Genomic DNA, 229699 nt, shown 5'->3' on the forward strand with positions numbered 1-229699 from the left:
TAAAGATACAGATAGATACTAATCCTGGGGAATCAAAAATTCTTCTTTAAGAACTGGCATTCAGTCTTCATTCAGGCATTCAAGTGCATTCAGTCTTAAATTTTGTCTTGTATGTTTCTCTTCTGTATCTGAAACTGTATGTCTCCCCCTGGTAGACAGCATCAGTATTACAAAAACAGACAGGCCACTACATGAGGGAACCAGCTTTAACTGACAAGACATGACATGGCAATTTTTTAAGAAGAAACTGGCTGCTTTTTCATAGCCAGCCAAGCTTTGCAAATATTTGTCTCTAGATAGTTGATTTATTCAATTTCTTATAACTGGGGTTGCTGTGAAGTGCATTGTGAATATTAAATGAATGCAAATTGTGAATATTAAACTGACACATCATCCATGCTTTCCCTTTATGACTTTCTTAGGTTAAAGTGCATACCTACATGAATCCTTAATAGTACCTTAACGTTCTATACACATGTGAAGATGTCTTTTCAGTATGTCATGCAAAAAAGTGAGATTGTGGCTACCAATACTTATCTGTGCCAGATGGGATACTGATTCAATAATCCTTTTTGTGTGGCTTTGACAAATTGAGGCAACTTAAATTAGATACAAATTTTAAAGTATTGTTCAAATCAGATAAATAATCTGGGTATTAACAATGGTAAATGAATCTTTCCCTCGTTCCAGAGTAAGATATGGTATACCACAAGGATCTGTGCTTGGGCCTCTGCTCTTCCCATTATACATGTTGCCTCTTGGCGATATCATCCGTAACCATGGCATTAGCTTCCACTGTTATGCAGATGACACTGAGCTATACATATCAGTCAAACCTGATGTCCCTTTGAATATATCAAACATGGAGGCCCATCTAACAGATGTAAAGAAATAGATGGTCCGAACTCAGACAAAATCGAAATATTGGTTGTTGGCCCAAAGCCAATCAGGAACAAATTCACTCATTTTACACTAGACCTTGATGTTGTCTCCCTTGCCTTGAATGTAGCTAGCGAAGACCTTGGTGTTGTTATTAATCCTGAGCTCTCTTTTGAAACACATATAACTAACACCTCTAGGACAGCCTTCTTTCATTTGAGAAATATAGCCAAAATCAGGAAAATTGTATCAATTAATGATTCTGAAAAGCTAATCCACGCTTTTGTAACATCCAGATTAGACTACTGCAATGCCCTCTTGTCAGGATGTGCAAACGTCTCATTAAAACCCCTTCAGCTGGTACAAAATGCAGCTGCTCGAATCTTAACTAGAACTAAATGCTTTGAGTACATTACCCCAGTTCTAGCTTCTCTCCATTGGCTACCCATTAAATACCGCATTGATTTTAAAATACTTCTCACATTTAAGGCTTTAAATGGGCTTGCCCCTCCCTATCTTAAGGACCTTGTTTACCCATACCTTCCACAAAGAGCCCTTCATTGCCAAAATGCCAGGCTTCTCACCATTCCAAGAGTGGGCAAAACTACTATAGGCGGTAGAGCCTTTTCCTATCGAGCCCCTCTCCTGTGGAACAGCTTACCCACTGAGGTTCGGGGAGCAGACTCTCTCTCCACCTTTAAGTCTAGGCTCAAAACATATCTATACAGTAAATCCTTCAGCTGAGGGACATGGCCTGGTGCTGGCATGGATCATAGAGTCTCTAGTGGACTAAGCGGTCATTGCTGTCACTTTATCATGGCATGGACTCTGTGATCTGGTGTTGACTGCCTTAGGGTTGCCCTCATGATTATGCCGGTCCCTTGCCTCCCGTCCCCTAGGTATGCTGCCATAATGTTAGTCTGTCAGGGTTTTTTCCTTGTTGCATACTGGCATCTTTTTCCCTGCCCCTCCTCTCCTGCCTCTCTGCTGTACATTCCTGCCATTCTTTTCGTCCACTAATCAATGTTTTTCAATTTTGTTTTCCTCACCCGGCTCCGGGCTCCTGCCTGGATCTGTAACTCAAGCACCACTTCGGGACCCCCAGCTCAGCTTCCTCACTGTCATTCCTGTGGAGCCCTCCATGTATCAAGAACTGGACCCTCAAGGACTACATGCCATGCATATTCTGCTGTATAACTTTTCAGATTTAAGATTTACAAGACTCATTATGTTTTATGCACCGTATATTGCTGGGTCTTACTACCTACATGTTTCACCATACTTAAGTACTGTTAAGAACTTTTTAGGAAACTCTTTCCTACTCTATTTGTCCACCCAGTGCCAGCCAGAAGCAGATGGGCTCCCCTCTGTCCCGGGTCCTGCCCAAGGTTTCTTCCTATTAGTCAGGGAGTTTTTCCTTGCCACTGTCACCTTTGGCTTGCTCTGAGGGCATATCAGGCCTGGAATATCGATGTAAAGCTGCTTTGTGACAACTCATGTTGTAAAAAGCGCTATATAAATAAAACTTTATTTAACTGAATTAAACCCGAGCTTATTGGGGACAGAAAAAACCCATGAAAGACTACAAACATAGTGCAATGTTATATTTATTTCTTACAATAAATTTTGGTTGCCATACAGTTGAGTATTAAGGATTTGGGGAAAAGTGCAGTTACAGGAATTTGTTTTTTGTTTATTTCAATAATTAACTCTAAGTAAGAGGATTCTGTAGCACAAAATTACAGCAACATAGAACATGAACACAAGTCTTTACACAAAATAGAGTGATAAACGTCTTAATATTTATGTAGAATGAAAAAAGAAGAAACCAAACTGAAGCTGATCTATAAGAAGAAACTGATTTTAGCTGGGACTTTATGGCATTTCCACAGTCAGCAGTTTAGCCTAATCCACAGGGTAATGGTTTTAACTTTTTTTTTTTAACTTGAGACTCTGCTATTTAGTGAGTACATTGGTTCCACAAGCAGATTAGCTTAGTGATATGTAGTTCCATAAATCAATTTGTCAACAATCACAGCTAGTCTTTAGATAAATGTTAGTGCAAACTCTCCCTCACACCATTTGCCATAAAGAGGTCTGAGAGGTTATATATAAATTTACAGCCTGTGAGATTTTGGTAATTTATACACACATTACACAAAAACTAAGCAAATTTTAATTACAATATGACACAGAGGCAGGTGAAGAATGTTTGACCTATGTCTTAAGGCCAATTTTGTTCCAATGGTAAAATTCATATATTTGTTTTCTTCCGTTTACATTCTGTTTGGGGACTTGAATGAATGGAATGAAAGGTCGAAGAATTTGTAAACTTCATAATAACAACAACATAGACCCATTCAATTTAAATATTGCTTCCTGTCTGGTACCTCATAAATTTGATGGATTTTTTGGCAAGTCATTTCTCAAAATTGTAACATTTCTAACCAGATACCTTTATAAAATTTCATATAATTTCTATAAATCATTAAAAAATACTGTGCTTTTTTGGAGGTCTTGTGTTAAATAAGATCTCTTTAAAAATGAGTAGTATTAGCAGACTAATTCCTATAAATGTTCTCAAAGGCCAGTGTTCCTTTACTTTCTAGGATAACTGATTCATTAATTGTTCATGTTCACTCAGTATTTTACCAGAGAAGAAAAATGTCCAGCAGTTCTACACAACCAGTTCAGTTCATACAGCTGAAAGTCAATTCAGGCTTTCTTATAGATCACAGCCTTTCATATACTGTAGATCATACAGAACACAAATGGGTCCATCCCCATTTGCTTTTAAAGAACAATTCTGATAACACCAGATTTTGCACTATTTCATTGTACTCTAAAGTCCTGCCCACAAGAATCTTTATAGAAGCAGTTATACTTCCAAATAAAACTTTTTTCCTTAAATAAACTCTTTAGGGCATTGATAATATATACCACTTTCTTTAAACCACTATACACATGTAAAATTATCAACATTTAAATTTACCTTCTATTTTAACTAAGTGATTGCTTACACTGGGGATGGAAATGACTGGTTCTTTATTGAGGGGCAAACATTGCTGTCCCTGGCTTGAAAGCTTAACACTGGTTTCAAATGGACTATAACAGATTTATTTTCTGTTAAGACCTCTTTAAGATGGGTATACTCGATGCCAGACAAAGAAAATAACTTCATCAGATCCACCAAATTGTAATTCAATACAAATGACAAACTTTCAATGCAACCCGTTATGACATAATTTCTCAGATAACCATACCTTTAGGTGAACTCTACACCTCAGTAACACTTGTTAGATTTACTGTAGGGGCATGTGGTGGCTCTGCTGCTTCCTGTGTCACACCTGATTTACTTCCCCTGATCACTGGGCACACCAGTCATTGTCTCCCACCCCAAACAGCTATGGCGCCCAAAGGCAGTGGAGAGATAGTCAATGCTGCTTTTCTGAATCAGAAAAGTTGAATGAATACCTATATTTATTATATTTCAATCTCTTTACTCAGTATTAAATATCTGTATACACCCTTATTTTATATATGTTTGGATTGCAGCATAATATTTCTAAATAAATTACACCAAGAATCCCATTACAAGATAAACTGGTAATACAGTAGAGGAACTCAGTTCACACCTGCTGTAGCATTTTACCACAGTATTGGTCTGTCATCTTTCTTTCCTGTATAATCAACAAAAAATTCACAATGTGTTCAATTCTATTCCAAAATTATTAGTTCAGTTTGGCCCACAAAAACATGAGTTTTGCTTGCTCTGGAATTTCTGAAATGCTGTGCAGAGAAACATTCTCCACCCTTCAACACTTATGTTTTGCAGGTGTTCCCATAAACATCCCCCTTATACAAATCTCTATGCAGAAGCAGGTCAGAGTGAACACATGAAGTATTTTTTTGGAGATAAAAACTTCTGGAGATAGATTTGTGCTAAAGATTAACAGGTTAAAGATCAGACTGAACTTTAGCAGGGAGATGATTCAAGAAATGATACTGGAGAACAGCATTCTCTTCCTCTCAATCTGGCACATTTGTTGGAAATGGATATTCATTTCAAAGACGAGAGACAATCCAAGAGTGGAAGGGGCCTTGACATTCACCTGCACTCATGTGGAAGACAATAATGACAAATACACATTTTACACAGTCTGAAAAACTTAAATAGGTATGCCGAAGGTAAAATGAAGTCAAAATCTATCCTGATTCAAGAAAAAAGGGAAAGTAATAAAACTGCTTGCTACAATTGTGCCCCCATTCATGTGAAACAGGTGTAGAATATTAAGAAGTGATTTTTTTCAAGTAGAAACACCAATAATTCTGGGATTCTAGGTGTGCAGAGAATAAAGTGATTTCAGTTTTATCATCTTCTTTCCAGACAAAAAGGTGAGAAGTGAGACATTCGTTTTCTAGACGGCTGATGCATTGATAAATATAACCCTTTTTTCTGAAGAAATATTCTCTGAAGAAATTCTAGCAAAGATAGAAAATGAAAATCCAGCTCTGCTGGTTTGGGTGCATCCAAATGAGATAGATTTAAAAAGTCCTTATATTCCAAAGTAATTTGTCTCTATCACATGTATATCACAAAAAAAGAGGCTCTCTCATCCTCTCCTCTCAGCCCACCTTAGACAGGAGACCACTCCCACTCACCACAACTATTGTGCTTATTCAAGAACTGCACTCATTTCAAAATGGCAATTCTTTGAGCAATGATAATGCCTATACTCTGACCAGAGCACAATGGGAATATAATTAAACACTTGATAGAACGTTTTAAAAAAGGAAAAAGAAACAGAAATAGCTGAGATTAGAAGCCTGCTGTCCTTGTGAAGGAAAGATTCCCTGTCTTATCTGTCCATTAGCAGCTTCAAAGCTCTTTCTATATTCATTCTATGGCCAACTCGAGTCACGCCTAGGTCTATTAAGTCTTCTTTCTGGAGGTTTGGTAGATGGGCCCCTTCGATCTCATTGTCCATAAAGGCATCCTTATGCTCAGCCAGGTTGAGGCTCTCCAGCCAGTCTGCTACATCGTGCTTTGTCCACAGGAATACTGGCTTGGAGGCAAAAGGCTTGTTGGAGACGGCCTGGATTAGAGTCAAAGGGGAGGGGGAACGGCTGCGCCCAGAGGCCAGGCTGAAGTGGTCGCCAGTGATGGGGGGTGTGGGGAGTCCGAACATGTCCGTCAAGGTGGGGGAGGAGGCTGAGAGGGAGGAGGCGTGGTTGGTGCCAGAGTCTGCTGGGGACATGATGGGGCCGGCAGTGCAGTGCTGAGGAGGCGTGCTCTCTGGCTGGCACCCCCCTGGTGATGTGGCGGTTGGGTGGGAACCGACCCGGGTGGAGAAGGTGACCATGGTGTTTCGCTGTGTACCTGAGGCTGGGGTCACTCCCTCTGGACCCCTATGGACACACAGAGACACATAACGACCGGAGAACAAAGCATGTACCTTTACAGATTCACCCTCCAATCAGAGATACGCAGACAGTACTGCTTGTTGTTTTAGCATTACCTGCTGTCTATAGTCTCATCTAATAACTTATGAAATATGAAAATGAAAACAAATATTCTTTTATCCTGTGCTGGAAAAAATATACCAACACACATCTGATGATAAAAGGTGTTTGGTTTGGTTAGGATCAGTCAGTAGGTCTTCAAAAAACTAGCAGCAAGTTGATCTAAACCTACCAGTGGCAGTGACACTTTTTCACTATAATGTGGAATTTCACAAAAAGGTTTCTAAGCAAACAGGTTCGTCCATTTCAATGTATCACTGAAAAACAAGTCCTGCAAGTACCTTTATGTAAAACTCTCACAACGTTTATTGCAACTTACTTTCGCCTTACTAATCTATGGGGTCATTATGGCACACTAAATCTGCCCCTCCTGTTAGGTGTTCTTTTGAGCATTTATCAGGAACTCATCTTGTAGGACTCATGCTTGTTGCGTGACAGCAGCTTTTTGGTCCTCATGTAACAAACTGCACATGCATCACTGTGAAACAGTCCAACGATCATAAAGCATTTGTAAGAAATTATACTGGGGCGGCAGTGTAGCATAGTGGTTAAGGAGTAGGATTCGTAATCAAAAGGTTGCCGGTTCAATTCCCCACTGTGGCCCTGCTGCTGTACCCTTGGGCAAGGTAATTAACCCACAATTGCCTCGGCATGTATAAATGGATAATATTGTAAAATAAATAATAAATTGTAAATGATATAAGTCGCTCTGGAAAAGTGTGTCTTGTAAATGCCAATAATGAAATTACAGCATTCTGTCCCAGATTGTGTATTCCACCAGATGTGATCTAATTTGAATTAGTGTCATCCCATATGACTGGATTATCACAGATACACTGACAGGATGGTCTACACCTCTGCCGACACCCTAACAATGCGGTCAAGTGAGACGGTAAACAATTATAGAAAGGGACTGGGAGTGGGCAATCGATAACCTTCTCAGACAACGGGTATCTGGATTTACTCAAACAAATGGTATCCTGGCCTACTCAAAACCAGCATTCATTATCATACAGGCGACAGGTCCAGTTCATTTACATCAAGAGCGTAACCTAAACTGTATATATTGGAATTGGTTTGAATGATCAGGGTTCACTCTGACACCGCTGAACCCAAAGTCAAAGACAGACTTTTATATCGACATGCATTCTTCTTCTCCATCCTCTTTTTTACTTATACATTGAATGGGCCTTAGTGTTAGGTTAGAGCAAGCCAACAGGCACAGAAATACCCCTCACAGTCAGAGGAAAAACACTTTGTTCACTCCCCACTTGAGATGAAACTATAAGTTTGCTTATAGTATTGTACAACTGTACACAAAAATGTATGTAGTTCAGTTATATTCAGTATTCAATTTTATAATAAACAGACTTAACACTTAACATTAAAATGAACAGTGCTGGAGAAAGTAACAATGGAGCCTACAAACTCTGTTCTAAACAGCTCCTCTACCATCTGGCAGACTACCCGAGGATTTTTAAAACAAGATCTTAAGTGCATGATATGTAGTTGTTTTGTCCACCCCACTACTGCTGAGTTTCAGAAAGTAGTTTCAGATCCATAACTTTTCCCACTTCAGTGGCGAAAGCAGTGAGCGTCCTGCTGCTCTTCTTGTGAAAGATAGGGGCTCAGAGTTCTTTGCTCCCTTGCCAGGAGTCCACACCCATCAGGTTCACTGGAGCATGGGAGGCTGACAGATGTAGAACACTGGGGAGAATCTCCTCCTCCACCACCTGACAATTTTGCACTCAGAAGGCATTCTTCCATTTTTTTCTTCACACACACACACACACACACACGTGTATATTTCTGTTTTGCATGTGTGTGCATGCAGCTGAATGCACAGGATACTTTAACAAGGCATCATTCCTTCCTAGCTGATCCATGTGCTATGCTGCTTTACAGTGGACGGCATTAAGAGGGCTGAGACATGTTACACACTTTTCTTTTCCTCATATCTGAAACATAAGAGGCCTTGTTGTTGACTGGAACAACCTCCAATTGTTACTGAGTGAGTAGGTGTATTTAAAATATATTTCCCAATCATAAAATCTCAAATCATAAACATAAATATGGCCTTACACAATTAAAAGCCTAAGTAGGGTCTTGCTGTATTTGCTAATTACAGCACACACAGTTGTTTCACACTCATTTGGAGGGAACCTACAATTTTTTCAAAAATTTTGATATCTAAACTATGGTAATGTGCTTGGTTGAAGTTACTAGCTAAAGTGAAAACGTTACCTGGGTCCAGCCTATCTTACCTTGGGTTTTCTCATTTCTCAATATGGCCACAAGATGGCAGTATTGTCTGTAAATTTACCTCTCCCAGACCATCTGCTCTCTACTCTCTTTACTTGCCATTGGTGGTCTTAAAATGTTTTGGTCCACCTTTTCAAGGATAATGGGATGTACACACTCTGCTGGAAAATAATGATTTTGAAGACCTGGATGACGACACAACTGAATTTATGCTGGATGTCACAAACACAGGCTATTTCCCAAATAGTGGCTTACTAAACACATATTTAAATAGTATCATACTACAAATATCATCTTAAGTAGTGTGTGGCTGTCAGAATCCCCAAAAGGATAGTTTATTATATCCTTTGGCATTGTCATGAGTACTAGGACAGATTCCAGATACATGTTAAATACCACTCCACTGTAGCCAAACTATGGTCCATGGTTAGTTCCTGAGAAAAAAAAAAAAATTTATATGCTACATATAAATAGAATGCAATAAAAGAAAGGAATAAAAACAAGTCATCTGGGTTGGATTTGGGGCTGGTAAGCTCTGTGCAATCATGTTCAAGTGAGACCCAAAAGCTCCTGAAGAAGATATAATCCTTCTGACTGTTGGATGTTTGAATATATCCACTAAGATTGGATCTTTTTTAAAACAGGAATGATGAGACCATGGATAAAAAGAGAAATAACTTTGTCAACAAGCTATGTTCTCATCTTAGGCACATACTGTATGTTAAATACCCCCATGCAGTGAGATTTAAACACACAGTTATCTATCTGAGTAACATCAAAGGACATGCATGCTGCTCAGTAAATGACAGGTTGTCAATCACAGTTGATCCTGAAAATGAGCCTCACCACATTTTAAAAGGAATACTCAAAACACAGTCACAAAAACACAGCCATAATTGAAGAGGTATACACTTCTTATGATCTGCTGGAGAAGGATTGTAAATTTAAATTAATGACAGACATTTTTGTCATACATTTGTATCATTAGCATTACACTGTAGTGGTGACATGGTTGAAGTAAACAGGGACTTGTCTCTGACTTCCAAGAGAGGAGAGGGAACAAATTAAAATCTTTGAGCAGAAATATTAAAACAAATCACATTACTGGCAATTTACCACATTAGAGTCCAGTGGAAGTGCAGCAGTTTTCCTGGTGACAAATAGTGTTTGTTCCCGCTTGCTAAAATCTGTGTATGTATCTTTATGTCCTCAGAAGAAAAGACATTAAAACAGAGGAATGCTAGCTGACTAACCAGCAAATCATAACAAACAAAATAAACAGAGTTCCACACACTCTTTTAGAAATGTAAAAGTGTATGCTAATCAATATCATTTTTCACAAATCATGTCCAGACTTAAACTTAATTTAAAGTTTAAAACTTAATTTAAAACTTAAACTTAATTTAAAACTTTTCTATTCTTTTTGATAGGGAGCTAGAAAGTACCTTAAGAGGTATAAACCATTCTAAGCCATGTGATTCCAGGAATATATAGCACTCCTAATAGCCCAAATAACCTCCTTAGGTGTATCATTCTTGTTGTTTACACAGCTATTTGTGTTTCATCTGTATACAACACATAGCTGTCTATATGTATTACATAAGGACAGATAGATAGATAGATAGATAGACAGACAGTGCACAAAAACCTTCTACTGCAATGAGGCACAGCACCATTTGAATTATTATCCCTTTATGTGAATTTCCCCATTGAGAAGAAGAAGGCAGTGAGAAAGATGTGTTCTGAATGACCACAGTGAGGGGTTCCTTGATACACAGGGGCACACAAGCAGGAGTGAACTAAACCAAGGCCAACTAGACCAAGGACCAAGGAGTTTTGAGGTAACCATGGAGATCAGGTACAATGCTTTGATGAAATAAGAAAGGATGTGACCGTTTGCTGACAATTTTATTCGAAATATTATTTTTGTAATAATATTTACATTTTGAACCTGTGGGATTGTGAGGTGTGAAACTTGTGACACATTTAACACTCCTGATAGTGATGGTGCCAACCAACTAAACATCTTGTTTGACATCAGCAATAATCCATCATACTGCAGCCACTATGAACTTTCACATGTGTGGTAGTGACACTTATGTTGGTGCAGGTATCAGACACAACTTTATCTGTGCAATCTTAAGAGTGATTATTACAGTGTTATAATGCACTCCATCAGATGTTTATCAAACCAGATGGAGGGATGAGATGGAGTGAGAAGAGGAAAAGAAACAGCTTGCCACACAGAATGACATTCCAAAAAAGATGACAGCACAAATACAAACCTGGTGTGCTCTGCACTTTAAACTTACGTCTCTTCAGCTTGACCCTCTTCATGCGCATCGATCATGGAAGCAAAACAAGGAATGACAGAATGGAATGAGAAAAAACAGAATCATCGCAAAATGATGAAACACACAGTAAAAAAGGAGAAACAAAAAGAGGGCAAATGCTATGATGAATGTACTCATCATTTTCAAAACATATATTTTTTCCCTGAGCAATTCCCAGCATTTGAATGAAACAGATAATCTGTATTCAAGGGTGGAACATTCAGCAAGAACCTTATGCAACAATATTGTCTTTGTTGGAGACAGTGTTATTGGTGACAATTGGTCAGACTAATGTTTACTCTTTAAACACGAACGGTTGAATGGTTCTTTGTTTTGAAGACAGATCGGTATAATGGTGTGATCACACACAAAGTACCTCTCTACTCTGTGCGGTTCTCTAGAGAGGTGTACTTTGAAAAAACTTGGACTGTGTACGCTCAGTCATCTTATCCAGCAGTACATCTGCACAGTCTGCTCCCAAGTTTAATCAGCTCTGAAAACAATAGCATCAGTCTGGCTATTGAACGTCATTAGCACCTGCTTTGATTTAGGTGTCTCTTGATCCCACATCTGGCCATTCCTGCAGACAGCATTCAGCAAACCTTTAACCCACAAAGCATGTTAATAGTAAACCAACACACTGCTGTAAAGTACCATTCCAGAACTCAACGTTTGACTGGAAAAAAGTGCGAAAGAAAATCCTGTTTTTAAAAGTTGAATGTGCTGTTGCTCTTCAAAACATGGAAGTTCACAGCTGCGAATAAGAAAGACAGAATTTACGCATCAACAAGTAGGATGGAAATATTCAATGTGACTGAGGATTCTGATAAGTCTGCTTTGTTGTTGTTCTGTAGTTTATCATATCAGTCTAATCAGCAGCTGTAATGAGAGTAACAATATATATGTGTGTTTTTTTTAACTCACTGTGTGCAATTGTTTTTGTCTTTATCAGTCATTGATAAAACAATTTTCACAGCTGTCCACTTCAGTGATTCACTCAGTAGTATTATGGCTACTAAAATGATCTCAATTTTTTATCGGGTATTACCTTTTACTCTGTATCTCTGTAAGAAATCAACAACATGATGGTATCCAATCCTTACTTATGTAAAACTACAAGTACACCCTCCACCAAGATTCACTAGTCTAAAGAATTCCTACAAAATGACCAAAACTGTACAGTCATGCACCGCTTAACGTCCATTCGGACATCTGACAACATCTTAATAGTCCCATAAGGTTATAATAAAGTTTAAAAATCCACATTGCAGAACGGGACATAGCCGACGTAACCATACGTAGTGAAGGCAACGCTTCCTGCATGTGTATCTCATGCCTCATGGAAATAAAGAGATTGTGCTGCCAGGCGTATAATGGTACAGTACATAGTATACCATATACTGTATATAAATTGTATGGTGTTCGCATAATGTCCAAATCACATAACGTCCTATTTCACAGAACGTATCGTGGACGTTAAGAGACACATGTATTTTATTTTACTAATATAAAAAAACTTATTTTTAGCCATCTTTTAAATGCTGAAACAATACAACATTCTCACTCTGATTTTAAGAAATTCTGATATAAGAATCAACCACACAAAGTAATAAATGACACTGGATGAAACCAATTCTATGCTAACACTGTTTTCAAACTCCAAAAAATGTTAGAATTTTAATCTCTGTATAGAATTTTAAACACAATATCTTGTGTTAATTACCAAATCATGTAGCCCACAAATCATTTCAAGAAAAAGTTGTGCGGTTTATGACCAATGCAAGAAAAACAGCTTAAAAACTGGCAATTCCTATCTTGAACAAACAAGTTGTCACATTATGAAAATGAAAGTGAATCAGCAAGGCATCATTATGCCAATTATAGAGACAGTCAAAAATAATTAACTAGAGTGAAATTATCGTTTCACGTTTTAAGTTACTAAAGGACATTGACTGCACTACTGCACTGCAGCTTGCAGAGTACAACATGTGGCATACATATTTTATGTAGGGGAGAGTGGGGTAAGATGAGCTAGTGGGTAAGTTGACCCACCACCTGTATGTTAGCAACCATACACAATATTTGTCATATGACCCTAATAGTTTGCGTTCTCCATTTTCTTGCTGTGGAAGAAAGTTAAACTGAGTGACCCTAAACTCTTCTACTGTAGGTCGAGAGCTTGTAGAGCTTGTATGGCTGAAGCAACATCTTTAGGGAGGGCTACAGCCTTTAATAGGACCACCGTGGGAGAATTCTTTGAGATATTGCCAAAGTGATGGAGAGGTACAAGAACAAAACACATAACTAGCCTAATTAAAGATTCAAGCTTCTTTGTTGTTAAATAAAGTATAATACAAGTAAAACAATCTGATTTCAACTACCCAGTTGTGTAGAATAAATGTTAGAAACTAGAGTGTAATAAATTGAGGACAATAAATACATTTATAAATAATTCAATTATTTCATTATTGTAATTTTTCTCACATTTCAATATTTTGTCTTCCGGGCACAATTTCCCTCCAAATATGATTTATAACCTTGACGAAACAGGTGTGCCTACGGTGCAAGCACCAAAGCAAATAGTCACATAGAAAGGGAAGAAGCAAGTAAGTTCTGTTACATCTGCTGAACAAGGAGAGCTCTTGACTGTGGTATGTGCGGGCAGTGCTACAGGGAGTGCAATCACACCCATGCTGATTTTCCCAAGAATGAGATACAAAGAGCACTTCATTACATGAGCACCTGCAGGAACAAAGTTGGTGTCGGCACTAGATGTGGATGGATCAATGAAGAAACCTTTGCCATTTTCCTTGAGCATATGGTTCGGCACACCAATTGTTCCTCTGACCATACAATAGTTAGTAACTGTTTTCTCAGATGGCTCAACTTACCCTGTCAGCTGGATCAACTTACTCCAACTTACTCACCACAAGACCACTTTTTTTTGGGACCCCATATTTTGTTGTCTATTTGAGTTAGGCACACAAGGTTTCAACTGATGACACACATCCTGAACTTGTGTTGTATGCATTAGTTTTATTCCTGTCTCATATTCCCTTGGCTATAGGTCAACTTAAGTAAAAAATGACTCATCTTACCCCCACCCTCCCCTAATAAAAGATTGCAAAAAATACTGTACACTTCAAATACAGTTTAGTCCATGTTTGAGCAAATTAGCTAAAGCAATTTCTCAAAATATTAAACTACTAAACTAACTAAACTACTATACATCATAGAAAGATGTGAGCCTTTTAACTGGAGTGTATGGTATTCATGTTTTTGAAAACAAATTTATGGACAAAACAAATAAAGTTAAACTGCACTGTTAAACAAATACAGGTTAGTGACATCTGAACTGTGAAAATCAGGGTTGGGCCAAGAATAGCAAAACTGAGAATATGGTCCCTGAGATTTTATACTGTCAATATTTGATGTAAGATATACATGCATTAAAATATGTCAGGTGGTGATAAAGAGTAAACTGCAAAAAAAAAAATATGTATGGTGGCAACTAGATGCTGAGCAAGTGGTTGAATCCGTGTTTCTTATTACTTTGCAGGGGGCTGCTCCTGCTGTTACCACAGGGCTTAGCGAACAATAGGGTAGAGAATTCACTTTTGATGGTAAAATTCACCTAATGGATCTTGTGTATCTGGGCCAAAAAAACTCCAGGAAAGCACGTGATCATACTTCTCAGTGATCATATTGTGTATTGTATTGTGTATTTCCACACCATGATAATATATATCACTAGGATAGATTGTCTTATGTGAAAGCACTAACAACAATCACTACAAAATGGAGCCACATCCAAAAAAATAATTTCACATTTACGGCTACCTCACTAGTGGAAAACCTTTAGGAAATATAAAGAAAATCTGAACAAGCTGTAAAAAAATGAGAATATGTCACATTTATTAACCCTTCTACTATCTATACTAGTACAACATCAATTAGTACCACTTGAAAAACAATCACTGACACTACCACTATCAATCATACTAAGCTTAATTGTTTTTTTAAACATTTTTCATTTTTATTGAGTTTTCAGATTATGGTACAATAAATAGGCTTCACAGAACAACAACACACCAACATTGGGTATGTGTTCAGTCTTATATCTATGACAGACGTAAAATATATACAAACAATACATACAATATATTTTTGATCGTATAACATAGGGTGGCCTTCAGATGGTGTCTTCATTTTTATGTTTATAGTTTGTCCATTTTTGCCACTTCTTCTGGAACAATTCCCCTTTTAGTCTGAGAGTGTAAGTTAATTCTCCCATTTTATAGATTTGGTCAATCACCTCAATCCATTGTTTTAGTGTGGGAGGTTCTGCTTTATACCAATGCCTAGTTATAGCTTTTTTACAATCCAATAGCAGTATTTTAACAAGGTATTTATCCTGTGTGTTAATCACTTTATCTGTTAAATTTCCTAGATAGAGTACTGAGCTCTATAATATTCTCTGAGAATATTATGGCCTAATACTTCTCTCAGGGTTATGCAGACCATTTCCCAAAAGCCTTTTATTTTTTGGCAGCTCCAGAAAACATGGCAGTGACCAGCACTGACTTCTCCACATAACCTCCCACATCTTTGCTGTGTTGATAATTGTTTACCCGTTATCTTTGGTGTAATAAAGAACTATAAACAAAACTAATAAATGAACTATATTCTTCCAACCAAATTCTTTCCAACATCTTGATGATGTAGAAGTACACTGTGTTTCCCATATAGAAGGCCACTCATCTTCTGAGATGGTTATTTGAAGTTCATCTTCCCATTTGTTTTTAATATATACTGTAGTGTGATCTCTGTATTCCCTGAGGGCTTGATAGAGAGCTGAGATAATTCTTTGGTCCTTTCCTTGGTATGCTTTTACTATAACCTCAAGAACCTTATTAGCCTGTATCGTTAGATCAGTTTTTATTTCTTTGTCATAAGTGTCTTTCAGCTGAAGGTATCAGAAAAAGTCCTGATTTTCAAAGGCATACTTTACTTTCAATTCTTCGAATGTAATAAATTCTCCTTTCTGTATTAATGTACACAATGTTGTGACACCCTTATTTACCCACTGCCTGAATCTTGCATCAAATTTCCTTGGTTTAAAGTTAGTATCAACTGCACACCAGGCTATAATTCTTGATTGTTTTTCAAATTTATATTTTTTGATTAGGTCGATCCATATATGTATGGTGAATGCAGTAATTGGCAGAATACGTACTGTTACACTAGCTTACACAAGGTCTAATTTGTGCAGCACAGTAATACTCTTTCAGACAAGGTAGTGACATTCCTCCTTCCTCTTTAGGTATTTGTAGGGTTGTATACTTTATTCTGGGTTTCTTGCCATCCCAGAGAAATCTAGATATTTATTTATCCCAGGTTATAAACTGATGCTGTGGGACCTTCACTGGTAAGGACTGAAAGAGGTACAACAGCTGGGGCAAGATGTTCATCTTAACTGCCTCAATTTTTGAGCTAAGTCCATAGTAAGGGTGGACCATCTTTCAATGTCTTTGGACACTTCTATTTACAACAGTGTAGTTAGTCTCATATAGGTCAGAATACTTTTTAGTGACCAAACCCCCCAAATATTTTAATAATTTAGCATCTAATTTTATTGTGAGAGTCTTTCTAATATCCTGATTAGGGGAGTAATTAAAGGAGAGGATTTGTGTCTTTGAGACATTCATTGAGTACCCAGAACAATGCCCAAATGTTTTGAGCATGCACATTAATGTTGGGAGGGTGGTTCCAGGTTGATTTAGGTAGATAATAACGTTGTCCGTGAAAAGGCTGATTATATGTTTTTTATCACCAATCTGAATGCCCTGATGTTGACGCACAGCCTGGGCCAACGGTTCTATGAAGAGGGCAAACAAAGTAGGGCTGAGACAACATGTGTGTCTAGTCCCCCTACCAAGGCTAAAAATTTCTGGCTAAACTACCATTCACTTTGATACATACCGTTGGCTCCTGATAGATTGTCTTAATGTTGATTTTTCTTTGAATCTGAATCTCTCTAATACACAGTATAGAAAAGTCCAACTGACACTATCAAATGCTTTTTCAGCATCCAGACTTATCATAAGTGCACTCATCCCCCTTTTCTGAATCTCCTCTACTATGTGCAAAGTTCTCCTAATGTTATCCTGAGTTTGTCAACCTTTGATGAAGCCTGTTTGGTCCTCATCAGTTAACTCAGGCAGGAACTTGTTTATAATTTCAGTTAGTATTGAGGTATACAGTTTATAGTCAATGTTTAAGACTGAGATTGGTCTATATGACCCACAATCTTCTTTGTCTTTGCCCTCTTTTGGAATGATTGAGATAATAGCCTCTTTCCAGCTGGGGGGGATTTTGCCCTCTTTCAGGGTATAGTTAAAGGATCTTACAAGAAAAGGACGGAGCTCCTTCCTAAATATCCTGTACTATTCGCTTGGGAAGCCATCACCTCCTGGTGATTTTCCCAGCTTTAGTTTGACAACCGCCCTTTCTAACTCTTCATCAGTTATCTGTGAGGTCAGGGCTTTGTTTTGTACTTCCCCTAATGAGGGGAGGTCAAGGGAGTTTAGGAACTGCACAACTGCACATACACACACTGATATAGACACTGAAGAATGAATATGCACACCATTCTACAACTCCATCAACAGTAACCAGCATGTGATGTCATTCAACTGGTGTATGACAGTAAGCTGTGACACAACAGCCCCATCCCCCCCGACCCCTAAGAGCACTTTCGTTCAGCCTGTGTTTATTCGGACCGACATTATTCATCCAGTACTCAAGGCTGCTCTCATCATTAGGTTGCTAGGCAACTCTTTCATTCCTGAGCAGAATGCACTTTATTCTGTGAACATTAAACGAAAACATGCCTATGTTGTAAAATCTTTATTTTATATTGTTTGAAGAAAAACAGCAAGATGCAGATTAAGCATTCTGGGTGACGCTACCAACCCTTGTCAGTGACTGTGTGAGCTTCTGATAGCTCCGATTCATGAGCAGGTGGCTCAGCATCTACACACAGTTCCCACTGTCCAAAGTATGCCAAAACTGTCTAAATATTATGAAAGGCCAAAAGACTGCTATGATTATTTCACCTCATCAATTGGCAGGTACAATGAGCTACAAGTGATGTCATTTTTTACCTCAGCAGTAATGGATGGTCATCTTTATGTAAAATGCATGTGAACTGTGAATAATTCAACATCCTTTTTCATGTTACGTAAGAGCAAGGAATTAAAAAAACATGATTAGAAGTTACATTCCTGGGCTGTTGATAGGGATTGGGATGAAGGTTTGAGATTAACCCAACAAGGAATATAACGGTAATTAGGTCATTTCATTAACACATTTTCATGCACATACACAGCCAGAATCCAGGTATGCTGTTTTAAACATACATGTAGTTTCTAACCTAAGAAAAGGTCCTGTCCCATTAATACAGAAGGGGTTAGAAACAGTCGCAATGTTTTTGGCAACAGCTATTATTTTCTGCCAGAACTGACCACACAGGTCCTCTGCAAAAGTTTTTTTTTATCCTAGAATACAGGCCAAATAAATGAAAATTTCTGGCCTTCTGAAAGTATACACCACCAGGTTTAATCACCACTGCCTGATTTTGACCTTGATTCTAAAGATTATGTGGAATACCTTGCAGATGAGCATATTCCATCATCTGAGCCTTACAAATGACCATTTATTTGATATATTTTTCTGTGTAAGGTCTGACAGCTGTGCAGCTGCTTTTAAAGTAAATCAGTTAGAAATAAGAAATAACAGGGCTTAGCACTGCTTCCACTTTTCGGATCTACAGTGGATGACGCATTATCTAATGTAATCTCCTTAAGCACACCATCAAAAAGCAACCATATAAATACATCAGAAACCTAAAGGTATTTAAGAAGACAGGAATGATGTACTGCTATAAAGTGTGCTCCTGCTTAGGTTGAGATACAGCTGCTTGGTGATTCAATGGGTTGCTCATAGCAACGGGTTCACTCACTTGCTGCTATTAAAGGCAGCATTTGATCTGTGTATGACCTGCAGAGCAGAGACAATCCTGAGAGGTTCATGCAGATGCTTGGCTAATGTTTTCACACAATTACTTTAACAACACCACCTAACACGCAATCATTCTGTGAACACAAACACCCATATGTGTGCCTGTGCTGTACTAACACTACACACAATATGAAAGCACACAAATGTACATGGCCCTGAATGCACACACACACTTATAGACCAGTGCAGGAACACGCACATGCACGCACATGCATGCATGTAAAAATATTTTGGGGGCTGCCCTTTTGGTTCTGTGCTCATTTCAGAGGCTGCATATTGTGATTCCCCACACACCCACTCACTTGCGGAGCAACGTGCATAAACAAGACAGCAGCACAGCTTTCCTGCAACCCAAAACACAGACACTAGCAGACAGGGGAAGGCACGCAATACATAGTTATCATTATTTTTAGCTCTTAATATTAAGATTGCTCCAAACCAATCCAGCAAGTCACCACAATTTCCCCAGTATCCCAACAAGTAGGAAAGCACTAATCACAACAAAGTCATACAAACACACCTAGAAGCCTTTGTTGCCAAGAGAAGAAACATTGAAATATTTCATGAATAGCAATGGATCATGACACCAATTATGCTGTATACCATTGGTGCACACTTGCCATATTGTAGCAACTACATGGAAAAATTAGAATCTGCAATAAGTAACTATCACAAATAGTTCAACTCAACTCAACTCAACTCAACTCAACTCAACTCAATTCATTCTGTTTTCTTGCTGGTCAGAGTATCCCTGCACAAACATACTAATCTCTGAATCCAATCAATATTTGTCTTTAATTGGGCAGCAGTGTAGCCAAGTGGCAGGAAGCAGGACTTGTAGCCAAAAGGTTGCTCATTTGATTCCCAGCTGGGGCACTGCTGGTTTACCCTTTGACAAGATACCCACAATTGCCTCAGTAAAATAATAAGCTGTATAAGTGGACAACACGTAAAAATTGTAGCTTAAAAGCATACTTTTAAGACTTTTATATTTGATACCAAGGAGGTCACTAAAATAATCTTAGACTGGATTGGGCTATTTTCACCAGTTTTTACATAAATATACATTGATGGGAAATCTAGAGCCCGAATTATAACTGATTTGAGCTCACATACAATCTATTTAGTGTGCTCAGATATTTTACAGCAGACCTTTTTTAAATTCTACACAAACAGTTGCATGCATAATTGCTTTGAATTACATGGAGTTCATGACCTCTGTCATGGGGTTACAAGGATCACTTGTAACATGTGAACTACCCCACATTCATGGTGTACATGCCTTTGGTATCCAGATAATACCACCCCAAGCCCTTCTCAATATGCATAGGGGCCACTCAATGATCTGTGTCCTATAGGTGCACAACTTTACCTCAAATGCCATATCATACATTTATCCCACTGTCCTCTGAGTGGAGATTAAAATAACATATAACTATAGCCATAATGAGAACAGTGCTATCATTCTGCAGCAGTCACACTTTACCTCATCTGTATCTAAAGAAGGTCATGGGTACAAGATCATGAAAGCCTTTGCTTCTGTTCCAGTCCTGCTATGAATTAAACATGCAACTAACTCATGCAAGCAGCATAGAGAAACTCTCCAGCAAGAATCATGTGTTGAGAAAACTTCAGTTTCAGCATCTTGGATAAGACATTTTCTGCTAGATCACAACTGGAGTACCAAGAGGAAAGCCATGAAGAATTTATAAATATTTGCACCATGCAAAAACAGAAAGGCCTTTTCTGGCCTTTTATGTCCATGAGAGATGCAGAAAAACATTTATTGCCTCTTGATTATTGTATTGCTCTGTTTTCTGGATGCTTGAATGCCATCTCAAACTCCTTGCAGCACATTCAAAATGTACTGCTCCTTGCTTTTAAGGCTTTACATGGACTTGCATCCATTTATTTGCAGAATCTATTCATTCCCTGTGATTATTACTTTGTATACAAGATGCTGGCTTGCTGGTAGTTACAAAAGTTGAAAAGAAATCTTGTGGGAGAGCCTTTTCACACACAGTTCCACTATTATGGAACAGCCTATCGAATTATGTCTTGTAATCGGGCACAATCTCAATTTTTAAGACTAAATGTAAAACAATAAATCTCACAGACTTTTGGGTACTGAGGAGGAGGGTGGCCCATGGCTTTAGAAAAATTTAGCTGCTATGAAGTTTAGTTGCTGTAGCCTCATTTCCAGTTGGACTGTATCTATTTGGCTCCAGCTGTAAATGGGGCAAGACAGTCTCAGATCACCTTCATGGCCATGGGCCCTAACCTTCCTGCCCCCCCCCCCCCCCCCCCTTTGCATTCTGCCATTGTTGACATCTGCTGACATCACTCTGCCTCAAAAGGAGTCTCTCACTTTTGCCCAGGGTCAGGGAATAATTTTCTAGTTTTGTCCGCAATTAGCCTGAGTTTTCTTTTTTTATCAACTCTGGAAAATACACTCCAAACAGTAAAAATGCAATATAACAAATAAACCTTGAGGGATTACCTTGCTCCAAAATTTGTCCTGGATCCAGTGGGAGAATCAAGGGCTTCCCCTGGCTTGGGTATTCTGTCCCTGTTCATTTGCTGTAGAATGGAGTTCAGTTCACTAATCATATTGGACTTGGGGTCTGGGGCGGGTGGGCTCTTGAGCTCTGGTGGGTCACCCCAGAGCTTTGAGGTCCTTTGCGTTGGAGTTTTGGGAACTTCTGACTGAGCACCACCTGGGGGAGGGGGAGGGGCAGGGGGAAGCATCCCAAATGTTTCAAGGCCCTCTTCAATCAGAGCGTCCTTGTAAAGTGCATTGCTTTTGTTGATGATGGGCTTTATTTTTGGCTTGGGTGGGACAGGGGGCCTGTCCACCAGAAATGCTTGCCCATCTGCATAGACAGTACAAGTGTCTAGGTTCTCCCCACCCTCCGAGGACAGGGTGGAGATGCTAGACACAGTTGAGATAGTGCTGGTTGTCTCCAGATGAGGGTCACCACTGCTCCTGCTATCCACCTCCTCAATGCCTGAGTCAGTGATAGGCTCAAAGCTCTCAGGTGGAGGTGGTGGGTAGCTGGGGGATATGCAGTTTGAGAGGCCCGTTGTCTTTTTTATGTCTGCATTTGCAACCGCCACAGCCAAATGAGGGTGAAAGGGACCAAGAGAAGACCCCCCTGTCCCATTCTTCCTCTGCTTGAGCAGCTCAGCAATAGCCCCTGCCTGATCCTCTGGGATATCAAAACTGTTAGCAAACTCCAATGGGGGTGGCAAGGGCTCAGAAAACACAAACTCCTCATCAATGTCGACAGAGGCCAGGGGCGGAGGCGGTATATGGAAGGGTAGCTTAACAGGCTCATCCACTGAGCTGATAGTGATGATAGTCTTTCTGTGTGGGCTGGCAGGGTCATGGTTGGCAGTCAGAGTTTTGGAGGGGGCAGCTGCGGCCAGTTGGTTAGAGTCCTGTGGTTCAGCAGGGGCACTGTCAATGGTGACAGCATTCTCTCTCTCCCCATCTGGCAGGCAGTTCTCTTCAGGCTTGGCCCCGTCCACAGTGTGCACCATGAGGAGCCCAGCCGACTTCTGCCGCGAGGTGTCCATAATGTCAATCAGCATGTTCTTTTTCTCCTCTGCTTTCTTGTCCTCCTTGGCTGACTCTGCTTCATACTTAGCCTCTGTCATCTGCCTCCGGAGGCCGCTGCGCTGGCTAGGCCGGCCCATGGTAGCTGCTGGAAAGCTGCTCTCGATGTTGGACCGTAGCTTGGTGTCAATAAAAAGCGGCATATTGAGGTCAGGTTTGAGGGGCTCACTCTTGGGCAGGACTGACTGGCCTTTGTCTTTCATGGCGCGATCCCTGGCTGCCAGAGCAAGAGCCAAGGGGGAGTTGGGATCCAGCACCTTGCCTGTGACTGGGTGCACGTAGTTTCCACCGTTGGACTTGTACATCTTGCCCACAGGAAGGCTAACAGGACTGTCAAGGTTGGGGCTGTTCCTTGTGCGTGTGCTGAGAGGCTCCCTCACCAGCGTAGGCTCAGGGGTGTTGAAGTCAGTCACATTCCCCCCTCCTTGGGGAATGACCAAAAGGGAGGAGGGTGGAGCCATAAGCTTACGCAGCCGCTCATTGTTGCAAAACATTCCCTCATCGATGGACTTGGAATGCCGGAGACGGGGGGCAGGGGTTGGTCCTAAATCCTCATCACCCATGTCAGTGGAAAGGAAGGCTGGGGAGTTCCTGTGGGCCTCCAACCTCTTCTCCCGGTCTCGCACAGCCCCAGCAATGGCAGCAGCAAATGGGTTGCTGGTGTGGAGGTTGTCCTCTGGTCGCAACTGGCCTGGGTTGTCTGATGCAGATGTGTCAATCTCCATACTGCTGCCCTGACTGCTCTTCCCACTGCTGCTGGTGGAGGGTTCCTTCACGATGATGGTGGGGATGGGGATGGAGCACGTCTTCTCTGGGCTGTCTTCCACATTAGACTGTTTCACTAGCATCCCCTTCCTCCTTGCAGGTTTAGCAGGAACATACAGTGCCTTGTTACCCATTTTCCCTACCTCTGAGTAGGGATTCTCTGGCACCTGGGCTCTGCGGTTATGGAGGTTCTGCTGAGCTGAGGGATTTGCTTTGTAAGAGTCCTCAGTGTCAAACTGCTCAGAGTTCTGGCGGTAGTACATGCCCTTGTCTCTCCTCACGGTGGCCATATTGTAGTCTCCCTGGTTAGAGGCAGGGCCTTTGGCAGCAGAGTTCTGGGTGAAGCCTGGTCGGATGGTGCCATAGCCTCTCCCAGAAGGAGGTTTGGGGGTGTTATAAGGGGGTGATGGAGGGGAACTTGCTGGTGGGGGTGGAATATCCTCCGATGTGTCTGGCATTGAGAGGCTCCTGGTAAATTTCAGCAGTGGAGGGGTCAGGAACTGTTTCTCTTCCTCTGTGATTCCTGTGAAAGATGGCAGTTAATTATAATCATTAAGTCAAGTTAAGTCAGCAACACAGCCATATTCGCTACTGCTGCTGATACCACTTTGGCAAACTCTATCCACTAATAATATCTATTAGAGCAATGATGAAAAATGAACAAATATAAAAGAAAATATTCACATTACATTACATTCATTAATAACATTACATTCATTCAAAATCTCATTCCATCCTGTCAGTAAAACAGTGAAACTGCATACACTGGAAAATGTGCTGTAAAGAAGCTGTAAATGGCCCTGGGTGACACAGGCAAGCCATTCAGGACCAAGAGAATTATGGAGTTTTATAGCTATAAAAAAGCAGCAAGATAATGATTATGCATTAATGAACTGACTAATCATAAAACAGAACTCAATGTGACTAAAGTTTTTAAGCATATGCATAATTTTAATCTTCCAAGTTTTAATCTTCCTTTTTAAACATTCAGACTGGTTAGCTGATCTTACTCATTTGGCTGAAATGGAAATCTCTGAACTTGGTTAAAATGTTAAACTCAAGTGCTCTGCAAAAAAAAAAAATCAGTGCTATGCTGGAAAATTATTTATTTAAGATAATACAAACAGACTCTGAACATTTTCATCTTTACAAACATGCATTCTTCTTAAGTTAAAGAAATAAATCATTGATTCAACAATATAAAAGTAATAGATGCTCTTGAATGTTACAAAAGCAGCGCTAAAACCTATGACCATGAAAAGAATAGTGAGAAATGGTTTATCACTTTTCACTGTGAGTCTTGACTGGATCCAGCATCCAATCTGATCCAATCTGATCCAATTTGAGTATCTGAACATATGAATAATGGCTTCTGGCCAATTGATCTCAGGTTGTACCTTCCACTGACAATCAATACCTGAGATATAAAAAATGCCCTGTCGATGACAGCGAGAGTCAGAATATATGCAAACATCAAAAAGTACCCAGCACCAATAACTTTGGATCAGAACAGATACAACACATCCAAATACACTGCACTGCGATTCAATAATCCACATGTGATCTAAGTCAGTCCTTGGAAATGATTTGATAATAAAGAAACCTAAAGAAACTAAAGAGATGCCACTGATCCACAGTGTGGATTCCACACCATGCTGCATGTCACGTTATTTAACACAGTGAATATATAGGGGTCACCTGCACTCACTATGCATATATTACCAACAAATGGATGTTCCTCAGTTAAGTGCAGTCCTCAGTGAGTCATCTGGTCATTTTTCCAGTACTGTAAAAGCAATGATTGGGGCAATGTGGCTGGATACCATTGAGCCTGAGTCTTGATTAAGGTGCAGACTGCATTGCAGTAATATTACCTATTGACTTCTGTCTGCTCATGGTGCCTTTTGACATGGCCAGACAGGAGCCTCTGGGACCCCCTGGCACTGTTGGGGGCACCACAGCCACGCCCTGCCGATCATATGGGGACTGCAAAAAGAGGAGCAGGAGAGAGACTGTGATTCAGAAACCCTCTAATGCAGTACTGCCTGAATCTTACAGTACAGGGAAATCACACATCATTCGGTGAAGCCCGATTTACTGATCACCTCTCCTGTGGATTAAAATACTGTACTTTGTATATTTACTTTGTACTTTGTATATTTAGGTTATTATTACATTTGACTCCCTATAACTGCATATCATATTTTAAATTATTTGCATTGTATGCTGTTTTAATCAAACACTATATACACCACCTGTGAGCATAAGTGCATAACTTCACTATGGCCCACAGAATGTGCAGTTACCAGGAGTCGAATGTCAATATAAAGGTTTCAGAATATAAATGAAAACTCAACAGTTAGGACAACTGAAAGCTACAAAATTCAACAGCATCAAAAACAGATGTGACAGATGTCAGCTGTGAAAAAGAGCCAGACATCCAGGACTGAAACAACTTTAAGGTGCAACAGAATCGGTCCACAGAGAACAGCAGACTCAGTCCCAACCATTCGCATCAGAGGCAAAAGCACCTTTCCAGGAACTGGACACAGTTCATAAACAGTTCCACACTCACTCGCTCACATCCACACTGTCCCGCACTCACATTTCTCAGGAGATGTGATCTATCAGCAAGCAGCAGTGCTTTCAAAGTGGATGTGCACAGGCACATGCACTTAATTCACGCACTGTACTATTTGTGCACTGGGATCAAACGGGACTACAGAAAAGACCAGATGAAGTCTACTCACATTCATCTCTGTGGAGGTGGCAAAACACCTACTGGATGGCCGTGGTTTGATGGTAGCGACCCTCATGTCCACAGACACATTATCCCTTATGGGCTTCTGGGCAGGAGTGACCTCATCCACTTTATCTAGAAGACAAACCCCCCATGGTTCATTGAGTACAGGACAGGTCCCCCTCCTCCACTTACAGACTCAATGACCCTTCAAGCCAATGGTCTAGAGATCTTTTCCAAAATGCAGATGAAATTATATTAAATCCAAACAAAAAGAAAGTGGAAAAATAAATTGTAGCCGTGCAAGCTCTTTAATTATTTGATCAGAGGTCTATTTGCTCTTAGGTTTATTAGCCGCTGCTGCATAACATGCGGGCGTTTTTTGGAAAGCCACCATGCATTGGGTGATTACTTAGTGTGACTTGAAAAACAATCCTCTTCTTCAGACCCTCAATATTTGAAGGCTGAGCATCTACACAGAAACGGAAGAGAAGGAGGTTCAGTGCTGGACAGAGTGTGCCATGAGGCATCAAATTATCTAATAAGATCACACATGTTGCTGTCCCACGCATGGAAGACAGAGACCAGCTGCCCTTACTGACACACTTCTGAAGAAACCTGTGATAAATGGGAAATCGTTGTAGATTTTACAGAGAAGAATGAGGTGAAATGGGGTGTCTTGGATGAGAAAACAGTGCATTTCTAGAAGATGTCCCCTACATGCTATGCTTTGTTGAATTCAGTATAAGCTGAATTGTATCTGCACAACACTGTATGCAAACACAACAGGTGTATTGAGAGACCAGGCTTAGGAAGTTTACTGAAAAGGGCTTAGGTCTGTGTCCTGAGGAAATGCAAAGCAGGTAGAGGCACAAGGGAACATAAATATAGGGCAAAGCACCCTGTGGTCATAACATTATATAACTCACTATAGCCACTGTTAATATTTACAAATGTTGGTGATCATGCAGTATCACTTGCTTTCACTTCTGAGTCACAGGTTGTAGGTTGTTTGCATTACATTCCATTACACTGACCTTTGGGTGGACAGCCCCAGTCTGATACAAATTCACCCTAAAATTAATTGTGTTTCTTTACAGTCCCTTCAGATGCAGTTAGCTCCAGAAGAGCATCAGACATCTACTCTTTTTCCATCATGTTTCTCTTACAGTGGTGAACAAGTAGCAATCATCAGATGCCAGCTAATTAGGTGAAAAAACTAGCACTTATTCACTTACTAGCAGTTAGGTAGGCATGTGGAAAAAGGCCAAATTGACAGATTTCAATATCTTCCTGAATTGTGTGGTCGGTAACACTAAAAACAGTAGTTCCTTTTTCTGTGTTTTTCAATTTTCATTCAAATGTAGCATGCTAGCAAGTAAGTTCCATAGAAAAGATCCAAAGAAGACTGAATAAATTCAAGTATAAAATGAAAGTTCTAAGTTCTTTTCCCAAACATAAAATACTGTCTCTGACAGAACCTGTTCAACGTTTACTTTGAAATATCAGCTCTCCCACAGAAACAGAAAGTGAACCTGGACACATATGAGTGGAATCCAGGCATTACAGATGTTGATTGAATCTAGGGGTTACCTACTGCGAGGTCTAAACTGAAAAAGCAGAAATATATGTAATACTAAAGTAGTGATGCTATGCTTGACTTGGCATAGCCAATATATGGTCCACTTTGTACTTGGAAATCAATTTGAGAATAAAGGCACATATAAAGTACTTGCCTTCACCATTAAACACTCTATTAAACAGAGTGAATCCACTCCGTTTCACTTTTTTCAGGATCACACACTGTTGCTGCAACATTAATGTCACAGGATTCCTCCCTGGAGTACTAAGAAACACATATTTCAGCACACCGCTTGAAGATTGCCTTAGAGTGCAAAACTGCTCCTGCTTTTGAAAATGACCACTGGATTTCTATGACAAGTGGTAGCAGTAACAGTGAGAAACTGGCTTAGGTTCTGCTTTCCAGGTGTAATGTTTCTATATTGGACAAATGCAGAACTATTACCATAGCAACGTCTTGAATCTCAGTGAGTCAAAGCCTTGAGTGGGCCAAGATACTGAAATGCCTTTAAGGAAAGCACAGTCTCTCCTGTTGGGAGAACTCCTATGAAATTCATATCTGATGAACGTTTCCATTGAACAAACAAACAAAAAATCTCCTGTAACCTGGGATGTACATTTTTGTTATAGCTTTTCGAACATAATCCTATAGCTTTTTCAAGAAAATTGGATCTATGCAAAAAGCATGATATTGTGAAAATGTAATTACTGATATATAAAAGTATTGTTATTTCTTAATGGCAGCTTGTGTGTTTATGATTGATAAATGATCAAACTAAATATGTTTAAACACAATTCTGGATCAGATGAGTGCTTGATTATTTCAAGGTAAGTGTGACACTATGTTTTCACATTTTGTATTTATTTTTTTAATGAATAAAGATGATGTTTTATATGAATCCAGCACAAAATTACAGATAAATACTACTGTCTTTCAATTTGCAAAAGTTGAGGTAATGCAATGGTGAAGTCAGCATAACCAACAAATAAACACTTCCAAAGCTTCTCCCACATGTAGTCAAATAAATACTATCAACATTTAAAACATCACTATTCAAAGTACAGAATTTAAAATGACACAATACAGTGTGCAGTATAAAACATGCCTTTAAAACTTACCACTCTTCTTTTTCCTCAAGGTGGCTTGGGAAAAAAAAAATTCTATCATTCTGAATTAAGAAAGCTTATAGATATATGCTCTTTGAGACACATAACTGTCAACACCAAGCAGTACATATATATATATATATATATATATATATATATATATATATATATGTACAGACAACCTAAAACAACCTACAACAGCACTGCAATAATATCCATTTATTAGACTATTTTTACATGACAAAGAGAGAACATTAAAAATACTATTCTGTCAGGACAAACCAGCGCTTAGTATCCTGCAACAGACCATGTGAGTTTGTGTCTTTAAGGGTAACATGCTCATTACCACTAAATACTATTATGGAGACAGAGCTGAGAGCGTCAATTACTCAACTGAAAAAAAATCACCTCATGATGATTATGAAACATCACACAATTAATCCACAGAAAGTATGGAGTCTGATTCCTACTGAAAGCATCAGAAATATAGACACCCACAAAACAAATCAAAAGTATTTCTTATTCTTATGCTTATTCTTAAACAAAGGATAAATGAAAAACATCTAAAAACAGAAGGACAGATATATATATACAAAAAGCAATGATCCTTTTTTCTGTCCACAAAGAGGTGAGCAAAGCTACATAAAACGAATGGGGAAAAGTGGATTGAACTATGCAATGCAAAATTTTCCACTCGCCCTCCTTAAGTGCAAAACGCCAAGTCATTGCAAATGTGTGGACACCAGCAATTAAGGATTCTTCAAAGTCAGGCTCCCCGCAAAGTTGCTCTTCTGCTTTTTGCTGATGCTGAGGTGCACTGAGGTAATAGGACATCTTTGCCAATGTCCTTCCAACCAGAGGAATGCTGTTGTGTTCTCTTAAATTAAAAATTAATTTAAAAATAAATTACTGCATTAACACAAAAAACTCAAAACAAGAATGCTCCTCCTGTTTTAACAAATGGTAATCTATACAAAATGGAGTATATTAATTGCAACAGATGCAAAATATAACAAGTATTTAGAAGAAAAATAACAAATTCTATAAGCTTGGAAACGGCATTGTCCACAAAAATTAGTCATTCACTTGATCATCTGTTAGATCTAAATCCTTAACCTATTCTCATATATATGCTGTATGGCCTTTAATATGTAAGTCATCCTTTCTAATGGAAGGCTTGATAAAATCCATTGAGTAGTGCTTGGTCTGTGAATCCATAACAGTGCAATACATTTTTTGGCGTTAAGCAAGCTGAGGTCTATAAATGCTCATTCATTTTTACTATAATTATGTTTCTCTGGATATAAACCCAACAGAAAAATCTTAGGGTCCAGTAAGATTTATTTTGAAATAACCTTCTCGGTTATAACTCTTACCTCTTCCTAGAACGTTTTAATCTTTCTGCATTGCCAAATACAATGAAACAATGTTCCTCTAGTTTCCGTACATTTTGTGCATATGTCTGGTATGTTTTTGTTATATCGATTTAATTCCACTGGTGTCACATATGTCAGCATTAACCATTTATACTGTATTAGTTTAAGGCGTGTATTTATAGACTTTTTATGAGTATCAGTGCAAGCTGCTTTCCAATGTTCATCTGAAATTTAAAATTGCAAGTTTTCCTTCCAGGCATTCAGCTTATGCTGTGAATTTTCGGATGAGTACGATGTCAGCAAATTGTAAAATTCTGATATGATACCCTTTCTCAAACTGTCCTTTATCATCATTTTTTCCAAAAGTGAGTGTAGGGGTCTGGTAAGTGCATTATTTTGATTTACTTAAACAAAGCTTCTAAGCTGGAGGTACTTGAAGAAATGTTTTCTATTAAGGTTGAAATTAGACCTCAGCTCATCAAAACACATCATAATATCTGAGTCTGGCAAATGAAGGTCTTGGATCATTTTAAGTCCCTTAGAGTCCCATAATTTAAATGTTGCATCTGCTCTTCCTGGTACAAAGAACTGATTACCCCATATTGGACTATATTGTCACAATGAATGTGGTTCTTTTAAATATTTTTTACATCATACCATATCTTTATCGTGTTTTACAATTGGATTTTTAGCTTGTTTGTTTTTTACGGTGTCTGAGTATATGTATAAGGGAAGAGGAAATTTTAGACCGTGAGATTCCATTTCTGTCCAATGAGGAGAATCATTTGTTGATCAGTTGTTGTTGGGATATATGGTATAGGTAGTTCATCTAAAAACCTATTTAGGTTTTGGAAATTAATTTCAATTTATGTATCATATAATTCTTTATAGCAGCCTCTAAAGGCATCATTAATTTCTGTAGGATCTACAACAACATGCCCATTGGATATAATGGTTGTGATTGATGTTTTAGTTTCTAATTGTTTAATCTGCCATGGTAATAATTTGCCTGATTTATCGCCTTGTTCACAGTATTTTTGCTTTAGTCTTAAAAGACTAGAGGCAACTCTGAAAGCAGACAACTTATCATATTCAGCTCTCAAAATCAGTAAATCGTTTTCCATTCCATTTCTTGGAGAATCTTTATTTTATATTCCAATTGTAATCTATCCTCATGCGCCTTTTTTATTTTGAGCCTGTATAACTAATAATATGTCCTCTGAGAAAAGCTTTAAATGTACACACAGATGTTTGACTAGTATTAATTTCAAAGAACTCATCTATCTGTTTTCCTATATATTTTACACATTCTTCATCTTGTAACCATTTATGCTGAAAATGCCATCTAGATGGGTCTTTTGTCAATTTTTTTTTATCCACGTATATATATAATAATACCACAATATTATCATAGAAGCAGTTATGAATTTTGGACCTTAATTCTTAGGAAATTAAAAAATAATCAATTTGAGAATATGTCTGGAATATGTCAGAGTAACAAGAGTAGGTTTGGCATGTGGTTTTAATTCTCTCCATATATCCAACAGACTTAATTCTTTAATAAAACGACAAATAACAGTTCTACACCTGTTATGCGATTGATGTAGTCCTGTGGATCTATCCATACTGGGGTTTAATGTGCAATTAAAATCCCCTGCTATTATGTATTGTCCTGCAAATTTTGAGAGAGTAAGGAACAGATCTACAAAAAAGTTAGGATCATCTATGTTGGGGCCATACAAGTTTACTAAATTTAAATTTTCTGATAATAGAGAACCTTGCACTATTAAATATCTTCCCATTCTATCTTTGATTACATTTTTTACATTTTTTAAATGGGACTGTTTTATGAATAAGAGTCATAACTCCTCTGACCTGGGATAAGAACGATGCTGTGAATACACTCCCCTGTCACCACCTCCTAATCTTTTTATTGTCCTCATCTAAAAGATGAGTTTCTTGTAGGAATACAATTTTGGAGTCTACAGCCTTTATTTTATTCATGACTTGTTTAACTTTTCTAAGCTGTTATAGACCTCTGCAGTTCCAAGAAACAAACTTAAGATTTATTCCTTGAGATATCTCCAACAAAGAATATTAGATTACCTTGTAATATGGAAATAAAATTACAGAGAAGCATGACAAACCTGGATGTTAGAATCCACATCCAACACACTGAACATGAACAACTCCCCTTTTCCCACTTTCAAGGGAGCCCCCCCAAAAAACATTCTGTCTCCCGCTATCACTAACGCCAGTTTCACAGTTAGTGAGGATCAGTCAGTCCACTCTTTACTTTCCACTAACCAAACAATCACTGCTGCTATCCATATTGTGACATCAGTTAACACTCATCTGCAGTCTGTACCTTATAAGTCTGTGCCTCATAACAGTTTTAAATATTTTTGTCCCACCTATTAAATACAACATACGCATAAAGTGTATATTTAAGAGCTCAAGGTGTAGTGTATTTAGTGTGTGTGTGTTTGCATGCGTATGTCTGCCTGTGAATAGATGTGTGTGCGTGATATATTTTTGGCCCACATGTAAATTACAGCATAAGCATAAAGTGTATGTTTAATAGCTCAGTATGTGTAGTGTGTTTAGTATGTATTTTTGCATGTGTACGTCTCCCTGTGAATATATGTGTGTGCATGATTTATTTTTTGTCCCACGTGTTAATTACAACACCAGCATAAAGTGTATGTTTAATAGCTCAATGTGTATAGTGTGTATTTTTTTGCATGTGTATGTATGACTGCCTATGCATAGATGTGTATGCATGTGAGAGTACTATATAACTGAAATTGCTTCCAAAGTGCTAATATATAAAAATTCAAAACACTGGTTAAATAGATTTTGTAATAGTCATATGTTTTAGCACCATATTTCAGATTGCATATATTACCATATTTAATTTTTTTATTTATTATTATTACCATATATGTTCTACCATTTTAGTATATTGTATTTAGCTCCCACCGGCATCCTTCTGAATCTTCTTAATAAACTCTTGTACTTTGGTTGGGGTTTTGAAAGTGTAGGTTTGTTCTTTATGTGTTACCAACAGTCTCGCAGGGTGAATCACTCCATGTCAGATCCCTAGATTGCCCAATTGCTGGCAGACTGGGTTGAATTGTTTCCTCAGTTAGTGTATTCCCGTAGCTAAATCTGAGTAAGACCTTACTTGCTGGTCCTTGTATCGAATGTATTTTTTAGCACGTGTAGCAGCAATGACTGCCAGCTTGTCCTTGTAGTTGAGAAACGTCATGATTAGTGTTCTTGGTGGCGCCTTGGTGTCCCTCATCGGTCCGATTTAGTGCGCCCTTTCTAAACAACTGAGGATTGTACAGTTGCAACATCCGGTACTTCCGGAATCCATTTTTCCAAAAAAGAACATGGATCCCGTCCTTCGGCACCCTCCGGCAGGTTTACTAGTCTCAGGTTGTTCAATTGAGATCTGGTTTCCAAGTTCAAGAGCTTATCCTCCAGAGTTTTATTTTTTCACTCCAACATGTGTACTTTAGCTTACAGGTTAACTACATTGTCTTCGGCGCTTGATATTCGTAATTCCACCTGCGATACTTATTCAGTGCAATCGCTTATCTCCTTCCTCATATTTTCTATCACTGCCATAATTCCATCAAATCTTGATGAAAACTGTGTTTTCATGGAGCTTATAGCAGCCAGTATTGCATCCGCCTTCACACCTCCGAGTTCCACTTCTCCACTGGCCACCTCCTCCGCCATGTCTTCGTTAGCTTTCTGTGTTTCACCACAATGCGATAGTCAGTTAACCTCGGCTGCTTTGACACTTTGCTCTTTTCTTTACTTACTTTGCCAACCTTCGGCATTACAATATCCACACTAACACTACGTTTTGAAGTTTTGTTGCAAATAAGAGTATTTCCAGTAGGATTTGTAGTAGCTTTATCAGAGCAGCGTGAGGCACGTTTTCTTACATGGCTGCCATAACCGGACGTGTTCTCTTTGTTAAAACAACTGTTACCCCTAATGGTTGCACACTCAATTTGAAGCTATTAGTCTTTGTTTATCTGAAAACAGTGACAGCAAGAGAGTGGTGATCTGGGTGGGAAAGATTAACATCAGTTTTGGCTTTGGCATGAGGTCAACCCTGAGATATTCTGGAGGCAGTAGTGCAAATGGAGATAAATCCTTCCAACTGCTGTTTATTCTAGCTCTATGGAATTTGTTCAATCTATTAATACCCTACAATACTTCTACAATACTTAGTACAGAAGCAGGACAGAGCCACATGAGGTTACAGTATGTAGACTGAATTGGTGAACACATTCAAATGAAGTTCAGATCTAGTGATCAGTAAAATCAGCACTAGCATCTCAGCAACAAGTGAAATACTATTGCATAACTATTCAGGGAAGAGAAACTGCAGTATTAAAAAGTGGGCAAATTAACACTTGGATTTAAAGGAAATGCTACGGATTCAGTGTTTGGAAACTAACTAACTTTAGAAGGCAGATGGTTCAATGGAAATATCTTAGGAACCAGTAACAGGCAAATGAGTCACAAATATACTGTGTTCAGAAATCTGTGGGTCATTTAGGCCAAGCCTTGGGATTGAGCAATGATCTCCCAGAAATTGTCCCTGACCCTAATGTTCATAATTTAATCATAATCTCAGACCACAAAGCAAAATGCAGAGGTCCTAAGAAGGCTGAACAATCTCATCAGCCCTGAAGTGTTAATATTTAACATCTCTACTGTGACACTGATGTATCTCATGATATTCAAGACAGCCCAAATTTCAAAGCTGCACATATACAAAACTCAAATTCATTCAGGAGTGCATGTTTAATGTAAGTGGGCTTAATGTATCAAGTTATATGACAATGGTGACTTCTGAATAGACTCTTCATAGAACTTGACAAAAAACACATTACAAAAGGAAATGAGGAAGAAGACAGACTTAACTATCACAGCAATCTTCAAAACATTCAGTACAAATGCAATGTTAAAACAGAAATTCAAAACACATGGGCACTGCTTACCTTTATCAACTGTAGTTGCAGATAAAATAAGAATAGAATGTAAACATTAGAGGATTAGACAGCATATAATGAATTATGATGCAGCATAATGCATGTCCCTGGGATTTACAGTGTATCTTTGTACTCTGATTACACACAAACCTGGCTACAGTGCTGCAGTAAAAATCTTACACCTTTACAGCATATGGCTTTTCAGATTCACCACACATGTAGTGCTTACCTAGCTCCTCCAGCTCAGAGGTCATAGACTTTGAGCGCATGGACAATGCAGTAGTTGGTGCCCTCTTTGGAGGTGGGGGTGCTTCAAAAAAAGACCAGATACAAAGGGAGGCGTGAGAGATTTGGGTTTAATTGACTGAAAAATACTAATCTTAGCAAGTTCAAAAAACAATGTGGCACTGATATGCAGCAGGTTTCCTGCATTTATTCACACTCCCATTCCAAAGGAGCTTGTCACTATAAGATCACACTCTCTGGGTAATCTGTTTCAGTTGTTTCAGTCTTGTTCACTGATCGGAGCACAATCAATACCCTGCACAGTTTGCAGTCTGATTAAGCACTTAACACATACAGGATTACAGTTTTTATTTTTTGAGAGTACTGTATTCATGGGTATTGCCCATTCTGTGGTCAGGATGGTGAGCTACGGGTTGTTTGCAACTAGTGGCGAGGGATAGTGTTCAGGGAGGACAGGCATGTCCAGGTCGTTGAACTCCAGGCTGAGCTTGAGCCCAGAACGTCCACCAGTGGGAGCAAGGCCCATGTGCCTTGAAGTGGTTCCAGTTAAATGGCCAGCAGCCTGCAGTACTGCAGGCATCTGGCAGAGACTTCAGCTCCCTCTGTGCTAGGCTCTAGCAGAATACCCCGGCAGACTCCCTCATTAAGAGCCAGACTCTGCCCTCCTAACTCCCCATCCCATTCATCTGGGTCTCCTTCCCAGAGGCTCGTGGGGATAACAGACCATACACGGCATTAACACACTTTTATGTCATTACTGGTCTGATGAAATGGGCTAATTAGTCTGCACAGGAAGACAGAAAAGCCTGCATCCTGATCGACTGGTTGGTCAATCAGTCAGCTGGCCACATGGCATTACAGTGGATAAAAGAATACATTCATTTTAGGGGGGGGGGGGGGGGGGGGGGTCCTTGAGCACTCTGTGGAATAAAAGAAGGATGGTATGAGAAGAAACCCATTGTTTATTTGTGATAGACTTTGTGTTTTACCTTTCTTTCGAGCAGTGTCATCCGGGTCCATATTCCTGCTGACTGTCACCACCTTGATGACCAGATGGTTGCCACCCTGTCGAATCATGTTGACCACCTGCCTATGGCCAACTTTCACCACATTGTCCTGGTTCACCTACAGTGTCAAACACAGGGCACATGTGGCTCCGCATCACTCTTGGGTATTATTGACATAGGAAACACAAATCTATTACAGAGCTTTTTTTCAAAATCACAAGGCACGAACAAAGAGTAAAAAGTAAATATAGTTGGAGTTAGCAGAAATCCATTATCAAATGGTTCACATTAGCTATTAAAGACATTATATTTGATAAACATGGTACCTCACATCTGGTAGCTCACATCAATGAACCACAATTGGTAGCAATGCAGAGCTGCAAATGAGTTTGGTTAAATGTTTGTACTGTAAGGATAAAAGGTCTGCTTACTAGACAAGATCAAAAAATAATGGCAGTTAGTTATTTTTGAAAACAGAGATCTTGTGGCTAAAATGTTTGAACAAAACTTATCATAATGTGACTGCACCACTTGTAACAGTAAATTACAAAACAAATGCATTTCTGAGTTATTCCTTACAATCTAGGGGGTTATGAAATAAACCCAACCATTGGTGGGACAGAAAACTTCCACTTCTCAATTTTCACTAATACTGACATCAGATCTCAATATGAGCCTTCAAAGTATATTCAAGTGGCTTTCTTGGACCAGTTAAGCCAGTTATGCTAGCTAGGTGGTATCATTTTGTAAAATTTCAGTTGTAATGACAGCAATCCCCTCAACTTTGTACCTGCCTGCTTCCAGTACCCAGCATGCACAGTGACATACAGTAGTTCAAACCAGAGAGAGAGTACAAAATGCTGGGATTTGCAGGAGACTGAATGCCATAATGTTTGTTACAAATCTACAAAAAAAAAAACTTGAAAGTGGCTTGCTTTTTTGAAAAAGTATGGCATTTCAGTGTGGCTTCCACTTTAGCGAGGAAAAACACTAACATTCTTCAAATTGCAGATGAACACTCCAAAGTAGAATAATACCAAAAATTACCTGTGAAGGATTTATCCAAATAAAGTCAGTCAACTAGAGCTCATTTAAGCATCCAAGGTGCTCATAGTAAGACATTGTATATTTAAAACTGTGTCCAGATTAATATAAGGTATAAGCCAACATCAACATGCTTTAAAAATGGTAGCATGGTACTATGGTAGCAGACTACACAACAATAGCTGTGAAATGTATTTAGGGAATACTTATCAGAGTTGGCCTCTGCATCCAATTGGATCACTTAGCTGGTAGGATAAAATGAACTGGGGTCCTGAGCCCAGCACACACTGATAAGGAATGTGGCACACTGGGATGGTTTGCTTCAGGAAAACACTGACAGGAGTTATCAGATGAAAGTCACAATCTTGGGTTGCTACACCAGCAACACCAACAATTGAGATCACACATACTATAAGGAAGCAACCCATAACAGGGAAGATGTATTGAAAACAATAGCATGTTTTCTACGTTTACATTTATTCATTTGGCAGATGCATTTATCCAAAGTGACTTACAAGTGAGGCAGAGTAAAACACTGTCTTTCTGCAACAGTTTAAACACAGAAGCTGAATACAAATGAAAGATAGCTTAATGTTAATCTGCTGGTAAATACCACAATATAACCCTTATAGCTATTGCATCTTTTACATAACACCTATCCCTAACTGATCTAGCTACAATATATGAACAAAATTTATTATGGTTTTTACTTTTCACACTCCCCAGACTAACCTGTAAACTCACCACTGGTTTTAAAATGACTTTCATACACTCTTAACAGCAATGAATTGCCTACTCCATGATATCAGAATGGCTTTATAACTTGCAGAATAATTTTATAACTACTCTCCTGTTATTGTCCTCAAAGGCAGTGGGATTTATCAACCAAAGAAATCCCTTTTGGAGATGCAAACATTATGAGATGCTTAGCAGCTACTCTGCAAGTCTGCACTGTTCCCTAAATAAACCATGGCATCACACTGTACAGTGAGAATGCTTGTGTTGGGCTGGGCTGCAACACCCCCGCCATAGCTATGCAAAGCTGGGGCACACTGACTACATCAACATGTACAGTAAAAGATCCCCAATGTGAAACTCTATGGTCTAAGGAACACCATTTGAAGCACCACCAGAGACATCATGGCTGTTATTTTCCATGTGATCTTATTTCAGTCCTTAAGGAAAGCATCATGCATTTCATTAGGACTAATTACATGATCACAACATAACAAACCAAGAATACAGTATAATAATAACACAACAATTTCAAATATCATGGCTAGTTCTGAGAGATTTAAAAGTATCACTGAGTCTCGGTAATGTACTGTAGCTGCACTGAGTTGCTGGTTTCTCTTTTCTCAGCAAGCAAATTGATCTCAAAGTCTTCAAATGAGGCTTCTCTCTCTCACACACACACACACACACACACACACACACACCAAAATGCACAAACAGGCTGCTCTGATTGCTGTCATTCCGGAAAAGCACAGACCCTAAGCTATCATGTGGAGGAGTGTCTACAGCACAGGGTGCCATTGGATTAAGGACATGTGAGAGAAATCAGAAGCTATAATTGAGGGAAAGGTTAAATGAATGTGCCTCAGTAACCTAGGAAACAGCCCTTAAGGCTGATGTCAAAGAGCACCAAATGACAATGTATGAAAACAAGACGATGCTGGTCCATTCATCTGTGTGTTTCAGATGGAGGTTATGTGTATATGTAGGGGAGCAGTGTGTCAGTGGTGAGGAGTAGGGCTTGTAACCCAAAAGTTGCTGGTTCAACTGCCAGGTAGCCCACAGCTGTTGTACTCATTCAGCAAGGTACTTAAACTAAATTGCACTGGTAATTATTCAGTCATTTAAGAGAATAACAAAAAAAAGATGGTTAGCAATGTAATTTGTTCTGTCGTGTGCCTTATTTGTATTGTGTTTATATAAATGTTCCACAGTGCGCTGTTGTTGCAGACTACCCACAATTTCGTTGTACCCCCACCGTGCAATTACAATAAAGTCTATTCTATTCTATTCTATTCTATTCTATTCTATTCTATAAGAGCATCTGTTAAGCAAACATGTCTGTGTGTGTGTGTGTGTGTGTGTGTGTGTGAGAGAGAGAGAGAGAGACACGGTTATTTTACTCACAGACTTTCAGACTATAAGGGCATTTAAATGACATGTCTGCTGAGAAATGTAGCTGGACATAAACAGAGACAACATAAATGCATTTATGCTACAAGCATAAACGTTTGAAGCAGACTTTACAGAAGACACAAGAAATCAGGTCTCAGAACTACATATGCTATAGATTCTGTGCTACCATGTGGTACTTCTGCATGCTACACTAATCTGCCATCATTAATAAATTTCCCCTCGCCACAGTATACAGCATTCTGGGGGCTTGTCAGAGAATGCCTAGGGCTTAGGTCCATGTGAGATGTACACTTTCGCTTGCCAATATCCAAGGTTCAGTAGCCCTCCAACTGTAGTGCCGGCTGTTTAAGCAACCTACATCACTCATCACTATAAATATCATCTGAACAGCAAAGTACAATTTCAACAATTTGCCATAAAATAGACTTTACTGTGGTAAGTAGTTCAGCATCTACGTTATAAGTAAAAACACACAACAATTAGACAACATCAGCTATTTTTAAAGTGAAATTTCCTGGATGATGTAATAATTCAATGTAGATTGTAAAATCAGTTTTCAATGTAGATCGGAAAATAAATTTCATTTCAGGGGGTGAGAGTTATGTTTAAAGCGCTGTGACATAATCCAAAACATGTAGGTAAGGAAAAATGAAAACTGGGGACATTCTCACTTCCTTTAAACAGATATATTCCCTGCTTACCTTTCATTACCTATTACAGTACTTTTATTCCTTCATTTATATTCTTCCCAACATACAATTTCTACTTTACTACACAACTACTAGCTACAACACAGCCTTAAGACATCAAATTCTAGTTTGCTTAGCATTCCACGTCAGTCAGAAGAGGATGGGGATGCAGCTTTTAGCTTTTATGCCCAATAACGATGGAACACCTTGCCATTAGATACAAGGGAGGCACAAACAATTAAACATTTTCAAAGCAAGCTGAAAGGTCCATTTATATATTGACTTTTAGATGATCACATTTTAACATTTTATCAATATGCAGTTTTTGTTTTTTTTAAATTCTGTGTTTACAGATCTCTTGGTTTTTCAATGCCTTGCCTTTACTGTACTTCAAATTTATTTTAGTTTTTATTACCACTTTATTTTATACAATAAAACATTAATTAGGACAAACACTCTGCATTGTGTCTTTAAACACATAGTTTTGCATCTCAGTTAAAATAATAATCTAATCTGACCAATTTCAAATGTTTTTTTTATTTTTGATGTGGAAAATACACAAACTGTTTTCCTGCCAGTTTTCCTCCTGGATAGCCATACCTTCAAACTGAGTTTTATGTACCGCACACCAGTTTAGAATGCTATGGTGTGAGATCTTTATGGTTGAGCAGTGAAGGTTTATCAACCTACAAACCAAATGTACTGCATGGGTAAAAAGGGGTTGAAGTGTTTTGATGGTTGGCTGTGTTTATATACTCTTGTCAGATTGTGCAAGGAGGATTTAAATGATAATATTTGCTTATAAACACTACACATACCTGTAAGATTTTGCTGCAAACAGGTAATGTGCTTACAGCAGACAGCAAAAGGTAAAGTTATATATAACCTGTAGTACAGATGAGTCATGTTCTTGCCTTTTACTGCATTTGACTGCTTTTAAAAATTAAGACAAGTGCATACAAAAAAGGCCGCACAGGTAGTTGAAACCTTCAATGAAAGCACACACTGCAAGATACTGTGCCGAATCGCTGGATAAAACAAGATAGCTCAACAATATGATTCTGAGACACATCACTAATCTTTTACACCGGTTACATCACATCAATACCAATGAAGGGTGCTTGTATGGACATGTAATATAATGTAAAGTGTAGTCTCCCATGGCTACCTGGACAGGTTAACACATCTCCTGAACCAAAGTCTGCATGCAGTAATTCATTTAGGCCGTGATTGTTGTATTGTGCATTAGACAATGGAACTGTGCATCTGGAAGACACCACTGAGATGGTGTAGAGAACATCAATGAGGCAGTGTAGTAGAAACCACTAGTGCAGTGTACAGAACACTGATGGCAACATTTAGACATTACTGTATATTTTGTTCAAAACTATGAAGACTGTTTTGGTGTGGAAGACGTGTAAGTGCAAAGAAACCCCATGAGTACCCCATGACTGCGTAACTTCCCAGACACTTGATTTTGCTGTTTGGGAGGAATGTGAGTGCTGTCAAATTGTGTCTCTACCTCCTTCATACTAATGCTGCGTTTACGAAGCCCTTTCAAAATGAATTATGCCCCAAATGGCTATTTCTGTCTGTGCATTTAATAATGGCTCAGCTCAGGAAGCTTCTATTTGTTTGCCCTGATTGATAAATCAATGTGCTCCAATATACTGGATAATTTGAAAAGACATTTCAGGACCATGACAAACACTGCAAATGGTTCACATCTATTGGAATGAACCAATGGACAAATGATTGAGCAGCTGTTTACAAGGATGCTTGAGGGTACATCTGCTTGCACTTTACACACATATTGAAGTGTTCAAACACACATACTTATGTGGGTGTTCCTACAAATCATTCATATAATGTCCTCTGGAGAATGACGCATGTAACACTTTATTACAACAACATTAAAGTTTGGTTGTTATTTTGTTATTTTAAGTATAACTAACTCTAATTTTAGCCTTCTGGATAGATAAGTATAATTTTTGCCAGTCATAAAATGGGCAAAATTTGTCTTAAAATTTTATACTCTAGTTACTTTTATACTCCAGCTGGAGGGTTACATTTCTATCCATATCTATATCAGGGTTTCCGTAACCGCTAATTACCGGTTTTGCTTGGTAAAATTTATAAAAAACTGATAAAGTAAAAACTTCCCGGTCAAAATGTCTGGTTATAACACTCATCCAAAACATACCTATAACAAAGGCTATTTATTTATTTAGCTATAACGATTGCTTATTTATGAGTTCAGCGAGCTATACCCCAACTGGGCTACACTGGCTAAAATTGCCTGTGTTCTGCCCATGTCAAGAGTGCCAGCAGAGGGGGGCTTCCCTCTGCAGAACTGAATTAAGGCAGCACTGCGAAGTCATCTGGAGGAGGAGAGAGTGACGCGGTTTATGCCCAATGCAAGCTGCAAAGACACATTGGACACATTTGATTTCAAGTCGGCAGCAGAGGACATTGCTGCAATAAAAAAAAGGAGAAAATAAAATGATACCTGGTAGCCTATAGGCTACATTCGATGCCATGTAGGCCTAGCCTTTTTTTAAACAGGCTACAGATGTTACAGGTTACAGATGTTTCGTAATAGCCAACATCTTAGCAGCTAATGTTGAGGTTTTGCTCAGTCGTTACTGTTTGTTTTGCTTGATTGTTACTGTTCATTAAATAGTCAAACTGATTTTAGGTCATTGCCATTCTTTCGTCAACCAAGGTATACATTATATTTGCGTTTGTAACTGTTATTGAAACGTGACCAGTGTCCGGTAAAATAAATTCTTTCTGGACACCGGACTGGCAAGAAAAAATCCTAGCGGAAACCCTGATCTATGTCTTTTGCAAATGCAACAGGGGGACAAGGACAGGAAAGCAGCCCACTTCAAGGGCAATTTCAGCAGGGGACGGCAGACAATGCTGACTCCTATCTTAATCTGTGCAAGAGTCAATCAAGACATCTGTACTATTGCCTCTGTAGGGTTGTATTTTACCCAGGAGCTCTGTTTCAGTGCAGGCTTGGAAGAATGGCCTCAGTGTGATCCAGTGGTATTCCACCCCACTCACTCTGCAACTGCAAAGGGGGAAATGCACACACTCACTCACACCAGAAATAGCCCAGTGCGATGAGGAAAGAGGATGATGCGTGCCTCATTTGAGCTTGTGTTTTTTTGGGGGGGGGGGGGGTAGTGCTGGCTGTGGTAGGGATCTTTGCATAATGGAATGCTCATACCCTGGGTTCAGTTCTCTATCTGTTAACATCACTCCCCCAAATCCCTTTCTACCACACAGTTTTTATAGACATGTAATTCAAGTTGTGTTGACACTGTGACAAGAAACGGACATACACAGGAGCAAAATTGATGAAGGAAGTGACCACTGCCATGCTGATGTCAGTTAATGTCATTAGATGGACCAAATCTGATCTGAACCATAACAGCCACAAGATGAAATGGGACTGAATGTTGCAAGCCAGACATACAGTAGGAAATGATTTTGAGAAGGAGTTTGATCAAAGGAAATGGGCTGATGAGGCTACATTCTTTATAATGAACTAAAATGAAATAGTCATAATTTCTGACAAAAACAATTTAAGATTTAATAAAACTTCAACATGGCCTACCCCCATGATTTGCTTAGCCAAAAAAATTACATTTTACTATACTGCTTCACTCTGAATGTTTCTCATACAAACACTGTCACAATAATACTGCTCATTGGATGATATAATCCATACTGTGTGTATTCACTCACTTATTAAGACATGGTGAAGTTAATAAAGCCTTTTTTCCTTGACATGGAGTCATTAAACAGAGAAAGGATTAAGTTGCTAAGCCATCCATTTTATAAATGACACCACCTCTGCCCAGGGTCACGGAGGTCTTGGTCTTACATGAGATTCAGACATATCCTAAAACAAAGAGTGCTGGGCATACTGGGGAAAGTCGATGTACACAAGGTTTACAGTCACATGATTTAGTGATTCACTTCAGACACATGATTCTGTGCCACTCAAAGGTGAGTAAGTCACTCTTCCAGTCAGTCACTCTTCCCTAGATTCAGATCCATTCTTAATGTTGACTTCTAAATAATGCAAGTATTGTTGTGTTTTTCAAAACCAACACAGTTGGTATATCCATTCATTTTGGTGATAGTAGAACTTGGCAATTCGAGTTTGCAAAAAGAAAGGAACACTTACATCTACTCAGGAGTCACACAGTATGATCAAAGACAAACATTTACTGAATCTGAGCAGATTATAGTCATTTTTGACATTTTCAAATAAGGACTACAGGAACTCAAATAAGGTAAACCTGCTACTGGGGCTGACATGATTCAAAAAGAAGGAGCTGCTGCTGGTGTAGTGTTTCACTGTTTATACTGTTATGGAGAAACCTCAAGGTCTCCTGCACAGGAACACAAATTCATGAGTAGCTTTAATGATGGAACCATAAAGGGCCTATGGAGGACAGTGTTTCTTTGGTGGCACCTTGTGTCCTCGGTTGTGGGGATTTCACTTTTTCTTATTATGAGATTTATAAATTCCACACCCCAGGCCTGAATATCAGCCCACCATTCATTTTCTCAATATGATTTCAGAATCCATCAGCTCAAACTGGTAGGCAATGCTGTACAGGCAACTGTACTTACACTGGTGGGAAAGGTACCCATATTTTCCACATAGCCAGCTAACACCTTGTAATGTAACTTAAATATCCCAAATATGGAGAGGAGCAAACTGACAGTATTAATACTCTTAGCATAAAAGTGCATTCTGCACTTTTCTTACAAATCTGCCTGAGTGTAAAAATCACCTCCAACACAAAGTTTCCATGGATAAATAGAGAATGAGACTGACTACTACAGAGAGCAGGGGATGGGAGTTATAGACAGGGTGCTTACTGTTCTGCAGCTGATCAGTCCATAACTAATCTAAGCATATAAATTGGCAGGTGGGTTTCTAATAAAATGATATTTGCCTGAAGCCCCTTTGCAAGCCTATGCCCTGCTGTTTGAGGGATGAATAATTTATCAAATTTGTTCTTCTATTAAAAATGGCAGTTAGAAACCCACATTTAAGTACACTGACAGGTTTGTTTCTATTGTTTATTTTTACATTGTGACATGGTCTAAACCTTGAAATTCATTGGCTATAGACTACTGTGATTTTCAAAGGCTGTTTTTTGCATACTTGATCCACTGAAATGAGTTGTGTAAAATTCACAGAAAATTAAAGCAATCAGCAGACCTTGGGCTGAATTTCTGAAATGAGTTGTGTAAAATTCACAGAAAATCAAAGTAATCAGCAGACTTTGGGCTGAATTTCACATGGGGTCTTGGGTCTTTTTATAATAAATTTCAGATTTCATTGTATAGTGTTGAGCCAGCATGAACATTTGTCTCAGAGGAAACAATGTGACTGTGCATGTTGCTGTGTATGTATGTACGTATATACACTTTATTAGGTACATCTGCTCGTTGATGCAAATATCTAATATGCCAATCGTCTGGCAGCAACTCAATGCATAAAATCAGAAAGACATAGTCAAGAGGTTCAGTTGCTGTTCAGACCAAACATCAGAATGGGCAGGAAATCTGATTTAAGTGACTTTGACTGTGGGATGATTGTTGGTGCTAGATGGGACGGTTTGAGAATCTCAGAAACTGCTGATCTCCTGGGATTTTCACACACAACAGTCTCTAGAGTGTATAGAGAATGGTGCGAAAAACAAAAAACATCCAGCGAGTGGCAGTTCTGTGGGTGAAAATGCCTTGTTGACAGGAAGGCAACAGTAACCAAAATAACAACACTTTACAACAGTGCTATGAAGAAAAGCATTTCTGAACATACAACACATCGAACATTGAGGTGGATGGGCTACAGCAGCAGAAGACCCCTCCGAGTACCACTCCTGTCAGCTAAGAACAGGATACTGAGGCTACAGTGGGCACAGGCTCACCAAAACTGGACGGTAGATGATTGGAAAAACATTGCCTGGTCTGATGAATCTCGACTTCTGTTGCAACATGTAGATGGTAGGGTCAGAAGTTGGTGTAAACAACATGAATCCATTGTTGCTGACTATGTGCATCCCTTTATGACCACAGTCTACCCATCTTCTAATGGCTACTTCCAGAAGGATAATACGTCATGCCACAAAGCACACGTCATCTCAAGCTGGTTCCAGGAACATGACAATGAGTTCAGTGTACTCCAATGGTCTGCACAGTCACCAGATCTCAATCCAAAACAGCACCTTTGGGATGTGGTGGAATGGGACATTCACAGCATGAATGTGCAGCAACTGCGTGATGCTATCAAGTCAGCATGGAGCAGAATCTCTAAGGAATGTTTCCAGCACCTTGCTGAATCCAGGCCATGAAGAATTCGGGGGGGGGGTCCTACCCAGTATTAGAGAGGTGTACCTAATAAAGCGGTCACTCAGTGTATGTATGCATGTATGAGTGCCTGTGCATTCATGAGAGTGAGAGATAGAGTGTGTTTGTGTCTTTTTGTGTATGCAGTAATGTTTATCCATAATAACATGTAACTTGTAGTACCAGAAGAGATGTTTTTAAATTCAACTCTGACTCACCTCCATAATTATAGCCTCTTGGTGTTGGAGGAATATCAAGTGGCAGCTTTGATATCATATACGCTTGTTTTTGTGCAGTCACACTAACTTCATTGCTGTGTCACAAAACTCCATTATAGATTAAATGTTTGCCGGTCATTCTTGTGACATAACATATGGTTTATGACACTTCCTGGCACTTATAGAAGAGGAGAGGCAGTGTTAATAAAGTATAAACAAAGTGTAAACAAAGTATAAATGAAATTAGCACATTTAAACATAACATTGTGGTAATCCACACTAGTGATGGCTTTGTTTATGATAATTTAGATCCTTAAGAATCTTAAATTGTTTTTTGAGTCCTCAGCTGCCTCCATTTTTTCCACATGCATTTTAATGACTTGTGTTCCATGATGTATGAATCAATGGGGTGGTTTTATGAGTGTCTCCATAATTCCCTGCTCTTAATAGATTATTAAATTCATGCCACACTACCCACACCAACACATTTTAGCATTAGTATAGTTAGCATAGTATTTTTGCATGATATGGCTCAATGAGTTTGACAGTAACTGAAATTAACAAAAGATACTGTTAAAAAAATTCACAACTACAACTTTCTTAAATGTGCAACTTACATGCTAATGGAAAGGTGTAATTAGATTAAACACACATAGACACAATCACACAGACACACACACACGCACACACACACACACACACAACCTTGAGAACAAGCACTGAATCAGGCAGACTGGCCGTTCTCAGTGTCCGACACTATTTCAGAGAGGGGACACATCGAAGGAGTTGAGGCCACTCCACTATAGTTTTTTAGTGTGTGACCAATCAGGGGGGACACTACTAATGCACTAACCAGACAGATTGCTGCTGGATCTGCTGTCCTGTATCCTCCTCAGGGGCCCAAACAGAAGCTTTTGCATAGTGCTTTTACGTAATCCACTCTCTCCGTGCTCCTTATAGTCCTCCTCCTATTTATATAATGCTGCTCAGTGAGGTAGGAGACCTCTCCAGGTGCCTGCTGCACATAGGGTACAGCAGCTGATTCTATCTCACATGAGCCCCTCAGAATTTAGAACAATGCTATGGTACATTTTTGCTGTCTAATGGAGCCACACCATATGGTATGGCTGGCCTTTTGATTTCAGATTTATTCTCCAAGAGTAATTATCCAATTTGCGACCTTACAAGCATAAGAGTGATCAAACATCAACAGCAAAGGCCAATGCAGCCCTTCAAGTAAAATTTATTGCTAACATTCACATACCACAATAGCTTTATCTTGTTCTGATGGTAATGGTAATGGTAATGTGTTTTTTCTGTACATGTCTATGCATGAGTAGCTGAGTAAGCTGTCAGCAGCATGGCCTTGTGAAAGCAGCCATTCCACCAGCAATGGAATTATCAGTCAAAGATCTGAGACAAATGAGGGTGCTTTTTGGGGCTCATCAAATGCCTGTCAGCTCCATTCATCTGACCCAAAGTTATTGCAAGGAAGACAGCTGTGGTCGGGACGCACCACTGTGCCACTCATTAGCCACTCCAGGAGAAATGGGCAGAGAAGCACTGACAGAACCAAAAGCTCCGATCCAGCTGCTGTCAGACATGCGCAGTATCTGAGTGTCAATTTACACAAGTTCTTCCATCATAGGCTTTTAATAAACATGTCCTTCATATGAATTCAGATTTCACCATGTTTAACCATGATATGTGTGAGAAACCATACTGAATGCTGGGCAGATTAGTGGACTGGATCATGAAGCACTATTACTACACTGCTTAACAAATCACTAAACCTGCTGTATAAACTGTGTGATGTTTACAAACACAATGTACACAGGACTATAGATAGAGATCTAAGACTATAAACCAATCTGCAGTAGGTTTCTTTCAGCACTAATGAGTGACTCTTTTATGCTTGAAAGCGCAATAAGCCATTGGAACACTGACTGTAATTGACCTGTGGTAAAGTTCTGTACAATAAATCTGTCAGAGAGAAAAGGGTGAAACAGTACTTAAACCAAGGTACACAAGGTCCCAGCTATTAACTGTATCTTAACTGAAAATAATGTAAATTACTATTACATAACAGTAATTCAGATAGATAAACAGGGGACATGGATTCAGACCAAGACTATCCTCTCTTAGAAGCTCAGGTTTCACTTCTGCACAACAATGGACTTGATCATCCATAATTATGGTAGTTACAGTATAGCACCAAAAGTCTCTCTTGTGACTTGTGACATGTTAATGTCCAAATCCAAGGCTCCATCTTCTCAATGGATGAATTTAACATCTGGCCACTCTCTCTGTTGGAGTGTCAGTGTGCCCAGGTAAAATGTGTTGCCCTTGGATGGTTATCCAGTAGTAAGCAGATGTGTGTACAGTAGGCTCTCATACCTTCCTGGAGGCACCAGCTAATAGGATGGGATCTGATTTGGCCATTGCAACACTCAAGTGTCTCTGTAGGTCTGAAAGCTGGCCTTGGCCACCCCACCACCATCTCACCATCACCCTTTTCAATTTATTTGTGTAACGGGTGTGGGTCAGCGAGCAAGTGAGTTTCAAACCGAGGTTCTCACTGCTCACTGCCAACCCCTTACAGCCAGCGTCGTTGCCAGTTGAGCTAAAGGCAAATTGCCGTTACCCTGTCGGCAACAACACTACTTAACCATGTCTCGGGGGAGTGACGTAGCCGCTGCAACTGCTCGGTTACCTGCTACCCGCTAACTAAGGCTTTACGCAGGACTCACATGAGTGTGAGTCTGCTATATTTGCTTAAATTAAACAACAAACCAGGCAAACAAACCAATTATCCACTCACTGGTTACAGGTCTGGGGAGAATGACACATGTCTTAAGTGATCTATTATTGAGAAGAGGCCTAATTGGATAACGTCAAAAAGAAAAAAAAACATGCATCATTCTTAACAATCATTGAAAACAGAAGCCAGTTTTAGGTTAATGGGCCTGTCTTGAATAGAAACAATCTAAACCTCCCTATTTTGCCCCAGTTGTATCTTTCTTTAGTATGCAATTATCTTTAAAAAGAGAAATAGAAGTTCTTACCCTTCTTTTTAAGTTCAATTTAAGCTCAATTTCACAGAGACAGGGTCTGATTCCATTTAAGGCTGAGCAAGTGTCCAGTTCAGAGGGAGACCATCTAAGGAGCAAAAAGGTGACCTGACATCCCAATCATAAAAATTCCCTTCTGCCAAAGCCATGACATCACTTTAAGTACAACTGATTGATTTCTTTAATTAATACTACACATAGCACTGCAATTGATTACTGTACTTTAAGCTCACATTGATTAGCTTGTAAAAGGAACGGCCCATCAATAAGGGTGACAGGATTTTACATGCTGTTCTAGGAAAATTAATGGCCTCTATTAAATGTTGGCAAAAGCATGAGAAGAAAGGGGACTGTGAGGAAATGACAGCTTATACATTGTTTTGACTGTTTCTAGCTGGAGAAATAAATAGTTGCAAACAATACTGTTTTTGAAGCAGGGACACTTAAAGGTATGTAGGCATAACTATGATTTCAATAGACAGCATGCTAATAGCCCTATGAGACAAATCAAGCCAAAACAAGCATGAGTAAAGATGTTTCTCAGTGCTTCAGTAGAGAACTCACACCTGAGCAAGGCATCTCTCTCTCTTTGAAGCTGCAAATCAGCTAATCCCTCACTGAGTGGATTGGTGATTACACTGTACAACTGGAGAGTGTTTCAGTGAAGCAGGTGGTGGAGATAAAAGCCAAATTAACTGCCATGTCCATTATTTTTTTGCTTGTTTATTCTGATCAATGTTCAGAATGACAATAATACTACAGGTGATGGACAACCACAGGCTTCAGTGTGACTCATTTTGATTCAGGACAAACTTTAAGAAGAAAAACTTATAGTTGGATACAGGTTTGGGCAGAGCTGAAAAATAATCCCTCTGTCCGGAGGGTTTTCTCAGCAAAGGTGCTCAGCACCTTGGACATTTGTAAATGAGATTTATGGAAGTGAACACTGAAAATCTTTGTGGGTGGACACCCCATTACAATAATGCTATTGCTCAATCATAGCCTAGTTTCTATTCGTTACAGAGAGAAAGGACTGAACCCTACCACATCTAGTTAATCCGCCAAAGAGGTCAACCCTGATGAACATGGAATGACGAGCATTGATTCAATATACATCTGTTGTTTCCCACTCTTAGAATTTCAGCTAAACCACCATGTTTATGTATCAGTACTTTCATATGAGCTTTCATTCATTTAAGTTCTGTATGAATGAATATTTATTCTGTGATCATGAAAAGTGTGTCAGTTTGACATTCAGATACATACTGTACATGCCGGCTAGGACTAATTTCAAGCAGAAGTAAAAAATTCAGGACATTGGTATATGGGTATACACTTTAGCATTTTCTGTCCATGTACAATTGTTTGCTATCAACCATACCATTTGAAGAGGTATTACAAATTCTACCTATTAATAGCTAACTTTGTTTAAAAACATATCTAGAGAGTACAATTGACTGTATGGGTATCTATTAACCATTAAGTCTTATGATTCATCATTATTCACCATGGATAGTTTGTTACTCTCAGAGTAATGCAGACAGTCAGCTGTAAGTGCTCCCCTAATTCCCAGTCTTAAGGCTTTCCCATCATCCAAACACAGATACATTTATTTCAGACATTTAAAACTAATCTGCTGACAAAGCATCATGAAGATTTGGCATGCACGGGTCAGAGCATAATGCATAACGTGTCCATCCTGGAAGATTCAGGTGCATGCGAATTTTATTCACTTGCATGCTTTGAGTTAGTCCATGCTGTACATGTGGGTAAGAACTCATTAAACCAAAAAGTCACTGATAGTAAATCCTGCTTTTTATTTCAGTGACAATTTTTTTTTTCACCTTCAGATATTTCCCTGAGTACAACACTCGCTCAAAACTCAGTTTGACAATATGGCTTAAATTTAGTATAACCTAGGTGTGGTCAAGACCTGTAGAATAGGTATAGGTATGATCTGTTACATTATGAGCTTGGCAGTTACTGAACTAAATGAGTTATGAAAAAGGAGCATCTGCTTAAATCCTCAAAGTTTAGAGCACAATGTCTTTCACAATTTATCCAGACCTATATCAACAAAATATACAATATCCAAAATATAACACTGTCAAATTCAACTTAATTTGATGTAAACCTTACAGTGAAGCAGTTTATTGGATACACAGTTTATGAGAAATAAGGTCCCTCAGGACTGGAAGCTTCCTCTTTCCCATGTTACATTACAGCCTATATCACGTGAGGGTTGAACACCTGACCTACTACAGAGAACCTCAGTGGAGCATGGCAGCAGGCTTCTGAAGGTGTGTATTTGTGTACATCAATACAAATAGCCAAACACCTAGCCTGTCCATTCATCTCCCTTTCAGTGACAGCCACTGATTCACTCTGAATTTCAGGCCCCACAAGACACTCTGAGAGACTGCATGTTGACACCGTGTAGCAAGGCTCAAAGGATGTCTTCTCTACATCCACCCCCATACCCCGTCCTCTTTTTCGCATGTGTTTAGATTTAATCATCCAGCTTGACACTGTGCTTTAAAGCTGGAACAGCTGTCCTGCTTTTATCCCCATACACAGAGACAATGTGTGGCCAGTTGCTAGGTGACCGGTGCTCTGCGCTACAGCTGGAGGTGCGGCAAATACAGTGACAAGGTCCTCATAATCATCTTTGAAAGATGCTTAAGTTTACATTTGGTCGAGTAAACATGTTACTCATGCTGAAATGAGCAATTTATTCTTTTTCTAAGTGGGAAATTTACATGGATGATAAAAAACCGGGCTTTGGATCGCATCTAGCCCTGATCTTGCACTGGGCATCTGAATACAACACAGCACCCCTGTAAATGAGCTGTGGAGGGGAACAAGGAGATTATTACTGTGCCAAACCAACAAACTCACTCTACCTCTCAACAACAACTAGGTCACAGATATAAGGCAGTGAGGCTGGGAGTTTCAGTGACAGGTTTTAGTTAGTAGGGCATTGGCACTTCTCACTGGAAACCCACAAGGCCTCCCCTGCAGTGATCAGGCTGACTTCCATCTCACTTCGGGGGGAGAGTGTATCAAAGGCAGAGCCAAAGGAGGACAGAGACCTTATACTGCAGATTGGAGTTACTGATTAGAGCGCTGAACTCTGTGTACTGGAGCTAGGACTTTCAGTGTTAACTTTTCACTGTACTTTTACTGCTTTGATAAAATAGAGAGTATAGAAGAATATTAGCCATGGAAGCCTTTGAAAAGGTTTAGACATAGAATAATCCTGGTGCACTGCTGTGATAACTGTGAATAACCTAATGTTTGTAATGGATTGAGATACCACCCCAGTCCACATCTCACACACAGCTGTTACTGTACTGATAAATCCAGAGGAAAAAAATGGTTAATAATAGTTTAACAGCCAGCCAGAAATGGCTTCAATTGACCAGACACATTGAAATGAACGCCAAAAAGTGATAACTAATATAAAGAAAACATACCAATAAAGAAGATAATAAGCATAGCATGATCAAGATTCCTAAACTTCATCCCAGTCATTCCGGACAGCAAAAGCACTTCTTTATTCTGTAAACACAGGACACTGTAATATAGGGACACAAACTGCATGACCTCAAGCACAGAATGCAGTGAACCTATGGGTCCACCTTTGCCTACTACACTAACATGGCAGATCTCCCTTCAAGTGAGGCTCCAGACAGAAGCTGCTTCCTAGGTGCTGCACGCCATCATAATGCAAATCATCACATCAAAATCAATGAGCAAATCCAACCCAGTGATACTTCATTCAGCCTGACCTGGCTATCTGACAATCTAGTGCTATCCACAGTCACCAGAAAGATAGTGAGGGATCACAGCAGTGAGAAGGAGCTGCAGAGGATAGAGGCAGGGGAAGAACAAGGAGGGAGAGAGAAGGAGAGTGAGTATGACAGAGAGAGGCGGAGATGTGGACAGAGACACAGACACAGATCCATTTGCACGCAGTTATACAGCTCCATAACCAGAGCGGAACAGACGAAGCCTTTACATAACAGTAAATGTGTTTCTTTCTCCTTGCCTCAGACAGGAAGGGAGAGGAGCATTAAGTTTCAGCAGTGCAGGGGGGAAAGTGCCTCCTCCCTGGGTGAGAGGGCTCCAGGAGGAGACACCTGATTTAGTGCTAAATAACAGCTTCACTATATATAATCCTGTCCCCATCTCCCAGGTGGTGAGGGAACCAAAAATGCCACCAGCTCAGTCAGCTGATGATCAGCATGTTCATAATCCTTGTGGGTGAGACAAGACAGAGAACAAGAAAAGGAGCAAGAGAGAAAGTGAGAAAGAAGGAAAGAAAGAGAGATAGTGGGAACGGGTATGTGAGAGAAGAAACTGAGCTGGGGCAGCTCTGACACATGCAGGTGAAAGCTGAGGCCTGCTGCAATCAGCAAAGAGTACACAGAATTCACTGACAGCCTGGTGGGAATGTGCCCATGTCTTAACAATTAGACTCAGCTAGACTGGGTCCTGATTAGGGGAAATAGAAGCAGCAGCCTGATGAGACTCTAATGTAATGTAATGTTGTGAGACTCCAACGTCCTGTTTAAACAGGTTCTGAGAGGCAGGAGCGGTGTAGGTGAGTCGGACTGTGCCCTTCACTCAGATGTCCTTAATGGCCTTTTGTTGTTCATTGTGTAAGTATAAATAGAAAGCTCACTTTCGCTGTGCATGACGGATGTGCAAGGTACAGGACACTGAGAGCAGGTGACAGGGTGCTGTGGCAGGCAGTTTGGCATGGGGACCTGGGGACTGCAGACAGATGCAGATGCAGGGAGCCAGTCCACATGCAACACACTGGCTGTGAGAAAGTAGACAAATCAGTGGTCTGATATCAAATGAGCAAGCATACACTATTGTGGTGTGCTTGCCCATTTGATATCAATGAAAGAAACAGAACAGGCAGGAAAAAGATACTTTAAACTGATGATTTTTTTTAACTGTTTTACTAATTAGGATAAGGATCACTCAAAAGCATCAAATATATATATATATATTTTTTATCAAACTGGCATTGTAGAATGACAGAACCACATCCCATTCCATCATCTGAATTCTACCAAAGATACTTTGTTACCTGAAATGGGTTTTACTACACTACTAACACTAGAAAACACTAAAAACAAGTTATTTTTTTGTTAGAACTGGAATTTTTTCATGTGAAGGGCATAAGAGGGGAATCCACCAATGGGACTGCTGGCATGTGTGCTAAAAACACCTTCAGCATAATTAGACAATAAAAGTAAGTTATCTGCCTCCCATATTTGTGGGCCAGTGATCACCACAGTTGTCACATCTTCTGGTGCCGAATGGCAGGTATCATCAGGTATGAAAAATAACACAACAAAAATGACATTGATGTAAGCCAGACACATGACACATTTTCAGTTGACTCACCTAGTTAAAGAACTATAAAAAGAAGTCCGGCTTTTAGCTAAACTTCACTAAATCATGGCTGACACTGAGTCGACAGAGCCCATAGTGTTCCAGGAAGGGAGTGGACTAATCTCCACATCACATGGCCTGTAAACCCAGCAGCACCTTTTCATCTGGTCTATAAAAGGCCTGAATCCAATGCTGCCGATTCATCTACAGCCTCACAACAATCGCACCTCTCCCAGTCTCCACCTATGGCCCCATTCCCCTGGAGTTCCGGAGGGAGACTTGATTCAAAGCCTTTCGCTTCATGCAGTTTCCACCTTGAGAGGATCAAGGAGGCGCTGCCAAAATATGTATTAATAGCTGTAAAAGTATGACTGAATGGGAGGTTAGACAAAGAAAACATTTTAGTTCGGAAGCACCTTCTGAGCCCTGGCGGGCTCACAGGTCAGGCTGTGCCAAGGCTCCAGACACCGCCATGTATCACAATCAGGTTGTGCAGCAGCAGCGGCCGCCCCTCATAACAACAGGCAGTAAACCCAACCCCACCACCCATAAGGGCACAGCAATCAATACCATTGATTTAACAATCAAACTGTTTTAGTGTTTGTCGCTTGCAAGCAGAAGGTGAGAAAGATCCAGCACAAAAAATGGGAGCATTGTGTTTGCCTCAGAGGGCACCACTTTCCTTAAGCTTGAAAAGGACACAGTATTAAAGCTCACTGGGTGAGAAGCATAAATAGGAACAGTAAACAAGCCATCAAAACTTCCTATGTTGAGCTGAGTAATGCCCTTTGTACACCTTGTGCCTTTTACCTGCAGATAAAGAGGTGAAATTTCACATCTAGGCTTTTCTTCATGCTGCTCATACTTCAACAAAACAAATGTTGGGGCAGAAATCCTGAGTGTACCATTCCATACAGACTGCTTCCTGATGTGCAGTGATGACATTGCACCATGGGTTATCATTCTCGTGCTGTAACATTGTTGCAACTACATTTCCTCTAGACTGTTCTATGCCTTTCTAAATCTACCTACAGTTCATGAATGATAACAGACACAAGGGTGTGCAAAATTCACAACAGGCTCAATTATTGCTATAGACATGTCAAAAGAGATGCATTTCTATAAATATGTGAGGAACAAAATACATACTGAATCTTTTACCCTAATCAATAAGTTTCCTGTTCTTGTCCTCACTTTTCCATATAGTCTGTGTTGCAGCATTTTGCCGTTCCATTACTATTGTGTTAATTCCTGGTAAACACTATAGCTTTGCAGCATTTATTCATTAGAAATGGAAACAGGGTAGAGAATGAGACCACAGAGATGGGAGGCACATGACTGTCTAAAAATCCCATGTTGTTACTGTTCAGGAAGGAGTGAATGAGAGGGAGAGGAATGCAGTCTTACTCTCTGATAACTTCCTGTTCCATTTAGCAGGCGCACCAGCAAAATCAGGACCACTGTCACGTAGTTGAAGATGCATTATCTCGTCATTACTAGCAAACCATAGCAGGATAAGGAGCACTACCTTAACCTTGCTTTCATCAGTGTTAATCAAAGCACTGTAAATGAAAGCACTGCTGAAAGGCACTAACACAGTGACCAAAAAGTATATCCAAGTGTTTCTGATGATCCTCTACTAAGCAGATCTATGTACTTTAAATATCAGGTGTGCATTATCAAAAACTAAACTGCTTCTGGTTTTATAGTGAAGTACAATATTTTCACACAATAAGCATTGTGTTTTTCCTTCTCATTAATTTATTTTCCTTGTATCACTCAGATCAGCAGGTAACATTATGCTTCCAGCATTTGGGGACACAGAAAGAGAAAGGGAAAGGACTACTTTTTACATTTTTTCCTGTTTCTTCTGCAACCCTATTTTGGAATCATCACTTGTATCATAGGCTTGTCTCACAGAGACAATCACTGCATCCATTCAAGGGCACTAAGGCAAGATAAATGCAGTCCTTCAACACACTCACACACACAGCCAAAGCCAATGGATGTTTTTCACACTGCAAGTCACACAGCACGCTACAGCGGAACGGGCTAACATTGGAAGACAGGTGCTACACCAGACGTCATCCAAACAACTCACAGGTGTGTGAGGAATCCAGGGTGCCTTAGCGCAGTGACACAAGCAAACTCAGGCTGAACTATCCACCCCTCACGTCATACCTTCAGTATTAGAGTATTTCTCCACACAGAGCAGGATCCCAGGTATTTTTCAGTGTTAAAATCTCTCTGTAACCTTCAGTGTGTATGTTAATACATAGATCAAGGTGCAACCCATACCTGCATGTACCAGTGCTTATAATAAAATGCACTGATTACCTCTCCCTGCACTATGAAAACAATCATTTATATACACCAAACCCTAGACAAATTCATGAAAAAGAAAGATGTGAGAATCCTACCAGAACTCTGTGCTTGACAACTCTTTGCTAGAATAGGAAATCACGATGCTCAGAAATCGCTGCTACAAAAGTTTCAGTTTGTGCTTTGCAAACAACTGCAACAACAAACTTGCCCTACAATAAAACCATCTCTAATGTACAATCCTGGAATCATTTAGCTTCCATATTTCCAAAGAACTTTAACTGCCATCATCACACCAATTACATTACTTCAGGAGGTACCCAGAAAAAAAGACCAACCATCTCCTTACCTCTATAAGGAAGTCTCCAGTCCTGAGGCCTGCCTGCCAGGCAACTCCACCCTCATCCACAGACTCCAGGTACTGGAGGGCAGGGAAGGCTGGTGTGGGTGTGAACTCCTCAATGGGGGTATCAGCTTGGGGGTGGAAACCAAAAAGAAGACAAAAGACTGAAGAGTGCTAGGCTGCACCTTCATGAGGACATTGCTGCCTTGAAGCAATGACCCAAAAAATCTCAAAATGGACACTTCTGCTCAATTCATGATTCTATGGAACTCTGTGTCCTGTGCGAGACACCAGTGTCTACTGGGTGTGATGGGATGAGACACTTTGAAACCTGCTCATGAATAAAAATATAACCAAGTTGAATATAAGGAATATACCTGTAATTATGTTTTAAAAAAAGAAAAAATATTGATGTGATCATGAAACATATATGAAACATATATTTATTCTTCCATCCACAGTGCTTGATAAAGTCTTTTTTGATTCTATTCTTATCACCAGGCAGTTGCTGTTCATCTTGGCCCTTGACTCCAGATACTGATATTCAGACCTTGTCCTCATGGCTGCAAGAAACCTACAGCGACAAGTGACACTTCCAATAATTCAGCCTTTTACTTTGAGACAGTGAGCAGCGTGCTTCGGAGCACACTAAGCAGGACCACAGCATGCTCCCACAGAACACTGTCCTCTGTGGGCGCCCCAGCAGGGCCGTCACTGGCCACTGGGGCTGGGCTGACTTTATCCAGAAGACTGCATTGGCAGTATGGGCTGGCCTAGAATGTTCTGTGTTTTTGTAAGCCCTGTTGTATTCAATTTAAACATCTGCTATGCACTTCCATCTCCAAATCAAATTCTTAGTATGAGAAAAAAATAAATGTCCTTTTCTTCTTCCAATTAGGTAAAAAAGTATGACTGTCTATGTATGGTTTCACAGAGCTCCTGAAACAGGCAACTAGTAAATATACATTTTAAAGTATCACAAATATACTGTTTATAGACACAACTTTTGCAGATGTTTACAAATCAAATGACATGCCATGTTGGGCTATTAAATTAAGTATGAACAATCATCACATATTTGACATATTCAATGTTCTTCTCAATACAGACATTTTAAATGAAAGACTGAAACAACAGTGAATGTATCTGGGAACAATACCTGCATAAAAGAATTTACATGCAAGCCCAAAGTATCATTTGAGCAACTTTTGCCAGTAAGCATTGCGCATCCTCTTCTTGACAGAACCTCCGTAAGTGAAATGACATCAAGCCTGTCTACAATTTCAGCTACCACATTCAACAAAGTCGATTAAGCGCTTAAGTGATGGGGAAGTGGGTCACAAAATATAACCAGTGTGTGAGTTGTGAACGATCAAGTGCATTTACCAAGTGATGCAAGTAGAAACAGAGACAGACAGGTATGAGAATCAGAAAAGACGGAGAGCTTCACAATACAGAGCAGATATGCTTATTAGCTTAAAGTGTGTGTCCTACCTTTGGCTCCTCGCAGCACAAATCCGAATCCCTCATTGTCTTTCTTCTGCAGAACCACCGTCTTCTCGTCAATAACGCAGTCACTGTGGAGAAAATTCCGCGCATAGCGGCCGTTATTACACCCCATCATCCTCATCATGGCCATAGCTGCACGACCCGAGTGGAGGTTCATCATGATAGGCACCCGCTGGGCGGGGAGTCCGTCATTAATTCAAATTAGCAGTGTGACAACGCTGCCAGCTCGGCGACCACTTCCTAAGAAAGATACCACCTCTGCTGCCGAAGACGGAGTTGTCACCCGGAGAACGACATACGGAGGCCTGGGCTGGCGAGGGAGTGTGACGTTGAAGTGAAGCATTGCCGACTAAATAAATGATGAAATCAACAAGGAAAAACAGGGTAGCAAAACAGAATCCCAGTGAAAAGTGCGCGTTGCGGGGAGAGGAGTGAAGGCAGCATTAACGTGCAGGCACGGTGGCTGGAAGGCCGTGCGTGAACGACTGAATGAGCGTGAGGACTCCTGTCATCAGCGGAGTGTCTGTGGAAAGTAGAGGGATGCAGCCTGCCTCGCACTGAATGGCATTTTTATTAATGTAATCCTTTGCGGCTATTGAAGCAGTTGCTGTATTCGAGGAGAGCGTGAGGAATGCGAGAAGAAAAAAAAATCCGGTAATTATTCTTTCGTTGACGTTGTTGCAGACTTTATTCAGTTTTCTCAATAAAGCCTTTTTTCTTTTGGTTATTCCTTTATTCCATCTGTTCGAGTCCTTTGCCTCCACTACAAATCACAGTGTAAGAAACAGGAAATCTCTCTCTCTCACTCGCTCTCTCTCTCTCTCTCTCTCTCTCTCTCTCTCTCTCTCTCTCTCACACACACACACACACACATACACACACACACACAACCACCACTGTCAGCCCACTCAGCTAACAGCAAGCATCTAAGCATCAGCAGCCGGGCTCTCATTCGGTATTTACAATTCACATAATTCAATCAAGTGAGGAGAAGACGTGGGAAGAAGCAACATAAGTGTAAAGCAAAGTCAGTAATAAACCCCACCACACCTCTCAATTTAGCTATCATTTCTATAAAGGGATACCAGATACAAGCCTTTATGCGTTGCAGCGCAAATAGCCATATCCTCCACCAAGTTCTACGATTGTTGTGCGTGAATATGCGACCAAATTAAAAGTATTTACTTAGTTTAACAACAATAGCAGATTTCACAAGAGTTAGTTCAATCTCGATAGCAGTATTTACTCACGAAACACATTTTTTGACATTTTCCAAATGTGAGGTGAAGCAGTTTGAATAAAATACAGACCTTAAGCATTAAGAAGAAAAAAGACCACACAGAAAGAGCATGTGACAGAATTGTTTTACCCATGCGACAGGACTGCACTGCCCCATCCTTTCAGTCAAAAATACACACGCATTTTCTATTCAGCGTTTTTTAATGGTAGTGATGCATCCTTCTGATGGATATACTGAGGTTGGTGTCAAGGAATCTGATATATATATCTATGTCTAAAGGTTTAGTAAATATGTAATCACACAAAGATCATACAACACAAAGCAAGAAACTTGAATAGGGTAAGAGATGTTTCCTACCGTGCTGGCAACAGCATAGCAGAATACGGGGTTGCTGTAGTAATGTAACCTGTTTTTAGAGGATGCCATGGTGTTATCAGAGTGCAACAAGGTTATTAAAATCTGATGAATGCCCTCTTTCTGAAAGATTATAGCTTTGTTATTATTGTGTGTGCCACAATGAGACCCATCTTGGGAATGACAGATCTTTTAAAACAATTGTTTTCTGTGCCATCTCACACAATTACTGTATAAAGAAGGCCAGTGTCACAAGTAAGGATTAATGACATAATATTATATTAAAAATTTCCAGGATAGGGGTCTTAGATTTACTTCCAAGAGTTTCCAAGAGAACATAAAAAATTGCAGTTAGTTATGTGGCCATATGTTATTTTTATCATTCTGTTTGTGAATTATTTTTTACAAATAGGCTAACCCCACACAAAAATCTATCCAATTTTTATTCACCTGTTAAATGCAATCCTGCACAACTGTCTTCTATGGCTGTGCACATGCAGCCTATTACTGTTCCAGCTGCCTCTTTCCTGACATTAAAATTGAGAGGCTCCTTCTCTTCCAAATGATTGTCACACCCTATTTACTAGCCCACAAGGTTGGTAAGTTTGCATCTCATGAAAAATTAACAGGTGCCTTCTGTTTGTCAAAAAAATCATTATGAATGTTTAAAGCACCAACAGTACCACTGCTGTTCCAGATCAGTAAAATCTCAGTTTAATTTAGAATTTACATTTACTTTTGATTCCTACCTCCTTTTGTATCACCAACAGCCTTGGTTAGGGAACAAATATTTATGACTGATTTGTGTTGAGTTAGAATTGATCATATTTAATCAATTAGTTAAATCAAAATAAAATTACACCATCCTGATGATGCCAAATAAATATCAATGGCTTTCTTGTTTGAATCACAGGTAAGAATTACCACCAATGGAAGACCTGTACCTTAAGAAACACATAAAAGTCAAATGTATCCTTTTATTTCCAAGGTGACAGAGCTTTCTCTCTCAAAGGAAGAGATTACTATCTAAGACTTGAGAGTACACCTTTCAGCTGAGCCAGTGAGGCTTTACATAGAAGCATCTGAACAGGTTTACCCAGCAAAGATTAATACCCTCACCCAGTTCCTGTAAAAGCACACTGTGCTGCCATGGTTACCTAGCCACCACATAGCATTCAATGTTTCAAAGATGTTCTAGCAACATTTTCAAACAGCTGAATTATTACACTCTAGTTATAACATTGCTACAATGTTACAGGGTTTTGAGGATGTCACGCATTAGCTGTGTTATAAATACAAATGGCTATAAAATGATACAATGTTCAAGCAAGTTCACTCACTAATGTTAATTGTTCCCTTTTAGTCATGTCATGGCACATTTGTGGCCAAAGGAAGATATGACACACCCCCTGTAAAAACACAGTTGGCATAATCCATATAGCACTGTAATTTTATCACAGGGTTTCTGAAATTTCTAAGACATATTGTATGATACAGCAGCTCTGGTCTTAATATTCCTGATTGCATGACCTTAATGAGGTGAGAGTGCCTCATGGATGCCTGCTCACCGGTGATGTGGAAGTGCCTGAAAGGGTTGGTGTGTTTCAAGGGGAGGGAAACCCTCCCTTTCCCCCTGGCCCAACCCCCACTCCTCCCCTCTACCCAGTGGAACTGCAGTGATAAATAAGACTGCAGGTTCACCTTGACCTGGATAAACCAGGAGCCTTTTTGGCATTTTATTTTCAATAGACTGATGCAGGATGCATGAAAAAGGCGCACATCTGACTGAAAAATGGGAGTGTACTTAAGCGTTTGCTACACAATGCACATTATATGCAATAACAATCACACTCTACGATCATATTTAATTTACCTGTCATAGAATGAAAGTGACTCTTGCAAGTTGCAAGTAATTCATCATCGCCTGACCATATTTAAGCAAATGACTTCCAATACTGTTTTGTTTCTTTCTAGGTTGTGGAGTAATAACCACCAAATAAACATGAATAAAGGCTCTTTCACTGCTAAGAATAAGTGGTTCATTACCAGCTAACTAGCTAAGCAATTAGATAACATAGCTAATAAACTATCTAAGTACATAGCTCACTACCTAGTAATTAAAAAAAAACTAATTCTTGATGTCTAGCCAGCTAATGTAAAGGTAAATGACTTTACATTGATTTTGACGGATAGGACATGGAGTGCAACAAAAAGGTACAGCCACCACTCCACACACACACCACCACCACACAAACATATACAATGATTCTATGATCATGATCTGGACAGCCTAACTGTGGGTATTTAATGTGAATCCCCAGATGTGCTGTAACTTTGATTTTCCCAGTAACTGTACCTAGTTTTCCCTTCGCTCTGAATCACAGTTTACGAGGCACAAGCTGCAGAAGCAGAGGCTAGCGGTTAAACAATTCTGATCAGTTTGGACATGATTTTCTTCACAATAAAGAGTAGACCTCAAATGCTAGTGTTGTTATATTACTGTTATAATAAGCAGCCTGTAAATAAATTTTCCTCAAAGGTGCAAATACAAATATTGACATGGAAATGGACAATTGTCTGCAGGGAAGAAATCTGATGAATTCAGTCACAGTGCAGAAACAATTTACTTCTGTGGTCTCTTTTTTAAATCTTAAGCTTTAGACTTAATTGTTTCCATAGTGAACAAAATTATTCTGTTAAAAATAATTGTGTCTCTTTTGGGACGCCAGTGAACATGGCTTAAAGCAGGCATTGGGCCTTGCATGGTATTACTGTGATCTGTTTCTTGTGTGACACCCATTCTGACTGTGATTTCAATTATAATCAAGGCAACAAGGCAAACAATGCAATCTAGAGCTAGGGGGATATTTAGGGTGATATCACCCAGTCACTGTGGAGGAGACCCTTGGTTGTCACAAGTTAACATTGACAATCTAAAGAGACAGTGCATGTATAACAGATTCAAGTGTTGAAAGATTAACAAACTGCCATAATAAGCATGTAAGAAATTTGAAAACATTTTATGTTACCACTTAACTGCAAAGGGTAATTGTGTCAGGTGGCCAATAAATATAATTTTCATGGATGAATTGTAAGGCATACCGCCTAGTGATAAGCTACATTTGCAGATGCAGTGTAATAGAAACAAGACAATTTTTAATCAATGCTTAAATATCTGTACATTTCAAACATTTTTGGGCTTTCAATGCTCTTATGTAGGGCTTCAATGGCTATTTTCCCATATTCCTACTTACATGAATCAATTAAAATGCAATGCATTTCTACTATTTGAATCAATGACAAAAATACACAAATAAAAAAACAGGCATTTCCATATTACACAGAACAAGCAACATCCTCAGATGTACATTAGTACTATCCACTAGCACCACACTACTATCAATATGTTAACAAAAGAACGTGAAAACATGGGAAAAAGAAACAAACAATGTATACTACTTCTTGCTTCAAATGTATTAATGCTTCATCTACTATGGGAGTGCAGGGGTACAGTGAATGCAATCTTCCAATACACATGTGGGCCAACCAACACTGTTTTACCACTATAAATCCCACAGTGCACCAGGAGAGCAAACAGTGAACATCATTGGAGCAACTCATAGGCACCTATCGAATAGGTGCTCAGAGAGCAACAAGGTGCAACAAGGGAACCCTGGCTAATGAAACTTATCCTACCATGGTAGAACAAGGTCAACTGCATTCCGCTGCTACAGACCCGGAAAATAACACAGCTCAGACATGACCCAGGTATGATCAGCAGGGCTCAACCCGAGCTTGGAACAATACCGTAAAAAAACCACTGGGGACCTTTAGTGTTTCATTGTATTTATAAAATAAAAATAATGCATTGCACTTAATACAGGAATTTTCAAGAATATCAAGGCAACTTAAAGTTGTTGGCAGCCATTCTGCACTAGAACGATCACAAAACATCAGCTGGCTTAAACTGGTAGGGGTTTGATTATCCAGTTAAACTAGGGTATAATTAAATGGGCAAACTGAGAAATCCAGATTGGAAGTTTGGCCTGAACAAACCACCTACTTTTTGTGGCAAGTACCATGGGATTTTTATTGACCACAATGATCTGGACCTCACTATAATATCCCAACTGAAATGTTTCAGAGGATATTATCAGATCCATAGCATGGCCATCATTGTGTCATCATAATTATTTGCCTTACATCCTAAATATCAGATTCCCAACCTATAAACACTGCCCTTACCTTGATGCATCAAAGCTATCATATGATCCAACGGTGTAATGCCGAAAGAGTTTCCGTCTGTCTGATCTGTCTGCTCTGGTTTCTGCAGAGACAAGAGGGTCAATAATCAATTACTGACACAAACATACCATCAATCACCTTGATTTATTTAACTGAGACCAAGGGAGCTGAATCAATCTACATCTTTCTGGGATCATTTCCCAGAGGAATGATGCTGGATTGAGGGATCTCTTCACTGGAGTCAAGAGCCATGATGCAGCTCAGGGTATTTTTCCCTCCTTTATTTTTCACCTGCTGTGCACATTAAGGGTAATCTTTCTGTCTTCATCATGGTACAAAACAAGCAGTTCTCAATGGTACTCCAGCCTCCATGAGGGTCATTTCCTGCACTTAAGGGCTCTGTTCGGACCTGGTACTGACTCCCAGCAGACAATAAGAAGAGGCTTGTAATCAGAATTCTTCTTTTGCAAAACAATCACTCACAGGGCAGTTTTTATATGGGCACACAAACTCCATTCAGTAATTCAGCGACAACTCTGTATTGACAGCTCCTTGTCCTTCATGTATTACCAATATTTAAGAAGTAACAGATAACTCTACAAACTCAGGTAAGATTTTATTGGGACAGAGCTTTTGCTGTGCTGTTTACTGCAAGCAAACTAAAATTATTATATATTAATGATAAAATCACTTTCACTAAATGTATATAATTAGCCAAGACTTACATACATAAAACATTTTACAGTGTGCATTCCTTTCTTGTTCTCCTTAAATATGCAGACTATCTCTAGAGCAAGCAACCATAATCAGTAAGTTACAATATACAAGTGTGTCACAACACAGCATACCACTATAAGCAGAAAAGACTAACTCTTAACATATATAGTGTAAACACTGACTGAATGCTTAGCCAGAAAATATGAAGCAATAAAATGTATTTTTTACACACCGAAGCCTTACATTACTAAGAAAATACCATATCCACCATGCCATCATTGCAGAGGTTTTTTCTATTTCCACTTTGTCAAGCCAAATAGAGGACTAAAGAGCAAAACAGAGCATTAACTATCTATATGAATTGTATCACTTTCCTCTCCAAAATGCCCCATCAATGCTACGAATAATGTCCCAGATAAAAGGGATGTTTGCATTCAAGAAGAGAATGAGAAAGAGAAACAAAACAACACAGAACTACCAGGAAATGTACATGAAAACACAGGGGGGACTCCTTTTCAGGAGACCAAGACACATGACTCCCCCGCACGAAGCAGAGCATATGGCAATTGATATGCAAGTGCAAATCTAAACCAGGGATGCTCCATCTGATACTCAGTATCAGTATCGGTCCGATACTGGCCAAAATCACTGGATGGGATATCGGAAGAAAAAAGTATAATGCGATACAATCCATTAGCCTAAACTATCATGTAAATGCTTAACTAAACTTTGAGCGACATGCCGTAAAGAGAGATGTGTCACAAGTAACACAGATGAGCAGCATGTGTCACGTGAACAGTAGCTAGAACGTGAGTGAGACCTGCAGCATCGCTGTCATCATGTCAGCTGTGTGGACTTAAAACTCAAGGAATAAAAAAGCAAAACAGCCGAGTGAAATTTATGCAATGCGAGTGTTTGGAGGGGTGGTAGCAGTATTGGAAACTTCAACACCACGGACTTGATTAAACACTTGCAGAAGCATCATGGAGGGGAGTATGCCGGATTTATACAGGCAACGAGTGCCAAGAAGAAAAGTGTGCCACAACAGCAAACATTGCTGGAAACAATTCAGAAGCATGAGAAACTCCCTCCAGACAGCAACAAAGCAAAGCTGGTAACGGAGAAAGTCGCTGAATTCATTGTGCTGCATGACCAAACCCTTTCTATTGTTGAAAATGTGGGTTTTCGATGCTTAATCGAACATTTGGAGCCTCACTACACGGTGCCAAACCGGCATTTCATCTCCGAAATGGATATCCCAAATAAGTACAGGCAAGTGTGCAAATTCATTTCGAAAAATGCTTGGAAAATGTTGCAATGGTTAGTTTCACAACTGACATTTGGAGCTCAGATGTACGTCCAATGTCATTACTAAGTCTGACAGCACAGTGGATAGACTCAAGTTTTACTTTGCAAAAAGCAGTGCTGCAGGCTAAGCAGTTTTGAGGCTCACACACAGGAGAGTCCATCACTACAGCAACGGGGGAAATGTTAAATGCATGGAAAACTGAGAAGAGGAAAGTCCATGTCATTTTAAGAGACAATGCCAGTAACGTAATAAAAGCAATGGATCGCCTTGGAGTTGCCAGTTTGGGATGCTTCGTGTATAGCCAACTAGACTTTCATAATGCATTGCTGTGCTTCTGATTTGTTGAAGTTTTTCAAAACATTAAATGAGTTGCCATAGCAATTTGCACTCCTACAACTCTTTGTATGTGAAGCCTACTTGAACTACAGTTCAAATAAATTGCTTTGGAATACACTTAAATTTAATGTATTTTTGTATATTTTTTTGGTCTTTTGTGTGGTTTACTACAGCCTCATGTTATCTTACACATAATACCAACAACAACAACAATAATAATGATAATAATAATATTCAAGAAAAAGAGCTCTAGTATCAGTGTCGGTATCAATATCAGAAGATATCCAAATTCAGGTATCAGAATTGGATCAGAGTTGAAAAAAAGTGGATCGGTGCATCTCTAATCTAAACCATTGACAGTGCTGCTGGAAAAATTAAAAGTACTCTGCACTTTGACATGACATCAGTGAAAACATGCCACAGGAAGTAAACGGCCACCAAAACACTCAAAAGGTGAGGATCATAGGAAGGAAAACTCCACAACATTTAGCTGTATGAGGAATGCCTTGTGCCACCACCAGCAAATTTCTGCCTACTAACTCTATGCCCCATTAAGGTTAAATAAAGTAATAAAATTAATGTGTTTCCTTCATTTGCTCCATTGTGCAGCATTTCAAATTACGTAATCATGTTAATGAAACACTACCCACTCCACAGACTATAGTCAGCACCCCCTTGGGGCAATACAGCTGCTTCAATAGTGGATAATTGATTCAAACACTTTGCCGTTTCCTGATAAGGTGTCCACTGAGATGTCTGGTGGCCAAGAGTAGAAAAGGAAGGAACTGAGTGATCCCCATTGGCAGCCGGGCATTGCTGGAGGTCTGGGGCAGTTGAGCAGCGAACATTCATTACAAGCTGTTGAAGTCATCTGAAATGACTTCACAATGAATTGTCAGTGAATACTCTGGTGGATCTGTGCCAATCGATAACTGTTAAGGAGACCAAAAAAGGCCTTCTATTGCAGATGAGAGCAGGGAGTGGAGCCTAGCATCGGACCTCCTCCTGATTGCAAGCTGACCCACCACTGATAACCACCACTGTGACTTTATACAAATAAATAACTGTCAGCTCTGTAACTGGCTATTGGATCTTCTGTGCGTCATCACAAGCTTACAAATTGTATGCTGTCTCAGGACCAGGTCAACAAGTTAAGATAGAAAGCATTGTTAATATTATATAAAATACAGCCCTGAAACAGCAACTAATACAATCCTAACAGGACAAGAGAAATACTAGGAGAATGTGTGATTATAGTCAGCATTGCTTAAGGGGCCCAAACAATATGATGCCTCTTGTTTCAAAATATATTCCCAGCAAACATGTCACATTCTCAAAGCGTTGCTATGACCATATTGCAACAGGATAACATTAGTAAAGTGTTACAGGCACACTGATACCGTTTCCCATTTGTATCCTTGCTTCTCTACTGCTGATGTGTGATGATACCAATTGTCAGAAGGATGTGTGGGATTCAACACTTTCTCCTCCTGACCCATGTTAACTGTTAACCCGCTGGCAAATGCTCTCAGTTGTGCACTTAACAGTTGTATTTAATGTTTTACTTTCTGTCCCTCAACACACAGTGTTGAAAGAGCAGTTAATTTATTACCTTATTTTTAAGGTTTATATGTTTTATATGTTTCCTTTCTGGTGCTGTCTCTTTTCACCCTCCCTATCGTCCTGTCAGGTTTCTGCTGTCACTGAGGCTGCACGTAAGAGCTCCAGAGTGTGTGCACTGCTTCCCCATGGGCAGAATGAAAAGCCATGAGTGTACATGGCATAGGCAGTTACCAGTGGATACTAAAATCTCCACAGCTAGCTGGGTTAGGGACTTCACTGGCTTTTGCAGGCAAAATGTAAAAGCTTCAGCAAATACAGACTGACCGATACCAATGAATACAAAATTAACATTTCATAATCACTGAAACTGAAACTGAGAATCAGCTGACTCTGATATGTCTAAACTTGTCATCACCTTTCTTCATGCTTCTCTGATAGCATTTTCTTCACCTTAAATGCAATAAACAAGAGGAAATAAATTAAGTAAATATGAGTCATTTTAATAAGGAGTATAAATGGCCATTCAGTATCCCAGCGCTGTTAGAACTTGAGGGAAGGGACAGTCTGTGGCTGCCTACCCTCTATAGCGAGCACAAGTGATCACTGTGTGAATCCTCAATGTACAGCTCACAGAATTATTACATTCAGTGGAAGCCCATGGGGCACAGACTTGACATCCACAGTTGGTTGTGTATTTTTAAATGATCACATTTACAACCCATCCTCAGACCTTTACAACGCTGGTTCATCCCCTGACCCTCTATGTCACACCCCCACAGTCACCATACCTCCAAAGTGAACTTTCTTCCTGGATCTGGGAGCCTCTTCCATTTACTCTTGCTTTTCCCCCACTCTCCAGTTGACAGAAATTTCCCAGAAATTCCCAAGACAAGGGGAAAGCACCACCTATACCCCTTGGACCACAGCACCGTCTAGAATGTGCCTCGAAAGTTTGGAGAATCCCAAAAGCTGCTGGTGAGCAGCCATAGTCACCGCTATTAAATGCTGGGAAGATGGGTGCACTGAGAGAAAACCTTTTCAAGCTGTACTCTTAGCATCAGTAGAGAGGAAAAAAGTACAAAAAGCAAAAAAAAAAAAAAAAAAAAAAGGATCATGCCAAGGCCCACTCCATAGCAACAGCGTTTTACAGTGTAGAGGATGTTTCCATGGAAATGCATCAATCAAGCACGTCCATGAGTATTGCATTGAAGAGTTGCAGAGAGACAGGAGCACTTCCACATTCTATAATTGATCAACATGGAGGGGAAAGCATGTCCTCAGCTGGCCTTTACTATGGTATCCTTTATTTTTCTGGGTGCACTCTTTCAGCTGGCTTCCCAAAAAGGGACATATCAGTGTCTTAGATATATCATCCTTTCAGTCTTTGTTGTTGCTGTTGTTTTATGGGGATTATGAAATAGTTTTAAAAGGTTTAAATAAGGAAGAGGTACAGAAAGATCATGGATGACAATCTACTAGGCTCTGAGCCTTTATGCTGTACAAACACTTCATATTGGGGTGAACTGAATGAAACCAACATATGCCACTCTAGGTAGAACTTACATTACAATTTACAATTTACAATTGTTTTTTGATCTCAGAGTGTTAACAAAAGAAATATTGTCTTAAACCAAGAAGAAAAAAGTGTAACAACACTTAGGGCTGCATTTTTATTAGCAATTTAAAATGCAGCCTTAAGCATTCAGCATTAATGTGTCCAGGTAAACAGTGTTGCATAGAATTAAATAATAATTATATTATCCATTATTGTATTTTGGAATTTATACAGCTGTATAAATGGATAATATAAAAATCAGAGCAACATTTATCAAAGAATAAACCTGCTTATGAAAGAAAAATGAATAATTCAATTTATGTAAGTTTAAGGCAGCACTCAAAAAAGTGAACTTTGTGAGCTGTTGAATTAAATAAATACACCTATACCCAATTTAATTAATATATCTGTTGTAATATATCTTGCTTTTTAAACCTTGTCCACTTTAGTAGGCTTACCGTCTTAAAGAAAAGACGTGTTAAAGCCACAAAAGCCACTTGATTTGATACAATGTAACAGTGCTGAGTGAATCGTACAATCAAAACAGTACATTAATATTGTCCTAGATGACTTCCCGTAGGACAGACGTTGCGCATGCTCAGAAGCTCTCTCCATGAATGTGGAATGACCATGGATGCATGACGGAAATGAGAGTGGCGTGAGCATGCATCTACAGAGTGTAACTTTTAAACTTCGTTAAGTCCGTCGCTTTCATTGTCCATGTTTGTTTGGGTTCGGTAGGGTGCCACCATTAAATGATTTGTGTTACTGTTTGTTGACCTCCCTTCCCCTTTCCTCCTTGTTCATTGAATACTTGCATATGTGCTGTCTTGTTAAAGACAGAACAGAGTGTCTACGGCCCTATTCACACCTGGTATTAACATGCGTCTTTGGTGATCCGATCACAAATGGACAGCGCTAAGTACACGTGTGAACGCACCAAGATCCGATTTGAGATCCGATCTTTCAGACCACATTCGAAGGTGGTCTGGGCCGCACATGGCCACATTCTTCTAGCAGTGTGAACGCAAATGCGTCATGGGTCACAGTGAAGGACCGCCTACTCAACTGACGTCCTCTGTGTAGTGGAAGTACGTAGGCCCTACTCATTTGCACGCCAAGGGCATACACACCAGTGTGATTAGCTGTTTAGTGCATAAGCTAAAATGATTAGCACACGAGATTGGAAAAATTCTAGCTAATTTTAGCTTTGAAGTACCAGCGCTTTAACGTTAAAAAATATATGAGAAGCTTAATAACACTAATGAAAACATAACTAACCATGTGCGCTACATAGCATGAAAAATGTGTTACGTGCGAAAGGGTTTTAAAGTGCCACAACAGGCAACAACAACAACTGGAGTTCGTAAGCTACCTCATATGCTTCCAAGCCCCAAAGGTATAATGCAATATATTACATGGAAAAATGGTATTATGAATAATATGTGAAGTGTTGTAGTTCTACAAATAAATGTTAGTAGACTATTGTGGGAGTCAAGATTTACAATAGGCTATCATGAATATTAAGGGGACATTCTAAAACGCTTAACGTGGCTTCATGTTCCAATCAATTATCATCAAATTTCTCTCTGACATCTCTTGTCAGAAATACTTCCTCCTGTCAAAAAATCAAAACCGAAATCCTAGGAGTATGGTCGTTATCTCACTACGTTTTCCTCTCCATTGACGCCCATTATAAGGAAAAAGCTTAAGGTGGCTTAATGTCCCAAAACAGCAATCAATGATCACCAAATTTGTCTGACATCTCACATGCCATAAACACTATCTCCTATCAAAAAGCGTCCATACTCATCGCTGTTTTGGAACATTAAGCCATGTTAAGCCATCTCACGTTAAGCGTTTTAGAATGTCCCTTCTTCCATAACAAGCGCGCCTCGGTTTTGGAAAAGTAATTCATAGATGTATTCACAACACTAGCAAACCAGCAAACACCCTTTGATATTAAACTACACTATGAAACATTTTCATTGCAGTGAATAACCTAAGAAACTTTGGAAACACAATATCTTGCTTAGCCTATTTAATTCAACCATACTGGCAAGGTGCCAGACAAATATGGTTAAGTTAAAAATGTTCTAATCTAGCGTTTTCTTCCAACGATTAACAAAATTGAACAAAAGATCAGCTGCATCTGAGTTCAGAGTATTTAATTTCAGTGATGAACGGAATCTAGCTTGCTAATCAACTAGGTTTTCATTTACAGATACAAGATGTATTATTTCATAGTGACAGTCATAACAAGATTCGTTCAAACAGACCTTTAAATGATGTGTAAACTTACATCTGCAAATGGAAATGATGTACGTGTTTATTTGCATATAGAGCGGGGAAGTGAGATCCGATCATAAGTGGTCACTCGAGATGCACGTGGGGAGGCATTTTAATGCCAGACGTATGTGAACAGACGTATTTAGAGCTGTCCACTTGTGATCGGATCACCCAAGACACATGTTAATACCAGGTGTGAACAGGGCCTAAAAAGCAAAAGTTCAATGTGTGCCTCTTTTTTCCACACAATGGAATCCCAGCTTGCCACAACATGCCATAACCAACATGACTGAGAACTTTTGTCATTTACGGTTTTTCTAACTTAAAGGAAGCACAGATAGTGAAAGAGTTTTATGCTGCAAACTACAGCTGGGAACAGAAAGCTGTGGTCGGTGTGGGAAATTGTGTGTGTGTGTGTGTGTGTGTGTGTGTTTACATGTGCTTGTGCAAAATATGGTCGTAAAGTGGCTATAAGAGTGAGTTGCTGTGCTCTGAGATGTTGAAGAGTGGGAAAGGGGGGGGGGTGGAATTTCCTTATCAGTGAGTGTGTATAAGTGGCTGTGTGTGAGAAAGTATTTGTGTGTCGGTGTGTCGGTGTGTGTGTGTGTCGGTGTGTTTTACCCACTGAAGCAGCATCTCTCCTCCCATACAAGCAGTCTGTGCCAGCAGCAGTCGAAATTCAACACAACTTTTCCCCTTCTCAGGAATGAGACACACACCCCACAGATGTCTGTGCACACATGTAGATGCAACTGACTATGAGAAAACCTGGCAGTACGCTGCTAGCAACACATAGAACAGTAGCGTGCAAATTTAGTATTACGAGTGTGTGTGGGTCACAAAGAGAATGTGCATGAATGTGTATGTTTTGGAGTGCAGCATTGTGTTGGAAGATGATACTGACTGATGGGGTGTCATGGAGTCATGTGGGGAATTCTGGGTAAAGCATTGCTTCTTTGCAGAAAGGCTACCATTCATTCAGGGTGGTGGTGACTCTAGGCTGGCCAGAAGGATCTCTTAAGATGATTACCTGACCTTATTGCCTGAAGTTGAAACATGAATACTCAGAGGATCCAAAAGCTGCAAGTCTGAAGTAATCCCCTGACTATTCTCAATTAACAGTGATTAATCACCTTATATGAATTTATAAATCAACTCTGCCAACCCATATCATTCCCACAACCTGGTTGTGACATTGTAGAAATGTTTCAGAGTTATCCAAATGTGAACACATTGTGAGTTGACCCTTATTTTGGCCTGTCAGCTCCAATGCACAGAGTCAAGTAGTTGTGCACTGCACCAACAAAAGTCAGGCCAACCTTACAACTCTACAGTCATCACATCACATGGGGAAACAGACACATTCAATCACACATGGAGCTCCAATTCCCACACTCTGACATAGGCAGTGCATCTACAAGACATTTCAAGCAAAATAAAGCCCCTGAAAGATCCCCTCTCTTTAAATTCTATCCAGTAATGTACCATTACCATAGTTCAGATCTTTTTTGAAACATCGAAGATGTACCCTTGCCCTTGCCTCTGAGTATTGATTAGTTGTAATAGCAAAGGAAGTGCATTCAAGAGATAGAGAAGAAGAGATGGGCTTGAGGTTCCTTTGGTACAGTTACCGAAAACTGATTATAAATCACTCACTGAACACCATACAGAGTAAACATACCAAGGGCTGGTCTAACTGTTGGACAGTACAGACATGTTTGAAGCAGTGATTGTAATTAGTGTTAGTTCACAAGTACACAGGACCTCTGTAATAATTATGTTCATATATACTGTAATATATTTTTGGAGCAGCTGACTTCTGACAATGATCACAATCTAAACTGACACCTGTCATTCAACATGTATTTTCAAATGGAAACTGTTTTTTGCCAAGAATCGTTAGGAATATGAAAATGAACCCCAGGAAAAGTGAATCACTGGGTGTAACAAACACACATTAACTAACCAGTCGTTTATTTACACATGATTGGTGCATGGTTTTGTTTTCTTATAGAACATACCTACAAACCTTTTAAACATTCTGTTTATATAGTATTTAAAAATTAGTTAAATGAAATACCATTTAAATCATATGAACCTATAATATGACACCTTGACTGATCATTAAGCTACCCCATGATTCCAAATGTTTCAGATAGAAATAGTGAATACTGGAATCTCAGATGGTGCCTTCAGGGAAACACAGCTAAGTGAGGCAATAAACAGCCTCCCACATTTAGCTCCCTTTCATCATTCAGCAAGTCATCGATCTGTTTTGTGGAGTAATTTACTCTACCAAGCAAAGTACAAAAGCAACAGATGTTTTTTTGCAGTTCCTTCAGTTTACACGAACAAATCCTTGGTACCACGATCCTGGCTGGACAAAGCAATGTTTACTACTGTATGGAGCTATGGTCCAGCATAAATACTAATACATTTACATCAGTTCTTCCATGTTTGCTTCCTTGTATTAATTTCCTGTATGACTAAGCAGATCCAGCACATCCAAGCATATTGCAGATTGATAATACTCCACTCCTTGATTTCATTCCCACCTCAAGTCACCTGTTTAAATACTTGCACCTGATCCGTGAGATTAGCTCCTTTACTTCTATGCTGGAATTCATGATGGCATCAATGCCTTATAAAGTACAGAAGAAATAGTATTACACAGCATACATATCATATCCTCAACCAGATACACATTTTACATTTCTTAGTTGGAGTCACAACAATAGAGTACCACACTAAGATTAACACTGTTAGACACCAGGGAAGGGGCACTAATCATAACTGCCCATTTTAACATGTGGCACAGATTTCAAACTATGTCTTCTTTAGAATGTACTTATTAGTGTATGCCAATGTTGCATTATTTGATTATTGGTAATTGTGAATAAAGCAAGACCCTGAATCTGTGAAATTTTTACTAACAGTCAAGGGAAAGCATGTTGGCAGCTTCAATGTGTCTGTATTTTGCCAACAAGCTAAAACACATTCCCTCCCATTATATAATGTAACAGAGGGACATTAATAATGTAACAGAGGGACAACATGATGCTGTAACTTAGGGGACTTCTGACCCAAATGGCATTAGCCTCATTATGTCAATTCCAAAACAAGCAAATAGCGATGCCCTGATGTGGGATGAATTCATTTGCCCCAAAATGACAACTTTCACTGGGGTGCCGACCCCAGCTCTGCATGGGGTGTAGCACAAATACCAAATACCTGCCCCAATAAGATACAGCCCTGCAAGGTAATTCACTGCTCAGAATCCTGAGGACTACAGGCAAGGTGCAGTGTGGTCAGAGCTGTTGGTGAGCGTTTATTGAATTAACAGACTTGTACAGCCAGGAGGCACCTCACATGTTCACAAGGTTATCAGAGCATGAGATGGAGTGGCTTACACCACTCTGCAGTGGAACTGCTACAGAAGCTCTGTTAGCAGTCCCGAGTACACAGAAAGCAAACTACACAGAGTTTAAAAAAGGCCACACCAGACAATAAAGCACTTCCACATTTCATGTTAACTCCTCTAATCAATTAAATTTGTGTTATGAATATGACACACCTGTAAAAATCATTATCAGCCTGATGTACTTTACCTAGCATAAAAACAGCACTGTCAGACATATCCCTGGATTCAATCAAAAGCACTACATTTTCTTAAAGGAAAGTTCTATTCATCAAAAATGATCTATATTGCAATAAAATGACCCCTGGAGACACTCAAATTTACTAAGCTATCTTCAGGAAAATGTTTCCTTGATATTAAATGGTACATTCATCTGGGAAGGTTTTTTTTATATTGAAAAGTGCATTCCCTTAAGGGGACTTGGCAGTTTTGATTTTATCAAATGGACATGTATAGAACTGCAGTGTGGCTCAAAGGTCTTGCTGGAAAGACATTCCCATTGTTAAATGAACATGTTGACATTTGGAGTAAAACTAAATGTTTTACAGACATACTCAATGCATGGTCTCTTGAATGTCCTTTCACTGTGGATGTTTCAATATTTACTTGGACATCAGAAAATACAGGATGTATTCAAGCCTGCCAATCAGTTATACTGAACAACTCCTAAAAGCCCTACTCTTGTAGAAGCATCAGTAAAAACATTTTTATTAGAAATTAATCACCTGTCCAGGTCACAGTGACTTATAAAAACACTAAGCCAAATAAAGACCAACATATTACCGTTCTTTTTTAGTTCACAGATGAATGAGACTACATTTTGGCAAGATTTAAAACTGTGTAATGATTATTATTGGTCTTAAACTCCGCTTCGGGCCTGCCCACACTGGCCAATCTCAGCGCTTCAGAGGACAAACAGTCACAGATCTCAAGGGAGAGATGTTCCAGGCAGCAGTGGGTACAAGAAAGCACCGCTGACTCTGCTCTATTAAAGCACCTTGACAAACACTACAGTAGTTACATCCAACACTGCAGAATCACAGGCACCTGCTACCAAAATAGTTCTTCTGCAGTCCTACCTACTCTCCCTTAATTTACATTAAAGATGACCTTTCATTTCTATGGCTGGTCATTAAAAGACAGCCATGTACATGAGAAACATCAGCTTAAATCAGTGACAAGCAGAGAAGGGAACACCCTGCATCGTTCATTTTGAAAAAGAAACCACAATCAGTCCCACACGGTTATATGATAAAATCTATACAACGATGAGAGCTGATATCCAACTGTTCTCGCGATAACTAATCAAATAATGTAGTGACAACATCTGTCAGCCCTCCACACTGATTCACATAACCACGGCATTGCACTCAGTGCAGACATGATAGTGACCTTGTCAGCACAAATGCACTGGAAGAGCTCTGCATGCCTTCTCAGGAATTAAGAAAAGACATGGGCAGGGTAAAAGACCTTTATAAATCATCAGGGGCACCATGTACCTGACCAGGTGAGTCTATGTTTCACTCCCCCTCCCTGTCCCATTCCTGCCAGGCATACTACAAGGTTTGGAATGCATCAAAAAGGCAGGCAGTACTAGGTCTTGCCTTGTGTGAGGCAGCTCCTCCCTGTCCCGCACACCTTAGGGGATCAGGTACCTGACAGTGCAGCCAGAGAGTGGTGAGGACACATGCTGAGCCCCATCTGCTCCCACACCCAACAGAGGAGCTCAGCACAGAACAACAAGAGCACAATGGAGAGGGAGAGGGAGAGAAGGAAAAAGATAACTAAAATTGAAGGAGACACAGAGGTGGACATGGAGAGCAGGGGAAAGAAAAGAGATTCAGACAGTGATAGAGGCGGAGTATACATGTAGACAAGTAGAAAGAGTGAGGGAGAGGGAGAGGTAGAGGAGCAGACAGAGAATGGAAGAGACCGACATAGGAGCAGACAAAGGATAAGACAGAGGTAAAGGAGTAGAGAGAGGGTAGGAAGACAGAGGAGGGGGAGGGAGAAAGAAAATTACAGTAGGTAGAGGGAAGAAAGGCACACATACAGATATAAGGAGAGACAAAGGGAAAGATGGTGAGTATTCCTCTTTTTGTTCAACAATGTAATGCATACCTGAGCTAGCTCAGAGTAGGCCCAGGATCATGTGTGAAAATATTACTGTAATTCAATACTTTGCACCATGAATGCACATGTGGAGGCTTTAATCAACCTCCCTCAACAATGATTTAAGAGGGAAGGCCAGTCCTTATATGCTCAACCAGCCCATCCACAAAAACAAACATTGCCTGGCGCAGATGTGGCAGCTGTGGAAACCACAACCCCAGTTTCCCCCAGCAGAAACAAAGCACACACAAAGATAGTGAGTCTCAATATAGACTTCACCAGCATACTACAGTGCCTCATCGCAGACCACATAACATAATATCCATGAGGTCTGCTGTTCTAGATGTCAAATGTGGCATTGCAGGTCAGTACAGATGAAACAATCTGGTAAAATATGCTGGCAGCCTGAGTTTACAGTGCAGATTCACAGAGCTGGGTCCCATATGGTAGACAGCTGAAATTAAGGTAAGGTTCACAGAGCAGCTTTCTCCAGACCGGAGGGCAGTGTGTAGGGAGAAGTGGGATTTCATACAATGCTGTGCCACTCTGGGTTTCAGCTTGGTTGTGCTGCTCGCATTCAGTGTTCGGCTGTGACTTACGTGATCTGGCTTCATTGGGCTTACTCGGGATCTCTTCCACACAGTCTGCCGGAAACCAGCCCACATGCCCCCGAGCACTACCTTCCCAGAATCCACCCTCTCCAATGCTCAGAACTGTGATGGGGAGCAAAAAAAAAAATAAATAAATAAAAAAAATAATATATATATATATATATGTATAGTAAGAGATATTAAAGGATTAACAGATTGGTGATGAAAACAGCAGAAAATCTTTTCACGGCCTTCGTATCAGATTTGGATGCACACAAGCAATTGTACATAAATATTCTTAGAGCACAACACAAACCATCTATATGAGAATTCAATAATACACACCAATTCCACATTGCATGAACTATTTCTTACTTTTGTTATCACAGATGTAATCTATGTAATTCCTAATGACAAAAATCCATTTTGGATTAAGATGTGGCCACCCTACCCACTTCCCTACACTCATTACATAAGCATTTGAAGTAATTAGGCCTTTGCCTGTGGCTGGGAGGCATAATCTGTAGACCTTCTCTTCACCATCTGGTGAGGAAGAGCACAGAGCTCTGAGTGGAACCTTACTCTACTGGAGCCCAACTGCCTCTCACTACAGCATGCTGAGCACTATTCACCAACCAGGGGCATTTATCACACATGCAACACATACACATCACTGCACAGGAGGTGATTTCAAGTTTCAAGGATTCTTACAACACATTGAAGGGTCACTTTCATATTTGAAATTAAAGGACTGTTAATTTGCATTGTTAATGTTCTGTAACTCCCATCAAAAATGCAAACTCTATAAAATGGATATAATTCATGGGCCAATTTAATGAGTGAAAATGGAGTCTAAAAGGCATTCAAGGCTATTAATCACTATAACAATGTGTGTGTTATGTTACTGCTTTTACTAACAATGGATAAACACAAAATGTGATTTTTTTTTTTCATCAAATTAATAGTATTTAATATATTAAACTCAAAATGAACATTTTTTGTAATTATTTGACAACTGAAAGCTCAAACCTCAAGAAGTTCAGTAAGTTATGATTTAACATTTCTTTTGCACTAATATTTTTAATAACTATTCTCTGTTACAGGCAATGTGTTCAAATGTTTCAATCTTCTGAATCAATTTTATTTTAAATTGTGTGGAGATCTTTCATGATACTAGTACTTTAAAAGTACTACAAGTACTTTTAAATACTAACGTATTGACTTTTTTATTTTCCATTGATTATATAAAGTCTAGCTGATTATCTGATTTTGTTTAGATTTTGGGCCATTTTTATGCTTTGAAAATCATAGTCAATATTATTTACTAATGGTTTAAGGCTTCTTTTAAACTAAAACATTATAACAAAAGATTGCATTGTTCTATGGTCAAAGAATGTCTTGTTTTATCATTGTTCTCTTGACCCTCTATCAGCCCTGATGCTGTGAAAGTGTTACTCAGTAGTACATGTAAGATCTACATTTACATTTACATTTATTTATTTAGCAGACGCTTTTATCCAAAGCGACTTACAAACGTGCATCTCTGTTCAATGCACACTGCAGTGTTCCTTGTGCTCTCCCAGCATGCCACTAAACCCAGATCAGCATTCCTCTTACTGGCAGATGGGAGTCTCTGACCTGTCACACACAGTCACTACTAAAGATTCCATTCCTCAGCGCTGATACACTGATCCTCTGATTAAGGCTTACAGGCATCAGTGCATGAACCCGATGTTTGGTACCTTTCAGTCCCCAGCTACTGCTGGGCTTTCTGCTAGAATAAATAGAGGAAAATAGAGGGATGCACTGGAAAAATATGACCTCTCACATTCTGTCCCTCATTTTCCTGAAGCATTAATGCTGTTTTGTGATCTTTTTTCTTCCAAAATACTTACATACCTTCTTTATTAAGTACAGTGAAAAGTGTCTCACCCTTGGATACAAATGGCCATTCTCACTGTACTGCCTTCAGTTCACATGTAACTGTGCATTGATGGGTCTAATGGCTCACAGTCACTTTTAAGATCCTGTGGTTTGCTAAAAGGAGTCCTAGTATGCTGTGCTGAGCTGATATACTGTGAGTCAGAGGTATGCTGTGATAATCTCAGCTGTGCTGGGACACATGGTGATCTGTAGTGCACTATTTCACTAGAAGGACTCACCTTTAACCCTGTCGTTCTTGTACAGGGTAATCTCTCCTTCCCCCTGTGGCTGGTAGGAATGTACCACCACAAAGTGCCTCCCTGGCACAGCGCTGTACAGTTTACGCTTGGAGCTCTGAGGCTCCCGTGTGGCATTGGGACTGTGGAGGAAGAGGAGGAAATGAACAGGTGAAGAGGTAAGGCTGTCTATGTTCTCTTTCATCTGTCTAGCCACTCAACATCACCGGGCCATAAAGGTGCAGAGTAGGATATAGTCAGAGCACTGCCTTTCAAAACGTTACATTTTTATCCAGCTGTAATGGTAGAATGTTTTGAATGTTTTGATTGAAAATGGTACCATGTTAGACTTCTTATCAAGTTTAAAAGATATACTCATAATGCAGGCCAGAGATTGGAGTCAACCACCCTGCTTGTGATCTGCGTGTGGAATGCCATATTAAAGTGATCATAAACAGAATTCAAACATTCTGTAAATAGCCTAGAACTAACTACTCAATAGTGATGTAATTCTGTAAACTATACAGTTCAAGTGACCATACCAACATATTTACATTAATGCACACATAGACATACAGTATTAGTCAATCCAATTCAACACATTAATTACAATGGGACACAGTCTGGTGAAGCCTCCAGGCTCAGGTACACATGATATTCCCACATGATAAATTTCCCTGCTGTAAAACAAAACCAACTGGGAAAGTTGCACAAGAGCTCCCTCACATGGACAGTACTAGTAATACGGCACTGCATTATCAAAACTCATACTTTATGCACTACCCACACAAGTTTTGACAAAGCAAAGCTTATGCATAACCAGGCAGAATTTCCCTTGTAGAGTAAAGTGTAACACATCTGTGAGGACATCAGTGTACAGGCTCAGTATGTAGTGTGGTATATGAGGGTGTCACTGGACAGGCTCAGTATGTAGTGTGGCGTGTGAGGACGTCACTGGAAAGGCTCGTTATGTAGTGTGGCATGTGAGGACGTCACTGGACAGGCTCAGTATGTAGTGTGGCATGTGAGGACGTCACTGGACAGGCTCGTTATGTAGTGTAGCATGTGAGGACGTCACTGGACAGGCTCGTTATGTAGTGTGGCATGTGAGGACGTCACTGGAAAGGCTCGTTATGTAGTGTGGCATGTGAGGACGTCACTGGACAGGCTCAGTATGTAGTGTGGCATGTGAGGACGTCACTGGACAGGCTCGTTATGTAGTCACTGGAAAGGCTCGTTATGTAGTGTGGCATGTGAGGACGTCACTGGACAGGCTCGTTATGTAGTGTGGCATGTGAGGACGTCACTGGACAGGCTCAGTATGTAGTGTGGCATGTGAGGACGTCACTGGACAGGCTCGTTATGTAGTGTGGCATGTGAGGACGTCACTGGACAGGCTCGTTATGTAGTGTGGCGTGTGAGGACGTCACTGGAAAGGCTCGTTATGTAGTGTGGCGTGTGAGGACGTCACTGGAAAGGCTCGTTATGTAGTGTGGCGTGTGAGGACGTCACTGGACAGGCTCGTTATGTAGTGTGGCGTGTGAGGACGTCACTGGACAGGCTCGTTATGTAGTGTGGCGTGTGAGGACGTCACTGGAAAGGCTCGTTATGTAGTGTGGCGTGTGAGGACGTCACTGGACAGGCTCGTTATGTAGTGTGGCGTGTGAGGACGTCACTGGAAAGGCTCGTTATGTAGTGTGGCGTGTGAGGACGTCACTGGAAAGGCTCGTTATGTAGTGTGGCGTGTGAGGACGTCACTGGACAGGCTCGTTATGTAGTGTGGCGTGTGAGGACGTCACTGGACAGGCTCGTTATGTAGTGTGGCGTGTGAGGACGTCACTGGAAAGGCTCGTTATGTAGTGTGGCGTGTGAGGACGTCACTGGACAGGCTCGTTATGTAGTGTGGCGTGTGAGGACGTCACTGGACAGGCTCGTTATGTAGTGTGGCGTGTGAGGACGTCACTGGAAAGGCTCGTTATGTAGTGTGGCGTGTGAGGACGTCACTGGACAGGCTCGTTATGTAGTGTGGCGTGTGAGGACGTCACTGGACAGGCTCGTTATGTAGTGTGGCGTGTGAGGACGTCACTGGAAAGGCTCGTTATGTAGTGTGGCATGTGAGGACGTCACTGGAAAGGCTCGTTATGTAGTGTGGCATGTGAGGACGTCACTGGACAGGCTCGTTATGTAGTGTGGCATGTGAGGACGTCACTGGACAGGCTCGTTATGTAGTGTGGCATGTGAGGACGTCACTGGACAGGCTCGTTATGTAGTGTGGCATGTGAGGACGTCACTGGAAAGGCTCGTTATGTAGTGTGGCATGTGAGGACGTCACTGGAAAGGCTCGTTATGTAGTGTGGCATGTGAGGACGTCACTGGACAGGCTCAGTATGTAGTGTGGCATGTGAGGACGTCACTGGACAGGCTCGTTATGTAGTGTGGCATGTGAGGACGTCACTGGACAGGCTCAGTATGTAGTGTGGCATGTGAGGACGTCACTGGACAGGCTCAGTATGTAGTGTGGTATGTGAGGGTGTCACTGGACAGGCTCATTATGTAGTGTGGTATATGAGGGTGTCACTGGACAAGCACAGTATGCAGTGGCTATAGCATGTGAGGACATCAGTGGACAGGTTCAGTGGTGGCCTGACCCAGACACTGCCGAAGATCCTATTACTTTCACAAGCATTTGTAAACTGCTTTTAAAAATAGTAAAAAAAAATTCAAAAGTTTGGTATATAATAACTTATTTCAACTAAAACTGTAATCCATTTCTATTACTGTATACTACAGAATCTATAGTCACAACTTTCCTCTGATGGTGCGCTCTGTTCAATATATATGTGTGTGTGTGTGTGCGTGTATGTAAAATGACTTGGCTATTTAATTAGTTATGTTCCTTCCTACACAGTTCTAAGATGATTTAACAGTTGCCAAACTCTTCCAATGGGACACACACAGTATAACTCATATATCTCATATAACACCTAGACTGCTTCAAGATTCAGTTACTATCAGACCTGAAAGGCATGACTCCTGGAAGTGTTTCAGTCTGAGAAACTCATTCCCCTTCTGATCTGAGTGCTCTATTCATTCTGTCAACTGTAAGTAGTAAGATATCATTTAGGAGAGTAGTCTAGATGAAACATCACCTGAGCATGCCTGTTAACCCCTCTCAAATAAATTGTGCATTTAATTTTAATGACAATCTGAAATGCATGCAGCTGTTTGCAAATAACTGTCTGTACGCTGAGGCATGATAATGATGGTAATATTGCTTGATGACAGTGGTGATAACATTGCTTTACTTAACCCTAATACAAAAATCCCCATTATGTAAATTTCATGCCTCAAACTCAATTTACAACCAACAACATAAAGCTTGCCAATAAAATACCATATATGGTTAGAAAGTTTAGAACCAGAGCTAACCAGAAAGGAACTGACAACACCTATTGAAGAAAGACAATATACATTTTACATTAGTCATAAAAATTTAAGGTTGTGGGTTTTAGTATCAATGTGGACACTGCTGTTGCAGCCCAAAGAAAACTAATTAACTCCTGATTTTTTTTCTTTTAATCTGACATAGTTTTTATACTATAAAAATGGCTTCCTTGTAAAAACACAGGTCACTTCTGCAAGTTAACATTGTAATTAGGGGCCTTTCTTGAGGAATAACCCAGATGATTATCACAGTACTCAACAACACTGCAGTATGCAGCCTAGCTTGCAACAAGCAGGAACCTTGGACAGCAAACACAAGTGTTGAGCCTGTTTATGACCTGCGTCAGGACTCCTTTAATGTCACTGTCTTTAACAAAGCTGAGCTGGGGCTCTAGGCAAGGCTCCACACCACCCTGGCACTGCGCCTCTCTTCTGACCAAAGCAGGGAGACATTCAGTCCACTTTGGTCCAAAGGCTTCTGCAATGTCACTAATTAACCTGCCGCTATCCTCACACATTAACCCCAAGGAGAACCCAAACAGTATTCTACAGAGATCCATTACTGCAGGCTGCAGACAACAAGGAGATAAATCCAGCCATTAATGTGCACAGCTCTGCATTTAATTCACACTTCCTTGTAAACAGCACAAAACAAACTCCCAATGGGTAATTAAGACAGAGGGAAAACTGTGGTGATGAAACCAGAATAATGGGAAATGCTCTGCAGTCCCATGCATCTGCGGTTTGCAGTCAGATGATCTTGGTGGCCATATTGGTCAGACTCACTGTTCATAATTCATCATGTCAGAAAAAATAAACTGCATTGGGCGGGAGAGCAATATGGATACAATACCAGATGGGAATTTTGGCCAATCTAGTGACTGTGAGTCTATGGGACATCCCTGGGGAGTGGTGTGGGAGGCTGTAAGGTGTTAGATGAATGGATCAGGTGTGTGTTCTACATTAGGTGCAGTCAGGGAGACAGCTTGGCCTGAATTTCCTATAAAATCCAGTTAATTTAAATAATCTATTTCTTGTGAAAAACAATTGTCTTGATTATCCTGATAATTTTTCACCACACTTTACACACAAGAGAAGCCAGATATCTAAATCACTACCTGGTCAAAGGTAAAGTCAGAAGTCCAACTCTCAGATGCTAAGGTAAATGAGAACCTATGTAAGGCGGAACTGCTGGACAGACACAAGAGTGAAACTAACTACTACGTAGAGCACCAAAACTCGAACCTATGAAAGACAAATGTCCATATCTTAGAGTAACATGCTCAATGTTCCCTGCTGAAGTACCCGTGCCATGTGAGACTGGCATAACGGTCTTTCTGGTGTGGGCATCGTGCCCATGAGAAATATGGCCGGCTGTGCAAAAAGGCCCCCAGTCCTTACCTGTGGGCAGGCACCTGCTAGCTATGCTCTCCCAGCAGAGCAGGAAGTATGGTCTTATATAGCTTGAAAGTGGAGTAGCCTTCCACCCAACCAGGAGAGCAGAGCCATCCTCCCGCACTCCTGTGTGATTTTGCACCCAAAGCCAAAAGTCAGCAGGTCAGCAGGCCAGCAAAGGACTGAAACAAAGCACTTCCTGTCTGTTGAGCATGGTGTAATGTCTCTTGTCCTACAATACTGACTTTCTATTCACCATCAGGGACATTCTGCTTATAAATAAATATGACTGACCATTTCCAGAGGGCATAATGGTAAATTCTAAATGCACTCCACACAAATAGCTCTTCTAACCTTTGAAGCACATGGTGGTCATCCTTGTCATTGACCTTGTGACCATAACACTGTAACAGCATTGGAATGCCTGGAAAACTGTGGCACTAAAAATGTGTTTTGTCCAAAATGTGTTGAGCCTGAATGCTTTGACAGAGACAGTACAGTGGTATGTAGTCAGCCAGTGGTTTTGTAATGACAACAAAGATGGGGCCCGGCAGGGGTACTCTAGGCCCCAGCCATCAGTATGGCCTCAGTGATCTCATGGAGCACCTTATGTAAATGTCACCACTAACAATATCTTCTACTACGAAGAAAAAATTGAATAACCCTACAGCTGTTATGACAAAGGCACATCCATGTAACTAAATTAACAGTTAATGTGGGGGACTGAGCTAAGCAGAGGACTTTATTAATTTATCTGAATGGCTATTACACAGAGCAAGCCACATGAGGGGGTTGCAGAAAAAAGTGCAGTGCTATCAAATGTAGGTAATACAGGCAACACAGGACAGATGGCAAACAGGAGCTGCTCACCTAAAAATCATGGTGGAGGGTAAAGTGGCTGTTCTACACTGAGTTGAATACTGTGACTCCTGAATGAAGGCTGCCATTGAGGCACACAGACACATCTGCGAGCGACAACATGCTGTGTGAGTCGACATCATGTGGATTCTGTTTCCTAATGGCCTCGACAGCAGTGCAACGGCAGGAGGGGCATGCGTTCTGTTTACAGCCAGCTTAATCCGATCACAACAACGGCTGTGCGCAATTATCCCATCAGACCCGAAACGTAATAAAGGCAAATGTGCTGAACCATCTGATTTTTTTATTCATATTTTGTCTTCCCTTCCCATATGCATTTGAGGGATGTTATCTAATACACAACGGATGCTGAAACACACTCCCCCCGTATGACAACAGCCATAGCAACCGCTCCAGTAACTAAGGAAAGTGTCCCATTTTAACGCCACATTCCCATGGTAGAGGCAGTAATGTATTCACAAGTTGGCTCATCGCTGCCGTAGTGGAAAGGGCTTGAGCATTCACCAATTAAACTCAACAGCACAATGTAGAGCAATTCTGTGGGACTCTGCCACTGTGCCTGGCTGCACAGGGTGACAGTGATGAGCCAGGTAGAGGGAAGCTCTTGCTTTGTCTTACAGCTTCATTGCTAGTTGCTTATGGAAAACAGGTTGGTTGCCTTTTATCCCTGCAGCGAACAATCACTGAGGGCCACAGCATATATATAACTCACTCAGTGCCACAGCCCTACCATTAGCAGTTCACAGTTCAATCTGGCCCTTTCTAGATGCTGCTGTCCCACTCTGGTATCTGTGCACCAGAGAGCCTTTAGATCCAACACTACACAACCTCGAAACAGCACTCGTGATTACATCAGCAAACGCTGTGTGTGCTACTTCCCTCATTAGCAGTCACCCAGTGGATGTCTCAGTGGTGCTACAGTGATGCTCGAACCTGTAAGGATTCTAACCCACAGAGCTGTGGGTTCTGAGCTCTAGCAGAGGTAGAGAGCAGCAGACACAGCCTCCCCTCCAAAATGGTCCAGACGGACATACTTCGGGGACAAGCAGAGGAGAGAGCACTGATGAGGGCCTGGCTGGGTCATTATAGGCACAACGATTGCACAACAGCGTTTAAAGAAGTAGAGGAGATTAAGGAACGAGTGTGCTGTGGAATGGCCTGTCCGATGGCCACGTGGTGGCCTCCTTAGCCCCATGCTGTCCCCACAATCTGCCTCCTGTAAATCCTCCTGGGGAGGGGCTCTGGTGGAGAGACAAATGTTCATTCATTCTGCTCTACAGTATCAGTGAGCCAGACCAGATACAGGAAGCTTAAATGAAACATGACAGCTTTTCTAAGATTCTAGAATAGTGGAGTAATGCGCTATAGGGCACAGCATTGAGTATGTCTTCTAAGCTATCCACAATCTCAAAGCTACCACAAATCAAACATGTTTGTGGCATGTACAGTTAGTAACACCACTTGTCAGTGGATAATATTTGGAAGAGAATTATAAGCTTAATAAGTTACTATATAGCAGAGGATATTATATGGCTCAGGGCACAATATGACAGAGGACCCTACTGGGCAAAGTGCACAATTTGGTAAAGGATAACACATAGTTAAGGACATTGTCTGGTGTGGAAGGGGACATAATTTTTATATAGGACCCAAATAAGTGCAGTTGACATATTACACACTGCTCGTCAGAAGACACTTTTTGACTGAGGACACCATGACCATTGCATTCACATTGGCAGTGTGCAGCAAAGCCACAGTACTAACCTGATGTGGTGCTGGGGGGGCTGCCTCCGGGCCTCCTCCCCCAGGCGGCTGAGGGAGGGCGAGCGGCTTCGGGGGGTGCGGGACCCCCTCCCCATGGTCTTCACTGTGCCATTGGGGCTGTTCTGCATCTGCTGGAGCAGGTGAGGGGAGAGGCTGAAGTGGGAAGAGTTGGCTGAGGAGCCAGTGGCAGATGTGGCCGACGGGGACCAGTCCGACGGCAGGTTATTCACGTTCAGGTTGTTGTCACTATTGGAGCGCAGCAGCACCCGGGGGGCGGCAAGCGTGTTTTGGGGACCCCGTCGCCGGTTGGAATATGCTGGTGCCTCTCGAAAAGGCACTGGAGGCAGAGAGGAGAGAGATTGAAGGAAAGTTAGAAAAAGACAAGCAAGGCAAATTCCGCTCTGACATTAAGATATCAAGGTAGGATTCACCCACATTGTTCACATTGTTCACCCCATTGTTTCTACAAATGTTGAAATAAAATCACAAGACCATACATTATCACCCCTATCCCTTCTTCTCATGCAGCATAACCACACATTTAAAAATGAGAGGGAGAGGATGGAAATAGAATGAGTTTAGAGAATGAAATGTGTTTTTGCCCTTTCCACATCTAACCTTAGGCACTTCTGCCACTACATAAACCAGAAATTTTGCCAGTCCCTGAGAGATGGTCAAGTAATTGCATAGCACAAGAAAACTACTTCCACTACTGTATGTTAGTCGCTATTCCTGTATCTAGTTTCTTTCCTGCAGATTCATGTGGCACTCTGATATTAAATGGTGTAGACACAGGGTCAATTGTTTTAATTGAGCCTGATGTCTGATCTCTTTGTGAAATTAATAATATATCCTGCTTTCGCTTCAAGTGCAACCATCATCTGAAATGACCAGGTTTCTCAAGCTTTGTCTGTGCTGTAAAAATGTGGGATTGAGAACATTACAGTAGAAAATAAAATTACTGTTCATGTTAAGAGTCGTGGATTCATAGCAGGATAATGCTTTTGGAATGTGGTGGTGCCTTTCAGTACAGACACAGAGATCACAAAATGTGAGGACAAAATTAAGCAGCAGTTAACTACCCCGGTTGTTGAGTACCCTTGTGTCTAGTGGTTTGTATTTCATTCTAAATTACTGAACAAAATCCTTGTATGAACGTCACTTCAGATGCCCACCAGCTGGCAATTATTAAAGTCCTCATGCAATTGAAATACAATTTTCTCTGTTAATTTGTCAGCAGTTAAAAAGATTAGATAAGATTATATTTTATATTTATGAACACAGATTATATTTTGCTGAATATAATTTGGAAATATTGAGCATATAAGCATAAAAGTTTAAATATCAACACTTCACCTTGAAAATGGGGTTGGGTAAACAGTCCTAATTGTTTCTGTGAGCAAGGCTGAATTTAAAAGAAGCACAGTTCTGCTAGAGGAAGTGAACCAAACATTGATTTAATACTTAATGTGGGGACAAACTGCCAGGAAATACACGTCCAGCAGGCAGACTAATAAGCAGAGCAATACTGTTCAACACACACATTGTCCTTCAACAGTACTTAAGTCCCTTTAACCCAAATGTATAAAGTATGACAAACCAGAGCTTTTCTTACAGTTTACGTACTTTGATTTCCCTGCCTACAGCTATGGCTAACTGTAGAGTGTATCATTGTATAATCAAAGGAAATATGAAGACATGACCACAAGAAGAAAAGATTTCTATCTTTCTACCATATTATTTAACAAACAACAAAATCTCATTGCCTGGGAGGCTCCAGGTGACTTTTGTGTTCCTAAAAGACTGAAAGGCAATTTGTGTCATGCCTACATAATTTAAACACGCTATAGATGCTATGTTTTGCATAATCAGTATTGATATGAAGATTGTGCATTATTTTTCTCCTATGTTCAAGTGGCTGTAGGTTCAACAGAAACCCCAGCTACTTGCAGCATGTTCAGATTCAACATGAAGTGAAGAGTGTTTCAGAGTGAGCCCATATTCTGTGGATGATCATTGTTCATGAAGACTTTAGTTTAGTATCATTATTATTAGGGCAGTGGAATTCTAATGTGCTTAGAAAGACACAATTTAGAAGTAATTAAGTTTAAGTTTAATTTAGTTTATTTCCCTGCTGTCTCTTCTGGAGTACTGGAGGAGTCTGTGGTTCTGCCTGCACAGTATTTTCTCTTTTCTCACTTCTCAGCAGAGAGATTCTCTGAACAGCAGAACGTTTAAACTAGGAACCAGGTTTAGTGCACAAATCACAGAACTCACAATTTCATCTTTCATAATTAAAGACAACTTCTATTATTTTAGAGTACTAAAAGTAGTTTTGTTTATCCATTGTCTCAGGTCTTCCCCTGATTCCTGCTCTTCAAAGAGCAATAGAGATGAAGAATGGAGCTAACACCTAACAGGCTACTGTTCTGCCAGCTTTCCTCCCCATTACATACTGCTGTGAGCAGTGCTGCAGAGGGACAAGATCAGGCAGCAGATGCTTATTTGTGGGTGTGTGGGAGACTGTGCTGCCTTTGAAGGCACTGCCCAGAACCTGAGGCTCTCTGGGAAGCTGTGTGAGATGCACCTGTGTAACAGACACAGAAAGGGAGAGGAACAAACACACTGGCCTTGATGGACTGGCGGATGTTTGATGAGTGGTAATGTGATCACAAATATATGAACACACACACACAGTTGACTGGAATCCTGAAAGGCAAGCAGTTTGGACCTCATTGCTTGTGAATGGATTGCTTTGATTTTTTTCCAGGAAGAGGAAGAGGGAGTCATGAGTGGCTATGAAGGTTAGTGTGATGGAGATGATACCCAATCCCCAATCCCAAAGACTGAATTCTCAAAGCTGAGCCAGTGCATGGAACATCACAGAGCATACTGGATATGTACAGAGTAATGGTAGTCCCTACAAATGAAGAGGGGCACAACCTTTTGGCTCCCAGATAACTATTTGACAACAGATCTATTCACCCTGTTAAAGGAGCTTTCCCCAGTTACAGTGGATTAACATAGCAACCTTCTGGTAATTTAAATCTTTTTTTTTTTTTTATCACAGGACAGGAAAAATGTATGCCTTATGTATCAATAGGATTCAATCAGTGTAATCTATCATTAACTTCTTGGTGATGAAGATGGACAAGGCTTAAGTCTACTATTATTACGTTCTATTTATTTTGTCTTTGGTTTGTTTATTTATTTTTCCTGAGAAATGTGTAATTTAAATAAATTTGTGTATATTGTCAAATGTATAATTTAAATAAAAGTATGTAAACAGATCCATACATCATAGACCATCTGAAATAACAGGAACCAAATATTATTTCACATTAAAATATTCATTATTAAAAACATATACAAATAACAACAATCTGTTAAGACTGAATCAACAGCATATCTGTGTGAAGCTTCACAGCACATATTTTTAATTCATATGAAATTCATGAATTGGGATACACACAGGGTCAAAGCACCACACTTTCAATTGGCAAACTATACTATAAACATTCTATCCAGCACATCTGATTTTTTGAAAGCATCAGACATTTGCACAAGACATTTTCATTCCCCATGAACTGGCAAAAATCATGTGCCCATATCCAATTCCTCATATTGTGGTTTAATTATAAAATATTATTCCATGTCCTAACTACTTTGACTGAATCAGTCTCACATAACAAGTTAACTCAAATAAAAGTCTACTACAGCCAGATTATTCTTTCTTCTTAATATTTATGACAATAGGCTGTGATTTTATTTAATCCATAACTGTGCCTAATAAGGACTGTAATGCCATCAACTATTTATGAATTTTATTAGTGTCCTAATTTCATTAAAAACACTACGACCAAGAAAGGCAAGGCAGGAATTGCAGAGAGTAGTGCACTGACTTACAGACAATGCTCCAAGACAGTATTCACATTAATAAAACAAGATTTACAAGTGAATTACACATCTCTCCAAAAGTAGCAGTAACTGATGTAGTTTGTCATTGAGTGAAAAAAAACTGTGATTAAAAAAAAAACGCACAGCAGAAGTCATTTGAACCAGCTTTAAAAAACCAAATCAAATACTCTGTTAACAATGCCAAAATAAATTTCCAAACTGCAAAAAGATAAAAGTAATCTAATCTTGAGATAAAGTAATGAATACCTTACCTTCTTTCTTTAAGGCATTTAGTAAAGACTTCATTTTCCCCGCTTTCCCCACTTATTTAATCCAAGTCCGTCATTCTAATGCCAGTACGCCAGAGAGAAAAGAAGGAGGGAAAACCATAAACAAAGGAGTAAGAGTGTAAATATGGAAAGTCCGCGAGTTGCGCCGCAGTAAAAAATCTGCAGGTTTTTTGGACAGTGAGTGACGATGGCGAGGCAGGCTGGGCAGGCGGTATTCGACGCCGTGGTGACAAAGCCCACCCCACATGATTCCGCCTGTCAGATGCGAGAGGACCCGGGGAGCGCAGACGGACCGCAAGCTCACGAGCGTCGCACCGCTCTTCACGCACACTATCATGTGAGCGCTTCAGCCGCCTCATACTTCCTCCTGAAATTTACTGCTGTGCTACATCCCAAAGAACACCGGTCGAATTTACAATCGGGTTAACAGAGTTGGCATAACACCCATATCTGATGTTATTGATAAAGCTACCCATGATGACGCTTTTACCTTCCTACCTATATGTCTTTTGGTTGTTGTTAGTGGCTAACTTCAAAGTATTCGCTCAACATTATTTACCAGTATTATATCTCAGTAATAGAATAAAGGATGCTATGGATGATATTTAATTTATCACCCTTCAAGTGAAGCGTATTTGACATCACTACGTTAAATACCCCTATGGAATATTACCGTACATATGAAAAAAAATTAGCACATGCATATATTAATTTCGGTAAAACATCTTGAATATTCGACTTAACCTTTCCTCCCCAAGAAACAGCTGTATCAAACTAACCCCCCCACCCCACCCCGTTGCTAGGCAACTCCAGTGAGGATGTCTAAATCCGTCAGAGCAAGTAGCTTTATTCAGGCATCAATGAAATTATCTTCTGCATACCGTATTGTAAAGTTTTAATTTCTGTAGCCTGCTATGAATATTTTTTTCAAGGAGAGAAAAAAATTGGATTCAGCAAAATGTAACAATTGTCCGTCTTCTGGACCTAATACAAGCTCTGTCATTCACAGTGTGAGCTAGATGAGCATTTTAAATAAATTCTTTTGGTTGTATATTGACACAGTGCATTGCTCCTATCAGACAATTACTTGACAAGTTATCACAATAATACGCACATCTAAATGTGTTGTTGGTGATGTGACAGTGCTTGTATTGCATTTGAAGCTTGTGAATTTGTCTATTGAGTTGCTCTAGTATTAAATCTCAGAAATTTAAAGCAGGGATTCCCCCTTTACATCATACTGTACATTCACATTTGGGGTCTGGTTTCTAATGTGTGTAACAATGTCTGCAGACATTACCTGGCAATAGCCATTCATATTCTCCCCTCATGTTGGTGAACTCAGTGTTAGTATCCTAGAACAGTTTTATTCCCATGCTTCAGATGGCTACAGAAACTCCTAATCACAGTGACATAGGCATCATCATGAAACTATGAAGCCTTCACCAGACTGAAATCAAATCCTCTTCAAAATATACCTACTGTGTGTTGAACTACTTCCCCACACCATCAAGTTGTTCATGAAATAAGACATAATAAGACGATATAAAATGCTGTGCAGTATACTTGGTTTTTCATGTTGTTTGGATGCTCATTTTTAAATATATGTCACTGAAAAAGGAGCTGTGTTCAAAAGGGCACTGAAAGAGATAAATTAGATTCAATACTGAATTTAGTGTCAGGGCTCCGCCCCCTTAAGCCGCGGTGTTTTTGTTTTCCCTGTCCTTGTGCTTTTGTTTTCCTTGTGTTCTCTCTCCGTCCTGCTCCCCGCCTGGTCCCCGCCCACCTGATTCCCTCATTGCCTGCACCTGCCTGCCTGCTCACCTGCTTCCCATCTCCTTGTTACCCCAGCCCTATATCTTCCCTGCGTGTCTCTGTCTTGTTGCTAGTTCGTTTCAGTGTGTTTCACCTGTCTCGTCCCTGCGCTTTATTTCCCGAGAGTTGTTGCAACATTGCCGATCCTGCCTGTTTCCTGACCTCGATTCCTGCCTGCCGTTTTGGATCTGATCGCTGCCTCTCACCTGCCTGATTCCTGACCCTGTTCTCCCTGACTCCCGATTTTGGATTTGCCCCCGGATTGCTTCTCTGTGTTTCGAACCCTGCCTGTCCCTGGATTTACGAACTGCCTGTCCCTTTCTATTATCGCCTGGAACCGGAACATCCTGCGGTCCGCGTTTGTGTCCCGATCTCCGGCGCTAACAGAACGAACTAGCCCACATGGATACAGCGGACCTCCCACAGCTGAGGCCAGCCCTGGAGCTTCAAGGCGCTCTGTTGGGGGGGCACCAGAGCCAGTTGGACTCCCTCAGCTGGTCCCTCAACGGCTTCGCCACCAGCCTCATCGGGGTCACTGCTCAGTTGCAGCAGCTGCAGCTGAGTCAGGAAAATCACCCTTTTCCGCCCGCTGCTGCCTCTTCGCCGGTTCCGCCCACGTCTCCTTGTCGGGAGCCCCGGCTGCCACCCCCCGAGTCATATGCAGGGGATCCGGGTACCTGCCGCTCGTTTCTCTGTCAGTGTTCCCTGGTGTTCGAACTGCAGCCCTCCACGTTCCCCACAGACCGGGCGAGGATCGCTTAAGTCATCACCCTGCTGACAGGCCGCGCTAAGGAGTGGGGTACCACAGTCTGGGACGCCGGCACTCCCTTCTGTCAGTCCTACACAGCCTTTGCTGAGGAGATGAGGAGGGTGTTCGACCGCTCCCGGCAGGGCCGCGAGGCAGCGAGGGAGATACTGCTGATCCGCCAGGGGGGCTGGTCAGTGTCGGATTACGCCATTGATTTTCGCACCCTGGCCGCCACCAGCGGGTGGAACGCGGAGGCACAGTACGACACCTTCCTCCACGGTCTAGCGGAGCCCATCAAAGACGAGCTGGGCACTCGGGAGCTGCCTGCCAGCTTCGATACTTTGGTGGACCTGGCCATCCGCGTAGATCAGCGCCTGTCGCAGCAACGCCTGGAGAGAGCATCCAGCAGCCTGCCCAGTCCTGTCCGTCATCAGCCCCTCGTGACAGCGGCCAGGAGCCCTGCACCGCCACTCCCGGGTGCTCCAGAGCCGATGCAGGTCAACCGCGCCCGCCTGTCCCCCGCGGAGCGTCAGCGGAGGATCAGCACCCAGTCCTGCCTGTACTGCGGGCAACCTGGCCATTTCGTGGCGACCTGCCCGGCTAAGGGCCAACGCTCACCCGTAGCGATGGGGATTAAAAGTGAGCGTCACCCCTTTACGCCATTCTCCTCAAACCCGTCCTCTGTTTTCAGCCACCCCGTTTATCGGAGGACAGAGCCACGCTGTCTCCGTCCTGATTGACTCCGGGGCGGATGGCAGTTTTATCGACGCCGACCTGGCAGCCCGGCTACGCCTGCCCCGCATCCCACTGTACTCGCCGTTGGAAGCCCACGCGATCACCGGGGCCCCTCTGGTCCGCGTGACCCACGCCACTCCCCCGGTGAACTTCTCGGGCAACCACCGCGAGGAGATCGTCCTCAACGTCATCAGTTCCTCGCAAGCTGCCGTGGTCTTGGGTCACCCCTGGTTAGCTCGGCACAACCCCCACATTGATTGGGAGGGTAACCGAATCCTGGGCTGAGCCCTTTTTGCCACTCCCATTGCCTTCGGGATGCCGTGACCCCTGTATCGCCAGTTGCTTCCGCTCCCGAGGACTTCCCGGACCTGTCGGCACTGCCGCCTGAATACATGGACCTGAAGCTGGTTTTCAGCAAGTCCCACGCCACCTCGTTACCTCCTCACCGCCCTTACGATTGCGCCATCGACCTGCTGCCCGGCTCGTCCCCCCCTCGGCGGCGCCTGTTTTCCTTATCGCCACCGGAGACCGAGGCCATGAACAAATACATCCGGGAGTCTCTCGCGGCCGGCCTCATTCGCCCCTCCTCCTCGCCTGCAGGAGCTGGATTCTTCTTCGTGGGGAAGAAGGACGGCTCCCTCCGTCCCTGCATAGATTACCGGGGCCTCAACACCATCACCATAAAGAACCGCTACCCCCTGCCTTGTCTGTCGTCCGCCTTTGAGTCACTACAGGGCGCCACCATCTTCACGAGACTCGATCTCCGCAATGCCTACCACCTGGTCAGAATCCGAGAAGGGGACGAGTGGAAGACTGCGTTCAACACCCCGTCAGGTCATTACGAATATCTGGTCATGCCATTCGGTCTGACGAATTCCCCGGCTGTTTTCCAGTCCCTGGTGAACGACGTCCTCCGACGTCAATCAGTTCGTGTTCGTTTACTTGGACGACATTGTGATCTTTTCTCGCTCCCTGCCTGAGCACGTACAGCATGTCCGCCGCGTCCTACAGCGTCTACTCGAGAACCACCTGTACGTGAAAGAGGAGAAGTGTGCCTTCCATCAGAGCACCACGTCCTTCCTGGGCTTCGTCATCACGGCAGGTCGTATCCATATGGACCGGCAGAAGGTCCGCGCAGTCGAGGAGTGGCCTCGCCCCACCTCCCGCAGGGAGCTGCAGCGATTCCTGGGATTCGCCAATTTCTACCGTCGCTTCATCCGTAACTACAGCACGGTAGCGGCTCCCCTCACCGCCCTGACATCGATCAACAGAGCGTTCACCTGGTCTCCGGCTGCTGAGGAAGCGTTCCGTGACCTGAAGGCTCAGTTCACCTCGGCGCCTGTCCTGACCCAGCCCGACCCCACTCGTCAGTACGTGGTGGAAGTGGACGCTTCGGACGTGGGAGTGGGGGCTGTCCTGTCCCAGCGCTCGTCCGCCGACAACAAGCTCCACCCCTGCGCCTACTTCTCCCACCGTCTTACTCCCACCGAGCGTAACTACGACATCGGCGACTGGGATCTACTGGCCATCAAACTGGTGCTCGAGGAGTGGAGGCACTGGCTGGAGGGGGTGAGTGCTCCGTTCTTGGTATGGACGGACCACAAGAATGTCGAGTACGTCAGATCGGCTAAGCGCTTAAATCCCCGACAAGCCCGCTGGTCCCTGTTTTTCTCCCGTTTTGATTTCACCCTGTCATACTGTCCAGGCTCTAAGAACGGTAAACCCGACGCCCTCTCACGCCAGCACGCCCCGGCCGAAGGCTCACAGGAATCCAGCACCGTCCTGCCAGCACGATGCGTTGTCGCAGCAGCGCTCTGGGACGTCGAGACCGCCGTCCGCACCGCCCTCCAGAATGAGCCAGGTCCCAGCTCTTGTCCCCCTAACCGCCTCTTTGTTCCCCAGTCCGTCCGTTCCCAGGTCCTGCAGTGGGGGCATTCATCTAGGCTCGCCGGCCACCCTGGAGCCCGGCGCACGGCGGCGTTTATGGGCCGGCGGTTTTGGTGGCCCACCATGACGGAGGACATCCGGAGCTTCACCGCCGCCTGCTCGGTCTGCGCCCAGAACAAGACCTCCACCCGACCTCCCGCCGGTCTGCTGCAACCCCTGCCTGTTCCCAGACGGCCTTGGTCCCACATCGCCCTGGACTTCGTTACTGGCCTGCCCCCATCCGACGGCAACACCGCCATCCTCACCATCGTGGACCGGTTTTCCAAAGCCGTACACTTCATCCCCTTACCCAAACTGCCCTCCGCCAGTGAGACCGCTCAGCTGCTCATTAGCCAGGTGTTCCGGCTGCACGGTCTACCCTCTGATGTGGTGTCCGACCGAGGACCCCAATTCACGTCTAACTTTTGGAGGGCTTTTTGCAGGTTACTGGGGGCCACCGTCAGTCTGTCCTCCGGTTTTCACCCCCAGTCCAACGGCCAGACCGAGCGGGCCAACCAGCAGCTGGAGACGGCGTGGAGCCAGCACCTCCCCTGGGTCGAATACGCCGTCAACTCCCTTCCCTCTGCTTCCATGGGGCTGTCGCTCACACCGTGCGCCGCCTGCTGAGAGTTCGGCGTCAGGGGCGCAGTCTACAATACCTGGTGGACTGGGAGGGTTACGGTCCCGAGGAGAGGAGCTGGGTTCCTGCCAGGGACATCCTGGATCCTGCCCTGATCCGGGACTTCCACCGCCGGCACCCTGGCGAACCCGCTGTGACGCCTGGAGGCGTCCGTAGGGGGGGGGGGGGGGGGGGGGGGGGGGGGGGGGGGGGGTACTGTCAGGGCTCCGCCCCCTTAAGCCGCGGTGTTTTTGTTTTCCCTGTCCTTGTGCTTTTGTTTTCCTTGTGTTCTATCTCCGCCCTGCTCCCCGCCCACCTGATTCCCTCATTGCCTGCACCTGCCTGCCTGCTCACCTGCTTCCCATCTCCTTGTTACCCCAGCCCTATATCTTCCCTGCGTGTCTCTGTCTTGTTGCTAGTTCGTTTCAGTGTGTTTCACCTGTCTCGTCCCCGCGCTTTATTTCCCGAGAGTTGTTGCAACATTGCCGATCCTGCCTGTTTCCTGACCTCGATTCCTGCCTGCCGTTTTGGATCTGATCGCTGCCTCTCACCTGCCTGATTCCTGACCCTGTTCTCCCTGACTCCCGATTTTGGATTTGCCCCCGGATTGCTTCTCTGTGTTTCGAACCCTGCCTGTCCCTGGATTTACGAACTGCCTGTCCCTTTCTATTATCGCCTGGAACCGGAACATCCTGCGGTCCGCGTTTGTGTCCCGATCTCCGGCACTAACATTTAGTTTCAGTGAGCTTTATTACCTGTACTATTTACCTGTATTTAGTTAATTAGTACTCATGAGTTATTTATTATTTACTACTATTATTTATTTAAAACATTTGGAACAATCTGACCTACAATTAATATTTTAATCTGTCAAACATGATTTCATATATCTACTTACATCTACCAAAAACTTACAGAACTGCACCATATAGACCCACAACCTGGACTGGTAGGAGTGGCATTCTTGCACACATATAAGGGAAGAGCTGTTGGATACTGCTCTGACCATGACAAATGGTAGAAAGCCCCTAATTAAAAGGACTGTATTAACATCCACACTCTGGTGAAGGCCTCAGCGGACATGCACTGCGGCAGGACTCCCTATTTTCATGAAATCAATACTCATTATACACAGGAGAAAAACTGCTATTAGCACCAAGCAATGCCTGAAATATCGCCTTTCTTTCCCATTGTTGACCATAACAATGTGGTGTAGTTGTTAAGAAATTAGGGCATTACAGGTTTGATTACCAAGCGTACCTCTCCTAATGTACCCTCCAGGAAGACACCTAACCTGAAAGGCCTGAACAATGACATATTTATTGAATATTTGGGACATACTGGCATGCTTCAGGGTGTCTGCAAAGCAAACAGATTATGATAATAAAACATTTTAAATATACTGTTAAATTGTACTTAAAGTTTTTAAACTATAAGTTATAGTTTTTAAACTGTAATTTGAGAACGTTTCAACAGTGCATTTTAAATTGAGGATGTCTTAAAGACAACAACAAATCTGGAATAAAGATCTTAATACATTTTTTGTCCTTCACTAAATATAACGCACAGAAAAAAATATACTTGTTTTTTCCCCTTTTTTCCCTGACTTTGGAATTCAGCAATTGTACAGCAATTGCTGTCATTACATTTCTCATGCCCTATGGCTGTACAATTCCTCTGGCTCCATGTTAGACAGCATATGACCACAGTTCTGCAATATACTTATTACTGTTTGCACAATGATTTCAAATTTGTTATTACGCAAATAATGTGGTTTAATGTGCCTTCTTAGGCTACCACAGGAATGATGACCAGTGCTTTGTCCTGCAAGATTTGTAACACTTTTTCCAACAGTTGAGAGAGGACTGTTGTATCAGTTTCTGCAAGGATACATATCTGCATTCAAAGGCCATTTCCTCCCTTAGGATTCTCAATCTGGCACCAGCCAGATTTCTGATTCCTTGAACCAATTATCACAAGGATCTGGACACCATGGCAACCACTCTGTGCCGTGAAAGGGAAGACCGATTTACATACTTAACTGCTGAGTGTAGTGGGTTGATTTAGAGCTGTGATCATACCGTGAATATTCTGTGAATGAAACAGTACTAACCCAACATCATTCAGTTGTAAAAAGATACAGAGAGATAGGTACAGATATCAGATATCATGAGTAATGCATGCTGCATTTAAGAGATTATGAAGACCTGACAGTGGCATGAATGCATTAACCTGAATGAATCTGCAAGAAACAAATACAGAAAATATAGATAATATTATCATGTTTAGGAATGTTGCCCATGTTGTTCTGGATACTTGGCAATTGTTATGTGAAGTGCAAGGAAAAGCTGAAAAGTTTCACAAAGAAAAGCAGCAGGGAATGGTCTGCAGAAATGACAATGGTAAAATATGCAACATCGTATTCTGTCAGTTTCACTTCACACGGATCTCACATTTGAGGCTTGTGAGACTGCCCGCACCATACATTCACACTTCAGAATGTGTCAGGCAGCATGTGCAGGAAGAACGGGGCCCCAAGACGCTTTGAAGATGAAGAGGAACAGTGAAGTCCGATTTCCTCTCAGAGGATGTTTCAACTTGCAGAGCAATCTGCATTGATTCCTCTCATATGGACATAAAACAGGTGAACAAGAATGAAAACTCTAGCGCTATGCCATGCATGCCAAGGACAGGAAATCTCCTAGACCTGTACTGAAACTGACATTGATGGAAATAAATATTTTCTACAGAAATGCAACTTGTACAGACTGCGAGTCAGGATTTAAAAAGGCAAAGAACATATGGACATACCCTGTAAGTGCTAAACTACAATATCGCTTTCTTACCATGGCAATTATCTATGTAGGTCAGCTCCAGCGTGTGCTGCCATCATCAAATGCAAATGTGGAATTTCTGTTCAAGGCTGTCCATAGGATGAGCACAGAGGCAATGCTAGCAGATCATACGCTTCAAAGAGAGAGCACGCAGGCTTCCAATCTGTATTCATAATTCATATAGTTCATAATTTATATTGTGTTGTAATTTATGCAGAACAGCTTGTAAGCCTTGTGTGTTACATTTCCCATCTAGCAACAATGCAGTATGCAGTGCAAAGATGACTCAGTCCCATTGACATAGTTAATATGTCTACACACTGCAGTCTATTTCACATTCATTATGCTCATTAAGTAATACCAGGCCAGATTGCTTCAATTAGTTTGGTATAGTATGATTCCTTCTTCTTTCTAGGAAACTGTTCTATTAAATGACAGGCTGATTGACTGCACTGATTTTGCTGGCTGAGAGAGAATTCAGATATAAAATACCACACTTAGAAAATTCACAATACCAGTACGATACAGGTTCAAGAGGTAACAAGATTTAGTACCTTTAAATTTTTCTACAGTCTGTTAAACAACTAATGCATTCTGCTTACAGCATTTGGAAGGTGCATCCTGTACTGTATAGTAAATATATACTAAGAAGTAGTATATAGTAGTATACAGTAGTAGAGCTGGAACTCTTTTTCATGGCCATTGAATATGAAACATTAGGGATGGTTCCGTGCCCTTAGCTAAAGTACTTACAGTAAGTTCCACATGTACCTAGTACAGAACCTGAAAGAAAATCCAGTTCACCTGGTCACCCCCACCCTTTGAGTTCTTGACTGCCTTCCAAGCACTGCCACTTCCACATGAACAGACACAACATCCCACCCCAACTACTGCCTCCCAGTGGGTCCAGCCAAAGCACCAACCTTTTTCTCCTGTGGAGCAGGCACAACCCATGGCTGGCGATCCACTTGGAAAGAAGTCCCATTACAAACAAGTGAGGTTTCAAGGGGGGAAATGGCAAAGGCAGGTTGATCCAGGAGGAGGCAGCCAGTGCTAGTGGGCCACCCAATGCCTCTTTCTTAAGAGATTCTTGGGCTCTCCTGTTATAGCCCCTATAGCCACCGACACGGCTGGAAGCCCCATCCTTTCCATCCTATAGAGTCAGTACTAGCTGTCAGCCCATACTAGCAGATGTTCAGTAATCCTAAAACGCTTTTCATTTAGTGCTGGACAGCTGCAGAGTGCTGGGAGACAATTGCGGATTACATTTTTTTTTTTGTGTGTGTGTGTGTGTGTGTTTGTGTGTGTGTTTTCTTATTTATTTGTCTGTGGTCTCTAATCCATTCTGCTTAACCTTCCCCTTCAATGTGAAATAGTTTAATTAAAAACAACTGGAATTTAAACCAGCTGAGACAAAATTACAGCTGACTGATCAGAATTGTGTTCAGGCCCACCTCTGCAGGCACCCAATTAAAGTCTCCCTTTCCTGTGAGCAGCCTGTGCTCAGAGTTACCTGGCAGATTCTGGGTTCAGCTGATATAAACACATTAATCCCTGCTGGCTGACAGTCGCTGAGTTAAATGGTGAAGAACCAAATCCCATCATGGCTCATGGTCTTACATATATAGTAAATGCTGCCTTGACACTGAACACCACAGAAGAAAGCTGCAGTGATGTAGATTTCACACCTATCAGGGCTTTGAAACAAGATCCTTTCAGCCAGCCTGTTCTAAAAGCATTGTTCTACTTTCCATAAAATTTACAGCATTAATGTGTTCTGGAGGGAACATATTTAAGCACTATGGGTTGACACACATGGTATTTACATAAATGTCAACTCATCCTCATACAGAAGTAAATTTGGATATGTATGAGTCCAAGATACTGGTTCCTGATGGATGTGATTCAGGCTATGTAGAAATGTTAAGTTGAAGATATTTGTAATCTCAAGTTCACAAAGTGTTTTGCATTGTGGGAAATAGATGCACTATTATTGGAAACACTAACAAGGTTTAATTATCAGCTGCATTTTAAGTATCTTAAATGGATACAAAAGTGTACTTCTATTAGGATTAAATTCCCAGAATATTGTACCCTCTGTGCAATGAATATGGACACCAATTGCTAACCAAAAAACTGTCACTTACCTATGTCAGTCTCTTTGTGGCTCTTAATTAACTCAGCCAGTTCAAAGTTTCCTGCGATGATGGCCACCTATAAAAAAACATCAATTTTCATCAACTGAGGGGCGTTATACAGTGTAACACACTGATTTTGTGAAACATAAAGGTATTGCTTTTTATTCACATTGCATAACAGTAAGAATACAGAATATGACATCTATGATGACATCTGTATGTTTGTGTGTATCTGCTGGCTAGTGTGAGTATATGAGTGAGAAAGCATTTTGTGTGTGTTTAAGCGAGCACATGAGTATACAATCTGTGTAGATAACAGTGTAGTGCTACAAATTGCAGTAATCCCTCTACGCTTGAGTCCATCTCCTGCTGCACTGCAGCAGCAACTTCAGTCTGATCTGGAATCATAGGGCATACAGTTTCACAAGGTAAACCACCCTCATCTGTGCCCCCCCTCCCACCAATACACCACTGACAATAGACATGACAAAGTCTCCCCCTCTGTCTGTCTCTCTCTCTCTCTCTCTCTCTCACACATACACATATACACCCCCCCCCCCCCCCCCCCCCCCCCATACTGAAGCCTGGACTATTCTCCACCCATCCTTACTCACACAGATTTGCACAGTCACTTTACTTATATAAACAGTCTACATCGCATTCCTGTGGAATATGTAGTTATATTTATATTTTTTATATTTATTCTTCATATTTATAAACCTACAATGTGCCTGGATGCCCTTGCTGTAAATATGTGTAATTTGTAGCAATTCTTGTTCTTGTCTCTCAGTGTCTTCATTGTGTTATGTCGAACTGTTGTATTGTCACCGTGGGCCTGAGAGAAACGCAATTTCAATCCTCCGTATGTCCTGTGCATATTGGAGAATTGACAATAAAGTTGACTTTGACTTTGACTTTGACACACACACAAACACTTCATCTGATTCAGCTGCTTCTTACATTTTGGTGATGATTGTTTAAATACACTTGCTGCCTACTGACTCATATTTGTGGCTACAATGACTACAGGAATTTCAAACAAAAAGGTCATTTTTGAACTTTTTCTAAAATATAAGTGGAAATCAAGAGATTAAATACTTCAAGAGTATTCCTTTGCTTTAGTGTGTCTATTTTAATACTTTTTAACTATAATTAATTGTCAGTATTACTACATGTAAATTTTATATGTACTGTAATAAAATATGAAAATTCTCACCAACCTAAAAACTCAATTCACCAGAAGGCATACAGTGCAATGTTGTTATCTTCTCACAACAGCCTATAGTAGGGGACACGTTTCCTCAGCACCTCAGTTATCATAACTGGGACCACAGGAGGGCAGTTGTGAGGAGTTAAAAGTGCTCAGCCAGTCGAACTCCTTGACCATTGGTGCAATTTGGCACATTTCTTAATCCCCTGACAATGGGAGGAGCAGCTGACACTTGGAGCTCTAAGCCCAGGTAAAGTGAGAGCCACTAGGGGAACTTGTACACTTTGTACCAGTACATGTACTCTAAATGTTAGTGTGAAATCTTTGTGATATTTCACATTTTGAAAGGCCAAATATAATATGTTAAAATGTACAATGTGAAAATACACAAAGTTAATGTTGGCCTGTCACATAAAAACCCATCTGCTAGGGCCAGTTAAATGACAGCCAAACTGACAGAACTATCATAAAAAATAATGCACACTCTCTCGAGAGAGATGGCTGAACCAGCAGCACCTCTAAATATAACACTCTGCTGAGGACCGCAACGAAAGGCTATTAGCATTGTGCTGCTCAATGGAGGCACAGCTAACCACATAATCTGCATTGTGAGTATGTACACACATCTCAGTTTGATTTCATTTAAAAGACATTAAGTCCTGGCAGGCCTATCTTAGAAGGATGCTATCTCCTGGTCCCACTCACTGTTTCCTGTACTTTGACACTGGTATCCCATACATGGAGTCATTTACATAATGAGCTGACCACCGCTGCTCGGACAGCATTGGATAGCCAAGAAATTCCATTTCACTGCTTAGTGATCAGGCCCTGCTGGAGGGGCTCCACATTGGTGTCAAAGGAAAATCCACTACCTAAAGGAGCAAGCTGCTTTAACCCTTCATTCACTGGTCCAATAGAACTCTTTCCATCCAAATTAAGGCGCAAGGATAAAACACACATAGAGCTTCTTAAGTGGCTGTACTGGTGTGGAAGTAACTGCACCAACTGCAGTAACACAGAGAATAGAACACATAAAAGAACAGCACATTAATTTACAATTAACTTATTTGTCTGAATGATATCTCTCAGGTCTGCTGCATTATCAAGCTGCTGGAAATGGCAGATGACTCCTTTTTCCTGTTCCTGTAAGTATCTTTATCAGAGAGCTTTTGGAATGTGTGTTTTATATATATTTATGTTGTAGCTGGTTACTGTGGAAATCCTTTTAGTTTGTGGTTGAGAGGAAAGGTTGTGCCTGCAGCTATTTCTCAATAAAAAAGGCTGATTTTTAAGACAGAAGAGAACGGCCCTTAGGAGAATAACTACAGTACTGCTGTATTGAAATGTCCCTTAATAAAGACTAACAAAAATGTAAATTCAATGAAAATCAACATCTTCGTAATCTTCATAAGCTTTATATCAGCATCTGAATGGATGTACTGGTGCTTTAAAGTCATATCTTGGACCTTGGTTTTCAGACAATCCTCAGACTATAACCTGAATCCATCCTGGATTTTCAACAAATGTATAAATGTCTCTGTGTTGCATCTTCAGCTGTTTGATCCTCCCTCCTCCCCACTTCCCTCTTTGCCCTCCTGTTCTATGACATCTGCAAGAGGTGGGGGAGAGGCTACCTTACCTAAGCCAACAATAACCTTTGACATTCTGATGTGACATCTACCTCTTTTGAATATCTTTTTAAAATAAATACCAAATCTACTGAATGTGCTAAAACAATAAAGACAATAAAAACTTAAACTTCAGCACTGTGGGTGTAGGAGACAAATACCCCAGCCACATTGGAGCAAGTGAGTCACCTACATCCAGTAAGAGCCTAAAGCCATGTGGAGAGAGGAAATCACCTTTTGCCACCTTGCATAACATTCTTTTTATTCTGTTTATTCAAACAACTGACCAAATACTGCAGCTATGCTCTAAACAACACCACTTTGAATGGTCTCAACTGAGCAAATTGTTTGTTCATCATGTCTTATTACGGAACTCCATATTTAAAGATTTCAAGATATTTTAACTAAATATTTTCAATTATGTCGAAAATATTGATATAGAACATTCTGCAATCACATCTTATTTAAAATACACAATCACATTAATGTTTAATTATTGTTGAAGCACAATACAATATTTCATACTTGACAAAATAGATGTAATTCAAAAATGACTGCAGTGATTGGAGACATTATTGGATGGAAGGTAATGCAAGTCTGCCTCTCACAGGGTACAATCATGAAACCCCAGCAGGAGGAGGAGACGGGTGACTATATGTGAAACATTCAACAACATTTCCTCTCTGATGGCTGTGCGAGAGATGACACATGCTGGAGTGTGGGTGGCTACTGTCTCCTAGAAACCCCTTGCAAATGAGTTAAAACTAAGGCTGTCCCTGAACATGCTTTCTTGGTGGAAGAGACTACACAGAGCTCTGCCATTCACTCTTAGAGAAGCTGCACAAGAAGATTCAGGTACAGCAGGGACAAGGCTTGACTTCTACTGTGCAGAACGAGATCCTCTCATTCCTAAGCTCAAGGTGATGAGGAAGATTGCTTCACTCTGTGTGTATATGTGGAAAGATGAACATAGAAAATGTGTTAATACATTATATAAGCCCACACAGTTGATGAGGAAAATGTTCTGATCCAGCTGAGATTTACCTAATGACCAGAACATGTATTACCAGTAGAATGAGATAACTACTACTGACCATTAGAAAGACTTGCAGATATGCACATTGCATAATCAGTCCTCCTACATGGGAGAAAGAGCAGGAAGAACAGACCACTGCAGCACTGATCCAAAAGTAGAAACTAATTCTCTATTTTCACTTGCATACCGTTCTGTCGAATTTAGAAAAAAGTCTTGGCTCAAATGTGTCTCCACTGTCAGAAGGCTGAGCAGAAATAAAGCGTGAAAAGTCAGGATGCAAATTTAGTTTATGTTTCACTTGGTTATCACGTGCAACTATCAGATGCAAGTTGTATGCACATTTTTTATGTTTATGTTTATGTTAATATGAAGATATATATCTACATAAAAGAAAACAAACCTTCATTTCACATTTACATGGAAAAAAAAACAAGCAGGCACTGGGAGGATCCATATCCACAACTTAAAAAAATTTCATCTATTTGTGCATTTTAAGGGTGGGGAGTTGTGCTTGAGGTGAAATTCAAGTATTCTCTCTCATCCTCCAATTGGCTAAGTACAGGTCTACATTTCAGTTTAAGAATTTCACTTTTCAGTTTAATATCTGTGCTTCTACCAGTAATGAGGAGGAGAGGAGAGCAAGGGACAAATTGGGTGCCTGTGCTCCCAGTACAAAGATTTGCCAACTACCCCTCAAACTGCTATCAGGAACATGGTGACAGGTGTGGGTTTGAGGGGGGCAGATATAAAGAGACTGATAAGGGAGCTTTAAGTCTGTGCTACATGGGACATGCTTTCATGCATGGGCCCTAAATAGCCTGTAAATGACTGCTTAACTGCTGTTCAGGGTTTTTAGATTAGTGTTTCATAGTCTGAATTCATTATCACATGTGTGAAATGCAGTGGAGTGATGGTGATGCAGGTCTGGTTTTGTCTCCCAACAAAAAATAATTCCCTTTTTTGGGGGGTATAGGTATTGCCTTGGTGGAACTACCTCCATCATGACAGCCTCAATTAAATGGTAAGCAATTTTCTTGTCTAAACAGTTGGACACTTTTTTCAGGACCAAAATTCCAATAATACATCACAACTGCAATTCACACTGCATTGAGTTTAGTTTGTCTATACCTCAGCCTTCCCTAATAAAACCTATCATGCCAGTCATTGAATGCAAGAGAGTAACAAATAAAAAGATAGCGACATAGTAACAATGAAGGAGAACCACCATAAAAGCTAGTTTTATCCCTGCCTCTCTGAATTATGAAGGTGCTAGTATTGCCAGTCATAGTAGTGCCAGCCTGTCACCATTTGTACTATTTGGCTGTCAAACCATTGAAGCCCTTTCCTACAATTATGTATTTACTGTGATTAATTAAATGCAGTAAGAGCACTAAACCAACTTAACAAAACAGCCAAGGTAATATAATATGTGGGATTTTCTTTCAAATACCTGTACTTCCTCAGCTAAAAGCTACCTGTAAAATTCAGGCACCCTATTATTGTGAGAAAGTCAGAGAGTTTAAATAACAGCACCAGCAGATGTACCTTAGACAACACATAACCTGGTCTTTGTAGTGCTGTGATAAAGCCACACATTGACGTAACAATTACATTGAAGCAATATTACAGATGTGCAATGTGTTTGACAGCATTCCACACACAGCGGAGCCAATATATTTTCCCATAGTCTATAAAGCACATTTGTGCATGCTGCTCTCAGTATTATCAGCAGAAAGAAGTACAAGCTCCATACCTGGAAGGGGGTTTGGTTGTTGTAGTTCTTGACCTCCTTGTTGGCTCCACGGACCAGCAGAACTCTAGCACAGTTATCCTGGGGAGAGGGGAGACACAGACGCCACTGCAGCTAGTTACCAGGTTCTGTTTGACAAGGAGTCTTTGATTTCCCCGCTCTCTCTCCACCCCCTCACCTCCATCCACCCCCACACCACAACCCCCCTCTTGAATACAGAGACAGCAACCTTCAAAATCAATTGCTTCTGTATTCACAGCAGATCTGTGGAACTAACAAGTGGGTGAGTGAATGAGCCCCCTGCCCTACTTACTGAGAGAGGTTCCCTTCCCCAACCTTAGTGCACATGTGAGTGAACAGGTCCACAGCGGAGGAAGCATGCGCAAGGTTGAGAGAGGCTCTGCACAGCAAAAGAGGATGAGTCTGCTCAGCTACGGCAGTGAGAGAGCCCGCTGGATTACCAGCTACCCGCCCACAGAAAGCTTCAATGCACAGGCATACACTTAAACATTTTGCAAACACACAGACATACAACACACACACACACACACACACACACACACACACACACACACACACACAAAGACACACAGTAACACATTAGCCAAGTAGTTCCAGAGATAGTACTGCAGCTTTCTTGCACCCTCCCTCCACTAACCACTGTTTCATTTGTAGCCTGAAACACAAGATCCTAGCACCAGTGGAACTCCTGGAGAAGGGCTGTACGATTCACTGGGATTTCAATTCACCGATTGCTAATTCTCTCATACAGCCAGATATTTAATGCATTTGTAGTTTTCCTACACGTGTTGAAATTTTAACAATTTTAATTCTTAATTAGCATGCCTAATATATGTAATATAGCATAGAATGTTAAATGCTTGGCAGTGTATGACTTGTGCACTGACATGCTGACCCATTTGCATCAGAATACTCCAGGATCCTTTAAAATGGATTAGGCCAGTGTTTCTAAAACCTCTCCTGGAGTACCACTTGTCCTGCATGATTTAGATCTCTCCCTGCTCCAACACAGCTGATTCAAATGATCAGTTTGTTATTAGGCAGCTTCAGGAGTTCATAACGAGTTGATCATTTGAATGTGGTACTCCAGGAGAGGTTTGAGAAACGCTGGATTAGGCTCTTAAACAATCACAATACTCATAACTAACAATGCATTTTACTTCCTGCATCTGATGGCAGTCATTATAGACCCAGCATTGTGCATAGCCTAAGAGGTTGCTTGCAAAAACCATGTGAGAGATATGGCATTAGAAAATGAATAAGTGCTGGTTTGCAACATGAACAGAAAAAATGCACTACACTGATGACAGAAGAGGTAATTATCATGCCTAATTTGGCTGACTAATGAACTGAGACCAGTGCAAGTGATGAAGCCTAATGATCAGTAAATATAAAGCTGGCATACAAATAACATCTCATCAGTGACCCTGATAAATGACCGTGCAGATTACTCAGGCCAAAGTAACAGACTCAACTGAAACCCCACTGTCTCCCAATGAGCAACAGACACTCAAGGAAGGGCTGTGGTTAGAGGGAGTGTGATTAGAGACATTTGTACTGTTTTAAGAAACTCAAATTCACTGTGAAATTGATTAATATATTCAGTTTACCTCACTGTCTTCTGGATCCACTCTTGCCCTTAGTGGTGGTGAAACAAATGTAGGCAACCCTGGAGCATTAAGGAGAGGTTTCTACTTTCTCTATTCCAAATTTGGTTTTATACTATATGGTAAGTAGTAAAATGAAATGAATCATGACATGAGCTCAGATATATTTAGTTCCAAATCAAATACTTGTCAATTGTACAAAATAGCATTGACTAAACCGCAAATATGTATGTATGTATGTATGTATGTATTATTATTATTATTATTATTATTATCTAATAGCTAAAAAGGTGTCTATTCTAAAAACATTCCTAATCACTTTAATTCTTTTTTTTATTTTGATGTATGACATTAAGCACTCTTAATTATAGATATCCATTTAGTATCACTGTAGCTTAACATCAAACCAATTTAAGAACTTGAAACCAAACATAGTGAAGCATAATCCTGAACTGATTTCTTACTTTTTGAACTGATATTGATTGCCAAAGAGAATCAATTATGTAACACAAATAGTGCTTCACCATTGAGTCCCTGGCTTTGAAAGGCATTTCATTATAAACTCCAGCACTTAATGTGTTTTTAAACACTCTCGGTAGCTTGAAAAATATGCTGTAATTGTCTGATATCAATGAGGGCAGCACAAAGCAGCATAGAGCTTGGCTTCTTTAGCAGCAGGGGAACAGAGATGATGTCACTCCATACGGCCACTTAATGAGATGTGTCATTTTTGGACCATTGGAGGGAGAGGGAGAGAGAGAGAGAGAGAGAGAGAGAGAGAGAAGAGAGAGAGAGAGACTACTGTATATCTAAAACCATATAACCACATAGCTCCATCAACATGAAGGTGGGTTACACAAGAAACACTTTAATCACCTTAGGGCAAGCTCATCCATCACTCAACAACTGTAATCTACTGGAATTATATTTCAGGTATTGTGGGAAAAAACCTAACTAATACATATAGATTAGGTTCCTCCACTACCCAGTTCAGCCCTCTCAAATCCAAACTACATGTTACCCTAAAGCAGTGAACAAGTAAACAAGTAAATATATAGCATGCGTTTTATTCTATAGAACTTCTTGCCTGCTGTGATTCAGTATACTGAGACTAATGATGCAGTGCATTATCTTGCTGCTCATATAGCAATCAGTCTAACAGACCAAATGACCCCAGCTGAACTTTTCTGTGACTCACAGCTCCTCTTATCTCGCCTGTTAGATGAATGCATAGCAACCATGAAAATCAAGAAACAAGCAAAAACATAACCAATGTACTCACTTAAATTTACATAGAACTGGCTAAACATAAGACAGTATAAAAGCAAATGGATAAAAAGTTCAGTATCTTTCAAAAGCCAGTTACTGTCTTCTCAACTTCTCAAGGTGACACTGGTCACACCCTCCAGGTGGGAATTTATGTGGGGTACTCTCAGTTTCCAGAGAAAACTTAACTCTGAAGTACTTTTGTTTCTCTGACTTGCCAGATATGTTCGTTGTCTTCAGTGGATGCTGTACAATGGGGTCAGATATTGTATGTCTTAAATGTTAACCCATCCTATTTAATTACTGTCTGTGTATTTAAGCATTCCAATTTTTTAATTTATTTATGTAATCAAATATATATACATCATACAGGCAATACAGCAATATGTTGACTACAGAACCAACAACTGTAAATTCTGTTGTTTCAGAACTTTAAACCCATGAAAACACAAGTAACAGGAGGAAAAAAAAAACTTCAAATAGTTCTGCCACAGATTTTTAGAACAGAACCATGAAGAACAACAGAATGGAATTTACAAATTATGATTTTGATAGTACTTTTAACAACTGTCCATATCAGCTAGCTTTTGAACCACTGAAACATGGAAACTGAAAACAGTGACTATGCTACAGTACTACTCACAGCAGTGCCAATATCCACCTCATTTTTTTGATTGCAAATGAAAAATGTCTGTTTTCTTTTTTCATTATTTCCTGCTGTAACAAAATTAAACATAAAGCATTGACCTTTCTTTGGTTCAGTGTTTGGGCGCCTTCAGAGCCATATCTGAGCTGTAAAAGACCTGATCTGTATCTGGAACCTAGTATACCTTAAGTGTACAACTGAGGTACACCTGACTGAAGGCTAATACATATATGCCAGGTATTTGACACTGTAGCGTAACTGTACAATGAGCTGACTTGTTCATACGTCCTATGCTTAAATATGCCCAAAAATGGAGACTATGTGCCCTCGCCACACTAGGGTTCAAATCAAAGCTGGTTTAAAAGACCCTGTCGAAGTACTGGTGTCCTGTGCTGTGTGTCTGACTCCTAAATGCACTCTTCCCACACACAGAAACTACCCTGATGTAAATGTGAAAGCTCAGAAAAGAGGTGACACTCAGATCACGATAATAATCCAAAGCATAGACGTGGTATGGAACTGCAGAAAGGACCCAGATAATCGGACACAGGATCAGTAAAGACAGTCACCCACAGATGCCCACACAGGCTGGAACACACAGCCTGCTTGGAGCGTGGGGAGGAAAGATACAGAAAAACTGAGGTGTCAGATAAACAACTGAAACACCCAGCTGCACTTAATTTCAGTAAAAAGAAAGCCAATGGGAATCCACAGGGCCACACTGTCAAACAAACCAAATCTCCCAAATAATGTCAGCAACACTGGGTAAAGTAACAGACAATAACAATTATCAAACACCTACACATGTCCACACAGACGCAAACTGCCACATGCTTAAGAGCATACATGCATGTACAGATGTGTACACATACACACACATATGAGCATGCACCAATGCAGGCACACATGCACATACACACCTGGCTGTAGAGTGCACAGATGTGCAGTGCAGTGTTTCCAGAAGCATTCTGTGCACTTGTGTCCGCTCCATAGAAGAGCAGATGCTCCAGGTGCTGGACATGTCCATACCGACAAGCCTGCTCCACCACACAGGACACAGATAGGGAGAGAACACAGCAACCATCACTATGGCTTTGGGAGAGAGACATTTCAAATTGAATAAGTCTTTCTACATAACAGTACAGCCTTCTATCTATTATTTCATGAAAAATTGACAGAACAAAATTTAATTGATTGTTAGAAATTTCATATTTAACCAAATCCACTATCATTGGAAAGATAAATATCTTCAAATTTAAAACTAATCCTGAATTATATGTTAATGTAACTTTTCATCTGCTACACAAATTTAGGGAGTGAAGAATGTGTGTTTTCTGATAAAATACAGCATTATTGCCAAGAAACAGCCTTGACACATACAAATTAATTCCAAATTTATCAGCAGCATTTTAAATCTAGAATCATGCAAGAAATCAAAAAAGCTTCCCTTTGTAAATCTGTTTCTCCTTCATCCCTACATAATGTTATTTTATTTAATAAAGGTAAATTGGAGTGTGAGAGCATATGTAACTATATTCATCTTACTTTCATTCTGAATTAATGAGTTCATCTGCACCTTTGTAAACATTGGCTGTACCATTCTTCACATTTGTAATAGCTATTTAATTCACTTTGTAGCTAATCACACGTATTACAGACTGATTGCAATAACTGGTGCAATCATTATTTTGACATAACATTTTATTTTATGCATAATTCATTTGCTTTGCGTTTCATATATTGTGATTAATTCTTACCATTTAATAGGAATAAATACAACACCTACACAGGGAAAATAGATATGTACTACAGTTGTTAAGATGATAGTGATAAAACTAGTGTGAGCAAAACTGCAGAAATAAATACATACTACACTGTGACACTGCCCATCTTATGCCTTTAGAGAATTGTAGTACCCAAATCTCTCCACTAGATGCCAACATGCCTTCATGTACTGATAGTACTGAACACATGCAGTTTCTTTGGACATCATTATGTGAGGGTGCATTTTGTTGAAAAATAAAGAAAATGAACCATGAACATGACCCTTATGCGCATGAAGATGCTGCTATTAAGTACAACATATTACTTTAATAAGTCAATGTACTATGTATCAACAAAATATGGTTTGTTTTGTTTTGTTTTTCCTTGCATGACTCTATGATTTTTTTTTTGCTTTTATTAGTTTGTGAAGTGATTATATGTACTGTATGTAGTATGTATAAATATATCTTTGCACACACACATACACACAGTACATTCTGTACGACTCTCCATCATTGAGCATCTTGAACATTATCTCTGCATTGAAGTGCTTTTCTTGCCTTTTCGTTTTTACAGCATTGCTGCCCCTATCACATTAAAGCAAGAATCTTGTGGAATACTTCAGTGCTTATAAACATGCCAGAAGGAGCTCCGCCTGTGGCTGCTGCTTACATGACAAACAAACAGAGCCATTTGCGTAGTGAGGGTAAGCTAGTTGGCAGCATTGGGACATTGATAACCATCACTGAACGTTGAGGAGGGGCTTACATTCTGATGGGGTGGCATTCTACTCCTGTTCTACAGGAAAAGTGAACAGTCATACAGATAAGACCTCCAGATTACTCCCCTCTAGGCATTCACATGTGAAGAAGATGAAGACAGGGACAGTGTGCATACCACTGCACTCCAGCATGTTCATTTTCCAGCTGCACTGAGTGTAAATGTAGTAGCCCTATTGAGAGCTCCTCATCTCAATAAATCAGTGCTACTGAGTGCTTTTAGGAGGGGGTATTTGCAAGCGCTCAACAGTGCCTTAATCTGTTGAAGCAGCTTCGCTTATAGTTCTTGACAAACATTTGAAGACGGACATAGCCAATAGCTGGAGGAACTCAGCCCCTTTTCCTGTTGTACATTCACACTGACATAGGGTCACGGACATACAATGTACCACTTTTATATGAAAAAAGCGATTTCAGATGGACTGGTATCAAATACACACGCCAAAAAACCTATAGTAGAATGTGAGGATTGTACAATGGAATGGAGGTATGAGAGAGTGCAAGCATCCTGGAACATGCATTCTCTATGCACATGAGTACATGCACAGAAATAAGTGGGGGAGGGTTTTGGAAAGACTAAATCCTTCTCTTAAGCTTCAAACCTTGGGTATTATACTGATTTCTTCATGTTTTATGCTTTCATTGTTTTTAGTGGTGACTGTCTGTGGGCAAATTAAATAAACTACATGCTTTTGCCACATTTTAAAATACTGTATATTTCAACTGCAATTTCACACTGATTTTACAGGAAACATTAACAGTTTACAGAAAATATTGTATTCAGTTATTACTGAATAGCTATTTTTCAATTGCAGTTGGAAGTCACTGTTTGATGGGTGGGCCTACTTGCTACACTTGATGCTACTAGTTCTCAGTGACTGACCTGGTGGATCTCATGCCAGCCATTCTCGTCTTGGCAGCTGACGGTGGTGTGCTCGTGCAGCAGCAACTCGCAGCAATAGGGGTCTCCCCCAACTACAGCTGTGTGGTACAGTGCAGTCAGGCCACGGCTGTCCTTGGAGTCTGGGGAGGCACCCAGCTCCAGCAGAGTCTGTAAGGGGTGACACTGAGTCAGACACTCCCTCAAAAAGGAGGAATCATTCTGCGCTGCTTGGGGCCTGAGCGGATATAGCTTCTACACCAAACTACAGCCAAATAAAACAGCAGGTCTGCAGACAGCAGTACAACACATGAGAAAAACACATTTTATGATGAATTCTGTCCTCTAAGTGTATCTGAGGTAAACTAGCTCAGATTACAGCACAGCTCCTAGCCTCCAAGACAGGCACTGTCTTGTACTGATGGAGAGTAAGAAAGCCCACAAAGGTATGAACATTACCATCAGGGCCACTTGATTCTTGGACCTGGCTGCTTTGTGCAAGGCAGTCATTCCATCTTTTGCCCGGAAATCCAAGTGTGCCCCTCCATTCTTCAATGCCTTGATGATCTCTACCACATTGTCCAGATGAGCAGCAAAAGTGAGTGGAGTCTCTGCAGTCAGAGAGAAAGACAGAGAACAGACAGAGAACAAATTGTTGAGGCATACACCACAGTCACATGTATGATGCTAATACACACCTGAATAAGATTATTCAAACATTTATATTGAAAGAGACAATAATTCATTTATTAATGCAATATTCCCTGTAAAACTGACCAACAGTGACATAAGAATTCAAAACATTGCAAGATCTTAAAAGAATATGGCTCCCTCTCTGGGGTCCCCCAACTGACTCTCACTGGAAAACTTGCCAGATCTATATGTCTCCATTAATGAGGGGCTACATTTTTTCTAGGTTTTTTATGGTTTTCCCGTTTGCAGTTTGTCTCACCTCATGCATCCAATGGCTATTTTTGCACGCCACAACTCCCACAGATCACCACATGAGGGCAAACATCAAATGGAGGTTAGGCGCATCCTGCTGACACCACTTGAGGAAGTCATAAGCACATGATGAATTGCTAGAGATCGTTACTCAGCAGTGTGAAGAGGGGGCCTTGACTGATGCAGCCTCCCCAGTCCCATTGCAACAGAGCTAATTACGTTCTGCCACTGTAGAATAGTGATCCTTGTTGGCTAATGACAGAGCCCAGGGTCAACCTTGTGTTTGGGCTGTGGTACCCACCCTGTGCTTGAAACCAACTTAACCAACCTAGCCACTCAGCAGCACTCAGATCGGATTTGTGGTTATAAAATCAAGTGACTGATAAGGTGCAACAACTTCTACTGAGGTGCAGGGACAAACAAGAGTATTCAGAATCACAGCAGTAGTTCAAGGAGACTCCAGAGACAGGACTGCACTGCATACAGTGCAAGGTGTTGGTAGAGCACCATGGCTACAGTAAGGCTTATCTGGACACTTTTGGTCTGTCTTGCATATGGAGGAGGATATGCAGCTATGATGTTGCCCTCCTGGAAGAGTGCTGGAGGCCCCCTCAATGTCCAGAAACTGCACTCTCTCCTCTTCTGTCTGACATAAATCACACACCAAAGCTTGTGTATGCAAATGCAACAGCCTACCATGAAACCAGCACTAAAAGACAATTTGAGTATTATTCAAAGCCTTCAGTTCAGCTTCACTGTAAACTGTAGCTAGCTAGCTCTACACAGTGCACAAAGCCATGAAAGAGGTGAAGAGGGTTATTGAGCTAGCTACTGGCCCACACCATGGACTGCAAGATGGTGCAATTTCCTGTCTTAGAAAATGGAAAACATAAAGCTTGCACAGGGTAAGGCTGACACATGAGGGGATCCCCAAGCCTTAGATAGTATGAGTGTGTCCAGTGATTTCATCTGAACAAAGTGGCAATTAATTTTTTTTATTGCGTCATTTCTCAGAAGACCTGGAAAGCTGCATAAATCATCCCCTTGCAATCTGGGATATGTTGAAAATAACCTGTGCATCTTTGGCCCTGGCCAATTAAGACAGTGTCATGCATCTCATCACCATCAGTGTCCAGGCGCTTGAACCAGTTCCTCTGTGGGATGCTACATCTTCCATAAAATTCCTCAACACCCCACTTTATATAAAGAATTTAACAATAAATTCAGTACACCTGACTGGTACACCTGTAATATATTCCTATTTATTTTTCTTTGTTAAACCCTTTAATTAATGCAAGTGGAAAAACTTGAACTAAATAGGCTGTCATATCTTTACATTTTAATTCAAATATTGTATATTGACATCTACAACTTTACCATTTATGTGGACACATTGAAAATATGGCACTGTTATTTACAAAACTGCTTTAATTTCTTTAAAGTACCCTCCCAGCTTTCAACATCAAAGCTGTGAGTGCCTTGTGGTTGTATTCTGCATTAAACAAACAAGGCTGTAATGGAACTTCATGAATATATCTATAGGTCACCAGGCCCTAGGAAAGGAGGTGTGGCTTTCCAGGGTGAAGTAAATTTATTCAAAGGGCACAACTTTGTATCTCCCAATTTCAAGAGATGTGTGTGAAAATTAGTATGAACACTAAAGCTTAAATTCCATGTAGTGAGCTACACAGAAGAAGCATTCAGAGTTTGAATCTCTCAGTACAGAGATGGCATTGAAAACCATGGCTGCTGGGAAATTTGCTTGAGAATGTGTTTGTGACATACCTCATTGCACTAGTGATTGTAATTTAATAGCATGACACAAAAATGAACATTGGTCTCATTAAAACCAACCAACTAAATCATGGTAGTGCATTTTCATGTGCCACAGGCAGCTGTTCAGCAACACATGGAACTGGAAACCAAATATATCATTGTCTCAAGCATTCTGAGACTGCTAGAGAAACTCCCCTACTAATTAAGCCTACACAAACACATGTAAGGCTTCTACAATGACTGGCAAACAAGAATATTTCACTAATTACACTAATTAACAGGCACAATGTGTTTCACATGGCAGGAAATGGCTGGGAAAATTCTATGGGTGAATATGTTCGCAGCACTGCATTACCCTCAGCCAAAATTGGACCAAATTTTCACCACTGCCTTGTCTATTATAAAAATAAGAGATTCTGATATGATTGTGGTCTCGAAAGCTGCTTGCCCTAGAATTGAGCAATGTTCCATTTGCACAGCCAAGGTTTACAGAGCTGACAGCTCTAACTAATGGTATGGGCTGGCCCTGCTTTATTACCTGCAAATTAAGCTGTCACCATTGGACCTCCTGTGAAATCATTTTATTTGATAATATAAATGAATTTCTTGCGGCTCAAAAACATGGAGGGAGGGAGTAAGATAAAGAGAACAAGGGGAGAGTGGGGGAAAGAGAAAGAAACCATTAGATGCCATAAATAGAGGCTATATATCTTTGTAAAGAAAACACACAGGGTTTTCTGTGATATAACATCCACATTTAACAAACACAAAATTCCAAGGTTTTTTTGGTTTAACTAAAAATCCTCCTCTGTGTAAGCAAACGGTAGGGTTTACTAAGACTCAGACACAGTCCTAAAAGAGTCATTTAAATTGCAATCGTATAAGAATACTGTGTAGATTCATGGAAATGCACCCCAACAATACCTATAGAGCTAATCTTTATCCTTTGTAATACAATCTATAAGAAAGCAGGTAAGTTCTACTATGATTTAAGACAGGTAAACCAGAACTACTACAAGTGTAAAGCCACCATATCTCCCCACACAATGACCCTTTTGGCCAAATGATTCTGAAGCTTAATGAACAAAACCCCCAGACATCAGTAGACGTTAAATCAGTAACAATAAATAATAAAACTTTTTTTTTAAACTACCCAAAATATAAAATATATATAAATATAAATAAAAACTAAAAAGAAAGCCACTCGCAACTGAAAAGATATTTAGCAGCAGAGCAGCCATTGTGACCTCTAGGTCATCAATGTACCCAAAATACTCAGAAATTCAGGACTCATACATGGAGACATTTTTAAACATAATACCCCAGTTCAATGGCATACAATTTCCAATACAAATGACAGAGAAGAGCAGGCCACAAGCCTAGTGTCTAGCTATATACCTGCCTGCTGTTTTCAGTGGGCCAGTGGGATGACTACTATAAAAGTCATAACTGCTTATATCCAGAAACAGATACATTATATTACAGAAACATTATTTCTGCCTTTTTCTGACCTTTATTAATCTCCAGTGATAATTGATAACAATGTGATAATAAAGGATAATTTATGTGAAATCTAACTCCATTTCTTTAAAAATTCTTGCCATAAAAGCACATTTGAATTGAACATTTAATCCAATTTCAGGTGAAAGGAGAGTGAGCCAAAAGAATACATTCCCTGTACAGAATAAGAGTCAAACATTCTTAGTCACTCTGAACAATACAAACAGATCACAATACCACAAAAAAAACATTTCACAAATATGAAAATTGCATGGGCAAAGAGTAGCATAAAACCTTTACCTAAAACAAATCAACTCCATTAAACAAAACACAAGGATCAAAAAGGGGCCAGGAGACACCAAAAATCTGACATGAGTGTATCTGCTGGAACAATGATGGTTCACAGTAACTCAATAAGTAGGGGACGCGGGGGCTGGAAGTCCAGTTTGTCAAGTGTTGGTCTGTTGTTAACAAAGGAAGTTGCTATTCCATCTGGCACATGATGGTCATCATCTGAGACATGCCGACTCTTGTCTCTAATTCTAGTACAGAATACTCATTGCTGAGCACCTGCAGACTTGGGTATCAGAGGACCCATGGGTCCTTTCCAAGCTCAAATGTAACCTCCTCTACACAATGTGACTGCAATGTAACATAGAGATATGCACTCCACTCAGGTATTCATCAGCTCACAGTCACTATCACAGATCAAAAATGGCATTTATTTATCCATAGCTGTATTCACATACTGTACAGCTGTATGAAGAAAATTGCCCTAGAGAACCTGACCAGTTAAGTGAACCACTGTTACTACTATTACCAATACCACTACAACAACAAACAACAATAATGAAAATAACTTTGTTTTCCCTTCAAGTTAAGAAACAAAAGGCTTGTCAGGGTCAGATTTGCCATTCGTGTTCTTAATATTTCTGTTGTCTTGGATGGGGGTGTGTTGTGTGCATTCTGTGGGCAGCAGTGTGCTGGCATGGTTAGAGCTCTGGACTGTGCTCCACATCCCATTTGTTCTGGGGGAGGGGGGTGGGTGGAACCCTACTCACTCCCAGCAGTGACTGCCGGGGGAGGGCCCCAGGGACAGGCCTGGGACGGGGCTCATGGTTCATCTCCAAATGACTGCTTTGACCGCTGAACAGAATTGCATTGATTGCCCTGTTCATTTAAAAATCAATGGTATGGATTACCTTAAAGGGCAGCTTTGTTAGGAAACACTAAGCAGGTAGAATTTTCAAAAGGAAAGGGGTGAGCATTTTTTTGGTGTAACAGACATCAGACTTGAAAATTACTTTTTTCAAAAAGCATATTCTGAAAATGATGGCCTCAAACTTATCAGTATATTCATGGTATTGTGTTCGCAGATGAGCTTTAATAACACCATACAACTTTTTGACTTTGTGCAGTTTTCTATCACAAGTAAAACTGTCTTAAATTTGGTACTGAATTCTGAGATACTCTGACTCTCCAGACTTGAAGAGGCCTTGCACAGAATCTTAATATTTACCACTTCTGTGACAGAAAATATGTATATCATAATATAGTCATGGCTATGGAGATGAGCTGACTACTAAACGTGTTTGCATGTTATCTCAGATTACTGCCTACCCACTTACTGTTCTTTGGTTGTGAGTATTACAGCAGAGCAGTATAAAGGAGCATGAAGCCAAAAGTACACAGTCACAGCTGGCATACCACCAGTTTCTGGGTCATGGTAGTTGGGGTCCAGCCCTCTCTCCAGCATCTTGGTCACTTTCTCCAGCTGGTGGTGCTGGATATGATCCATAAACTTCCTCAGGTTGGCCTGGTGAAGGTAAAGAGACAGGGAGAGAGAGAAAGAGAGAAGAGTGAGAACTGAGTGTGGGATCCAGGCCTGACAGATGCTCTGGTCCCTGCTCCACTGCTGTTGCTCTGATCTGAGAGCTCAAAGTATGTTCCAGGGACAAAAGCTCCTGGTTCTGTGTTCCAGGCCAGTTAAAAATAGATAGGAGAGCAGCTCCCTGGATAATGCCGCAGGAAGAGGGGTATCTGAGGGAACAATGCCGACTGGTGCTTCACCTTGCTCTGACTATGGAAGCCGATGGAGACCCATGGCAGACCTGATAATGACACCGGTCCTTTCAAAGACATCCAAATTGCCGGGCAAATATGGGAGGGAGGAGAGTGAGTTCAGTTACAAGTCAGTGAAAAAACCTGTATATATAAAAGAACCCCCAGGACTATTATCTGGGACTAAAGTCATCTTAAAATCAAAAGTCAGTCATCATAACATATATAGTTAATTCAAGCTGGACATAAAATCTGGAAAATTAATTGATATTTACAAATGAACCTGGTTAGCTGGTCACCAGGTACACAACAAGTTAATAGCCCCTAAAAGGCTGATATATAAATGTTTGGTACATTCAACCAAATGCTCTACATTATACTCTACTATGACTATATTGTTCATTTTTCATTCATTTGTTTATTTCTTCAGTTTTAAAGGGGCTCAAATGCTCAAGACAGATTGATATTAAAATTGAGCTTGTATTTTGAAAAAAAAAAGACAAAATGACAACAAAATTACCCCAGAGTTTGTCATTGATCCAGAAAGGTCACTTTAGATGCTCCTTATTAACATAATTTAGGTTGGTTCATAATAGTTCAATCGTATTTAGTAAAGAGCAGAGAGCAGTTACTAAGACCACCCAAACTCATGCTGAGGCTGCTTGTGTTGACTGAACGCAGGAACTACAATGTCTGCTATTTAATAATTTATACTGTAATTCAAGCCTGTGGCGGAAGCTGAATTTAAATCAATTATCAACTGACTCCAGACAAGGAGAAGGGTTTAGGACCTCATTATGTCCCGTGCTTGAAATGCTGTTGATGAAACGGTCTTGCAATACCAGTAGGGTGACCTCAAAAAAGTGGAACAAATTCAAAAAGTTTCTACTTTTCCCGATAATTTAAAGATCCTGAAATTGAGGAAAGACGTACATCCATACGACATTTACAGTCTACAGAGATCTGCTTCTGCAGTTTTTTTTTATGCAAAAGCCTCATTTAAAGGAGGGTAAAAGTCTCCTTGTACTTGTTTTTCTACTTTGGTGAAACAGGTTATGCTATAATTTAATTCCTAGAGCAGAAGGGCAGCCTTCAACTATTGACCCAGAAATGTCATCTGCCTGCAAGTTGCCGGCTGTATCGGTAGGGTCTGAAAGCAGACCCACTGAAGCATGTATACAAGAGTATTCCCACACCGGATGTGTGTGTAAACAATACACAGCAAGCTGACAGCTGAGGATCTTGTTGACCAGGAGTTGACAGACCATCTAAGACAGAGGAAGTCAGTTGTCTCAGGCTCATCTAGGTAATAACCCTGTAGAATCAAAAAAAGAATTCCCTGTACTGCAAACCCACAGTCATGGGAGAAACAAGAGTAATGGCTCTCCATGTGGGTCATGCAAGTTAAGTAATAGCAAGAAAAAAAACAGCATCACTTTGGGTGGACAACAATCTCCTTGTTGGTTTCAATCATTTTCATTTTCCAAGAAACAGCCCTCAGAATGAGACCAAAGCCACATTGTCAAATGTGTCTGCTTGGCTGATGATACAAACGATAGGATGAGACCTTTTGCTTGGGTACCATGGAAAGAGTCGCTGTGTGAATTTGACAACCACAGTGAGTCAGCCACTACGAATAATGGGATTACATCTTCAGACATGTCCAGACACGATCTTGCCAAGGAGATTTGGACAAACTAAATGGAAAATAAATATTACCCCCCAACAGGCAAACAAGCTGCCTGACTCAAGTGCCACCTCCGTCTTACCAAGAACCTTAGGTATTATAACCAGGGTTATTAAGGTTATAAAGTTAATATGACTTGTTTGATGTTGGGGAGATGTGGACAGTAGTAAAACAATCAATAGTTTACCTTACAATGATCACTTGTTCTGGATATATCCCTGGAGCTTCAACTTTGTATTAATTTTAATTACATTTAGCTTAATTTTATGTGCTCTAAAAATTACACTTTTTGAAAATGAACCCCAGGGAAGCTGTGTAGTTGGATTTACTGAGCACAAGTCAATAGCCTTCACTGTGCTAATTTGAAAATGCTCGGTATGCTTGGTATTGGTACCAACCAATGCAATGTCTGGGTATTGGTACCAACCAATGCAATGTCTGGGTTTTATTTTCTCAAAGAATACCCCTAGGTGGCCTTTATATATACCAGGAAAATGCAAACTTTTCTCCCCAAGGCTGGTACATTAATGACCCAGCTGGTATTCAGTGAGCTTGAGCCCTAGTGTTTCTTCCAATCAGGATGCCTGCCTCCCCTCTGCATTCTAATGTGCAATCAAATATCATACTGGAGGCTGGCCCCACGTTGCTGTCACATTGAAAAGTTAGCAAGAGTTTGCCTTTCAATCTTCTGAAAGTGCTGTTCTTTGCAGAATTTATTTGGGAAATCAGGAGAAAGCATCTTCTTAGGCTGTTTTCAGAAAGACAAGCAGAAACTCTATAGCACAGACATAAAAATCCCACCTTTGTGTGGAGTTTGGCAATCTGTTTTTCATCAATGATCAGTTGCTTGTAAACTCTGGTCTTGTAACGAAACTGCAGAACAACATAATGGAGAGATGCCATGTCAGTTATTTGTGAATCACAATAACAGTAAGGCAATTCATTTTAGGTATACATTAAATACTTCCTAATGACTCATAAAGGTCTAATGTGTTAAAGGAAGCATTAATTACAAAGGTAGGTCACTAATATAGCTGCTGATAGAACTTTGCCCATTTAAAATATTCAGTGCATATTTTTTCCCACACAACAACAAAAGACAAGTATTATCAGAATCTAATAGCCAGATTCCTACAGAAATCAATATACCCGAGGGAGTGCCTCAAAAGTATCTGGGTGATGGCCGTACCTCTAATGATGGTACCCCCTTGCTGATGTGTTGGGGATACTCCCTGAAGAGCCGCTCTTCCTCTAGGAACTTGCCATCCCGCCCATTGCTGGTGGGTTGAAAGAGGCCATAATTCAGGACATCTTTCAGACCGTGGTTCAGTGTGCACAGGATGCGTTGCTTGGCAACCCACACAGTGGCATCCGGGTTAAATCTCATGCATTTCTATTCAAAACAAAAAGAGTGACAGTCTCACTTTTTCACAGGAAGAGCCAGATGAATGGTATTGGCCTTAAGACAAACACACTTAGAATTTTCTGTATATGTGAAGACATTATTACAAAGTGACTTGATTGTACAAATACCAAGTGCAAGGCACTGCATCATACCAAACATAACATTTAACAGAAAACTTTATGGTTACATATCGCTATCCTGACACAAAGATAAAACATTAATTTTTCAGACCACTGAGCAAGCACCTTTGTGCAGAGAAACACAGTATTGGTGAAAAATACAGAAATGCATTTTTACTTACAACAAACAACATTATTTTAAATGTCCACAACACAGTCATGCGCTGCTTAACATCCATTCAGACAATGTCCGTTCACATATACGTCCTTAGTCCCAAAAATAATAGAACGGGATGTAGTGGACATAACCGGACGTAGTGAAGGCAACGCTTCCCACACGCAACACGTGTATTTCATGTCTCATGGAAATAAAGAGATTGTGCTGCCAGGCGTATAATGGTACAGTACATATTATAACATACACTGTATATAGTACGGTGTTTGCACAACGTCCAAATCACATAACGTCCTATTTTGCATGGCTGTATTTTGTTCCTGTATTGATGGAGGTCTGATGATAGGGCTGGTCCACAAAACCTTTAATCCATTTTCCAACATTGATGTAAAAAGCCTTATGTACAATCTCAGGTCTACTGTTCTAGCATGCTATACTCAGGATTTGCTTTTGGCATAATTTTCAGGAGAGACTGATTTTTAAAAGCATGCTTTTGCCAACCCTCATTTATTTGCATTGAAAGAGCAAAGTAATTCTTATTTCTGTTACCACTGGTGAGGATATTCAACATGTTTCTACTCCTTTAAAAGGAAAAGGAAATAAATCTAAAAGGACTTCAGCAGTGGCAATGGATCTTCTATGGTGTTTTCCCCAGTGCAAAGTAACACAAAAGGCTCATGGCTGGTAAGTAGCTGTATCCTTGATTACACCTGCAACTTTAATGCTCTTGCCTAGGTACAGCCAATACTCACAGCAGATACAGCTACAGCCATTCTACAGCTACACTGAATCAATTCCAGATAAACATACCCAATTAAATGTTGAGAGAATGAAACTTGAAAACAGATGTGTGAATATAGTCCATCATATGAATTATTTCCCCATTTGCATAAATGGTAATTACATGTATACTTCGTGTCTGCATATTTATTTTCTTTATAATATGATACACCCACATGACATAAAAAAAAATCTTTTATTTTACACTGTTATGTGTTTAGCAACTTTTTCAGAAAAGTGGATAAGGATTAAATCTGAGCCAAATTTGAGCCATCCTCTTTTGTTTTAATCTACTGAGAAATTGTGTTTCATACCTCTATCTAATTCACCGCTGTAAATTTATTACAGATTATGATAGGTTCAACTGCAGGTCAAATTTCAATTAGCTGTGAAAATCTGCCTCTTTCGCTCCTCTGCCCCTCCCTTGTTAATAATGCAATGGAGGTGTTCTGACCTCTCCCCCATGCAAAGGCTATAGTTTACAATTAAAACACATTGCTTCTCACAGCTCAGGTGAAATAATTGTTCACAGAGGCAGCTACAAGCACATACTTTCACCACATGGGCATTGTTACATGAAACTAATATTATTATTATTATTATTTCAAACTTTGATTGGCAGAACTTAATTTAAATCAGGAGATTCCAAACCCTCATGTCATTTTATACAATTGTGAAAGTAACAGACCTTATGATGATAGTTTGATCGTACAGTACCAGCTCAAATTCATATTTCCTACAAGTGTCATGATCAATTTAGCATTCTCTCGATCTTCACTGACAGAGAGTGCACTCATAACAAGTCCAATTGGGAGGAGAGGGGCAAGAGAGACAGCTGGTGCCCCGTTGGAGAGTGTTTTGGCTGGTGGAGGAGGGGCATTGTCTGCACCATGGTTGCTTGTTGCAGGTAGAGCACTGAGACATAAGGTTGGTGATGGCTGTCCATCACTCACTCTCAGCATCTATGCTCAATATGGCAGGGCCTCTTGCTGGTGCTGGCTAATTGAAATCCACAGGAGCTCTTATGCTGGGGATCAGAGTGACTGGGTTCAGTAGCAGAGCAGCTTCACCACAGGAGAACTGGGTCACTCAGATGTATAGAGTGTAGCCCATGGGTCAGTCAGCCCTTTGACTCTGGGGAACTCAACATGACCCAGAGAAGAAGAATGAAAGGAGAGGGGCATGTACAGGCTTTATACCACCAAAATAGAGCACTCTGTTTTTCCTACTCTATAACCTCACTAATGCACTGCGGCACTTTCATCCAATGATAGGCCAGAACCCAGCACTGTTGCTGATGAGGGACCTTGCTATCTCATCCAATTTACTGCCCTAGTTAATATATGTGACAGGCATGAGCCTTTAGAGATCTTGGGAGGGCTCCAGCGGGTTACAATTTATTAAGACACAAGCTCTCCGCAGCAGCCTTTAGAAGACGATACTCACTTTCATCTCTCCCTGTGTTTCTAGGAAATCCTCAAAGCTGGGAAGAACACCTACGGTCTGTTTGTTTATAAACCATCCCCTGAGCACTACCCTTACATTGTAATGGCAGTGTGAAAAGATGCACCATAAAATGGCAATCATTAAAACACACTCCCGCAGGAACCAAAAATACAACAATAATAAACAAAAACAAAAACAACAACAAGAATGAAGAGGAAAAGAATGTTATTTGAAATTACTGCTATTCAGTTCCATTTCACTGCTTTTAATCCTGGAATGAAGGGGAAACAGCCCCTGTGCAGAGCTGGTGCAGATCCTCTCAGTGATTGTTTTTATCCTTCCATCTGAAGCCAGTATTAGCATGCCTCAGAGAAGCAAACCAATAAAGGTCCCAACTTTCAACTACAAACAACTTCAACCACATTCAGAGAAAGACAGAGAGGCACAGTCTTCCTCCAGAACACCAAGGCTAAGCCAGTGCCCACTAGTCCAATAACTTCACTAAATTTCCAATGCAAGACAAAAACTAGCTAATAAACACAAATAAAAATATGACATAACAGGGTTAATTTCGAGCGGGAAAAGAATGCCAGCCCCCCAACAACAGTAAGAATAAATTGGAATAAATTGTAGTTTTTTCAGTTACAAAATCACATTTCTTAAAGCAGTGCCAGAGCAGAGGAAGCTGTGCAGATTTCAAAACACAGGTGTACACCACTAATGTACAGTAAGATAATCAGGAGTAACCCACAACCACTCAGGAGTAAGGTGGGAGGGGCCACATTTACCTGTAACAGCAGTGAGAGAGAGGGAACTGGAACAAGCACCTTCCCAGTCAACTTCATCACCGTATCCATACACACCATGACAATTCTGTCTATTGGTGTTGATAATTCAAGTACACTGCATTTAAATTAATCTATTTTCTTACTGATTTTAGTAGAAAAACAGTTTCTTTGTGTGACTGCTTGAAAGAGGGATATTTTTTACATTATTAATATCTATTTCTGGAGATTTACGGTTGAATTTGAGTGACCATATACAGTACATTACTGTACTGAACAAGTAGGTTAAATATACTGTTATTAGTTATTAGTAGTTATTATCAGTGAAGCCATAGTGACAAAAATCCCTCTACTTTAACCCCTGTTTAAGACTGTTACTAACTGATCCTTTAAGACAGGGAACTATCACACCAGGAGTGTACAGAACAGATAAGGATAGTGCTCAGACCACAAGGTCCACATATCAGCTCCATCCACATATAGCATGTAAACCACACTCACAGTTTCCCTAACCAACCAGAAGTGTGTGCAGCACGAGCCACTCACAGTCTGCTGTAGGTCGGGGATGACCACTCGGATGACCAGTGAATTCCTCTGAACGTCCTCCATTCTGCTGCGCGGCCGCTCTGCTGTGGCCTTTATGGTCTCATAGATGGTTTCCTCTTTGGAGCTGTCTGACTCGGATTCCATGGAGTAGTCAGAAAAGCTCTGGGCCATCTCATCCTCGCTGGACGTTGGGCTCCGGGGCATATTCAGTAGTCCGGCCCAGTTAAACTGCAGAGAAATACAGCACTGTTAAGGAGTTATGCTGATAAAGATAATAGCACACACATGCAAGCATACATGCACACAAACACACAGACGCAAGCACACATTCAGGCACGCACACACATATGCACTAAGGCAGACACATGTAACATAACAACATGCAACATAATATTAGTAACAGTTGAACATGAAGAGAAAATACACTGCTGCGTTAAATGTATGTATGAGGCAGACATGCTGCTGTGATAAAAGTATGTATGACAGATAAATGCAAGACTGACAAATCAGGGTTGACAAATCATTGCTATTGACATAGTGTTCAATGCTTACTTTTCAATGTGGTTGCCTGGCTGTGCAACCAGTCATCAGCTCTTTGTTGTCTAAATGGACAATATGGTTGCCATGTTTTAACATACATTTTGGCACCTGCAATGCCCTGCAAAGGTAATTTATTGACAAGAGAATGCTCAAATGAGTTTGTTTGAGCTAGACTGTCAAGTTCAGACATCATTTATTATTGTCCTTTTTATTGCAGTATAAGTGCGTCCTTTGGGTTTTCCTATTTGGGGTTATAACACTTTAGGAGATAAAATAATGTCCAAACTGTTTCTGGGGAAGAAAATGGGAGGCTTTTAGATGTCTCTCCTCAAGTATAAATCTCTTCTTCATAATACAAGTCAAAGTCACAAGATGGAAATTGCCAAAACCTCTTGATCTGTGAACTTTGAGCAACTGAGCCCTGGGAGAGCAACACATATATGAAGTGACTTAGTTCCTGCGAAGGACACCCGTGTCCATCAGATTCCAACAAGCACCTGTTAATTTATGTCTGCATTTGTCAAGTGTTTAGAAGGTTTTCTTAAAAAAAAAAAAACGTTTCCAGTCTAGAATACTGTACGTGACCCATATTACTGCAATTATAAGGAGACAAAAGCTTCTCCTCACCCACAGTTTATCACAGGGGCGGACTGGCAACAAAAAGGAATTTGCTGTCAAGCGGCCCCAATTTGATACACCAAATTTGAACTGACAACATGTTTGTCGATCAATGAATCATTAATTAACAAAAAACACAAACTGTTAATTTGTATTGTTTTTGTTGTTCCACGGTTTTCCTCCCCATATTTGTGTGTACAGAAAGCAAAAATTCAAAGCTGAATTAATGTTATGACCACCTGACACCTAATTTGACTTAATAGCCTGCTTTTATTATCAGAATTTTTATATATAAAATATATATTTTAAATAATATTTTAAATATTGCAAAAACCAGAACTAAATTAGAACCAGCAGACTCTATCCACAGGAGCACATTATATTCACACAGTATGAATATAGTGAAATATCACACAAAGCATATTATATTCACAATGGTTTTTGTTTGTGATTTCCTTTCTGAAGAGTAGAGTGCATGTTTGTGTAAAATGTGTAATGTGTAAACTGTTAATTTAGATTGTAGAGTAAGTATTTAACAAATCATTCTTATTGCTGGGCTGGCTATCAAATATTATATACACTATATGGACAAAAGTATTCAGACGCCTGACCATTACATTGTAATGACGTATTCAAATACATATCCTTTAATATGGAGTTGGTCCTCCTTTTGCAGCTATAACAGCTTCCACTCTTCTTGGAAGGCTTTCCACAAGATTTTGGAGTGTTTCTGTGGGAATTTGTGCGCATTCATTCTGTAGAGCAGCGTTTCTCAAACCTCGCCTGGAGTACCACTTGTCCTGCATGTTTTAGATCTCTCCCTGCTCCAACACAGCTGATTCAAATGATCCACTTGTTATGACCTCCTGAAGCTGCTTAATAACAAACTGATCATTTGAATCAGCTGTGTTGGAGCAGGGAGAGATCTAAAACATGCAGGACAAGTGGTACTCCAGGAGAGGTTTAAGAAACGCTGCTGTAGAGCATTTATGAGGTCAGGCACTGATGTTGGACGAGAAGGCCTGGCTCGCAATCGCCATCCCAGTTCATCCCAAAGGTGCTCGATGGAGTTGAGGTCAGGGCTCTGTGCGGGCCAGTCAAGTTCTTCCACATCGAACTCATCAAACCATGTCTTTATAGTCCTTGCTTTGTGCACTGGGGCACAGTCATGTTGGAATAGAAAAGGGCCTTCCCCAAACTGTTGCCACAAAGTTGGAAGCATAGCATTGTCCAAAATGTCTTGGTATGCTGAAGCATTAAGATTGCCCTTCACTGGAGATAAGGGGCCTAGCCCAAACCCTGAAAAACAGGTGTGGCCAAATACTTTTGTCCATATAGTGTACCTTATAGGCTATAATGCGAAAAAGAATTGATGAGTAGTCTAGAAGAATATTATCAAATTTACATGTTTATTTTACCCATTTACAGTTGAAGTTGATGACCATTTTTTAAACACTTTAGAGGAAATTAGCGTAAACGTCTCTAAATGTTTGTGCACTGAGTCTGACTAGTTAAACCTTGGAAATGGACAAACCTACAGCGGGACTCTAGCATTGACACCCAAAGGTTAACAAAAACATTTTGTTCTTTAGTTAGTTCATTTAGCTAGTTCACAGCACATAGCATGTAAGCATGACAAAGCACCTGCTCTCTGCTCACTCCTCTTTGATGCTGGATATGGTACCGTTATCTTAAGCCTTTTTCTTTTTTTTTGGCGCACTTTCTCTGCACCGCCGGCCGGGGGTTTTCACTTTCTATCCATGTTTCAGCAAGGAGTGCTAGATACTTTCAGTTGTGATGGCAACTGCTACCTGCTATTACGGATTGCACCAGCAGTGTCGCTGCAGCTAAACTGACCTATTGAATATCTGTATGTAGGCTATATAATGCCGGTGTCATGTACAATTCTTCCCATCGCTGGGAAGAATTGTACGTGACACCGGCCCTCAAAAGACCGGCCCACCAGGAAGTTCCTGAACTTCCCGATGGCCAGTCCGCACCTGGTTTATCATCTCTTCAGCTCCACAGTTAAGTTCATTGCCTGTGTTTTTTAATCTATTTTCCTAAAATAAATTACCCATAATAATCTGGTGCACTTCTGAGAGGGACATTTCTGGCAGATGTTACCAACATGGGGGAAATGTTAAGAAACGGGTCACAATGAATGTGTTTCTCTCTCTTTGAAGAAAGAATGTTTTAACAAATCACTGGCCACACCTAGAGTATGAAATGAAAAAGAATCCACAGAGGTCCCATGGGGCACAGCTTTAATGATGATAACATAATAACAGGCCTAAGAAGTCCTAGGAAGCCTGCGGGAGGAATCCTACAAGAGTAATACAAGAGGTTATCATTGTCAGGCTGTGATGTGATTCACTATGAAGTGTTCTCAAATTACTATGTTTTGGTGTGATGGCTTTCTACTGTCCATGTTCCGCAATGTGGAGTGCATCAGATAAGCTGCTCTCCCTCACATGTGCCCATGCTTCAGCCTGTACCTCTGGCATGACTGTGCTGTTTGCTTGGGGAACTGTTATTAGGTGAAGGTAATACATGACATGCATGTCTCTCATTGCACAAAAAACATCCCCACTTCCAACACACACACACACACACACACACACACACACACACACACACACACACACACACACAAATGTTTTCCTGAAGTGGGAGAGGACCTGGTTTTATTCACAAATACATTCATCAATGTTATTAGTAGATGTGGTCTTTTCCAACTTTTTAACTTGCATCAAGGGTACTGTCCTCAGGTTTGCTCATATTGTAAAAGTGGCTGTCACAGCTGAAAGGATGAATTCATTCTTTCTAACCTGAGGCCAGGATTAGCCCTTTTTGTAATGGACACCTCTCTTGTTGTGGCTTTTCTCTTCTAAATCACTATCTTTTCACTTTTGAATTACAGGTACACTGGGCTTTGAGGATTTTATCAGTTTTGAGGAATCACATGATACTCTTCATCACTCAGCGTAAATCAATAAGAATGATTTTCTATTATGGAATCAGGTTTTACTGTGACTCAAGCACAAAAAGTTGCAGAAACTAAGTGACTGCAGATTGTGCTGTGTACGTCACTTCTATAAATGTTGCTTGTAGACACACTAACCCTGTTAATTTTGCCTGCTATGTAAATGAGCAAAAATAAAAGAGACTTGAAGAGACTTGCAGATCATAAACCAGCAAATCACACGGAAACTCATTTGAGAAAGACTTCAACAAGCTTGTGAAGTTTTAATTTGAAAAAGTAGAAAGGCAACAACACAATCTGACCAAACCTAAAACGGTAACTTAATAGCTGTCTTCATTTTAAATTATGATCTAATCTGTAACTACTGCTCATTACTGGCACAGAGGATGAAACAATAGTGTTGATTAAATTTATTTCTTTCTGACAATAGCTACAAAGAGGCATGCAGTTATTACTAACATAATTAGCATGGAAGTGAATAAAAGATAAAATATTCATATGCACAAAAGCAGCAGTGCTGAATGTAAATATTCATTAAAATCACAGTAAACGTTTGTCTGAGCAAACAACAATCAAGAAACAGTTCAACACTGGTGAGGTGTAGAGTCGTTGGATTTCTGAAAGGCTTTCCTGAATGAAAATATTGTCTCTCTTATGTTCTCAGAAAGTACACTTTGTAGCCAATAGTGTCAATTTTCACCTAAGGTTTCTGCCTTTTCAGACCCAACATAAGCTTTTACATACAGAGAAATATTATGCGTGTAATTATGTCTGTACCTCATTATGTCTATAATGAGTTTAAATGCAATGCATATGGACCACTAAACCAATTGGCTATAAGTGCCCACATTTTACAAGAAAATTACATATTTCAATAATAGTATGCAAATAACAACAATTTCCTTGTGTCACCTTAAAATACACAAAGGGATATCCCTAAGTACTTTGTGCAGTGTAGAGTAGTTGCAGAGAAAGCAGAAAGCAACAGCATGTACCTGTGATGCAACATGAACCACAACCCCCAAACAGTCATGAACAAAGGTAAAAGCATGGTGCTGGCACCACTTTTTAAACCTTTTGATATTAAATTTTCTTTATTCAGATAACTGATTAGGCTTACACAGATTATACTTTCAGTTAACAACAGTATATGTTTACTTCAGAATACCTTGTACAACATCAGGATCTTTTCAGTGAAATCCAACTTTTGAATGATCTTGTAATTCTATGCCTATAGTAAAACGACAATGAACAGAAGTGCCATTCTGCACTACCATACATACTGCCTTTAGCTAAGGAGGGAATGCTGAACCCTAAACAAGACAGATGATGTGTACAGCAGTGTAGCAAGGTGATTAAGGAGCAGGACTCCTGACTGAAAGGTTGCCGGTTCGATCCCCCACTGGGGCACTGCTGTTGTACCCTTGAGCAAAGTACTTAACCCAGAACCCTCAGTAAATATCCAGCTGTGTAAATGGATAACATTGTAAAAAAACAGTAACTGATGTAAATCGCTCTGGATAATAGCATCTGCTAAATGCCAATAATATAATGTATGTAATAGCAACATATCAGAATGATAAACCCCACCCAGTCATTTTCAGACCCTCTCTTGAGCCCCACCCCAAGCACAGCATTCAGTTCCCCCACCACCACCCCCCCTCCCTCACACGTACACACACAAACACACCCACCCTGTTAGCAGGGTCTACCTCAACAATTTCAATGCTCAGTTACCCTGTGTGATCTGTGCAAATGACAAATAAAAGACTTTGACCCCCAAACAGTCAATTGAAGGTGGGCAAAATGGAGTGCTCAGTGAGTAAGGTGGTGGAGTGCTGTTACAGAGCCAGAGCTGATTATTTCTGGCAGGTGACTAGGAAAATGCCCCTAGGAAAAAAGACAAACTATTTGTTCTGTAATTGACCTTCCTCTGCCAATTAATGTGTATTATTTTAATTATTCAGCTGACTTAATAACTTGAGCTCTGGCTTCTTTGAGTTTGTTACTAAGTGCTGGTATTCTGTGGAATATACTTTTTCAAACTTTGAGGGTCACTTAACCACCCTAACCTTCTTGTTAGGGACCTTGGCGTTACAGTTGACCCAAACCTCTCTCTTCAACACCACACAATCAATCTGCCAAGACTGGCATTTTTTCTGCTACATATTGCCAAAATTAGGCATTTTCTGTACATTAGAGATTCATAAAAGCTAGTTCATGCATTCATTATCTCTCATTTAGACTACTGTCATGACCTTTTTTCTGGATGCTTGAATGCCACCTCAAACCCCTTGTAGCGCCTTCAAAATGCTGCTGCAAGAATCCTAATGAGAACAAAAAATGTGCAAATATTACACCAGTTTTAGCATCACGTCACTGATTACCAGATAAATATTGGATTGATTGTACTGCTCCTTAGTTATAAGGCTTTGATTGGACTTGCACCCATTTACCTGCAGGATCTACCTGCTGGGTGGCCTGAGGCTATAGAAAACTTTAGTTACTATGAACATATCTTTGCTGTCATCTCATTTCAGTATGTGTGTTTAATTGAACAAAAACCAGCCATTGGTTAATCAGCCACACCTGCCAAATTAAAAGGTACATAAAATACAGGTGTGTGGCTGAAAACCACCCCCCCCCCCCCTCCCCTCACTTGACGTTGTGCTTAGGCTGCTTTCTTTTGTTTGTGGTTTTATATAATAAATTATATAATTAATTATTGCTTTTTGAACACTTGTACTTTCTTTTATTTTTGTAAGAAGTGTTGCCCAGCTTCTTAGCACACTGCCTTAATGCACCCAAAATTCCCTGGTCATCCCATTGTAACGACTTCATTCTCTCCCTCTCTCTTCCTTGCTTTCTCTCCTTTCTCTGTGTCTCTCCTCCTGTCTGAAAAACAAGCAGCTCTACAGCACTGCTAGCAGCTATGCTGACCAGCCACAATGAATACACTTCATGACCACTGCTGTATCATCCCCTCTCCCCTTATGTGTTATACTAATGTTATCTTTTCTAATATTTTCCAGGAGTCTCTGGACCACCATTTCCCAGGGTCAGGGAATAATCTTCCTTTTTTCCCCTAATTATCCTGGGTTTTCTGTTTTTTATTCCCTCTGTAAAAGGCACTAAGTATAGCTCTTTGTGAAAATCTTGACTGTAAAAATACAGTATAACAAATAAAATGATTAATTGATTGAATACCTTCACAAGCAGTTGTTTGGAGCCAGACTGACTTAGCTGAAGTGGGGTCCACAAGGGAAACAGACATGCGGTACTCAATAATTAGAGCAGCTGTACCATCAAGGCATAAAAACAATCTTAATTAACTGAAGGAATGAAACATTCAAAAATAATTGCTGCACATGTTCATCAAATAAAATGTAAAAATAGCTAATTAAAAGGTTAATTTGTTAATCACATGATCTATTTAAAATTATACATAATAAATTGTGTTTTAAAATGACTTAAAATTATACCCTTATTATATCATTTATACCCCATATTGTCAGAAAAATGATTAGAATAACTCCTTGGTTTGGGAACCCTGGTCGTTAGCTCAGCAAAGAAATGATCTAATAATATTTCTTATTTTACTGTGTAGATGGCGTAGGTGTCATTTTTAAATCCATAGCAGACCTGTTCTGTTGTACTATATATTATATGGTTGGCCAATACCATAAAACACCAGCTCTGTGAAACAAAATGCCAAAAGACCTATACCACCAGTACTGGAAATTTTATCACAGTGATCAGGGAAGGCAACTTTAACAGATTCCTATCCTTGTTCCAATAGAGCCTGACAAAGGTCACTTCTGACAAAAGAAAACTACATAAATGGAAGGAACAGCTGTGCACATTTTATTCATCAAATAATTAACTTAATTATCACAAAATATGCCGGATAACAAATCAGAGAACCCTTTATGAAACACGTAGTACAGGAAAGGGACATTAAAGTAGCATCCATCCTCCCTTCTGTTTAATGTCCCATATTCTGATAAGCACAAAAGCACAAACTGTTACATTGGCTCAGCATGTTGTTCATCTATTTCTTCTCTGTGATATTCCCATGAAGAGACCTTATAAAGGAACTTCACTTTTTGCTCTGTTATGTTGATGACCTTTCTTTTATAAGCAGTCTTCCTTAACAAAGAAAAAAAGAATACAATTCAGTGGTTGGATGGAAAAAGAGGCAATTTGTCCGACAAAGATTATTTTCTGATTTGAATGTCATGAGAATTTGAAAAGGACATGGATAAATAAAAGACAAGGAGACAGGATAAAATAGCAATTACAGCGAAGGAAGGCCAGCTATATTCTTATTGTGTCCTCCTAGCTTTTGGTTTGAGACAGATCAAGTACTGATGACTCCAGGGTGACAACCTTTCATCATCACTTGCCCTGCTGTAATCATTCCTAAGATTGTGTGTGACTATGTAAAGTCAAGCATGACTTTAGGGTCTTGTTTCATCACGAGGCATTGTGCTTTGCGCATTGAAATTCATGTAGGTGAGATCCATAATACATACATGTTCTAGATCCCTATGTTTTTAAAATCTGATTTCATAGACTATTTTTTATGAATTATTATGCTACTTCAGTTAGTGATCCCCAGTCAACACAATTGGAAATTTGAACATACTGGTACTGTATTATATGTTGTAGGCAGCTGCTCAGACACATCAACTGGTTTGACAGTTCATATGCTCAGGTCAGTAGGTAAATGCATGGTTCTGAGCACCTGTCACATTATCATGCATATGACTGATAAATACAAGTCAATTCAATATGCTCCACACTGAATACATAAAACCTCACAATGAATAGGTGAGTACACCATAGATTAAATACTTTAGTGTTTCCATTATTTGTGTTTTCTGTTAATGTTCCAATTTTGTTAATTAAAACAATCTAAAGATGGCAAGAAAATGAACTAAAAGAAAAAACTAGAGAGGAAAGAGAATGAGAGCAAGGACTTCAGCCGTGAACTGACACACAGACCTGTATAATGTTTTCGCTGGATGAGAACGACAAGCATGATCACCTCTTAGCTCAGTGGTACTTAGTGTAAGATTAATATTGAAATGTGAATGAATATACTCTGAAATTTTCAACAAAAATAAGAATGTAGTTCTCCAGAATAATAAGAGTGCATTTAACCTGTATGAATCTATATGAAAGCCTACTGGTCCTCATTTCTGAAGTAGGCTTTAAAATATATACGTATAAAAAATATATATAAAATATTCTGGATTGATTCAAGTAAACATCAAAAACATTGTTACAATATGACAGAGTGGAACACTTTGACATGTATGTAAGTATGAGTAATCACTACTGCACAGTGAGTGAAATACCACACATAACAGGATATTTTAGACACTGAAATTCAAGTAGAAACAACATAAACAAAATCAACTGATTTCAATCTCCTCTTAACATGGCTTACAATAGCATGTTATGTGATTACATTCAATACATTTTGTTGTCCGTGACACTTGGCTTTTAATTCTCTATCCAAAAGTCAGTTACTGGCACATATATGGAAACCTTGGATTCTACAGCAATAGATGAAACACATTTATTCCTGAGCTATGTAGTGCTAACAGATTATTTTGATTTTAATATGAAGGCCATATCTTGAAATTACCTTGATATTAAAATTGCTTGTGAAATTGTACATATTCTACATACCGTACAAGCATACAATTTGAGCTACAAATATTAGTTAGATAAATATTAGTTTTTCAATAATTGTTTTTCTTGCTTGCTAGGGCTGTCGCGGTGAAGAATTTTCCCTGCTGTGCTTTAGGGTGGCGCAACACCGCGATATGCGGTATTACCGCCATTTTTTTTTTGCAAATTACTTCATTTATCCTGATTTTAGTGCTATATAAATAGATATAAATGTAAATTATCCCCCTAGATATATCCCCCTAGATATATGCTAGACATAAATGATCCCCCCTTATCCGTGGCTTTGCTTTCCATGGTTTCAGTTACCTGCGGGCAACCACGGTCCAAAAATATTAAATGGAAAATTCCAGAAATAAACAATTCATAAGTTTTAAATTGCACACTATTCTGAGTAGCGTGATGAAATCTCGCACCGTCCCGCCCATATTGTGAGTCATCCCTTTGTCCAGCGTATCCACATTGCAGCCTATACGCTACCCGCCAGTCAGTCACTTAGTAGCCATCGACGTAGTAGTACGACTGTCGTGGTATCGCAGTGCTTGTGTTCAAGTAACCCTATATATTGTTATAATTGTTCTATTTTATTATTAGTTATTGTTGTTAATCTCTTATTGCACCTGATTTATAAATTAAACTGTATCGTAGGTATGTATGTATAGGAAAAAACACAGTAGGCCTATATATAGGGTTTCACGCATCTGCTGGGGGTCTTGGAACATACCCCCCGTGGAAGGTAAATTGTTTAGGCTAAATCTTTTAAGTGCAAATCTCTTGCAATTGGCTTGTCAACAGCGCAGTATTGCAATATTGCGGTTATCACGACAGCCCTATTGCTTGTGGCTAAAACTACTGTGAAAAGAGTAAATACCTTACCAAATGAATTCTGTAAAACTTGGAAGAATAACATAATAGACACACCTCTTTTGTTTCTGAGATTCACTTTTGTGTCTTCTCAGGGTTCGGTGATTTTTGTGCTTACATTATAGTTGCATTAATTGGCTTTTTAGGTCGCAAAATCACAAGCTAATATATATTATAATATATATACATAATATATCCCTTATAATAAGGGATAGAGATATGTTTAGGGATATGACACCAAGTCACACCAGTCACACCTTTGCTTTGAAAAATGACAGCTGAGTACATAATGTACTAATGTCTATCTAATCATGCACAGAATTCAATGCTTGTGACTGTGACACAGGTTGGCTTTAGAAATTTCAACAAAAAATGTGTTCTTTGTTTCCTGCATGACAGACAGCTGACACCTCTTATGTTCACACAAAGACAACATACCAAGTTAGACTAAGGCAACCTTTTCTAATTGGTTGCTTTGTTTAGCCTTTCCTAATTTTGTCTGAATAATTGTATTTTGATGTTCAGGCTGATCCCCAATTTAGTAGTGCCCCAATTTTCAGGGCAAATACCTATATGTAATATCTCTTATCCATAACTCTCAATGCAGACACTGGTGTTTCAGGGGGTTGTTTCTAAAGCAATGGAGTTTTTTATATTACTTTTTATATTCAGCCTCCAACACAAATGTTCCACCTGTCAGTATAGGGCTCTGTCAGGAAACAAACTTTTATAAGACTTAAAGTGAAATAAAACGCACACAAACCAGTAATTTGCCATGCATCCCATCAGGGGACATATGGTTTACTTTTTCTGGGAGATAAGCACCTATAATTTTTTTTAGGTGATCTTCTTGATTTTTTTCTCAATTCTTCTTTCATACCTTTAAAATTGTCTTTTATTCATTATTCTTGCCTATAAAGTACGGGCATGCAAGAAAATCAAGTGCTCCCTTTTATTAATGTGTTTTGTGTACTGACATTGAATACATGGACATTAATATTCATATTATATCCAATGTAGGCATTTGTCATTTCCTATGAGATTCATACAGCGACTGTTTTTCTAGACTGACATTTTTTCTTCACCTTATATGGTTAATGTGAAAGATAATAATTTAACCTAATTGATCTTTTTTCTGAAACTATAAGAGGCCAAAGGTCAAGTGTGCTGTTCTTCACCCTTTTACTTCTTTTTCAGATTGCCTAGCAACACAGCATCAGAGGGTATTTTAATAGGGATCAAGTCAGAGAACAATCTTTAAAGAACACTGTGGCTGCCTGTACTACTCCTTTAGTAGCAATATCTAATTTGCTCTGGCTAGACTTATGCTGGTAAATGCTCTCACCAGCAAGCCAAAACAGAGAAAAAAACAGGGTGATGTGGATATCATTTACAATGTGCATTCATCATGTTCCTCACTCATATTGGTGATATAATTACTATAATTGTTGATAAGAAGCAAAATATTTGTGAGAGCTTCATGAACTATAGCTGTACTGAAGTATTACACATGACATATTAGACCAGAAGCATTTTAAAGGAATTATCTCTCACATGGAAATTAAATAAAAATCGGACAGAAGAACTGCTCACTAATTCCAACATTTTTTTAAAATAAATTTGAAATGGATATGGTAACGTCCCTCTAAAATATAATTGTATTAAGGGTCTAATGTATGTACTCATGATACACAAGAGGCATCCACTGCTCTCTGCTCTCTCTGTTTGGCTCCGATTCACTGTGCCAAGAGCTTGATATGGAGTGTGGCTGAGTCCCCTCTCTCTGTTTACAGTGAACAGCAGGCATCTGCCTCTCCTCCCAGGGACTGCCCTTACCCTGACTGACCAGATGGAAACTGACAAGGAATCCATCACCAGGAAAATAAAGATGCAACATCTATAGTACAACAACTGTTGCTTCTGAATGGATCACAGCCAAGTGAACACTGATCATGAATACAAGCTTTGTAGAAAAATCACAAAATCTATTCCAATCACACAGGGCCTCAGATTCTACACCTGAGTATTTGTATATTCAAATGAAACTAAGGCAGTATTGCTTACCAATAAAATAATGGTCTTCAGGGAGATAGAAAGAATAGTATTTTTTAACTTGCTGTCAGCTTGATTATGGAAAAAAAATCATAATCACGATTATTTTAGTCAATATTGAGATCACGATTATTTAACACGATTACTCATTGACTTTGGAAACTTTTTAAAAAAACTTGTCTTTTTAACAGTGGATTTTCTTGAACTTTAAATATAATTCAACTGAAAAACAAAAAATAAATGTAAAAAAATAAGATAAAATAAATTTTTATATATACACACACACACACACATTTCAATAAATAATGTGACACAATAATCGTTTTATCTCAACTATCTTGTTTTCATAATCGTTGGAAGCCAAAATCGTAATTGAAAATAAATTCAATTAATCGCTCAGCCCTAGTGCTACTACTAATTAATTAAGTGAATTACGATAGCTGTGACATTTGATCACATTCTTATCATATAGCCACTCCTCTGCATATATCTGCATATATCAGGTCATACTGTACATTGCAATCAGTAAGATCACTAATGCCTGAAGAACTGTATGTGAACTGTATATGAAGTAAAATGTCAGCAGTAAACTAAGGCATTCTTATTTCTCATTTGCATGTGTACTTTATCACAAAGAACAGCATTGTGACATGTCTTGTTCAGACATAGTCATAGCTGTTCCCTATTGATGAAGTACTCTAGTTAAGAAAACTGTACCCCTTCAAGTTGGTGGCATCTGGTGACAGCTGCACAATCAGACAGAGTTCAGTTCCCTCCAGATGATGAATAAACTCTCATCATTTGGAGAGAGCTTCTCTCAACTGGAGGAGCTGTCTGTTGTGTGCTCATCAGCAGAGAGGAGAACTAGAATTTAAAATATGGGGGATGACACATCACACCCCTGTACTGTATCTTTCATTTTGACTTGTATGAATAACTAAGTAATTTAATGACGAAACACTACCACTTAAAGGAGGATGATTTTGATGACACATTTATGTACCCTAAATGCATTAAAAATAAGAGAGTTTACTAATCCTGAATGTGGACAAAATACTAGCAAAGCTAACTGACAAAAATATATTAGTTTTGTATACTTATACCCTATGCTTTAGGACTTGCACAAAAGCACAATTGTTAATTAAAAGACTAAGAATAATACAGTCTTTGTTGCCTTTGTTTTGGTTAGACAAGTATTGTCAAAGATACACAGAAGAGTTTCTCATCCAAACAGAAATGCATCTAACAAAAATGTACTAAATTATGATCATCCATCACTGATATCAATGGAACATTACCATTCTTAACTGACCACTAAATAAAACAATACTTGGAGCCTGGACCTTGTGTCTGTGTATCACCTCACTCTCTTAGATGAGTAGAAGAACTTATACCTGATTTAATGCCATCTAACATTGGCTCCTCTTCAATCCATCATTCCCCATGATGAGGTTGAACATGACAAAAGGTGTTCAATAAAAATGCCTTGGCAGCATTTTGCCACAATGCACAGGACACAATCCAACAGCATAATCATTTATCACGGCTATCAGATGCACTTTCCTGGAGTCACTCAAGCCACTGTGGAGTTAAAGAGGAGAGAGTGAAATGGAGATAAAAGACTGAAGACAGCAGTATTCTAACATAATTTATATACATAAAATGGTAACATTATGATGACATAAAAATCTGTTTCATTACTAGACAATGTGCCCTGCCCAAACTTCAAGGTTCAGGCTTAGGTGGTGTTTGGAAGCATTATGGCTGAGTTATTATAAAGGACTGCAGTAACAGGTCCTACAGCAGTCCATTTGTGCTTGGTTAACCCAATCATTCAAACCAGCAGGGGAATCAGTTAAACCCTTGAGTGTGTCAGGCCTCAGATCAAATCACAGGACAATGATAAAAATCAGTTATAAAGAGGCTTTGAGTCTCACATTCTAAGATAATGGTAAGAACCCCACTCATCCCTGTGTGGGGGCCTCCATTTCATCAGGTTCTAGCTGCTGAATGGTTGATTCAGTTTGTTTATGTATAGATGTGGAGCTGGAAGATCTGATTACTACATCTGTGATAACTCTCCAAACAGTGTCTCTCAATGTGCATAGCAAAGGCAGTTTATTTATTTATTTGCCATTTAAATGCTCCTGATCTGTCAATGAAAATTACTGCACTCATTTCCCACTCAACTGTCAGTTTATTGAACTGGAAAAACATGACATTAAGGATTTTCCAACCCAATAAATACCAGCAAACATTTAAATATTGTTAAAAACGGGAAGCAAGTGTGCAGTAGCATTCAAATTAAATATAATCTATGTAGTATTTACATTGATCTAAACTGGAGTTCATGTAATATATGTATGTCAGGAAGAGAAACTTTCGAATGCACAAAGGTTATTCTGTAAATCTGTGCAGTGATGTATGAACCACAGGGCTTTCCAAGGGTTAAGGAACATTTGGAGGAGGGTCATTAACGCTTTCCATTCCAATTCAAAACCCCACAGATACTGCAATATTTAAGAGGAACTGAAAGCATTACATGCTAGGATACCCAACTCATAAATCCTTTAAATAGTTTATTCGGCACACATGTCAAGTGACATGAAGCGAAGTGAAATGCTGGAAATGGTAAATGTAGTGAAAATACATGAAAAATTCAACAAAAAACTTGCACTGTTCTAATAATATACTGCTTTTTAATTATTAGCATAAATAAAAGACATAAAGTTTTTCTTTGAATAGTACACTGAATCAAATGCAATGTTATTATACTTAAATAATCATAAAAAAATCAGAATTTAGATACATACAAGAATTTAATTCTTCAGTGCTAAACTTTAAAAGTTCATGTTTAGAAAAGGGAAAAATAATAATGCAGAATCCTAGAAATGACAGAATACCAGCAAGTCATGCAGGGTAATTCAACGTGTCATGAATGCCCAGGTAAAACTTTTTTCACAGGAAAAATTCCAATATTAAAAACTCCATGTGGAGGCTATACTCTTCAATGCCAAAGATCAGAGCCCTCCTCATGCCTCATATTTAATTCGTGGACTTACATGCTGTAGCAGGAATAGAACAACCATTCAATAATGTACAGTGAGTGCAATAAATTGTTCCTTTTTAAAATTGTTTCCTTTGCTCTCGCCGTCGGCAAGTTTTCCAATTTAATGGCTGGACCTTCTGTAAGGCTAAGTCAAGACTATCTGAAGACAAATCTACTATATCCAATCAAAAAAGGCAAATAAAGTGGAAATGTATCTCTCAGCAATAACCATATAATTATAGCCACTCTCATCATACTTCACAGTCTTAACAATGTGTAATTTACTTCAGTTTATATCTGCATTTTATTTTATTTGGTATTGCACCAAAAATGCATTTATTATTGTTCAGACACAATTATCCATAAGAAAATCATCCTGTCTGCAGGTTGGAGTGGTGTGAGTAAAGCGGAGGAAGAGTGGGGATGTCTAATCCCTCTGCATTTAGATTCTGCCCGATTATGCAGAAAAGCAAGTGGAACTGACCTTAAATTACAGACTGGTCCTCAAAACAGTGTCAACAGACAAAAGGAAAACCAAGTCAATCCAGAAGGTAGACAACCATAACATATTATTTTACTGAAATGGTACATAGTTTGATTAAAAGCATAATTTCATTAATTTAGTTTCAATTTTACTAAATGGTTTCTTGCTTGAAGAATATCTATTCCTTTGCAACATGTTGCACTGCATGAAAAGAGAAATTTCCAGGTGAGACATTCCAAGGAACATGTCACGTTCCTGGACAGTTATAGCACCTGTCAACCACAGACGGCTCCAAAACGCCTCCTGTAAATTTCAGGATACATACGATGTGACATGTGTGGGAGGCAGGACATTTCCAAAATTGAGAAATGACTGTATGTATCTTTGACATTACATTTCTTGATAACATTTGAGTCAAAACTGGGGAGTATGAATATAGTTTCATTTGCAGCAAAGGAGCAGTAGCTTCCCCAGTTTAAGAGGCAGTATGTGTTTTTTATTTGTGTACAGTTGTCTGTTGTTATTAAATAGCCAAGATACAAAATAAAAAAGTTCCACTTGGTGACATAATTCAAAGTCATAATAGCAAGAAGATACTGAACAGCCCATTATGTTTTCACTGGCTGCCAATTCAAAAACATAGACAATCCACTTATTTGGCCTGTGTTACATATAAGGAGTTCAGGAGTTCTCTGAAAGAAAGAATACATGTTTCAGTATTAGCATGTAGGTATGCATGGGAACCAAGCCCAAATGTGGCGAAGATCCAACATTAACTCATGAATAATATACACTTATATATAACTATGCAATATAACTGTGCTTCCTGTAGAGACCCCGCCCCACACAAAAGCAAAATTATACATAATGATAAGGATAGCATACTGCATCTGTCTGCCAGTGCAGTGCCCCTCACATACTGAACCTTAACCTCTACAGTTTTCTATACAAGTGTTTATTTCCCAACCATTTTGACTCCCTAAACATGACACCTATCATTCAATAAATTGATTTCTTTAATCAGCCACACAATGACCCTTAATCTTCAACCAAACCATTCAATGGACTCAACCTTCATCATAAATAATCCCAATTTACAATACAAAACAACAGGGTGACCACGTTACTTGACTTGTTAATCCTCTGAAAACCAGAGAGGTTTATAATTTATTCAGGTGACATGCAGTAAAAAACTTTTAGCTGAACATAACATCTCCCAAACTGAAAGTGACCAGCTGTGCATAGTTTCTGACAGCCATAATTGTCCCATATTTTGACCAAAAAACATGACCAAAATTTTCACTGGAATCTATCATTAAAATCAAGTGAAAATCACTTGTTAATGTGAAAGGCATGTTGTATGCTTAAAAAATCTCATATTTCATCATTATAAAGTTATTTATATCCCGACTGCAGATTCAGATGTCTCAGTGAATTTACAATCCATGACGCAGTGCAAGTTTGACATATGTCCTAGATGGTCCTGCACACTTGATGCCATGCCACAAAATCTGCTGGTTAATTCAAATAAAGAAAAAAAAAACATTGACCAGCAATGCTTACTTAATATAGTAAAAAATTCCTTAATCATTATATACTAAGCATGGCAAGCATTACAATACAACTATTACCAAAGGATCGCATGTCAAAAGGCTTTCAGTAACAGAATGACGCGTTTGACCTACTGAGCATTCTCAAGCCCAAAAGAGGTACAGTGCAATGTTTTATTAAATCTCTGTAAACAGCTTTTGAGCTTCTACGATAAATCTCATATTACCCTCTAATATTCAATGATGTTGTCGTAGAAACTGCAGGAAATTCACAGTGGCAGATTATTCAGGATTTACCTGTATGACACAGGAGTTTCATTCAGAGTTAAAGCATGCTTCAATTATTCACATCTGCCCTAGTTTTAATACTTCGGGGGATCACTGTTTATGTCCACATGTTCATAGAATATTAATAAGAAACTATATGGTAAGAAAAAAATTACCCACACTGCTGTAGAAAGGAAGTAATGCCTTATGAATTAATCAATCTGTGTGCACTGTGGGCAAACCATGCTATGTACTGATGGGATGTCATTTGGTTCAATTCAAGTGATGTCAGAGTTAGCCCTTCATTTAGCTTGACAATTAACAAAATCTGTTTTCCCTTCAAACCATTTCATATTCATGTAAACCTTATTTACTCCCCAGAGGCCATGCTTTTAGAACATTCCTGAAGAAAGTACTTGTGCCTTCCTTAAAAAAAGATGTCAAAAACAAAATGGGATGCACTAAACATCCCTTTGGATGTTTATTTATCAAATGTGGGTGGAAGGGTGGTAGGAAAATGAGTGATAATTATAATACAGCCAATTTTGAAACAGCAATTAGTGTATTTAATGGCACCAGGTCCTCATCACAACATTATCTGCAGCAGACAGGGTTTTGAAAAACAATACTTCATGCAAAGGGTAAGACAGGGAAATAAGGAAAAGAATCATCAGTGACAAAAATTCTGAAATGAGCCACTACACTGCATTCACAGTCTGAGTCAATTCAATCTGCATAATTGGGAATTACTGAAGAGCCCTCTTGTTGTATGTGCAAGGAGGAGCAACAGCAGAGCAAATAGAGCACTCATATCTTTAAAAATATTTAACAGCCTTCCTTTCCACTTACAGTCTGAACTGGACTACCCAGTGATGTTTATAACTGAGGTAGTAGTAGAATGATTCTGCCATTCATGAATATGAGACAAGCATCTTGTGAAAGATGAAGGACCATCAGATCAAATGAATGACAGTCTTCACACTGTACCCCTCTGTGCTGAGAATACTGTATACCACAGTATTGCAGGTCTTGTACAAAAAGTCAATACATAACTGGGTCATGCCCATCATAAATCCATCTAAAGAGCTTTTTGTTGCAATGTCTTTTTAATGTTGAAAAGATTGAATGTAAATGTATTTACAGCAAATGTATTGCAATGTAAATACATTGAAACTTTATATCCATAATGCAGGGAAAGAATTAAGCTGACTTGCTAGTGTTTAAGATGGTGTAGCATTATCAAATGTAGCTTATTTAAGTACAAACAGTAGAAATGTATTACAAATGTAATTTTGTCACTGTTTTGACTAGAACAGGTTAGCTTGTTCTTGTAACTGAAGACATTTAGCTATTTTGTATGCGTGTGCTTATGTGTGAAAGCCGTGTTTAATCAGATGACAGAAACTGCTAAGAAATCTAAAGACTAAAGGAGAGCATCATTCTAATACACAAAGTCTGTTATTATTAATTAGCAACTGTTAAGTGTAGCAAAGCATTGTTATGAACTTTCTATCTCTGAAAACCAACAACACACTAACAGTTTACTGGATGTTCCCTTGTGTAGGGGTGTTCATTCACTGAAAGAAACTGCTCTTCAACCTGTGAAAAGGAAGTTACAGTTTTAACCACAAATTACTAAAATGACACAGCTAGGCACACTGTAATTCATGACAATGTCTCAGCCAGATGCCTTAAGTTGATGGTTATGTACACCTGTTTATTAGGAGTTAAGAGTATGTGACATTAAGAGTGTGTGAAATTTGTAAAATCATAAAACCTGCTTCTACTCAGAAATAACCTGCTTCTGCTCAGAAATATGTTCACATGTGCAAACTGTCGACTGTTCCACATGCAGTATGAGATCACACTGGTTTCAGTTTATAGAATATCATATTTTTAGGAGACACGATGGGGAAAGATTTACTATTAACAGCATATAAATGAAGCTCAATGACTACAGTAACAATAGCTATCTACCATCAGATCCATATTGAGTCTGAACTATTACTTCTTCGCATTTGTACTTCAAAAACTCAGAGACAGATCAGTATAAGGCACTGTGCTATCTACGTCAAGACAGTGACTTCATGGTAAATAAAAAATTAAATTAAACTACCCTATAGCATAGAAATGTGACAATCTTTGGGGCAACACATCCAACACAATACAGCAAAACTACAATGAGTAACATGAACCCCTATATATGTTAAACAATATCAAATAAAAAATAGTAACATGAAATATCTTTAGCTTTTCCATATGCCTACCAACATATGGTGGTAGTTATTAGGTGATAATTCTACTGTGAGTTTTGTTTTATGAAGCACCTTCATGATATGCAGTTGGTAAAACGCATGGCTCTGGTGTTATGATTGTCCGTGCTGTTGCAAAGAGAAGTACACCAGCCACTATGTTTATAACAGTTTCAGCTTCCACTGATAGAGAGGCATGTTTTATTACATTAAAGCCTTTAGTGCCTTCTCTGCTGTCTCCCCTTAAATGTTGGCAAGCAGGAATAATACTAAACATGGCATGTAATCATTTTTGTAGCTTTTTCTTTTTCTTTAATTCTTTTAATTTTAAAGAGGAAGAAATGGGAACAGTGCCAAAACTTGGAACATAAGCTAAATCCAGGTGCATCAATTAGGTACTGATTTTGTAGTTATGCTCTTTAACATAAGCCCAGAGTCAATCTTGTCACCATCATGCCTGTGTCACAAAACAGCCATACTTTAAAATTCTGACTGGTTCTAAATGCTTCATAAAGCATTAGTAATTATACTATACATTATTTAAAATACACTTCTGATGTTTAATCTGACATTAATAAATGTTAGTACATGGGATATTAAGGTGGAAGCCATTGGTTCTCAATAGATTCCACAGGTTACAGTATGTGTGAATTATCTGACCTAGCAACCATGGCCTCATCCTTAATAACACAATTATAAGCATTTGTTAGTGTTAAACTAAATATGAATAATGTATATTTAACCATCTAGAAATAAATCATTAATTATCTGTTAGGCATTTATGAATGGCCCAGGTGTTATCACTCCTTCATTATTAGTGGTTATCATTAATTAATTGGTCAGACTGTTTTCAACAGAGTCCTACAAAGGGTGTAATGGCAAGACAGATAGTGCATGTTATAAGAGCATCTCATCTCATTGTATGACAATTACAATTACTCCAATCCAGAAATATGTCATATGGTTCTGTTCAGACAGGCTCTGGGCACAACAGTAACTCTTGTTACAGAATCTCATCAAGAGCAGCTTAATTTCTGGAATCACACAGCAGGTCTTCTTTAAAATTAGACACATTTATTTAGAGAAGAGATTGCATAATGTACTACTAATATAAATACTAGGGGTGGGAAAAAAAATCGATTCATGATATATTGCAATTTTTTATAGCATGATACTAAATATTGGTACTTCTTCCCAATTCTATGACGTCACAGAATACTTTCTGTGACGTCATATGTGTAATAGTGGTGCTGCACTGCTGTATTGCTTTCACTGACACATGTGAGCCAGGAATGGCTGAGAATTCCACCAGGCCTGTAGAGGGCGCTTCTAAACGCTTGGGCTGCTGAATACTGTGACACGGATAAAAATAGTGCCAGAAAAATTGCAATAAACAATACTATCGAATCGCAATACTTGTAGAATCGCAATATATCGGAATCGCAATACAGATCGAATCGGCACCAAAGTATCATGATAATATCGTATCGTATATAACAGTGACACACATTCAATATTTTTAAAAATCTTTTGCAAGTGCTTCTAGAAAATATTTTAATATGATGGTGGCTAGGAATTTTTTCACCAGTAACTATAAGTGCTTGGTCATTGTTAATGTTATAATGTGTGATATAATGGGTATTCCTGTTGGCCTGAGACAGTAATTTCCTTGATATAGCTGAAAGAAGTCTTAAGAAAAAAGAAGTCTGAATCAAAAACTGACAAAGGAAGGTTGAACATAACTTTGTTTTTTTTAGTAACATTCATATTTGCCCTTTTACTGAATGTATGATAACATGGTTACTGAATTATTGTGGTGTCTGCACTTCCAAACCTGAAATTTACAAGATCCCATTATATTCTGGTGCAATGAAAAGTTTATGGAATGATATCAGTGGCAAGCTAACTGCGATGTGCTTCCTGGAAACACAGGTTCTTAATATTGCACATTCCCGCCTGATGTCTGTTTTATCAATCTGAAGGCTTTCACTGTGGGAACAATTACAGGGGGTCCTTGGGCAGAAGTGCTTTCCTATGAGGAAAGGGTGCTGCTCCTGTGCTGTGTCTCCATTGTCTTCACTGCAGCAGCTGGTGTGTGTTTGCTGTCCCCTGAGGCTTCATTAATTCACAGCAGACTGCATAACATCTTTTTCACAAGGCCATTTCAGGGCTCCCTTCATCAAGCACTGGGGTGGGGAGCATGGTGAGACGAAATTTACCTCAAAACTGTCATACTTAAACTGTGTGAAAAGACTGAGCAGTTGTTCTGTCACATGGGCACAGGGAGAAGTACAACCGCTGGCATTACTGTATGTGATGCCATGAAGCCAACCTCCATCTATATCGAGAGGGAGAGGTGAAAGGGTACATGTGCCTTCCTAATTCCCTAATCATTCCCCAGCAGCTCTATTTATTTGGATTCTTTGGATAGCATGATTCATTTTGTGTGTGTGTAGAGAGAAAGAGGGAGAGAGCGAGAAACAAAGAGACAAAGAAGTGTGCATATAGCACACTTACAGTACACACACATGTAAAGATGCACCATGCTTAGAACTACACACAGAGATTTAAGTGAGATATGATACAAGAATCTCCATTATAATTCACAAGAAACACTTTTGTGACAGTTTTCAGACAGTAAAATTTGGAAGTCTATCCTAGATGACAATATGTTTAAAGGTATAAGGGTCACATTCAGAGATTAACATGGGGAAACAGAATCTAGCTCAGACAAACAGATCCCAGATCCCAAAAATCACTCAACCTGTCACTTACTTGGATCCCTTTTTCTCTATTAGTTGGACAGAGAGTGACTGTGATAATTCAATCCTGATAGCCACAACTGTGACACTGGATGTTCATACCAGAGTCATACAGTGCATACAAATTTACATTACATTCATTCACCTGGCTGACAACGGTATTCAGATTGACTTTCAAGAAGTGCATTCAATAGGATTAGGCAACTTGCTGCACAGGTACTAAATCATTAGTGCCATCCTTGAAATGTAGTGCCATTGTGAGAAACATTGCCACAGTGGGAGTAAGTGTTGTCATAGGGTGTACCCTGTAAAACTATTAACACTGATTTCAAGCTACTACATTTGTACTGCCTCAATGTGTTTGGAAAAGCATGAAGTCCCACCAAGCTATCTATCCTCTATGCTTAAATCATAATCCATTTTACAACTACTAGCTTTTATTATAACATTGTTAGGAGGAGGTGGGGTCAGAGTTGAAAAAGTTTTTTAGACTGTGCCTGAAAATCGAAGGTGATATCACTGTTCTGCCAAATGTGGGGAGCTGAAAGGAAGTGAATGACATGAGTGACCCTATCAGAAATCGACTACTAGGCAACCAGAGGTAGCAGACTAAAGTAGAATGGCAGGAGTGTGGAGCATGATGATGGATTGTAAGCATGGGAGTGCAGTGCAGTGTGTGTTACTGCTTGATACTCTATAACTAGTTTTGAGTTTTGTCCAATTCATAACAGGTAGTCAGTATAGAGAGATAAGGAGAGGTGCGAAATGGCAGTATTTGGTTAGATGTAGATCAGACTTCAGGCCAGCCAGAGGAGACACAAAATATATCAAACCAGCTGGGCAATTATACTCGTGGGAGAAAACTCCATGGTGACTGAGAGGGCAGTGTGTAAGACACTATGAAGGAATACAACTGTATTTTTTTAATCCAGCAAAAATCTACCCTTGTTGTAAAAGGCATATCAGGATTTTTTTGTTCTGAAGATCAGTTTGCAGGAGAGCTGATGCATGTAAACTCACCATTACATTACATGACATTATTGGCATTTAGCAGATGCTCTTACCCAGAGCAACTTACATATGTTATAGCTTTTAACAATGTCATCCATTTATACAGCTGGAAATTTGAAGAGGGAATTATGGGTTAAGTACCTTCCCCAAGGGTACAACAGCAGTGCCCCAGCTGGGAATCGAACAGGCAGCCTTTCGGTTACGAGTCCTGCTCCTTTACCACTGTCTGCTATCAGATTTGCAGTTTTCTTTGCATTTCTTTTTCTGTTGTCTTATTTTACCAGGCATGTATACATAAAAATCAATTATCAGAAAATGAAATCACTTGAGGATGAATTTTATGGTCTGAATTTAACAAATACTGCCTCCTCACTCCACCACAAATTGAGATAAGCAATATTAACCACACAACACTTTATTTACTACACTACAGGACCCCCGAGGCAGGGCTGGTACCTCAGTAAGGATTCTGTAAATAGAACACTCTGAGAGCCCAATCTACCCTAAACGAGACCCTCTGCCTTGGCTTGGGAATAGTGCCATGCCTCTAAGAGCTCTACAGAGCTGCATCACAGCAGGACCTGTTCTGCAGTCTCTGAGTCACTACACAATGTGGGGGTCTTCAAAGGTAGAGGGCCAGTTCCTATCCAATCTGTCTTATGAATTCCTGTCAACACACTACTTTACCTTGTGATTGATAGATACTGCAGGTCTTACAACATCCTCTACAATGCTGCCTACAGGGCTGGAACTTGAGTAACACTTAACTACAATCACAGTTTGCACACCTGGTGCTATACACTATGAACCAAAAATACTGTAAGCAAAAACACTTTAGATACACTATCAGCAGTGGGTCCTGATGAACAAGTTTTGATTAATGGATGGGTCAGAGTGCTGGTTTAATCTGAATTTCAAGCTTCAGTCTGAATAAATAATCACCAAATGGCAATTTGAATGAGTTAGCTGAGTAATTAACCCAATTACTCAAATTAGGTCACATGCTAAACAGAGGCAACAGGACACTGCAGCAACGCAGGAGCACAGCTGTCCTGTGCTTATCAACGCTCCTATTCAGAATCCTCCTAAAAGTACAATAAAGTTAATAATGCATAAGGAACAACCACCCAGCAGACTCATAATTCTGTAAATGATACAAAGTATCACAATAGAGGGGGTCAAATGAAGAAAGGACGCTGGCTGGCTTTACTGCTGTTCAATTCCATTTATAAAATCTGCCACCTCTTTCCTTGAAGAACTCCTGATTCTTTCTTCTACGTATAACTATGTTAGAGTCATTTGGAGCTGTTGGGGTATATTCAGTAGAAATCAGTAAGGTAGAGTTAAGGGATCAGATGAAATGTGATAGAGCATTTTATACCTGTTTGCTCCCAAAATATATTTGTAAAACTAAAATTCAAAAAGAGCATTTCATACACTATATGGACAAAAGCATTCGGACGCCTGACCATTACACCAACAGGGACTGTAATGACGTATTCAAATACATATCCTTTCATATGGAGTTGGTCCCCCTTTTGCAGCTATAACAGCTTCCACTCTTCTTGGAAGGCTTTCCACAATATTTTGGAGTGTTTCTGTGGGAATTTGTGCCCATTCATTCAGTGGAGCATTTATGAGGTCAAGCACTGATGTTGGACGAGAAGGCCTGGCTCGCAATCTCCATTCCAGTTCATCCCAAAGGTGCTCGATGGGGTTGAGGTCGGGGCTCTGTGCGGGCCAGTCAAGTTCTTCCACACCGAACTCATCAAACCATGTCTTTATAGTCCTTGCTTTGTGCACTGGGGCACAGTCATGTTGGAATAGAAAAGGGCCTTCCCCAAACTGTTGCCACAAAGTTGGAAGCATAGCATTGGCCAAAATGTCTTGGTATGCTGAAGCATTAAGATTGCCCTTCACTGGAGATAAGGGGCCTAGCCCAAACCCTGAAAAACAGGTGTGGCCAAATAATTGCTGTGATGTGTCATGAGCATTTAATGTAATTTAAATCGATAAACGCCATCCTTGTTAATTAAACAATCTCACGTTGTAGCTTTCACAAGCACACAAACTACAGACAATCTGCGCTGTTTTGCGAGTGAACACTTAATTAGGTACACCTGCTCGTTGATGCAAATATTTAATCAGCCAAGCATCTGGCAGCAACCCAATGCAGAAAATCACAAAGACATAGCCAAGAGGTTCAGTTGCTGTTCAGACCAAACATCAGAATGGGCAGGAAATCTGATTTAAGTGACTTTGACCGGGGGATGACTGTTGGTACTAGATGGGATGGTTTGAGTATCTCAGAAACTGCTGATCTCCTGGGATTTTCACACACAACAGTCTCTAGAGTGTATAGAGAATGGTGCGAAAAACAAAAAACATCCAGCGAGCGGCAGTTCTGTGGGTGAAAATGCCTTGTTAATGATAGAGGTCAGAGGAGAATGGCCAGACTGGTCCAAGCTGACAGGAAGGCGACAGTAACCCAAATAACCACACATTACAATAGTGCTATGAAGAAAAGCATTTCTGAACATACAACATGTCGAACATTGAGGTGGATGGGCTACAGCAGCAGAAGACCCCTCCGGGTGCCACTCCTGTCAGCTAAGAACAGGAAACTGAGGCTGAGCAGTGGGCACAGGCTCACCAAAGCTGGACAGTAGATTGGAAAAACATTGCCTGGTTTGACGAATCTCAACATGACAACATGAATCCATGGATCCATCCTGCCTTCTGTCAACAGTTCAGGCTGGAGGTGGTTGTGTAATGGTTTGGGGAAGATTTTCTTGACACACATTAGGCACCTTAATACCAATTGAGCATCATTTAAATGCCACAGCCTACCTGAGTATTGTTGCTGACTATGTGCATCCCTTTATGACCATGGTCTACCCATCTTCTAATGGCTACTTCCAGCAGTATAACGCACCATGCCACAAAGCACACATCATCTCAAGCTGGTTCCAGGAACATGACAATGAGTTCAGTGTACTCCAATGGCCTGCACAGTCACCAGATCTCAATCTAATAGAGCACCTTTGGGATGTGGTGAAATGGGACATTCACAGCATGAATGTGCAGCAACTGCATGATGCTATCATGTCAGCATGGAGCAGAATCTCTAAGGAATGTTTCCAGCACCTTGCTGAATCCATGCCACGAAGAATTCAGGGGGGGGTCCTACCCAGTATTAGAGAGGTGTGCCTAATAAAGTGGTCACTGAGCGTGTATATACATTATATATAGAAATAACATATAGGAATAACATAACCACATTTCTGCAAGTGTTTTCTGGAAATCAATAGGAGTTTAGTCTTGTTAGGAGACAGTTCTGAGGAAGGGCACGGCGTTTGATCCAGAGACAAGCGATGTGTATTAGAATACAAATGCTGGAGATAAGCGATTTGTATTAGAATACAAAGCGATGACGCTACATCCGGCCAGAGCCAAAACGGCGCCTCTTGATGGTAACAGTCTGTGGAACACGGGGTTCCCCATGACCATATATGAACTTCTCTCCAGAAGTTTGAACCCGATGGAGCCATTTAGGCAACAAGGTTCTGGAGAGACCCAATCAGAGAGGGAGCTGTTTAGCAATTCACAGCTCCACAAAACCAATCAAAAACAGCACCCCCTCTGGTCATTGTAACTCATGTAAATGTACCTACTGTAACTGTATAAAAAGAACTAACACTTATACTTGTTGAACTTCTGCTCCATGCTGATGTTCCCATGGCCGGCTGTGCAAATAAACCTACCTGTCTTTTGCTACGAACATCGGATCTGCTTCTTTGTCAGAAAAAAAAACGTATTTCGGTCCTCTGCGAGTTGACTAACAGTCTGATACAATAAGATGAACGATAAAAGTTCATTATTTGAAAACGGGGACTTAGAAATTGCAAAAACAAATTGGCAACACCAAAGGTTGGACAAAACTCTCTCCTCTTATATTTGTCTAGAATCTTCCACATTTTATATGAATCAAAACAACCTATAAATTTTGACAAATACACAGATTAACATTTCATACAGTAAATGCCAAATGCATTATTATGGCCCAACATTATGGTTCTAATGTCCCTTTATGGGATAACTTATCAGGTGTACCTCCATTTACAATTATTTACTGATTGCTCTGGCATTATCCGGCTGTAAAAGGTGAATAGCCCAGTGAAATATAGCATGCACTTTTATGTGACAAGCCTCAGAAATCCTCAGCTTCACAGAAGTACCACTCTTCAAGAGGATGGTGGGGGAAATGTATTTGTCGGGGCTCAGGCAGGGACTCAGGCGCGGACCACGGGAGCTTCGGGTTCCAAGCGTCTTTAACGGAATCGTCAGGCAGATCGCTAATCCGAAAACAAGCAGGGTCGAAAACCGGGAGACAGTCCGTGGACAGAGCGAGGATTGGGAAATCGGAGCAGGCAAGGTCGGGGAGCAGGCAAGGTCGGGGAACCGGACAGGCAGGCAATCAAGCGAACGAGGCAAGGAGGCAGGCAAAAACGAGGTCAGGGTACAAGCAGGGTCGAAAAACGGGAAACAGGCAGACAGAAGCATAAAGCAAACGCGGGGACGAAACAGGCAAAAAAACACTGTGACGAACTAGCAACCGGACAGGGAAAAGCAGGGAACATATAGGGCAAGGCTGACGAGGGGATGGAAAGCAGGTGTGCAGGCAATCAGGCGGGCGGAGACCGGGCGGGGAGCGGGGCAGGAAAAACACAAGGAAAACAAAAGCACGACAGCTAAGGAGGCGGAGCACTGACAGTATTACTCCTCTGATGCAAAAAGTCTAACCCAATTACTCTGTAATCAAGCGACGTTTTCTTTTGACTGACAGCTTTCAGTCACGTGTCCCTACTTCAAATGATGGATGAATAGACCGGTTTGATTGGTCACAGGGAAGTGTCATGCTTCTGCAACTGCTGAGAAAGTCAGACATGCCCTTATTATAAGCCAGTAATGGTAGATCTGCGAGACACAGGAAACTACAGTGAGAATCCCTCAGGCTCTCCTCAATCCAGTCAACAAGATCTTCAGGGCAAGTTTGTGATCGTCATCTATGATGAGCTTCCATATGTAGGCCAGGTCCTTAAGGTTGTTGGAGAGGAAATACAGGTTAGCTGCATGCGACAGTAAGGTGAAAAGAATTTATTTCTTTGGCCACAAATGCAAGATGTCATCTTCTATTTCCACAAAGGTATCTATTCTATTATCACAGAACCCAAGTCAGCAGGCCAATGGGGTTAGAGGAATGCCCCTCATTGCCTATTACCCTCCGAATCTACCAACCTTCAACTTAACACTCATAATACGAAGTATAGTTCTTAGCAAATTGTTGTGATGATCTCTTTGATGAAACGCTTCAGCAACATGATGTCCACTGAACTGTTATAAAATGTTTCTGAAAAGAATTTGAGTTGTTTTCCCTGAGTTGTTTGTGTTTAAAGGGATTTCATGAAGTAATAAAAGTACTTTATTCTATTTGTTTCATGGCATTGATTGTGTTCTGGCGTCATGCAGTCTTGTCATCATTTGGTGCAACCATCTATCATATCATTAGATATTCAATTACTGTGTCTGAAATATTAATCACTGATACAGTATGCTAAAGTGGATCCTTTTGTTATACGTTTTTCAGCAAATTTATGGGTTTTAAAGAAAAAATGAATCTCTAAATTTCACAAACACTAGAGAGACTGCTGTTAGAAGATAAATATGAAGATATTACTTACAGATATAAAAAACAAAGTGCAAATTACTTTTCAGAACAACTCACTGTACTACTAATACCTTGTTAAAATATTATGCATGTTAATGAGAAATAATATTTTAAATATATATTACAGCCACACCACATGACATTTTTCAAGGGCAAGGACAGGTTATCCTGGTAAAAAAAAAAAAAAAAAAACATGAAATTAACTTAATTTCATGTTCTTATGAAAATTATTGTGCGCACAATTTTTCAAATATTTGAACTATGCTAAAAAAATTCTAAATTGTTATAGTTTTCAAATAGCCCTTTAAAAAACCTAATCTGTCATTGACACTTGGGTTGGTCATTGTAAACCATGGATTGACTCAAATTTCTGTCTTAGTATAAATTAATAAATGAGAAATGAAATCCATCAAAACATCTTACTTTCTGGTGAACAGCAATCAAAGGAAATACAGTTTTCTTTGAATGCTTTTCAAAGGAAAGTGGCTAACTTAACCAATTACTTATTTCTACCACTGTAAACATTCATTTTATTATCACTGTATTTTAGCAGACAAAATGCTACAAGTGAGCTATTTTGCAGGAAATGTCAGAAGCCTCTCAAAGGTTTTACAGAACCTGTCCTCAAGACTACATTTTAACAGTCAGTGAAGTAGGTGAGTGGTCACAAGTTGATTGCAGTATTTATTTAGGTGTGTCCAAAATGATTCCTTTTACACTTGGTCTCTTTGATGTTGCTCAAGGTGCTCAATCTGCAAATTCAACATGCAGTGACTTGTTACATATTGTTAGCCTATCCATGTGCAAAGACAACCTGCTTCTACTGCCTTTGCTGATATGTGCCACATGGGTTTCCACTCTTATAATGTTGGAATAAAGAAACATCAAAAGTAAAATCAAACAGCATACAACCCTGATTTCCATCTTCTTTGTTTACTTTCCTTGTCTCCAGGCATTTTAATCAATTTCTTCAGGATCCTCGAAATGAAAAGAGGACTGTAAAAGGAATCTTGTGCAAGGTGCAGAGCTTTATTGCTGACAGAACGGCCCAGGAGATTTTTAATCAAATATTTGATTTTTCTCTTAAGAGAAGTTGTTTGGAGGAGCACTGAATCTGACTTTCAGAACCTTAGCTGATGCTGGGACAGAAAAAAGGATAAGCAGCAGCATGTACATGGACAAAGTATTTGGCCACACCTGTTTTTCAGGGTTTGGGCTAGGCCCCTTATCTCCAGTGAAGGGCAATCTTAATGCTTCAGCATACCAAAACATTCTGGACAATGCTATGCTTCCAACTTTGTGGCAACAGTTTGGGGAAAGCCCTTTTCTATTCCAACATGACTGTGCCCCAGTGCACAAAGCAAAGACTATAAAGACATGGTTTGATGAGTTCGGTGTGAAAGAACTTGACTGGCCCGCACAGAGCCCTGACCTCAACCCCATCGAGCACCTTTGGGATGAACTGGAACGCCAATTGCGAGCCAGGCCTTCTCGTCCAACATCAGTGCCTGACCTCATAAATGCTCCACAGAATGAATGGGCACAAATTCCCACAGAAACACTCCAAAATATTGTGGAAAGCCTTCCAAGAAGAGTGGAAGCTGTTATAGCTGCAAAAGGGGGACCAACTCCATATGAAAGGATATGTATTTGAATACAATGTCATTACAGTCCCTGTTGGTGTAATGGTAAGGCGTCCGAATACTTCTGTCCATATAGCATATATATAAAAAATAATAATTATATATATATATATATATATATATATATATATATATATATTACTGCCAAATGCTCACATGTGTGTGTGTGTGTATATATACTGCCTGGTCAAAAAAAAAGTCGCACACTTTAATATTTTGTTGGACCACCTTTAGCTTTGATTATGGTGCGCATTTGCCGTGGCATTGTTTCGACAACATAATGCAACGTCACAACATTTATTTCCAGAGTTGCATTAAAGGGTTTAGGTCAGGACTCTGTGGTGGCCAATTCATGTGTGAAAATGATTCCTCATGCTCCCTGATGCACTCTTTCACAATTTGAGCCCGATGAATCTTGGCATTGTCGTCCTGGAATATGCCTGTGCCATCAGGGAAGAAAAAATCCATTGATGGGATAACTTGGTCATTCAGTACATTCAGGTACTCAGCTGACTTCATTTTATTGCCATATAACATCGCTGAGCCTAGACCTGACCAACTGAAGCAACCCCAGATCATACATATATACACACAAATGACAGTGTGATGACTACCTGGACATTGACAGACATTTCCGCTTTATCTTGTCATGGTTTTTAACCCTCCCTTTAATTACAAAGCAAGCTACCATAATCATTCCATCTACAGCTAATTCAGATTGTTACTTTAGAGTGCACCTTTTCCCTGTAGAAGTGAGTCACACAGTAAGCCCTCTGCCTGAAAAACAGATAATTATAACTACGCTAGATGATTTATAAAGGGAAACACAAGGCTTTTTCTTTTGGCATTGGAAACTGATCAACAAAGATCTTTATGCAACACAGAGATGGGTGCTTCTTATTGTTGGGTGGGCCTTATTTACTCCCCAATTACAGGCTGCTCCCACTATGAGAATGTTTTTTTTTTTCTTCAGCTGAATATAAGTCATAACATGCACATTCCACCTTTCTAAGATGCAGGGCAGACAATTACCATGGAAACAGAGAGAGAAACCTGCACAGTTTTTCTCCTAAACACTTTTGTTGTGCTAACAGAGAATGTTTCAATGCAAGTACCTAGATAGATCATATTGTAAGGCCCAAGAAGCCCACACTCCACATTTGAGGCTGTGAGGCTAAACAACTTATACACTGGCTGGTCCAACTAGACCAAAAAACATTACAAGGAATGTTACAGTAGGTCTTTTCTGTACTCTCCAGAACTGAACAGTTCAAACTCTTGAACAGTCACAGAGCTATCGGGCCAGCTCCAATGGTTTGTCCTGCAACATGGATCATTGTGTAGATTACTGTACAAAGATTTCACACCTCGTCTGTGTAGAGAGCATGATTAAAATAAATAAAAAAACCTTCAATGTTTCAAGTGTATGTACACCATATGGCCAAAAGTATGTGGACACCCCTCCTAATTATTGAGTTCAGGTGTTTCAGCCACACCGATTATTAACAGGTACATAAAATCTAGCACATAGCCATGCAATTTCCATAGACAAACCTTGAAAGTAGAATGGGTCGTACTGGAGAGCTCAGTGACTTTAAACATGGCACTGTCATAGGATGCCATCCTTGCCACAAGTCAGTTCACGAAATTTCTGCCCTGCTAGATCTGCCCCCGTCAACTGTAAGTGCTATTATTGTCAAGTGGAAGCATCTAGGAGCAACAACAGCTCAGCCACGAAGTGGTAGACCACGTAAACTTACAGAGGGCCACCGAGTGCTGATGCGCGTAGCACATAAAAACCGCCTATCCTATGTTGAATCACTCAATACAGAGTTCCAAACTGTCTCTGGCTGCAATATCAGCACAAGAACTGTGCGTCGGGGGCTTCATGAAATGGGTTTCCATGGCCGAGCAGCTGCACACAAGCCCAACATCACCATGTGCTATGCCAAGCAATGGCTGGAATGGTGCAAAGCACGCTACCACTGGACTCTGGAGCAGTGGAAACGCGTTCTCTGGAGTGATGAATCACGCTTCACTATCTGGCAGTCTGATGGACGAATCTGGGTTTGGCGGATGCCAGCAGAGTGCCACCTACCGGAATGCACAGTGCCTACTGTAAAGTTTGGTAGAGGAGAGATAATGGTCTGGGGCTGTTTTTCAGAGTTTGGGCTAGGCTGTGCCCCTGTGCACAAAGCAACGTCCATAAAGACATAGTTTGACGAGTTTGGTGTTGAAGAACTCCAGTGGCCTGCACAGAGCCCTGACCTGAATCCCATTGAGCACCTTTGGAATGAATTAGAACGCCAAATTGCGAGCCAGGCCTTCTCGTCCAACATCAGTGCCTGACCTCACAAATGCTCTTTTGGCTGAATGGGCACAAATTCCCACAGACACACTCCAAAATCTTGTGGAAAGCCTTCCCAGAAGAGTGGAGACTGTTATAGCTGCAAAGGGGGAGGGGGCGACTCCATGGTAATGCCCATGGTTTTGGAATGGGATGTCCAACAAGCTCATAAAGATGTGATGGTCAGGTGTCCACATTCTTTTGGCCACATAGTGTACTTTTGCACTTACAGAAGTTTCAGCATAATCTGGTCACTTCCTTGAGAAAGGCTCTACTAAAAATCAGAAAGTGTGCTGATCTGTGTCGTTGACACACACATAACTTATGTGTCTTATAAAAGTGAATTTATTCTGGGTTTTTTTGTTCATATGTTCATTTTCATACATTTTTCGCGAGAGCGAAGACTTTTTCGCTCTCCCTCCAGACGCTCTCGCTCTCGCACCAGACGCTCTCGCTTGCTACCTGCTGCTCCTCACCTTTTTCGTGCTCCGCACTTCCTGTTGCTCGTTCCCCGAATGCCAGACGCAAGACGCCGATCAGTTAGGACCCAGCCAGGACCCAAACCCGGAGTACTCGCCGATTCCGACACCCTCGCAAAAACTACAGACGTAAGTAGCCACTAGTTACGTACGATGGCTTCTCGCAGCTCTGTTTCTCCAATCCTTAGCTCTCCTCCATCTCGCTGTCTCCCCTGCTCTGTGTGCAACATGTTTAGTTATTCCTTCTCCACCATTACTACCAACTTCACCTGTGTTAAATGCGAGCTTAACGCTAGGTTGACGGAGAAGGTAGCAGAATTAGAAGCACGCATCCGCACCTTATATGAGATTAAAGCAAGTGAAAGTTTATCGAATCCTTTTCAGTACTGGATGTGTCAATTAGCCTTTCCCCTAGTTTAACCCAGGCAGAGCCTTTGCAGCAAGGCGAGTGGGTTACGGTTACTGTTAAAAGAGCCCTGATTATTGGCGATTCTATTCTTAGAAACGTGAATGTAGAGACACCAACGACCATAGTCAATTGCATTCCTGGAGTCAGAGCTTCCGACATTGAAGCCAATTTGAAAGTGTTGGCTAAAGCTAAAGGTAAAAGTAAAGCGAAATACTCAAAAATTGTTATTCACGTTGGCACTAACGATGTTCGCATGAGACAATCGGAAGTAACAAAGTTAACTATTAAATCGGTGTACAGGATTGCTAAACAAATGTTGGATTCAGTAATTTTCTCTGGCCCCATCCCCATGCGGCGCGGTGACGAGATCTATAGCAGATTAACGTCACTTAATCGTTGGTTGTCTGAATGGTGCCCCTCTAACAACGTGGGTTTTATAGATAATTGGCACAAGTTTTGGGGGAGGCCTGGTCTTTTAAAACGAGATGGCATCCACCCCTCGAGGGAGGGTGCAGCTATCATCTCTAGAAACATGGATCATAGCCTGAATTCCTCTAAACCTTGACTTATCAGGGCCAAGGCCAGGCAGCAGACTTTCTGTCCTACACAGATATCTGCTTTTTCCCTGGAACCACCACTTAAAAATCCCATAGAGACAGTGTCTGTTCCATGACCCTCCATCCCAAACTTCTTAAAAACATCCAGTAGGGGCATTTGTGCTGATAATTTGATAAAAATTAAGTCTGACAAACCTGAAAGTACTACCTGTAGACAAATGGTCCTTAAGATTGGGTTAATAAATATCAGATCGCTACAACCTAAAGCTTTATTAATAAACGAATTGATTACTGACCACCAGTTTGATATCTTATGCCTGACTGAAACATGGCTTAAACCTAATGACTTTGTTGCTCTCAATGAATCAACTCCTCCCAGTTACTGTAATCACCAGGTCCCTCAACCTACTGGTAGTGCTGCTGTACACAGCTCCAAACTCTGTGCCACCCTTAAGCCTGGCTATAACTTCCATTCATTTGAACTATTAGTACTTAGCTTTGCACATCCTGACAAGACTGCATTTCAGCTATTTACCCTTGTAATAGTTTACAGGCCACCTGGCCCTTACAGTGTTTTCTTATCGGAATTTGCCAATTTTTTATCTGACCTGGTTGTCAATACAGAAAAAGCTGTAATAGTAGGCGACTTTAATGTGCATATGGATAATGAACATGACCCGTTCAGAACAGCATTTTTGTCCATCATCGAACCCATTGGACTCTATCAAGCTGTGGACAAACCCACACATTACTGCAACCATACTCTTGATTTGGTCCTCACATATGGAGCAGACATTAACCAGGTGGAAATTATGCCACACAATCCTGTGTTATCCGACCACTATCTCATCTCTTTCAATTTACCACTAACGTGCTTCACATACTCGGAGCCTAGATTTTCTTCCAGGCGCACGTTTTGCTCTCTTACAGCAAATGCCTTTATCGACGAGCTCCCTACATCATACTACCTGCACAACGAAATCTCCTCTAGTTTATGTTCAAACCCTAGCTCAACTGAAATTAATCTACTCGCGGACAGTATCGACTCTACTTTGCGTAAAACTCTGGATGCCATTGCTCCCCTCAAAAGGAAGAAAATCACAGACAAGAAGCTAGCACCTTGGTATAACGACCATACTCGTGCTCTCAAACAAGCTACGCAAAAACTCAAAAGAAAATGGCGCTCCACCAAATTACAGGTTTTTCTCCTGGCATGGAAGGAAAGTCTCCTAACATGCCCTCACAGCTACCAGATCCAAATATTTCTCTACCCTTATTGAGAGAAACAAGGACAATCCTAGGTACCTGTTTAGCACTATCGCCAGATTAACCAAGAGTCCTGCATCAGTTAACCCTACCATACCAGCAATTTATAGTAGCAATGACTTCATGAACTTCTTTGATAGTAAAATCTTAAAGATAAGAGACACAATACAAAAATTCTCATCAACTTCTGGCTCCTGCCTGGCCAGTCCCATTCCAGATTATGTAGGCATGTCTATTAGGCCCGCCTCGCGCTTTGACTCTTTTATACCCATTGAATTTAGTGACTTTTCTTCTTTTATCAATTCATCTAATAACTCTACCAGCCAACTTGACCCCATACCAACTGGCTTCCTAAAACAGCTACTGCCTGCAATTGGCACACCGCTATTAAATCTTATCAACGCCTCTCTTATGTCTGGACACGTACCTCAGCCCTTCAAAGTAGCAGTTATCAAGCCTATTCTGAAAAAGCCTAATCTTGATCCCAATGACCTGTCAAACTATAGGCCCATCTCGAACCTTCCATTCCTCTCAAAAATTCTGGAAAAAGCAGTATCAAAGCAACTCTGTGCCTTTTTACACTCTAACAACATTTTGGAAGTTTTCCAGTCCGGATTTAGGCCTCACCACAGTACGGAAACCACTCTCCTGAAAGTGCTCAACGACCTTCTACTCTCCTGTGACAATGGCTGTATCTCTCTTCTTGTGCTGCTAGACCTAAGTGCAGCCTTTGATACCATCGATCATTGTATCCTCCTTGACCGCCTTGAAAACCTGGTTGGCGTAAGTGGACAGGCCCATCTTGGTTTAGGTCTTATCTATCAGAACGATATTGGTTTGTCTCCATTAACAACGAATCCTCTGCTTGTTCCAGAGTAAGATATGGTATACCTCAAGGATCTGTGCTTGGACCTCTGCTCTTCTCATTATACGTGTTGCCTCTTGGCGATATCATCCGTAAACATGACATTAATTTCCACTGTTACGCGGATGACACTCAGTTATACATATCAGTCAAACCCTATGTCCCTCTGAATATTTCAAACATGGAGGCCTGCCTAACAGATGTAAAGAATTGGATGGCCCGAAACTTTCTACTCCTTAACCCGGACAAAACCGAAATATTGGTCATAGGCTAAAATTCAATCAGGAGCAAACTCACTCATTTTACACTGGACCTTGATGGTGTCTCCCTTGCCCCGAGTGCAGCCGTCAAAGACCTTGGTGTTGTTATTGATCCCAAGCTCTCCTTTGAAACTCACATAACTAACACCTCTAGGACTGCCTTCTTCCATCTGAGAAATATTGCTAAAATCAGGAAAATCGTATCAATTAACGACGCTGAAAAACTAATCCACGCCTTTGTAACATCCAGATTAGACTACTGTAATGCCTTCTTGTCAGGATGTGCAAACGTCTCATTAAAACCCCTTCAGCTGGTGCAAAATGCAGGTGCTCGAATCTTAACTAAAACTAAATGCTTTGAGCACATCACCCCAGTTCTGGCTTCTCTCCATTGGCTACCTATTAAATACCGGATCGTTTTTAAGATACTCTTACTCACATTTAAGGATTTAAATGGGCTTGCCCCCCCCCCCCCCCCTATCTTAAGGACCTTCTTCACCCATATCTTCCACAGAGAGCCCTTCGCTCCCAAAATGCCGGGCTTCTCACCATTCCAAGAGTGGGCAAAACTACTGTAGGCGGTAGAGCCTTTTCCTATCAAGCCCCTCTCCTGTGGAATAGCTTACCCTCTGAGATTCGGGGAACAGACTCTCTCTCCACCTTTAAGTCTAGGCTCAAAACATATCTATATAGTAAATCCTTCAGCTGAGGGACATGGCCTGGTGCTGGCGTGGATCATAGAGTCTCTGGTGGACTAAGTGGTCAAACTCACTCATTTTACACTGGACCTTGATGGTGTCTCCCTTGCCCCGAGTGCAGTCGTCAAAGACCTTGGTGTTGTTATTGATCCCGAGCTCTCCTTTGAAACTCACATAACTAACACCTCTAGGACTGCCTTCTTCCATCTGAGAAATATTGCTAAAATCAGGAAAATCATATCAATTAACGACGCTGAAAAACTAATCCACGCCTTTGTAACATCCAGATTAGACTACTGTAATGCCCTCTTGTCAGGATGTGCAAACGTCTCATTAAAACCCCTTCAGCTGGTGCAAAATGCAGGTGCTCGAATCTTAACTAAAACTAAATGCTTTGAGCACATCACCCCAGTTCTGGCTTCTCTCCATTGGCTACCTATTAAATACTGGATCGTTTTTAAAATACTCTTACTCACATTTAAGGATTTAAATGGGCTTGCTCCCCCCCCCCCCCTATCTTAAGGACCTTCTTCACCCATATCTTCCACAGAGAGCCCTTCGCTCCCAAAATTCCGGGCTTCTCACCATTCCAAGAGTGGGCAAAACTACTGTAGGCGGTAGAGCCTTTTCCTATCAAGCCCCTCTCCTGTGGAATAGCTTACCCTCTGAGATTCGGGGAACAGACTCTCTCTCCACCTTTAAGTCTAGGCTCAAAACATATCTATATAGTAAATCCTTCAGCTGAGGGACATGGCCTGGTGCTGGCGTGGATCATAGAGTCTCTGGTGGACTAAGTGGTCATTGCTTTCATGGACCCTGTGCCGTGATCTGGTGTTGACTGTCTTAGGGTCGCCCTCATGACTATGCCGGTCCCTTGCCTCCCGTCCCCTAGGTATGCTGCCATAATGTTAGCCTGCCGGGGTCTTTCCTTGGTGCACACCTTTTTCTCTGCCCCTCCTCTCCTGCCTCTCTGTTCTACATCCCTGCCAATCTTATCATCCACTAACCACTGTTTTCTGTTTGTTTCCTATCCCTGCTCCGGGCTCCTGTCCGGAGCTGTAGCCCAAGTGTCTCATCCCGTTTTCCAGTCCTGCCACCTCGCTGCCCTGCCCATCAAAGCCAACTGCGTTCCAAGAACCGGACATCCTAGGAGACATTCTTATAATAACTCTGCTGTTATTGTCTGTCAATTGTAAATGTCTTAAAGTACATTGCATAACTTGCCTCTAACTCTATCTGCCCAGTGCCGGCCAGAAGCAGATGGGCCCCCCCAATGAGCCCGGTTCTGCTCAAGGTTTCTTCCTGATAGGGAGTTTTTCCTCACCACTGTTGCCTTAGGCTTGCTCTCAGGGGGTCTCAGGCCTGGGAACAATGTAAAGCTGCTTTGTGACAACTTGTGTTGTCTGCACGCTGCTGGAGCGTGCAGCCATCAAAGACCTTGGTGTTGTTATTGATCCCGAGCTCTCCTTTGAAACTCACATAACTAACACCTCTAGGACTGCCTTCTTCCATCTGAGAAATATTGCTAAAATCAGGAAAATCGTATCAATTAACGACGCTGAAAAACTAATCCATGCCTTTGTAACATCCAGATTAGACTACTGTAATGCCCTCTTGTCCGGATGTGCAAACGTCTCATTAAAACCCCTTCAGCTGGTGCAAAATGCAGCTGCTCGAATCTTAACTAAAACTAAACGCTTTGAGCACATCACCCCAGTTCTGGCCTCTCTCCATTGGCTACCTATTAAATACCGGATCATTTTTAAAATACTCTTACTCACATTTAAGGCTTTAAATGGGCTTGCCCCCCACTATCTTAAGGACCTTCTTCATCCATATCTTCCGCAGAGAGCCCTTCGCTCCCAAAATGCCGGGCTTCTCACCATTCCAAGAGTGGGCAAAACTACTGTAGGCGGTAGAGCCTTTTCCTATCAAGCCCCTCTCCTGTGGAACAGTTTACCCTCTGAGATTCGGGGAACAGACTCTCTCTCCACCTTTAAGTCTAGGCTCAAAACATATCTATATAGTAAATCCTTCAGCTGAGGGACATGGCCTGGTGCTGGCGTGGATCATAGAGTCTCTGGTGGACTAAGTGGTCATTGCTTTCATGGACCCTGTGCCGTGATCTGGTGTTGACTGTCTTAGGGTCGCCCTCATGACTATGCCGGTCCCTTGCCTCCCGTCCCCTAGGTTATGCTGCCATAATGTTAGCCTGCCGGGGTCTTTCCTTGTTGTACACCTTTTTCTCTGCCCCTCCTCTCCTGCCTCTCTGTTCTACATCCCTGCCATCCTTATCATCCACTAACCACTGTTTTCTGTTTGCTTCCTATTCCCTGCTCCGGGCTCCTGTCCGGAGCTGTAGCCCGAGCGTCTCATCTCGTTTTCCAGTCCTGCTACCTCGCTGCCCTGCCCATCAAAGCCAACTGCATTCCAAGACCCGGACATCCTAGGAGACATTCTTATAATCACTCTACTGTTAACTGCTATTGTTTGTCAATAACAAATGTACATTGCATAATTTTGTGTCTAACTCTATCTGCCCAGTGCCGGCCAGAAGCAGATGGGCCCCCCCATGAGCCCGGTTCTGCTCAAGGTTTCTTCCTGATAGGAAGTTTTTCCTTGCCACTGTTGCCTTGTTGGCTTGCTCTCAGGGGGTCTCAGGCCTGGGAACAATGTAAAGCTGCTTTGTGACAACTTGTGTTGTAAAAAGCGCTATACAAATAAAAATGAATTGAATTGAATTGAATTGAATTAAAAAGCGCTATACAAATAAAAATGAATTGAATTGAATTGAATACATATTAAGGTGTTAGCACCATAGACAGCAATTAGGCTTGTTTCACAGTAACAACCTCTGCAGTTGTGCAGGAACACTGAAGCAATGTGAATTCAATTCTAACTCACAGACAAACCAAGAGCCTTAAAAAAAACTACATGTCCCACAATGCACCACAGTGAAGTTGATGCCAGTTGTAGAATGGGTGCTACTCCATTGATGTCTTTTGATGAGCTTGAAGGTGTAACAAAGGCTATGGAGGGACTCAAGTGCAAGGAGAGGGAGGCATCTTGGAGAACAAACAGGGCTTTACTTGGGAATGTCCAGTCTCATAGTCAGAGGTAGACAGAAGATCTTACACATGGAAACAGTAAATCCAGTGACGGTACAAAGACTGCAAGGCAAGCACAAGGTCCAAGACTCACTGATGAGGAAAAGAACAGACAGGGTATATATACACAGGACAAGGGGCAATCAACAGACTGGGTACAGGTGTGTACAGACAACATGGAATGCAATAGATTGGAATCAGGTGTGTGGAGGCGGGGGGGCTGGGGGCCCTGAGTCAGCAGTCCTTACAGAAGGTGCATGATGAATCACAGGGTGCCTGATAGTGTTGGGACAGGGACACCCTGGCTTCCCACCCTTCTCCCTGGCAGAACAAAGGCACTTTTGTTCAGTAAATATGATCCTGATCAGTTTTGGGAAACAGCAGGGCTGGTTTCTAACCAGGATCAGCCTACAGTAGTCTTACCAACTGAGCCACTCAGGAACCCCTGATTTTTTCATTACACATTTCTCTTTGTGGAAGTTATGTGTCATGCCATGGTTGATCTGAGCTTTACAAACTAAATTCCGCCATGTGAGTACTTAGGAACAATGGTGCTCCCAGGAAAGGCTCACTGATAATAATGCCTACTGCTCAACTGCAGGTGTTTACCCCAGGTGGGAAGGCTGTAATAGGGTCCTTTATTACTACAATATAGATTTTGAGTACGCTCATCGAGGAAAATGTTAAACGTAAATACAGAATGAATGATTTCCCAGCATCCATTAAATTTGTAATAGTTATTGCAAAATCCTTAAATCAATTCTTAATATAAATGGTTTATATATCTCAAAACAGTGATATTGGCATAAAAATAATACACAGTCATCACACAAATACCACTCAATGATGAAAAGCCAGAAGGTGTACCCTGTCGAGCTAAATAAGGTCAATTAAGTATTTCCAACCTAGACCCCAAACACAGACATGTACTGTACTGCTACAGCTCCACATAAATCAGTGACCCAGATCTATCAATGCATGTCTAAATGCAGACGCCACCCTAATGCACACTAACGACTCAGGCAGAAAAAACAATACACATTTACAACTGGACAGCTGTGGAAAGACTGCATTGATATGTTGCATACAGTGAAAGATAAAAAAATCTATCTATTCAGTTGATAAAAAATCTATCCGTTCAGTTGATAAAAAATCTATCCGTTCAGTTGATAAAAAACTATCCGTTCAGTTGATAAAAAACTATCTGTTCAGTTGCCAACAGAAAAACCAACAATAAATCCTGAGGCAGTGTGGATCCATATTTTCACACAGTTTATGGGAATTCTAGGTATTAATAACTGCCATGACTCAAATTACACATCCCATGAGCTGCTAAATTGTTATCGCCCACAGCTTGAACAAAAGAGCCTTTAAGGTAATGCAATTGTTATCCATTCTGTCTCTGACAAAGGCGTTCGTTTTTCAACTAAGCATCTACTCTGTTCACTGCGGCTCACACCTGAACTTTCAGAGCTTATACTAAATGAGAACATGTTTCTATTCGCTGAGAACGCATACTGTCTATTTGTCAACACCCGAACACAAAAACAAATGTATCAAATGTTAACGAAACAAGACTATCATATTTCTTTATACAGAGGTGTCGTGTATGAGTGCGTTCGACAAGCGCCGTGGTGTTTCATTAAAAATCTTCAAAATATGAAATATATTGCTTTTCCAAAGGGTATAATATGTGCGCCTATCTAGCCAGGTAACTGAGGCGGTTTGGATACTACTAAAAGTCACAGCAAGGAAAAACTTCGATCGATGACTACATTAACCTAACTTCCAGACAAATTCCGACTGTGCTTCACAATTATGCCAGCTGGGGTGGATGGCACATTCAGATAGACATATACTGCACTAGCATACATAGTTTAGCAGCAGATGACGACGAAGGGGACAGAACTTTGCACAATGTTTAGTCTATCTTTATAAAGGTTCAAAATGTGCAACAGATTTGCTCTTCCTGTAACCATATCCAAGCCCTGTCCTTGCAAAACCAAGAAGAATGAATATCCAACTTCCCGCTTTGTATAGCGCTTTTTACAAGACAATTTGTCAAGGGCAGCCTTACAGAGATGTCTGTAACTCTGAACAAGTGAAAACAAGTTACAACTATGCAAGAACTGCCCATCTGGTTTGTTGTTGTTTTTGTTATGTTATTATTATTATCAAAGGAGGAGATTCCATAGGTGTATTGTAATTTTCTGGTAATAAACCTGAAAATATCATTGCATTATGTTAAATCGAGATAACCAAATGACAGACAAGTTAACATTTTAAATACCTTTATGTGGTGAACCACTCGCAAGGGTGAGCGAGCAAATAAATGCCCCCCCCCCCCCCCCAACCCCCCGACCCCCCGACCCAATATTTAACTGACTTTCTTGGATTGCGCGCAGGGAAGGAAGCTGTAACGACGATCACTCAGTCAAATGGTGTGGGAAAAGACCATCCGTTCTCCGATTCTCTAGTCTTGTTACAGCTGAATATGTACAGTTTTCAGAAACATTTTTGAAGCAGCCACGTGCAACGTAAAAGAAGTTAAAGCAGAACATAAGAGCCAACAATTCAAAACGAGAATAATAACGGCACATCCTTGATTCTGAAGACTGAAATCTGTCAAAAATACAAATAAATAAATAAAATAAATGAGTCGAAATTTCAAAAGGTCTTGATCCCTTGGACCCAAAACCACTATGTGATTGCAACCTGCATCTTAACAGACACCGCGTGTGGTAGAAGAAACGCAAGGAGTAAAGAAACACTAGAAGCCCGAAGGAGCACCACGCGTCATCCTAAACAAACACCTCTAAGCTTACCTGAAGAGCTTTACCTTTTCTTTTTTTACAGTGAAAGGATCATGCTGTCGGCAATCCGCATCAATTTTAGATCGCAAAAGCGTAGTTGTAAGCGAAAAGATGTAACTTACTGCGCGCCAAACGCACTGAACATATAGTTGTAGTAGGCTGAGGAGGAGAGAATATATTCTTCCGAGCTCCCAGACCGAACTCAAAGGCGTGAGGAAATTCAATATGCAGTAACAGACACTCAACGCTGTGTGCACTGTGCCCGTTAGGAAGAGTCGAGTAAGGGGCGAAAAACAGTTTGATTTTAAAACGTGCACCTGACAACCATCTTAAGGCAGAAAGTGCAGGGGGAGGGGCTTGAAATGTATACTTGTCCTCTTATAAGAGAGGAGCATGTGATGGAGTGCTGTGCCAGAATTTACATTTTAAGTCACAGGTGGGACACTGCTTTTGCATGCTGTTCACCTTATTTGTAACAGTTAAAAAAAACTGCATATGCAGAGGATATGTCTAAAATGGGATTTTAATCTCATGGATACACTCTTGGGAGTGGTTAAGCACAGAAATTCTACTCTTGCTAAATTCTATTCTTCTAAACTTTAAAAGGTGTTCTTTGCTGGAAGTTAAGACGTATTGCTTCATATAAAGTTACAGTGTCGGAGTGCTAGGTGTTGTGTGCATCCATGAACTGTTCCTGTGTTGTACATACGTAAGGAAAAGAACAGATGCCAGTCACATTGTAGAATGTTAAGTCAGTTAGTGTTTCCCAAAAGGTCTCTTATGTCTAGGTGACCTTGGAGTTAAAGGGTTTCTAATATTCCTCTGACAAAAAATATGTTTTATAAAAGTTAAGACACTCTATCTGGAATATTAGAGAATAGCCTTCTGGCAGAAAAAAAAAGACATGAGCAGCGTAAGCTCTCCAGTTGAAAACAAAAGAAATATTTTCTATTGAGACAAATACTACTTTATAATAACCTATGACAAATTTGTTGGATTTTTTTTTTTTTTTTTTGCAGCTGAATTATTTATTAATATTATTAACAATATGCAATACAATGTAATACAATCTGCTCTGATAGTTAAGCCATCATGTATGATGTTGATGACATAATGTGAATTTTGCCATTCACAATTAATAACAAAATAGAATAGTTTATTTCCTGGCATATATGACAAACCAAAAGAAAGTATGTTTCTAGTTTACTGTGGGGGTGTGGGAGCCATGATTCTGAAGGTTGATTGCCTGTCTGAAAACTGGGAAATGTGTTCATGATGAGGAGGTGTGTCTGGCCTCAGCTGGATGGCCGTATCAAGAAATTATTTTACATTTGTGTCTATATGTTGTGCATTGTTAGCAGTAGAACCCTCATACATGGTCAGTGGTTTGTCTGTTGCCTTTTACATAGACTTTTTGTCTACCTTGATGGAAATAAATTGGACATCATTTTTTTTTTCATCAAGGCCACTGTACTATTTAAACACAAATCCAAACACAATTTAAAATGTCAGTTTCCATGTCCATTAAAATGTCAGATCTCAATAAACAATGAATGCAACATCAGTGCAACAATCACCACTGTCATAGGCAAGTAGACTTTGGTTTGGGGGCTGCACACTAGGTCACACTAGTCAAACTCTCAAGCCCAAACCTGGAATCATCAATTTTTTACATCAATAGTTGTGACTTGTGCAAGCAAGGTGCTGAACTTAAATGGAAGATTTTAGGCATTTAACTGTGAAATTCATGGAATTTGTAACAAAACTGATTAAATATTATGTTTTATCTTATTCTACTGTATAAGATTTTTAAGTTTCAGAGTTTTAGATATTTACTTAATCCTTTAAATTAACATAAAGGCAAAAAGTGAGAGAAGATCCTTTAGCAAATGCTCTCTCTTGGAGTAGATCCATAGGTAGTGTTGCTAACCAGAGCCAGAGCAATTGGATCTGGCCAGTGAAGGGTTAATATATGGCCAAACATTACACTATTATTTCAGTGAATCCTTTTACTATAGTACCTTTCTCCAGTTAGTCCTGTAAAAAAAACTGGCTTTTCCAGGCGTGTGACTGCCGCAATTGCCAGTGAAAACCATTAGGAGCTGGGAAGCTAGGAAGTAAGCCTGTAAATTTAATGGCCTTACCATGGCAACAGCCTGTGCTATACAGGGAAATTGATATTTGGCATAGCAACAATGCATGACAATTCTTTCTGCACTAATCCCCTAGCATAGCATGCAATATTTACATCCCAGCTGGGGGGATGTGTCCTGGTGGAAGTGTACACTCATGAAAGCCACTGGGTATGAGCTTGAAGTGTAGGACTCAGCCTGTGATCAGAATGAACACCTCAGCTTACTGGGTCACTCTGGAATGTTTTACACCATGTTAGCCACACTTGCTAACCATTCCCTCCTTGCTTGAAACCACCAATATTCCAAGCTCACAGTCATGTATCAACCATGTATCAACTCAGGCTTTTCAGAGACTGTAATGTAATTACTTATGGCTGATCTCTTGCCATATAAAATTTTAGAAATTCTCATACAGTGCAGTCTCTGCATACAGTACAACAAATGACAGTGGTAATGCTCACATTATCTACAGTTTTTGTTAGATGTGCACAATGAATACCTACAATGTGTCACACTCATCATTAACTGTGTGCCATGACTACCTGCTTCTACAGAATCCATTTCACAGATATCTGTGATGCAAGGGAATCTTCTTCACCATGACAACAGGTAATCAAGTAATCAAGTCTTTATAGGCTATCGTTTGCTACTTAAACCTTGAGTGCACTTATTCTAGGAAGACAAATTTCATCTCCACATTCTGAATAATGTAAAGAGGTTTTAACAATCTGAAAATATATTCATCCATCCATCCCTTTAAGTCCAAGTTTTTTTTACAGCTTTTCCTCAGAGTAAAAGCTGTAACTTAAATGTTGAGCAGAGGGAAGTGTAGCGAAGGGCGAGAGCAGTCACCCCGCCCGGCCTTGAACCCGGGTCTACGGGGTACCAAACATGCGACTTTGACCGCGATGCTAAAGAGCCAGGCTTGTTGGTATGGCAGTCAGAGCGCATACTCAACCATAGTGACAGCACTCCGTCACACTGCCCTCCCCTTCGGGAAGCGCGCCCATGCGCTTCACGCACCATGGCGTCCCTTACGCATTCTCTTGCCGTATTTCTCCCATCCCAGGGTGCCCCACTCATCAGTGCTTCACCCATCTCTGGGGTCCCTCACACTGTGCTTAACCCACCTCTGGGGTCCCTCACACACCGGGGTCAACTGAACCTGGGGGTCCCTCATACGGCTCACACACCGGGCACGCCTCCGATGGCCTTGTGGCAAGCCATCCCACTGCTGACACCACGTGAGACGGGACGGCGAGCGGCAAACAGGTGACGACAACAGAGATTGGGGTGAACGAAGACAAGACGTTTAATTGTGCTATACAATAAACAAAAGCTAAACTATTTACAAAAATAAACATCACCGGGCAATTATTCCCAGGTGCCTCCTTCCTTCATAGGCTCACAGAGTTTATACTCTCCTACAGCCTTCTTCCCAAATGACAGAACTTGGGTGCTTAAATAGCCTGAGCCCCGCCCTGGACTAACCCATTACCTGGGTCAAAATATTAAAATCAATTTACAGAAATAAAATGACAAAGTTATAACAACAATTCATCCCACAATGAAATACACACATTCCATTGACAAACCCACATGTTTTGTTCCAAAAACAGATTGCTGCATAAAATTTACATTGGCAGCACATTCTCCCCCTTCCACGTTTCAACACATGGGAACTACACTACCCATAAGACTATATAATTCCCCTGCTCCGTGTACGCACTCCTTTTGCCTGTTCCCGGTAGCAGCTCTAACCCACAGGTGAGTCATTTCAAACTTAATTGCATTTGTTCCAAAGTGACAATTATAACTGCTGTCTGTCAAATGAGCAAACCCGATCGCCTGTTTCGTGTGCACCCGAAACAACGCTTGTGTTCGCTAACCTTAACGTTTTAACAAATCCAAACAAACAAACAATCCAAACATATATGGCTGTAGCAATCCTGTACATAATGGTAACAGTCTTCTTTCCTCTTGCAGGACTGAACACATCTCACTAGCTGCAGAAATAAACCGAAGCCATTTAAACCGAGTCCGTGTATATTTAAATATTGCACAAAACACATGTATTGTCGCAGCCCCCCGCTTCCTCATAGCGAGGCGGATGCGCCCATTTGTGTTCTTGAATTCTTTCTCCGTCACAGAAGGATGGATGTTTAATTCCTATGATAGAGATCTCAATCAAAAATATCAAGTTAGAGTTGTCACCCCCACTGGATTTGTGGTATCAACAGCAATTGCTTCAAACTCCTGCAAACAAGACAGCATATAAAAATGTAGATAGCACAAACATTGCATTAAAGTACACTCCTCCATGGCAGCACACAATCTATACCTCTATAAAATCATGCATGGTGTTGGAGGAGAATCTGCACATCCATATTAAAATGTACAAACATAAAAGGGCGTAGGAGAGAGTCTGATATTGGGGGGGACACAACTTGCTATGAATTTTATGTCTATATACATAATCCCAACCCTTAAAGGGGCATATATTTTGATTGAAGAATAAAACAATATCAAGATGGCTTGAAATAAGAAGGTTCAATTTTATTGTACAAAACATTTTTACAAACTAAGTTAACTATATACATATATACACATAATATACGCATAATATGTACATGTAATACATACTGTATAGGTTATATACACAGGCCTATATGCTGTTTCAACCAGATGAACCAAAGTGCGCTCTGTGTTGGTCATTGTGTGCAAGAAATTGCTGACAAATTTGTTTGTTCTCTATGAGGTCTAGTTTGTTATGGTGGACATGACGCACTGCCACACTATTGAGTCTTTTTTGACTCACGGTATATCTGAGCCATGTCTTTAGTCTCCGAAGAGAGAGCTAAAACTTCTCTCTGCCTCTGAGGAAGAAATGGGAACCACTGTAACTACCCTAAACAAGATTTCCACTTCACCAAATAAAGGCCGGACTTCTACCGGTAGCCCTTGCATAATCTTTGCAGCCTCTGAAGTTGTTTCAAATGGGTAATTTGACAGAAACATGGGCAGCTGCACTGACAGGGATTGTCTGTTCAACTCTGGGTATGTATCTATGACTGCAGGCTCTATCTCTCCAGTAAGAAGTGTGTTTTCCAATCTTTGTAATGTTAAAAGCCCACCTTGTTGGAATCTATCTTCTAACTGTGAGTCAACCATATCCAGGACTTTGAAAAACTCTATTCTGTAATGGTCCTCTACAGACTGTGGCTTATATTCTTCACTTTGTCCTGAAAAATGTTTTGGTGGCTGTCTAGTCTTTAGGACTTCAATTGGTGCTAAGTTCAAGCCTTCAACTATCCCCACTGCCTTCACAAACAGTGTCTGAAAGCTAGCATTATTTCTCTTTGTCCTCAGTGACTTCCTAGCACACTCAACTGCAGATCTCATATCAGATACAGTTCCTGTTCTGCATTGAAGAGAAGTGTTCAGGCACTCAAGCTCCCCAATGACAGCAGATGTAATGACCAGCCCTAGCAGCCCTAGGCCTTGCCTTTCTGGAACTGATCTTTCAAACCATTAGCTGTTGAGGCATCTCATCCAAACCAGCCAACACAGTCTCATACTGACCGAGAACAGCATTGATTGCTTTGTTGCGGACAGTCCACCATGTAGGACAGAGTGGCTTCAGTGAAGTGTAGGGCATGTCCTGGTGGCTTGCAATGTTCTGAAACATGGCTTTAAACATCCCTGACTGTCCAAAGAGAACACCTAACTGGTGTGCCCAATCCATGGCATCCCTAATAACAACAGAGACAGTGCAGGCTTTTTGGGTGATCAAATTGATGCAATGTGTACCACAATGCACATGTACAGCAAGTGTCTGTTGCTCTTTAATGATGGCTTGTGCACCACTGAGCTTGCCTGACATATTGACAGCACCATCGTAGGTTTGCCCTCCTAAGGAGGACAGAGGCAGGTTAAGGCATTGGAGGACATCTATGGCAATCTTTGCCAGGACTTTTCCTGTTGTATCCAATGTATGAAGGAAGCCCACAAATGCATCTTGTGGGACCAGGTCATGGTCCACATAACATAGACATATAGATTCCTGCTCCTGTCCTGAGATGTCCTGAGTTCCATCTATAACTATGGCAAACTATACAACAGGGAGAGCTTGTATTGTATCTGCTATGCTATGAATTACTGTGTTGCTCATCAGGGACAAGATTTCATTTTGTATTTCAGGGCTTAAATATTCTTTTGTTTGTCTCTGAAACCATCTCATAAGAATGGGGCTGTCCTCTGCTTTGCTTTTAAGAAGCTGATAAAGGTTACCATCCTCTTCTGCATGACCTCTCAAAGCTAGCCCCTGTCTTGCCAAGTATTTCAATGAGCTAACAATCTTTTCAAGACAGTGCCTATTTTCTTGCTGCTGCCTCTCCCTAACTGTTGACAGCTGCACATCAACAGGTTGCACCTTTGCACTAACAGTCACTGAGTGGCACTGGACTGCACTTTTTCATGAGATGCAAATTTTTCAAAGGCTTTTCTCCAGTTGAAACAAATGCTGGATCTGCTTTTCAGATGAATGGTGACTTTTTACCTCTACATGCTTCCACACAATAGACACACAAAACCCTCTTCAGAACTGGACTATAATGTAGCCAGGGGTACAGGTAAACCATCTTTCTTGAAAACTGAGAACCTTGTTTGCTACTGGTTGTGTCTCAGTAAATCTTGGATGGGGCTGATGAGGCTGTGTGTAAACCGGATCTATATCTTCTGGATTCTTTGACTATCTCTCCCTATCAGTATTCTTGTCAAGTCCCTAAAATACAAAAACAATATGGTCTCACTTAAGCCTGTCCAAACACTTACTTCACCAACTAAAGAAATACTATTTCTCACTGAACAAAACAAGACTACACATATTATTACGTGCTGATCTGTTGTCTCTCTCTCTTCCTGTCTCTCTGTCTGCTGCTCCTTCAATTGATTATCAAATGGCTAAACCAAAAAATGGCATCGTCTCACTTAACAAGTACTGGGAATACTTGTATTAGCACATGCAACACCTGTATAAACTTTATTTCATTTAATTAAGTGTTGGGTGACAACTCTATTTTAACAATGACACAAGAGCCATATTGCATACTTTTTTGTAACTATGAAGCCTAGGACTGCTTCTGATGTATTTAAATGCACGTGTGTTTACATGATGTTACATGTGCAACAAGAACGTAGGGGTGCGGGGGGTGCGGGGGGTGGTGGTTGATTTAAGCAATAAAGAACAAAACACTGAATGATTATTGAATTTGTCTCTGTGTCTGAACTCTCTACTGCATACTGGAAGTATGTAGCACATCATACTGCATACTGATTAGAAGGCTGCCTACTATCCACTTTAGTCCTAGCTCCCGTGATACCTTGTGTGAATTATGGGCGCGACTTATGCTTTTTTAAACCAGTGAACTAGAAATGGTGTTTGTGAGCGATAGTAAAATAATGAATCAATATGTGGGAATGGTGGGAACAAAGCCTGTAAACCCTGAAACGCGGCAATGTTGTCATACCTCTGCCTTCTACGGTCAATGGATGGGAGGATGACACGGAAAAGTGGCCTCGGAAAACATACAGTAACATATTTAGCTACTTTATCGAGTCTGTCGTGATAGATGGGGAGGCAATGAAAAATCTTAAAAGCTCCAAGGCATATCAATATCTTCACAGGAAGGTTGGACGCGTTTTGTTAAAGGAGGTGGGAAACAACCTTGTTTACTTGAAAGCTGACATTGAACCAAGTCAGAGCCATAAAATTCCACATCACCGGGCCTGGGTTTTGACTTCCACTTCAGGATATGCTGTGTAGCAGGACCAGGGCAGCCTTGCAGCTATGCAGCTGCGGTACTGTGGAAAGTAAGTAGCCTACATGGTGCTATTTGTAATCACAGTTGCAGCTGCTGAGTGTAGTTTATAACTGACATTTTTTTTATGTAAGTTGAGAGTGCAGTCAGGCAGGGTAAGACAGGGGTAACATGCACTGATGTTCAGAGGAAGTGGAATGCAGGCACAAGGAAGAATGTAGAGCAGAAGAAGGTGAAACACATCAATTTCAAGCGTCATAAACCTGACCACATTTATTCAGACTCCTCAACATCAATGTCAGATCATGTAAACTCCCCCAAAATTTTCAAGGATCATGCAGAATTTAACACTTACATCAGTGTTTCTGCGATGGCACCACTGTTTCAGTTTTAGCCAAATGGTCTCCTTCAGCTGTGTTACAGGTAAGATTTAGAAAACAGTGACTCCTATCATAGCCAGTGTGATCTACAAACATCTCATTCAGAGCATGGCACAACACTTACTTGTCAGAAGTGTCTCACTTTTTATGAGACCTATGTGAAACTAAGCCCAGTACAAATGGAGAAGTTGACTGAAGAGACCCAGTTACGAAGTGAATCTCAGCTGTGGCATGATGTGCAGAAGCTGCGCCTGACTGCCAGAATAGCCAAGAGAGTCCCCAAAAGGAGCACTACAAAGTCCTTGAAATTAAGTGTCCACTAAAGAGTCCCACGTCACTGACAGAGTTTCTTGGTCGGCCAAATGGTGACATCCAACGCTTGAGTGATGGGCAATATGTCATATTTCCCAATGGGAAAAGTGGATACTACCTCCAGGTAGGGGAAAAATACTGTGACTTAATTTGGTTATGTTTGAACTAATATGATAAATAATTGTGAACCTCCATTGAAACAAGTAGTAAACCATTTCATTTTATATATCTTTTTCCAGGGCCAACTGACAATGATGTGCATGGGAATGCAAAGCTGCAAGCTCATTATCTAGACCACAACTGAGCACCTGGAATTGGACATGCATATAACAAAGAGTACACAGATGCACAAATGCTTCACCTCAAAAAATTCTATTTTTCACACATGCTTCCTAGATTAGTAGATGATTTTGTGGCCAAGAAGATGATGCTCTGCCCCAAATACCTCAATCTTTTAAAAGTACATGAAGCAAATAAATAGGTGTAGTACACACAAAACAAATGCCAAGAACACATAGACATTTTTTTAATTTTTCAAGACAGACTCATTTTCATTGTTACAAATTCAATTCAGTGTTAGAAACATTTTTTTAATTGTTTTAATTGTACTATGAATTAGACATATCATATATTAATATTAAATATATTTATATCATTATTAAATCTCTTTATGATTTCCACTTACAATTAGCTCACCCCTTAAATTCACTAGACCAGCACAAATTTTCAGAATTTTATTTATTTTGGGGGCCAAGTTGATTGGCACTGTTTGTGAAAGAATCCTGTACACCTTTAGATGCCTTATTGCTTGTTCCACATGAATGCAGGCATAAGCAATGTACCCTGTGTAAGTGACCTCCTCATTGGTGAGCTGGCATCCCTTGTGAGTGAATGCTGGCATGATCAAGTTCACCCTATGCTCCTCCAGTAAGTCCCCGTGAAACTTCAGTCACCCATCATCTCATCTCCAGCACACAAATAGTCTAAAAACCCTGAGTTCTGTGTAATGTACCTGTCACTACATTTACCACCATAAGTGTTGCGGCTCTTTGGTGTCACAGTCAAAGTTGCATGGTTGGTACCCTGTAGACCTGGGTTCGAGGCCGGGTGGGGTGACTGCTCTAGCCCTTCACTACAAATGGTGTTAGCAGTGGGATGGCTTGCTGCGAGGCCATCGGAGGCGTGCCCAGTGTGTGAGCCATATGAGGGACCCCCAGGTTAGGTTTACCCCGGTGTGAGGGGCCCCATAATTGGGTGAAGCACAGTGTGAGGGACCCCAGAGATGGGGGAAGCACTGGTGAGTGGGGCACACTGGGATGGGAGAAATACGACAGGGGAATGCGCGAGGGATGCCTCGGTGCGTGAAGTACATGGGCGCGCTTCCCGAAGGGGAGGGCAGTGTGACAGAGTGCTGTCACTACAGTTGAGTATGCGCTCTGACTGCCATACCAACAAGCCTGGCTCTTTGGCGTTGCGGTCAAAGTTTCATGGTTGGTACCCGTAGAGCTAGGTTCGAGGCTGGGTGGGGTGACTGCTCTTGCCCTTCGCTACAAAAAGCATGTGATATAAACATAATAATTCCAGAAGGAGAAATTGCGACTAAATATTTCACAGTGTTGATGGCATAGTAGTGACTGTATGATTCACTTCCAGAGTCCAGGTTTTTTTTTGTAAGACAGTCTCTGTACAGTCAATTACACAGGTTGTGTTCGGGAAGTGATCTTTAAAAGCCTGTGCCAAGATAGCCTTGATTGTGTCACAGGGGAACCATGGAATAAGATCTTTGGTATGATCAGATATTATGTCTATCCGCATTCCAATAGTTTTGCTGACTTGACCTTGTGACATTTTAAATCGTCATGCTAAATCTGCAATGACAAAGTTTTGTCTCAATTTCATTAAGGTTTGGTCCACAACAGGTACTGATGATGATGTAGGAGCAAATGGTTGTAGGCAGCATACAAGGGTATGAAACTCAAGGAGTGGAATCCCAGTATACAAGAGAGAATCTGCATCACACTCCAACATACTATTTGCTACAGCTTGCAGTTCAGGGGATAGTAAACTGATCCTACACTTGATGACAGGTGGTTTTGAATAAGTATGGTCCTCCATCCCTGGGTCTGACCACTGAGTCTGATCACAGGTGGGCTCTGATGTAGAGCATGGCTCCTCATTTCCATCCATGTCATCAGGCATGGTAAAAATACAGTTCACAATTATTTGGGCATGTGGCATTATTATAGCTGTAAATTAAATTTATTAATTGCACTTGGAAAACTATTTGGTTTGATAACATGTTTTACAATGTTTGTTTTCAGAGACTATTTGAAAGTTTTGGGGAGAATAAAAGCTGTATCACTTAAGTACTTTTTGTTGACAAAAAAGGCTTCTAGACTTCTAAATGATGATGAAACTCTTAAGGCATCATAAATAACTGTTCCCCTAAATTACTCTGCATTTTACACACTTTGTGTCAATGTTTCAGCACTTTTTATGTAGCTGTTTACATGCCCAGGCCCTCTAAATCATCAACAAATGTATATAAAACACCTCAAACTGTCAACATGCTCAAAAGACACAGGGACTATTAGTTTGCCCTATATTTCGGACTCTGCTGAAAATAGTAAAACTAACCAGCTCGTCCACACCAGACAAACTACAGTGATGTTTTCTACACACACCTTAGATCATACTTGATATTGTTCCAGCACAGTTGTCAATGCTTTTTTCCCTGGTGGTCATTCGTAGGGCGTGGGTTTGCCTCCGTTGGTTTCTTGTCAACAAAATGACATGAACATACATAGAGTGTTTTCAGTGGTCTCTTCAAGTTTAGGTTCTTCAGCCAATATCGTCTCAATTCATCATCTTTTGGCAGGCGATGGGAAGTGTACAACTGATGACACATACAGTCCCTCTTTGTTTTTGGCTGTTACGGGTCGGAAGTCCAGCAGTGTTGCAATAACAAAGTGGATGAAAATTGCCATAAACAGTGGCGTTGTTAGGTCTGATCATTTGGGGCTATAACCCTGAATATTTTAAGCCTAGCCCCGAATCTTTTCACCCTGAAAAGGGAGGTGATGCATCCTCACCTCCACCTGTATAGGGGAACACAAACAAATCACAGCAGCCCAGGGCCAAAACCTAAAAACAGTACAACAGACCAGAACCTAACATTGGCGCATGATCAAAGCATTGTTGTTGACGCCACACATTTGGCTTAGCCTGGTTATTAGTACAGCTGCGAATGGTGCACCATGTACCTGAGCTCTGTGATGCCATTTCAGGCAACGCTAATAACACAGAAAGAAATATATTCCCCCAAAAAGCAATATATGTAACGCTATATATGTTAGACACGTTTGAACAGACCGCTGTGGGTGGCTAGCCACTCGGAAGCATAATAAGTTGTTGCCACTTATGGCTACATCCGCTGCTTTACCAGAAGTTACACCCATAATTGTTTCCACAGTAGCACCTCGAGGAATAATGTGTATAATTTAATATGTAATGTGTTTAATTAAGATTCTTTTGTGCCGTGTTAACGGAACTGGCAGCTCAATGTTAAAACACTGAAGAAGGCACATCTATGCAACTGTTTACTGTCCAGGTAGCTGACCTGTCTTAACACCACAGCTTCATCAGTTTCGGATTTTGTTGTGTAAAAATAAATAGTCCTACCGTTTTTGTCAGGGGTTCTGTTTTTGCTTAGGTTCAAGTTGATTGATTGTTCTTTCTGGAAGTGAGGATTTATATCTCCCGCACTGCAGAACCATTCACATGCCCTGCACTTGCATGTTGACCTAGGCACAAACTAGCAATCTAAACACCATATTGTGCTGACACTTGTTCATATGTGGTTAGTGGTGCCCTGTTTGTTCAACTTTTCATGCCTTTTTATTAAGTGCACTGTGCAAGTCGCAGTGGTTAAGAGTGTCTGCTATATGACAATAATGCAATGTAATGTAATGCAGTGGGACCTGAATGATTACTGGTAAAATTTTAAAGGACCGACAATAGCCTGTTCGGGATCTGTGTGATGCCAGCACATTAGATCTCTCAACAGATGCACCAAGCTTCTAGTTCTTTCTGTCACCACAGCAAGGATATATGGGGAGAGATTGTTAGAAAGGAACAGCCCTCACCCATTTTTCCTTGTGATAGTGCATCATTGAAAACAGTAGGATACCAGGGAGGAAAGAATACACTTTCCTTTTTGTTCCTTCTGGGGTTTGTAAAAAAGGCACACACAGCTAAATGCAGATGACAAAATGTGATCAAGGATTCATAGTTGCTTTGCATCAGCTTTATTATCCAATTACTTGGTTTCTGTGCTCATGACAGCAGCACTGTATCAGTTTATAGGTTTAGATGACATTTGGTTTTGAGTAATTTAAAAGGAACAATGTCAAAACTGCTATTTTTACTGAAGCATTGGTACTAAGTTATAGACAGTTAATCATAGCAATAATGCCACCTGTGGCTAAGTGAAATGTCAGCAAGGGGGTTGCAAATCATTGAGTGGCATGATGTGGCAATGTGTGTGTTTGATCAGAGAAATAGAACAGCACACATTATCAAGCACAACGGGTTCTGTTCTGGGCTAAGAAGCCAAAACATGGATTACATATACATAATTCTAGATGTTTCCATTGACAAGCAACTTCAATTATCATCCTACCAATGCCTGCCACCTCCATCTCAGCTTCAAGCTTGTGTTGTATTGTACCTCACCAGTGTTGTATTGTACCTCACTTATAAGTCGCTTTGGATGAAAGTGCCTGCCAAATGAATAAATGTAAATGTAAATAAATGTTCAAGCAGCACTAGCTACGAAATCATTCAGTCCTTTTTCCACTTTTGAATACTTCACTGAGCTACTAGAATTGATTCACTCATTAAACACAGTGGCCCAATGTATGAAAAAACAGAGTAGCCACATGCAGTTGAGCCTAACCAGAATGTTTCTCAACCTCCAATACAATCCTTTATCCCTCACTAGAATTTCTGGGTTTGTAGGTCAGGAAGCTATGTTTTTTGTGTACAATCATTAAAGGCTTATTCATTTATAGTATTCATAGTATTATTAAATACTTTTATATAGAGCTGTTTTGCCCAAATCAAATACCCCATCTAGAAATCTATATGTTATGTGTGGCCTGCTTGCAGTCTGATAATAGTTCCAGCCCAGAATCCCCCCCATAGAAAGACATCCCTGGGCTGCATATAAAATAAGACACTCCTGTTTTTTGGCAGATGGGACTGACCCATGGCTGACTCCATGAAATATCACAACTGCAGGGCCACCACTCTAGCCTATCAGTTCCTTGGGTGAGGAAGTGGTAGGGAAATGTCCCTGGATACAGTCTCTAGATTCTATACAGGTACAGGCAGACTTAATGAGCAGGCAAGACCGATGTTGTCTTGGCAACCCTTTGAATGTAGTCCACCAGTAGACTCTGGGATTAGATGCTTGAGCTGGCATTCTGCCACAGAATTGGTGGGCTGAGCCACACATGGACTCTCCATGGGGAATTTTCATTTTCTGACACCATTTCTTTAAGCAAAAAAAAAAAAGATACTTTATGATTCATGGGTACTTCATATGCAGCATTCCACAGATTATTACTTACATACACAGCTAAAGGACAAAGACCTACTTTATCTTTTCAAAATTAGTGGGTGTGTGCACACAAAATAGTATATGTCACAGAATTGACATGCTGACTTGATTATGGTACAATGATTGTGCATGATTTGTAATAGTATATCACTCCTGCATAAATTGTTCCTGATTGCAACATAACATCCTGATTTGTAAACTACCTTGGTTGTATACTGTGTGCCAGTTTTTTGCACTTGTAAAAACAGGACATCCCATTTAGTGATCCAGTTCTCTCTGTCATCCACCACCATATTTAAGATTGTCAGTGCTCCGCCTCCTTAGCAGTTGTGTTTTTGTTTTCCTTGTCCATGTGCTTTTGTTTTCCTTGTGTTCCAGCCCCGCCCCGCTCCCAGCCTGGTCCCCGCCCACCTGATTTCCTCATTACCTTCACCTGCCTGCCTGCTCACCTGCATCCCATCTCCTCGTCACCCCAGCCCTATATATTCCCCGTTTGTTTCATATCTCATTGCTAGTTCGTTACAGCGTGTCTTTCCTGTTTCGTCCCCGCCGGTTTTCCTGCCTGTTCGTTTTCCTTGGTTCTCTGCCTGCTGTTTTTGCCCTGTTTGCCTGATTGCCTGCTTGCCTGGTTCCTGACTCTGCCTGACTCCACGATCGCCTTCCCTGGAATTGCCCTCGGACTGGCTGCCTGGTTTAAGACCCTGCCTGTTATCATTTTCGCTACGCTGTCATCCTCCTCTAATAAAGTCGCATGGAACCTGAAACTTGCAGGGTCCGCTCCTGAGTCCTTGCCTGAGCCGTGACAAAGATGTCTGTCAGTTCTACAAATGAACCCTTTGCAAAGTATTTACAGTCACCCTTTTCAAATATATGTCATTGTCAGGAGTTTCTCCTGACAGCGGTTAATGGTCGCGCTGCACTCCCTGGAAGAGAGAGGGGGCTCGGGCGTGCAACCGGGTGAAATTCGATAATTGAATATTCAGTATGTGGACAGGATTCGCTGCCTGGTGCGTGCTTCGCCCCTGCTGCCTATCTAGTTAAGGGGACACCAGGACTATTTAAGTAGGTGAGTGGGAGCAGCACAAAAGAGACAGTGGAGGCCGAGGGCACGGGTTTTATTGTGGGGATTTTTGGCTTTTGTTAAACGTGCCGGAATGGCAAAATTTATGTGGGTTATTTTTGGTTTGTTTTATTTTCGTTTCGTGTTTGGTTTGAGCCCCGGGAGCGACCTGGGTGGATTTTGGAGTTTTGATTCTGTTTGGTTTTTTCCTTTTTCTTTTGGTGTGCAGGAGTGTGAGTTTGTCTTTGTGTGTGTGTTTTTAGGCGGCTCCAGGAAGAAGCGGTGACAGGGAGAGTACGGCGGTGAGTCCCTGAGGGAGAAGGGAAACAACTACAGTTCCAGGACGCAGCCGGGACCGAGGAGAGCCCCCACCCCACAAAAGTGCGTGTCCGGGAGGTGGATCCCCCGATCGAGAGGAAAGTGACTCTGCGAACTGGCTGTTGTGTGTGTGAGTCCCCGGCACGAGGAGAAGAGGGAGGAGGGTGGACCGGCTGCTGAACTGTCTCTCTCAGTGAGACCCTGCAGAGCTGGCGTAAGTGGTCAGCGAGAAGACGACGTTGTCACCGCCGGAGCCGCAGCCCATCTACAGGAGTGACAGAGAGGGCTTGTCTTTTTGCATTTTTTTTTTTTATTTTGGGACGTAGGCGAGGCCCGGCACGGTGGTGGTTCTTTCTCTCCCTGTGCCCGGTTGGCGGGGGTGCCAGATCAGAGTGTACTGCAGTGGGGCACGTGTGTGTGTGCGGGAGGCTAGTGTGTGGTGTGAGGGTTCATGGTGTGTAGGATTGCGCTCCTGCTATCTGGGTCCGGGAAGGGGAGGACAAGAGTTGGTAGCAGGGTGGTGAAGGAGAACAGCTGAAGGCGGGAATCATGTGAACGTCTCTGTGTTTTTATGAATTGTGGATGTACCCTTTTTGTGTTCCCTTTTAACACACCTTTTTTGTGTCCCAAAAACAGGACATGTCTGGAAAAAAGAGGACGTATGGTCACCGTACCTCAAGCCTTGAGCCTTTATCGGAGCCTTCATGTTAGCTATCTGTTAGCTATACACTAGCTTTACACGGACACGTTAAGTGAGGACAGAATAGTAAAAAGGCATTGACCCAGCAAACTTAATCAAACGAAGGTGTTCTACAGCTGCATACCTCATGGCTTCATCTTCACTTCACAATATAGATGGCACTCAGCATCAAGAGGATGCACAAGATAACCAGTCCCTGGCGACAAGGTCCCAGTGGTCTGGCACCAGATCTTCAGGATGCTCCAGTTGGTCATCAGCAAATGCTGCAGCTCTGAAGGCACGTGCAAAAGCAGAAGCTGCACTAGTGCAGGTGACATATGCTGCAAAGGAGGAAGAATTTCAGGCAAAGTTGCATGTCTTGAAACTGGAGAGAGTGGCAGCTGCAGCTGCAGCTATAGCGGAAGCAGCTGTCTTGGAGGCTGCTGCCAGATGGGAAGATAGTCAATCTCACCATGAGGTTGACATTCCAGTTGCTTCTCTGAACCGTGTTCAGCGCACCAGTGAGTATGTGCAAAGGCACTCACATGCTCAATGTAGTCAAATCTCACTTGACACAGGGCCTTTAGACACAGAGCAAGATTTAACACAGTTGAACACAGATACAGCTGATCACTGTGCAGTAAATGTTGTCTCAAATTGTGTCAACATGCCCCAGGCTGAGTTCCATGTAAAGAACTTCCAGCCTCTAAGAAGCATCCAGCAGGGTGCAAGGCAGGCTCCACTTACCTCTGACATCGCTGTTCATCCTAGCCAGTCAAGTCCGATGCACTTCAGTGGGCCTCAATGTACATTGACTTCTTACAGCTACCCCAATGAAATGTCAACCACGCCAGATTTGGGAAATGGTGACTTCTGGGTTGCAGAAGTTTGATGATTTCCCTCAAAATTACTGAGGATGAAAATCATCTTTCCTCAATGCCACCAAAGACCTGTACCTGTCAGAAAAATAAGAACTTGATCTTATTAAGTGGCTAGGGCATCAGTCATCTGAACAGGCAAAGAGGATTAGTTCTGTCCATGTTCACAACACAGCGGCAGGTCTCAACATGGTGTGGAGAAGGCTGGAGGAGACATACGATGCCCCAGAGGTGATTGAAGAAGCTTTGTTAAAGAAAATTGAAGGTTTTCCCCGAATCTCCAACAAAGACAATGTGAAGCTAAGGGAGCTTGGAGACATCCTTCTCGAACTTGAACTTGCTAAAGACTGAGGATACTTACCTTGGCTATCTTGCCTTGATATGGCACATGGAGTTAATCCCATTGTGGAGAAGCTGCCCTATGGATTACAAGAGAAATAGACTACACATGGGTCAAAGTACAAAGGAGAACATCATGATGCTTTTCCACCATTTAGTTTCTTTTCAACATTTGTTCGTGACCAAGCCAGGACAAGAAATGACCTGATCTTTACTTTCTCATCATGCAACTCCACAAGGCTTTAAAAGATGGAAAGAATGGAAATGAATGGAAGATGGAAAGATATGAAGAGCAACAATAAAACCCAAGTGCCTGTGTGAAAAACAGAGGTGTCATCAAAATCTCCTCCCAATCAGACCAGCTCCCTAGGGAAGAGATATGAGAATCCAGCAAAGCATTTTCCTCTCCACAATAAACCATACCCACTTAGTAAGTGCCGCAGCTTCAGAAGTATAACTCTCAATGAGCGTTTTGCTTACCTCAAAGAAAAGAATTTCTGCTTCAGATGTTGTGCCTCCACTAAGCATCTGGCAAAAGACTGTCAAGTGGCACCCAAGTGTACGGAATGCAACAGTGCTAAGCACATCTCTGCCCTACATCCCGGCCCTGCTCCACGTGACAGAGAACCCACATCAACGGCACATCAGCATGGCGGGGAGCAGGAAGCAGAGGAAGCACCTGAAGTGATCTCAAAATGTACAGAGATTTGCAGAGATTTGAAGTAGAGGGTCCTCTACTTCAAGATCATGCTCTAAAATATGCCTTGCAAAGGTGTATCAAGCAGAGCACCCTGAGAGAGCAGTCAGAATATATGTGGTTTTTGATGACCAAAGCAATCAGTCTTTAGTACGGTCAGATTTCTTCAACCTTTTTGATGTAAGAGCAAACTTACACCCTCAAGAGCATGTTCAGGTGTGATGGAGGTTTGATGTCCTGCACCTTACACCCTCAAGAACATGTTCAGATGTGATGGAAACCCTGGGCAGGACAGCAAGCAATTTCATTATTGAGTCTCTTGACGGTTGTATAAAATTACCTCTTCCCACTCTGTTAGTGTGACATGTTGCCAGAGAATAGGTCAGAAATTCCCACTCCAGATGTTGCCCTGCACAATCCTCATCTAAAGTCAGTGGCAGAAAAAATACCACCACTTGATTCTGAGGCACAGATCCTGCTGCCGTTAGGAAGAGACGAGTCCACAAGGTTCAAGAACAGTACAATGGACCACATGATGCCCCATACGCTCAGTGTCTTGACCAGGGGTGGGTCATTATTGGTGATGTATGTTTGGGGCAAGCACTTAAGCCTGATAGTGTGACTGTCTACAAGACCAACACTCTGTTTAATGGGAGAACGTCATTTCTCAGTCCTTGCTCGAACAGCATCTATTTCAAGGAGAAGTTAGCTGGTTCTGCACAACAGTCCAACTGGTCCTTTCGATGCAACAGTGAAACTCCATTCCAACAGGAAACCACAGACAACCTTGGCTCCACAGTTTTTGACAGGACTCAAGATGATCATCAGCTTTCACTCTCTGTTGAAGACAGGGCTTTCCTTGAGATCATGAATGGAGAAGTTTTCAGGAATGACTCAAATAGCTGGGTTGCTCCTCTGCCCTTTAGGTCACCATGACGTAGACTACCAAACAATAGAGAGCAAGCTGTTAAGAGGCTCTCTACTCTTAGGCGCACATTAGAAAGAGGCCAGACATGAAGGAACACTTTGTCAGCTTCATGCAGAAGATCTTTGAAAGCAATCAGGCAGAACCAGCACCGGCTTTGGAGAGTGATAAAGAATGTTGGTACCTATCAATATTTGGTGTGTACCATCCACAAAAGCCAGGGCAAATCCGGGTTGTATTTGATTCGAGTGTAAGGTGTTTTCTTGAATGATGTACTGCTGAGTGGTCTGGATCTCAATAACACACTGTTAGGTGTCCTCATGCGCTTCTGTAAGGAGCCCATAGCAATAACTGCAGATGTACAGCAAATGTTCTACTGTTTCATTGTCTGTGAAGATCAGAGAGATTATTTTAGGCTTCTGTGGTATGAAAATAATGATCGGAGTAAACAAGTAACTGCATACTGGATGAAGGTCCACGTGTTTGGGAACAGCCCTTTGCCTGCTGTAGCAATATACAGGTTGAGGATAGCTGCCCAAGCTGGAGAAGAGAAATATGGCACAGATGCAAAACAGTTTGTCATAAGAAATTTTTATGTTGATGATGGTTTGACCTCACGTCCTACTGAAGCAGAGGCAGTTGATCTTCTGAAGAGAACAAAAGAAATATTAGCAGAGTCAATGGGCTACATCCATAATACCTCTAGGAGGTTTTATGTCTATATATCTAACAGAGTCACCAGTGGCATCATGTCACTACAGATCACAATCCAGCAGACCATGCCACAGGACTAATTCCAGCAGGTCTCCTGGAACAAACTAATTGGTTTTCTGGTCACATATTCCCTAGACAGGCCAGAACTGGAGATCCCCTACAAAGGACAGTGAGCAACTTTGAGTTTATAGAACCAACTGAGATCCGGCCAAAGGTTACGACCTTCTCAACAAACACCTCTGTAGAAAATGTAGGCTCGCATCAGTTTGAGCGTTTCTCAAGATGGAGATTACTGATCCGAGGTGTAGCGAGGCTCATCCTGGCTGCAAAGGCCCACTCCAAACCTGGACCCTGAAAATAAGCAGTCACAATCCAAAACCATCGTTATTAAATGTGTACAACAGGAAGCCTTCAAGGACGAAATCCGCAGTCTAGAAAAGGGAAAACAAGTCTCCAAACAAAGCCCACTGTGGAGGATAAATCTGACTAGTTACCAGGATGGGTTACTGAAGGTTGGTGGTCGTTTGTCCTCTGCTGATTTACCAAGTGATGAGAAATACCCCCTCATTCTTCCAAGGTATCACCATATCGCCACATTGCTGGTGTCAGGAGTTCCTCCTGACATGACCGCGCTGCACTCCCTGGGAGAGCGAGGGGGCTCGGGATTGAATAATTGGCAATTGACGGTGTTCGCTGCCTGGTGTGTGCTCCGCACCTGTTGCCTGTCTGTGTAATTTCGCTGGGACTATTTAGGCAGGTGAGTGGGAGTAGCACGCCAGAGACGCTGACGGAGGTTGCCACACGGGATTTTAGCGTGGAGCTAAATAACAGGTTTTTGATTTCTTTTTTTTTTAACGTGCCGGCACGGCTGAGTTTAGGGTTTATTTTGGTTTGCTGTTTTTTTTCTTTGAGCTCTGGGAGTCGCGACCCAGAGCGGGTTTTGAGTTTGCTTTGTTTAATTTCTTTTGGTTTTTGCTTTGGTGTGCGAGATGCGCGAGTGTGTTTGTGTGTTTTAGGCGGCTTCAGAAGAGCGGCGACCGAAGGGGCTCTAGCGGTGAATCCCTGAGGGAGCAGGGAAAACAACGCTTGGTTCTGGACGCAGCCGGGGTCGAAGAGAGCCCCCACCCCGTGGAAGCGCGTGCTGGGGAGGTGGACCCCTAGCTGGAAGGGAGGTGGCACCGCGGTTCCTCAAGGGAGTGCATGGGTCACCAGCACGGGGTGGAGAGGGAGGGCTGACCGGCTGCTGTTCTGTGTCTCCCTCAGTGCGATCCCGCGGAGCCGACGGAGTTACTACCGGGGAGAAGATGTGGGTCGCCGCCGGAGCCGCCAGCCCCCGCAGGAGTGACGCGGGGGCCTTGTCTGGAGTTTATTTAATTTTTTTGTTTTTTTGGGACGTAGGCGAAGCCCGGCAGTGTGGCGCGGGCTGAGCTACGTCCCCACTTATATTTTCGTTTCGTTTTGTACGTCTTGTGTGGTGTGCGTGCGTGCGTGTGAGGAGCCTCCCCCGCAGCGGCAGCACTTCCCCCTCGGTGGTGAAATTGAGTAGTCCTCTCTCTCCCGGTGTCCAGGTGGGTGGGGACGCCAGATCACGGGTGGTTGCAGTGAGGCTAAGTGTGTGTGTGTGTGTGTGTGTGTGGGGATTCCTTTTTTTTCTTTTTTCTTTTCCTCCTTTTTTGGTGTGAGCGGCTGGGTAGCGTTCCCGCCTGTTTGTAGCCGGGGAGGGCAGACGGGTGGACAGAAGGATAGGGGGAAGGGCTTCGTTGGGAGAGGGGTAGCGGCGTCTCAAATTTTATGAATTGTGTTAAATTTGTGTTTTTTTAAAAAGAATAAAGAGTTGCTCCTACTCACCTTGTCCTGGCATTCTTGTGGCGGGCGGATCCCTAGGAGGGCGAACTATTTGGGCATAGTGTCACTCCTGACACTGGTACTACATTACCATGAAGATGCTGCTCATCAAGACCGTCAGCTCACAGAAGGAGCCCTGCGGTCAGCCGGAGTGTGGATTATTGGGGGAAGAAATCTAGTGTCTAGTGTCATCCATGGATGCATCATCTGCCACAAGTTGCGAGGAAAGTTAGAGGAACAAAAAATGGCAGATTTGCTAACTGATCGATTTACTATTGAACCGCCTTTTACATGGGTTGGATTAGACGTTTTCGGGCCATGGAATGTTACCTCACTGCACACTAGGGGAGGATGTGCAGAATGTAAACGCGGGGCAGTAATGTTTCCTGCTTAAGCACAAGATCTCAATGTCTAGCTCAAGTTTTATTAATGCTTTACAAAGATTTTTTGCAATCTGCAGTCATCACATATGGTGGATCCTGGGAGAGAATGTTAGGGATAGCACGTCGCATCTTGGATACTCTGCTTCTGCAGTGATGGCAATTATGAACGCCAGACCGTTAGTTCCAGTGTCATCGGACCCTCAGTCTCCTGTCATTTTGCCACCCGCAATGCTCTTGACACAGAAGGCCAATCCAAATTCCACACCAGATGGAGCTTTTGACCCGAAAGACCTCTATAAGAAACAACGGAAGCATGTGCAGTGTCTTGCCGACATGTTTTGGAAGCGCTGGAGACACGAATACTTAGCTACCCTCCAGCCGTGCAGCAAGTGGGCTCAAGAAAAACGCAATGTTCAAGTAGGTGATGTTGTGTTGTTAAAGGACAGTCAAGTCAAATGTAATGAATGGCTCATCGGACTTATTGTGAAGACCTTTTCCAGTGAAGATAAGAAGATTAGGAAGGTGGAGGTCAAAATAGTCAGACAAGGGACTTCCTAAGGAAACATGAACACTGTATAGTTACCTTTGAGTTTATTTAGTTAGAGTGGTATAACTCACATTATACCAGACAGGGAGTATTCTGGTCTCCATTTCTGCTGGTTGGCTCCACCTAGTGACATTACTTGTAGCTGCATTCGTTAAGATGTGAGATGTGAGAAGCGAAATGCCAAAGTGAGTCTCATGCCAGCAGCATAAAAAAATTATGTGACATTGTGATATAGTCATTTACTACATCCCACGTAGAACAAGCCTCGATACATCAAGTATATTCGATATATCGCCCACCCCTACTGCTCCGTCCAACTTGATTCACCTGACTTGGTTGTGTTGCACTGCAAGAAATTGGTGCTTGATGTCATCTGACCTCTGACGCTTTGCATTTACAACACAAAGTCGCGCACAAACTGAAACCTGTAGGAAGCCATCTGTCTAGCAAATGATCAGTAATGTTAACTACATGCCAGTAAATTAGTTAGTTAGCTAACAGTCGGCAATCTTATCTTTGCCAATTAGCGCGCCTGCTAGTTAAACAGCCACCTAGCTAATTATCATCCGTATTATCAGAATAATTTTCTAAATAATTGTTTCACATGGGTACAAGGTGTACTGCAAATAGAAATGTAATTTTACTCTTGAGGTGTATCTATACTGCATATCTAAAATTTGGTTTGGCAAAGCAATTTAAATCTCCTGTGACCCAACCATGGGTCCCAACCCAGACTTTGAAAAACAAGGGTTTAGACAAGCGAATATTCTGTGTGAATTAATAATAAATTATCTAACTTATTATTGACTTAATTCACCAAACACCAATATTTTACTGTCTTAGTTATCACAGTATATTTATGCTTTTCCCACCTTTTTTGCAACCCTGTTTGGAATGAGTGAAAGTACATGGGGCTTGTCTCACCATGATAGTTTACCAGTTGCAGAGGATCAGCAGGATCCTACATGCTGGCTTGTCCAATAGAATAATAGCCAAAGGCTATTTTTCACACTAAAGGTCACAGAGTGCACTACAATGAAGTGGACACTAAGCAGAGGATAGGTGATACTCCACTGATGTCATCTGACTAATCTGAAGGCGTCTGATGAATCACAGAATAGTGAGCATTAGAACAGTGAGGCAAAGATATGGCCAACCTACCGATCTTTATACACGGCGGGATAAAGACAATTTGTTCTGTCGATGTGGGAGGTCATTGTGTGCTGATGACATGGATGGGTTTGAGCCCAGACTATATAGCTCAGCCTGTTCTCAAGATACATGCCTTGCTGACTATCACTCAAGAGCCCCCAGTGGCAGTGAAATTTTCATTGCCCTTAAAAACGATAAGATATTACTACATAAAAATTGTTGAAGGACAGTTAATAAAGGCTTTATGGTTTTTGGGGTTTTTTTTTGGACTGGTAAAGTATTGCCCAATTGTAATTATCATAAAAGGAAAAGAAAGGGAAGAAAATGAATTTGCATCTGCTGAAAAAAATCATTTTTATATGATCCATTTTACATGTAGAGAGAAGTAACTCCTATAGAACAGTGAAACTTGCATGGAGCATTGATTGCCTTGGCAAACTGCACTTTGGCCACTCATCTTAGAAACCTCAATAAAGAAAAAGTACCCTGATGAAACACACACACACACACACACACACACACAAACTTGATGATGCTTCCTTAAAAGTGTCTCTTCAAGGGACATTGTGACTTTGTCGACAAAGCACATCCATTGAAGGATTTAGGCCACCCCCTGAACTTAGTATTGATAAATGATTAACAGCCAGCTAACATTATGATTGTTGCAGTCTGCCCTGGTGCTGTTAGGCACAATGACTTGCCATTACTCAAATGGTCCTTCACAAGCACTACATGCTTCTATATTGTGGTACTATGAATAATGCCCTTTGAGATGCAGACAACACCAGGCAATCTGTTCATATTTGATTAGGAGATGTGCATCTGTGTTCAAGATGAGTCTGCCAGAAAGCCCTCCTGTTGAGTTTGGCATGGGCAAACACTTGGCTCTGTGAGGCAGGAAATGGTTACATAGTTGCATGGTAGGTAAATAACATCCTGATGCTGCTTTGGGGAGTATTAATGATGAGACAGAGCTCTGATTAAACACATGGACTTCCCTCATAAAAGAATCTTCAATTAATGGTGAAATGTCCACTAAATCAGGAAACTGAGACGAAACAAAGCAGAAAAAATCTGCGGATTAGTGAGGATTAATGACATCAAACTCGTTTATCAATAGATTTCAGGTGCTATGCCTACTGCTGCCATCCGATTATCATAATATAAATGTTATATGGAGATTAGCAGAGGTATAAAGATACAGATGTGCCTCACAGTACAACATGAGGATAAGCTGATGGGGTCATGGCCTCTTTCATTAATTTGGGCTCAATTTAAACCAAGAATGAATCTGGGCTCCCAAGAAGCTCAGTGGTTAAGCAAAGCTGAGGTCTACCACTCACATTCAATCCCAGCTGTGTCATCAGCCATCAATGACTGGGAGCCCAGAGTAGTAGAACAAATTGGCTTCATTCTGCAAGGGAAAGGGGAACTTTGGTTGGCCAAGATATTCCTGTCTCACCACTATCAAGCATCCTGCATTTTGTCAGGAGATGCAGGTTGTTTGGAGATAGCAAAGTAGTGCCTATCCTACCATGAGTGCCGACTCTGCTGTAGTGTACTATGTGATTTGTAGCACAAAAATAGCTGTTGGCCGCATCTGAGTGTAAAAAACAGAATGAATCCATCATGGGGAGAAATGTACTTTCTATATCCTATGCACCATTGTCTATATTAGGGTCATATCTATGATGAAGATTGAGTTCAGATTGCCAAGTTAGTAATTAGTTAAAGAGCAGACACACATTTCTCTTTTCCTGCTGTGAATTGCAGACTGTCTGGTAGACCTGAGTTTGATGAAGACAGAAGTTGGTCGATGCATTTGACATCTTCACAAAGACTTTACAAAATGGACAGAAGCCCACTTTATTTATTTGTCTCTCTAAAAGTGCCTTTAATGAATCCTTAGATAGAATAGAGAATGAAGACAGCCTGTGAATGTGCAAAGACCAGTCAGTGGAGAGAGACATAATAAGTATGAAAAAAGGAATGACAGATGGATGGGTTACATTTACAGGAGTGCTCTCATGATTGTGAGTAATCACAGGGTTGTTTGCTCCATAATGAAGTGGACTCTTCAAATGGTCCTTCAACAGAAACACATTAGGACCAAAGGAAAAATGTGGTCTCTTAGAAGGTCAAAGAGAAAGGTTTGTGTTGGTGCTTCATTCTGCAGACATGGCTAATGCCCAAAGAGAACATTTGTTTGTTTTTTCATACAATTCAAAAACATTTGTCTTTGTTTTTCATACTACAGACGAACATTTCATTGCATATAAGCAGTTGTCCTTCTGTTTGAAGGGTTTCTGTCATATCCCCAGGCTTCTATCTACTTATAGAACTGGATACTTTCTGAGGCAAGTGTGGGTTAAGTACTTTGCCCAAGGGTGTAACAGCAGTACCCCAAAGGGTAATCAAACCAGCAACCTTTCAGTAACGAGTGCTGCACCTTACCACTTTGCCATACTACTGCCATTGCTGCAAAAAGATGTTACCAATCAGAGAAATGACATTAGATGTGATCACCCAGGTGAAGTAAACATTGGTTGAAATGAGAGCTGCAGCTGTATATTGACAGAGGTACAGAATGTAACAATAAACACAAATTTATTGTTACATTCAATAGTTCCAGCATTAGACAAAAAAGAAAAAAAAATGAGATGGCGACAGATACTCCCACTGGAATGAGTCGTCACTAAAAGTCAATTCACTAGTGCAAAATGATTAGTATTAAGTGAGGAACAGCAACAATTTACTCTTTGCTTTTCACTCAAGCACGTAAATTTGAATTGAGACCTAAATAGGAAAAGATGTCAAAAGACAGAAAAATTGTTACCCTCATCTGACGCTGCCTTAAACCACAGTTAAATACCCTAATTTGGTTGGTAGTGGAGTTTCTTCAGTTAAAAATGGCAAGGCATTTTCATCCGTCTCCCTCATTCTGCATTAAATGCAGGCCTAATTGTAAAGTGGGACAATTTATAGGACATTAAAAATAGGCAGCGAGAACAGGCACAGAAGACTTTAGCGTGAAGAATAGATGTGCCGTATTCCAAAGCAAAATGTGGGCAATAGTAAAAATGAAGACATAGGTCCAAATGTTTTACTAAATGAAGAGATAGGTCCAAATGTTTTATTTACCATATACATATTTTAGATATTCAATTTTAATATTTATTATAATATGACATAAATAGTTACCTAGTTAGCTAGGTAGCAGAGGTTTTTCTCTGCACTTCAGTTATTCAATTTCCTAATTTAAGTCGTTTGTAACTGATTTTGAATATTAAGAATCTGCAGTCCTCATGAAGCCAGTGCAAAAACAATGGAAAGCCTACTCCTCAATCAATGTCAACATGAGCTGCTTATGTAAAGGTGTTGATAAATCTATAAGCACTACGACCTAGTGGGCAGAGTGCATGCCAGAGTTGAATTTCATTTAATTGAATTTCAGTTCATTTCCTTAACTGAGTTGAAATGGTTTTTACCCCAACTTCAGTTTAGCAAATAAATATCAAACAAAAAACTAAGGTACTAGTCTTAAAGAATTGGCTCTAAATAACCTACACTCCTAGGGTGGAGACAGAATTCTTAGGTACCCAAACAGATCAGAACCTTTTCATGTGATGGAAAAAAAAAAAAAAAAAAAAAAAAAAATATATATATATATAGAGAGAGAGAGAGAGAGAGAGGAGGCTGATTAATCATGATGCCCTCCCAGATATTTTCACCTTCATTCATCTCTGGGCCCTCTATGTGTGGGAAGTGGGTCAGCGACAGCTGCAGGACTAAGTTTGGCATCATACCCTTAAAAAGCACACCTTGAAAAAGCATGCAGCACACGGCCTGCAGAAGAAGGGGTGTGCTTTATAATTGGATATTCAGGTAAGGGCAGGTATGCTGTTGTTATAGAATTCTACATTCAAGTGGGACGTGAGGAGGCAGGGATTTGAAGATAGATTGCTCTGAGGATTAGTAATCAGCAACACCAGAGGGTCTTTGCTTTCACATATTAAAACAGACATATCCACACATATATCTTTTCAACACAGTCTTTTACTACTATTTGGGTGAAGGGTTACTGTACAAGGTTATTTAGTATATCACCTAATTGTCACTAGCCGCATCTAGGTGGAGTGTACTGTGGCAGCTTGGGATTAATAAAGATGGTGGTTCCTTTCCTTTTCAATGTGTATTTATAGAAGGCATGGAAGGAAGGAAAATTACCTGATTCATTCTTCCACAAAGTCTTATTGCAGCAGTGTTATATTTCTGCTCTGACCTCTTTGGCCATGGGTCAGTATCATACTGGACAATGAGCCATTAGAAACCAGGCTCTCTCTTGTGACAGGATACACCTGAAGAGTATGTAAATCCAATGACCTGCCCCACTTTGATCAATATCTTTAAAAAAAAAAAACTTTATGATTTTTGAAAGTCTGACACCTTTTCCTCTAACATAATATTTTGTGTGCTTCTTGTCTCATGAGAGCATGATAGAAGGCATCCTATAGAAATAAGAGTGGGTTTCAATGCCATTCTCAAGTCTGTTTTACATACAATGACAGAGGAGAACCACCACATGGAATTTGGTGCCTATATTGATGATGTGCAGCTGGTGCAATTGGTCCAGACAGAGAATGCTGCATGATATTTTAGAAGGTATACTGTATCATGCCCCTCACTCTGTCACATATGAAATGTAGCTTGAACATTTGTACAAGTGAACAGTTGGCTTGGCACATCTAATATGCATATACACAATGTAAAGTAACCAAGCCGCTTACAACAATATTTTCACTCAATACGAATCAAAACTGGAAAAGAACAATAAAACACCATTGTGTCTTTGCAACTGATCAATTTACGAAACTGCCTGTAGAGAACCTGGCCGATACTTCTCTCATAAATGAGTCAAAAGAACAAAAGGTTAAAAACCAATAATAATTTATTTTAAAACCAAATAGTGGTGCAGATAACCATAACAATTGTGCATTTTGTGATAAAAGAAAATAATTTGGTACACTTACAGCCAAAGGCATTCCAAAAAATTTGGATATTGAGCCATCATGAATTTTCAATATGTCGCCCATGGGAGCCATTTTTCAAAACTGACAACTGTTTTCAGATCAATTTTCTTATCAGCCATGGATATAATATGATATTGAGGACATAATTAGTTGAAATTATTTACCATACATAGTCCTTGGGAATTGCCACTTGAATAGTACATGCAAGTCATTGAAAATTCAAGATGGCCACCATTGTCAAGATGGCGGCCATGACTGGTAAGAAAATTGTAATTGCAATAAAGTTGAGTAGACTAGTCTGATATGAATGATCTCGGTGTCAAATCATACATTTTTATGATGCAGAATTCGAAGTTGGAACTTTAGAATTGCTAAATTCTAGATGGGGCAGCCACCATCCAGATGCTGAAACCAACTTCTGCAAAGACCTTCAGTGAGACCTTCTTCTGCAAAGACCTTCGTTCCATATCTGACTATAAAACTTGAAAGTGTGTCCAGGCCTTGATCTGGTGTGGAACCGCTATTCTTCTGAGTCTTTGAAAGCTGCAACAAGAGCAAAGCGTGGGAAAGGGGTGCAGTACCATGTGGTACGTGCTGCAGCCATTCCCAGGAACTGGCAAAACATTCTCAGAGTTGACAGCAATAAGACTGAGTTGTTCACCTTACTCTCAGATGCTCTGCTCAGATGGTTTGTGCAGGAGGATAAACAGCTTGTTGTCACAGATGATGTGGAAGTCCTCAGCAAACCACCACTTCCAGATCTTTCTTCAGTTGCTCCATGTATGCAAGGAAGCTGATAGTTGCATGTTATTACATGTGGCCCATGCAGCAAGGAATGGCCATCAGAAAATCATGATTCAAACTGTTGATACTGATGTTGTGGTGCTGGCTGTGGCAGTGGCTCAGGGTCTGCAGCCAGAAGATGAACTTTGGTTGGCATTTGGAATTGGAAAGAGTTTTTGATACCTAGAAGCCCATGAAATTGCAGCAGGGCTAGGGCCTGAGAAGGCACATGCACTTCCAGTATTCCATGCACTGATGGGCTGTGACATTGTGTCAAGCTTTGGTGACCACGGGAAAAAGTGTGGGCTGTATGGGCTGTCTTTCCAGAGCTTACCCATGCCCTTTTGAAACTATCTTCTGCCTGGGATGACATACCACAGGAGGTAAAGGCCACGCTCGAGAGGTTTATTATCCTGCTCTATGACTGAACCAGCACATGCACAGAAATAGACAAGGCATGGAGGAAGTTATTTGTGAAGAGGCACAATATGCAGTCAATCCCTACAACAAAGGCTGCCCTAGAGGAGCATGGTAAGAGAGCAGTGTACCAAGGAGGCCATGTGTGGGGTCAGATACCTTCACCATGTAGATGGGGCTGGTCAAAGACATTTGAGGGGTACTATGAACCCTTCTGGACATGCCTACCAGATGCAGGCCAGTCCAGCTATGAACTTGTCTCCTGCAAATGTAAGAAGGGTTGTGTTAGGCAGTGCAAGTGCAAAAAGCTGCATTAGACTGCACAGCCCTCTGTCACTGTGAAGGAGAGTGCTGAATAGACTTTCCCATGATAGACCCTAGGTTTGGGCAGTGATTGTGTCACTTATTTTGAGTCTTGAATTGTGAGATAGAAGGAAGCTTCTGAGCAATTCTAAAGTTCCTAATTTGAATTCTACATCATAAAAAATGTATGATTTGAAACCAAGATCATCCATATCAGACTAGGCTACACAACTTTATTGCAATTACAATATTCATACCAATCATGGCCGCCTGTCAGTGCTCCCGCCCCCTAGCTGTTGTGTTTTTGTTTTTTTCCCGATCCATGTGCTTTTGTTTGCCTTGTGTTTTAGCCCTGCCCTGATCCCCGCCCGGTTCTTTACCCATCTGATTGCTCATCGCCTTCACCTGCCTGCCTGCACACCTGCTTCCCATCCCCTTGTCAGCCCTGCCCTATATCTGCCCTGCCTGTCCCTGTTCTGTTGCTAGTTCGTAGCAGTTAGTTCCTGACTGTCTTCGTCCCCGCTGTTTTTCTCTGTTCGTTGCTGTGTTCTGTTTTCGACTTGCCCGTTTTTCAACCTGATTATTTGCCTGCCGCTCTGTATTGTTCACCCGATCTCTCTGCCTGCCTGTTGTTCGACTCTGCCTGTTCCAGTTTACCCATTCCTGGATTATCCCTCGGACTGCCTCTCTGGTTTTCGACCCTGCCTGTGTACTGTTTACGATCTGCTCTCTGATTAAATCTGCCCGGAAATCGACGCACTGTGGTCTGCGACTGAGTCCTTGCCTGAGCCCTGACATCCGCCCTCTTGAAAAATGGTGGCCATCTTGAATTTTCAATGATTTGCGTGTATTATCCGAATGGCAATTCCCAAGAGCTATGTATGGTAAATAGAGGTTGACCGATTGCTCAACCGGCCGATTAATCAGGCCGACTATTGCCATTTTTAAATAATCGGTATTGGCCGATTGTGCTGCATATTAAGCCGATTAATAGGCGCTGCCTCTTGCAGCAATCACACTGCCATTCTACCAGCATACTCCTGTGATGTTCCCCTCTACATGCTAACTTTTTGAAGAGAACTACCTGGTAACTTCCTAAGAAATCGGTAAGACTTAAATTATCTTTCGTTCTTAATCTAGCCTTATATATTTTATTGGTTAAATATGATATGTTACTTTTGCAGAAAGAATGCAAATAACATTAGGCTACTTTGGAACTGTATTGATAGCGAGCCTTCAACCAGCTGTAGTTTACAGGTAGGCACGGGTACCAAAACCTGGTAACGAGCCCTGCAGCTAAATTATTAAAGTAGCCTGCATTGTGTATAGATAAGCTCCGATGTTATCAATTCTGTTTTTGTACCGGAGAATTTCTCTCCCTCAGAGGCTGCATGTGAGGCGGAGCAGCAGTGCCTTGTTCAGACACAGAGCTTCTGCTCTTAGTAATGATGGCGGGGAAAACAGACCGTTTCAAAAGCGTGATTACATTGTAGCCTACTGTATGGAATCCCGTTTCCGCCACTTAAAAGAAAAAAAAATCAGATCACAAGTTGTTATTTAGAGATATCGTCTCATTATTTACAGATAGTATCTCATTATTTTGAGATAGTATATCATTATTTACAGATAGTATCTTATTTAGAGATAGTATGTCAAAATATTGAGATAGTATGTTGAAATATTGAGATGGTATGTCCAAATATTGAGGTAATATGTCGAAATAATGAGATAGTATCTCATCATTTGGGGTTAGGCTATGCCCAACAGAGTTTAGTGTGAATGCCAGGCCCTTACTGTGTCTGATCTCTGGTGTCGCATACGGTAAACAGCAGAGAAGGGTGCGAGACACATAGCCAACCAGAGATTCCGTTTGAATAAAACGTAGCTGTCAATATCATGTATAGTCTCTCTGAACACTGAAATACTGAGATGACATACAGTACATTGACGATTGTCACGACATTGTCAGTGTGACTACCATAATGTCAGTGGATCTTGTAGCGTTCTGTCTAGGGTGGGAGGCTTATTTTCATACTATGTATGTCATCTAAAAGCCCTAGAATTTCACAATTTGTGAATCCACATCTAAAATAGCTTTCAATGATTGAATCCATTATTGTTCTAGGCCAGGGGTCTCTAGGCCAGGGTCTTTAACATATTTTACATATACATTATTTTTATTTAAAATATACAAGTGCACTGCAAAGGAGACAGAAAATGCAGATTGGAGAGGCAGACCATAAGTGTTGTTCAATAAATGTTTAATTTAAGCAATTTTCTGTATCACTTCTTATTACTTAACTATTATATTCTATCAGATGAAGGAAAAAAAAAAGAAAATCGGCCAAAAAAATCAGCATCATATATTGGTCATTGGCTGCCCTGATTTCTAAAGATTGGCATCGGCATCGGCCAGAGAAAAACCCATATCGGTCGACCTCTAATGGTAAATAAATTTAACTATGTCCTCAATATCATATTATATCCAATGCTGATAAAAAAATTTGATCTGAAAACAGTTGTCACTCGCGCCCTTTTTGAAAAATGGCTGCCATGGGTGACAAATTGAAAATTCATGATGGCTCAATACCCAGATTTTTTTGGAATGCCTTTGGCTATAAGTGTACCAAATTATATGCTTTTATCACAAAATGCACAATTGTTGTGGAATTTTTAGCTAAGCTGCACCACTAAAACAAAACAAAGGAAACCAGCCTATACACAGTCAGTAGCAGGGACAAAGTGAGCCTCGTCCCTGCTCTGCAGCAACACCTGTATTTAGTCAGGCCTCAATCAGTGAGCCAATCAGCTGGTTCCCGCACAAATTGCCAACAGGTGCACATAATTAACCAATTATTGATACACAATTGACAATGAGTTGCACAATTTACAATTAGCATTTAGTCTTTAGGGAGAGGTGGTGAAGGTTCTCCTTCACACCGCCATTGTTATGAAACTAGATAATATTACTTAGAAGATAATTATCTTGCAAATGTGAGCTTCATAATCTAGTGCAGTACGTAAAGTAGCTAGCTAAGTACTAGTATTTCTCAAACTTTAAATTGTTGTGATGTGGTCTAAATAATGACATTTACAAAAGATGTATGTGTGGTAACCATGAGGAAGCTTTGAGGGGAGCTCAATTTACAGTATTGTCAGATACATTTGAACATTTCAGGGCAATATGCTTTTTTGGTATTCTGAGGAACGCACTTGGGACCCAGCCCACAGCAATCCTCTGCTATGCTCTTTCTTCACTGAGAGGTTGTGAATCCACTTGAGAGAAACTACATGATGTTTTCTTACTGTCTTTTATCCTCTGCTCTTTTTGATGTAAACAGTCCCAACTGCTAAGCTCTTTCAAAGGGACAGTTTATCCAGCAATGAATCCCTACCCCTCCACATTTTGATAGAGAAACAAGAAGGTCTAGGGAATGATGTCAGTGAGACAACTGTGGTGGTGGAAAAGTAAGACAAAATGTAGTTCACAAACCTTGCCAGTAATCATGTGCCAGTAATCAGTTATTTTTATTATAGCAAAGTGTTGTGATCAGTATATTAGGAGGAGGTAGGGAAAAGTATAAAAGAGAGTGCTTTCAGAAGGTGTGACAGAGTGAGTGGGAGAGTTAGTGTGAGAGTTGCTCCGCGTGGACCAGCCCGGTTTATTGTCTGCTGCATGAAACATATACAATAAACCCAATTACATCAGACTCTGTGGATCATTTTTTTGAAGAAGTGCTAAACAGTGTATAAGGAAGCTCTCGGTCCACCTTGCCGAGACTGGGAGCAGGTCCCACCACATTTAATTGGCAAACCAGCCAGGAGAGGCTCGAGGAAGCCAAACGCCTGGAGGGAACTGCTGCTTCTCGGTTCAACAGTGGGCACAAGAATAAGGTAAGTAGAGCCTTTTTTAAAGTCTGCAAGTGTTTGTTGAGTCTGAGAGCAGTGCATGTCCTGGGCTAAGGCAGTGTGAAGCCTCTCCTCTAAAGAATCTAAATGTGTTAAGAGGAAGAGTCTGATGTAATGTCGTGTGCATTTATGAAGAGAGGTGAAAGAGCGTGAGAGGAAATGACTGAGTGGATGCTTAAAATGATGATAGTGTGTTGGCTTGTTGTGTGTATTACGTTTGCTGGAGGTTTGATTCATTTGGTGTTGATGCATTATAAGCGGTGAGGCAAGGGACAGAAAGACAGGAAAATAATAGAAGGTTTTATTAGTGTGTGAAGTCCTGTGGATACTGCTCTTCCTGTGTTGATGAAGTGTATCAGGAAGAGGTCTGAACGGGCAAGTGGTTATTTGGGAATGAGGGGGACTTTCGGGCATTCATTTGTTGGGGGCGGCCAGGGTGGGTGTTCAGGGCATTCATTTGTGTGCTGGTTGGTCCCCTGGGGGCCCCGTTCATTCAGCGGTTTGTCCGTCCACCTGGGGGTGTTCATTCATTCGGTTGTTTGCTCACTTGTCCATGAGGGGGCTCAGGGTGGGACGTTCCCTTGTTTGCTCGCCTTCATCTGGCGCTCACTCATTCGTTCTCCCTCCTGTGGGCCCCTGTGGACTTTTGTTCATTCAGTGGCTTGTGTGTTCACCTGGTGTTTGTCCATTCAGTTGTTTGCTCAGGGGTCCTCAGTGGAGTGTATGATTGTTTGTTCGCCCTAAGTGGCGTTCGCTCATTCGTTCCTCCGGTCGGGGTCTGTTCGGGGCCCGCGTGTGCTCATTTGTTTGGTTTGTTCTCTGGCCTTGGGTGTGTCCCTATCATTTGTCTGCCCGATTGCTCCTCAAAGAGAATAGAGTTTGCTAAGGGGCCTACGGGACGTCAAACTAAGAAGTTGCTAAGGGGCCTACGGCACAGCGACACTGGCCAGAATTGTGTGAATGTGCTGGCAGTTGTATGAATGGAGTGTCTTGTGAGTCTTATGTATTGAATCAGCTGGGTAATTGGGTATTTGGAACTGTAAGCTGGAAAAAGGCTCTAGCGTGTATTTGGAGTCATGATACAAAAATAACAGTGCATGCAAGGGAATATTTTGAAATAGGGAACATTCTAATCACAAGAGTAAGGGTTGAATTTAACCTAGAGCTGGAAGTCGTGCCAAGAGTGCCGCGAGGGAGAATTAAAAAAAAGAGCCGTGAGGTTGGGAGAATTATAGAGGTGATAAGACTTAGTGTGGGAGATGGTGTAATCTGGAATACTCATGTGAAGGAAGCAAAAAGGAAATTGATTCTATTGAAGTTAGGTTATCCCAGAAAATACCCAACTCGCCGTTTGAACCATATAGGTGTTTTGGAACAAGTGTATGGAAAGGCATGTAAAATAAGGTGTGGGCAGTATTATTTTCATTTGACTCCCTTTGGACCTCTTTTGGTTGATCGGAAAAGGGAGAGTGAGGAAAATGAAGGCTGGCTCTAGGAGTGGTGGGCGGATTGGAGTAGATGCACAACCTCCTTGAGTGGCCGGTTAACGTAGAAGAAGAGTGCCTGGAGGAAGTAGCAATTAGACGACATACACATAGGGGCATACAGGTATTTTTGGCTCTATTTCTGTCCCATTTGTGGTACTGTGGATAGCAGTCATTAGATGGAAGATTAATCATACATGGGAGATATAGAAACTCAGGGGATTAGAACACATTTGTGGTTGGAGCATACTTTATATAGATTCAGAAGGGGTTGAACAATATCAAGACACACAGCTGATTAATCTAAGATTTTGGCAAATTACTAAGTGGATAAATTTTAGGCAGGTTCAAGAAGAGTTTCCAGACATACAGTGGGTACCGTTATTGCGAAGACTGTGGACAGTAGGGACATTGGGACTAGTACTGGACCAACTGATGACCCAGAGGGAACAGCGACAGTGATGCTTGCAGTGCAGGGAATACGAGAAGGGTTTGCTATTCAAGGATGGGAAAGACTGTTGCTAAACCCATGGCTGTGTATTACTGTTAGCCCAAGGGAGAGTTAGGTGGGACACCGGTAAGTGCGCCGACATGAAAGGACAAAAGAGTCTGAAGGTTCGGAAAAGTTGACCTTTGACCCAAATCGTGGTAGGAAGTATAAAATCGGGGTGACAGTGGAAAAGATAATAGTGTTGATTAGAACAAGGGAGTCAGACGACGAGCCAGAAGTTTCTAGGTCATTAGCCAGTAGCGGTAGACAGGGATACATGGGGGCAAAACCAGGAAAAGTGAAAAGGAGCAGGAGTGTTGCAGAAGTGGGAGTAACTACACCCATGTGTAGCAGGGCTGCTAATACAATGCATAGGCACACACAAGCTAGTTAGCATGCTAGGCAGGGCTGACAACATAGCAGTTACCTGGTTTGCTATCACACAAATCAGTCAAGGTGAGTGGCAATAAATACACCATATTGGTGGTAGCAGAAAAAAGCCTTACCTTTCGCTGTGCGTGTGATGTGTTCTGTGTGATGCATAACTTCCTGGCTGTCTTGGGAGTAGGTTTTAGACTGTAAACATGCATGCTATGTACAGTTGGTGCAGATCTGATGGCTGTCTGTTTTATAGGTGGCCATAGACTGAGCAGTGCTGCCTGGATAATAATATCCGACTTTGTGGTGAATGAAGGCACTGGTTTTCAACTTTCATTGTTAGCGGTAAAAGTAGGGAAGCGTTTGGCTCCCAGGGTGCTGTTGTTATAATGCATACAGACAGTAATTGTGATCTGATCCCTACAAGACATTGCTGGCTGCTGTTTTGCCATTGTATTTTAAATTTGTTTTATCGTATAACACGTTACTCTATATCGCACGGGGTAGCCGACGTCTAAGATTCCATTGTGTTAGTGTTCCCAGTGTGTGTATGTACTGCCTGTGGTAGCAGATCGCACTGTGTTAAAGTAACTAGCTTGCTAGCTAGCTATATTCAGTGTGACCTGCCCTTCAGGCTTCTATTTTCCTGTCGTGTGCCCCGTGCGAATCTTATTGTGAATTTTTTTAATTTGATAATCAAATTGTTTTAGTCCAACGTGACAAAGCAACAGCTATTTTACCGATGGGTTTTAATTGGTTTTACTGTTTTGATGAATGGGCTTTGTTTTATTCCCTTTTATTCATGTGTGGTTCAGGTTTGTACTTGCGGGGAGGAGGCGGTAGCGGCATATTAGGAAGTGGCTGTCTTTTGTATAAACACGGTGTGTGTGTGAGATGTTTTGTGTGTGGGTAATTTCACTTTTTTGGAACTCACCTCTCTGCTGTGCTTGTCTGTGTGTGTGCGTTTCTACATCACAGGTGTCTACGGTGTCACTTCCACTTCTGGTGTCGTGAGTACCCCTCCCAGCGGTCGGCTCCTACCCTCACGCAGACAGTGGCGCCTCCAGTGGTCCTGGAGGACCTATTGCCACTACCTTTTTATTTTTATCTTTATTTTATGGATGGTCTTTTCATGTTTGTATAATAAACTAAGATTTTATCTTTGAATCCACACCTCTGCTGACTTTATTCAATTAAGGGGACCTGAGTGGGGAATAAACAGAATTGTGAAACTATTTCCTTGGTCGCAATTCCCAAGGTAGCGTAATCTAGACCAGTACCCCTGGTTACACATGGAAATAACAAAGCGTCACCCAGACCACAAGAAGCAGGTTCAGACGTGTATGGGAAAAATGGAACAAAAGAACTACAGGTAGCCAGCAGTGGCCAAAAGAGGGCACCTTTGATCTTGCCTGCTGTGAGGAGGTGGAGACTGCCATTAAACATTACAAACCCAGCAATGTGAGCGACAAGCGTGTAGGCAAAAGGGCAAAAGGGAGGTGTTAGGCTGGTTTAAACAGGAGGGAGAACAACTAGAGAGAGACAATTAAGACATTGAGAAGCATGGTGGGTGGAAAAGAGGGGCAAGAACAGGAAAAGAAAGAGAAACAGGAAGAAGCGGCGTTAGGCCTTAGGCCAGATCCGCCACCCTACCCAGGTGACAAAAACCCATTTAGGGCAGGCCAGTATATACTAAAGGGAGAAGCACAATGGAAGTGGAAGGAAGGGTGGAATTTGAACCAGTGGTGGGAACAGTTAAAATGATTGTAAGAAATGGGGACTGTGAGCCCCTGCCTATGGGGAAAGTGAAGTCAGTAAGTCATATATATACAAAGCTGGGGGAAGAAGCAAGACAGGTGGGCGAGTGCCCATACGAAGAAACAGATCGACAAGATTATGCAAAGGTGTTAGCTCCGGGGAGGAGAGAACAGAGCACATTCACATGCAGGCATAGGGTGCATTGCACTTCCACTGCAAGAAGCAGGAAAGTAGCAGACGTGAAGAGGAGGTAGAGACCTCACTGCTAAAGACAGGATGGTTGGTGCATGGGAAACTGTGGATAGAAAATAAGAGAGAATCCTGAGCCAGAAGACAGGACAGAGAGAAGAAGATACAGAGTATGCAAGAACTGTCAAAGAGGCGCTTGGATGAGATTGAGGAGGAAATCAGGATGCTAGAGGAACAGGGATATGGAGTGTTGGAACCCATGATGTTAAGAAGTGGTAAGGGAATACCCAGAAGACAAGAGAAACGGGCGCTGGGACCAGAGGAAGATGCAGAAATGTTTGGAGAACAGGAAATACTCCAAATGCCCTTAGTTCAAAAAGGGGGTCAGGCGCAGTATGTGCCATGGTCATTTATGGACATGGTAGGGTTAGCAGAACGATTGCCAGATCTAACAAAGGGAGCAGGAAAGTGGATTACAGCCTTAGAGGAGAGTACAGGGGGAACTAGGTTAGCTCTAGGTGATATTAAAGCCCTGCTGATGCATGTGGTTGGAAAGCAGGTGACCAACAAGGTTTTCAGGGTGACAGGATTGGATCGGGTAGCCATGGGGCACTCAATAGATCATATAGGATTTGGAGGATACAGGACCCAAGTATGGGCAGAACTCCAGCAACAGTATCCAGAAAAAATGTCCCTCAAAGCTGGAAGGAGAAGAGTTGAAGGAAGGAGAGAGTGTGCAGAAGTTTCTACACATTCCAATGCAGATGGAGAGAAGAGACAGGAAGCCCCTAGAATGCAAATGCCACCACACAGAACTTGTTCAAATTGATGATCAAGAAGAGCCTGACACAACCAGTACAGAAACACCTGGAGGGGGTGGTAGGACAAATGAAAATGGAGTGGCTAATGTTCTCAGAACATGGAATACATCATGTGGAACAGTATCAAAAGGAGAAGAAAGACAGAAGAACAGAGCAAGCAACTAACTAACAAACTCACACAACTGCAGCTGGGGGAATTGTCCAAGCTAAAGAAAGACAAAGAGAAAGACAAAGGTAAGACACAAGCCCCAGTGGTACTAGCTGAACCACCCACACCAAATTCAATGGTTGTAACTCCAGTGGCTGTGACAATGCCTTAGTCACAAACAGCTCAATCACAGATGCCAATCCTAGCCAAGTCAGTTCTTGTGGCTCCAACAACTGCAATGGCCTCTCAGATTCCACCTATACATGTGTATGTCAATCAGTCAGGAGGTGGATATTGAGCCCCGATGGGAAGAGGACAGGGAAGAGGAAGACCAAGACAAAAAGGAGGACTGCCTCAACAAGGAGGCAGGATGGGTCCAACAAGCTAGCCACCAAATTATCCTAACCAGGGACTACAACTGTTAGAAAGCCAACCCAGAGACAAAGTGTGTTGGGGTTGTAACCAAGTTTGACATCGCAGGAGGGACTGTCCAACCAACCCTTGAACATGACCAGCCCCTTCCAACCCTTGGACAGGGCCAGCAGCAGACTGACAACCATTGGGGTGCCCAGAGAAGCTGGAGGGGAAACAATGTCACCAATCATTTCAAACAACCGAAAGATGAGCCCACCGTACCAGTAATCATTAATCAGCGAGAGCATAAATTTATGGTAGACACAGGGGCAACTTATTCATGCATTGGGAAAACAGGCTCTGGCCTTCCCCTCTCCAGTTCATTTGTTAAGACTATCAACTTCTCTGAGAAACCACAGATAATTCTGCTTACGCAGCCTGTCCCAATGCGAATTGCTAATAGAACCATAGTTGCACCTTTACTTTATTCAGCCTAGACCCCAGTTAACCTACTAGGTAGGGATATACCGTGTCCACTGAAAGCCAATATTATCTGTACGCAAGATGGCATCTATATAGATACCCCAGATGATTCACAAGACAAAATGATGCCCATGCTGTCACCACAAAGTAGTTTAGTGCAACCCATACTATGCTTGACCCCTCAGGAATCGATGTTGCAACAACAATGGAAAGGATGGGAGCCATGGGTGCACGCTCAGCTAGGTAAAACTACAGAGCCTCAACTGCCATTACACTCCACCCTCATGTTTGATGAGTATCAAACACATGAAGACTATGAAGCATGCTGTGATGAATTGAATAACAGGCACCAATATCACATCGTAAGTCAAGATATCTATATTGGACCACAAGGAGCAGCAGCTGCAATAATGTTGCCGCCACCTCTACAATGACAAAAATGGTTTCACGTCCAGAGATCCACCCCACATATGATGTTGCAAATAGCAGAAGGTCACGAATCACATGAACTGGGACCAGTGGTTAGAGCGGTTCTGCAGGTGCTAGAGTACAAACAAGTACATTCACATCTCTCCAGATAAACAGTTTGTCAGGATATCAGTAAAGACGTATGGTGAGGAACTGACAGAAAGGGTTCTGTTAGATGAAAGAGCACCAACACAGATGCCCCTCATGACAGAACATGAAAGCTTACTGCAGCAGGTGCCGGAGAGTGTGTGGTCAAAACACAAAGCGGACATAGGATATGTTAGGTCTGTGCAGCCAGTACGTATTACATTAAAACAAGGGACCAATTTGCCGTACCACAAGCATTATCCCCTCAGACAGTAGGCAATAGACAGTATTAAGCCCACAAATGATGGCCTGTTGCAGGCAGGTGTGCTGGTAAAAAAATAAAAGTTCATGTAACACTCCAATTATTCCAATTAAAAAGCCACACTCAAATGATTACCGGTTGGTGCACGATTTGAGTGCAATCACCTCCATTGTTGAGGCAGAAGTACACACGTTGCTTTCCAATATTCCACCGAACACACTGTGGTATACAGTGATTGATTTATGTTCTGCTTTTTTCAGTGTACCATTGCACCCTGACTCACAGTACCTCTTTGCATTCACATACCAAGGACAGCAATATACATACACTAGATTGTCACAAGGACATTGTGAGAGTCCGTCAATGTTTAACAGAGTGCCAGCACAAGACCTACAGCATTTAAACATATCCAGCACCCTGATTCAGTATGGGGATGATTTGTTGATTTGTAGCCCCACAAAAGAACAGTGTGAGGTAGATTCAATTGCTGTACTTAAGGCTCTAGCAACGGGAGGCCATAAAGTTAGCAGAGAAAAATTGCAGTTCTGTCAACAAACAGTTGACTACCTAGGCAGGCAGCTGAGTGGTGACAAGAGACGTATCACACCCTCACAAGTTGAAGCTATTATAAAGGCACCCAAACCACAAACAGTAGGGAAGATGCTTTCCTTCCTAGGAATGGCAGGGTAAAGTAGACTGTGGATTTGCGACTATGCGGTCATTACATCGCCTTTACAGGCACTAATTATAGCAGCAGGACAGGGCAATAGTGCGGCCCAATTACAATGGACTGATGAGGCAGAAGAAGCTTTTCTAGCTCTAAAAAGTCAAATGCAAACAGCCCCTGCACTGGGATTAGATTATAGTAAACCATTCCATCTGTATGTTGTGGAGTGCTCAGGCTTTGCTAGTGCAGCTTTGATGCAGGACACACCCACAGGTAAACAACCATTGGCTTACTATAGCACAAAACTAGACACTGTAGAGCAAGGTCTGCCACCATGCTACCAGGGACTGGCAGCAGCTGTATTTGCCTATCAAAAGGCCTCCACCTTGACAATGGGGCATCCGGTTACACTGTGTACATCTCATCAATTATATGCATTGCTAACTAGTCCATGCTTCTTCCTAAGTCAGGCTAGGAAAACAGGATATGAAGTATTCATATTCAGTAGGAAGTATTCATTCATTCAGTAGGAATTCTGTCCACACCAGAAATTAACATTCAGCGATGTACTACTGTTAACCCGGCAACCAAAATGGTTTTGCCCATAGACGGTACTCCTCATGAATGTGTCCAAAGAACAGATGCCTTTCTTAAAGCCCATGAAGATTTACATAACTAACCCATTGTAGCTGACCTCATGCTGTTTGTAGATGGTTCGTGCTATAGAGATGAGAAAGTAAATCATGCGGCATTTGTCATTGCACGACTAAAAACGTTTCAGGAAGCTGATGGCACTTCCTTTTCTAAGGTGCAGGCAACAAAGATCGCACAGCAGTGTTCTGCTCAGTTAGCAGGAATTAAAGCCCTGAGCGCAGCATGTCAGTTGGCAGCTGGCAAGCATGTCAACATATATACTGATTCTGCTTATGCGTACGGCGTTTGTCATGTTCATGGCACTATCTGGAGAGTTTTCGCAGGGCAGACAGTACACCTATTGCACAATGGGAAGCAATTTCAGGTTTGTTAGAGGCTATGAAGTTACCTGCAGCAATAGCCATTATCAAATACCCAGCACATCAGAAGACAAGCACCCTGATAGGCAAGGGTAATAATGTGGCGGATGAATTAGCGCGCCAAGCGGCAATAGGTCCGAACCTTTTAGGAGCAATGGTAGCAGAAAAGCCCAGTCCCACAGGGGACTTATCCTCTCTTATTCAGGCCCAAAACAAAGGAAATGTGTTTGAAATTAGTGTTTGGCTAAAAAGGGGGGCGGTGAAAACACAGTATGGCCCCCACAAAGGGTTGTGGAGAGGGCTGGCAGGCCACTTTGGAGCGTCCACATCAGTGGTTCGCACCCTGATCCAGGATGCGCATGGTCAAGACCATTGCACAAGGGGGGAAGTCATTAAGTGCATTCAAAATGCTTGGTGGTCACCAGCTAAATGTCAGCAAGACGAAGGAGCTGGTTGTGGACTTCCGCAGGTATAAGCCTGCTCGGACCCATGTCGCCATCCATGGAGTAGAAGTTGAAGTAGTCCACTCCTACAAATACCTTGGAGTGCACCTAGATGACAGGCTGGAGTGGACTAAGAACACAGAAGCCCTTTACAAGAAGGGCCAGAGTCGGCTTTACTTCCTGCGGAGACTACGATCCTTCAACGTCTGCAACAAGATGCTGCAGATGTTCTACCAGCCTGTGGTTTCCAGTGCCATCTTCTACGCGGTGGTGTGCTGGGGGTGTGGTCTGAAAGCTGGGGATGCAAACAGACTGAACAAGCTTGTCAGGAAAGCTAGCTCTGTCATAGGTGGCGGAATTGAGCTGGATTTACTAGGGGAGCTGGCGGAGAGGAGGATGCTTAACAAGCTGTTGAGCATCCTATCCAACACCTCCCATCCTCTCCATGTCAGCCTTGTGAAGATGAAGAGCACCTTCAGTGGCAGGCTGATCTCCCCTAAATGTTCCACTGAGAGGCACAGAAGGACACCACCTGATGGACCATTTAGACATCTTTTGATAGATTATGTGGACTTGATTGAACGGGTCCAGAATACAAGATACATGCTGGTGGTTGTGGATAGGTTTAGTCGGTGGGTGGAAGCAGTGCCTACGAGTAGCTCGGATGCCAAATCAATGGCAAAGTTTTTGTGTAAAGAAGTGTTTCCTTGGTTTGGGAGTCCAGATAAGATTAGTTCAGATAATGGGCCACATTTTGCAGCTGAACTTATGAGAATTATAATGAAAATGCTGGGAGTTAGGTGGAGATTTGGATGTGTGTATCTTCCGTAATCACAGGGAATGGTGGAAAGGGCAAATGGTAGTCTGAAAGAAAAGATAGCTAAGATATGTACAGATGGGAAGATTATTTGGGTGGAAGTGGTGCCGTTGTAATTAATGAGTATGAGAATGCAAACTAATAGAAGTACACACCTAGCCCCACATGAAATGTCAACTGGTAGGCCCAAGCCAGTGCCGTATCTTAGAGTTTCATATAATGGACCTTTGCTTGAGCAACTTGAGAAAGAGTTGTCGAATTATGTGCAGCATCTAACTTCAATACACAAAGCTGCTATCTTACATTTTCCAACAGCTAAAAGGCACCACTCAAGGAAGAGTGAGTGACATCTCAGAAGGCCTTTGTGAAATATGTCCAGGAGACTGGGTGTACATCAAAGTGTACAAGAGAAAGTGGAATGAACCAAGACGCGAGGGACCATATAAGGTGGCTCTGACAATGCCCACTGCACTTAAGGTTGAAGGGTAAACTGTGTGTTTCCACCTTAATCACTGTTGTTGGGCTGCAGAACCAGGACGCACGCATGACGAGGTAAGAGAGGACTTGCAGAGAGTAACAGAAAGCCAGGATGAAGACAACGTTCCCCCGACGTGGAGGGGAACGAGGAAGCTGGAGAGACTTGAAGAGAGAAGGGAGTTGTTGTGGGGAGTGTGGGGAGTAATAATGGGAGTACTGCTGCTGCAAGCCAGAATATGTGACCACACGCATGATTTAGGGGCACATTCGCAAAATTGCCATTTTTGTTTTATCACAAGATAATAAAGTACAGATTCAGAGCTACAAAATGAAGCATCACTTGCCAAGATTGACCAAATATTTTGGCCGTCATGCTCAATAGAACATCATGACTTTGCAAACCACACTTCTGAGAAATCAGCCCTTTTCTCTTCTGCTGTCATTCCCACCCACCCAGACAAGCAATCCCAGTATGCAATTGACTATGAAAGGCTGGAGGACTAATGGCTTCTGATGGTTGGAAAATCCTTGCCATTGTTCATTGTGGGTGATCATTTGCATTTGAATAGTTGGAGGACTACCTGGGAGGACTACATGGAGTTTAGCAATTGTTTCAGCCACAGTGTTTCTCTAGGCACATGAAAGAAGAGCTATGATACTCTGAATTTGTGAATATGAAACTTTTATTGAAATGATAAAACAATTTCACAACATACATGACATAAAATACAAAGTACAGTACATCCATACAGTACAATAGTATACCGAGTCCACTGATGCTTTCTCTTGGTGGCAATTCGTTTGTTGTCGTTCGTCATGTCACTCCTTCTCCCGTTACTGAAAAGTTGTCCCATGATGAACATGTCCTTTTCCGACTGTGACAACGCGCTGATCATGCGTAGTTCGTATATGCATTCGTAAGACAGTTTCTTTGTACAGGATTTGTATCCGAGTTTTGAGTTTCGCCTTTTCGCCTTCCACCGCAACCACAGTTGAAATTGAGGATTGCCTCCATTTTTTGGTCATACTCAGAGTCAATGAAGTCAACAAACTTGATGGCATCTTCATCTTCGTCAGTCACAACAGCGAACAGTACATCCTCTGTTCTTCGTAATCCGCTTCGTGATCACTTTCACAAACCATACTTTTGTCCAAGTCCGGAATGCTTTCATCGTCATTGCTGTCCTCACCTTCCGAGACAGACAGGACAAGATGCATCTGATCCCCCTCAAGAACCAATGAATGCTCAGCATTGTGTTACAACACCACAAAAGAAGAAAGCAATCAAAACTCCCACCACAGAAGAAGAAAGCTGTCAACATTCCCACCATAGAAGAACGCCATTCCTTCTGGTTTCAGTCATAAATCCAGTATTGTTTAAATTACATTTTTATCAAAATGGCTTTGTGTTGCAAATTGACACCGCAGCGAATGTGAGAGGGTGATCTTGAACTGCATGACTATATTAAAAGACGGAAGCATACGATATGCCAGCGCTTGTTTTAATAATGCAACATAATAGGAAATTGACAACGTTTTCTCCCCTGTCAGTTCTCGGAGGACCAACTTGCCTTGATATTTATTGTTTTTTTTTCATATTTACAGATCACTTTCAGTTTCAGAAAGAAGGGGTATGATAGATAAGCACTTTAGGAATTTGAATCCACCACTATCTCATTTTTCACAAAAAATGGTTTTTTGACCGTGGTCTCCTGTAAAGTTGACGCGGGCGAGATGTGGAGGGTTTACTCGCATTGGGTCACATATGTCCTGTTGAGCCTTCTCTGACCCAGGGCCTTGACAGTAGTAAGATCCAAGGCCTAGACACTATCTGCCATACCTTGAACACCAGTCAGGTGAACAGAATGAAGACACTGACCCTAGGCCTTGACATTATCAGCCGTACCTTGAATGACAGCCAAAAGATGAGAGGGTGGACATTAAACAATGCACAAACTCACAAGTTGTCAACATTGAGCAAATGACATACATTATGATGGCGGACTAATCACATGTTTTATAGTGGCTGGAATATTCTGCAAGGCAGGTGACTCAGGAAACATGCATAACGTGTTACAATAATGACACAAGAAGAAATCCCCAAGTGAGACCACTACCTTTCATGCAGCAGGGATGTGTAAAAAACCAGACATGCTACTTACAGTGTATGTTGTATTACATGGCTAGAGGGGGGAATCACGTGTCTTGTATGAGGAACAAGTACGTCCAGACTATGCGTGGGCAAAAGATGATTAAGATGAGTAAGTGTGAGGATGTGCTTACCCTAGCGGTAGAGGAGGATGTTGGAGTGCCACCAGTGGTTATAATACCCAATGATATTGAGTTTCCGGGGAGTAGGGCTGCCCCTGACCAAAGATTTTCCTAGTCGATTAGTAGTCATTAGTTCAAGCCATTAGTCGACTAGTGGTCGTACATTTATGACATTAATTTAATTGTTTAAATATATATTTTTTGGGGAAAATGGTTTGAGTTCCAGGGCTGAGGAAAAATGTTATAAGTAACATTGTTAACACTGTGCTACATTACAGAGAAATACAAAACCGTAATAATGAGCCTTTAAAATATAAATTTTACAAGCACATTCACGAAGCAAGCCGCCTGTTAATGACAATGCTAACGCCAAAAGCGGTAATGATTCTGAATGTGTCGGAACAACCAGCAAGGAGAACATTTTGTTAATTTATTTCAACACAGTATAACATAATACAACTTATGAACTTGTAACACCAACACAATAACTTATAAAACAAATGATAAATAATAAAACAGAACATGAAGTTAAACATGCAGTAAGCGAGGTAACTTAGCTTCCCCAGTCCCCACGAACACTTGGATAAGCCTAATAGCGCATATGAGAATATATTTATTTAGCTGCATATAGCCTTAACTTTGCAATTTGTTAATGTTAATTAGGCATTAATTATTTAGCATAATGGAATAACCCTTTCGCACATACGATTAGCTGTGTTGCGTGTATGCTAAAACCGGGGCAATTAAAACACTGGATTGAAAAAATTCTAGCTAATTTTAGCTTTGACGAAGCAGTGATTTAACGTTAAAAATATAGCAAATGCTAACTGAAAACTATGAGAAGCTTAATAACGCTAATAAAAACATAACAAACCATGTAACATAACAGTGTACTACATTGTACAAAAATAAGTTATGTAGGGATAATAATGTTAAGCTACTTAGGGGAGACCCGGGATGAAAGTAACACTTTTCAGATAAACGTCATTTTAAAAGATCACTTTACAGACTGAAACTAATTTTCATTGTGATCAACAACTCACGTGTATGTTCTATATATTATATATCAATACCAGGGGCTATTTTGTACAAATGTGGGACAACTTTGGTATAATACTGTAATAAGTATAGTTGTTATTGTAGAGGGACGAAAGAAATAACTGTTACAATCTTGCTGACAATGACTCCTGACAGTTAAACCTGACTTGCTTCTAAACTGAGAAACTCTGACATGGCAAACTTCAGGATGTGTTAAAGTACTAATTAATCTGCCAAATGATCATGACTATGACACATGAAACAATAGACACAATTTGTCATTAAAAAAAAATTACCACTTGAGTGAATTTACTTTCCATGATCTAAAACAGCTTCTTGGGTACAATTCCGTGAAAGTATGACGTATCCACGTGATTTTTCTGGGTTCTGGTAAGTGTTGCATGCTGTACATGCTGACGCAGTCAGGTATGTGAGACTTGTATGGGCTGGGAGAAAATCGCCGTGTTACTTTCATCCCGTGTTACTTTCATACCGGCTCTCTCCTACATGTTTCAGATGATAAGTCATGTTTGAGGTCGACAAATGATGATTTCCTGCCCGACATAGTCTAATAACATTTTAACGAGTTTTTAAGTTGCAGCTCCCGAATGGAGTTTGAGGATTTTTTTTTCTGCGACTAACCAGCCAATGAGGGTTAGGGTTACAGTTAGGGTTGCTCCCCAGGGAGTTAGATGGGGAGCAAGGGGTATGTGAATGTATCGGTGAGGAATGTTGCATGGTTATTCCAATGCATACAGCAGAAAGGGACAACATTACAACCACCTTAGACAGTTTGGAGAAGTTGAGGGAGGAGCATGTCAGGAAGGGGGAATTAAAGGGGTGGTCATGGTGGGACTGGTTGAATATATCTTCATGGAAGGCAGCCTTGGTTAAGATAGGGACAGTTATAGGACTGGTGCTGTTGGTATTGATATTTGCCTCATGCTGTGTGATTCTGTTGCGTCAATCCATAATAAAGAGAGTGGTGACTACTGTGACAGGACAATTTCCAGTAAGTATCAGCGTTACCCCAGGTCCCTTACCAATGGAAACAGAGAATGTCGTTGTGGACAGTTGCAAAATGGTGAGTGAACAGGACCTAAGTGGCTGTTGGTTTCCTCGCAGGGTGATTACTATGCTGGGATAAGTCTTCCAAATCACTGTGCATCAGAAGTGCTAGTAACCTCTCCACAGTGATGGCACTCTGCGGTGTACAAAGCACCTGGGTTGAAGAAGCAACACACTTACACACTCACATGAAGACAGAAGCTGACATACATGCACAAGAGGCTAGTGCTCCCAGGTCTAGTCTAGTGGGTATTTAACTATCACTGGCAGATAGTTAAATACCCACACATACTTATCTCCTGCACGTCTGCCCGAGAAGAATCTAGGCCAGCAATGGCTGAGTGAAGTGCTAGCAACCTCTCCTCTGTCCACTGGTCCACCGACTCCGGCGCAAGATCATGGGAGAAGAGAAGACGTTAACCCGCCTAGTTGCTTGGTGATCCCATAATAAAGTGTGATTATGCTTCTAATACATGATGTTGATTATACCATGGCTGGTCCCAGTATTGATGTAACCATGGTTAGCAGGCATATTTTAACTGATGCAATTACAGTATGCAAGAGGGGTTAGAAGGCAGCCCACATTGAGCCTAGCTGAGTGGTACTCATGGCCATGACGTTGTCTCAGGGACCTCTGGTGAAAGACAGCCGAGGTCCAGGCGGAGGGTGAAGGGTGAAGAGAGATTACAGGCCATTGTAGCTACAGCTGACATCCATGTGGAAGGGGGGGCCACATGGCATAGCACGATGTTCGCCACGACCCTGGGGGGTGTGCCCTGGAGGCGCTTAGTAATGGAGCTTGCACCTGGCCATGTTACTGACGAGGCATCCTGGATGACAAAAGCTGGGCAAATTGGTTTACTGGTCGCGTATGTAAGTGGCAGAAAGTCCATTTAGGGAGTCTGCCAGTTTGTTCAAACCATTGGTGAGGCAATGGGGGCTGACTGACTATGTCTGACTGACCAAGTGTTATGAGTATTACGTTTTACTGACCGTGATTTGTGTTTACTAACTTTTCATGATTCAGCTTGTAATATTGATGATGATGATGTGTAGGGACAGGAGCTTTTTAGGGACAAGTGGCTTTTACCCACTCCCTGCTAAATAGGGAGGGGATGTTTTCCAATCTGTGCTCTGCTGTGCTGTTAGACCTCCCTCTATGCAATAGTCATCGACTTGATGATCGCTAGGGCCTTATGGTGGCGTCTTGCTGCCCGGCTGGACGTACTCTGACAACAGGCAATAGGGATAGCCACACAGTGTGACTTATAAGTCACAAAGGGGGGAAATGTGGTGGTGGAAAAGTATGACAAAATGTAGTTCATAAACCTTGCCAGTAATCATGTACCAGTAATCAGTTATTTTTATTATAGCCAAGTGTCGTGATTAGTTTATAGCAGAGTGTCGTGATCAGCAGAGTATCGTGACCAGTTATTTTGGTTATTTTTAGTAATTAGTTATTTTTATTCTAGCAGAGTGTGACCTGCAAAGATAATGGTGTATAATAAAGGCAGATATGAGTTTTTTATATATAAGAAGTGTGTGGCCTTGGAAATACTGGTGTGTAGCCAAGGGAGATATGGAGTGGGACAGATGCCAACATGAGAAACAATGGAGAGCAGAAGAATGTGGTATGAAACTGAAGGAGGAGTCAGAGCTTAAGCTCCACAACAGGAGGAGCTAGGGAAAAGTATAAAAGAGAGTGCTTTTAGAAGGTGTGAGAGTGTGGGAGAATGAGTGTGAGAGTTGCTCCGCGTGGACCAGCCCAGTTTACTGTTTGCTGCATGCAATGTATGCAATAAACCCAATTACATCAGACTCTGTGGATCATTTTTTGAAGAAGTACTAAACAGTGTGGAAGGAAGCTCTCGGTCCACCTGGCCCAGACTGGGAGCAGGTCCCGCCACACAGCAAAGCATACTATTCTGTTATCCACAAAAAGGAAGAATTACATCTGATTCTGACTCTCAGCAGATGCAACTCTGAGCCAGGGCTGGCCAAAACCTTTATGGGGCCCTAAAGCAGAATTTGATTTGGGGGCCCCCCACTGCCTCGGTGCAGCCAATACTATTGACTATTGTCAATGCTCCAATGATCATTCGCACACCTACTGTAAATCTAACACACCCATTATCAATTTTATTAGTTGTAGCTGTGTTGCTTACATCATACCAATGCTATTCAAGTGCTCTTGGGGGCCCTCTGGTGGCCATGGGGGCCCTAAGCAGGTGCTTAGTTCGCTTATGCGTCGGGCCGGCCCTGCGGAGCCCTGTACTCCAGCTGCATGATTTCCCTAATTAATTACCACTAGATCCTCATTAGATAACAAAGAATCCCTTTGTGATATCCACCTGAGGGAAAAGTGCGAAGACAGAAACTGGATGAAAATGATCTCCATTTTGTGAACTATCTGAACTATCTACATCACAGATAAGACAATGTAAAACACACTTTTACAGGGAAACAGCCAATTGTGTGAGGTGTCCCTTCTGAAGCCCCACAAGTCAAGCACTCAATAATATTTGCAAACACAAATAGCTACAGATCTCAGAAACAACTGGTTATTCTATTGTTTGAATGAGTACTGGTGGATGACTGTTTGAACTGACTGATAAAAGCATGTCACTTCAAATAAATTTGTCTTCCATGTCATTCAAACTGGTTGTTTTGGTTTTGAGAAAAAAGAGCACTTAGATGACCTCCTTGTGAAGTATAGCTTGTGCTTCACATATTGGTGACATGACAATAGTCACAGCACATACCCGCATCAGATATGAAATTGTGTCATGTTACATGAACCACAGCTTTGTCTAAAAGGTCAGGTGGAGAAACTTGAATACAAAAGATCTCCAGATGAGACATAAGGAAGCGTACTTTGCCTAAATGTTTTATGTAAAAAGCAGTATCTTCCGAAAACTCCAAGGCACACTGTTGTTTCAGAAGATCATTGATTAAAATATTTCAATTTTGTAAATTCTTACAGTACCTTATTTATGGAGTGAATTAGTAGAAATGTTGTGGTTTGTTTTTCTGTTCTTTGTAACACTTCACTTTATCCCTGGTGGTGGAGGCCATGGGCCATGCCAAAACTTAACTGTGATCAATTTCAAAGAGACAAGGATAAAATAGGGCAGTACTGTGATTTCTAGGGGAAAAGCATTGTTACTCTCTCACTAACCTGCCTTTTATCTGCTTCACTCAGACAGATTCACTTTCAGTCACTTCATATGACAATTCATCTGGAGCCAAACAGAAGTGATATTCTAACTGCGCCTTTATTGTGTCTACCAAGCAAGTCATTATAACTCCTGAACATTTTGACCAAGCATTTCAGCTATGCATTTTGATAATTTAGCACCAGTGACCCCAAGTAATATTCACACAGTAGGTATAGAGGTCCAGGAACAATAGTAGGTCTAAGTATATATCTAAGTCAACACTGTAAGCTTTTTATTAGAATGCCATATTTCATGTTCAGGTGGACTACAATTCTCTGTCCCTGCAATATCATATTATATCACCCATATTACATCTATTTCCAATGCATTTGCTTTTATGTTTGGCAAGAAAGGGTAGTGCTAGTTTTAAATGGAATATTACAGTATGTTGTAAATTGTCTTCATGGTTCTAAATATACTCTGATATATTCACTTCCTGTAATTATTTAATGATGCATAGTCCATTTGTGGTAGTACATAATTCATCCCTTTTAAAAGCAAGAACAGTAGGATTGATTTGATGCTTACATGGTGTTCCATTTAAATCAATAGATATATGTATTTTATGGCTCAACAGTGCCAGCTGGTGGCTGCTTAGCATACAAAACCGTGAAGGTATGCCTAGCATCGGAGCATATTGTTGTGTTGTCCAATTGTCTGAGCCACAGCAGCAGGGTCCAATTAACCAATAATGCACCTTTTATGGAATTTCTCCTCGTATGAAATATATAGAAGAAGCAAATCACTGGAAGTTGTAGTGCAGCAACATTGCACAATAAGTTGAATTTGATGATGCACAATAACTTAAGCTATTAAAGAGAATGCAACAAGATTAGACTGTTAAAAATTTTCATTCTACACTAAATTTTAAGGTATCTCATCACTGAAAAGCTAACCTCAGTAAGCCAGGGCTATTCACATTATTACCTCCTATAAATCACCTTTAACATACTGCTACATCGGATCATTGTCTAAGCTGTTAACACTGCTGTAATGTTTTTACCGGAAAGAGCATACTATAACTTGCTCAAAGGTGTAACAGCAGTGTTCCTGAAGCGACTGGAACCCATAGCTTCCAGGTCATATTTCAGGATATAAAATCATTTCAGTTTAATGCTGTAGTTGGTGGTGGGGGGTGAGTCTCAATGATCATGTGATCGTGACCTACAAAGGGAAGGAAAGAAACGACAGTGTAGTCACTGCAGAAGACAAAATAACTAAATAGAGATGAATGAATTCACTGGCTCGTTTGCCCATCTATGTTAAAGCAGACTGTATAAATTAGAAGAATAGGGCCTAATAGCTGCAGTCATTGCTCTAATAAGGAATGGGTACAAGAACTACTTCCTCAGAATCACCCAATAATTTAGTCTTATCTAAAAAAAGACACTATTAAGTTTACATTTGTTATTATATAAGGACTTCTTTATTCTCATTCCATTATGATTCACATTTGCAAGTACCTTGCAATGAGTGCAAGGACTTCATCATTTGCTGTTGAGGATTACATCAGTGATAAATAATTCAGATGATTTGAATTGTTTTGCATACATTAAATCTATTTAAATCATTAACATTAGTTGTATTCTTAATACATTCTGTGGCACAGGTTAGCGTGCATCTCCTCAGCGCCCGACCCATACTACAGTACTTCACTATAACCCTGCCACCAGGTCAGCTGCATAGGATCTGAGACAGTGCTAGGATCCCAAAACCCAGTTGCAGGACCCTGGAGAGTGGCGCTGTGGAAACTGACCAGAGCACCTACCTCTTCATGCACACCTGACAGCACTGAGGAGGCACAGCTGCTGCCACTCCGGGGAAATCAGCTAGGGAGTGAAAAGGAGTCTAGCTCTCTCACTTAGAGAGCTTTGTTCTCCCTGTGCTGTGACCTCCCTTCTTTCCTCACACAACCTGCCCTGAGGAAAGCCAGCTGCCTCCCCCAAGAACACCACTATCCACCATGTACCTTTTTGACCCCACTCAACAATTCATTGGTTTAGTTCCTTTCAGCACAATAAACCACCCTGCTGTTTTTAAAATTTTTTTTTTATTTTACATTCTGGTCTTTGACTTTAAATGACATGCTAGCCTGACTTTCACGCCTTGTTGGTGCCTCAATACTTATTAAAATATTTTTGGGCAAGTGAGGATAATCTCTGGGTGAAAAGTTGGTTATAATGTTGGTTGAGGAAGGTAAAGTGCAGGAGTCAAGTGCAAGTGTCATTGGAAATAAGCTGTCAAACACCTTCATTTAGTTCTCTAAGAAATTACGAGGAAGTGACAGAGATCAAGGTTCAAGGGAGAGGATGGATCTTCTTCATCCTGCTTCAGCCATACACAATGGAGGAGAGGTGAGTTGCAGAGGTTACCAGCAGAATAAAGGGAAAGGTGGAGATCAGGATAGAGAGAGTAAAGATTGTTTGCTGTAGAGGGCAGCATATTACACTGTTTCTTTCTTTCTCTCGTTCTCTGTGACACACACACACCCACTCAAGGTGATGGTCTCTAATTTGCACTCCCAACTATTATGTTATAGGTAATATTTAATTTCTGAGAAACATCCACTCTGGTATATAGTGTGCCTGTGTAATGGGTGGCATCTTGCATTGTGTTTAATTCGATGTTACGTGGGTCGGGAGTTTCGAACCGAGGTTCTCACTGCTCGCTGCCAACCCCTTATGGCCAGCGTCGTTGCCAATTGCCACCAGCCTGTCGGTAACAACACTACTTAACCAGGTCTCGGGCAGTGACGTAGCCGCTGCAACCACTCGGCTACCTGCTATCCGCTACCAAGGCTTTACGCAGGACTCACACGAGCTAATCACTTCAGCTCTGCTACACCTACCATGAATGAAATTCAGCTGACTTCAGTTATCTTTTGCTGTGATGATAGCCAGGGTGAGGAAGGGATAGAGGGGTGGAGCATTTCAGTTTTGATAAGCAAACAAGGTAGATAGCAATGGAAGGAAATATGCTGCATATCCAGGTTATCTCATTTAGACACATACACACGTGCATGCACGCGCAACGATCCTCCTCAAACAAAGTGGATAGAGTCGCCATCTTGTGGTAAAACAAGGTACTGTTGCCATTCCCTGCCAAGACACGCTCTCTCTTTTATCTTTTCTTTAGACTCTCAAATGCACAGTCTAAAGGTCTAGAATTCATAAATCATTTTCTGGTCTTTCACAGGAGGATGGCAACTTTGTTATCTATGGCTGGAAGCCCATCCGGGCTTCTGACACAAGTGGAAAAACCGATGCCACCACCTTGTCATGCAGGAACATTGCAACTTAGTCATTTACAATAAGCATGATAACCTATTATGGCACTCAAACGC

General features: G+C 41.0%; 1 protein-coding gene across 1 annotated transcript; it reads right to left on the reverse strand.

The window, feature by feature from the left end:
• Positions 1-3850: 3850 nt before the first annotated feature.
• Positions 3851-174434, reverse strand: LOC118781705 (SH3 and multiple ankyrin repeat domains protein 2-like). Its single transcript, XM_036534701.1, has 25 exons — positions 174297-174434; positions 129868-130095; positions 125801-126004; positions 125413-125484; positions 122571-122679; positions 117102-117253; positions 116646-116813; positions 114140-114256; positions 109683-109760; positions 104065-104131; positions 103322-103324; positions 89054-89390; positions 81575-81714; positions 79422-79535; positions 65524-65605; positions 59670-59752; positions 58182-58306; positions 36524-36659; positions 35518-35598; positions 35298-35306; positions 28904-28927; positions 26214-26338; positions 25338-25449; positions 21580-23986; positions 3851-6288 (listed from the first exon to the last, which is right to left on the reverse strand). The coding sequence occupies exons 2-25, from the start codon at positions 130069-130071 to the stop codon at positions 5739-5741; spliced, it is 5499 nt and encodes a 1832-aa protein (XP_036390594.1). The 5' UTR covers positions 130072-130095; positions 174297-174434; the 3' UTR covers positions 3851-5738.
• Between the last annotated feature and the right edge of the window lie 55265 nt (positions 174435-229699).

Source organism: Megalops cyprinoides, chromosome 8, assembly GCF_013368585.1.
Source record: "Megalops cyprinoides isolate fMegCyp1 chromosome 8, fMegCyp1.pri, whole genome shotgun sequence".
Taxonomy (NCBI): Eukaryota; Metazoa; Chordata; class Actinopteri; order Elopiformes; family Megalopidae; genus Megalops; species Megalops cyprinoides.

Excerpts from the sequence above, each read along its gene's own strand:
- LOC118781705 (XM_036534701.1), bottom strand. The coding sequence starts at position 130,071 with ATGCCCCGGAGCCCAACGTCCAGCGAGGATGAGATGGCCCAGAGCTTT. Across the intron at positions 126,005-129,867 it reads TCCCCGACCTACAGCAGACT|AAATGCATGAGATTTAACCC; the intron begins GTGAGTGGCTCG and ends TGTTTTGAATAG. Across the intron at positions 114,257-116,645 it reads GCTGGCATGAGATCCACCAG|GCTTGTCGGTATGGACATGT; the intron begins GTCAGTCACTGA and ends GTGGTGGAGCAG.